This window comes from Scatophagus argus, chromosome 22, assembly GCF_020382885.2.
Source record: "Scatophagus argus isolate fScaArg1 chromosome 22, fScaArg1.pri, whole genome shotgun sequence".
In the NCBI taxonomy this organism is placed as follows: domain Eukaryota; kingdom Metazoa; phylum Chordata; class Actinopteri; family Scatophagidae; genus Scatophagus; species Scatophagus argus.
In genome coordinates, this window is record NC_058514.1 from 6352345 (window position 1) to 6583686 (window position 231342).

Below are 231342 nucleotides of genomic sequence, written 5' to 3' on the forward strand. Positions count from 1 at the left end.
ATGAGACACAAAAGCCTGCACTGCAAATCTTCTATCTGTAGCTGCACTTTTCAGTTTGGTTTGTTTTTTTTAAACCCAGGAAAAGTTGACATAAACGTGTCAAATGAACTTTTCTAATTCATTTTCAGTGGATGTAAACACGACAATCCAATGTAAGGTAGCCTATGCGCTTCCTTGTGTCTACAGGGAACAGATGTGTGCTTTTACATAAACAGCAAATGAAAATCAGTGTTTACTCAAAGTCATGTGATTTCCTCACAGGACCATTATTTTTGTTTGTTTGTTTTTTGATTAGGCCTGCTTATGTGTTATTTTCTATGTCATGTTTTATGGTAATGTTCACTCCTGTGACCTTGCAATGATATTGGAGGGGAACTCTGCTGATTTTACACATCAAAGTCTGTTGCTCTTGAGGAGCACTAGAGGAAATGCAGGAAGTGTTGCATAAGAAAACCTTCTGTGGTGCCAAAGGGAGCCACACAAAATCACACATGGATTAAAAAGAAGAAGATCTGATAAATTTGCCTCAAGTGCCATCACCTGAGGTCGCATAATCTTTTATTTTCATCTATATCAGCAGCTTTGATGGACAAAATACAATTTATTTTGTGTCTTTTTCTTCCTCCACACAATCTCAGACATCCCCAGAGAGATGGAGGGATGTGATGACTCGAGGAAAACAAAAAGAAAACCCTTCACATACAATCGTGTTAACATCCTACAACTGACACTTCAAGTCTTGATACCCAGTTTGTGCAGAGAAATAGTCGTGTTTCACATCTTTTTTTTCAGGAGCCAGGACAACGAAACTGAAATGAACTGGGCCGAGCTAAAGTACAGGTTATGACAGTTGCATATGTGGACTGGTGGATGCACTTGAACCCACGGCCGAGTTTCAGACTGTCCTTTTATAGTCTTTTGTGCTGTGCCAAAAGCATGTGCTGTTAGAAAAAAACGTCAGTCGCTTTTTTTAGTCGTTTTTTAGCATCTTCTCAGGAAGGAGTGGCGCTCGGGGGGGAGGGGGGTCCCCTGAAGTCATCACACAGGCAAGAAGCATGGACCAAAACAACACATATGTTCAACTCTTGTTCATGAAAAAAAGTACACATGGCAGATTAGAAATTTAGATAAACACACACACACACACGTAATCAGGCAGCTTCAATGTGCCTTTATATTCCTACCCCTCTTTTTTCAGAAGGGGGCACACAAGATACTTTTCGAAGTCACTCTTCAGACTTTGCTTGTTCTCTCACGGCTCACATGTTGTATTTACAGTGCCTCAGTTTTAAAAGTGCTGCACATGTTGAGTAGCTATTTACACATAGAAAAATAGGAAGGGCGGGAGGGGTTTCAGACGTTATTTGTGGGGCTTTCCGTTGACGAAGCCGTGGAACTGACAGGATATTATAAATTTTTTATCTACTTGTAATGAAATGCTTGTTCTGGCTGAGACAAAGAAACACACTCACGCATTCAACTGAAACACTGCATAACCATTCAAATTTCTAAAGAAAATAGTCATGTGCTCACATTCTTATACAATATACACTGTACACACTCCGAGGACGAGTGTAAGAATGATTTGTCCTGTCCCTTTCCTGTATGAAAACACTAAATTACAAGTTTAAGCTCAGCGCAGTGCAAAATAAGTCTTTTTTTGTTTTGTTTTTTAAGACATTCCTCTAAAGATGAGACATTCAGTGTTTCTCCATACCGACAGGACTGAATGAAGGTTGTCTAAGAGTAGCTGTGATTCTTTTTTGTTTTAACATACACAACAGGAGTAGTGTGGGAAGGGTTTCGTGTAGGCACAACTATGGATATAGATCCTCATCCTCTCTCTCTCTCTCACACACACACACACACACACTTCTTCCATCTCTCTCCAAATGTATTGCGCATCTACAGTCCAGAGTGGAGAACATAAAACAGACAACAAGCACGTAAAAACACGTGTTTTTGAGTCTTCACACAGACTCTGCATTGCTTTATGAAGGAATTATTTTGAAGTCTAAAGTCACATGGTGGCTCACTCGACAAATAAGCTCGTAAAGGGAGTCGTTTCCCCTTCTTCCTTTGCTTGTTGATGTTGCCTTTAGTTGCGTTGCTGCCCGCTGACGTTCAGTCCTCATGCCTGCAGACCAGTGGGAGCTGAATGACAACGAGTCGGGTCTAGCTGGTGTTGACTTTGAGATTCTTCATGCGGTGCAGCAGCGAGTCCTTCTCCATCTGAGCCTCAGCCAGCGCCATCTTGGCTCGAGACAGCTCTAGTTTCAAACATTCGTTTTCCTCCACCAGCATCTGGAAACAAACATAAAGGAAGGGCCACAGTGGGGCATCAATGCGCGTGTGTGTATGCTTTTAACTTGTTCTGGTGGAATAAAAAAACAAAAATAAAAATAATAAGATCATGTGAGATGAAAAAAATTTAGCACAAGGTTCACTTCTTGGAAACGTTCCATGAGATGTGGCAGAAGCTCCATAAAATTTCCATTTAGTGGACCTTTCTGGTCGAACTGCCTTCATCAAGAACACAGCTTAGAACGACTTGTGTGTGTGTTTGTTGAGTTTTTTGGTGACTCATGTCTCTCAGAAGCAACGGCAGTAGGAGTGTGATGTTGTTAAACTTCTGCACAACCACTAAAGAGTGAACAGTTGGGCATATAAAAAAAAGAGTGTCCAGGCCATTTGCATAATAACTCCTTCTGACAGCCAACATTGGATTCTCTTAACCTCAGTTGAGTAGTTTTAGGTGTGTTACACTTCAACTATAGAGATTGCAGAAAAGAAAACGGTCACACTTCTTAAATGTAATGACAAACAAACTCTTTTGTTGTTTAGATCAGAGGATACGTCGCTCTTTAAAAGGATTATGCAGCTATGCACCTTCAGTGTTCCATCTGAAAATATGATGCTTGGATTCTGCATAAAGTGATAAATATCACTCCCACTGTAAGTAAGATGGAAGCCAAGCAGGGAACGGGAATAGCTTGAAAACCAAAAATTTGGCACTCCATCCCGACCGATCACTCAGAAGAAAAAAAACAAAAAAAAAGTCTCTTTTGTTCAGCAGTTTATGTTTGTAGGAGGAAAACACAAGAAAAAGAAAACTGTGTCTCCACGTTGTTTGTGCATGTATATTTCTACTCCCATACACCCCCCACATAGTGTCCTTTGATGGAGGTCTCACCTCTTCTCTGGTGGATGGAGGGGGGCTGGCAGGTGGGGCTTGAGTTTGTGTAGCCTTTGGTACACAGCAGACGTTGCCCACAAGCTCAGGGACTGGACTCAGAGAACTTTCAATCAACGTGCCGTCTTTCCTGGGCTTGGTCTCCGCCACTGTGAGGAGAAAGAAAGACAACAGAAGGGAATTTGGAGGTGTGGATGTACCGAGTGGACTTAAAAGCATTTAATAGGACATGTTATATAACTGCACTGAATCAGCGCTGAAGTGGAGGTGGAAATATCTGGCAGATGAAAATGCGTGCATGTGCGTTTGTCACCTCCTATAGAGAAGGAGCCGTCGTCCCTTCTGTGTATGATGAGGCTGTCCACATGCAGGGTGATCGGCGACGGCTCAGGGTCGGAGGGATTGTCCCGGGGACCGTCGTCCTGCAGCAAGACACGGCACATGTTGAGTGTGGTAATTCTGGTGTGTGTGTGTGTGAAGGAGAAGTTATCCACATCAGTTCCACTGCAAGTGTACTCACGCGTGAAGGAACGCGAGAGAAGGCAAAAAGGCCTTTCTATGTCATTAAACATTCAGTTCAAATCCAAATTCCAATTAGGCCGTGGTTCAAAATGTTTAACTCCCAGAAGCAGCTAAACTGTATGGCAGTGAGTTATGGAGTCTATTACTGCTATGGGATTGGAAAAGCTGGGACAAAATATCCTGCTAAAATCATGCAGGTGAACAGTAGCTCTGCAACAATAACCTCAGGGTAAAACAAAAACTTAATAATTCTGAATAAAAATAGAAAAGGGGGTGGAATTACTAAATTTCTCTACGTTACAGTATATTATAACATCAGGATATCAGGGATCCTCACCTTTAAGTTGATGTGCGTGTCCATGACACTGATCTCCATGGGCAGCACCTGCGGCGCAGAGTCATCCTCCAGGAAGTGGGCCAGGTTGCGCAGCGTGGACATCAAGAAGCTCGCTTGGTATCCGTGGAGACGCAGCTGCAGGAAGCCGTTGCGCTCGGCCAGTGGGGAGTGAGCGGCGGCACAGGGACCGCTCTCCAGGCGAGCCCGCACCTCCGGACTGTGGAGGCCCCTGATGGACTCAGAGCTGATCTCACCAGCAGCTATGAGGGGAGAGACGAAAGCTGCAGTTAGCATTAGCTTTAGCTTCAGTGTCCCATCTGAGGAGACAGAGACAGATTCAGCTGAAATACACTTAGACCTGACATTAAAATACACCCAATGTGAGACAAGATTTCCCCAGCCGCTAATAATTACTACCTGTTTAATTCAACTTCGTCCTGTGTGATTTTTGCTTTGTGCTGTTTGACTGAACCTGTGTATTAAAGACACAGTGAAATGAAAAATACGTTTTCCATGTTCTAATCCTGTGTCCCTAATGAATTGTTTGGTTATACCTTGATATAAAAGTTAGACCAATGACGGGGTCCAGCCAAAATATCAGCCAATTCATATGCTTCATATGCACCAATCAAATTAGATTTATGGCGCATCAGCTAACTCATCCATCATCTGAAACGCAGTTGAAATGTTAGCTGGCAAAAACCTGTTCAAAAACAATGTGGATGAGATCACAGGAGATTAAAGCCTAATGAGCCAACTTGAAGAGAAGTCTAAGTGTGTGTGTCCTCCACAGCTCCGTACTGCATCATATTTGCTAAGCCACGTCCATTTTGAGCGTGCCCATCAAATCTGAATTTTCGTTTCACCTGGAAATACGTCACATTACGGAAGCTTAAAGGTGGTTTTGCTGCCGTTTCATTTCGACTTTAAAATGTTCTTCAAGTTGCCCACAAAGATGCGTTACTTTACTGATTCTGCCATTTTGCTCACTCAAAAACAAAAATAAAATAAAATTTACAAAAAAAGGGTGCATGTTAAGGTCAAGTTTCAATGAGAGAGAAGTACGAGGTCGGATGGAAGAAATGACAGAATATCAGAAAGTGAGCTGAGAAAAAAGAGAAGCCAGGAAAGAATTAAGAAAAGGGTGGCCTGAAAGAGATTTGATATTTTCTACAATCCCACGGACTCTTGCCTGCAGTGATGTTTATTTACAAGGGCTGGGGATTAGAGACCGATGTAGGGCGGATTCAAAGTGAAGTTTTAACCATTTGATCATTTCTTTCTCCTTTTTATGAACTGATCTACGAAACAAAGCTCTGATTTGACTTTCAGCTGCACAAAGCGTGATGATCAAGAGAAAGAAGACAAACAAACTGATGAGAGTCAGGGTTGACGGGTGTTAAACCAAAGGCGGTGGGGTTACTGAACACCCGACCAATTCAAAAACTTAACACACAAATTCAGCTGGCAAAGCACACACAGGCGGGAGACAACACGAGTCGCAAGAGAAACACTCAGCAAGGCATATAAACGGCCACGTAAAGAAATCTTTTTTCATTATGACAGTGAGAAGACGGTCACATCCCTTTAAAAATGCTCTCTGGGGGACAGTGAAGAGAGGGTTAATACCATAAAGCAATTTCAGGACCAGAAAACACATTCACACACACACACACACACACATACAATGCTGTCAGCTTCTCTCAGATAAAATGACATATTCTCTCTCAATCCTGGGCGGCTAAGGTCGAGGCGAATGGAGAGAGAGAGAGAGAGAGAGGGAGAGAGAGAGAGAGAGAGAGAGAGAGAGAAAGGAGGGATGGGAGTGGGTGAGGAAGGAGAGAGAGAGAGAGAGAGAGAGAGAAGGAGAGGGAGGCAGCCAGCAGCCAAGGACTGAGTGACTGTGATAAGAGAGGGATGGAAGAGAAAAGATGGCCTAGAGAGGGAGGGAGATGAAGGGAAGAAAAGGTGGTTAAATGACAGAGGATTAGTAGGAAGATGGAGTAGGAGCTCGAGGGAAGAGTGAGGAGGAAAGGTGAACGACGAGAAGGAGGAGGAGGGGGAGGAGGGGGAGGAGGAGGATTGGTAGCGAGGGGGTAAAGCTGGCGTTTCTCTCATTGCCTGAATCACTGGACTGAAACTGCAAAGTCTGCTGCAGTGGAGAGATGGAGGGGGGAGAGAGAGGAAGGGGAGGGGGCAAATTAGGGGGAGAGGAGAATGGGAAGATGAGGGGTTAACACCAGTCTGCACACACAGTTGCACATGTAGCTGACACACACATAAGTATCCGGGCCTAATGTTGCAAATAATGGGACCACTCACTCCATTACTGTCAAAATTAAGATGCCACATGCCCCACACACACACGCACACAAACACACACTCTAGAAGAGATCTCAGTGTTACATAAACACCCACTTCTGCAGAAAAATGAGCGGTTAAACACACACTTCATGCGATCACATTCATTGCAGCACACTGTATCTGTGGATCTGCGGTGCATGCTGCCGAGCAAAAGTCCTGAGTCTAGAAATGAGACTTCACAGAAGACACACACACACACACACACACACACACATATATATATATACAGGTGGAAAGCAGGCACATTACAGTACGGATGGTGAATTAACACACAGCAGTTACCTTGGCTGCTTTGAGCAGGTATTGGTACTGAACACACCATACCTGTGGGGAGTTATGGCAAGGTGAATAAAAGGAGGGGGTGGCTTTGTTAGTGTGTTACATGTGTGTGTGTGTGTATGTGTGTAAATGATGGTCAGCCTGCTCCCACACATCAGGGGATTCAGACGAGAAACCCAACATAACATCAACAAAAGTTTTGCTTTGTTCAACCAAACAAGCCTGAACAAAAAAATACTAAATTCACCAAGAAAAGAAATTAATTCTCACATTTGAGAACCTGGAACGATCAAATGTTTGGCTTTTTTTTTTTGCACGACAACTGACTTGTAGCTGGCAGTAAGTTTTCTGTGTCTGCACTGGCTCCCGGCTGCTCTTGCTGCTGTCTGTTGTGAGTGAATATCCTGATGCTGCTGCTGATCTCTCCATCTGTGTGTCGAATTGTGAACAAGCAAAATACAAGGGCTGCAGGAGGGCTTTAAAACACCAGCATCCTGGTGGTTTAAGCCCAACAACACAGCTTCAAGTCGGCTCCAGGACCTTTCTCACATGTGCTTCCTCTCACTCTCTACTGTCATGTGAGGCAAAATACCATAAAAGATTAACTAAAAACAATCTACAAAAGGAAAAAGAAAGTCAGTAACATGCTGGATCTAGTCTAAATCCACACACACACTGTGCAGTCATTCCCCTGGTGTTCTTTCTTGTTTCATAGCTGTGTAACTTGTGTGCTTAAATCTTGACAAACGCCCCTTCACTTTCACCTTCAGCATTAGTTTGAACCTAAGAAATAAACTGCAGCCTACCTCGACAGAAGTCTATTTTGGTGGATTGGCTTTACGTAATCAACCGGCTCCCAATTAGTAAATTGGGGCAGCTTTTTCTTCACTCCAGTATTCAGCCGATTTATGGTTTGCCAAACTTCTTAAATTTGATAATATTCATATGGCAGTTTGGTATAAACTAGGAATATCAAACACATATGAAATACTTTCAGAAAATGCTTTGCTTCTTGTTGCATGGAGGACGTTACCACACGGAGCGCAAGTCAAATTCCATGCTTTTCAAGGCCTCAGCAAATATAATTTAAAACCCAAAGAATATGGAAACGATTTCTCCTAACATATGCCATCACTCAGCCTGAATTAATGCTGCCTGCTCACCATGTGAAGAACCTACAGAACCTCAGCCCTTTGCGGTATTTTTTTGCTCAGTGCTGACTGTTAAGTGAGGAAGACAAAGGATGTTTCTGCAATGCTAAGTACAAGAAATCCTAGCATTAGCACAGCCAGACTAGTTGAAATCATACAAAAAAAAAACAAAACAAAAACCATCACATTCCAGCAGAAATAATAAAACACGTATGCTGACTTTTCTTACCCAGGCTGCGGTTGCTGAGGTACTGTCTGAGGCAGACGTTGCCCAGCTGGCTGGGTGTGACCTGGCCCACCTCCAGAGCCAAGGCCGTGCTCTCACCCACCGCCTCCATGCCCACGCACACCGACTGCACCTTCAACACCAGCACCGACACCTGGAGGACAGGCACGCACCAAAACGATAGGGGAAATTATGGTCAGCATCATCAACTGCCAGCACATAAAGAGCGTGACCAAAATCGTTTCTACCTTTCAAAATGTCATATGTGCCTTTTTATCTGCACTTATTTATTTCCAAAGTGTTTTTTGTTTTGTAAGTTTTGGTATCTTACTATGTCTTTGGTGGGATCATCAGTGCTCTGGGAGGTTGCACTGACAGTGTCGGGAGACACGCCGCCCTCTTGCTCCTGTCCTATCACTGCCTCTGTGGCGCTCTCGGTGGCACTTTGTTCGCTGATGCCGTCCTTGAAGCCTGAGATGGACACGTCATCTGTACCATACATAAAGACACATGTATTTATTACAAAGACAAAAGGGGCATTCGAATTTGCTTTAAAAAGTTTTACTGTAAAGAAGCTTCTTGTAACCATGTACATTACTGACATATCAGAACAATGCTGCCACCTTCTGGCCAATACACTTTCCTACCAATACATAGTATAATCGTATTTTTGAAACATTTTTGATCCCTTTAGGGGAGATAAATTCTTCGTTTGCAATATAATGTTATGTGAAAACACTCTGTCCAACACTGGATCAGTATCTTTGGTCTCCAAAAAGTCCATGTGGCCTGACACAATAACTCACACAACCAACTTACGTCAAAGCCATCCTTAAATGTGAAGAAAGGCTATTCGTGTACATTTGTGTGTACGGATGCATTAACATCTGCTTCACCTCTCTCCAGCAGACTGTAAGCGTCTCCATCCTCCATGAAGTAGCTGTCTATGGAGATGTTGTCCAGCGACTGCAGGGACGGGCTCTTCTTCATGTTCTTGTAGGACACTGAGAAACTGGACTGGGAGCGGTCCCGCATCAGACGACCACTACAGCACACAGGACACAGAGTCACGTGGAGAAGTGTGTGTGACAGACAGATCATTTAAATTAAATCTTTTCTCTATAACCCATGCATGCCATTGATTTATGGCTGATTTAAAGCGACCAGAAAAGAGGAGGAAAAACAGGTCCAGCCCTTGTATTTCTTCATATCTGATCTGACACTGAGCCAAGACCATTGTGCTCTTACAAGGCTGACAGGGCTTATTCTAGTCATGAATTAAATATCACTTCATTCCTTGTGTGGTGTTGTTTAAGGTCATGTAAGTGTACTGTCCTCCCAAACACCAGAAATGATCTAAAGAAAAATCACAAAGGACAAAATCAAAGTGACTCCCCCAAAAGACTGAGAACACAAGGCTGGAAAAAAAAAAAGAACTGTCACAAACAGGGAACTTCGTTTTTTGTCTCTACCATCAACCACGAGTCAACAGGTTGACACCAAACACAGGAGGATAAAAGAAAATTACTCATTCAACATACACGGACAAGGACCAGCATGTCATGCACACATGCAAATGCATGCCCACAGGGGGATTCACATACACACATTCACACTGATTTGTGTTCACCTAAGGAACACAGGAACAAGGACACACTCACTGTACATATTCACACACACTCACTAGTACAGCTAGTCACAGATCCAGTGCCTTACATGTTGGACATGGAATAAAGAGAGGTGGATCTGCTGGAGTTTGAGGAGCTGAGGAGATCAGAAACCACAGACAAACTTCCTTTCCTTGATAGAGAAAAAATACACACACACACACACACACACACAAATCTCACATGGGTCAAAGCAAAGGCCGAGAGGCAGAAAAGGAAGTGAAAGAGATAAGAAATGACAAGAACATGACGAGCGGACAGACAGGATATGAGGACACAGAAAGACTTGGCAGCTTGAGGCCGGCCAACATTCATAACGTAAGGTGATTGAACACTGACAAACAGTCTCATGTGGGAATTCAACACACAGCTCTTGTGTTCAGGAACAGACAGATTAAGTTAGAGAGAGACACTCATTTATTATATTCATCATCCGTATAGAAGCACAGGGGGGGGATTCAACTATGAAATCTAAAAACTGTTCATGTGATTACTTGGATGATATGTGGGATTTTGAGGGCTGCAACTCATGGATCAATCTGTTGCTTATGGTTTCACTAAAACGATTATCTGTTTAGTGTTTAACATGTCATACAGAGCAAGAATTTATCCAGTTCCTACTTTTTGCCTTTTCATAGACTAAACAATGAATCGAGTTTAAGGCAATAATGGAGCACCTTGTTTTGCACGATAAACAGACCTGAAAGCTGCTGAAACTAAACGCCTGTCGATGGTCTTGCGTATAGCACCAACTATATGAATAAAACAGGATTTGTGTGCGATAAGGTGAATACCTGGATATGGACTGAGGCATCTTAGTGGCTGAAGCCGAGTCTTTATCACCCCAGTCTTTGCTGCCGACTGGGTCACACTGGGGGTCTCCCGTCTGGGTTTTAGGGTCTAGTCCTCCTCCCACTTCTTCAGTCCCTGCCAACCCATCCATTACCGTCTCACCGCCTTCATCTGAACTCCACCTCCCAGAGTTCTTAGATGAAGTCCTCTCCTCCATTGAGGCTTTTTGATTGGAGTCAGGACGTGCGGTTGAAGAGGAGGTTGGGATGAGAGGCGCAGGACCCTGCGGACCTCCACCTTCCGAGCCTTCACTGCACAACAACTGGTCTACAGTGCATGTTCCTTTGGCTGCTCCTCCGTCAGAACCACATCCAGCTGCTTCACTCCCTTTCTCTGCCCCGTCTCCTGCATCATTCCCAGGCTCCAGATTTCCTCGGCTCTCGGAAGGGGAGAGTTCGGACCCCAGAGGAGATCTCGAACCCTCAGACTGGGGGATGGGCTTCAGGAGCAGGGATACCTCTGCACTTTTCAGCAGGAGGCCTAGGCAGACAGTGAAGGGCTGGTGGTCTGTGGGATGTTGAGTAGGATCCTTTCGGTCTTTCTTGGAGCCCATGTCTTCCAGGTCCTGCTGCAGTGTCTGCTGCAGGGATTTGATGCTGCGTTGAAGATGCATCAGAAACACATACTGTCGGTGGCTCACCTAGACACACACAGGCCAAAGTGGTTATTGCACCACATAGTGATAAGTTACTGTTGCAGTGGGTTATTTGTGATTAATAAAGATTCGGAATAAGAAAAGTACCAATGCAAATAACCAATATTTTCATCACTGATTAATCGATTTATTCTTATCCACACTAGCAACCGGTTGGTTGGTCTAAACTGAAATATCAACAACAATTGCTCAGATTGCCAGGATATTCATTACAAACATTCATTGTACCTAGAGAGTGAATCCTAATAATTATGATAATCCATTGACTTTTCCTCTAGCACCACCAGCAGGTCAAAATATTCACTTACTCAATGAAATACCTCAATGGCCACTAGAACAACAGCCAAAGAATAGAAAGAATATGAAATGAATAACATACCTGAGCACTTAAATGCTTTTGCACATGCACCAATACATGCACACTTGCATCTTTATTCGATGATGACAAAGAAGAGGAGGAGCAAGGCAGACTGTCCAATGAGAGGCGTTTATGGAGTCCGTTACTGGGTGGTGGTGTTGTGTCGCTGCTGTGAGATGCAGTCGGTGCACCATCCGTGCTGTAATACTCCTTCAGTAATCGTTTCCTCTGCAGACGTGCAACAGCCTCTCCAGATGTGCTCCTGGACAAACCTGATCCAACGGAATCTCTGAGCCTCTCCTGATGCTGGACAATCTTCGCAGGCTGACACGCCCACACGGTGAGAGGGAAGGAGTCCACGAAGGGCTGCGGCCGCCCTTTGCCTCCACGGGTGCCTTCATAGTCCACCCAGAACTGGGAAAAGTGCAGCGACCAAAAGTCAGCAGCTGCTGGCATCTTGAGGGCGTCTGTGCCCATTGTGGGTACCACCAGACCCCGGTAAATGTCATGGAGCTTGGTGTCTTGTTCATGAGCGTGGCGTTGGAAGACGGGATGGAGAAGGGGTAAGGAAGAGGAGGAGCGAGGGAATGAAGAGAAAGATGGAGAGAAGAAAGGCTCCTCTTCAAAGGCCTGCAGTAGAGCCTCAAGGTGGGAGCGGGTGCAGTTAGCTGGATGCCGAGTGTTTGTGGCCACCATTTCTGAGGTCTGCACTGAGATGGAGCGGGGGAGATCAGCAGGGCAGGAGGCATCCCGATCCGTAGGAATCACCAGCTAATAGAGAGTAGGGGGAATGGGGGAAAAAAAAAAACAAGAATTATAAATAAACGGCAGAGAGTACAAACAAAGCTCTTGCATCCACCTTCCCAAATTCAATCTTACCTTGAGCATGAGGCCGTCAACTTTGATGTCAACATGCTCATCGGGTTTCTGCGAGTCGCTGAGCTTGTAGATCTCCATGAACTGCTCCAGACTCTGCCTGAGGTCGAGGGCGAAAAGGTTGATCCACACCAGGCTGCGAGGATCCAGAACCAGCTGCAGGGCGTTCAGCTGGACGTACAGGTTAGGACAGGGGACTAGAGCAGTGGAAGGAAGGTGGAGTAGACAGGATGTTATGGCATTTCTGTAGTTTGCACTTTCTTGGTAATTATTAACATTTAGGGAAAAGAAAAATCTTGTCCTCCGCATAAGTTTGTTCAGCCTCCCAAAAAAGAAAAACCTCTGACTGGTGGTGTAATGTTTCCTAACGGAGGAAATTTGTGAGAAATCAATTACATGAATTAATTGGGTGATTCTTCTTTCAGAAAATCAATGTCCTCTCAGCCACACAGCACTCAGTGATTTCCCCACTGCTGAATGAATGGGCTGAATAGATCCAGAGAAGGTGAGAGATAGAAAGTGATGCCAAAACAATGGGTCTGGTGTATATATATAAAAAATAAATAAATAAATAAAAGCTACTTGCACGGCTCACAAGCTCCTAAAATAAGATTTTCTAAAATGAAATGCTACGAAAGTCTTACTGGGAAAGTCTTTTCCATCAGGGAAGTAGTACTCTGTGAACTCCACATGAATGGCTGGCATCTCTGGGGGAAGATACAAGGACTTCTTATTGCAGGAGATCATGGTTTTGGGGCTGGAGCGCCGCTGATCCGCTGTTGACACCTGCAACACCAAACCAAAAAACACAGACACTATTATTAGAAGTTAGCAATGAAGACATATGCAGTCTCAATGTTTCCACATATTAAGGTTTGTAAGCATGTGTTTTTTTTATTGTGACCTGGTAGATGCTGAAGTCAGCCATCCTGAGAACAACAGAGCTGGACATGAGCTGGGTCTTGGGGCTTTGAGGGGGTGGAGAACTGAAGGAAGAGCTTGAGCAGGTGTTTATCTTACCTGCAGAGAAAGGAAAGAGGCGGAAGGATAGAGGAAACAAAAAAATGAAAACAGAACGACAAAGAGACAGACAAACAGAGCGACCACTCAGTTCTCTACCCAGAAACCTCTGAGCCTTGCAAAAGGTGTGTATCACCGCACCCGGCTGTGCGCACACACACCGTAGTACCTGGCTCTAGACACCAGCAGCACTGGGCCTGTGGCTGTGTGTGTGAGCTCCACTCTAGCAGTCCTCCATCTGCCTCCCTAAGCCCTACTCCTCCTCCTCCTGCTCTCTCCTGACTTCCTAGAGGCCCATACACATCGTCCCTAAGGGACACTGGAGGACAGAAAACCCACAGGGATGATGTGCTCTGTGTGTGTGCCAGATGATACAATAAAAATGTTCATCCTGAACAAGCTGAGTTACACCTAACAATATTCAAAATGTGTTTGTGTTTACCGTGTTGTGGGGAACTGTGCACGGGGGCCGCGCCTTGCTGGTCTCGAACCGCACTCTTTAACATCTCAACATTAGACTTGAACTCGTCGAGCAGATTCCGTGCCCAGCTCTCTCTGGTCTTGGTGGCCTCGCTGTAGTGCATCCAGTGGACACAACTGTCACCTGGAGAAGTTGGAGAAGAGTAGCTTTGATACAGGTAGTTGTAAGTCCTATCCTTAGTTTGATGTCAATCTTTTTGATTTTACACTGAACTAAATACCATCAAGGTACATGATGTATTAACTATGTTGCAGTGACTTCATGGTTAGGTGGTGTTGGATTCATACCTGCCCTGTGGAAAGGATAATAGTCCAGAGAGATGGAGCTGAAAGAAACCTGCATGGCTCCACCTGTTATCCTCTTATTGATCACTGCATAAATGAAAAGGTCAAAAAATGTTTGTGCAATGTTTAAAAAAACAATTTGGTGACAAAGAAATATGAATAAAAGTGACTACAGAGGTACAGGACACGAAGATCTGTACTTGCTACCTTTGTCCTTAGCGTGGATGTCGTCACAAATGTGTAGGTCGAGGTGGGTGATCTGGAGGTGGTGGGACGTCTCACATACGTCATAAGCACTGAAAAGCTTGGCCATGGTTGCGCTCTGGTCAGCCGCTGAAGACGCCTGCTGGGTGCGCACCTGCTGGGCTGAGGGCGGCGCTGACGACACCTGACGATGCACAGATAACAGAGTACAAGTATTGTGATTAGTATTGTCAGTTTTAGGTGCTGATGAATCGTAGTTGATGCTTGTGAAAGAAAGAAAGAAAGTCAAGTTTAACAATGAACATCTGAACCATGCAATACTTAAATTTTCCAGTAGATGGCGCATCACAACAAATTACAGAAAACACATTGCAAACTGCATGTCTCCTGGGACGTGCATCGGTGTGCATATGTGTGGGCAGCCACTGTACATTTTGTAAGTGTATGTGTTGAAGAAGTGAAAAAATAGGGCAGAGTGAAAGACACTGACAGCAAAAAAGATGGATGCAGATGGTGTGGGCAGACAGACTCCATATGGCATCAGGGGAGTGACACAGAGAGGGGCAGACATGACTTTCACAGACATAAGGACAAACTCTGAGACAATAACATGGCCTATCCACAGAGCATGGAGTTAGGGCATCGACAGGAACAGAGAAAGAGAAGTGTCAAATGTCAAAAATGCAAAAAGGGAAAGGGAATCAGAGCGAGAGAAAGAAGTTCAAAATCACAGTATGTCACTGTATTTGTGTGAGTCGGTTTATGAGTGCACCTGGTCTTCTGTGGCCATGCTTTTCCTCTGCTGGGCGGACTTCTCCATGGCCTCACTGAGGGACTTGGCATACTGCACCATCGCTTTGAGCTGGGAGTCGGTCAGCACCCAAAGCAGGTCGTCCAGGATCAGAATCAGCTTGGAGGCCACCACATTACAGTCCTTGATCTGCAACAGGTACAGTACAGCTGGTTGGTATAAACATGCATTATGCAGGTGAATGTAGCCTGAGAGCTCCCATTAATGTAACATGACACTCGAAGGGAAATTCTCCTATTGTGTGAGGTGTTTATCTACAACCAGCAGGGATAAGCCGAACTCACTGGAACTGTTCTAAACTGCTTTTTACTGACTGAATACAACACCCAAAGCACACATCACCTGTTCTTTATCAGGTAAAGTTCAAACAGAATATCCTTTTTTACAATATGAACTATAACTGCCCTGCCAGCATATTCAGGAGAATTTATAAGGTTGTGTTTTGAGATGAATGCTTTATTCAGCAGTTCTGTAAAAGCCTAAAGGAAACGAATGGGTTTAATTACTTTCACTGTAAGGTCTTTGTGTAGTTTATGCTGCATTATTTTAATGTTCACATCTCCAAAGCTGACATAATTAGTGTTTTTTTTTCTTGTTTGTTTTGTTATATTAAAATGCACCCCAGCCATTTGATGAATCGCAGCTGCTGGCCCTGCAGCCTGTGAGCCTACACAGAGGGGTTATTGTTCACATTAGACAAGAGGATGTTGCTTGGAGCAGACAGGGTTTAAAGACTCAACAAACTTCCCGAAGTCAGTGTCTGAAGATATTCAAAGTGTGTGTGTATGTGTGTGTGTGTGTGTGTGTGTGTGTGTGTGTGTGTCTGACCCGTCTCTTGAGAGTGACTCGGATCTTGGACTGGTTGGTGATGAGGCGTATGGGCGCACTCAGCATCTCATGCTGAGCACTCTGGATGGCATCGGCCTCGATGCGGATCATCTGCCAGCTGATCTCCTTGAATGTCAGGATCTGGACCAAACACGCATGTCAGCATGATAAAACTAAGGGTGACACAATATCCTGGTAGTCTTTGGAAAAATAATAATTAAAAAAAGGAAATACTAACCTCTCCCCTCTGAGGGTCCTGGATCCGAGTGAATCGCAGGTCACTGATGCTCCAGCTGGTGTTGACGCTGTAGACCTGCAGCTGGGAGAGCTCAAAGGAGGCGTTAAAGGCCTTGGCACTGATTCTGATGACGATGGAGTTGATGGACAGCGACATCCCCTCCACCACCTTCTCTGCAAAGCCATATTCACTGGAGAGAGAGACAGGTGGGCAGTGGTGGAGAGGAAGTAAGCTAAACAAGGCGATAACCTGTGCTTATCAACAGGGTGGGGACATATTATTAGTTGTCTTTATTGTCCAAACAGATTTTGTTTGAACATAATTACAAGTTCAAATACTCATTATGTATACTATTTGATGATTACTGGAATGGTTTGCATTAAGAAACCTAAATCTATTCAATTAAATTTCACAGATTACTTGATTTGTTCATGTAGTAGTCAGAGTGCAGATAATGGAGCAACAAGAAGCAAAAAGAAATGACCGCAATGCTCACCTTTGCCCAGACGCTGTCGCTATGGGAGACGGGCCATTGGGGGGACGGGGCTCATCACAGGTACTCATCTCCATCTCCACTTTATCCAGGGTCTGCAGGCAAGTCATGGCGTTAACTTCACAACGTACAACCAATGTCTTTTGATTCCGCAGTAGACCGATATATGTATTCGTCATGTTTTCAGTGGTAGCACCACTTGTCTTTCACAGCATCATTCTCAGGAACATTCTCATACTGCTGTGGCCACCTAACATCTTTATTGCCATTTGTCTTAATGTTTGTCGGCCATTTTGCACCTTATTCTGGTGACAGTCAGGAAGTCACAATGTTAAAACTGAAAAAGGGCAACTTTGCGAGCTTTAGATTTACATTTCAGTTCAACTGCTAAAAATCCATGTGAAAGACGCTGGCTGCAGCCTGGGAACGTGGAAGCTACCTACATTAGCTGTCACAAGAGGTAGCTTGCCTGTTAAGATAAAACACCTTGAAAGTCAGGGAAGTACACTGTCTCTATCACCTTCACGCTCTCCTGTTTCATATAATAAATATAATATTTCAAAGGCTTTACTATAGCTGATGGTGTGATACCACCGTGTTCCACATTAAGGTGACTAACAGCAATTCAAAAAGTGCTACTGCGATAACTTTTTAATACCATGGCCTTGTATTATATGGTCCTAATAATCAAGCTAGGTTTGTTTGTTAAACAACACCAGCTACTGAACGTACATATGAGGACTGTGCACCATAAGCAGCATTCAAGTTTTGTGGAAAATGTGCCGGATGGCAGCCTGTGTGCTGGGAATTGCAGCCACCTTGGGACTGGGACCAGCTCAGCAGTCTGTCAACCTGACACCTGCGCCCTGCTCAGTGAGGTGGCAGCCATGACGCATACACAGAGCGAGCTCAAGCAAAATCTTGCCTCTGTGATGGTGAAAACGGCCATAGTGGAAGCCAACTTGCGGTACTTCAAAAGTTGGGCGGAGGAGCTCTGGAAGGTAAGCCAGGCTCAGGACGAGCAGCTGAAGGTGATCAAAAGCATTACATACACAAATGCTACAAAGGTGGCTTTCACTGCTGCTTTAGGAGAACCAGTGGGTCCATGTAAACAAGACCAGCATCGGCAGTGGCTTCAACCCTGCCACTGGCATCATCACCGCCATGGTCCGGGGGATGTACTACTTCAGATACACCATGTACAACTCTGGACGCCCCAACTCAGTGGTGTCACTGATGAAGAACAGCGACAAGGTGGTGTCTACCTGGGACACCAAGGGCAACAATGTCCACAACTGTGCATCCAGCGCAGCAGTGGTGCAGTTAGAAGCAGGAGACAGTGTGTTTGTGCTGTTTTTTGTTTGTGGATTTGCGGTGCAAGAGGATTAAATCAACAACAAAAAATAGCGAAAAATTTTTGTAGGTGTAGAAACTCTAGTAGGTGTGAAACTTACCAAAGAGATTGGGTGAGTCTTCAATTTTGTCCATGGTATCTACGAACAAAAAGAGAACCAGCGGTTTAGTCTCAAAGTATTCTGTTCCCTACCTCAGGCACTAGGCCTTTAAGTCTCCCCAAAATGCTAAATTACCAGCCAACAGGATGTACAAATTAAATAAAATGCAACCAAACTGCATACAATCAAATCAAACCAAAATAGCAGGCGAGGTAGTTCAGAGATGACGGAGGAAGAAATCAATCATCAAGACGAAAGAAAGAAATCAATGAGGCTAGACTCAGGGGCAGTTTGCTCTATTCAGCGCCATTTATCCTCAAGATAAAGTCTCCTCATTCAAGTCTGTGTCAAATTACATACCAAAAAGAGATGAACTGCTCATGTACACATGCAGAATTTTGCCACAGAGTAACTGATGTCATAAATCAACAAGACAGAAATGCTCAGGACTCTTACTGAATTAGACTTTGCTTCTGTGAAGGAAATGGCAGAGGGTGCCAGTAAGGAGTGCCAGCTCAGGCCCGTCACTTTGAGTCATCAAAGGAGGCACATTTATTGCCCAAATTACAGTATGTATTTATGACTAACAAATAAAGCAGCTTTTATTCCCTTTAATTTGCACGTGACAGTCATTTTCTATATAACAGGGAGAGACAGTGTTGCGTTTAGCTCCTCTGTAACAGGAAGACACAAAGAAAAGATGGAGATCTAACAAAGCAGGAAGTCAGATACAGATCTCTGTTCTCCTTTTTTTTAACAGTTTACCAGTAAACACTGCAATGTGCAGTGAGCTGGAGCCACAGCTCCCCTGATCACAGAGAAGTCTGATGCTCCACATGCACATACTGAAAATGATGCAGGTTTTACAATTGCAACACTGCATTAGAGTTACACACACAGTCAATAACGCAGCAAATATGTTGAGTAAATACAACAGACTACATGTTTGAAGCCTGCACACCAGCTGAGAGAAGGGCAGTAAAGGAGGGGTGATGGCGACCAATAAAATGGAGATTCAAAGACAGATGCGACAGAGCAGACAAGAGGAAAAGTGGACCCTGGCCTAAACAGAAGCCCAGTCACGAAAGTAAATTACGCAGCTCTGTTCACTGTTTCCAGGGTGTGTCAGGGTGTGCTCTTAATGCACGGTACTGCTGACGATCATGACCACATCAGGAGCATCAGGCAGCTCCAGAGTGTGTGTGTGTGTGTGCACGCAGTCCAATGACTCATTCATAGTGTACAGTGTAGGTGTTCATAAAGTTTGGGTACACTTTTAAACATCATTAGATAAAATAAATGTTATCTCTGTAATATCTCAAGTAATTAAGCTTTAAAGCCAAAGTTCACCACTTTCATATTTCTGTTAAATATACAGACTATAGCAGGTTAGCTTAGCATTAAGACTTTGCTCTGTTTGAAGGGAACAAAACCTGCCACCTGCATCCCCGACGTGTAAAAACAACAATTTGCTGCTCTAGAGGGCATTACCTGCCTGACTATTACTTGTCTCTGAGCAGTTGCCAGGCAACCAGCAAAGGAAATTACTGTGTCTGGCCAAGAAATAGTCAGGCAGAGAACCACCTGTAAAATTACAACACGTTGTTTGTACATGTAGTTTTGTATGGATTAAACAAACAAGACATGTTACTTAATGAGCTCTACAGGTGCTTGTATGTATATTTTGCTACCTTTAGACCGAGCCAGGCTAGCCATTTCCAGTCTTTATGCTAAGCCAACCTATCTGGCTGCTGGCTCTACTTTCATATTTAGTGAACAGACATAAGAGAGATATCAATCATCCAAAATGTCAAATTATCCTCTCAAAATGTACAAAGTCAACATTTGTCAGTGCCCCTCACCCTGATCGCGGCTTTGTTGCAACACACTCGGTTGATGGCCAGCCAGGTGGGCAGGTCCAGCAGGCTCTGGAGGACCTCCTCATCCAGCTCCAGGTTGGTCAGCTGGCCCTCGCCCTTCAGCGTGCTCAGGTTGATTTTGTCCGGCGAAAGGTTCTTAGCAAACCTATGAGACACAAATGAAAAGTGCAGCTTTGAGCCTGGGAATATTTATAGAAACAGGTTCTTGGCAAGGGAACCCGCCAAACAAAACTCCAACTGTTTGGCTTGGTGCGTTGGACGGGAACAGAGGGCTGCTTTTGCAATGCAACACACACATCACTTTTTCAAAGGCGTGTTTTTAAAAATAGTTTGCCATAAATATGAGGCAATATTGTATTATCCAAGGAGCCATTTTCAAACACACAAAACACATCAATTTAAAAATAAAAATCATAATTTAAAAAACCATAATTTATGGTTATACATGGCTGTTGAAACAGTACTAAAAGACAAATAGCTGAGTTTGGAAATCAACTGGAAATAAGTACTCCATAAACTGAAACACAAGTTTGGAAAAGAATATTTTTCTCTCGGTTTAAGTTTTGCTATTACGTGTACTTATCTGCTATGTTTCCACATTTAACGCTTAATCTGATAATGAGAGGAGGAAGAAGGGAACAAGGTACAGGGTACAACACAGATGATGTCAAGACAGCAGACAGGGTGAAACAGGATCTTGGTCTGAAGCTATAATATATGTTGGCACTCAGGATAACTGTAGTTTGTGCGATACCTGCTGGAAAGAACAAATGTGTATTCACAGCAAGGACAAAATGCTTCACAAACTTATCTTCAATTAAAGGTGTGAGTCAGCGCTGATTTTTATAACATCACAGTCTTGGAGAAATGCCAGGTGTATGCAAGGTCTGTGTATGCTGCAGTGATTCTGTGTGTTAAGTCTATTTGCTCTTTTCCTTAAGTAAATAGATTTGAACACACAAACCGAATGTCCATGACCTAAGAGTTTTCTTCCTTAACAGTGTGATTACTGGTTAATAGTTAACTAGTGGTTCATTGACCAACACACCTCTGCAGACCAGTCTAAATGGATTTCTTAAAACAGGGATAGTACAGATTTCACGTTCTCTAGATGTCAGGAGCCACACGGCCTCGATTCCGTCTCATGTGATGGTGCAGAAAACCTGGGCCCAGTATTTCAAAACCTTCAATCTAGACCAGAATTATGTAGACAGCATTCAATTTCTAAACTGGCTATTTCAAAAGCAGGATATGTAATCATGATCCTACAAAACTGGGATATGGATGTGGTAATCAAATCCCACGAGTACAAATCAAATTATGTTTTTGGGTATTTCAAAACTTTTAGGTGGAGATTTCAGGATGATCCATATCCCTCCTGAGACGCCGTCACACGACAGTTATATAGCATGTCCCACTTTTGCACTTTGAGTTTGTCTGATACAGTAGGATGCCTTTCTTTTCCTGTCTTGTTCCTCTGGTACGGAGGTAATGTAGGTCTAGAAAGGTGGATTATATGTCAACAAATTCCCAACATTTTCACTCCCCTTATGAAATGTGAGACTGAGACCAACTGATGGAATTCTCTCTGAAAATGTAAAAAAAAAAAAGGACAAAATCTGAAAAATTACAAAATGTAGACCTTTAGGTAGATTCTGATCTAAATTAAAGGCTCTTAAATACTGGGTCCTGATGTTCCCCTGGTTTTCAATCTACAACATGTTCGAACTTCAAGAAAATTGGGTTTCCTTGTTGTGCCACAATACAGTAAGACACAAAAAAATCTCAAGGAGCATTAAACCTAAGCTAGTTTGACTCCCTTTTAAACACACACATACAGTACAGGACGGCTTAATCTTGTTACTTAGCTAATCTCTCACACACTTCAGGTATGTGTGCATCTCTAAATAGGGCCGGATCAAAGCTCATGAGTTTCACAACTAACACACATTCCTGACAGAGTGACTGGATCGTCATGGCCGTAACATCAGAACAGCAGACTACAGCTTTAGTGCTTTACTGCCCTGCTAACTAAGATTCACCCTGTAGGCAACGTGTGGCCTCATAAAATCACAAGAATGCAGAGTATCACGTTGTGTTCTTAAACATCAGCAGCAATGCAAGACCTGAACTATGGCACCGACGCCATAACAATGCTAAGTTTTGGGTGAAGGAGACTCGTCAGCACATCAGCCAACCTGTAGCTTAAACTGACGCCTAAAGAGTCACTTGGGGTGGGATCTGGACAGATGAGATCTGGAGCACAGGGTTTAATTAGCTTTCATTATAACTGAGACTATTAAAAGCTCCAACTCTAACCAACTTATTTTTGGTTTCTTACATATACACAATATTTATTTCATGATACACAATTCATTTATTGGGAGATTTTTACCTTTGTTTGGCAGAGACAGCAGAGAGGTGACAAGAAATAAAAGAAAAGAGAACCAGCAACAAAAGGTGTCCGGTAGGACTCAAAATAGAGATGTTGCGCTTGCATGGTTATTTTCAATGCACAATATCCAATTTCTGCTGTTTGATGTCTCTCAACAAAACTAAAACCAAAGAATTAAGTAGGAATCATGAGAGTTTCCTTAATTGTTAAACAACCAATTGCAGATGAAAATCTGTTTGACTTCACTCGGGCACATTGTTCTGTGGTGAACGTTTTGTTATGGTTATGTTTAAGTTGTGTTCGAGGACTTCCTTACTCATGCTCTGATTATCTCCTAGAAGACACTTACATTGACTAAGAAGATGTCGTTTATGTGGTTTGATTATGTCATGGCCAATAGTACCACTCTGACTGGTCCCTACAATCAAATGCTATTAACATAAAGCTATTTGCATTATCAGCTATCATAAAGTGGTGATGCATGATTATGGAGCTTCTGAGTAACTGGATATTCTTAAAAGGTTTCTGTTCCAATAGTGTGAGTCTTGATGGAAGGCTATGAGGAGACACAAAATAGTGCACAGAAACTCAGTATCTGCAGTGTGGGAACAAAAAAAAACCTTAGTCCTGTGAGCAACGCTTTATGATTCAGCTGCCCACATTTTAAATGATTCAGTCTGTCAAATTCCTGCTTCTTTCCACTCAACACCTTCTCCTGGCAGCCGTACATTCTTCTCAAATTCAACATCCCTGTAAATTATTCAGCGGTGGCAGCAGACATAAACAGAGACTCGGCACAGAGGAACAACGAACAAGACAAAACAAAAAAATAACACTTTTGCAAACAAAACATGAATAATATCATGTGCACATGAGCTCACACACACACACACACTCGAGAGAGACAGAAACATGCTCTGAGCGATGGATGTTGTTGCTGGAGCATCTCAGCCTTGTGACCAGTGAAATATTCATCCCCGCTGCTGATCAAGTGTCAACCAACTAGCCACCTAACTTCACTCGCTCCTTATCTGGCTTCATGGTCTGCCCTGGGCCACCTCCCCTTCCTCTCCCCTTCTTCCAAATTCCTAAATAAACCAATACAGTAATCAAATATGTTGTTGATGGGCTGTCTAATATCAAGGCTACTAAACCTAAATTACACACACACACATACAGGCACAACCTACTTATTACTGAGAACGACAGCAAGAGGCAGAGGGTAATTAAGGTCACACACACACACCAGCATCTTTTCTTTTCATCTCGTCAGCTATTATTCCAGTCAGCAAGGCCGAGCTCACCAGACCAAATCCAGGACCATAAAAAGATGAGGACTAGGTCCTGGTTGGAGAGGAGCCTATCTGCCTTTCAGAGACAAAATTAACCTCGGAACAATAAACTCCACGCTCATTTTAACACATATACTCTCATTTTTGTCAAGGGATAATTTGAAAATTACATGAAAATGTTGATATTTACTTACAACAATTTAATTATGATGAAATAAACAGCATTGTTGTTTCTCAAGCTTATTTGCATGGATTTTGTGTGTAATTTGGCTAAAATCAACTTGGCTGCAACTGTGGGCTGATCTCGCAACTTCTTCCCTTAACCACAGTACGCTGTGAGGCAACGGCAGTAGTGCTGATGTCTGTGGATCCTGTGAATGGAAAAAGGGAGACTCCCAGCTTTTTCCTACTCTGACATTGCATTTGTGGCGCAGCCTGATGACATCAGTGCCAGAAAGAGAGGAGCCTGAGGGAATGCTGTAAGCACGACTTCAACAGACAACCAGCATGTTGTTTAGCAACCAGGACTGTGGCAACAAAAAGAGAGGACAAAATAAAGAGAAAGAGAGGCACAGAAAGCAGCGAGAGGAGGGATCCTCAGGGCACTCCATTGGGATCTAGAAAAGTGGTTTTCCATAAGAAGACAAAAAGGGATCTGGGATGTTACCACATTCTTTCCTGCCAGTCCTCATTTGGCCAAGCAGCGGACTTGGCTCAACAACAAAAACAGAGAAGGTGACATTTAAAAACGGCCTCCTTAAATAGCCCATTCAGTGTCAACAGTTGAGTGCAATGAGTCTGCTGAAGAAAATGTCTCAGTTCTTCTCAATAAAGTCAGTATCCCAGTTTGGATAAAGGCATTTTACAGACCAGGAAATGCCTGCTGCATTAAGGGGGGGGGACACCAAATTCATTTTAAAAATAAGCCTCTCTGATATTTTATATGAAACAAGTTCATGAAATGTAATCCAATCCTGTGGTTTTTCAAATATATTTTTATTGATTTGTGAGAGCTCATCTGCTCTTTAATTCCTTTATTGCAGATTGCCTGCAGTGTGGCTGTGTTGGTAAACCAAATGGAAACCTTAAAAACAACTAAGCCTAAAAATAACACCCGCACACATGCAAGAACTTTTTCTTACTTAGCAATTGGTGCAATATTAATGTTAAATAATACCATCTTGGCTGAGGGGTCTTCTTGAAGCTTGACTGAAGATGGATAACATGAACATGATCTGACTGTCCTGCTTATTTTGTTTTTCAGAGCATAACACAGTCCCAGCGTCTTTATTAGCAGCAATCAGTTGTTTCTTTTCTGTTCAAGACTACACACCAAGTGAACATGGTTCCACAGAAAAGTGAAAGCTGTTATAGCTGCAAAGCTGTCTGTGTATTTAAAATGCAACGTCATGTAAGTCCCTGTTAGTGTGATGGTGAGGTGTCTCAATAATGTCCCAATGTCGCATCGTAACACATCGCAACGTATGTCGGTTGTACTCTTTCACACACTGACATCAAAAGCCAGATGTTAGAGGGTGTTAGTGTTTTTTTCGCCATGTGAAAGGGGTAAAAGAAAAAAACTGAGTTAGCTCAAATTTATCATCAAAAGGGATTTATTTAAATTACTTTCCAGCCTACATAACAACACAAGTGAAAAGACACACATCTACAGCTGTACACACAAACTCCTACAGAACACCTCCACACACGTTAACAAGGACGACAATTCAACAACACACAGGCAACCTGACAAAGAGAAGTGAGTTTACATTGGCAGCAAAGGCCCCAGAGTCCTGGAATATCAATGACCTTGTGGAGACACAGAAAAGGTTGGCGTGAAGGAGAAAACAATCCAAGACCCTGGTTACACAGCAGCGGAGGACGTCAAGGTCCCAGAGGGATCCTGGTCAAATGTCGCTCTCTCACACAATGAAAAAGCACACACACACTTCTTTCAGAGCTACACACTGATGGGACACCCACAGCTAGGCACTCAGTCATGACTCATGCCATAATAGCCTTCCCACCAGCAGTGAGCAATAACTCTGGGAAAAGTGGAGTTCATCATCACGCAGATAATGCAGGATGGGAAGAGTCTAAAGAGGCTCATGATGACAAACGCATGAGGCAGAAATTGGCTCGTCTATTTCACCCCACAGTGTACCAAACCTCCACTGACGAAAAAGTTTTATGTGCGTGTGTTGGTAATGTTCAACCTCAGCTGACTCACACTTGAAAAATGGCTCCCTAAACTAACCAGTCTCCTCTTAACTGACTGAAATTTTAATGGCTAAAGCTCTTGTAGGATCAGTTTTTGGTCCAAAAATGTCAGATAATCAATTTATCATGTATATTGCAGCAAGTAAAATGCTAAAAGCACCACTAACAGGATGAAAACTGAATACTGAACCTGAATGCTACGTGTTCGACATTAAACCCTGAAAAGTAGAGGAAAGGTGAGCGAGGCTACATCTGGCTACATCATTGTGTCAACTCACCAGCCTGGCTATAAGCATAATCTCTCAGGTCATGAACTCCAGTGATAATCCCTTCATTCTTAGGGGCCCCATTCTGTGTAAGTTTGTCTATCAACAGCTTCTCTTTATGTACATCAAGCAAATCTCCCTCTACCACTGAAAATTTCTACATTCCCCTGTGACTGAGGACATGAATTATGCTGTCTACAGCTCTGTTGTGCAGCGGTCTTGTGACATTAATGAGCAGCCATTTACTCTGTAATCACAACGGTATGAAATGCATTGGCAGTAGTCATTTCATGGCAAAAAAAATACACTCGAAGGATCCAAAGGGAATGAGAAGGGTGAGCGATAGTGAGTGTGAGGAATTATTTGGATGCTTCAAAACAAAAACTAACTTTTATAACACCATCAAAACCATCACTGGACAGATTTTACAAGGGAGTGATGTTTCCAGACCTGAAGTGCATCACTGTGGACAACCTGACGAAGGGGTTGTTTCCACCTAGCTTTAAATAAAAGCATTTAGAGCTGAAATAAACATGTGATGAAGAACTGATCAAAACAACTGTCATTCAGCTTCTAAAATGTGAAGATGTCTTTATAAATCGAATATTTTTGGATCACGAAATGTTTGTGAGGTAATACGAGACATTTGAAAATGTCACCTTGAGCTCTCTTGACATTCTCAGACATTTAAAAAGTGTCAGAATGATTCATCGAGAAAATTATCGACAGCTAGTTGCAGCTCTCAATGCATGTACTTAATGTCAAGACAAGCAAGTGGGTGCAGCAATTTTTTAGCAGCAAATTTAAACAGAGAGAGAGAGGAAAAAGTAAAGGACAACAAGAATGGAAAGATGGAATAAGGAACTAGAGAATGAATTCAGTCATTAATTTAAGGACCGATTCTAATTCTTCAACTAGCACACCTGTACTAAAGCTGATGTGTCAGGACATCCATCAGCTTAATGTTCCTGCTGTGCAGCCGAGTCTGGCCTTTGACTTCTCTCTAAAAGCACAAGAAACTTTCTCTTTTATGGGAGCAAGTGTTTAGCCATTTGTCCATCTGCCTGTGTGTGTGTGTATAATATGATCTCACCCTGTCTGGCTGGGGTCCTGTCGATAATCTAAACCTGTCTGTAATGCAGACAAACGCACACCTTGTCACTGAGTCATCCCCAGGGGCTACGTGAGTTTAATCCTCTGTGAAAAACTCCATCAATGCTCTCTTACATCAGGAAAACACAGAGTAAATGGGTGCCAATGACTCAACCGTGTCACTTAACATTAATTAACTCATCCTTGTACATGAAAAGTCACACAAAAAGCTTCCTCTAACAGCTCACATTGTACAAAAAGGCTTTCTCAGCTGGTTTAACATGTCAAGCATGCCTCAGTGAACTCGTCTTGGCCAGAGGAGAAACAGCCACTGCAGACTTCTGAGTCAGTGAGCTATAAAGACAAGTCTCACCCTAACAGACTCATCCTAGTCACAGACAGTATTGCACAGACGTGTGTCCTCTGCAACCTTTCAGCACGGAGGCTGAGCCGACATGTTGACACCCACAACATCACCTGTAGCTGTGTAAGCACACCTACAGTGTGTATAGATAATCGAGCTAGCAGGGCAAACTATTCTTGTCTGATGCTGATGAAGCAGCATGAGACAGCAACCGAGCAGATAAAATCTAACCCATCATTGAGCCAAACCATCTGAGTGTGCATAATAATAGTCTACTTTGCAGGCATACATGAGGTGATGCTGGTTTGGCATTCTGACACAAGCGCTTTCACCTTGACATCACTACACCGAACTGAGCAGGATTGGCTGACTGTCGGACAGGTCAGTTCCTGCCGCTCAAAGTTTGACCAATCAGGTCAGGACAAAGATCAGATGACAAGCCCAAAGACAGATGACATCACATCTCTCCAAGTCATTTCCTGCCAATATTGATGCTACACACACACACAGCATAATAGGACACAGACACACAACTTAATGTAGTAGTAGTAGTAGTAGTAGAATGAAGGGCATGCCACTCACAGGCTATGTGTTGCTGACAATGGCGAGAATGAAAGACCAAGCAATCTCAAACACCACTGAGTGTCTTATTAATCACAAAACGGCCACAGCAAATGCTTTTCTCAGCAAGCACAAATCACCTTAGTGCCTTTTCTTTTCAGGAACAGAAACCGGTCCATCTGCATACTGATGAGCTTAACTCATCTGTGACCTGCACTACAATTGTGTCACCTGTCAGTTCTTATACTCCACGTAAGCTCTGTTCGCCTTTTACTTTAGTATACTGCCGTTATCATTACTATTCAATATACCTCACTGTGGTGTGAATGTGCTCTTTTTTAGGTCATTAGCAGGTTAGTATGTGGGAGGCTGCAAGCTTTAAGCTCTACCCCTGGAACAAAGCAAGGAAGTAGTCCATTGAAAGTCCCTTGAGGGACAGTGGAAAATAGTAAATAATAGATGTAAAGCGGGTCGAGCTGAATGCTGCACATGACAGCAAGATATTAAACAAATAAATTGGGCCTCGTACAGCAAGTGGTAGCGCCGTTAAACAAATTTTGAAGAAATATTATGTTGACTTATCTCCAGGTACTCAAAAGGATGTCACAAAATGCTGTCAATGTGTTTAATCGAGGTGACAGAATAGCAAATTTGTCCCTGGAAATGAGGAAAATTGTGCTGTGTGGTGCTGTCTGATAGAGAGCCACAGCGATGGAAAGACCAGATGAGAAGGGTTTAAACTCATGTAAACAAACCTGCACCCCACTGAATTTCACTGCGCTCTGGCTTCGCAATCGTCGTATCCCTTGTGTCAAATTAAAATCTACCTGTCAGTTGCAATGATTCATGTTTATGTGATTATTAAACGCCAGCAGCTAACGATAATTTGCCTTCAAGGGGAGGCTGAGATTATTGTTTCAAACAATCTGGCCCAATGGCTGAACTGGTTCAACCTGTTAAATGAAGTGTTGAGGGATTAGCCCTTCACCAGCTAACCCCCATGTTAGCAATTTAGCTCACTAGCCACGTCTCAGGTCAGTGGGGGTTATGTCAACGCAACCGACAATCTGACAGAAAACAGAGGTGTGAACTAACTTACTAAACCACAAGAAGAACCGTTTTCATCCATGTCCGGTAAAGATTACAGTTGCTTTTCTTCTCTCTAATTGAGTTAACGATAAACCAACATTTTGGTGATAGCCAGCTAGCGCTTGTCTGTCAACTGAATCCCTCCGCCGTCCTTTTCTCCCCCACTCCCTGTCTGCTAACGCTAACCACCGTTCAGAACTGACCTGGAGAGATGCTTCAGGATCTGCTTCTTGATGAGGCCAGCCATGGCCGCACAAATCCGATATCCGAGCCCAGAGTCGGGTGTCTGATGTGTCTGGCTAGCCTAACCGCTAGCTTTTCCCACTCGAGGTATAAACAGCTCAAATTCTCATCCCCGAGTCAGTCTTCATTTTAACGGTGTTGCCGCTTCATTCTCGTAGAGTGAGTCGGGGCAAAAAGACGACATTTCACACATCCAAGTGACAGACGGGCTCGGACAGAAATTATATTACGTTAGGCCATCTCACGAAGGTTTACTGATAAAGCTCCAAATCGCTTTGGATCTCTGCAATATCATAAACCGTACACCTGGACAGCGCGTCGGATGAACAGCGTCATCTGTCACAGCGTCCGGGCGGGACGTCATGATGCGTTCATAGTCTGTGAGAAAAATCCCCACCTTGGAGCTGTGAATGTTAAATTTTTCTTTTTAATTAAGGCGTTTGAAATTATTTTTTTAATGAAGGTTACATATTTATTCCTTCGGCAGCAACATAAAAGAAATATATAAAAAATATGCTACACTGATAAAATGAAATATCTGTCAAGCTTATTTGACCAAAAATCCATACACACTAAAAAAACACAACTTGACTGTCTTCACGCCTTTCCTAAGCTTCTACCTGGATACACTGCAATGCTGCACAGCGCCAAAGCTGTAAAAACCTGTGTTGTTTTCATTTCATTTGTTTATTTTTTGCGACTCTGTGTTCATTTCCTTTATTTATTTGTATTGTTCTGTTTTTTATAATCATTATTATTATTATTATTATTATTAGTGTACCACCTCGAGCAAACCGCCTCTGTTACTGCTTTTTAAATTGCTCATACTGTATTGTGGCTTCAGGAGGGTTTTCAGCCTTGTCAGTGTTGGCTTTCTCAATAAAACGCTCTTTTAGTGACACCTAGCGTTTAAAAGGTGGATGTAAACATTGCTTTGCTCTTTCTGAAAATTCAGTTTATTTGTATAGCGTCAGTTCACAATAAAAGTTATCTCATGACTCTTTCCAGTTAGTGCAGGTCAAATTTTGCAATATGGTCTTTCATTCTATGTTCAGAATGTAAAGTGAGAGTTTTGCACGCGTGTATATATTTTTTAAGTGGCAGTTACTCTGTTACATTTTGGTATAAGAACGAGAATAACCGTAATAGCTGGAAAAATAACTTGATTTCCTAACAAACATTAAGGAAACATAGAACAAAACAAAACGATGCACCGAGTGTCATACTCACAACAAAAGCAAAAATGTCCATGTACTTGCAAACACAACTGAAGGACAGTAAAGATGACTCGTTCACATGTTTTACACGCAGTGACACCACTTTGCACATGTTAGTCATACACAGACACTGTGACTTCAGCTGAGGTGTCTCTCCGAGGACAGATGCAACTTGGGGATTTAACAGCAGGATGTCATGCCGAGACTTCAGCTGCCACGTATGAAAGGAGGAGCAAACCAGAAGGAAGAAACAGCCCCTCCCTGCGCTGCTCCACAATGACGCTTGGTGAAAGTTTGCATCAGTGATTTAGAAATACAACAGCATTCATAAACAGTTGTGAAAGTAATGGCAAAGGTATAACAAGCAGTTTTACGTCAGCACGTAGACTGCTAGACTACAGTTCTGTCCCAATTTTCTGCACCTTGTGTCCTTTCATTTTCTCAGTTCAAGCTACTTCAAAGTGAAATTAATATAATGCTCACTTTCATGGTGAAACACTTTGAAAAACTCAGTGAAGTTGATAAAAAAAAACACCTAATAACGCCGGTGTTGCATCAGAAAGATGCAGAAATTCCTCACTTGTGTTTGATCGGACGATAAAAATAATGTGGTGGGTTACAGTTCCTGGTATGAATATGGAGCACAAACACCAAAAGAGTAAGTGCAGGAGAAATCATTCATTGTTTCCTGCAGTTTTGTGTCATTAAACAGAGCCCCGTCCAGAGCTTGGAGCTGATGATGGGACGGCCCCCATCCGCATACCTCAACGTGAAAAGCCCCGTGGAAAGACACGAAGCGCTCACTGATACGCTGCTGGTCCGGTCAGGGGGCTTGGACTGGAAACATCCTCCATCCACGACTGCAAAAAACCAGCAGCAGCACACACATCACACATACACAGAGAATCCCACCGAGCTCCCACTGACGATGACCGCGAAAAACCGACAGAAGAACAACTCGAACGAAAAGAGCGCCGCATCCAGCCAAGATGATGCGTCGAAGAAAAGCCAAAAGAGCACCGGGAACGGGATGAGTGGCCCCGGGCCTCAGGGATCACGGTCAGGGAGCTGTCTCGGGCTTGTTGCGACCACAGTGTTTTATATTGCGTTGATAGGCGCTGCAGGGTTTGCTGCTTTTCATATGCAGCAAGTAGTGGAGGAAATTCGGCAGGCGAGCGCCAGACAGGAGCAGAGCGCACGGCTAAACGCAGAGCTGGGCACCAAAATGGAGAGCGTCGTTCAACAGGTTGGTACAAACTCAACATGAATCAATGGGGAGAAGTGGTGTGAGTGACATAAGCAGGGCTTCCCAAACTTTCTCAACACTGAATGAAATCTAATAAAAGCAGTGCATATCATTGTTTTTTGTGAGAGATGAGTTTGGGTGCACATTATATAACCGTCAATGTAGTAATGGTACTGCAGGCTGTGTACTGTTGGGGGTGGGGGAGGTTTGGTGAACCACAGTGATGGATTTGGTGAAGTCATTCTCCTTTTCACTGACCAAAAGTCCAATAAGTAGTAGAGCAGACTAAAAGTTTCAGACATGGCGAAAATAAATTAGTTTCTACATTATTTCCTGTTCTTTTAATATTGTCTCAGCAGGCTGCAGCTGAGATTTCACTCTGTCTCTAGCCGGGAAAGAAACACCGTCAGTTTCATAAAGTGCATAAACTGGAACAACATGAAGACTAATGTCTGATCATCCGTTCAGTCCAGTTTCTTGGAATAAAAATGGCTAAAGACTCAAATAAATGACCAATTTCTGTTTTCTCACTGTTCCTGAATGTAAAGTACACCTCGTACAACCAGTCTCAGCTACACACAGGATGTAGTAAAACTATTTAACTGACATCAGTTATGTGATGAGTTGCCTCATGCAAATGTGTGTGTGTGTGTGTGTGTGTGTGTTTATGCACTCTGGGTGTGGATTCACCTCTAATATAGTACTTATAATAACAGTCATACTGAGGAATTATGAATTTTAGGCAAGTTGTTCACATAGCCATAAAAAATATTTTCTGTTTCCCACACCATCTTTTACTTTGAGGTGAAAATTTAAAACCTTATTACATATTACATAAATGAAAGAAATAAGAATTCTCCTTCTTCCCATAAAAAAAGCTATTAAAAAACATGCTGGACTATTTGAAAAACATACTGTGGCTGTTATTGTATTGCAACATTTGATCATGTGTTAAAATGGACAAAAATGCCCACTGATGCTGTATTGTTTTCCTATCTGCACAGGTGGAATCTCTGAGGAGCGTTGTGGACGGGCTGGAGTCATCACTGGGCATCACGCGGGTGGAGCTGGAGGGAGCCATCAGCCGAATGAAGAGGGGCGAGGTGGAGACGAGGAGGGTGGAGGAGACCCTTCAGAAGCTCCAGAACGATCTACTCAGGGACCTTTCAGAGGGCATCAATGAGGTGAAGGAGGCCAGAGAAAGCGACTTCTCTTCCCTGGAGAAGACTGTAGAAGAGCGTCTGGCTGAGGTGAGTCGGTCCATCACGGCCAGCATGGTGGAGTTCACCGAGGCTCAGGGCGAGGCTCAGAACCAGCTGGCTGATCTGAAGGCCCGCCTCGGTGACATCGAAGATCCTGCGCTCGTCAAACAGGAGCTCTCTGCCATTGTTGATGCTGTCGCTGAAATCAAAACAGCCAAACAGGATGCTGACGCCTCGGCCGTCTCACTCAGGGAGCAGATAGGCGCCGTGAGGGCAGAGCTCCAGACTCGTAACCAGGAGGTAGCGTCACTGTCCCAGGAAATTGAGTCAGTGAGGTCAGTAGTGCAAGACACCACTGGCCGTCTGAGGCAGTCACTGTCTGCCACAGAGGCCGGCGTCCAGGATCTGCAGGACAAAAGTGTGACACTGGAGAGCGGCGTGGAGGAGGCCGCTAATGCTGTTCGTCACGTGGAGAATCAGGTGAATGAAGCGACTGCCCAGTTCAAGAAACGGGCAGACGACCTGGAATTCAGAGTTAAAGCATCAGAGGAGAGCGGAGATTCACTGTCAGCGTCAGCGTCAGACATCACCAGCAAAGTGGAGTCCCTGCTCGCCAAACACGACACATACGTAAGCACTCTGGCTGCACAGGGGCAGGCTGTGGACAAAGTCAAAACTGAATTGAAACAGGAGATGGAGGAACTTAAAAGCAATCTGGAGGGGCTCCAGACCAGCATGGCAGCTCTGGGTGATGCCCAGGCCAAGCTGACTTCGAAGGATCTGGATCAGCAGGTGACGGACTTGACGGAAAGGCTCGCTGCTCTGGAGGGAAGCAGCAGCAGCAGCAGCAGGGCGGAGGCAGAGCAGCTGCAGAGCTTAAGAAACATGGTAGCTGGATTGGAAGCCAAAGCAGCCAAGTTAGAAGGCCACGATGAAGCGATTTCCACCCTTCAGAAAGCTCTACAGGAAACCACACGGACACTGGCAGGCTTACCCAAAGCCAATGACCACGAGGAAGAGTAGGGAGTTTGAGTTAGCAACGTGACAGGATATCAAAATGTGGACAATAACGACTCCCAAAGGGTAACCATAACCCGCCTTTCCTGTTTTCATGAAGAATCACTTTTCAAACTTGATGGTTGATGTCGCGAGGTTGCACATTTTGGTAGAAAAGTAGGCAACTTGAGGAAAACTGTTCAGGAGAGAGGGGCAGCGCTGGACTGCCGATCTGTGAATTCAAACCCACATTCATTCTGCACTGTCAATTTTTTTTCTTCTTAAGTTTTGTTCTGTTAAATTTTATGTTGTTGTTTTTTCCTTTGGAAAACCAACTGAATGCAATAATAAGCTCTTTTTGAGCACTCCTTTGTTTACTCACTTTTTTTCCCCTTAAGAATAAAAATTCTCGTTGACCCACAGCTGTTCAGAGTTATTTCTTGGTGTGAAGTCATGATCGGTTGCGTTCGCTGTGATGTCATGGGTGATACACTGATTGTATGGACAGGAATGAAAATTTACACTTTTGATAGGCGTGAAACAACCAAAGGACTATTCAAATCCTGTTAAAATCCAATTAGCAATTCCATATACATTGCCTAATTCCTATTTGTTTGAATGCTACGAATAACTCTGAATTTGTTCAATAAAGCTTCATTCAAAAAGCAGCACCCAAGAGACACGTAAACCATTGCTGTGGAGAGGATTCTCCAACCTTGCAAAGACTTTACACCACGCTCTGAGCTCAGCTGTGACACCAAACACGTAATTTTCCTCTTCCAGGTGTTCTACAGAAATGTGCACCCTTGTTGAACACCTGAGGGTGCAGTTGGGTGGCCACTTCATCACACTTCAAAGTGATTTGTTTTGCTGGAAGGCATCTGAACATCAGCAAACCCTTAAAGTAACTTGGAGGGCCAGCACATGCAAGGAACTACACGTACTACACAATTTTGGCAGCACGCTAGAATTTCAGGTCTTGAAACACCTTCTTGGCAGAGGTTTGCATGGCGTACAGCACACTGTACGAACCAGTACCCTTTAAACCTGCTTTAAATGTGAGGAAGGGAAAACTGGAGCTTGAGCTGCTGTTACGAAACCACGTGGAGATTCATCTGAGGCTTAATCACTTGACAAATAACTCGCTTCATATCTATGGATGCATAGATTTTTTTTCATGGATTTTCCTCAAACAAATCACAAAATGTAGATTTTTAATGAGATGTAATGTATTTAAGGGGAGCTTTTACTCCTTAAATAAATAGCTTGATCATTAGGTAAATACCTTTCTTGCTCAGATTTCGATGATCATGTCTGTAGGTCTACCCTAAACGTGTCGTTGAAGCTAGCAGCCAGTGAGCTTAGCATAAAGGCTTAAAATGGGGCAGCAATTCCTTCAAGCCAATATTTTGTGCCCGTACCAAAAGCACAGCCTTACAGGAGTCATCACAGGAGACAAACGTTCTTCTTTCTGAAGCAACCTTCAAAGACATGTTACAGATTTAGCTGAAAAACCAGTTTCCCAGATTGTTGACAATTATGTTTCATAATGGGTTAGGGTTACCAGCTTTGTGCTCTCAGGCTGCTCAGGTTATCAGAGTTGGGAAAACAAAGTTTCGTATTTATTTAATTTGTAATAAAAAGGTTTATTTTACGCAGTAGTATGACAGTTGAACAGATGCTGAGAAAAAATGCCAAAAAAAGAAGACCTTGATTTGTCTCCACTCGTTTGAGGTGGCTCATGTTTGCTTGTGCATCTCTGCAATATCAGATATATCAGCTATTTCACTAACCTGTTTAGTAGTAACATTTAAATCTCCCTCTACTGCAGTGAGGTTAGCCAATGTCTGTCTAAGTTCAGCAATCTCCTGCTCTCTCTTAGTAAGATCCTCTGCCAGTCTGCCTATCCGCAGAGTCAGGTCTGACAGCTGAGGCTCAAACGCCCCAAAGTCCCTCTTAATGGCAGCAACTTTTGGTTTAAGGTCACTGGCGAAGGTCACCGTTCTTATCAGGCGTGCTCTGCCGCCCTCCAGCTCCCTCAAGCGCTCAGAGATCTGTTTGTCAGCGGTGGTGAGTTCAGGGATGCGTTTGCGGAGCTGATCTATGGCCTGGGTGTTGCGTTCAGATGCGGCGCGGAGGTTTGACACCCGGTCAATGCTGCTTGCCAGCACCTCCCCGATGCGTTTGACCATGCTGCGCTCCACCTGAGCGGTCTTATCCTCCAGCTCGCCCATCTGAGTCAGCAGAGATTCCAGCTCAGACTGCAGGCCGTCCATCCTGCGCACATCTGTCCTCACTGACGCCACCTACAGGGGAATAATAAAATAACAGAGGCTGAGGAAATTGTTTTCAAATAACAGTAAAGTTATTTTTCTTCAGAGGGGATTTACAAAAAAGGGGTTTAGCTTAGCAAACAGTAATGTTTTTCCAAAGAAACCAAAAAATTTATATTCTTCATTTTGCACGTCTAAATGATTTACAAGTGTGGTGCATTTTTACCAGGAAAAAAAAGTTGCTTCGTTTTTTTTTTACAGCTGCAATGACTAAAAATGAATCTGCAGCTATTCAGATAACTGAGTCATCTTTTTACCGATTATTTAAGGAAAAATGGCCCACATTTGCTGGTTGCAGCTTCACAAATGTGACGATTTGAAGCTTTTATGTATCCATTGTGACTGTAAAGTGAATAGGTTTGATTTCTGGACTGTTGGACAAAACAAAACAGGACATCTGAAGATGTCAATTCTTTGACATTTTACAGACAAAATTATCAGTGGAGAAAATATAGGGCAGATTCATCGATAGTAGAAATAACTGAGTTGCAGCCCTGTGGTTGAATTTTATTATCTGACCTGGAAGCACAGGAGGCACAGGCAACAGGACAAAAGCCCTTCACCAGTTTTTTTGTTCCCCAGTAGCAACAAAACAATCTGACACACCTTATTGGCAAAGTCCTTTGCGATGGCCGAGGTGCGTTCTTCAATCTGTCCCACTGCGTCTCTCAGTTCGGTCAGGCTGATCTGAAGCTGAGCTCGTTTCTCAGTCAGTCCAGAGGCCCAGTCCTTCAGCCGGCTCACGTCCTGCTCTAAACCCTCCAGCTGAGGCCGCAGAGCCCCCCGCTCACCGCCGAGACTCTCCAGCATTGGCTGCACGCTCTCACACTGAAACGGGACATACACTATGGATGGACACCACCTTTACATGTTTGTGTCTTACACAAGAGGATTAAACAGGAGGACAAAAATAATTTGTACAAGTAAGACCTTTTTAATAAAAATGTGAGTTTATTAAATAAGCTCAGTGAACACATGATGATTGACATGTCAACAAAAACAAACCTATACATACACACAAGCTATTTGTAGACCAAATCTAAGGCAGCACTGAGTACTGAGTAGTTTAAGGCTGGTACAAACAATTATTTTTAACCAATTGTTATTGTTTTTTTTCTTGATAAATTAATTAAACACACAAGGTGATGCGTTCAAATTGCTTGTCTTTCCAAAACAACACCTGAAAATATTCAGTTTACTACTGAATAAGAAATAAAAAAGATTCAGGGGATTCGAGATTCAGACGCTAGAACCAGAAAACGCTGGGAAATTCTGGTAGAGAAATGACTTAGAAATTATTTGTTTTTTTTTTATTATTATTATTCTGAGTATCAACTAATTGGTTGGTCAGCTAATCATTTCCACTGTAATGTGGTGATATCTGGAAGAGAGTAGCACAAATACTGTTAAATAACTGTCATTGCAAATGGCTGGCTTAAGGGTAACAAGATGGGTTTTATAAAATTATAAAGAAACCCAAAAGAGTCACTCCTCCTCACCATCTCCCCATGCTTCTTGCTCCAGTGTGTCAGAGTCCCTTTGGCTGTCAGCCCTACTTTCCTTCAGGACCATGGTGAGTTCACGGACTGCCTCTTTAACCACCGACAACTCATTCTTCATCTTGAGGATGCTGTTTTGAGCCTGCAGGGTGTCCAGTTCCTGTCTCATCTCCAGGATTTCATTTAGTGCTTTCAGCATGCTGTCTTCAGTCCCAAACACCTGTAACGTCACCTCTTCCAGACGTTTCTCCAAACCACTCAGATCCACCCCGAGCCTCAGGATGGAGCGCACTGCCTCCTCGACCTGGGGCAGGTGCTCTTCACACTCCTGCGCTCGGGGAATGTGCTCCTCAAGCTGAGAGCTGAGCTCAGCCTCCCTCTTGTTCAGGCTGCTGATCTGCTGCTCGAGGTAGTGGATCTGCTTCGTGTTCCAGTCCAGCTGACCCTGCGCTCGCTTGGCGTCGTCTTCCTCCGTGCGCTCCATAGCTCTGGCGTTCCTCTTCGTGCTGTCCTCGAGCTCCTCCAGCCTTTCTGCCAGCAACCGGGCCCTCCGCTCCACTTCGTTCACCTGCTCGGTGGCTCCGGCGTGAGCATCACGGGACTCGGCCTTGAGGGCAGCCAGGTCAGAGGTGATGGCGGCCAGACGCTCCTGCCACGTCTCCGTCACGTTGAGGAAGTGGGCGTTGACCGTCTGCAAGTCACGGGAGGCAGAGTTCTCGTCAGCCTGCATCACCATGACAGCAGCGTGGAGGGTGGAGATGTCCTGCTGGAGTTGTTTTGCCAAGGAAACGGTGGAGAGCGCCTCCTGTAGGTCATCCTCAGAGGCGGCAAGCTGCAGCCGCAACACAAAACAGGAGGGCTGTTTCTGTGGGAGCTCTATGGTCCTCAGTGTTCAAGTATGATATATAAAGTAGGAAAGAAAGTGCATGCATACGAGAAGGCATTGTGTACAATATAAGTGTAAAAAATTATTACGGTGAAACAGTGCTGAAAACAACAAAATAAAATTTAGTATGCAGAAAGATTTATATAATGTAAGTCAGCAGCTCATAATCCTTTAGTTTTGTGACCTCTAACAATAAAGCAAAGCCTGCAGCTTGTCACAGGTTGCATCTGTTCATGAGCTACAGTCTTGGTTTTTATGCTTAACGTTTATGGAACTGAGCAGGTAAAACTGTTCAGAATTTCACATTGATTGATTGATTTTAGATTTATGCTTATCTTGTTTTGTTTATCCTATTTTTATACCTTTCATTTTTCTTTCTTGGTTGGGAATACTGCAAGTGCAATGTCTGGACGAAAAAGAATTTCCCTTTGGGGATAAATAAAGTAATTCTGATTCTGATTCATAAGACACATAAGAAAAACAGAGGTTGTAATCCAGTTATTTCTGAAAAAAAATACTCACTTTTCTTCACTGCATCAAAAAAAATTACAATCTAATTTAAAGCTAAAAATGGAAACAAAGAACAAACAAAAAAAATCATTTCACCCACATTACCAAAAAGACAAAGAAAACCCCCACATTTTTCAATTATCTTAAGTATTCAGCTATGCACAGACTTTGAGTTTTATTTGCTCAGGTTTTGCATTATCTGCCTCTGAAATTTCTGCAACTGAGATGCATGAAATTTAATCCACACTTTTCTTTCTTTCTTTCTTTAAAGTTCTATCCTTCAAAGCGGCTCTTTTACCTTTTTAGAAACCTTCAGGACTTCTTCCTCCATGTCGAACAGACCCGAAGTCTTTCCGTGTAAAAACTTGTACTTTTCTTCAATTTCGGAAAACCTCGCGTTCTGTTGCAGCACCACCCTGAAACATAGAAACTTTAGCAAAAGGACCACTAGACAAAAAGTCTTTATAAAAGTCATATGGGCATCAGGATTGTTGACTTACCAACTCAGAGCCCCGCACGCCGCAAGAGACAATAAGCACATAATACTTCTAATATCCAAACTCGAAGACGTTTTATTTGTCCCTGCGTTGTTTCCAGCTTCCGTCTTCACTTTGCGCGCTTCATCTTTGCCATTTGGAGCCGTCGTTTCGGACACTTCGTCGCTTTGTTTTTGTGACTTCTTCCTCTGCTTTACTTCTGTAGGCATTTTTTAGCACACCGGTACACCGTGGGCACCTTTTACTGCTGTGGAGGAATTCAACAGGCCTGGCCCTTCCAAACAAGTCTAACCGGCTATTCGTTACGTCGCAGAGATAAATAAAACACTTCTTTCACACATAAGTGCATAGTTTAGCACACTAAAATGACATCAAACTATACTTAACTGCTGGCTTTTTAGTATTTTACCGCTATGACGATACCTCAGATTTACCCCGTTGCCTGGGAAAATGCCGCATTCAAGTGCTCCTTGTAAGCACATCAATTTGAACACAAATGGCAGAATTGCTAGTTAAAAAAAACACCAAAACTGTAACTATAACAAACATAAACCTTGAGTGAAAATGTTGTCTTTTAAGTCAAGTGAAACGGCTGTTGTGAGCAAATTCTTAAGTCGAGTCTGTCAGTTGTTTAACTAACTTCCAATATTAGCAGGCATAATTCCGACAGCGCAGGAAGCACACTAAACGCCCCAGAGGGCCACGTAAGCGGCTGCCAGCATTTGTCGTAAGGGTGGCCATGCTGGATGAAGGATGCCTTTCAAGCAGAGCCAAGACAAATCAATCGATTAACCGATTAGTCAATAAACTGAAAATTACTCAGTAATTTGCAATGCAACGATTTCGCTAATAATCGTTTATGTAGGAACATATCAAACATTTCCTGATTCCAGCTTCTCACAAGAAGTTGCTGATTTTCTTCAATTGGTAAAACACAAAGGAAGACACATTTGTGTGTAGTGCAGGCACAAATTGACCAGGCAGAAAGAGCTTAAACACGAGCCATTTATTTGTCAGGTTTTCAAAAACTTCTCTTACATTTTGAGTGTCAAAATACATCAAAACTTGATTATTTGTAACTTTCTATAAATGGTAATTTTAAGCCCTGTACAACATGTAGCAGTATGTATGTATGTAGCAGTTTCAGCCTACTGTACAGTTTTTCTCTTCCGTTGTTCCATTGTTTAATGGGTGGGTCCCAGCTATCTTGTATTCATGATGTGACAACTATGAACTACAAGACCCATGCAAATTATACCAGCTACTAATCTTTGATGCGACAATTAACAACGGCAGAAAATACAGTCATACAAAGATCAACAAAATACAAAACGGCTAATAAGGACACATCGTCCACTTAGACGCAAAGGTTCAATGGCAATACAGTACATTCAAGCAAAAGCTGCCGCGTGCAATTTCTAACAAATTATGTGCAAAACGGGTAACAAGAGGACTCCACAATATTGCAATATGAGGGCGCGTTAATCGGAGATCTTTGGACTAAGGCATTGAGTGATGAAGTAAACAGATATTTGGTCACTAAAGAATCTATGACTTTCACGCTGAACTCCAGAAATTGATCATCCTGTTCCCAATCGGGGCTTTAAAAATTCCAGTTCTTTAACTCAGATATTTGAGGAACCTCTTTAGCATCATGGCAAACTTGATCCAAATGCTAAAGCACAAGCAGTAGTTATTCCATAGTACCACAGCCATGACCCCCTGCACCCAATTACCAGCTCTGATAGATGTGACATAATTAAAAGCCTGAACCTTGGGAATATGTTACACCTCCAAAAATGAATTTGGAAGGCTTTTTATAGAATCCTTCTCTGCATTCATGTTTTCATTTAAGTGGACACGTGGTGCTGTGCAGTGGGGCCTGAAAGCTACAAAGAGGTCCCACTGCATCAGCAACTTAAAGTCTTCAAGAGTTTAAGCGTGTGGTTTTAAATTCAATACCAAACGAGGCCAGTATGGAAAGTCATCACAAACACCTAAACACAAATTCCAACAAAAAGCAGCTACTAATTCAACCCAAAACATCATCAAAAGGCTCTCCGCTAACTTTGATTAATCAGCAGGTTCCACTGTTGACCATACCTGTGATTACAATGTTTTCAAGTGTCCAAGTCCAAGCAACTGGACTGTAGTGCAACTGACTTTCTCATCTAAAACTGAGCAAAATTAAAATGACTTTTTGATAGCTGTTTAGGCTTTGTGCCATTTTGTCCTTTTGTGATTACTCAAGCAACGCCTCCGACAACAAAGAAAAACACAGCTATTAGCAATATAACAAAAGCTCACATGCTAAAGGGGCCAATCACAAGTTACATGACTGATAGTATACGCAATAAAGAAATACATGTCAGGTCCCCCAAGGCCTCATTATTACCAGGTTTTGGTCCTGTCTGTGGAAGAGCAAGCATAAGTGCACTTTGGGGACGGAAAGGACACTTTCAAACCTGTGGGAATGTGTAAAAATTAAACAATATGACACCTCACAGTGCAAATGTTGCCCAATTGAACACTGAAGTGTCTCCATTACGTTACGGTTTTTTTGACCTCATCAACGAAAGGAATTAAAAAAGCAAAAAATATCCCCTCTTCACAACACCATAAACCTTCTCAGAGTGCTACATAAAGAATCTCTCAAGATTTCCAAACCCCCAAACCTCAGAGCGATAAAGTACTAAGCTGCAAAACTAAATATTCTTCATAACTGAGCTGTACACATAAACATAAATCTCCCTTCAAGATGCCTGCGGGTGAACATTATTCCACTGAAAATATCGTGTGTCGCCCATCTCGGCTCTAACAACTCTTTATTATACATTGCCTAATGAAATGGACTAGATATGAAAGTATACAGGGTCATTAGCGGGTACATTTTGCTGCTGTCACAGAGCAGATTTGCCTCCTTCCTTCACTCCCCGGGTGAGCGGCCACCATTCACTGGGAAACTTATCTGACTCTGTTAAACAGAGGACAACTATAAGGGGGGTGAATCCAAGAGGAGACACCATGACTCAGGAACTGTAGTGGTCCTGAAACAAAGAACACACACGATTAGAAACTTGAAATTATGTCTGTGAGGCATGATGTTTATATGTTCTTGCTTCAAGTGCTGCATTTCTTGACCGACCTGAATTGAGCTAACGACGCCGCTGGCCATGACGGAGAGCTTCCCCGCGACTGAGCGCACTCCCAGTTTGAGCTGTGACATGTCAGGGGCACTGGGCAGCACGTTGGTCAGACGGTATGAACTTGCTGTGTGCACAAGGCGAACACAGAGCGAGTCAAGCAGATAAGACAGAGAACAAGAGGGGGTCATGCAAGACCAGCTCATACTGACAGATTTGCAGTTTAAAAGAATTTGTGGTGTTTCCCCATAATCTAGAATTTGGTTGTCGTTGTTGGTTGCAAAATCAGAATCAAATGCAGACCTGCCGCACAAGTCTTTATCTAAATGAATGTGGACTCTAAATATGTCTCTCATTGTGCTTCAAGGTCTTTAAGCAGGTTGTGTCAGGGGGACAATCCTCTGATTTACCCGACACAGAGTATCATCAGATACTCTGTTGTCTCGTTTAATTCATTAACCACTTTGATTCAACATTTTAGTGCATGTAATTTCATGTCAGTATAGAAACACCGCTGGGTTTCCTTTTCTTTCTTCTGAGGAAAAGGCAGCCTTATACAGCAATTTGGAGATTATCATAATCTCATAATTGATCAAAATCCTCAAAAAAGCATTCCTGTATGAGGCTCCGTGTTTCTTAATTACACATACGATTATTCATGTTTATCAGTAACAGAAATTTAAATGGGCTCTTACTGGTCTGTTTCTTTGGATCATCAAAAAGGTCAGCTGAGCTTATAGACGTGCTCCCGGAAAATCGTTCCAGTTGTGTTTTGGCCTCGTACTGAAGAACAGAAATACAGACATGGTTTTTAAATGCTTTTAACAGCTCTCATTAGGTGGCACATGACAATCACTGTGGGAAAAACATTTCAGGGAAATCAGTGCATCCTTTTGGTCAGACAACGATCATCTCAGCCAGCTGCCTACGTGCTTAATTTTTGGTACAGGATGTGTAAAGCAGGACCTTCATTCATTTCTATAAATTAGTGTTTGAAACATATAAATAAATCGTTTCGGGAATTAGTTTCTATGACTTTACATTTATTATTAGGACCTTATTATTACATTGCTGCTCTTTCCATTAACATCTCATTTTTAATTTATAGCACCTCATGCTGCAGCTGTGCAGTCCACTTAGCCTGTCTACTTTGTTAGCTCTACAGTCACGACGACTGCTGAATTAATCCACGATCAGACATGTCTGCTAAGACTTAGAGTAACAGTAAAAAGCTATATTGACCATCTGCATTAAAAAGCTGCAAACCATGCAAGTCACAACACAACATATACTGTATACATAACATGTGGTGAAGGCAGGACGCATGTAGTCACTGTGTACCTCAGAGTTATCTTGTTTTCCAAAGTACATGTCAGAAGAGATGGCTTTCGCATGTCCAAACTTTATCCGGGCTTCTCCTGTGTCCGAGACCGGTTCCGGTTTTCGTCTGGCTGTGGTCCTGAAAACAAGAAATGATTACAAATGAAAACAATTCTTACATATAAAAAAGACATTCTATTGACATCAACACGTTATTTTAGCCAAATTAGACAAACAGAGCTGAATTTTGGAATGTGGTATCACAAAAGCATACACTGTTTTCCTTCATCACACATAATAACCTAAACACATCATGGTGGGCATTTGTTTTTTTTTCCTGAAATCATTCAACAGAAATTTCTAAAAATGTCAATTAAAATAAAGAAGATTAGCAGTTAAAAACATCAACAAGACCAACTGTAAGCTGTGAAAAGTCAAGAGGACTCAGTGACAGCAACAAGTGGTACATTACATTAAAACACATCACATCCCACCTGTCATCCAGTGAGGACATTGTGGAGGTCAAGAAGAAGTCCGGCTCTGGCTTCTTGCTCTCCTTCATCCAGCCTCCTCCTTCTGCTCTGTCATCCCACCTGGAGGGGAAATCATCTGAGGTTTCTCTTTGATCCTCGAATCGGGACACAGACCTAAAGAAAGAGGTTTTACAATGAAGTCAAGGGGGAAAAAAAATGGTGAGAACTGAATCAGCACAATCAACAGCTGGAGGAAGCTGGCAGATTTTAAAATTCAAATTCAAAGGGCCTTGTTGTTAATAATAAGTTAACAAACAATCGTAGCATAATACCAGTAATAGAAATAAAAAGTTCTGTGTACAAATACACTTAAAATAATATATATATATATATATATATATTTTATTTTTTTTTTTTATTATCTGACCTAGAGTTGAAAAACCCTTCATCATTGTCGTCATCCTCAGCAAACCGTCGTCCTTTGGTGGTCTTGGCTGCCAGTGGATTCTCCTGCTGGATGATGTGCATGTCCGCTGTCACGGAGTGAGACACTCCACTACAGGGAAGAGATGACGAGAGAGGAACAGAGATATGAAAACTTAAATCTGTGGGCCTGCACAGGTGCCGCTGGGCGACACTTCAAGCTGTTCGATCATCCTCCTGGATCCACATCCTTCACATATTCTATAATTTTGTTAGTCTGTTGCATGTCCATCTATCCTGGCAGAGAGATCCCTCCTATGTGGCTCTACCTGATGTTTCCTTCAATTTTTTTTTTTTGGGGGGGGGCAGTTGAATCAGGAGGGCCCACTGAGGCACTGTGATTGTCATTTAGGGCCAAGCAAACACAACAGACTTGACTGCATGATGACTGGTGTTTGTCTCTTCATCGTCATACCTCCTGATGCCCAGACCCATGCCCAGTCTCTCCGCCTGCTCTTTCTTCTTCCCTTCTAATCCCTTCAACTTCTGCTCTTCCATCTTCCTCTGCTGCTCAAGATCTTTACAGGCCAGTCGCAGCGATGGAGCACTGCGAAGGAGGAAGAAAATGACAAAACAGGGGAATAGTACAGCACATGACACAAAACATAGATTTACTGAGCACAAAACAGGATGAAAAACATCAAAAATAACAGATGAAGATAGAAGAAGTATGGACACGCACAAGGATTCCTCAGGCTGAGTATTCTTCTTGCCAGCAGTGGCTTCTTCTTGCTCTCTGAGCTTGTCGGCAGCTTGAGCCTTCTTCTCCAGCTCTGAGAAATTCTTGCTGCTGACTTTCTGAGCACCCAGACCTCCCTTCTTAGAGGCCAACTAGAAACAAAATGCAAAATCTGTGAACACGCATGATAATGCGATGAGGTGTTCTGTCCAAACAGAAGTTTAAAATGATATGAGTACATACAGTTTTCTTGACAGCAGCTGGCTTCTTCTTAAGAAGAGAGGAAAGCTCTGGAGAGATCAAAAAGACAGTGAAGTTACATCTCCTGCAGCCAAAAGTCTTGAAGTGAAGAACATGAAGAATATAAACCGACCTGGATTTGCTTTAGGAGAAACACTCAGCATGTCCACACTAGGACCCCCCTCTAGATTACCTGAAAACGTTTAAGATATACTGCACGTGACAAACCAAAGAAATGGCACTGAGATCAATACAACTCGTGCATGCTTGTATTTTCTTTTTATCTTTCCATATTATTCAGGAGAAACACTGACAACCATTTTTGTCTTCTTCTTTGTCTGCAGTTCCAGGTTTTTCTGATGTGGAGGAGCTGAGACTCATTTCAGCCATGTTCAGATTTTCAGGAACAGCCTGAAACAACATTAAACAAACACACACACACACGTTGAAATGATTAATTGCCTGCCACTGTGTAGCTATCCAACAAGCAGACATGTGGATAAACATCTAAAAACAGCAAGCACACTCGTATACCTGAGAGTGCAGACTGAAGAAATCCACCTGCTTGTTGTCGGGTGATGTTGGAGAGAGAGGACCCTGACTGTCAAGCCACAACTGTACAGAGGAAGAGCAGTAAAACCGATACAGCTATCCAAGCACCAAAAGACAGATTTAACACACATGAAGGCAAAGTTTGTTTGGAGCAACCTGGGAGTGCAGGGTGCTTTATGGCAGTATGCATTACCTCAGTGCCATGGCGTCTGGTGGCTTGTGTGGCTAAAGTCTTTATCTTCTCTCTGTACAGCTGAGCAGCTCGGCTGTTGTACTTGGCATTGGCAGCGCTGGCTGTGCAACCATGTTGATTGAAAAATGCAATCTGCCATAGAAAAGTGAGAAGACGTTCAGGAGAGGGGGAATAAAGTTAGATTACCTGTGCGCCATACAATGTTGGCATTTCAGCCTGTAGATGGTGTGCTGATATTCTAGCATTCAGGTACTGACCGCACTGGCGTTGCCTCCCACTTGCATACACCTTAGCTGAAACCACGACCAATTAAAATCCAGCTCAGTGGACCTGTGTAACACAACAATGTCAGGGTTTGAACAAAGCTTGTATTTCTATGGCATCTCAGCTTCCAAAATAAATCTCACTCTCTCATTTGACAAATTAAAGGGATCACATTACTCCAGCTTTGGCTTGTACTGGATGTTCCCTGAACTCAGCCTGAAACGGAAATAGAGGAGGTGTTTGATGTCTTGTTCCCCCTAAACTTGGTATTGATTTACCTCTCACTATCAGATGAACCCATTAAATTTAAATTTTAATTGTTTATATTTTCCTACTTTTGGATTTGTTACTATCCCACTTCCTTGGCATTTTCTACTCAATGCTTTTATGGTGAAGCACTTTGTCTAACTTTTTTAAAGTGATATAACAGAATCGTGACTTACCTGATAAAGGACAGGTGCACCCCAAGAGACCTGTGCGTCCCAGAGCAGTCTATACACAGAAATACACCATAGGTGATACTGGCCCAACTGGGGTTTTTAACTGAGCAGTCAAAGCAAACCTAGATGGGACAGAGCACAAGGGGAGCACACAAATAAAGCTTTATCTTACAGTATGACTGAAGTTATTATGTTCAACCTCCTCCTCCTTGTTCAAGACCATAACTTCAAAATCAATAACAGAGACGTGGAAGCAAACAATGTGAAAGGTGTTTGTTGACCTAACAGCTGTTACTGAAGCGGGTTGAATTTCGCAAAGAAAAATAACCGGAAAAACAAAAGGAAAAACGCACATACATTGAGTGCATCATTCAGCAAGTATGCACTGCTATCTTGTATTTTTAGAGAAGCTTAACTAAAGCAAACAAATATTACCTAAGCAAGCACGCCTAGTTTTTAAATGTCACCTGTCAAAATGTAGCTAGCTAGGCTGTCAACCACTTCGCTAACGTTGCGTCAGGTTGCAGTTCCCAAGTTATCTGAAAGATTATTCTCGAGCAAATGTTACCAGGACACAATTGTGTTTTTGTATTCTGTAAACAAAACAGACTTTTTCACATGGCACCTGTCAGTTAGTTGGTAAGTTAAGCAGGCTGGGTCAAAGCTAGCCTTGACGTTTCTCAAAGTGCGACGTGTCAAGCAGAGTTCAGCTAACTTCCTTGTTAAAGAGAGCGAACCGTGCGCCGTTTGAAAACACTTACCTTATTCGTAGGGATGGAGCGAAGCCGCTTAAATATAGCAGAAATGTCTTGCTTGCTTGGCTCTGACATCGTTCTGTCTGTGGCTAATGCCTGCTGGTTAAATAAGTAGCATGAAAATCAGCCCCGTGTTTTTCCTCGATAATAACCGAATACAATACGACACGTCAGTCGGAGAACACCGTAGTCTGGCTCTGATTGGATAAAAATTACCCGTGGTTATGTTATTGTAACAAGGGCTTCTGGGTAATGTAGTTTAGCTTTAAATTAAAAGTCCGTCTGTATTTATATGTAGTTGTGAAGGATTTAGAGCCTTTCACTGAAGTCTTAAATGTAAAAGTACTTTTTTGTGAATGATGACTACTCATTCATACACATTTTATGTGAATTTCTGTTCCTTTGTTTAATATATAGATATGTTTGAGTATGTTACATGAGGTTACATCGACTTTGGCAAGTTTACCTTTCAGGGTCAGCTCAATCTGAATAACTAAATTACATAACTATCATAATCTCTGACCTCTCTGCTTTGGAAGTGGTTTGAAGGAATACGTAGTCCTTCGGTCAATTTGGTCTTGCATCAAAATAGTTTTTGTCAAAATCTATGAGATATCAGCAGTTGGAAGGTGGATTTTTCTTCAGTGTACCGACAACAAAACTAACTAAACTAAAGGTGAACTCATTATTTTACAGCATCTCATGGTGGCCCTGCACTACAAAACTGCACAAACTTTGAACTCTTGTAGAACTCTGTGGTTAGGTTTGGCGTACTGAATGTCTGTAACTTTGCCTCACTTGGCTGCATGAATAAACTAGTTAGATTAAGTAGCACAGTTTATATTAGTTAAAGTATCTTTACACAATAATAATCTAATGTAAGAAATATCAGTACTAAAGACAAAGACAAAATATTTTTTTCCTGATAAATTCATTTATTATGTTGTGGGACAACATTTACAAACTTTACTGTGCAAGTACAGCTGTTGCTGCATTTTGATGACAGCATGCCCTGAAAACATGGCAAAACATCTCCTTTCCTCTTATTATTAAAGACGACAAAATTCATTTTCCTCTCGTGCTGCAGTTGAAGGCATCAAATTACATTTTTCAAAGATTTCATTGTTACACTGGGAAATTAATGAATGTAGAGCTTGCACAAGAAAAGCCTGCCATTCATCACAAAAAAAATGCAAGCCAAAAAAAAAAACTTGATGATCAAAACATTTGTTTAAAACTCGATACTTTGAAATTACTTATATGCATTCATGTCATACCTCCTGCTAGGAAATCTATAATTATTCACATGGTATTTGTCGATTGTGTCAATGAGTATGGCCCTCCGTGAAGGGAAAAATAATCATATTTACAAATATAACAAAATAACAGATTCAAGGGATATTTGCCATAAAATATTCAATTACTATACAAACTGATTCAGTCACAGCATTCTAACAAGAGTAAAACAAAAGCACTTGTGGCATCATAAATTAACAATCATCAATTTCCAACTACATATCATCTGATCTCAACGCTTATTTTGTTCTAATATGTTTCATCAAGGCTATTTACATGCATGTATGCAACGCCAGCCTTGGCTGTGGTTTTATTGCTATAACTTGTAACATATGTAAGACAAACACTAAAATATTCTCCCATAACTTGACTTTCAACAAGTGAGAGGAACTGAAACATGGAGCTTCAAGTGACAAAGTGAAAATCTTCAGTGTTACATGAAAAATAAACCCATATAGTATTACAATCTACAATCAACAGAAAGCAGACAGGTTTGTGTGAAAAGCTTGAGGACAAGTTGCTCAAGGGGTTAATGGGTCAGTGGCTGCAAAAATCAGCAAAAGTGAACAATCAGTAAGTGAGAGAATACAATCAGTGAATATACATTCAATTGCAGTGACTAGAGGACCCCACCCACTGTGAACTAAATGAGAACTACGTCAGGATGAGGCTTCATCATTCCTTATAAAACAACCAGAAGAGCTAAACTGAAAAACAAAACCCTGAAAAGGAATAACAGAAAAATGTAAGCACTAGTATAAAATCAAGTTAAATTTGACACAATATAAGAGCCTACTTTGTCCTCCCCCAAAAAATCAAACAATTAATATTTATGGACTGGATTCTAAGAGGCAGAAAAGGTTTAAAACCTAAAAATAGAAAATTATGGTTATAAAGAGGGTCATCTCCCTTAATGAATCCACAGTGGCTTACTTATTAAGGCTGCATGTAACATTGCAAGGCGATGTGTCAGACTTTTATCCCAGTGTTTCGCTTAAACTATATATAAACTGACATAATTTTCACTGAATCTTGTCTCATATATATACTTGAAAAGCTATTATTTTTGTAACAGTATAAATTGTATTCTAAGTAACACATCTTACACTAACAGCAATTTTTTTCTCTGTGATCTTCAAAATCTCATGTAGTCCTTTTGTCTTCTGCGTCTTCTCTGTCCTTCTCCCACACCAGTCCAGTCTTCACCAACAGGGAGAAAAGGGTTGAAAATAAACCAGAGCGTTTCCAGTCGTGCTCTCATTTCGCAACACAACACGTTCTTCTTTCTTCACATTGATTGAACTTGTGGCAATCCTCTACTGGATGTCTTCAACATAGTTGGCAGGATAGAGGCCTATTTGTCCGTCCTTGAGCCGGCCTTTGCACCAACCCTGATCGTCTTCCTCTCCAATTTTGGTGAACTCGTCCCCTGGAGAAACAAGGAGGAAGACATGAATATTTGCACTCCAGAAACTTACTGAGATCTGTCAGAATAGCAATACGTTTTGCTTTTTTTTAAAAAAAAAAATTTGTTATATACCTGCTTTAAAGCTCAGCTCATCCTGCTCCTGTCCCTCATAATCATAGAGGGCTTTGACTGGCACAGATATGACTGGGGAAGCTGGCTCATCTTCAAACGGATTCCCATTGCCGTTTGCGGAGAACGGGTTACCGCCCGTGTCTTCATCCGACCAGTCTGGTGTCTTCTCCATACTGCCCGCACTGGACAGACAGACAAAAGAGCCATTTCAAAAATGTGTTGTCATTTTTATCTCAGGACCTCATCGACGGGACAAAGCAGGGACGAAGGTTTAAAGCTAGAAAAGTGAGAAAAATAAATAAAACACAGCGTGACATAAAGTAAAAAACTCAAATCCGGGGACAGCTTTGTGATTCGTCCTGAAAATATCCTCATTTCAGCTCTCAACAAATGGAAAACATGCTTACTTATGGTGCCAGTGCTACAAAAGCAAGCAGCATGACAAAGTGGCTTAAAAATCGCTAAGATGACACTTAGAAATCAAATGAGAGTGTGCGCACTGATGAGGGAAGGCAACGCAACAAAACAACATGACCACATATCGAAAGGCGTGTGGAAAATACGGCAACATGAGACCAAGCAAGACAAATCATTGTTGTGAATGCATGATTGGATTTTAACCTGAACGGCCAACAGAGGGAGCCACCTAAACACAAGAGAGAACTCGGCTCTGACAAGAGTTAGAAGCTGAAAAACAGTAAACACACACCAGCACACACATGAAGGATTTACAGTCAGATCTATTCACAGTGTCCTTCACCGCAGGATGACGGTTTGCCCAAAGACTGGATTCACTTATCTGTATATTAACTGTTCTTCCATGCATTTGTATTTGCATGTGCATTCCTTTTGATGTTATTCAGCCCGATACTTGTCGGTCAATTGATATGAACAACTCATCTCTGTACATGTGTATAAATGAGTCAATGTTTAGATCTGACTGTAAGACAGAAACATGTTGGATTTCCCACAGCAGAGACATGCGCTCCCATGCGCATGACATTTAATGCTCTGCAAGACAGCGAAGGAGGACAGACACACACTGGCTTTGTGTGCAATGCAATTTCCACTGACCATGCAGAGCAACACAACAACCTGCCACCTGAGGGAGGAGAAAGGGTTACAAGGAAGAAAGGAGCAAAGTAACCAAGACAGAGAGATGGTAAGAATGGCGATCCATGAAACAAAGATAGAAACAGAAAGGGCAGGGAGGTTTTGGGCGGGAGAGGAGTGTTTTCTCCTGTTCACCAACGTTTTTATTTCCTCTTTATTCACACTGTTGTGGTTGACTGTGGTCCGCTGCTCCACGACCACCTCCTCCTCTTCCTCCTCGTCTTCGTCATCCTCAAAGGGGTTTGAGCCCACGGGTGCTGTTTTAGTGGGCACAGTCAGGCTGACAACATGGGGCACAGTGAGAGATGGGTTGCTGACATGTGCACATACATACACATACAAAGACACGCCTGTGACATACATGACCTGTGGACAAGTTCAAAGAGTGACGAAGCTACCAAAGGGGATGTTAACAGTTGATGTGTGGTTTTAATAGCAAATACTCCCGTGGACCTATCATAACTGGGATATATTGAAACGCAGCAGATTCAGCCTATTTGATATTCAAGGTATTGTGCATGCAGCAAACGTTCATCGTCATCCAAAAAGCTTGTTTCAGTGTACTGAACATGGAAATCAAAACATATGTGAATTGTGTGAAAATACGAACAACAAAAGATAAATCTCATGTGGGGCTTGTGAATGCATGTGTGTTACTTCGAATAAAATAAGATTACGATCTTACATTCTTTCTTATAATGTGTAGACTAATGAGCTCAATACAAGAGCAGTGATGACTGATGATTTGAACAGTTAACTGTGTCTTTGTTTCAACAAACAGAGGACCCAGTAATTATTGTATTTCTCCGTAAGTAACAACAACAAGACAGCGCAAACAGACAACAAAACAACTGTGTTTTAAATTAAACACACATACTGAAGACATCACGATAACAACAACTTGTTGACTTGTTGTGATTCGAGCGCTTCCACTAAATCCTACAGGTGATGTACATCATAATTACCGTAATTCCCAGACTATAAGCCACTTTTCACACGCTTTGAAATCTGCAGCTTAAACAATGATGCGGCTAATTTATGGATTTTGCCTTGAGACGAAAGTGACATTGAGAGCGACAACGAAACAGAGACTGACAACGTGGACACCTGCGGCTTATTGACAGTTGTGGCCTATATATGAACAAGTTTTTTGTTTTCAAATTTAGTGGGTGCAGCTTATATTCCAGTGTGCTCAGTGGTCTGGAAATTACGGTAATACAAAGCTGCAAAGACCCCAAAGCGACACTTCCTTTCTGTCACATGAAACACTTAGCTGTCAGCACTGGGTTGGGAATCTTTATTTGGACGTCACATGGGGGACATTTATTTCCTACCATTCTTTCCGCATCAAAAAACAAAACTTACACTAGCCCTCCTCCTGTATCAGAGGAAACACAGGGTTTCTACACTCTGTTTACAGAATTATTGGACCATGAACAGCAGTATCTATTAGTTGGCCTCTATGAAGCCTGTGAAGCCGAGAAATGTGAACGCCTTTGTTTGTATGGTCATGCCATGCTCCTCCACAAGTTATTACAACAAACACAGTTCTGCTGAGAGCTGGGCATAATGATACTTTGGATGGCTTCAATCAACAAACAAACCTGCCCCTATATCTATGAGCATATGTATTCAAAGAGTTGTCTTATGCAGTAGGTTCATTTGAGTTTCAGACAATAGATGAAGGAAAAATCAAAACGGGATAGGCGCACCGGCTTTCTGATGCTGATAAAACATTATTGTAACTACAATCAAGATAAGTCAACCAACCTTCATAGTGAAGTCTGTTTTTGAAAGATAAAACAAATTCTTTCCATTTCACCTTATCCAAACTCTGTACATAAACAAAATGCTCCAGTCACTCCCACAGATGTAGGAAGTGACAGGAAAACAATACGCTGTTAACGCTAGCTGTTAGAGAGGGAGTCAACTTTCTCAAGTTCAGGGGTCAAATGCTTTCCATGCCTGACATTCCCTCTGTTGACTCCTCAACACGCTCTGCATACACACCACTTTGCACTCATGTTAGCAAGTGTTTGTGCATTAAAATGAGGGAACCTTATGATCAAGCTGCAAATGAAGGTGAAAAATCAATGTCATTTTAACAGACTGAACAAGAAAACCTCAGCTAACCTCACCTAAAAGCCTGAACAATAACACACACATAGCAACTTCTGCAGTTAGCTCAACATCTCCTCTCATTTCCAAGTAAAGCTGAAAACATATCTTTACGAATGTATCTCTGAACATTGGCCGTGCAATGAGCTTTTTCACTGAGATGATGGATACATGACAAGCTATAATCGTAATCAGCTGTTTGGTGCCGTTTCCATGAACCTCTGCTAAAGTCCTTGGTGCTGTTGCCACAACACCACAGATGCACTTCTCTGCAAGGAGGTATTATCTTATCTTGGGCTTAGAAATATTACATCATGTTACTAAAATCTGCCAATCAAACATGAAGTGGCTGTAAACCTTGACAGAGCAGCAGTCTAATTCCACTGTGTCTTTAGATAAGGGTTAAAGCAATTATTATAAACTTGTTGACAACATTGTCGCTTAAATCTCAAACAAAATTACGCACCGTTACCGTTGTGCCATAAAAACTTAGTTGAAGTTTCTTTCAATAGTTCTTTTTGGTTGACTTGACAACTAATCCCGATTTCTTTGAAGTTTGCAGTAGTAATATTCATGCTACAAAGGTCTTGGTGCGCGCGTGTGTGTGCGAGCAATATTTCCACATTAGTTTTTGGCTTTCAGTCAGCTATGTACCAGCCGATTCCAGTCTCACGGGGATAAATTCTTTCCCAACAAACTGTGACAAAATGTTTACTGTAACCATGGAAACGGCTGTCACTCCCAGAGCTTCCTCCGTGTGACTTTTTACAAGAATTCCTTAAGGGAACTCTGATGTGGGGAGTTTGTATGAGGAAGACAAGAGTGTACGTGTGTTTGTGTGTGTGAATTTCAGAACACATGCTAAGTTTGCTGTGTGTTTGTTAGGAACAGAAAAAGTGAGTCAGTGAGATCTCAGATATCTACCTGCTGCTGGACTTGGCAGGCTGAACGGGCTGGTCTGACCCAGTTTGACTGATGCCCGTCAGAGTGACGCCCTCCGATGGCTTCTTCTTTTCCCGTCTGCTGAGGGTTCGGTTCAGGTCTACAGACCAGTCCTGGTACGCAAACAGGCACACATTATAGAGTGAAGTCTTACCGTCTAAAGCTGGCCAACTGAGTGGTCGAGCTTGGTTCAAAACATGTCTTTACAGATAGCAGTGGGAGAACAAGTTGCAGGCATGTGCACAGCAACATACACACACTTCAACACAGTCCAAAAACAAGTCAAACATTTCTCAGGCTGTGACACAGACTCTGGGTTTTGAAACTGTACATGCATTTTGTTGTTTATACAGTACAGTATAGGCCTGATCCAATGAGAGACAACCATGATGGAAAGAAATACAGAACCAAGGAGTTTCCCCTCCACCAGAGGCTTACCAGGGAGAAAAACAGAGACGACACATACCATATAATGACAGTTATAGACAAGAAAATGCTTTTTTTAAAATTATTATTATAAATGTAGCCCCCTCCCTTCCCCCCAATAAGACTGGCTCCTGGAATTTTATTTTTGGAGAACAAGACTACAATTTACAATGATTTACATTTTAAAAAGCTTATTAAAATTATACTGGAATTTTCCAGCATCCATCCAGACATGACAGCATGATATCAATCTTGTGCCGGAGCTAGACCTCTCGAATAAATCCGCAGAATTCAGACAGCAATCGCGCTGTCCCTCTTTCATGTAAACCACATATTACAATAGAAAGTATGACTTCAGCGCTTCCCAACAAAGCTTGTATGACCCCTCAGATTTATCGAGTCTCAAACTCTTAGAGATCAAAAGGTCTTTCCGTCTGGCTCATGACCTCATGAGGCTCACTGCTGGGCTGTGGTGGTATCATGTGATACACCGCAGGGTTCACATGGACAGAATAATGAGTGGAAGGACCACTGAGGGGTCAGAGCTCAAAGGTCAGAGAGGACAGACAGTCAGAGCTGTGTTGCGTAAATCTAGAAGTTTAGATAGCCAGGAAAAGGTATGTAAACCTTGTGTAGTTATCAGGTACAGGGTACAGCAGTGGATATGTCCCACATTAGCTGGGACGGTGCTGCCGTATCTGCATGTACCATGTGCATGTTTGCCTCGTCATTATTCTTTGAAACTTTAAGACAAGATAATCAACACAACCACCTCAAACACACACACACATACAGATGGAAGCAGTAAGGCGTGAGAGAGTTAAAAGGATCTCCCCCCCCATGGCTGTTGTGAAAAGAACAGCCCTCTCATGCAGAACTCACTAAAATGGACCTTCTTTTAAAGGAGCGAGGACACGACCAGTCCAAATTCTGTCAGACATGGGGAAAAGGAAGCAGGTGTAGAGCAGGGTTAATGGGGACAACACAGCCTAACACTGTAGATGATACACTGTAAGCTGCAGAAATGTTAGTTAAAAAAAAAAATAATAATAAAAAAAAAAATCACACACTTGCAAATTATTCAGGGATCGCTCTAATAACAAGCTAGAGCCACCAGCTTAGAAAAATATTTAAGATATTGGCACGCCGCACTGTTTTTGTTGATCTACCCTGTCAAAACTGTCCGACAAGTTATGTCTCGCTCTTTCTTTGTTTTCCTTTAAAAACAAAGCAGTTCTCAGAAAGAAAAAACGCCTGGGTAACCTGGTAATGATGTAAGTGGAAGAATTGGCCTCACTAGAACAGCTACGTTATGCAAGCATGATAAATTGCAGCACTGCAAACGAGTGCAGCTTTTCTTTTGCCTTCTCCTCCTCTTTTTCGCATTTCACTTTCTGCTGGAAGGATTACATACTCTCATTGCCACTCTGACTCAGAGGACAGATTTTCTTCGCCCCGAACGTCATACTTTGCAATGACAAAAATGAAACTGGGCTGTAACTCCTGCTGCTTGGGCCACATGTGACATTGCAAAAATCTATGGCAATGCTGCCCTTGATGCTTTTTTCCCTCTGTGTTTGTTTTTACTTACTGTTAATAAATGTTAATACTTACTATTTAACATTTTTCTACACGACTCATGTCTGCTGTTGTAATGACCTGTGGTTCTCACAGTTGGACCTAGGAGAGCACCAATGGTCTTTAATAACTAATACAGCACTCCCTTGAGCTTTCATGTGATTAAATAAAGTGAGGGATCATGATTTAATGTGTCTTTTTGTGGGTCTGTGACATGAAATTTTTTAGGGGAACCAACTGACAGTCACTCTGGATGGTCTTCCTTCATTCCTCCTCCATCAAACATTTAGCCCTCCTCCTTCTTCTTCCTCCTCCTCTTTATCTTCTACTTTTTTATCAGTATAAATCAAAGATGTAGTACCTCAAACTGGGGCCAGTTCATTGGCATGCCAGGCCCGTGATTGGTCCGGAACCATTTCAGGTCATCTTCAGCATCAGTAGCAGAGATTGTGTCTTCCAGCGTGTGGTAGATTGTCTGGAATCTAGGGAGACAATATTGTACCTGACATCTCAAGCATGTATCAACGCACTGTTCATCAGCTGCAACAGTCATCTCTGTGACAAAGAGTCATTTTATGCTGTCCTGTGTCTGACCTGTGATTGGATGAAAGATCCAGGTGCTGTTTAACCTCCAGCAGCAGCTCTCTGAAGAAACGGATCCGTTTGTCTTCAAACTGCTGCCACTGCTCAAACACCTGCTCCATGTTCTCCATATACTGAGGGGTCAACTTGTCGAGCTCTTCAAGGGATTTCTCATAGCGTTCTTTAGTCTGGGAGAAAGAGAGGAATAAAGTGAGGTTCAAAGATGGAATTTAATACCATACTTAAATTGTAGTTCATGCATAGCATCAGCTCAGATGAATGTTCTACAGAGGGTTTTCTACCTTTTTAGTCAACAGCTATAGAAGCAGTAAAGAGTTTCAGGAATATGAAAAACTTTACACCTACCAAGAATTAAAAGGTTTTAGTTCTTTCTGATCTGAAAGACTATTATGAAACAACTTGACTATGATCTTAATAGGTTGGTGTACACCCAATTGTAAGGATTTACAGCTCGTAAGCATGACAAAAGATTTACGTATTGGACCTACAATGGGCTTGTAGCATCTTTCACTTTCAAGCCAAGGTATCACACAATCTTGAAATGTCACCTAGTCTTTTTCCAAAGGAAGCCCTACCTTCTGCACCTCCTGCTGACACTTCTCCACCTTTTCCTGGAGCTTCTTTTGGGCTTCAGGGTTGTTGTTGCTCTCCAGTTTGCTGTTGGTCTCCCTGCTGGCTGCCAGTTTCTCTTCTTTGCATGCAGCGTGGTAAGATTTTTTCATCGTCTCCATCTGTAGATTCAACCGATAAAATAAAACACAGGCAATGGTGACAGTGAGCCAAAGTGAGCAAAGATCGGTGTCTGACTGAGTGGTTTAACCAAAGACAGTCACTCAAAGAATTCTATTTTTGATCCAATAGTAACACTAACGTCTCTTAAGAAGATAACTGCTGCCAACTATCTTAAACATGGCTGTAAGTTCCCAAAATGTGTGCGCGGATTGCTGTCTACCTGTAATTTTGTAGAATATCTTTGTGGAAACTTATGATTTTTCTGTGTTAACATGGCTGATAATATGTTCACATCAGAACCTAAAAGTCTGACTATATATGTGCCATTTGCCATTTTTAGAATCACTACAATCAGTGTCTTACTCAGAGGAGCTCAGTAATTTGAGGCCACAGACACTTAAAGGCTGGAGTAGATGAATAATAACCAACTCATGTGAGGGGTGGGAACATGGAAACACTGATGTCGACTAAGATTATGTGTGACGCGTTCACAACAACAGGAATGAACCACTCCTCTGCCACTTTATGTACATTCAGATTCATTCAAACGTATTCAGGAGGTGAATTCATCCACTGTGGTTCTATCTGAAGTGTCCTGGGCAGTGCCCAGTGTAACTTGGGCCAAGGCCAGAGCAGCCATGTCAATATTGAACAATGACTGAGGTCATAAGTAGAGGGCACTTCAAATACAAGGGCAGCAGAGTGTCCTCCTCCCTGATATAACAAGTGAATTGAGTGTTCTCCCATAATGAAGTTCAGAAAACAATATTTTAATCCACTAAAACACATGGCAGCTTAGTTAAACACTGTATCTAATTTAGCACATATGTGCTTATTACTGACATACTGTCCACATCACCCGTGTCAGCCGCCCATTTTCTAACCCAGTTAATTAGCCTCATTTCCTCCCTGTCCTGTACCACTTGTCTCGATCTGTCAGGTCAGTCAATAAGTCACTATGGCCACAAAACTGTATTGTTCTATTCCTGTTCAATGACTAGGCCAGGATGTCACTACACATAGTCAAACACAAACACACACACACACTCACAGGAAGGGGGGGGACAAGGCACCTTTGAACACACAAATACTTGCATGCACACACAGAAACCCAAAGGAATGTGCATAAACAGGCTGCTAAAATGAAAGCAGTAGTAGGAAATACATTGACCTGATTGTGACCTACAAGGTGCCAGACTACCTGCAAACCTTCCATGTTTCCATTGCTTGACAGTAAAGTAACTACAGGATACAATAACCAGCTGCCACCTTGGCACACTAACATTAACCACAAGCTTCTTAGTCAAGGTGAAGAAGTTGCAAATGTGCATCTGCTCTGTTGTTTAGTTGTCAGGGAGTCATGCAGGGAAAACAATGATGAGTCAGTAATATGTAACCATGTGAACTGAAGGGTAAAATTGATAGTTGTAGGCTGTAATCAGTGTGGTAACTGCTTTGCTGTCTATAGTTGAGAACACGTTTGATGAAAATTACTTTAAACAACTGCTACACATGACACTATGGTATCATCTTGTGACTTCCTGACAAGGTTGAAATCCAGACCTCTTTGAGTTTTTTTGCCCAGGGCTTCTGAGCCTTGCGGAAGCCGTCGTCAGCCTCTTTAGTCTCTTTGAAGCCACCGATCATCTGTTTGTGGTAGGCGTCTCTCTGCCAGTTCTTCAGCTTCTCGTAGTCTTCTCCCATCAGTGCTGCCTTCACTTCCATGTGGAGCTCACTCACCTTTTCTGCCTCTGTGCACAGAGCAGACCAAGCCCGCTCCAATGTACCGTACTGAGGGCCTGAGGAAAGAGTTATTTACCAGTCAGTGTCTGTGAAAGTCAAGCTCTTGGAGCTCTTATGGAAAAGGTTTAATATATTTCTGGGGCAGTCGTGGATCAGCGGTTAGGGTGTCGGACCCGTAACCGGTGGATCGCTGGTTCGATTCCCCGTCCCGGTGTCCATGGCTGAGGTACCCTTGAGCAAGGTACCTAACCCCCACTGCTCCCCGGGCGCTGCACGCGGTCGCCCACTGCCCCGGGTTTGCTGTGTGTGTGTGCACGTCACTTGGGTGGGTTAAATGCAGAGAACAAATTTCGTTGGAGTGAGTTCCCTCCAATGACAAAATATGTCACTTTAATATTTTCTCCAAGGGAGTAAAGAGCACAATCCCTGTGACATTTTAAATAAAATGAAAACATTTTTGTCAATATTATGCAAGTAAAACTACTACAGGACATTCAATGTGAAGTCTGAGTTTGTTATTTTTCTTACCTTTTTCTATGAGTTGCCGCCAGCGCTTCCCCCATTCTGTGAGCTGCTGTGCGTAAGACTTTTCAATACGTGCCCGCTCATGAAGGCAGTTCATCAGATCATTACAGAGCCGGTTGCCATCGTCTACCCGTTTCACTGTTCGCTTGTAGTTACCGACCTGACATCCAGCAACAGAGAAAACAGCAACAATGTTGAAAAGATTATCGAATAATCAATAATCTTAGTTATTTCAAGGGTCACACGCAATTTCCTTGAAGCTCCCTTGAGTTTAGTTAATTTATTTAAACCAGAGAGTATAATTTACTGAAGCATCATTGGGTTGTGTATGTGCTGTAGTAATATCTGCTTGATACTTTCTTTTTTCATCAGTTAATGCTGAAATGTAAAAGTTTCTGGAAGACCGCGATCCTGGATTCAAGCATCGTGTGGGTCTCACCTCCCAGAAACTGTCACTGGAGACATCGATCATGGAGTCATCGTAGGAGCCGGACATCGCTGCTGCCCTGAGTTACACTCAGTGTGTCGGGCCTGGAAAAACACGTACAGAAAAAATAAAATATTAATCAATGAATGTGACTAAACCGCCCTCTAAGCTCACTTGCGTCAAATGTCTGATACTGCAACCAGAATTTTTTAGGGATAAAAACAACAAAAAAAAAAAGTTAATGTATCATATCATCAAAATTTAGACACATAAACTACTACTCATTTACTCATTTATCAAGAAGAAAATATAAATGATCGGCTAGACACAGTTTTACTGACACAAAAGAATAGGTAGACTTTTTTTGTTTTTAATTCTTTTCATTTTATTTTTTTCCTAAAGCTGCGACAACAGAAAATGTGCAAATATTTTGATCAGAAAAACAAGTTTGTGGTGTCAGTCCTGCTTTCAGTCAATAAGCTGTTGGTGTTGACTGTGTGCAGGAGATTTATTTTTCTTCTTTCATCCGTATGTGCCTTTCATGCCTCCATCTCTCCTACAGTTGAATAATGACTTTTTAAAGACTATTATATGGCTTAGTTTTCTACAGCCCTACAAGTCAGATTCCATTTATCCATAAATACTCCACCTTATAAACTACTCTTGTTCAACTTTTTTCAGACAAAGTTTAACAAATACAGCATTGAACGAGCCAGCATTTAAGACAGCTGAGTTACTAAACATATACAGCAAATAGGAAGGGAAACACACCTTTTAAATCCTTTTTTTAACACTTCTCTCTAAACGTACCACGAAACCAACAGCTGAAGCACAACAACATCCATTCTGTCACAACGACACTCCGCCGTGACTACAGGTGTCAGACACCAAGATGAGTGTGAACAAGTACTGCGAGTAAAATAAGAAATAGTTCTAAGAAGTGATACAAACAGATGTAGAAGGAGAAGAGGAGTGAAAGTGTGTGTGATCTGGTTTGATAATCCAGGCAGCAGGTGGGCGGTTTCAGCCATTTCTATTAACTCACTTCCGTCAAGACAAGACAGATTCAAACCACAGAAGTTGCTTTACTGAGTGTGTGAGTGAGAGAGTGTGTGTGTGTGTGTGTGTGTGTGTGTGTGTGTTACTGACAGAGAGAGAGAAAAAGAAACTGTCAAGAGGCGCACAGCAGGCTGCTTCCGTTTCCTTAAACGGGTATGACAATCAGTCCTCTATTACTCTCCACTCCCCCTCTTCTCCCCTCACGTCCATCATGTCAAACTCAACAGGCCCACAAACAGTCTCTCTTTATTCCTCTACCCTCATCCTCTTCTGTTCACTCTCTCCTCCCGTCTCCATCAGTCTGGAACATCTCCCCTCTCTCTGCAGCTCTGACTGGCCCTCTTCAGATCTAATATCTTGTAACCGTATATATTCAGGGTGTGTTTACGTCCAGCTGTGACAGACCGCAGGCGTCAGAACTCGTCTCAAATGCATCTCAAGTGACTCCCTCAAGATCGGATTTTATTTTCCAGCTCGCATTCAATTGCACCTCTAGGAAAACTGCGACCGCTAAAGGAAAAACTAAACAGAGGTCATACAAGTCATTGATTAGTTATTAAAGAGAACATTAACCAAATAGTATTTTTCACAGTAAATCGGTCACATGACTGATTCATTACTTAAGCAATGATTGCTGAATTAATTGATAACGAAGTGCATTGCAGCCCTGGAGCTCAGCCATGCAGGAAGTTACTGCATAACAAAAAACAAACCAGCTGTGGGGTGTTTTTCTAGTATGTAAAAAGTTATTTGTTTCTAAGTTTCATGTAAACTTTCATTTCATTGCACATTTATTACACCTTTGAGATTTCAGGCACTTTATCTCCATCTTTCTCTCTGATAATCAGTCACACTCATTCAAACACCAATAATATCAGAATACCCATCTCTAATCATGAGCCTTCCACTTGTGATTGGATCACACAGGGCGCATTTAAGTGTGATCACACAAGGCCTCTTTCAGTTGACTGAAACAGCATAAGGGCTGGTGTGTCTGCGTGTGTCTCTGTGTGTGTCTCTCTGTGTGTGTGTGTCTGTGTGTGTGTGTGTGTGTGTGTGTGTTGGTCAATGGTCAGTGGTCCGTGCCCTCCAGGGCAGGACTTGGACAAAGGATAGTATTGTGGTCAGTGCTAACGGAGGAACAATCTGGCTTTTAACTGTATTTGTAGTTTACAATCAGATCAGCCAAACAGCCAAACACACACGCACGTGCACACACATACAAACAGATGCTGTCACCATTTCTACAGAAAACCACATGTTTAATTTTACTCAACTTCCTCATAAAGATAGCCATGGTAATAAACACTGCTGAGCATGTAGAGCATCTTTCATCATCTCACATCACAATATTTTAGACTCAGTAACTTAATCTGAATATTATTAATATTGTTTGCACACATATAGGGCAGAAGTCCGACGTTTTCTGTTTATTCAAACCCTCGTAAGCAAAAAATCACATATTATCCAGGACAGTGTTGTCCTCTTGTCTCTTCTGCATTTCCCCACCAGCTGTCCATATTTGTCATTCACCAATCACTGCTGCAGCACCAGACAGAGACACACGAGGGACAAATGGAACAAGCCACAAATATCTTCTCTAAACATGGCAACAAGTCTTCTGACATTTAACGCTGCCAAGCAGCATAAAACACGTTTAAACAAAAGACAATTTTAGTTATCAACGCATTACTCTTTTGGTACGCACACCAAGTAATGGCTGAGTTGCACTACATTTGATCTTTTACAAGATAGTTACACACTAGAATGTTTTGAGAATGAATCATGTGCAGGATCAACTAAATGACGTGCACCCATTAAGACAAACAAAAAAACCCCCACTTAAACTACATTAGCAAAATGAGTCAGAACATCTTAAGCCACAAACAATTCACTGGGGATTCCTTCATCACAAAAGCTCTTTCCCAAACCTGATGTACGGTAATCAGTGGCAAACAGAAACAGCCGTCTGCGCACCCTTGGCTCTGTAGGACACGGGAGCACACTGCATTAAACAATTGAACAGGGCTTGACCCAGAACTGTAAACAATGCTGTTGACTCAGTCAAGGTCTGAAGTCCATTCAATTTGTCACTCTTTGAGAGAACGCTGGAAAATCCAACACTGGATGCTGCTATGCACAAAAGAACGCACGGTAAGAATGAGAATTTGCAGCGAACAGTAAAAATAGATGTGGAAATAATAATCTGGATTTACATTCTTGTCATCTAAATTTGAAGTGAGAAATATAAACGCGATCATCTTCGCTGCCAACACAAGCATGATTTCATCAAGCCTGCATAAACTCGGCTGAATTGGGCTTCTGAGATTGGAGGCTCAGTGGTTGCATAATCAAACACAACAATGATATCGACTGAAGTCTGATGAGCAAATGTACCGAGTGTGCTGGAATTCAGTTGCACACAACAGCCCTAAGATAGAAGCGACCACATGCGTTCCTCGATCCTACCATAACTAAACTGAACACTGGCATGTCAGGCAAGTTCCCACACTGTCACTACCCCTCTAACTCGCTCTGCAAACACACACATTTCAAGTACGGCTAATAGATAAAAGTACTTTGTAGCAGAGAAGCAGCTGCCTGGTAAAGCAAGTAGAAGAGAGGGGGTAAGATACTGAGAAAGTAAAACCAAGAGACGACCATGGGTGTTATTAAAAGCACATGAATGCTTACTGTGCTAAAATGCCAATGACCTTGGCAACCAGCACAGGGGCAGGAAGATAAGACACAGATGAAAAAGACACCAAGACCAAAAGAAGCGACAAGATGTGCAAAATGCTGGAAAAACAAGCCCTTGTGTACAAGGTCTTTAACCAGAAACCACCAACAAACTGAGTATTCATCCTGTGCTTACGTTTCCCACAGAGCTCTGGGGGGCACCACACTGAAACAGCTTCATGAATGGAGCTGAGGAGCAGGAAACAACAGGAAACACACGACTGACAGGTATACATGCCCTGAATGTGTGTGTTTGTGTGAGAGGGTGAAAAATATAATCAGGGTGTCAGGGAACCAGTCTGAGTGGTGCTTATCAAGGAGTGGACAAGGACATCGGCATATCAACGTCACACAGTTTCATTCAGTCTGCCTGGCCTGCTGATCAGTGACTGCTGGAGAGGAGAGGTAGAGGTGTAGGTGTAGGTGTGTGTGTGTGTGTGTGTGTGTGTGTGTGTGTGTGTGTGTGTGTGTGTGTGTAGTAAGTGGTAGAGGGTTGCTGTGTCATATTTAGTCAGTGCAAAGAATGCATGACTTATTTCTCCAGGGTTTTAAATACAGGAGGAACCAACTGGTGTTATTGCCCTCCCCAACACACACACACACACACACACACAACTGTTTCAAGCTGTCATTTTCAGTGTTGATTAATCTGTAAGCAATTTTCTCAATGAAATGTCAGCAAATAGTGAAAAATGCCCTTCATTTTTTCCTTGCTGGTGTCTTCAAATATCTTGTTTTGTCCAACAAACAGTTCAAAATCCAAGAGAATTCAGTTCACAGAGAAAATCCAGCAAATGTTTATATTAGAGAAGCTGCAACCAGAGAATTTTTGGCATTTTTGTTCTGTAAAATGATCAACGATTATTAAAACAGTTGCAGATTAATTTTCTGACAACCTACTGATCAATGAAGTGACTAACTGTGACAGCAAAGTGAAGATCTTTGCTTTAGCAATTGTAATGGATGTCTTTAAGTATTTTTCTGACATTTAACGGACCAAACAATCAATAGAGAAAGTGGTGTAGAGAAAATAATCATCAGATGAGTCCATAATTACAATAGCTGTTAGTTGTAGCCCTACTGACCATTACCTGAAATAAAGGAACACACAGAAACACTCAAATCCTGTGTGTAAATGCTACTCAATGGGGGTTTAAGGAAGAGAGTATGGTTACATAACAAGCAGACCTAAAACAATACTCTCAATTAGTCCCCTATTTTGCAATGCCTCGATGTCTTAATCACATGAAAATCTGACCAGGGCTGGTTTTTTTTGTCTGTTTCCATTTCCTTCCTCTGTTGCATAAAACTCCTGCAATATCTCACAGCAGGCCGAGAGTGCAGCTGATTTAACTCTTCAATATTGCAGTTTCACAGCAGGATCACTAAATCCCCACCGCGCTACGAGAGGGGAAAAAATACAATCATTGCCTTGCTTCTTTCTCTCTTGCTCCACGCAAGCTTGAAGGTCAGAAGTTTCCATGGCAAACGTGGGTCGTGACCTTGATTTTCTTTCCCTGTCAGTCAATCACCCCTGCCCTCCTTCTTCATGTGAGCTCAACAGCTGCACGGGACTGCTGATCTCACAGCAATACTGCATTTCCAATGTGGATTCTCTCGATTACGCGCTCCTCCACCTATCCAGCCTTTATATGATCACTGACAAAGCTCCACGCTGTGGTTAAGAGGCTCCGGGACTGCAGACAATAAAACCGTTGGCCCATCAGCACCAGGTCAACTGTAGCCTCAAAGTAAATGACCAATCCGCCTGCTCAAAAAGCCTGTGCTCCACGGTCAGGGAAAAACAATGGCATTTGTTCCACACTTTCAGGCATTTTCCACTGGACACACCAGCAGCACAGAGGGGAACATAATGGAGGGAAATTCAGTATTACATGACAGGGAAGGGGAGATCCTGACGTAACTGACGGGTACCTCTTCCTGTGGAAGCCTCCGTCCTGCACGCAGAGTAGCGTCTCATGTGATCCATTAAAAAGGAACACTTTTCAGGAAAGTGCCATGAGCACAATTCATCTGCCACATACGCATTAGAAAACTCTTTCACAAAGACAGAGATCACAGAAGGACCTAAAACTTGACTCAAGTATTTGAAACTTTCTGGAGTTGCTCTACAAGAACCAGAAGGGATGTGAATAAGGGCGGTAACTAACAGCTATTTTCAGTACCAGTTCATCTACTGATTATTTTATGAAATAATACTTTAGTCAGTAAAGTAGTACTTTAGTCAGAAAAATGCTCCTCAAATGCGACGTCCTCAAATGTCTTTTTTATTGTCTGACCAACGGTCGCAAAAACCTAATGCAAATTAATTTTCTGTCTCACTGCTTATCATTTCAGCTTTAATTTGTTCATATTTGCCTATTACAGTCCAAAGCCCATTACAGCTTCCATAATCAACCCCAAGTTCACCAGAAGTGGATAAAAAAAGACACTTGGATTCTAGCTTTAGGGATAGCAGATCTTGTGCACACATACTGACAACAGCACATATTCCTGTAAGGGATTTGCATGTGCTTCAGGAGAATACACGAGAAAAGATCCGAGCCTTCAGCCTGAACTGGAATACCCATTCTAAGTTTAGCTCCATGCTGTGACGGAGCAATCACTTCACATGGCCTACCCCACAAAATAGGAAGCAGCAGCTTTTTCTCAAAGCTTTCACTACGGTTTAATCTCGACAACACTACCCCTCTAAGAAACCACACAGATAAAGATACACGGTCGCTAGGCATGTTCAAGTACCATAAATACACGGCTGTATGACTGTGATGACTGATAACGTCCACTGATTCATTTCGGTATAATGACTACTGGCTGTTTTGTCATGCCGGGGGGGGTTCCCTGTTTCACGTGATTAATTACCTCGTGTTTGTTGACGAGGATTTGAGGACCAAAGCTAAATATATTACGGCCACCAACGCCCTAACTCTGATGAAAAACAAAACCTTCCTTTCTGTTCATGTAACCTGGGTTAAATGTACAGCACAGGACTGAACTTGGCAGCCAGCTGGCACTGCGCAAAAGCTCTGAGAAGATGGAACAGCGCTGAAACGAAACCAGAGAGCCATCTCTCTCTCCATAGAAATGAAACAACTGGGTGATGTTGTAATGATGCCATGCAGAACGACGTGACAAGGACCAGAAGGTTATCTTTACTTGCGAAACCTGCCCCGCCCTTTATCGCTCCATGCAAAGAAACGCTGGTCTCTCCCTGCGTAAAGCAGACAGCTGTGGTCAAACGTCTTGAGGAGAATACACGATACAGCTTGAGTCGCAAGACCAAAAGTCAGACGTAAATTAACTACAGAGGCATTCAGTGAAAGGCGTCCTAACGGGGCTCGCTTAGCTCAAGTCTCCGGACTTTTAATACTCTGAATACCCAAGTTACTGCAACCATCTTGCAGACACAGTCAGTAGTGAAGTGGTTATACTTCAGTTTTATGTCGTATTACACACCAGACACCACTCAAGCATTACTGTGGCTTTTAGTCAGTTAAGTGAGGCTTGTATGAACCCCACATTACCAACCTTCTCCCATCGGGAAGTACCTAAACTTTAACGTTAGCCCCTAAGCCGCTCTGATGTTAGCGAATTAGCCACAGCCCCTTTAGTAAAAAGTTATAACGAAACATGGTAAAGGCCTTGGTTTGAACTTACCTGGCAAAGTTTTATTTCCCTTGGTAGTTTAAGTTTAACTGAAGAGTTAATTCTCTTGTTTGTGCCAATTTACAAATGTTTCCACCCGTTTTTCTGCTCGGCAGCGGCACCATCGATTTTCTGACTGACACAGTCGTCAGTTAGCTGTAGTACTGAAGAGTACATCCTGTCAAGATTTTCAAAATAAGACAAGTAGGGGAAAAAGAAAAAAAAAACAGGGACTATAATTTTGAGGTAATTGTTCTTGGGTGATTTTATACTACGTTGTACGTTCATGGGGGAACTTTGTTATAGTTAGTAGTTATTTTACAGATTGGACTTTTAAATACAAAACATATGATCCATGTTTAATCCATGCACAGATTAATACTGGCTTGATGACGATCAGCTACAACATCAAAATGATGATTACAACTGGAATGCTTTATATGACAACAATACTTTATACGACGTTGAGAAATTAATTTAAAGTCATTTCGAATAACATGGTAGGATGTCCACAATTCTGGTGAACTGAAACAACAGAAGCACCAAAACACAGGAGAGTGACGGCATGAAGTGTTAGGCAAGTGTCAAAAACTGTATTTTGAAATCCTTTCACTTCCGATTTTGCAATATTTAGAATTGGAAAACTTTATGTAAAGTATGGAGGCGAGGCAGCCTTACGTCACATCCCTTGAAAAGTTTTTTTTCTTGCTAATTATCCTGAGGCCCCCTTTTGGCACTGGTCCCTATCAGGAGGTCTGGGGCCCAGGGCCATGGAGAAGTTTCTCGGGGTCATCATTATGATGAGGACACTCCCCAAAAGTATATGCTCATTACGGGACATTATTAACAAGAACAAACCAGTTACTACAAACCAAGTAACCAACTCTTGGGTTTCTGGGGAAGCTGCGATCCAGACATAAAATTAACATAATTTTTAATTTTTAACATAAAGTTAAAGATATACCAGTCTGTAGCAACTTTGTTCATAAATTAGGAGGTAATCAAGTTATGTCACGGGTCATGCAACAGTTAAATAATACAGTAACTGATCCATGTTTAGTGGCAAAACTCAGATATAAGTTTAAAGCCATCTTGTGTTACTTGCAATGAACCTCCTCCACCACACAGAGTGCTGTAATGAACATGTTCAGATGTACAACATACCGCTATTTTTGCTTTATCATGTTCTGTTTCAGCGGATGTGAGCACTGCTCGCAAAGAAGAGAAAGTCTTTCCCTTCAAAAATGCTGTTTTCTGTAAAAAAAAAAGGGGGCAAGTTCACCCAAACGATTGCTTTAAAATGAATAGTTGGTCATCGTCAAAGCAGCACCAATATGGATATTTTATTGAAAGTAAACAAAAGTAAAAGGAAACAATGCACTTCTCATACAGAGATCTCAGCGCTGCAAGGCTAAAAATAGAAAAGCTTTGTGTCATGTACACGACATAAACTGCACAATTTGTAACCACAATAAAGAAAAAAAGCAGCCAGACAAAACCAGGAACTGGCCTCTGATCGACCCAGTTCCTTATGTGACCGTCAGACACACCTCAGAGTTGAATCAGTAAATTTTGGTCTCTAGTGCAGGAGAAAATGTGTGTCTTACAGCCCAGCAATGGCTAAAATGACTCAGAAATTAGGGTCATTTCATTACAGGCCAACAACTCAGTGGCTCACACACCTTGACAAACTGCTATTCTGCATACAGTAACCAACTCGTGGGCTGGAAGGAAACAAGGTGCTGATGGGGGAGGAGAGCCAAACCTTCAAGGTCAAGGAACGGTGACATGCAGAGACTTACTTTACATAAGGAACATAAAGGTCACTTGCCTTTTGATGGATTGACCTCTGATTAATCTAAACTCCAGACAGATTAGAGTCAACAAAGGCTTTGAGGCCCTTAACTACAGTGAAGTGAAAGGAAACACATTACTGAAGTAAGTTAAATTAAAATCTCAGGAAGTAAAGAAAACAAATAAAGAAACCTGTTATTTAATCAGTGAAGAATTTTCCTCATCACGTCAAGAATCAACAATTTTATTTCACAAAGCACCAAATGGCCAAATGGGTGCCCCTACAGGGCTGAACAGCTTGATTTAATCACAACTGGGTTGCAGAAATGTTTTCAACTGAGCCCTTTCTCAACCCTTCTTTCATCTACTGACCGAAGATACCCATTTATTTCCCAGTAAATAAAGTGTGATAATCTTGATCATGGACTTGAGCCTGAGCATACATTCTTTCCAAGGAAACCTCCAAGCCTCTGATGAAACTTGTGAAAAAATAGCACAACATATACTGCAAAAACCAAAATACAGCCTTTTTCTTTTCCAGTGCCACTCATCTGTACTTGCGGGAGATAAACAGGTAGTAGCTCAGAACAGATATACATTCCCAACACGTATTAGCATTTAACATGTTCGATGTGCAGCAGTATGAAGTCAGTTGTCCAACTCAAAGTGCAAAATATCTACATAATGTTCAAGCTAAAATAAAGTAATAAAGTGCAACAGGGTTCAGCACTCCCCTCTGCATGTACTGATAATGCACTTATAAAAAACATTATTAAATTCTATTTTGGGGCTTATACATATGTAATACGTTCCATCAACTGCCTATAAGGAGATAAGATCTTTATACGCCTTGCTTTAATTATGTCACTTATCTCTTTTCCTGTACGACTCACTGAGAGAGCTCCTTCGCCTCAGCACCCGTGTGGTGGGTCAAGTTAGAGTGTCCAGACTCGGTAATCATGCATAATTTAGGTTTATTTAATCCACCTTGTTTATGTTGGATTTCAATACCGCTGATGTGCGTAACTTACACATTTTCCCACCTGCAGCGTCTACAGCCATCCAAGAGAGGGATCTTCCTTTAGGAATTGCCTCTCCCAAGCTTTTATCCACTTTCTTAGCTTTTTTTTTGGCAGGGTTTTCCTTCTCTTCATGGGGAGCTCGGATTGGGGTGTGAACTGCTGTTGCTGTTGTTGAGATATGTGAGACTGGGCTTCACTTTCAGCCCCACCAACGTAATTTGTACTTTTTCAGTTACTCATTCACACAATGAGCCTTTAAACCCCTCAAATACTGTATCATATTATGATTATCCTTCCTCCAGCAGTACAGTTGTTGCCTCCTGTGTCGTCAGTCAGTCAAATGTGGAGACAGGCAGCAGTCCTCCACCGAACAGCTGGGCTAAAAGTCTGCGTGGTTCTTTTTTAATCCCCCGTGCCCCAATGCAGGGCTCTGTAATAATGTACAGGAAGTCATTAAGAGTCAGCAGTGTCAGCTCACTTCCATGTGGCAGCAACAGGGCGAACGCCTGCAGTCCCCTTGGTGCCCTTTGACCCCAGGGACTGACCCGAGCGGCTCCGCAGGTCACGCTCGGCATTCTCGCTCTGCGCCTGCTCCTCGTCGTACCTGGTGACACACAGAGCCAATCGGGAGACAGAGGAATCATGCAGTGAAGGAATGCCACGCAAAAGCACTTCCCGCTGACCCCGCTCTTTGCCTTAACATGGACCACGGGGTGTGCAAACAAGGTGCTTTACTCAGACAACACCGCCCTGCTACGTCTCTTATCTCTTAAGCCCACTTTGCCCTCGCTATTGTGTTTGAACAATTGAGCTGTACGCTTCTGATAGCTCAGTTGGTAGAGAAGAGGACTGTAGTGGGTACACCAGGTATCCTTAGATTGCTGGTTTGGATCTGGCTTGAGGGACTTGCTTTTGACTTTGTATTGTGGAATAAAGCCTGAAAGAATGAGTGTAGTATGCAATGATTAAAAAAAAAATATTACTGTAGTTGAGAAAGAGGAATAATGGAGTCATTTCCTCCCTCTGGTTGGCTTTGCTTAGACTACGCAAACGAAGCGCTAACACGCTCTCTGCACTAATGTCAGACGGCCGCTGAACATACCATGTGAGTTATGACCCAGGAGTAACTATTTCTGACTGAGTAGTGGTTCTCAACAACAGGCCTCGTCCGCTTTAACTCAGCCAAACATAACCAATGTGTCTTCTATCATTCGCAGCTGCCGTGTGTTGGTGCTGCGTTCTCTACATGACTGTTTTTTTAAAAAACTACAATCACTAAAAGCCACCTCCTTCGAGCCGGATTTGAACCAGCGACCTAAGGATGTCAGCTGTAGCCACTACAGTCCTCCGCTCTACCAACTGAGCTATCGAAGGGTGACAAACAGCCTCACACACTAATGTGACAATGCGCACTTACAGGATTTACCAACTTTATTGTTGTATTCTAAAAGTTAATGTCATAACATGTAAACACAATTTATCAAGACATGAACCTTGTGAAAAATAAAGCCACTTGAGTTAAATAGTTAAAGTCAATTATTTACAGCATATTTTAGAAGTGTGTTGTGCTTTTCCTGTTTTATTCTACTTGAACAGTGCATGTCTACATATGACTGAACAGTGAGAATGGAAGGAGGAAAACACATGCTCATGTGTCACCAGTAGAACCATGTTTTGTGAGCTAAGATAACACGAATCTCAAAGGTGAGATAGTGTCCTTGTTACAGGCGTTGCTCTGCAACACAGTCAAAAGCAAGTCCTTCGAGCCGGATTTGAACCAGCGACCTAAGGATGGCTACGTCACCCACTACAGTCCTCCGCTCTACCAACTGAGCTATCGAAGGGCTTAAAGCCAGCTTCAAATAGATAACAGGCTGAGTTTAGTAAACAGGGAACGTTTAGCCTCTCTGCGACCCCTCTGCCCTCACTTTGGCTGTCTGAAGTTGCCGAGTTTGTCTGACCGGTAACTTTTAATGGCACTCACAGGACTTGATAGTTGCCCAGGGCCTCTCGGGGCGGGCTGCGATTCCAGCGGCAGTCTGGGATGTCCCCGTTGGGCGTGACGATGTTGAGAGTGTCGTTGATGAGGTTGTATTTCAGGATGCGGTCATTGGCTGTGCTGGAGGTCAGCGAGGGAGAGGCATTGACCTGAGCATGACGCAGACAAACAAAGTTTCATTTACATTTGAAGAGAAGTTAGTGTTGCACCACAAGACATGTAGAATATCTGCAATCATGTTAAAAGTGGGCAGAGCTTAAAAATGGATTGTAGACAGATCCCCATATAGAAGCTCTTATCAAGCAGGAAATCCTCCTGCTAATGTGCCTTAACAGCTGTGCTCATAAGCATTCATACACTCAAAGAAAACTTCACACACATTAGAAAAACTTACACTAAAGTGCCCAGTGAGAGAGAGGGAAATGAAAGAAAGCTTCTCGGCTTTCGTTATGCCCTGTTTACCTGTTAATGAGAGTTGGATACCTGCAGGAATAATGAACAAAGGAGTAAGTTTGTGCAAGTTTGTGGCACATGTTTCTTCAGTCACTCGGTGAGGACCATTTATGCCCTACAACCAGATTCATGTTGCCCAAAATAGATCAGATTGGTGTCTGTTAACAGAAATAGTTCAGACCTAGCCTGGAAACCCAGCAACGCAGTGTACGGCTGTCAAAATGAGTCCAGTGAGATGTGGCAGTCACATAATAAGCTCAGTGTTTAGGATGTAAAATAAAACACAATACAGAGGCATCCTATTTTAAGTTTGAACACCAGCTAAACAGTATCTGGAGCTATGTTTTTTTAACTGCTGAATATGAAGAGGCACACAGCCAAACACGTATGCACAAAGATCAGCCTCAAGGGCATTTAAAGTTGCTTAATGCTAAAGACAAAGGAACACACAGTCACTGTGTAAGTACGTTGAGGATCTTTGGGCTTTTCAAATATGCAAAGAGCGTCTTCAGGATCAACGAGAAGAGAGGTTACATTTTAGAGAAATAAACCCTTCAATCAGAGTTTGTAGGCATGTTCAAATTGCTCACCTCGATAAGCCACGGCTTGAGCTTGTCATCAATAATGATGTCATACCCGTAACACTCGAAGCAGTGCTTGTCATTGTTCATCACAGGCTGCAAGACGGAGAAGACAGACACTAGATCAGCAAGAGGAACTGGCCTCAATTTGTGGGTGATTGTGATATGCCAGGAACTTTCTAATGCAATACAGAATGATTCAGCAGAGAAAAGTTTTTGCAAACTATCAGAATTAAAATCTACCAGAGAACATGAATATATTAGCACACAGATGAGTCACATAACTTAGCAGAAAAGGGATGTGCGCATTAAGCTGAGTGCACTGTTGTGCTAAGAACATAAAGATACCAACAGCTGTGTGTTTCTAAATGCTGGTCTGCTTAAATTAGTAACAGCCCAATGCTAAAAACAGCTTCAAAAAAGGCAGTTTCAAAAAGGCAGCTGCTGTGTGTTGGTGCTGCGTTCTCTACATGACTGTTTTTACAATTCTACAATCACTAAAAGCCACCTCCTTCGAGCCGGATTTGAACCAGCGACCTAAGGATGCCTGCTACTGCCACTACAGTCCTCCGCTCTACCAACTGAGCTATCGAAGGGATTAGAACATACCACAGAAAGATAACAACATGAGCATAGCAACAGGACAAAGCAAAGCTTTACTCCGATAAATCAGTCCTACAATTCTTGTAATTTTGCAGTGCCACATATGTAACATGTTGTGTTACATCTGTGCTTTGCATTAAACAGACGATATGCTTACAGCCACGGCCTTCAGTGACTGCACCACGATCCAGTGTATCTGGTCAAACAGTCGGTTTGTCACCTCCTTGCCTCTGGTGCTTTCTAGGTACAGACGGAGGTTACTGACCGTCCACTTGCCTCCGTGGACGTGGTTGTAATCATCCTGTGTTCAAGATACAAACTCAGACACTTAAATGATGGAAACATGATTTTGTGAAATTATAAATCTATCCAACAGAAAACTCCCCCGATTCCCCAGCACACTAGCATGCTTTTGTATAAAGTTTGGATTTAGCTTTTTAGGTTTTTATCTTTTGAAGGGGGTCCAGTGTTTTCGGCGCTTGACCCATACTAGGAACTAAAAGTCAGGATATTACATCCACTGCTGCCTCATGAGACCCCAACCAGTTGCTGGAATGTCCCTTTCATATCCAGTATAACCTAAAGCTCACTTACTGATACTAAAAGCTGATTTAAAACACTACGTTCGAACAGCAGTCATTAGCAGCCATACAGGATGAGATACAGACTTACCCCATGTTTTTGGATGGCCACATTGGTGAGGTGAACGAACATGTTGTCCAGTTCACTGGTGCTGGGTGTGTACTTGACTGTGCAGAACCTGCAGAAGCCAAGCTTGTACCTGAGAATCAAACCACAGAAGAGATTTCAGTCAAGCAGTTCTTGTCATTACTCACAAACACATAACTCATTACTGCTAGTGTTCAGCAGTTTCAGCGCTCACATGTAGCATTTCAGAGGCCGATATGTGGTCACCAGAACGTAGAGACGCAGGTCAAACTTCTTCCCTCCTATCAGCAGAGGGTTGTCGATGTACAGGGAGATGACGTAGGCCTCTTTGCCACTGGATGCTGCTACAAACCTGGAGGTGATAAGCAAGAAGCAAACTGTGAACAAACCAAAGAGGAAAGAGAACACATGGCACCATGCAAATCTATGCAAAGAGTAACCGCCTCACATGAAGTGTTTACTGTTACTGTGTGATGTCTTCGGTAACTCACGTGGAGGTGCGGCTGTCTCTGGACCACTTCTTGATCTGGGACAGTTTGTTGATGAGGAAGATGCCTTTTCCCTGAGCCTTCCCGCAGGGCTTCATGATCCAAGTGCTGGATGGGTTCTTGCGGAACTCCTCCACAAAGAGATTATAGTCGGCAGGGAGCATGAAAGTCACGGGGACAAAATCTGCACGAAGCATAGAGCAAACAGTTGAACATATTCAGAACAGCGCGGCCTCTCCGTGTTTTGTGAGGAAGACAATGGAGCAGGTGTACATTTCTACACACATCCAATATGCACCTAAATAAATGTATTTTCCGTTCTCGTCCTTCTCTGCCAACGGACTGCCTTCCTTCTCCAGCTCCTTGCGGTAACGTTTGATGTTCTTGATCATCAGGTCCTTCCTGGTCAGCTCGTAGTGGTTGGGGAAGTGGTTAACCATCTGGTCATCTGACAGACGATAGCCGGTGTCCACGCTGAACACATTTCGGATGGTCTGGATGCTCATCCTACATGCGAGTAAACATTTATTATAGTGATTTAAGGAGCCTGGAGCCTAGAAATAAGCTTGGTGACATACCTAATATTCATTAATGGACAGTTCCTAAGTATAAAGTAGATAAGATGCTTCTAATTTAGCAGAATATTTCCATAAAGATTCTGTCATTTACCTGACCAGTTAAGTCTCTTGCTACCTTTTATATCCATATATCACATAAAAAGATAAAAGATAACATAAAAGATGAAAACAGTGGTTTTTTAAATCTTTTTGGCTTGTGTGACGCATGTCAATAAAGAAGAGTCTTACTGGAAACATATGTTTCAGATGTCTTCACCAATGAGATGCTCACGTCAGACGATTTGATTTCAATAATTATTTGAGGCCAAAAGATGTAAAATTTCCCCACGTTTCACAAAAAGGACTTGGATTAGAGAAAAACTCATAATAATACTATAAAATTGTGGACAAAGTAGTTTGTTTTTGCCTCTTTCTAACCTCAAGAATTATCTCACAGCGCCACATACTGATCTTGTGAATGTTTGTTTGAATTTTTAATTATTTTTTTTACAGATTGGTGTTGGTACTTAAGTAATGTAGATGAAAAACCCACCAGTAGAAATTCCAGTCCTCGTTTTCTGAGACCGGAATCCATTCTCTCTTCTCAAAGTTGTTGATGAGCACTGATTTCTCAATATCTGTCACCCACTTCACCTTACCGGCCATGGTGCCCCCCACTAGGGTGGAGCACAATACAACAGGTAATAAACAGACGGAAAAGCAGATAAACAATATAGCGTATTGTCTGTCCGCTCAATATAGTAAAATGCAATGAAAAACTGGGGGGAATGCATGCAGCTACCATGCATCTAAGCCATCACCTACCTGCAAATCAATGTGAGGAAACAGCCAGTCATCAGCATCAGCTAGCCGGGCAGGCTCGGTTAGCAGGCTGCTGAGCCCTCCCTGGACTGCTGCAGAGGCTGGGCGGACATCACCCACTCAGTGATGCAATCTCATCCGATTGTCGCTATTTAACCTCATAGCGAAACACGTCGGCAGGACTGTTTTTTTGCAACAGCTAACGACATAAAACTGCCTTCATGTTAGCGGTTTTATTGCTAACAAGCTAAATTTATTGACTGAGGGCGTCGTGAAGCCGGACACAGTGACGAAACGCCCACAACTGTCAAACTACTCTTCACAATAAAAGTCTAAGTTATTGAAACGCAACAGCATATACATGACACAACCTTACTATGCGACTGAATGAAAATGTAGAGAAATTTCTGAACGAGAAATATCTCAAGAGCATTAGCAAACGACGTCGTTGTGTGCTTGGAGAATAACCTAGCAACGGAGGACGCAGTGATGTCATTGCAGGCTGTCATTACCACATTTTACCAGCAGGTGTCAGTGTTCGACTATTTATGGAATTTATACTGGCTTTACATACACGCATATAAACGCTTTCCGTAAACATCAAATGATTATCCGTTGAAAAAATGAGAAATATTGAAATGAGCAGGCCCATACCATTAATATTTCAGTAATAGACATTATCAGAAATATTAAGTGTCCAATCTAATTGTCTATCTGTTGGTATTGTGGAAAATTAAATATTGTAAAAATATTTATATAACAAATACATTTGCATAACAAAATAAATAATTAGAATAATAATAGCTCGCTAAAGCTAAAAGAAAATCTTCTGTTCTTGTTTTTTTGAACATATGTGATGGGCATGCTGCCCCCTTGTGGTCATGGTTAGTAGCAGCAGGTAAGGGCGTGGCCAATCATATTTGTGGCAGTTACCTGAGAGCAACGAGATTAAAGGACGCTGCTGTAAGTACAGGAAAACACTTTGCGAAAATTTCTTTATTTTATTTTCGCCAAGACTATTCAATAATAATGTCTTTATGTCTGTTACAGGGCGGCGTCTACTTTAATCTACATAAAAGGTAGGTTTTACTTTCTTTTCTGTAGTGCACGCACCTGTTTTACTGTCTGGACGGGATCATTTCTGTTGGTTTAGATATCTAAATATCATTCCTGCACGACACACCATGTTTTTTAATTTGTAGATGTGGTTAAAATTCACTCATATCTGCGGATTTTATGCGTAATTCAATATGTCTGATGTTCAAAACGACCTTTGCTTTGGGTGAGAAGGATGACTTCATCTCTTTGTTATGACAATACGGGCAGAAGCCTTTAGGCTATTACATGATTAATACCCAGAAATGTCCTCCTCTAGGCTATTATTATGGAGCCCAGGCTATGTTTACATTGTCAAACCTCTCACATTTAGGGGTATATTTTGATAATAAGATAAGATAAGATAAGATAATCCTTCATTAGTCCCATAACTGGGAAATTACAGTATTACAGCAGCAAACAGGATATAGAGGGTGCAAAGCATGCAAGGATAAGGGAAGGATGTGCATTCAAAAAGAATAAATACACAGGAAACAAGTACCTGCAGCTGTACACAGTACAGAAAAGAAGAAAGACTATTTACACTAGAGTCCCTCAAATTATGATTAGTGGATGAATTATTGCACAGATCTGTTTCAGGGACTAAGTATGTAGGTACTGATCCTTGTAGTAGTGTTACATGAGTAAGGATTATATAATAAATTGGTACAGACAATCTTAGGATACACTCAGGGAAATCATTATCAGTAAGTTATTGTAATTAACCTTTGAACAAACACATAAAGCTTAGTAAGTAGAAGTACAAGTAGAGTCCTTGGGGTCAGTGATGTTTTATCTTTTCTTGGCAGAGACATAGGAGCAGTTTGGTTGATTTGAGTTATGAAAATGGGGCATTTGCATTAAGGCACATGAGTGCAAGCACAACAGGAACTGGTATGAGGACAGGTGCACATAGGAGGGAACAAACCTGTAACAAATAACCAGTTTAACAAGTCCAGCAAGTTGTAAAGCCAGCCATAAAGGTAGATTATATGTATGGTTAAAAAAACAGTCATGTTCAAGAGGAAACACACCTTTGAGGCGTTATAAAGGTAGTAATGTGTCGACAACCGTTGGACTTGATCCAACAGGTGATGTCATCCCTTTAAACCTAGGAAAGCCTGTTTCATCCACCTGGATTTTCTCCCCGGTAACACAGCCGCCACCTATCCTGGTCACATGACCTAGTATTTACACAACCCATTTATGAACGTTGGAGTCAAGCAAAGATAATACACAAACACTGTCAAACCAGCGAGCCATTTTTCTGCCCTGCGTGGCCAATTAAGTTCTTGGCACTCCACTTCCATGTACTTATCTGACTAATTTGCATAATACTGGTTGTCTTCTCAGAAAACAAGATGGTGGAACAAACAAGGCAGCCGAGTCGTGTCGTCTCCCTCCAGGCTGGACCTGGTGAGGTGGACACTGGCACTGTGTTTGATGTGAACCTCAGGTACAGCACAGTACAGGCATATCCGCACAACACACCATAATAACAACAGCGTGCAGCTCGGACAGGCCACACCTCAGGCAACGGACCGCATGGGATCAGTTGTACCAAACACAAACAATGTATAAAAAAGACTTTTGTTCGGAGAATCACTTAACAGTCATGTCTGTTGCTCCTTCAGGGTCAATGACAGAGCTGCACGAGCTTTGGGGCGCCAGCTGGCTGTAATTGGAGACCAGCTGGCCCGGGAATGGGCCAGCAGAGAGCCAAACTGGCTACCAACTGCTCTCCACATGTTGAGACCTGCTCAAGCACTGACCAGGACCATTTATCGGTACAAAATCAGAGAAGAAAAAGAAAAGCATCTTTCCCCACAGCGGACTGGCTGTTGGGACACTATAACCCCGTGCTGTTCTCTTTCAGGGACATCCACAGTCAGTTATGGGGCTTCCAGGGCCTGTCTGCAGCAGTGAAGGCCTGGATAGTCAGCTCTGCACCTGGGCAGGGGATCCTCAGAGGCGACACCTGGGCAGCCTGGGTAACACTCGATCACTGTGGTGTCACATCTGTGTCTCAGCTAACGTTTTGCTAAGCCCTTGCCCACCTTTAGTTCTCGTACAGTTTGGTTATGTTTACAAAAAATGTCAGTGGAGACACAATTATAAAGCTGTGTACCTCTCTTTTGTTGCTCCGGAGTTCACAAAACACTAGTTTGTACTTTCATTTCACAGGTGGCCAATTTTAAACGAGCAGCCTGCCCTGGCTGGACCAGAGGAGTGCTGGTGACTGTGGCACTGGTGGCCGCAGTGACGCTTTTGGTGCACTGCGGGCAGAACGGAAAGCCTAAAGGGCCATAAATACGCCATCGATATATGTGACAAAAATAACGTTTGCAAATGATTTGACAGTTATTTCTAATTGATTTGTTTCTGCTGTTTACTTTGATTTCTCTTTTTATACTATTTTTCAGGATCGGTATTGAAGTTGACATTGTATGGCTGGAAACAGGAGAGAAAAACAAGCTGTAGAATTTGCCAGGGTCATACGTGCGTAAATTGTTTAAATCTGTTCTACAGTGTTGGCCAGCATATTGTAGCAGTGACATGTTTGTTCACAGTTGTATTAATGTACAAAAGCCTGTTTCTAGTGACTGGACTGTTGCTGGCCTGCAGTCTTTTCATATTAATTTCCTGCTGGATTTAAAAGGCCAAAATTGTTACAAATGACGAGTAGCCTTGCTTAATATAAAAAATGAAGGGAGCTGGACTTTCTGTGTCAGATATGAAAGTGCTTTTTCTCATGTGATGCAAATAAACTTCAAATTGATGACATTTTGTTGTCTCATTCATTTAAAAAAATCATTTACATAACAAGATAATAACAACCAAAGAAGACAATCAGAAGCAGCCACAGGAGCTTCCAGTCAAGTTGTTTCCATCACATTATCAGTCTTCATTAGCTGTGACTTTCATGTTTGTGTAATTTAGGAAGGCCTTCCTGTTACACTTTTGAAGCGTGGAGCCGAGCTGCCGTCCCGGGCCGACCTCGTAGGTGTGAGGGAACTTCTGTCCCTGCGTCCTCTCGTAGATCTCGTGCAGAGTTTGCTCCCACTTCACGGGCGACACCAGCTGCTTCGCCAGCTGCCTGCGGACGTGGCTCTCGTTCATGTAGCGTTTTCCATCCACGTTGGAGTACACGCTGATCTCAGGACGACGAATCTGAACAGAAGAGAAATCCAGGCGTCAGAAGACAAGATCTGAGTCAGTTAAGGTGCGCAAGCAACATGGCTGTTGGTAAGGTGTGAAATTATTACACTGAAAATGGATTGAAATCAAAATCAGCATCCAAGCACAGTACACAATCAGTGGATTAATGAAAGGTTTTTATTGGCCGTCATTTCTTTTCTCCCATGGTGTCATATTTTCGTGAGTTCGACTGACCTCCACCTGTCTGAGCACCTCTCTCAAGGGTTCAACAGCCGACTGCATCAGCTCAGTGTGAAAAGCCCCGCTGACAGGAAGAGGTTTGGTCCTCATGAAATTGAGATGTCTGGAGTTTTGCTGGAGGAAATCCAGAGCCTGGAGAGACAAACATCATATAAGGAGTCCAGGACGGCTCTGCCAACCTTTGTCTTTAAGGAAACTGCAAGACACTTAGGACGCTGTTCTTTAAACAAAACCACAAGAACGTGAAGGACTTTTTTGGAATCAATATCTTCGCAGCTGTTAATGCTCCATACCTTTTGGTGTCCTGCGACGACCCTCCCATCAGGGAACAGATAGTTGGCCACAGAGCAGACAGGCTCCTCTATCCCTTGGCTTTTGCAGTACTCTTTAGCCTGCACACAGGCATATTTATACTGGGCCTGCGGTCGACCAATGACTGACAACATCCCGCTAGGAACCAGCTCTGATGCTTTCTGCATGGCCTCTGCACGTACCTTCACTGCATACAGAGCTAGAAGACAGAGGAGTAATTATGAAATATGGATTTACAAAGCTTTTAAGTGAGCAACATCTTTGTTGTCATGTCCAGTCATGTTCACCTTCTGCAAAGTTCATGGAACCAGAAAAAACCAGGGCAGCAAATTCCCCAACGCTGAAACCTGCGGCGGCAACGCACATCTCAACGACCTGTGGACGGACGAGTAAAAGCACGAGACACTCATGTGAGCCAACGTGGACGAGGAACAGCCAAGTCTTGTAAAAGACACCGCGTGAGTGCCCCTGAGTCCGTCACAGGTAAGAAAACGCCTCTGATGGGACATTTACTGAAGTGCTGCATTCAAGGGCAAGTTTGAGGTGTTTTACTTTAGAGTACTGAAATTTTACAGTACCGGTACTTCTACTCTATTACAAAAAGGAAATATAGTTCTGCTACATTTTTCTGACATCTAGTTATGAGTTATCCAACAGTATGTAAAGTAACGAAAAATTATTTGTCAAGATATTATTACCAAGATTAGACTAATATTTGTTTTTCTTTGTAATTTAAGTTTATGTGTGTGGTACAGAAGCCAAAATTTTCAGTATTGGAAAAAAAACCCACAAAAATCCCGCATTTGACTTGAAAAAAAACCCCATATTTATAATATTTTTCTTTATAAACAGCTTATCGACCAAATATTTCATTCATAATTTCCAGATAATTTGACTAAACTGACAGCCACCTTGGGCTTTTCATGGTTGAGCTTCTCCACCGCAGCCAGTGAGGTGACAAACACCGCCGGCTGGCAGTGAACCGTCTTCATCAGATCCTCCTCGGGTCCGTCCAGGCACAGGGACAGCAGGTCGTACCCGAGGACCTTCTGGGCTACCGTGAACATTTCTTTGACGTTTGGGTACTTCAACAGTCCTCTGGCCATGCCCACAAACTGGCTGCCCTGGCCGGGGAAGAGCAGCACGGAGCGTTCGTCGGGGTCCTTTCTGGGCCTCCTCTGCATCACCGTGGTGGGCTCGCTGTCCGGGAGAGGAGCGGGGGGTTCGGGGGGAGGGTGGCGGGTTTCATCCTGGGAGAAAGGCTGGTTGGTGGACAGTCTCCTGCTCAGAGAAACCAGTGACCCGACCTTCCTCTTGGAGGTTGCCGTCAGGCTGGAAACCACTGATGCCAACATGGCGGACTCCTCACCTAATGGCGTCTTCGCGGATTAAGACAGATCCATAATCCTCCTGGAACAAAAAACTTTGAGTAATTTACAAAGAAACTCAACTTTGTTTTCGTCTGTCTCAGGGACAGCCTGTCTACAATCCGCATGACACAGTCCTGAAAGCCGCCATGTTGACGTGACGTAACCTTCGTCATATTTTTTTTCCGGGTTGCTGTTGAGGGTTCTCCCTGCTGCAGCGCCACCTGTAGGTCACTTTATGTCATGACGTTAATTGGTAAAGTTATAGTACAAATTAGAGTGAATTTACCTCGTCACCTCCTTAATCAGTGGGGCAGACAGTATTCAGATGATTTACTTAAGCAGAAGTAATAAAACCACTTTATTGTAGTTGGTTGAATTGAAAATTACTTTTATTTTGTTTTTTACATCACTGCAACTAATGATTATTGTCAAATATCAATTAATCTTATTGTTATCTCAATTAAGTTAGTGTTTAGTTTGTAAAAATTCAGAAAATAATGCTTGTTTTGTCCATCCAATATTGCAAACCTAACAGTTATTAAAAACAAATCATGTGAACCATAACATGTTTTCAAGTGTAAAAAATGACTTATAATAATTATCAAAATATTTGCTGATCAACTTTCTGTCAGTCAGCTGTTTCATTAATTTATTGTTTCAGATGCAAAATTTGTAGTAACAAAAGCTGTTAAAGCTGTTAGACAATTGTGCTCAGTTAAAAAGTACAAGATTTACTAATGAACTGTAGTAGAGGTGAAAAGAAAAGACTCGAGTAAAGTACAAGTACAACACATTAGTACTTAAATAAAGTCCTTGAGTAATGGTACTTAGTTACATTCCACCATGTTAATAGCAAAGTCTGTTGGAGAGATGCTGGAAATGACAAATATCACAAAATGACGTTTTATTATCCACCAGTAAACTTTATTGTACAAAACTGCAAATTTCTGTTGATCTTAGTCAAATGCTCTCCACCTTCCTGTGCATTTCAACGTATAAATAATACGTAAATTTCATCTTAAACAAACAAAAAATTTCTTTTATCATTTCTGAACTTGTAGACTTGAATACTTGACCCCCCCACCCCCCCACCCTGACTGTCAACATCACACTTGTCCATTGGGTTTTTCCTGCGACTCGTCCGATTCGTCCGTCAGGTTGGCGGCCTCCATCCTCTCCTCCAGTCTCTTGTGTCCATCTGATATCTGGCTGTCCTGTCCAGCTCGTATTTTGAATTTAGAGATGAACTCGCTACTGGCCAGCGCTCCTTCCTTTTTGGGACACAACGGTTGCGATGATCGACGATATTCCAAACGTTCTAGAAAAAAAAACAACAAAATTTGATCTTTCTGATGCTCAGTGATATTATGTGACTTTTACATCAAGGCGGTAAAAGTAAGCTATATTTTAGATGACACTTGTTTGTTGGTGTGTTTGCTAAATATAAATCTCTGTATGAACAGTTTTCAGTCATTTTTCACGGAAAGTTAGACCATGTAACCTCTAATCTAATGCAATGCATTTTGACGTGGATCTGGATCCACATGAACACTGAACATTTTCTATAACAAAATGCAGCCTTGGCAGATTTATACAATCTGAATGTTTTTAAGTTTCATTATCTGCAGAGTCCTGAAAGGTTTTTACTAATAGTAAGTAAATCTCTTCAGCACAGTGAAGGGCATCGTTATGATGGTGTTTAAGGGTGGCATTTTGAGAAAATAAACTTTTATTAACTTTAAAAATTAAAAAATTCCAATTTAAAACAGTAATTTGAAAACTAAACTGGACATCACTCTACAGCTTTCATTTTATTTAACAATCCAACATTCATATAAAAAATGTGATGCTTATTTGCACCCCAGATTAGAGATTAGAGATGTTTTGATCCGCTTTTTGTGCTCCTCGTTGTTTTACTGTTTTAATGCTTTGTTACATTTTTCTAAAACTCCTTTAACATTTTAGCTTTTATTAACTGTTGACTCTTTTTTATTGTTAGGTAGAGCAGTAAAGACTACCAAACAGTGCAAAATAAAGTTTTATTGTTTTATTAATGCTGGGGCCAGAGGAGATTGTTAGTCCTTGCTATTTTGTTGGGGTGCATATTTTTCTTTGAAGCAGGTTAGTTAAAAGTTGTTGTGTTGCCCCTTTAGTCAGACCCAAAGAGGCCACATTAAAAGCTTACTGCACCTCCAGGAGTGATGGGCGCCATCAGACGGTTCAGCTGGACATTCCAGTGCCGTACGTGTTGACTGGCATTCCTCAGCTTCTCTTGTACCTCCTGGAATAAGAAAATCAGACAAAATAGCATTTTCTAGATATAATATTTATAGTATTAAGCAAGTTGCACAGCCAGTCAAAACCCCATGCCTCTTTCTCACCTCCAGGTGCTGATGGCTCCTCTGGCGAGAAGCCTGCAGATCCTGGAGCTCCTGAGAGGCTGAGTGAAGAGCTGAAGGGGTGTCTGTGCATGAAGGGTCATCTGAGGCCACCAGTACTTGGTTGAGGCTCTGCAAGGCCCTCTCCTGCTCCTGGAGAAGCTGAAACTGCTTCTTCTTCTCTTCTTCCACCTGCAGCAACCTGGAGAGGAGAAGAAAGTGAAGAAAAGTTGAAACCAACAACTACACATGCAGTGAGAGGCCGCTGGTCTGTTATGGCTCATATCCACCGAGCAGCACAGTACAGTTCGGTACATTGCATAACGGTTTGGCACAGTACGCTTTGGTACGGTTTGTGAATCCGCTGCCAACGGTACCCTACTCAGTAGGTGGGACGCTTGGTGGATGGTGATTGCTGTGCCAGCTAGGTAAGTGACATAATTTAAGCGCGCGAAGAACACAGTAAACGAGAAGAAGAAGAAGAACAGCATGGAGGATTTCATCATGTTCTTGCTTCCTTCCTTCCTCTTTGTTTGAGAAAAGGCTGCAGTGTGTTTGTATAGTATTATAACGTTGTCAACACCCATCAGACAACTTTTCACAAGTTTTCCTAATGGAAACACAAATAATTGCGCGTCGTACCGAACTGTACCATACTGCTAGGTGTGAACTAGCCATTACGGAAACCACCAAAAATCTGCTTAAAAAATTAGGAAAAAAAAAAACAACAAAACTTTATAACTCCGAAACTTGCCACATTTTTAAGTCTTCTTCAACATCAAAGCACTTCAGTAATATTTCCTTTGGTACATTAATGGGTACATCCATCCATCCATCCATTTTCTATACCGCTTATCCGTCAGGGTCGCAGGGGAGCTGGAGCCTATCCCAGCTGACTACGGGCGACAGGCAGGGTACACCCTGGACTGGTCGCCAGTCAATCGCACACAAAGACAGACAACCACACACTCTCACACTCACACCTAGGGGCAATGTAGAGTAGCCAATTAACCTAATGTGCATGTTTTTGGTATTGTGGGAGGAAGCCGGAGTACCGTAGCCATAGTAAGGGCCCAGACTGGGATTCGAACCTGGAACCCTCTTGTTATGAGGCGACAGTGCTAACCACAGCCATCCCAGACAAAACTGTTGTTGGCATACTTTTAAAGGTGCCAGTTTACCAGTATGTAAGTATGAGCTAGAGCTAAAAAAACACTGGCAATGATTTATCAACCAGGAAGGCTACCATGACTTTTGCCCTGTCAGCTGATGTTGTTTGTTTTGGCAGCTGATGGCAGATCACGCGCCACAGTTTTCTCAGTCCTTGCCCTTACGTGTTAAATGGTGAATTGGTACACTGAACAGGAAAGGATCCTCAAACTCCTTGGCTATATTTTACTTCCTGTTTACATTGCTATATGCATTGTGGGAACTGTAGTCTGAAACTTGCAGGATTATCCCCAAAACAGAAATCATAGAATGAAAAACGCATGTATTTATACTTTTGTACTGTCAACATTGTTCTTATAAGCGTGGAACAATCTTCTTCATCACTTCATCTGGTTTGGACTACAGCGAATACAGTGTGTGTGTGTGTGTGTGTGTGTGTGTGTGTGGATTTGTCACCTCTCCAGCTCCTGTCTGGCCCTCTCCTCCTCCAGTCGAGCCTGGATCTCCATGTTGAGGGCAGCCTCCATTTTCTGCTGTATCAGCTCCAACTCGTGGATCCTCTTCTTCTGTTGCTCAGCCTCCTTTTCCTTCTCCTCCATCTCCGCCTGCATGCTGTCCCTCAACTAGGAGAACACACACACATCAATACACACACCATTCAGGTGGAAAGAGCTGACCTATTCCCGAATCACCTTTTCCTGGAATGTCATTACTGTATCCCCACTGCTAAAAATCACAGAAGGTTAAGTCTGAATTTTATAATGCCAATGTTTTTATGCTGTCCTCAGATCTCAAAGTCAATGGCATGGAGTATAAATCCCGTTTCTGGGAACTGCAAATAAAGGTTGTCATCTGGAAAACTTTCCCTCACCGTCTCGGCCTCTTTCAGCTGTCTCTCCAGGTCCATCTGCACCTCCCTCTGTTTCCTCCGTTCTCTTTCCTCTGCCTCCCTTCGCCTGGTTTCTAATTCACGTGCATGCTGCAAGGCACACATAAAACAAAGTTAAAGCCGACTTATCACGATTAACTTTCCCTCTGCTGACTGCTTCTGTTCTTACCTGTATGATGGTTTCTATCTCTAAGTCCTGTCTGTCTTTCTCTTTCTCCATCTCTTGGATGTTGGACTCATCTGATTGGCTGCTCTGGCTGCTCCAGCTACTCCGAGAGCTCTGGCTGCGCTCCCGCTGACTGCTTTCCCGATCGGCCCGTCTCTTCAGTTTGAGTTCGTGGTGAAGGGAGGTCTTGCCCTCCCTCAGGAGGCGGATTGCTGTCTGAACAGCTGGAGAAGCAGGAAACACATATGCAGAATATGACAAACTGTAGACGCAGTAGAGGCTGTTAATTCATACTTCTTTATTTTGATTCATGAATGCAGGAGCAACATTTATTTACTTCTCTGCCAAAAATAATGAAAACATCACAATATTTAATGTCATCTTACTTCTGTTTCCAAACTTCACATAACCTCACTGACTAGCGGATCATGCAAATAGAGTGATGTAGCCAACTAAATGGCTAAGCTTTTCGGATAAATTAACAGATGTGGCTGTTCCTCGGGTGAAGTAAAGCAACATGAGTTACAGCAAGCAACATGGCAGAGGAGCTTGTGCCAACAAAGAAGCACCTTTAATGCAATTTTGTGTTTTAAAGGTGAAAACTAAGAATTTTTTCAAATCACAATTTGGATTGTGGAGCTAAATTTTGGATTATATGACTCATGATCCGATTTGTTGATTTGATTTCAATTGCCCATGGCTATTGGTGACCACAGGCTATGCTGCTACAGAGTGAGCATTGACAGGTAAAGAAAAGACAACAGAAAGTCTAACAGGACAAAAGAGACAGCACTAAAAACAAAATTGGTGAAAAGCCCTAAGAAACACGTTAATTCTCTTTGCTGCAGCTGGATTACAAGATTGATGCCACTCTAACATCTGTACGTTGGCTTAGTGTAAAGACTGGGCAGAGGGGCAAACAGCCCACAACCTGAACCGAAAAAAGTGTAAAAGTGATAAAGTTGCAGTTTTACAGGAGGTTACACACTATATATTTTGGCTTGACAGCTTAACTTCTTGTCGCCTCTGTTGGTGGCCAGGCAACCTCACAGCAACGACAAGACTGGACAGAGTCAAGAGAGCCGCCCCCCCCACCTTCAAGTCTTTGTGCTAAGCTAAGCTAAGTGGCTGCTCGCTGCAGCTGAATACTTACAAGAGAGCAATATTAATCTTCTCATCTAACTCTTGACCAAAAAGCAAATAAGCCTCAGCTTAAATGTCAAACTATTGTTTTAAAACATATCATCTGAATCCAGTGAACTGGATTCAAGGCCACCGACAACCACATACAATAAGTCACTGCAGTCAAAATGTAATTTCTGACTCTTTATGTTTATGTTTATACACACCAACACACCTTGAGTCCACTCCACCTTCTGTCTCTGGTCAGATGCACTCATCTCGTAGGTTTTACTGCGGGTTTTCACACAGAACATGCAGCGCTTCCCCTCTCTGTCTGGAATACTCTGAAACAGAAAGAGGACATGTTTCAGATCAGTTGTTGGACCATGATATCAAAATATAAAGATTGTTGGATTTATCTGCTGTAAAAGACTTAAAAGTGTCTTAACATGTCCAATTTGCCTGTAAACCATCCATTCATTTTCTATACCACTTTATCTATCCTAGCCTATCCCAGCTGACTACGGGCGAGAGGCGAGGTACACCCTGAACTGGTCGCCAGTCAATCCACGGGCTGACACACAAAGTCAGAGAACCACCACCATGTGCATGTTTTTGGTATTGTGGGAGGAAGCCGGAGTACCCAGAGAAAACCCACGCAGGCACAGGAAGAACATGCAGACTCGGCACAGAAGGGCCCAGACTGGACTGGAGATTCCAGATTTGAACCTGGAACCCTCTTGCTGTGAAGCGACGGTGCTAATCGCTGCATCACCGTGCTGCCCTGCCCATAAACCACATAATTAAACACGCAGTGTTTACATAATATTTCCTCACCCACCTCGATGACGCAGCTCTTATCCAGCATGATCTCCCCTTTCTTGTCTTTTAAGTTCTCGTGGACGTAGTAAGCCATGGAGGAGGGCTTCAGCACAAACCAGCGCTCAGTCCAGTTCCGACGCACATGCCCCTTTTTCCACATGTAACCCTGGAAAACAAGGGACCGAATTGAAGAAGAAAGAAAGGCAGAGATGGCAAGAGAGACGAGGACACAACAGAAACTCACCCTCTTTATGACATTGTGATACATCTCCAGAAAGACCTCATCCAAAGCGAGACTGAAGGCCTCGGCACTGTGAACCCTCAGCAACTGCCCTGCATCCATGTGATTCAGGAAGTTCCACACAGAAATGCCCACTTCACGCACTGTGGCATCCTGGGATATTAAGTTGTCCAAGAGCTTCCCATCCCACTCCTGGCTCATGACTGTGGAAATTTTCTTGAGGAGATACTCCACCTGAAACCATTCAGATATTAGAAAACTGTACATGTTTGCAAATAACAAAAATAAATGCTGGCAGTCAAAGTGATACTGAAGCTAGATGTGGTTGTTGACATACTGCATATATGTTCATAGAGGAAAGCTACTGTGCTGACAGTACAAAAGCAGTTTATTTTTGTTCCTGTGGACAGGAAACCAAAAGCATTATGGAGGAAGCGCAGGAAGGAAGAGACTCATTAACTTACTTACTTGCACTTGCTTTTTTCTGCTGTGAAAAAGTGTCCCTCATGACATTGTTGGGACACATGCTGGGTTTACACGGAGCATAATATTTCTTTTTAGTTATCAGTTGGTCACAGGGAAAATGCATCAAGTAACAGCCTCAAAACCCCTGGCTGTAGCTTTGATTCTCTGTGTGATTTGTTGCTCTTTACAGGCCCAGCGACCCTTTTTAGTAAGTAAAATTTGCATGGATTTCCAGCGCGTTGCTAGTCCATCAGGATTCAGTCAAACCCCTGAAATCAATTCAGTTCCAACACTGTCTCCTTTTTTTCACACATTAGACTCTCTTCTCATGAACATCTTTTACCTCCTCTGGTATCATCACCAGCGGGTAGCGGTCCTCAGACAGGAGGTTGAATAAACAGAAGAGCTTGAAACGGTCTCTTTCACATAGCAGCACCCCCTCTGATGTCCCGCTGAAGTTCTTCTTGCTGGTCATCATCCAGCACAGCTCATCGAATTTCTCCTTGTCAAACATTCCCTCTTTCACCTGGACAAACAAAGACAGAAACACTCGTAGTTGCTAAAACTTTAATGAAACTGGATTCAAATTTCAAACGATCAACAGTTTTAATAAGACACCATTATAGGTCTGCCTGGCACTGTAGTTTTAGTCAAGGTTTACTCAGAATGAACCAAATGTATTTGTTGGAGACTATTTTCAGCAGTGGATTAATACTCATTTGGTACCTTCCTGAGTGTTTACAGCAGCAGGAAAGCACATGTGTGACTGATGTAAAATAAACTACAGTTTGTGTGTTTATGGCAATAACAAAACATGTCACACAGTGCAAGCGTGTTGCTCCTTTGTGTAGGTTTAATAGCTTTAAATGGTACAAAAATATGTCATATATATATCAGGCTTTGAAGACAATACATGTTGTTGCTTTTGGTCTTTTCATGTAATTTGTGGACTAAAATAAATAAAAGCAGATATCTATGAGTGATCAAGACGTGTTTATGTTACTGGCACCAAATCATGGTCAACATAGCATTAATAACAATATTCATAAAACTTTCAAGCAAAAATAAAAAAAAGCAGAAAGTTGTCCATAGTTTTGGAGGATGTGATTTCAGCAGTACCTTATCCAGTATATATTTGTTGAGGTAGGGCATGTAGCCATGATTCGACACTGGCCCATCATCATCATCCTGGAAGTGCTCTTCCAGAGCCACAGGGTCATGTGGGATGTTCAGCACTGTGTACAGGTTGTGTGAAAGCACCTGAAGATGTAACAGGGACATACAGAAGGTGTCATGACACTTAAAGCGTATAAAGTTCCATCACATAGTCTCAAGGTTACTTTAGTCCATATTTCTTCACACACACACACACGCAGCTCCTCAGTCACTAAGCATGTCAGGACAGCTTTCTGCTATTTCCCTGGATTCTTCTCTCCCCCGGAGCTCAGTCAGGCATGTAGCAACTGGGCGGACAGCAACAAGACAGAAAATGCAACACATACTGAGGAGAAATCTGTGCTGGTTACTCTCTGACGTGCTTCTTTATTTGAATCCCTTACAGTGGTGGTATTGTGTCACTATTATGTTTCTGGGCCACAGGGAAAGGTTGGACTTTGAGCTCGAAGTGTAAGCTGGACTCAAAACTCACTCACTCAATCTGAACAGGTTACGTGTCAGACTAAAGACGTTATTAAAGACGTTTTATAGCTTTATTCTTCTCTTTATTCCTTAAAGCTTTTTTCCCCAAATATTTGGATTGGTGTGAGCTTGTAGGGCGCTTTGTGTGTCAATATCTTCTCCAGATTACAACATTGCACAACTTAACATTTCACCACATACAGAATCTGCTGGCTTCGGTTTGTTTCACCCATAAAAAGTAATTTCAAGGAAGAAACAGTGCTGTGCAGTGGTCTCAGTTTCCTGATCTTACGGTCACTAAATGTCTTATCTGCTTACCTTCAACTGCGATTTGGACACCTTCCCGCACTTCTCGGCGTCCAGCGACGTGAAAGCGTACCAGATGGACTTGAGGAGTTCGGATTTTAAGTCCATTTTGGAGCACTCGTTGTGCGCAAAACAACTACATTTCCAAGCGCAACGCGGCGGCTTTTACGCAGCGACTGGCGAGCGGTGGTGGTGAGAATCGCCAAATAAAATGAGGGGCAGAGTGCAGACTGCTGTGCAAACTGCAAAGAACCAAAAGGAGTCAGATACAGGGCAGACTTAAAGAGGCGGAGAGTAGAGATAGGCCTACAGGACGCGCACCTTGCCTCGCAATACGTTTTTAAAACGATTTTACACATGTCAGACAAATGGATAAGCTCTTTTATATTCTTCCCAGTACATTTTAGTTAATTTTCTTTTAACTTCAGCTCCATATATGATGTATCTGACTAAAACAGATAAACCTACAGAGCAGATTCAGACATAGCCAAGTTAACTTTCCGAGGTGTAAGACGTATCCAGACAGCGCGGATTGGATTTGCGAATTCCTCGAGTGCTGCCAGCCAAGAATCAAATAAGAAGGATTAGTGTTGTCAGAACAAAGAGGCAGGATTTAAAGACACACCCATTTATGTAAAGAAGAGCCAAAGCCACATATTTTGGTAGCTTCAAAATCTGAAAAGTTAAAGGACACAGCTAAACAGATAAAACCCCTTACTGTAATAATTAATTCTGGTGCAATTTATGTGAGAAATATAACCTGCCAACTGTGAGAGGTTACATTTCTCACATATATTAAAGAATTCAATATGTGTAAAATGATTTTAAACTAATCAACATGCATGTCAGAAATCTAATTCCATGAGTTTCATGGATCAAGTCTGTAACCCAGTCATGTATACATGCAAAAACCTTAAATTAATTGTTATGTTGCTTAACATCCCATATCAAGTTATTATATATTCTCATTGGTGCTACTTGTCTTTAAGGAGTGTTTTGGGGCTATGGATATCTGATAAAGACTATGCTTTGCATCACACTGCAGCCATTTTATATTCTTTCTGGTGAGCATTTATTTTGGTAGACTACAAGTCATAAACAGAGCACATTAAAATGCCCAACCCAGAATAGTTTTCAGAGGAATCATAAACAAAATGCCCATTGTGGTTTCCCTGACTTAAGGTGTTGCTTGAACATCTCTCATAGCTCATTTTTCATGTGATGAAACCGCTGGTGGGGATGTGGCAACCTCAGGCAAAATAGGTTAAACAAGGACAGTGTAATTAGACAGAAAGCAACTGCAAGCCTTATTGGAGCACGATGTAGGCTAATCAATAGCATAATTAGGTCATGAAAATGGTAGTCATTGTTTAGAGGCCACAGTCCAAAGCTTCGCTGTCTTTAAACACTGATGCATGTAGGTTTGAAGGTAAAGTTTGAAGTAAATTTTGAGAATACTACTTCATATTATTCAGTGTGAGCAGACTTGATTTTCTGCTACGTAAACTAATCAATGCTGGCTCAGGCTGTTTAATCGCACTCAGCAGTGCATCTGTACTTGTTGTCTCCCTTTCAAGGTCAGATCTAATCACCATTGTCTCAGGTGGTGGAAATGAGATGTCGTTCAGCCAGCCATAATTCAGAATTGCACGGCCAGAGGTTCCAGTAAGGATCGACCCATCACAGGGCTGAGAATTTACTACTGTGGCCCACTTCCAACAAGGCCTTTCTCATAAAATAAAGACAGAGAGCTGTTTCTAAAAGTCTTTAAATGCAGACTGGAGCTTCAAACCTGCCACCTGTCTTGGATGAGGGATGTGTATTTCCACTTTAAAGAGGGAAAACTCATGTGTACTCCACCCCCTCCAAAAAAAGCTCTTCACAAGACTTCAGTGATTCATTAGTTGTTTATTACATTACAGACAGACCTGTACTGTATGTTTTTCTGTTGTTTGCATACTAGACAACATCAACATTACATCACAAGAATGCTGTTGCCATTTCTATATTTAATATAGTCAAGGACAGCAGACCTTGTCATTCCCATTCCCTGCATCTAATCGATATCATATCCTATAATGAGATTTGCTGTTTATGGTTAACAGATATAGTTTCAGACATGCTTGTTCGCAATGTTGCCGATTGTTAGAATACATAATACATGAATGAATGTGGGATATATCGTACATTATTTTTCAGACATTACAACAGCAGTAAAAAGGCCTGTCCGAAAGAAGGGATGTGAGATGATGAGGGTGGAATGAGAACAAATGGATTTGTATCATCTTAGTACATACAGTAATCTTCAAACACATGTAATATTAAGTTCACGTGAGAATAAAAAACACTTTCAGGTTCATCAAAATAACAATTTGACATTTCAGGAAATTTTCTGTCTTGCTGTGAGATAGATGAAAAGATGCACATCTCCCTCATGTCTGTATGCCAAATCAGGGCTGCCAATTCACTTCAGATTTTATTGTTTTCATCATGAATGATAAGTGGGAATTTAGGTGATTTGGGTGACCCTTTAGACTGTGTATTTCAGGCACAAAAAAACTCCATGACGCATAATGCAGATTTTCAAACTGCAACAATACAACAGGCAAATATTAATAGACATAAGCACAAATATCCTGACAATGGCAGATGATTTATTTGCTCATTTTAGCCTAAAACACTCAAAATTGAAAGGTTTTTTTTTTTTGCAACAAATGACCATTGCCTTTAACAGTTACATTTACATTTAACAGTTAGATTAGATTCTGTAGCCTACTACTATGCACACATGCACTATACTGCTGTCATTGCAAACATTGTATTGTTGATATTTGAGAATATTTATTTTAGTTTAGAAAACTGAAAACCCTTTTAAAGAATAACATGACAGAAAAAATGTTCAGGTTGTTCTGCCTGAAAGTGGGTGTTTTACAACAAAATTGTGAGAGCTGGGAGCACGCTATAGATGAAGCTATAGCTAGGAGCTGGTTAGCTTAGCTTAGCAAAACGATTGTAAACAGTGGCTCTCCACAGCTAGTCTGAGTCTGTCTAATAGTAAGAAAATCCATGCACTAACACCTCTAATGCTCAGTGATTATATCTTCTTATTATCTGCTCACCCAATTGTTTTACAGATTTAAAAATGAAGCCCATAGGCTACCAACTAACCAGGCTAGCTATTTCCCTTTACACTCAGGATTTATGCTAAGCTAACCAAAGGCAGGCATTATCTTCATATCTTGATATTTAGCATACAGACATGAGAGTGGTAGCAACCATCTCATATCTTGATGAGAGAGAAAAAAAGACATTTAACTATTTATTTAAGTCAACTTGATGTTGAAGAAGAGAAATTCAAATCTGTACTCACTGTTACATGCTAGTAGTATGTTGCACAATATCTGGATCTGTCTATGTGAGCATTTTAGAGGTAATGTCCATGTTATTCATAATATTCAGTGATATAAAATCATTTTGTGCTTCAGAATATACAAACTCTAGCAACAGAGACACCTGAAGTGAACAATTGTTAAACAGCCATTATGTCAGCAAAGCATCTCAACACAGTCCTAGCTACAGTTACACTGTCAGATGTCAACAGCACAAAATACCACAGACAGCAACAGAATATCAAGCTCTTTTCAAAAGCACCATTCCAGCACAGTATAGTCTTTGTGATGGGAAAACTAAATGATGTACACATGAACATCTGTTGAACATACCCAGACAAAATCATCTGAAATGGAAAACTGCTGGTGAACATTCCTGTACATTCAGTACAGAAGATGACCAAAGTAAGAGTAGGATGACCCTAAATAACAATTTTAATATACATTATTTTTGAATACCTTCTATATAATGAAGGATATTAGCCCATGCCAATGTCTAAACATTTATGACACCAACTGGACTGTCCTCTGGTTCCAACTGAATCCTGTGATGCCTGACCTCCCCCACTGCAGGTTTCAAATGGACTGAAGAATAATCTACTAACAGTGCAGAAGACAGAAGCAGGCAAACAACAGTTGGCAGAGAGTTGCAAAATGTGAGGAGTATCTGCTAAATTTTCATTTCTTTTAAGAATATCCTAAAAGTCCAAAGAAAGAATGTAGAAAGAAAGTTTTTGGAAATTTTAAATTTTCTATTTGCTTGTTTTCAGGTTGTTATCAGTTTTAATTATTTAAGCTTAGTTTCTGATAAACCATGTTTTGTTTGATCAGTTTCATGTGGCAGATGCTCATGATCTATACAGAAATGAACATGGATGACTGAAACCCCCCTCACTTCACAACTCTATCACTCTTTTACAGTGCAGTTCATTCACAATCCTAATTATCTACAAATTGGCCAATCCTTGCTGGAGGTTGCCTAATTGTTAAAGTTGATCGTTAATGTGCCACCACACGTCGATGCTGTCTTGGTGCCAGTTTGTTGGCCAGCAGACAAGCCAGGGCAATGCCTCCGATCTGTGTGAAGGCCAGTCCTAACACAGTGGCGGCGATGTGGAAGACGTTGTCATTGACCAAGCTGAACACTTTGCGGAAGCAGCCATGCGGGTGGATTCCTGCTGCCAGAACTCCTTCAGTATCATCTGACAGAAGAGGTCGATTCTTGCAGCCCTTGCGCCTCACACAACAGCTGTCCGGCAGTGGCACTGAGGTGCCGTTTTCGGAGGGCAGGAAGGTCATATGCTGGATAGCCCAGTCAGAAGTAAGCCAGTCACGCCAACCCTCAGCTCCACAACACTCAAGGGCTCTTTGCAGGCTGTCTAATGCATCTGCACGGCCTTCATCCTCTGTGTAGCCAGCCACTGCTCGCTGTAAGCCACTGCGAAATCCTTCGGCAATGTCTTCTCGATAGAACAGACCTGAGAGTCCAGCTGCCAAACCAGCTATAAGTGCAGCAAGTTGAAAGAACCCATAAGCCCTAAGCACACAGGGCAGGTTTGCAGCCACTCCCAGGCAGCCCAGAAAGCCCCAGGCGGTGATGGCAGCACCTGTGGAAAGAAGGATGATCGGGGCGTTGGGGTAGCGATTGGCAGACAGCAGCATGTAGTCTGCTAGTGAAATCTGTGCCCACACACCCAGGGTGAAGATGGCTAAACCCGCTGCCCAGAAGAGGCAGCTGAAGGCCAGGAGACCCAGGCGCAGGAGGTGCATGACTCCAACCGGGCGGCAGCAGGGTGGGGAAGCACCCACGGGTGGAGGCGCAGGGGGCGCCAGGGAGGCCTCTGAGCTTACAGACAAGGATAAGAGCTGCTGTTGATGATGGAGCTGCTCTTCCTGCTCTTGGCTGGGCGGCAGCAGGTAGCCAGGGATCACAGAGGGTCGACGAGGAAGAGCAGGTGGAGTGAGCAGGTCGAGACCCAGTGGAGAGGAAAGCCGTCGCACAGCCAGCTGCTCGTGTTCCCAATCCAAAGCTCGTCTGCTGGGACTCGGTCGAGCTGACAGCGAGCCGTAGCGAAGTGCAAAGCTCATGATTCTGGCTGTGGCTTTATCTGCTCCCCTCTCTCTCTTTTACGCACTCCTCCTCTCTCTTCCTTCCTCTATCACACCTTCACTCTCGTCCTCCTGCAACACACAATCCCCCACTTCTTTATGACTGGTTATTAATCAGCCACCAACACCACCCGTGCCAACTGGACTGCAAATCACACTGATGGGTGTCGCGTCGCGTCGTTATCTGCATCCGCAGCCCCCTTGTTTCCACCTTATTTATTTGTTTATTTCGGACCTTCTTTCCACCTGCATGGTCACCAGCTCTTCAAATTCCTCCACTGATGGTCAATTCCTGACATCTGCTCCCTCGCTGCTGCCTGTCGCTCCGGTCAAGATGAGAGGAATTTGCAGTGGGAAGGATCTGAAATCCACCCATGCACACCCTCTCCCGGTGTGGAGGAGACATCCCTTTGAGCTTTACGATAGTCCTCCTGCTGTCTGGACAGTTTATGTGATACCTTTGTAAAATGTAAAAACTCTCCCCATGTAAGTTTTATGACATAGTGATAAATGAAAATAGAAGCTAGTTGCCCACATATGTTTTGTGGACCAATGCCAGCCCAAGACGTGACTAAAGCTAGTTGTTCAGTTAACTTGATGATAAAATTGCTTTTTTTTTTTTTTTTTTTTTTAATGAGCTGTCCCTTTAAAAGTCAATTATTTTTTTTTAAAAAATAATACGTAAATTTTAAATTAAGGTCTATTACATTACTACAGACATACACAAGTTAGGTAGTACATAAAATCAGCTTCTCTAAAATCTTGATTGCACAGCATATACAAAATTTAGGGTCTTTGTTTCCTGGAGAAGCATTTTATGAAAACAAAGTTTACAACACTGTAGAGGAGGCATCTTACAAAACAAGAAAGCATTAATTAGCTAATTTAGTTAAAGCTGACAGTCAAGTTCATTTAAATTGATATTCTAAAATCATTAGTATTTGTTTTTCATCAATGATGATGTCTGTTTGAACCTCTGTCTTCTGGACCAAAATCAATTTAATTTGTACAAACAACCAAAGGGAGTATTAACATTAATAGTTAACATTTTGTGTTGGTTTGTGTGGTTGAATTTATATATAGTGTGGATTTTGGTCAAATCTCCCTTTAAAAATAGATTTTTAATCACTGTAATTACTAAAATAAGATGTTAAGACAAATCATGACCCAAGAAATGAACTTTTGGCATTATGTTTCCCATTATACCAACGCTGGTTGATTCATCAGTGTTCTTTTTTTCATTTATTATGCTAAAAATAGGCAACCAATTTCAACGAAAATTGGTTGGTCCCCTGTTGAACGATGCTGCCAGTTCATTCTTCATCACTCTTGCTCGGCATCTGCTCCCCTCCAATAAAACCTCTTCTAGATCAGAGCGGACTAAAGCCTCTCAGTTAATTAAACACATTCAAATGGCTATTTTTATACGTACATGTAAATGGTGACATGATGACAGAGAGGGGAATACCCAGAAGGACTGGTTGGGGAGCAGGACGGGTATGCAGAGCTGCAATGTGATGTTATTTTACAGCATTAGATCACACTTCTTGTTTAATTGGGCTGCAGAGAATAGTTTTTTGAAATAGTGATATATATTTTTCCTGGTTACAAAAAACTTAACCTTAAAAGCGAATTTATATTTTTTTTAATGTTAGACTTGCTACAGCATTTTCACATCTCAAGTAAGTGAAGAACATGTCAGTGAAGAGAGGGATTTTACCACAGACAGCTGGAGCTCTGTAAAGGAAATGAGCTTCTGTTTATGATGTTTATAATTAATCTTTGCTCTGTAACCATCACCTCATCCAGTTTTATGTGCACTCTGGGCTGAAATGAATGAAATACATCACCTGACACATGCAGGATGAGATTTCAAAGGCACCCCCGATGCAGCCAAGGGGAGAAAAGGTGTGGGGAAACCACTCCTCCATTTTTGTGGCTGCAGAATCGCAGACAGTACAAGCAACATGGAGGAGTATTCCCCAACCTTTCCGGTTTATGATGCTGTTTAGAAAACCTATCTATGTGCAGGTTCTTTTTACAGATCACATTTTCTATGTTACGAACAGTTTGAGCAAAATGCAATTATTCCCTCTTAAATTGTTACTTTTGACTAATTTTACAGGCGTGAAATTGAACACATGCCTAAGAGTCTTAACACAAGTTCTCTGAAGCTGTACTGAGGCATAGTGGTGCTTATGTGCTAACAACAGCATGCTAACATGCTAATGTTAAGCAGGCACAAAGTTCACCATGTGCACCATCTTAGCCAGTTAGCATGCTAACATTTTCTAATCAGCACAAGACACAAAGCCCAGCTACTGCTCAGTGTTTTCAGTTTTGCAGATATTAGACGTAAGTATTGAACAAATTAAAATTTTTACGTGATGGTAGTGCGGGAGGGAAAATGAATAGCTAACGTTATCACAGTTCATCCTGAGGAGTCAGCCAGATGGATCAATGCTCTAATCAACGACCTCCAGCTGAGAACCTTTGCCCTTAAGTTTAGCAGCAATCCTGCACCACCAAGATAATAGCCTCAGCAAAAACTGAACAGACATGCATAGCATTGGTTTATATTAAACTAAAGCTATGCATGTTTTTTGGACTTACACCCCCCCACCAGTGCCTTATCTACTGTAACTGCAGACTTTATGATGTTAATGATTAAAATGTCTGTGCATACCATGACACGCGGTATTGTAGTATGAACAGAGAAACAGTGTATGGAGTGAAAATGTATTTAATGAACAATTTTGCTCAGCAGTGATCTCCACTGCAAACAAACTATTTTTGAATATTTATACATCATAATTTCTTTGTTGCACAGCTCAAAGTGGAAGGAAATGAGAGCAAAGCTGCATGTATAAAACACTGATGTCAAAATGATTTGATGTACAACTTTAAAAATAATAATAAAAAATAGCTTTCAGTTATTTGTTGTACGATACAATGGTACCAGACAATTCGGTATAACTGAGACATGCAAGCTGTGGACAAACGTTTCTCTCCTGATCTGCATAAAAATAGATTCTCACTTAATCAGAAAATGTTAAACTGGATAAAACTAAATATCTAAATTGATCCTTAAACAATTTACATTCTTTTTTACGGTCCCACTAATTTAGCCACTGAGATTGTCTCCATGATTCATTTAACTGTTTGCCTCCTCAGGCTGCGTAGAGTCCACAGATTGTGCCGATTCTCCCTCTTTCCTGTGTGCCTCCATGTGTTTCTTCAGCTTGGCCTTAGATGTGAATGTCTTCATGCACTGCTCACAGTGTGGCTTCAGAGGCTTCAGCCCTGAATGGCTTCGTTTGTGTCGCGCCAGCTCAGACGAGCTCTTGAACTTGAGCTCACAGACGTTGCAAGGATACGGCCTCTCCCCCGTGTGAATACGCTGGTGGAGCTGAGCCTCGCTGAGGGTGAGGAACGACTTTTCACAGTGTCCACAGGGGAACGGCCTCTCTCCTGTGTGAATGAGATTGTGTCTGGTCAGTGCGTATGGTTTGGTGAAGCCCTTCCCACAGTAGCTGCAGGGGTACGGGCGGGCGCCACTGTGGGAGATGATATGTTCCTGCTGAGTTTTCTTGCTCTTGAAACGCTTGTCACACTGAGGGCAGGAGTAGGGCTTGTCATCCACATGTGACCTGTGGTGTTTTGAAAGCTCTCCCTGCGACAAAAAGCCCTTCCCACACTGTGAGCACAGGAAAGGTTTCTCCCCGGTGTGCATCCTCTCATGTCTGGCCAGCACAGACACCAGGGTGAACCTCTTGGGGCAGTGGGAACACTGGAAAGGCCGCTCGCCTGTGTGAACTCTGAGGTGTTTCATGAGCATAAAGCGGAGCGAGAAGCATTTGCTGCACTGGTCACACTGGTAAGGTCTGTCCCCAGTGTGAGTAGACAGATGCCTCTTCACATCGGATCGCCGAGTAAATGTCTTCTCACAATGCGGGCACTTAAATTGGCGCTTCACTTGATGTGCCTGCCGGTGCTGGGAGCGCGCGAGCAGGGAGTCGAAGCCTTCACCGCACTGGTGGCAGATGTAGCGTTTACAGGTGACATGAGACTTCTTGTGCTCGATTAGGTCAGAGGAAGTGGAGAAACTCTGGCTGCAGATAGAGCAGATCTGAGGAAGTTCGCTCTCCTGTGAGTGAAACTTCTTATGATGGATTGTCAGAGCGCGGAGGTTAGCGAATGAGCTCCTACACAGCTGGCAGGAGAAAGAAATGGCCACGCCGTGATATTTACTTTCGTGTTTGGCCAGATCCCACGAGTGCTGGAAAGTTCGGTCACACTGCGAGCAGTGAAATGGTCTCTCTCCAGTGTGAGTGAGCTGGTGTCTCCTGACGTCTGATGTCCGGGTGAAAGTCTTACCGCATGTTTCACACGTGAGGGCCTTCTGTCTGCTTTGGGACACATTTACTTTGTTTTGACTGTCTTCAGTCTGTTCTGCTTTATTCTGCTCTGGGTTTCCTCTGGAGAAAAGTTTAATGGATGTAAAAATTTCATCTGTGCTGGATGGAGATGGTGTAAATTTGGCCCCTGAGAGACTCCTGTATACTTCAGTGCGAATACTCTGCATATGGAAGTGAGGCGGGCTGTTTTCATCAGTGTTATGAAAGGGACACTGCGAGCAGGTGAAGATTATAGATGTCATCTCGTCTGAATCACCTGCAAATAAAATAAGAGATGTAGAATGAAACATGTAGATTATATTTAGACATGTTTGAGGTGTTACTCCTTATGTCATATTACCTTTGTCCATTCCTTTGATCGCTATAACAGAAGGGGCAGCTGATATGACAGCTCTGCTCCTGGTGAAAGAAATATGTTGTTGAATCTTTAAACGTTGATCATTCACATTTTTTGACATTTTTGGAAATAACTGCATTTTGAAAAATGGTATGTAAAAGTCAAAATGATGAAATAAATTCCCCATGATACTTATACTGATCTTAGTAATAAAATAAAAGATACTTCAACATTCTGGAGATGGCCTCTGATCAGCTTAGCTTAGCACCAACACTGGGATGTATCTCCCAAAAAATCCACTTATTATTTTAAAGAAATGATGACACATATGTTGGAACCACAAGAAGCAGAACTGAGACAAAAATAGGAAAAACGGACAGGATCTCAAAAAAGGAAGCAGTTGCAGGAGCAAAGAGTAAATGGCTTAAGAACATTTTTGGTTCTTCACTAATTATTCTGGAGTACCTCTTGATTTTACATGTGTCCTGCTGACTGGGCGAGGTCTTTGTTTGTAGACGAGTGGATCGGCGCACATGAGCTGAACAAGGAGTCTGTTGAGTTTCAGAAACTGGATCTTCATTAGAGACGTCTGCCATTTCTTCATGAACAGAAAAAGATTCATGGTTCAAGTCTGTACAAAAGTTCGTATTTCTCTCTATGTCTCCAGGTTGGACATCCTCCATCACCTCTTCAACAATGTTTATTATTTCCTTATCAGCTTGGTCACTTGTTTCATGTCCTTCATGTGTTTTTCTTTCATCTGGTGCATTTCCTGACCCAAGTTCATCATTAGGGGATGAATCATTATTCTTTCCTGTCAGTACATCCTGATCAATGCTCTCCTTCTTTAATGCAAAAGTTTTTGTCAGAGTCTCCAGAGCTTTAGCTACATCCACAGTTTCACAGGTTTCTTCTGCCCTCGAGCTGGCAGCCTCCTCAGCACCAGCATTATCACCACTAACAGCCTCTATCTCTTCTTCATAGAAATCTGTTTGAACCTGCACTTCAGCTGACTCGATCATTTCTTCATCTCCTTCAGATGCTCCAACTTCCATTTCGGTGTAGACGGCCACGATACTGTATTGGTCCGTTCCAACAAAAGTGACAGGGTTCAGCACATTGGCATAGTTGTGGATTGAATCCAGCCCGACAGAAATGTTTGTCCTCTGCGAGGGAGGAATGGATAAAGCAGACATGATGCAGCTACCAATGGTGGATGAAGGGCCATCTATATAAAAAAAGAAAAGAGGCCTCACTGGTTGGAAAAATATACTTTTAAGGGACCTTGTGGAAACATCTAAAGGAATGTACATGTAGTAATGTAACTATTAAATTATTAAACTTATTTTTATTTTTCATACATTTTTTTCATTAACTGTGTAATTGTCTAGTCTAGAAAAACATAAGAAGGGCTGATTATCGGTATTTATCTCCATAATTGTTGCATCTGATTTTATCTCTACTTACATGGCATTTTCAGCAGTCCTGAACTTTTGTAGAGCTCGAAGATTACGCTCAGCTCTTCAGGCGAGGACTGAACACATTCCTCCAACACGGGAGGAGCTGAACCGAGCCAGGCTGCAGTCTGCAATCACAGTGCAGCTGTTATTACTCAAATTTTGTGGTAAATGGCATGTTTTACAGGGGTGACACAACCTGAGACATCTGGATGGATGAACTGAATACCTGTTTTAAGTCTGGAACTGGGAGCAACTTTTCCAGTTTTGAGAGCAGCTCCCACAATAACACATGCAGAGCAGCATCATACTGTGTCCCATATTCCACTGGGAACACTTCCTGTAAGAAATAATAGAGATAATAATAATCTCTATTTACTGTAGAGTACTCTCAAACTGAGACATAATCACAATTTGTCTAACCTGGAAAAAATATGCTCTTTCTACTGGATCTTTCAGCAGGCTCTGGACGAGTGCAATGAAAGTGGACTCTGTTGTTTTCACTTCTGCATCCTTGTACTGCCACAGATAGAATGCATGTCATTTGAGGATTACTATTATTTGTTTTCAAAAGGATATTCTGTAAAATACTTACATCTGTGCTTGCAGAGGTTATTGGCAGTCTATCCAAATAGTTCTGGATCAACTGAGAATCCACAGAACCTCGAGCTGAGCCTTTACAAAGCTCCAGAATCAACTAAAACATCAACAAATTGTTACAGCAAAAACGAGTAATATTAACATTTATGAAGATGATACAATATATAGCTTCTGCTCACCCTCGCTCTTAAACCCAGGATGAGCTGGGCTCTCTGTCTGTGGTTGATCAGTCCAGGCATAGCCTCAGTCACCATGAACACAAACTCCTGGAGCTTTTCATAATTCATCACATCCTTCTGCTTTGCCAGTTGCCACATAGCAGCAGACAGAAGCTGCAACGGGGGCACCAGGAGGCGAAGGGATGAAAGTGGTAGGCTTGGGTCTGAAACATACAAGTGCAATGTGATAGATGGTCTGATGAGGGCATCGACGAGCTTTTAAGTAAAGAGAGCACTTGCAAACACACGCACCAACAGTTTAAAATAAAAATAATAATAAAATCTGTTCTTTCTCAATAGGGCTGCGAATTGTTAATTTGCTAAATCAAAGCAATGGCAAAGTTACAAATCTATGTTTGATTTCCTGCTCGTGAACTACACCACGAGAACCTGACATAAGCTTATGGACTAGTATAATTACGGAACAAGCATATTTAAATGGAATTTCAAACTTACAACTTGGTAAAGTAGCTGAGGCTGTGCTTTCGGTGACGGAACAGGAAACGGCATTACTTAATATGACTGTTATTTAAAACTTGATTACAACAGATTCATTTTATAATGCAACAGCACCGCTCTGACAGTTTCTGACTGTCATCACTCCCTTAAATAGACGGACCCCGCTAACTGTCAGACTAACATAAACAGAGTGTGCTTTAAATTACAGAGGGAGCAAATTCTTAATATACATACCGTTTACTTTCTCCATAGAATCAAAAACCTCCATTAGTGCAATTCACCTCCTGCAGCTTTAGGAAATAATTCTATAATAATGTTGTTCAATTTTTTTGCTAACATGCGCTGTTAGCACGCAAGCACCCGTTTCCTCAACTCGTATCCTGCGTTTCCTATTTTCACAATAAAAGTCTCACATGTCAGTTGTTATTAAATGGCTTTGGGTGGCTGCTCTTGATAGTCCATTTTCTGTCCTATCTTAAACAATATGACAATAACAATACACGACTTTTTAATCAGTTTTAGACGTGTGCAGTTCACCGACATGGATTAATTTGTGAATTATTTTTTTTAATTTTACATTGTGAATTTTTTCAGACAAACTTTTGACAAAGCATCAGCTGTTCAAGGTCCACATATTAGATTTTTTTCAAAGCTTTCAACTGAATTTCAGTCTTCATCAGCAGATAACTGAGTGAATGTGGTAGAAGGTTAAGGTACCGTTGTTGAGGACAAGCGTTAATTAAACTTAAGTCAAGTTACGGATGCAGCACAAATACACTGGTGGTGTACAATACAAAACATACAATAGTGTATTTTAATTATTAACTCCATAATATATCAACGATACACTCTAACATATATTTATACATTTATAATTTTTATTTTACCAACGGCCAAGGAAAGAGTAAAGACTAATTGTGCTCAAATGCAGCGGATAGAATTTCACATAATCATCTAAACCGTGGTCAAAGACACATTACTTCAATAACTTCACATTTCAATGACACATAAGGAAAGTTATGTTCCTTTATAGAAATGTAATCAGAAAGTATTTAGCGCAGCAACATAACCGGATGTTATTGTTTTGCCGCAGACGTAAAGGGATACTTCAAAATAAAAGTTCCAATCTAATCTCTTATTGGCTGATCCTAACGGAAGTTAGACGTCACGTCGTGATCACGCAGTCCACAGTCACATGAAGCGTTTCACAGCAAAATATATTTATACAGTTCTTTGTGTCTATTTTCAGTGAATTAGAACCGAAACATCAGCAACGATCTGCAGGATATTTAAAAACCAACATGGACGAAGACGGCCTTCCGATTGTGGGGTCTGGTGTTGATCTGACCAAGGTTGGTACCTAGCTAAAGGTAGCTAACTAACGTCAAGCTAAGCATTTTGAGGAAATGAGAAGAAACTGACCAAAACAGTGCTGCAAGACCGTTATCGTTCTGTTAAGCAAACTGATTGCTAAAAAGAGTAATCTTACTGTAGCGAAACTATTATTTGTAATCACTGCCACCGACAGCCTCACGATCATTAGCAAGTAGCCCTTTCGAAATCGGTCTTCCAAGGGCGTAATATTTTAAGTTCCCCTTTGAATTTCAATTTGTTTTTTAATTAAATCACTTTTGATCTCAGACTTGTGCACAAAGAACACTTTCACGAAACAGATTTACTGCATTTGCAACAGAAACGCGTTCACGACTTCCTGTAATATTTTGTCATGTGAGGTGTTACAGCAAATTTCGTGACCCGAAAACTCTCTGCCAAACTTCTCGCAACAGCATTAAATTGTGGTAGGCATTTGAGACTCTACAGCAATCAAATCTAGCCGGCGTAACAAAAGAATAATTTATTAACCATGAGATCATACAGATGCATGAATTATAAGTATCCTTAAGTAGAGCGGAATCTTTATTCCACAGCTGCATTTAATGATTTGAAGACCATCACACATTTCATTGCTTTATTTTGATACCGTGAATTACTTAATTGCCTCAACCCATTAGCCCCCGGATTTCTTCTTAAAATATCTATATTTTTATATAATATCTGTATATTTAAATATCTATATCTATAAATATCTATATATTTATCTGTGTCTCCTTCAGGTCCCTGCTATTCAACAGAGAAGAATCGTTGCTTATTTGAATCAGTTTGTTGTACACACGGTCCGCTTCCTGAACCGTTTTTCTGTAGTTTGTGAAGAGGTTTGTACATCTTCTAATATGTTTTACTTTTATCTCATAACTTGCTTCTTTGTTCTTGTTAGTTCATGTAACACATTAATCATAATCTGAACTGTCAAACTTCTCTCCCACAGAAACTTTCAAACATATCTCTCCGCATACAGCAGATTGAAACCACGCTGTGCATTTTGGAAGCCAAAGTAAGTCCTTGAGCCTCTTCAGTCATTCTGTCTGCAGTTCATTACTCTCTGTAAACATGTGACACACCGTTGTTCTGGCGTCTAGTAAATTTTGTATTTCTCTGAATAGCTGTCCTCCATTCCCGGGCTTGAGGACGTCACAATAGATGGGCTCAGTCAGCGACAAACTGCTCAGGCCAATGGACCCCCTACCGCCAGCCAGAGCCAAACAGACGGTCCATCAGGGCAGCCCCTGCCTCCTGCAGAGGTGACATGCACGCAAACAATCATGTTTTTCAGTCACACTGCAACGTGCCATGCGTAGGCGTCGATGTGCCAGCAAGTTTCTAATGCGATGCTTATATGAAAAGTCTGGACACGTGTGTGCTGTTCTTAAAAAAATAGTTTGAGATTAAGATAAGAAGACTGATACCACTCTTGTGTCTGTGAGTTAAGTATAAAACTACAAGCTCTGTCTTGGCTTAGCTCTGTCCACTTATCAGTACCTCTAAATCTCTATAATTAATGCACCATATCTGGTTTGTTTAATCAATTAGTACTCCACTTGGTAACTTGATAACAAGTCAAGTCAAGGAAGTCTGAGAGAGAAGTCGTCCTAGCACATAAACTGTGAACTTACACTTCTGTTTATGTGAAGGTAAAAGAAATTAATTACAGTGTGTTAATTGCTGAGCCTTTGAGATGCTGGCAGATGATTTTGAACTTTGGAGTGAGCCAAGCTAGCTCGGGCCGCTAGTCGTCGCTTCTTGTGAGAAGTAACACCCACCAGGAAATATAAAACAAGGGACCACATTTGATATCGTGCTGTTTAAACCTCTTGTCACTTCACACCTCCTTATTAATTTGTATATTTCATGTTGCAGCCTGCTCAGACTGCACCGGATCCTGTGACAACACAAAAAGCAGAAGCAGCAGCAGAGAATGTCATGACAGTGGCCAAGGACCCACGTTATGCTCGATACCTGAAAATGGTTCATGTGGTAAGTCTTCACTAATACCTGCTTATGGACGCAAGGGTTAAAAAGAAAATATGTGTATCTCAGTGCACGTTTTTATCTGTCACAGGGAGTTCCAGTTATGGCTATTAGAAATAAAATGGTCATGGAGGGTTTGGATCCTAGCTTGATCGAGTGAGTGTTTGATAATGTATAAATCTCTCTGCATTCATGTGAATCTGCTGCGCAATTTCTAACACGACATTTCCTTCACGGCTGATGACAGCACACCAGACGCCCCCGTGCCTGACGGAGGAACGACGACCGCAAACGATCAAGATGTAGATGCCACCAGCTCGGACAGCGAATCCTCTTTCAGTGACTGACATCCATCCTGAGTCCCCATCACCGCGAAGCTTACTGTAAAGGCTATCCATTGCTATTCTGAGCTTCTGTAGGCTGGTTCTCAGAAAGAGAAGTGGTGTGTCTGTAAAGAGGTAGCACCGAGAAGGTGCCCATGTAAGTGCCTGAAACCGGAGAATCCAACCAGAGTGATTGTGATTTCAGTGAAAAGAGCTGAAATAGTTTCAGTTACCTCCTCACTTTTGTTAGATTTAGCATTTTTGTCAAATAATTTTCCATTTTAAGAATCAGCAACTGTAAGAGTTATTGGTCTTCTTTTCTTTGCCACACTACTATCAGAGCATAATGCTTTTTGCTTCTTTGTTGCAGGGTAAAACAGAAACAAATATGTACTGGATACTTTGAATGTTTGTTATGGTGAGGGAGAAAAACATCACAGTATTTTAGTATTGATATATGTACAGTCGCTCACAGTATCAGTTTTACAGGAGCGAAAACACATCTTTCAGCATGTGATTTTGTGATTTAACGCTTAATGCTTGTTTTTTTTCCTTTATGTTGTAGCATCAAAAACTGGTTTTAATATGTTGATATGTGAATTGCGTCCAACAGAATATTGTAAGCAAGCTGCAGTTGAGGAGCATCATGCTTCATGCATTGCTTTACTTCAGTAACCACTACACAGAGAGCGGATGTTTTCTTAGCAGTGATCATCAGTGGGCACAGGTGGCCACACTGGGGGAACAGAAACTACAATACATGCAATGCAAGGCCTCTGATGTTCATTTTAGACAAAGCCCCAGTGAGTTTGGAGAGTATTCAGACACCTTTGCTTTTTGCTTTATTATATTATACATGGATACAAGGTGAATTACTTTGTTTTTTTAACCATAAATTTACAAATAATAATGTCAAAGCAAAAATGTTGGCTAATCTATAATAACAAAGGAATCGGAATACTTTCCAAACTCCTGAATGTGTCTTGGTTTACGATACTAAAAACAAAACTGATGGATCAGTTATTCCTGGCTCCACTTTAGGTGCTCATCTAGCTTAGCATTTTTCCATTGACACGTTTGCCTGTCTTCAGTTGGATTTGTAGAGTTTAAATGCCGGGACAGTGTATTGCACCCTAACCTCTGCTGGACTGAAGAGTAAACAAACTTGAACTACGAGGTGAAACTGTGATGAACACCACATGTCAGAAATATGGAAACTTCTCTGTTAGTTGTGGTTGGGTTTCTTATCTTTACATCAGGACTCGTGACTTAAACAGCAGAGTCAAGAAACCATGTCCAAAACGCTCTAGCACAAATGACGTTGTTATATTCACGAGACTTCGTTGAATGGATACAACGCTGTAAAGACTGTGAAAAAATTAAGTGGGGAGACGCCTGGAAAGCACTTTGTATACTAAAGCAGGAAGTTTTGGATCTGTAATAAACACTCAAACTGTTTGCTTAAAAAACAAGTGTCTCTTTATTTGGCTCTACACCGACTGTGCAGTACATTATGTCATAAACTAAACAGTACAAAGTGATTTTGATACAAAGTCTTACAGTATCTGTAGTGAACAAGTTAACGCATATTGATGCAATTCCCATTCAGTCTCCTTACACATTACAGGAACAGAATTTTCTCTTGGGAGTTTTGCATGTTAAGACCATCTACTAATCATACACTGAAGACAAAGAGAAGCCTCAGAAGTGCTGGCCAGTGAAGTACGTCAGGTGATACTCAAGTGTAATATTGGTCTTTAACTTGGGCCAATATTAAACAGTATGACATAAAACTTTGACCATTTTTCCCAGCATGTAGGACATCAGGTGCTTTCTCCGTCAGCATGTGGGAAGCATATCAGTGTATTTAATTACCTTCCCATGCGCTGACACAGTTTTACTATTTCAGTGATTGGTTAAACAATCTGAGAAGGAAAAGTCACCTTGGTTGAACTCCTTAAAAGTCACACGCATGCTTGTTCTGCCATAAACAAACAAACAAAAAAAAAGGTCGGCAACCACTGCTCCAAGCCATGGAATGAACCTGCCTGAAATTTAATTTAGTGATTGCACTGAGGAAACTAATTAAGTTAGTAGCCTAATTCACAGGAAACACATGCAAAATAACATCCATAGCTGCACTGTAGAACCACATGACAGGATCAGCTGAAGGTATTTAGTGCATGGACAGTATATGTTTAGTCCCAGAACTCCTGAACTCTGAACTGGCGCTTTCTTTTACCTTATATGTCATCACAACAGTCTAACGATCCAAAGTAAACACAATTGGAAAATACTGAAAGTAAAAAATATAAAAGTTTCATTAAGAAAGCGGCAACATATGAACAATAATCCCCTTTGAATTCATTTTCAGCATAAAATGAGGACACAGTATCAAAACATCAGTGCTGATTGAGCACACGACAAACTTGTTATCAGTTTGAATGGCTTTCCCACTTGATCACAGACGTAGCGGTCATGTGTTCACTGTGTGACGAGCTTCTCTTATTAGCAGTCACAGGTCTGACAGGACGTGTCAAACTGGTGTGGCAACAGTCAAGAGCAAAGTGCAAAGTGATGTTTGACTGAACACCAGCAGCAATAACACTTAAAACACGATACTATAAAAAGTATAAAGGTACAGGCTTTTTTCCTGTCCAGAACGCCACTATTGACAGACAGCCCAGGTGGTTTAAATAACAACATAAAAAAGTACCTGTCGTATTCTACCAAACAAAGTCAGTCAGGTGATACAAAATATAAAATCTTAAAGAGGCCTTGCAGTGTAAAATGCTCATGTAGAAAAATAAAGGAGCATTGGTTTTATATCCAAAAAATGCTGCACATTTTCAAACGTATATATTACAATACTGATATTCATACAAAACTCTGCAGGCACTTTGAGGCCGAGACTAACGTTATTCCTCATACTCTGTTGTCACTCGTAAGGTAAACAGCTGGAAGAAATAAAATAAGAGAGAGAGAGCAATAAGAACCCTTTCCAGCGATAAATTAAAATGAAATAAAGATTTGAACTTGATGGCGTGATACTCACTTTGAAATCATGGATGTATGTGAAGAAGAAGAAGATGAAGCTGAAGGCAACAATCCACTCGCATACAGCGCTGACTATGTGGAAGCGATAGTCCTGAACGAGGGACACACATGCTGAGTGAAACAGGACCACACCTTCCGTTTCTACCGTTACATCTAGATTGGTCTCTACATGTAGGACAACTGTGAAAAATGGACATCACAAATTCGCCCCAAAGTGATGTTTTCATCTTCTTTTAATTTAAACAGTCCAAATCCCCACATTTATCCTACTTCAAGTATTAAGCGGTTACTTTTAGCAGACTGTTCATCATTATTTTTCGGCAACAATTTCAAATACGTTCGGTTAACATTTTTCAGTCTTTTTCAGCTGTTTATTAATGGCTGTGTGTACCATGCAGCAGATCAAAGCTGGTAGCTTACTGGCTACTGAGCCTCCAAATTTACTAAAGACCAGCAAAGCACCAGTTTTATTTTCACTTTTGTCTTTCTCCTGTATATTGATACATGCATACGTCTTTGATCAAATCATAATTTCTATTTTGTCCAAGTTACTTGTGTGACTCCACAATCTCATCAAATATCCCTGGTTGGAAATGACTTACACAATACAAATTAAAGTAGCAAATTCCCACAGCTGAGAGCCTCAAACCAAGAAAAGTTTGACCTTTTGCTCGAAAACTTAATCGATTATCAAAATGGTGGCTGATTATTTGTCTTCCTACTGATTAAACCTTATGCATTTCTAGTGGCAGACCAACCTCGTCTTCTTTGTGTCTGTGCAGTTCAGTTGTCTTCACGAAGATCGCACAGATGATGGCTGTATCATCCTTTAAGGAAAATGACAAAATAACAAAAACCGGCACTTGCAAGAAATGTGGCATCATGTGCCTTTACTGGTAATAACACTATCATAATGTCAACAAGAAAATAATGTTGCAACCATAGAGTTTCTGCTTAAATGCATGTCATACACGGCAGAACGAACAACAGGAAACCAGATTGTATACCAGCGCTTTTTTTTCTTTGTGGTATTCTGATCTCTGTGAAAGGATACTGGGAAACAAGGCCAAAGCAGCAAGGACGGCAATCATACAACGTATCCGAAACACGCTTATGGAGGACCCAAGCGGGGAGGCATAATGTGTTATGATGGACTGGAGTATTATATAAACAATACCAGTGACAAAGAACAGCAGAGCTCCTATGTCGTGACCGATTGGCACTGTGGTTTCCTAGAGACATCAAACAGAAAAACATGCCATTAAAATTACATTATTTTCATGCCATTTGAATATGCACAAGATGTGAAGACTTGCCTGGAAGGATGCAACAATACACATCCCCAAACAGGAGATCAACCCAAGCCCAAGAGCAGCTTTATTGAGACGCTTCACCACTGCTCCATCACTCAGCTTCTCCACAAACTTGAACCTGGCATATATGGTGGCTATACCTGTGAATAGTCATTGTGAAGTCTTGTGAAAAGTCCTTTTGTATCCCAACAAATAAATTCTGCTTTCATTTTCTTAAAAGGGGAAATGTGATCTTAGGAAAGTCTTTCATGGGAAAGCCCATAATTGCCTAAAGGAGATTGGAGAAGTGACAGCGCAAATGTCAGTAAGAGGAAAAAATACCTGCGCATGCAGAAATGAACGTCATCAGACCGAAAATGCAGCTCTCTGGGGGGGTCGCACCTGTGTCACTGAAAAACCAGAAAAGACCTGCAAATTAGCTCTCAAATTACATCTCGCGTTGATACTAGAGCTTCCCTTTATATGTCGGTCAGTGTCTCCAAAATTTAGTCGCATCCTCTTGAAATAACTAATTTTGAAGGGAGAAGTGAAACGAACGAATGTAAAGTTAAACGAGCACGCGAACGCAACAGATGTGTTTGCATGCAGCTGGAGTACCACCCAGAAGTTGAAGCGGAGGAAAACGAAACCAAACTTTTGTCAGAGTTTATGTCTGGTGTTTCACAGAAAATAAACGCGTTTTTATGTCTCCGACTTAAATATCAAAGTGTCCCCGCCCGTCTCTGAAACACACACACAAATTAAACTCACCTTATGTACGGAAAGATCACGTCGACATCATGTCTGAACACCGCGATAATGTAGGAAATAAGGAAAGTGCAGGAGGACCAGCTGACCAAAAACGCTGGCAGAAAGCAGAGCCCCTGCATGAACCAGAACATCTCGGACGGCTCTGGAAGCGGAACTCGCACAAAACGCCGTCAGGACGGTGAAGCGGTGCTACGCAAAGTGGAATTCGCGTGTAAATGCTGGTCCAGGAACGGGGCCGAGTCAATATAACGGCGGTCACATGGTGGTGTGAACAAGAATGATCTTAACCTCTGCACCTACAGTAACCTCTTCCCCAAAACGACTCCTCTTCGGCCTGCTTACGCAAATAAAAGCATCCGTTATGATCTCGCCTTCTTTCCTCCTTTCGCTAAAACATCCCATTTTTGGCCAACAGCCATCACATGTTCAGTTCAAAACACTTTATTCGTCCCCCAGGGGGGATATATTGAAATTATAATATTTTTGAAATATTTTACTGAGACATGAGCAGCAAGACAACAGTATAAAATTAGCGCACCGATGTGAATGCTTCCTGTTAAATCAAGTTATTGCGTAGGTGGTTGATTTTAACAGCTCTGTATAATGTTGGGTAGTTTATGGTAATAATAATAATAAAAAATCAGGTATTTTTAGTATCGGTAATAGTATTACATTAGTAAAAGTTCATTCTGTAAAGCAGCCTGGAGATCAGTGAAATGGGGTAACAACACAACATTTCCATTTTAAATTAAGAGGCATAAAGCGGCTCAAAATGATGAATTAATGATTAAATTAAATACGTTTCAGAAGAGGCACTTTCTACTCCATCACGTTTATCTTAAAGCTGTAGTTACTGGTTACACTGAAGATTTACCAAACATATGATGATATACATAATGAATATGTATTGGTGGGAGTACACGACACAAACTGATTTGTGGCACTTTGACTGAATTAATCACGTAGGCATAATATTAACTGGGAAAAAAAATCAACGTATTTAACACACAATTCAGTTTGTATTCTTGGGTAAATCGGGCAAAGCTTTCCTATTGGATTGGATGGCTGAGAAGACAATGGAAACCTGGAACATCTGGTGGAGGCTCATGTCCAGAAGTGTTTTGGCTCACACCTCTGTCAAGCTTTTCTTACACTAGAAGAAAAGCTTAGGGACGCACAGAGTCCAAATACAGAGCTTCAGTTGTTGATGCTTGCCAATGTCTGACTTGGCAGCATTCTTAAGAAATTGTTGGTTGAAAGTGTTTTGATCAGGATTGGGTAGCCCAGGGGACCCCTGACTCAGCAGAGAGGAGGGCTGCTGGCAGGCCACAAAAACTGTAGTCTGTCTGGTGTCCAAGAAGGAAACCACGGAGAAGAACTTCTGGCTTGTCTGAGAGAAACTCTGGAAAACTTTAAAACAACTCAGAACAGGATCATTACCATTTAACGGGCGTGGAGAAATGCTGAACTTGACTGCTGACCTGAGTTTATACTCCATGTTGTACTGATACTGGAAAAAGATTTGCCTATCAACACCACTGGATTAGGTATTGATGACAAAGGCAATGATCAATTCAATTATATATTTACATCTGTGTGCCTTTTTAATATTTGCGATTCTGATTCCTGATTATTTTGAATGTTTTGGGACATTTTTTCTAACTTCCTGTTTACACCATTTGCATGAATTGTAACCCGAGATTGACCGACATCCAAATTTAGGTATCACAATTGTATTGGAACTGAACCAAAGTGCATCCCCAACTCTAAGTTCCCTGAGCGTGGAGCTTTATACTTGAACTTGGGAACACATATTTGTGTCAAAAACACAACAACAACCGCGCACACACACACACACACACACACACACACACACACACACACACACACACACACACACACACACACACACGAGAGCACATGGCTGAAGAAAAAAAATAACGGAAGCCATCTACATGTGAGCTAAAAACGTCCTTATCCAGGGTCAGGGGTTGTCACATGGCCAAAGTCTTGTACTTAAATCATGTGATTGCACAGCAGCCAGTTTCACTTTTCTTTTCTTTTCTTTTTTTTTTTTTAAATAAAAATCACAGTAGTTCTGAGCGGCTGTATTTCTGCTCCTAATTGCTACAGATTATTTGGTATACTTTTTGTAGCTCAAGATTTTTATTCAAGAATTTAGATGTCAACTCTAAGAATTAAAGAAAGACACATGGATGAATTGGATCTAAACTTAAAGGGAAAAAACTTTGCTTATGTAACGAAGGATTCTTTCTTCTGACAACAATGGGAAATCCTAATAAAACATTAAAAATCATTTTCATTATCAACAATAGCTTAAGTGGCAATGTATAATGTGAAGTGGCTTCTCATAGCGGGAAACATAATTATCAACAAGCTCTGCAGTCTCTCAGATCTACAGCACTTTGTGGTGTCTTTCAGCCTATTGTTTTGGTTTCACAACCTGCAGCTTTCTTATTTTGATTAACACCACTATCACAAACCAGGTTTCTGCTGTTAAATATTCATATATTAAGCCTGACTTCTTACAGTAGCCCAGTGAGTCCTGGAACAGGCCTGTGTAGATCCTGGTCCCTGGCAGCATGCTCTTCTCTGTCACTCTAAATAATTAAGCAAAAAATTGGGGAAGAATTAAAAAGAAGCAAACACCCCTATTGTTAAGTGGCACAAAAACAACACCAAAAGAAAAACACATCCTTTGTTGTTTCTCAGCCGCTTGAAATATAAACAATCCCGCCCACATTTAAAGAGTAACGCAAAACACATGTAGGGATGTTGAAGTTAGCAGCCAAGCTAGCTAGCGAACCGGGAACCGCTAGCTAGCTAACGGTTGGGCTTTTAACATGTCAAAGAGATATTCTTCATAAGAGACTGCAGATGATAGAAGAGCTGAAAAGACCAATGGCTACTGGACTTACCTTTCGCCTGAATTTCACAAACGCGACTTCAAATACGTTCTGTCCGCTGAATGTGTAAATAAACAACTGTTGCTGCTGCTAAGGACTTAACCGGCTATGTCAATGTAATATAAAGATAATTTATATGTCTTTTATGCTTCTAATAAGTGGTCTCACAAGTGTCACCCGTACCACTCACGCTGGAAACCGTTAGTGTTAAACGCTCCTGTCCACCAGAGGGCAACAGCGTGCTTTGAAGCGAAGGAGCAGCGAGGGGGCAGCAGCGCCACCACCGTAGAGGAAGTGTGAAATCTATGGTTGTCATGTGTCATACTCAAGCAATCTGGCTGGCGGCGGTCAGCTGACAGATCCGGGTCGCTTACGATGTTTGCTTTCTTTATTTAGTACGTTTTCCTGCGTTTTTTGAATGAATGCAGCGCTATGCTTCGCCGAGGAGAACCATGGTAGTCGTCAATTCGGTGCTTAAGCTGTTGCAGAGGCAGACGTACACCTGTCTGTCCCACCGATATGGGCTCTATCTCTGCTTTGGTGGGCTCGTCCTCATGATAGTTTCCGCCTTTCAGTTCGGAGAGGTGATGTTCCTCTATTTTCTTAACTCTTGTCATTTACTGGCAACTAGTTTGTGTTGAATTAGCTAACGTCTATAGCTAGACCGCTGCGTCCTCGTTCTGTTGTGTTGTGTGTGTGCTGTGTGCGAGACATTTTCACCAGACTCCACTTAAGAAGTTGGCTGTTTAAAGCGTTCTAGTCTGTTCGTAAACCTCCGTATCTTTAGACCATTAATCGAGATGTTTTATGAATCATTATGCTGTTCATGCTAGTTCGGCATAATAATAAATTACCTAAATTTGTGTATTTAAAGAAAAGTCTCAAATCTCTTTCAAGAATAGACTCCCTTGTCTTGTTGACTGTCTTCCACGTTGTAACCATTTGTTAAGGAAGATTTATGAAGAGTTGTTCGTAAATACATGCAAAAATATTAAGAAAGTTTTTATACAAGGCATCTACTGGCAGTGTGTGAACAATTGACCTGTCCTGTGTTTGAGTGTGGATTTGCATGGCCTTGGCTGTGTGTGAAATTTGGGAGGGGGCAACATATGTAACTACATGCACTAAAGGGTTATTTCGTGTAATACCACTCCCTCTCCATACAGGTGGTGGTGGAGTGGAGTCGGGACCAGTACCATGTGCTGTTTGATTCTTACCGAGATAATGTGGGTGGGAGATCATTTCAAAGCAGGTGAGCAAAAGACAGCACCCCTGAAAGGGTGTCTGAAAACCATTGCAATTAAAGAATTACATAAACTTCCTTAGTCCTTTCTTTAGACAAATGAAATACTATGTGCAAAAAAAGCCTTATTCACAAATTTGAAAAGTATGCAAACACTTATTCGACTTTCTGCAGAAACCTTCCTTTATTCAGCTGAAATGGAGAAAGCTTAACCATGCATGAATCAAACTAATTCAGACTAGCTGGGGGGTCACAGCTTTACGGTTTCATGGCTGTGTGATATGTGATATGAGTGTTTTACTTTTGCAGGCTCTGTCTGCCCATGCCTATTGATGTTGTGTACACATGGGTGAACGGCACAGACGTGGCTCTGCTGAAGGAACTGAAGACGGTCAAAGAACAAATGGAGGAGGAACGAAGAGCTCTGAGGTAGCTGTCCCTCCACTGTTGCTGCAGATGTAGCAGTGCAGTGGACTGTGATTGTTAGGTAGAATTAATGGAGGCTGTAACTCATGAGTGCAGTTAAGCATAAACCTTTATTTTTCTGCAGAACGTGTTGTCCAGCAGTTTGTGGTCAAGCACATTCAAGTGCTTTCAGTTTTTCATATGAACGCAGTCAGACTTAGCATACAAGCTTGAGGAGTAGCATTATCACTTTCACTCTGATTGGCTCGTTCAGATGCTGCCTCAGAGGAAGCAGGAATCTTAGATCAAAGCTTGAGAGAAAGTTTCTGTGATTCATTAGTCCCTGAAATTCTCCTCTCTGTTGTTGGCATGAAATAAATGTTTAGATTTCAGTTATTCTGTTGACAGTGCTGTGCAGTACACGCTGTTGTCATTTTAGGAGGATGAAAATAATGAAAATAATAATATGTTTTGTTGTATATAGGGAACGGCTGGGGAAAAATGCAAATGAGACGACTGAGGTGCCAAAGGACAGGTGAGTCTGATGATAAGTTCAGCGCCACAAACTGCATCCTCCAGAATGATCATAAATTTGAACAAACACCTCTCTAAAACAGTTTGAACAAAAGCCTGAGTATTCCAGCCTTCGTGAAGGTAGCATTTAATGCAGCGCTGTTGTATGGGACAGCATTATTTTTTAGCCAGGTGTCCCAAATAAACTGGAAGCAGCGTGTGTGTATCGTGATGAGAATCTGTTTCTAGATTCTAGATTAGATTCTAGATTCTAGATTAGGGTTAGGGTTAGGGTTAGCTAACCCTAACCCTAACCCTAACCCTTAACAGATGGAAAGTCTGAGTTTGGTGATTTCAGAAAATGAATTTCCAGACAAACATCACGTCAGTCCAGTGTTTTCACAGAGAATTCGTGCTCATTGATTTGCAGTATCTCCTTTCTGACAGAGTCAGCCTAAACCGTGTCATGTTTGTAAAGGTAGAAGTTGCGACTGAGCTGTTTTATTAGATTTTTATAGGTGTGCATAGGGAGTTCTGTATAGCCTGTAACTTTAAGCACATTTTCAGAGGCTGTTCTCAGGAATTTCAAAACAATGGAAATAACTGTTAAAGTCACAATGAAACAGCATCGTGAGCGTACTGAATCTGATGTTGAAACAGGAAGTTGAGGTGGGTTAAACCACAGAAAGATAGAATTCAAGTGTAAAGCTGTGGGACATCAGTTAGAGAGAAAGAGTTTTATTCAATGGAGGCAAAAGAGCGTCAGTATTGTTGATGACTGATTTTTTTTTTTTTTTTTTCAATTTTAAGTAAATGCTTCCATATGAAGTCGTATGTAGCTTTTACATTTTGCTCTGACTGAAATGTTCAACTTTAATGGCCGTGTGAATCTTAAAGCTCAACTGGCGATTTCAGCTTCGCGGTCACAATTTCCTGTGCTCACCACCAAAATATCAGGTTGACAGATGACCCTCCTGATCTTGTCTTCTGCCTTCACTTCTTTGTCAAGTTTAAAAACCCATCTGCGAGTTGTAACCACAGACCCATCGCAGCAAAGGAAGCTGTCTGCTGAATGTGTGAACTTGACTAATTTCATGCGTATCTATATATGCAAAAACATAAAGTCAGAGGAAGTTGTTATTTGAATGAGAATAAACAATGAACATACACTGACTGAAGTATATTTTTTGGTTCTAGTGTTAAGCCAGAATGCCTGCTGTCCCACTGCATCATGGCGCCCATGCTGGCCCTGGACCCCGCTCTGCCAGCCAACATTACAATCAAAGAGCTGCCGGCGCTCTCTTCCTCCTTCTCCGCTGCCAAAGAGCTGCTGCTGATGAGCAAACCCTTCCACCCATCCACCGCCGCCTCTGTGGTTGTGTTCCATTTGCAGGCTGATGGTAAACACACACACGCGCAAAAGATTTCAGAAACGCGCACGAAAATGAGATGAGACAAATACTGGTAACAAACGAGGGTGGAATTTGTCAGGAAACGAGGGCTCCAAGCGGCATGTGAGAGAGTCACCAGGGAAAACAAGAAAAGCCACACAACAGCAGCCACGTTATCACACACATAGGAAATATTATTCACAGTGCAGAGGATGGCATTTGAAGGAAGATTAAATAAAGTGAAAAACAATAAAAATGAAAACGCACCATAAAAACACTAAAAGTTAATGGAATTTATTTTTCATAGAGACTGTAAAGACAGCACCTACGAACCTGTAAATATTCACATATTCACACACATGATCTGTTTAGGGCTGCCACCAACCCAAACACTCTTCAGTTATACCATTTATCATAATTGACCAGGAAAAGCAGCAGATTCTCACAAGAGAGGAAGCTGAAACCAGCAAATGTTTGACACTTTTGCTTAAAAAAATGACTGAAATGATGAATTGATTATCAGTAGCTGGTTTTCTTTTGATCGACTAATCAGTTAATCGGCCTTGAATGAATCGAAGACCAGTTAACTTGTTTGGTCACCCGATGAATCACCTTTACATCTCTGCTTCACCAGAACGGTATGCATCAAGTGCGCCCCACAAAACTGACCTTTGAGGTGATGATATGGAACCAGTGGCGCGGTGCTTTATTTACTGACAGGACGTTGTGCAGGCTCAGCCTTCACCGCATTTAACTGCTCATCTGCAGAGCGACTTGATGCACAAGATTTCAAGATGCATCGTCGTGGTTTATGTTCAGTTTAAAGACCCTGTAATCCTGTGGTATTTTTTTTTTAGCTGCCACTTTGTGTGTGACACCCACCCAGTGGAAGGTTGACACATCGGAGCATTTTCCCCTGTGGGAGACACGAACACCCACTCATTATTGGCTCTGCTGAATAGTACTGATGACTGTAAGCTTTGTGATGCTGCTTAGTTGATGGTTCTCTGATGGCATCTCTACACAGCAGTAGAGATAAATTAATATGATGCTCCTTGACTGAATTTCCAAACAGAGAGTAGTCAACAAATGGCGTCTCAAGTTTCAGTTCAATTTTCAAAAAGATAGATAGAACAGAAGAGATAAAAGAAAAAAAGGATGGCAGAAAAGAAATGAACAAAATACATACACAAAAGGGAACATTTTTACCAAGGAGAAATAAAAATCAAAGTTTCATGGAAAATAAATTACGTATACAGTAAGGCACAATAAAATAAACAAAAGAACTAATTCTGAAAGGCTCATGAGTGTTTTCAGTTTAATTAAAAATGTTCAATGTCTTCTTAAAGCTGTTAGATGATTTTCTAATTTTGTGAGTGTTATCAGAGTGAAACATGTCTGTGATCTGAAGAATGATGGGTTTCCTCCTGTACAGCTGCGGCCAGTTATCTAAAATATTCACTCTCAGCCCTGGTTTTTTAAATCTATTTAAGCAGGCAAGTTGGCTGTGAGCTGGTATTTATTTACAACGTTGATTTAGGGGAGTTTTGAGAGTTTCTATTGTTGGTCTGCTTTCTAAAACCTGCAAGTTTTTGCCTCATTGTCTCTTAAGCCTTTGTTCTTCTGGTAAATGAAACTGTATCTTTAGACCTGAAGATTTCCAAATTCTGTTGCTAACGGTTGGTTGATTTGGTTCCTACAGCTGATAAAGCCTACACAGATGTGTCTAAAGAAGACCAGAAATTCTCTGTGTCCAGATGTTACCTGGTGAGTTTATATTCACTTTTAAATGCATGTTGACCTGTATGAAAACCTGCATGGTTTAGCATATATCCTCAATGTATCTTCTTTGTTCATGTAAAGTATACATTAAAATTGATAAGGTGTTTATATGCCACAGTAAAAGCACGCCTTTGTTGTGTGTTTTGCAGACGACTGATAAAGAGGCTCCGGGTCTGATCCGTATGCAGTCTCTGGCCTATCTGAGCGGCTTCCCGGCATCCTTTAAGGAAACGGAGCAGCTGAGAGTCAAACTTCCGTCTGTCATAACCAATAAGATCAAACAGGTAAAACAGTCATTACTTATCATGCTATGTGCTTTTTTGAAGCCGGGGCCAATTCACTGAAATATGCCTGGATTGGCTCTCGAGTCCTGAAGTTTGACTTTTATGAGTTTGCCATTAACAAGAATGAAAACTTATCTCCTGGTTGGAATCGTTCTGGTGGTGTTGTGATGCCAAAATATTTGTATTTAAGAGGAGGAAAAAGGAAGAAACTGTGGCAGCTTGCTTGTATTTTATTCAGAGGTGCTGCAAATGTACACTGAAACACCAGAGATTCCACAGCCTGTGTGTTAACACTGATATGATTCATTCATTTGCGGTACGTTTATTTCACCCAGCGACTGTTTTTTTTTTTACTTTTAAGTTGAAGATCTCTTTTGATGTGTATTGAAAATCCTCTGAATGTAGGTGTCTGATAAGGAGAATATTTCGGTTTCAGCAGCAGGTGGTGTAGTTTAACAGAGTATAAATGTGCAGCAGACACTCTGACGTTTATCTACCTTATAATAATTGTATGACTTACTTGATGCAGAGAATCATTTGGCCTTTTTTTTTTTCTTACGGTTTTCAGGAAATAGTGTGAATGACGAGGTAAAAGGCACCTTAATCAAAACTGACTTCGCCAGCAGATGTCACTCTCACAGTGTCCCATCGCAGCGCTGAAGGCTGTCGCTACATCTCTGCAGACGCATAATGTATATTTCTGTGTGCACAAATTAGGATATTTTTGTACATCATAGCGGCGTAATCTAAGAAAGGGCTAAACACAAATGTCAGATCCTCCTTGGAGAGGAGGTCCTGCTAAAACTGGGCTTTAACTATTTTGAACAGTCATGTTGTGTTGTGGATAAAGGGCCTCTGTTTAGCCTGGCAGCTCGTGGCTTGTGTGTCTAATAATTTTCTCTAATCAGGACTCTGCTTTATATTTTGAGAGGGAGGAATGCCACTAACGAGCGTGGATTACTCTGAAATAATCAAAGAAAACAAAACGGTACAGCCTGGGGCAGAGTGACCCTGTCACACCAGCAGACGGGCAGGACGGCCACGAGTCAACTGTTTGCCCCGTCTTCCGATAATAAACTCACGTGGAAGGTTAGAGTTAATGGGTGACGGATTACGTAACATCTTTTGTGACTGCATTTTCAATTTAATCAATTTAAGTCTTCTATTTTTTTTAAGCATAAATTTTCAAAATTCACTTACAGTGTCTCAAATGTGGATATATGCTGCTCTTGTTCATCTTTTAGGAGAATAAACTGAACTTTTTTGTATTGGGCAGGGATTTCACGATAGCAACTTTCCTTTTGGGAAATATGGGAAATATGTCTTTACACATCCTGCGTCTTAGTCCTTAGACTAGTTTTCTTCAGTTCCCTAATGTCATTAAAAATCTACAGAGTGAAACTGGGAATTTTTGAGATATGCAGGTGACTGCTTTAATATTCTGTACACATAATAATACTGTATGTAATAATCACTAATTTAGAACTGTCTGCGAGCAAAACAAGTGAAGCTTCCTCAGGGGAGTCACAATCACTGCAGCGTTGTATGTGATGACATGTAGGTTAAACACTGTTAACCTACATATCATCATCAAACCCAGTTGTCCCTCCATTCCCTGCATTGCTCTCCAGGTTTGCCGAAGTGCAGCCTGGCAGGTCATGTGATAATCACCAGCGGCATTTGGGCTGTAACCTTAGCTGGCGGTGCGGGGGTTAACTGTAGAACAACTGTCAGAAGTGGCGCGGCGCCAGCCAGCACCCCGAAAGGTCACAAGGATTGTACTGACCTTGCCTGCACTCTCGGACACACCCTGTCATCTCATGTTTGTTTATTCCTGGCTTTACCTGTTTGGAGTCCAGTTATTATCTTTTATAAGTGGAACAAGCTGGAAAAGGTGTGACAGAGTCCAGGAAAGAGAATGGAAAGCGCGTGTGTCGTTGTTTGAGGCTGGGGGGATTCGCGGCCAACACACACATACTCACACAATGCACAGTTTGGATTTCAAGGTGTTTCCTGGTGTCGTCAGGCCGATTCTGTGAAAGAGGGATGATGTGCATAGTGTGGAGGGAGAGGTTCACTGGTGAGAGTCGGACTGTATTTATAGCTGGTGTTAGACTTACTGCTATAGTGATGAAAGCCGCCCTGCAGCCCCAATCATCTGCCCGTGCTGTTGCCTGTAAAGCCTCCTGCCCGCACTGTTTGTGTATGAGCCTGCTGATGTGTTTGGGTCGACGTGTATTTTTGTGTTGAGAAGAGACTTCGGTTGTTGCCTCATCTCCATTGTCATCGAGATTCAAAGCAAAGAAGTCTTATGAGGTTGTGCTTAAAAAAAAAGAAAAAAAAGGGTGATGCGCATTAGAGATTAAAGTAAAAATAAGAAGCAGAAAAGAAAATCTAAAAAAATAAGAATTCCAAATGTTTATTAAAATGCTGGATTGTGCCTATTTTATTGCAGTTAGAAGGCTAACAGTACAGTAAAAGTTAGGGTGTACAACTGTTAAATGATTAATTGACCGTTAAAACTGTTACTGTTGGAGAAAAAGAGTTTGAGTTTTCATTGCAATCTAATAGATAATCAGCTTCATGTGCCGTGTGTGTGTATGAAATACTTTAGACTGGCAGGGCAGGCATGTGAGGCCACTGCACACTTCTGCTTTGTGTGCGTGTGTCAGAGCATTATCAGGACTAAAAAGAGAGCTATAATAAAGATGGCAATGTGATCCAGGGCTCCTGACTGCTCCCCAAAGGGTTTATAAGACAGCTAATCCTCCTCACCTAAAAACAGGAGCAGAGGGAAGCGAACGAGTGGAGGCAGAACAAGCACAAGTGAGATGTTTGGGTTCGGTTTCGGATGATGGAGCGAGACGGGTTGATTCTTTTCCTGGGAAATTTAAGTTTGAGAGATGAGAGAGGTGGGACAGGTGGTTTTAAATGAGCGAGGCCAGGGGTCTCTTCCTCACACACACACACACACACACACACACACACACACACACACACACACACACACACACACAAACAGTCTTCCAATGCCTCACATAGCTCTTCTGAGATCAGTTGGAGAGCCACCCCCCGCATGGCCCTCATGAAGAAGAGATGACATCACAGATTTTTCCGAACCTCTTTAAACACACACACACACACACTAACACCCACAGATGTAATGTTGATTGGGTTCAGCATCTTAGTTTCTTATGTCACTCAATCCCAAAAATGTTGTGATGGCCCCAGATGAAAAGTCAGGGAGCATCAGTGTCATTAGGGTGTTAAGGTTCACCCCCTGGGGACAAAAATGTCATTCAATAATGAGTTTTTTTTGCTAGTGTGGACCAAAGTTGTAGCCCAGCAAATGACAGATGCTAGGAAGGACAGGTCTAACAAAAGGTGGTACTGAGTTGCCTTATGAGAAGTGTGGGAAGTTTGGGGGAAAAAAGTCAGGATTTCTTGGACCGTCCATTTAACTGTATTTAGCTTGTATGTAACTGACTGAAAATGTACTCTTCCCACAGTTTGAGTTGTACTCTGAGGCCAGCATCGCCCTGCTCCACCTGAAAACCCCGCAGGATTTCACCGATCTGACCCAGCAGGCTAAAAAGAACCTGACCCTGGATGGAAAAGAGTTAACCATCAGTCCTGCCTACTTGTTCTGGGACCTCACCGCCATCTCACAGGCACGACTGGTCCTTTTTATCTCTCATTATCAGAATGTGTTTATTTCAGAAAAATGAATGTATTGATTTTTAGAACAGCCATGATATGTCAGAATCCCTGTGTGTTGTTCATTAAGAGCAATAAAATCCCCTGAGATACAAAGTATTTTAGTCAGTGTTTTTTTCTCTCCAGCCGAAACAGGATGAAGATGTGTCGGCCAGCCGATTCGAGGACAACGAGGAGCTCCGCTATTCGTTGCGCTCTGTGGAGAGACATGCCCCCTGGGTGCGACACATCTTCATCGTCACCAATGGGCAGATTCCCTCCTGGCTCAACCTGGATAACCCCAGAGTTACAGTTGTCACACATAAGGTAAAATTTAAATCTCAAGCTGTCCCACACTGACTCTGGCCGGTCAGCCTATTTTTATTGATCCTAACCCAGTGTAATGTCTTGAAAAGCAATTAGAAAAATACCTAAACAATTGCAGAACTCTGTGTTTTATACAGTCAAATCAGCAAATTAAACTCCCTGAAGTCTCTTGTCAGGTCACACGTACTTATCACAGAAACTGTGTTTCTCTCAGTTGCGAATTATGTTTTTTTGCTTTTTATTAAATGTATGTAAATATGTTTATCTTTGACTTTCAGGATATCTTCCAGAATCACAGCCACCTTCCTACTTTCAGCTCCCCTGCCATTGAGACGCACATTCACCGCATCTCAGGGCTCTCCCAAAAGTTCATTTATCTCAACGATGATGTGATGTTTGGCAAAGATGTCTGGCCAGATGACTTCTACAGTCACTCGAAAGGACAGAAGGTGCGAGTGCAACACCAGAATTGCTCAGCAGGAATTCATTTTGAAATGTTAATTGTTAATTGAAATGTATGTTAAGACAGCTCCATCAATGTCTTTATGGATTTACTGGATTGTGAGTCTGACTGATAATGCAGTTTTTTTTTTCTGACCACAAACTGGCCTTTAATCTTTTCTTTGCTCACTTCCCTGCAGGTGTATCTCACTTGGCCTGTCCCCAACTGTGCCGAGGGCTGCCCAGGTTCTTGGATCAAAGACGGGTATTGTGACAAAGCCTGCAACAACTCTGCCTGTGACTGGGATGGAGGAGACTGCCTCGGTAAGGAGGTGGATACTGTCATCTCTCCTGTGTAAATAAGCAAATTTATTTCACTCCTATTTTATATGTTATTGCCTGCCATCTGACAGGTGCAGCGGGGAACAATCGGTTCGCTGCTGGGGTCGGTGTTGCAGGTGGTGGACAGGTTTGGCAGTTTGCAGGTGGTCTAGGAGGTCTAGGGGGCACATCCTACTGCAATCAAGGCTGTGCCAACTCCTGGCTGGCAGACAAGTTCTGTGACCAAGCCTGCAATGTACTCTCCTGTGGTTTTGATGTGGGAGACTGCGGCCAGGGTGAGCCAAATGAAAATAAATTATACGTTCAGTCAAATTTTTAAGATTCTCATCTTCAGTGCTATAGACATTGTAGGGAAACCAGAAACTGTTTTGGTTTCGGTCTTGTAATGGGATTTGTTTTAACAAAAATACATCCTTTTTCTTTAACATTTTGCATTTGTTCTAGAGCACTTTGGTGAGCTGTACCGTATGACCCTGCTGAGGAATCAGACTATGTACACCCTACCAGTAGGGGAAGTCAGGCCATATTTCAGCTTCAGCAAAATGGCTCGCAGAATCTCTGAGGCCCACGTCAGCGACAACCCGGTGGTTCGCCACACGTCTGTCGCCAACAAGTGGAGGACCATCCACCTCCTGCTTCATCCTGGTCACAATTCCACCCAGATACAGTACAACATCACTTTCCAGAGCGAAGACGACACAGAGTTCACAATGGGCTTCAGCGTAGCTGTCGACACCCGCGAGGTACCTCAAGCTAACGTGTCCCAGGCCACAAGCAAAGACGCTGATAAAGAGCCAAAGCCGACTGCGACTCCAGAGCCACCGTTCCCATTCTCAGATATTCCTGAAGACAAACGGGGTCCTAAGATTCAAAAGAGGCAGCCTGGTGACCCTCAGGTTGTCATAGAGTTTCCTGCACTGAATATATCACTTCTACCAGCTGATGTGCATAGTGAGCTGCAAAAGCTGGAGGAGAAACTTCTGATTGGTGACATTACCGTGAAAGGTTATAACTTCACAAAGGCTGAACTTCTAAAATCTTTCAAGACACTGGGTCAAAAGCAACAGGTCATGGATTCACGTCCAGCTAATGAGGGTGCAGACGAGATCAAGGAGAGGCCAGATGAAGACTTGGAGGGGGAGCGTTTACAGAAAAAACAACCTGCAGAAGAGAAAGCTGGAAATATCATTCATAACAATCCAAACTCAAAAGAAATATCTAGGAAAGATGTGGCTCTCCAGGAAAAACCTGCCATACCTCTCATCCCACTCCATATTGACGATAAGCATAAGAAAGATTTTAAATCTCCAAAGCTGAATGCTGCCATTGAGAGGCCTTTGACTTCCAAACTGCTAAGCAGCATTTCCAAAACCAAGAGTGCCGAGAGTCAGGCAGAGCCAGCCAACGCTGCAGGAGGAGCTCCGGTGGGGAGGAGACTCCAACATTTTATTTCCTCAGACAGAGGCTTTCTGCCGTGGGAGAAGAGGAAATATTTCCAGGAACTGCTTGAGGTAAGTAGGACTCACAGCTTCCAATTTTCTAGCCAAACATTTTGATTTCTTTAAATATTGTTTTCTCTGCGATGACTCCACAGGAAGGGGAGCGTCTGGAGAGAGCATTGTCCTATGAGACTGACGGTACTGCCACTGGCCGAAGGCTGCACGATACTTTTGCTGACTCGCTACGCTACGTCAATAAGCTGCTCAACAGCCAGTTTGGATTCACGTCTCGTAAAGTCCCCGCACACATGCCTCACATGATCGACCGTCTCATCATGCAGGAGCTGCAGGACACGTGAGTGTGTCACAGACTTTTAGGTATTCCTGAAGAAGCAACATTTTAAACTCACTCTGCACTCCTTTCTTTAGATTCCCAGAAGAGTTTGACAAAACATCAGCCCATCGTGTTCGTCACTCAGAGGACATGCAGTTTGCCTTTTCGTACTTTTACTTCCTGATGAGCGCTCAGCAGCAGCTCAATGTGTCCGAGGTGTTTGACGAGATCGACACAGACCACTCAGGTGTCCTGTCTGACCGGGAGATTCGAACTCTAGCCACAAGGATCCACGAGCTGCCTCTCAGCCTCCAGGTAGGTCCTGGTCTTGATGTGTCTTCTCCAACTAATATAAGGCTTTGAAGCTTGTCAGATAGAACTTTACAAGAATTCTTATTGTGGTTTTGAAGCACCTGTAACATTTCTTTGTTGTTTTTGAGGACCTGACGGGCCTTGAGCAGATGTTGATAAACTGCTCGAAGACGCTCCCAACTAACCTGACCCAGCTCCACCTGGTGAACCCAACTCAGGAGGCCTACTATGACCCCAGCATGGTGAGCCATACTTGAAGTAAATTGTTTGGAAAAACACAAAACCCCAAATTTATGTTTTATTTCATGTTTCCTGTTAAAACATTTGAATACACTTCAGTGGAAGTTTTACTGAAAGCATTTCTTTGTTTTTCTTTCTTACATAAGCTGAATTGTTTGACTGATATTCTGTACTTTTTTAATTCACAGCCTCCTGTCACAAAAGGCCTCATCCTCCACTGCAAGGCCATCACAGAACGCATCCACAAATCCTTCAAAGACCAGAATAAGTACAAGTGAGATTCTGCGTACCATTAGACGGTCTGCCAATGAATTAAAATTCAGATATTCTTCCTGCTGTAGCTTTACTGTTTCTTCTGCTAACATGTCTTCTATGGCAGGTTTGAGATCATGGGGGAGGAGGAGATAGCTTTCAAGATGGTGCGGACAAACGTGTCCCACGTGGTCGGCCAGTTAGACGACATTAGGAAGAATCCCAGGTGCGATCACTTATCCTTTTTGTAGAATTTATTTGCTTTTATTTTTAATTTTTCCTTTGATGTAATGCCACAAATGTTAACCTCTTAACCATACTGTTTTTAAACTGTACAACTGTCTGTGTTTTAAACTAATCCCCAACAGGAAGTTCATCTGTCTGAATGATAACATCGACCACAGCCATAAGGATGCTGCCACAGTGAAAGCTGTGCTGAGGGACTTCTACGAGTCCATGTTCCCACTGCCGTCCCAGTTTGAGCTGCCCAGAGAGTATCGCAACAGGTTCCTGCATATGGATGAGCTCCAGGAATGGTGGGATATAAAGTTCACAGGACATTATAGCTAAGTTGCTATTTAGGCTGCCACTATCATTAGCTACGCAAGCAGCATGACTCTATAGATGGCAGTGGTGCTTGGTTGGTCTGCCACGTTGGCCCAGACTGAAATATCACAGCAACCATTGGATGAAATATTTGCACAGACCTTCATGGTTTCCAGAGGATTTGAGCGAAATGTCTGGATGGATTACCATGACATTTAATTCACATTAAGATGAATTAACTTTTCATCTAGCACCATCGTCGCACCGGCCTCAGCCGCACCTTGTTTGTAAAGCAAATGTCAGCGTTCAAACGTGTTTCATCGGTTTACAGTGATATAAAACAGAGAAAAGCTGAACATCATCTTATATGTGAAAGTGGAACAAGCTCATGTTTGACATTTGTACTTGATAAGTGTCTTGACGACAATCACTAGAGCATCAAAATTCTTGCCCATTAATTTTCTGTCAACATTATAAATCGTTGCATAAATAACTTGCAGTATAGTATAACAGTATGGTTATTCGTGCCTGAATGAGTCCTTGTTAAACCTAAGCCTTGTTAAACATAAGCCTGTAATTTATCAAACACTTTTTTCCCCCCAAATGGCCTAAGTTAAGAATTTGTGACTGTCACCACATGGAACGGCGTGTTGTCAGGTCGAAACAGTGGTAATCCTCAGAGTGCTTTTGTCAAGGATCCGGCTCCTGTATTCAGGGGACTTTGACTGGAGGATGCCTGCCTTTTTAAAATTAGACCAAGCTGCTTCAGATCAGTCGCTAGCTGTAAGATGCTTGCAAGATCATCACACAGCTGAGCCTCTCGCCTCCTCCCCTCCGTCTCCAACTCTCCTGTCTCCCGAGTTGGTAAAATAGCAGGCAGATGGCGTTGGGTGATGTCACCTTGTCACCCTGTTGCCCTGCTGCCCTCTGCATGCTGCCTGTTTCCTCCTTGTTACATCAGAGTGCAACTAGCCTCCCCTGCAGGTTAACGTTCCACCTTCCACATATGACTTATACACAACCAGGAAATATATATCTTTATTTCAGCGTCTGGGGCAGGGTGGAGTAATCAAGTTGTGTATTTAAAACTAACTGAAATGTGTTTTCTCCCAGGCGGGTGTATCGGGACAAGCTTAAGTTCTGGACTCACTGTGTCCTTGTGACACTCGTCATCTTCACCATCATGTCCTTCTTTGCCGAACAGGTCAGTGATTCCACCGAGGGCCACACAAAGTTTATTGACACATTCAGATAAAGACATACTGGACGTTCGCTCACACACCTCTCTGTTTCCATGATTCACACTCGAGCTATGATTTGGGCTTCGCGACTGAAATTCCCCTCTGAGATGCATCCATCTCATGTGTTGCACTCGAATGACTAGCTGAGCCAAGACCTGACTTAACAGAAATGAAAGACTCCCAGCAGTCCTCTGAAATTCAAAAATTGTCTGTCTTTGTTGACTTTAATCACTCAGTAATATTTACTTTAACCTTCTTTGCTGCCAGATAAGTGGGATTTATATCTGATTATACCAGTGAATTTTTATATCAGGATAGGATTCTTGGACAACTTTCCGGTCAGATTCTTCCAGTTTGGTACTGGACAGAGATTAAAACAAATGCCAGGAATTGTTTACTAAATACTACCCGACCCAGGTTTGACATTGAGATGTTATGAGCCAGTTTCCTAATCCATAGGTTTCCAGTTTCTCCTCAGCAAACCTAAAGAGAGGTTAATAGTAGCAGTGACCTTTGGAGAATTTCCCCCACAGTGACCCATGGGACCAGCGCTCCCAGTTAAGAGTATGTCAGACTTGTCCTGTGTCTCTGTAATGACACACAAACAGAGTTTTGATGTCCCTTTGGCTCCAGATGAGCCTGGCTGTCCCGCTGCCAAAGTTATTAAGACAGAGAAATTTGAGTCAGCTTTGTACAGTTTGAATTAGAGAGATTAAAAGTGTCTACACTCCAGAGGCAATTTCACTCTGCTGCCCTTCTTATGTCCTTTTATTGGGTTACGAGAAGTCTGAGGAGAATTGGTGTCCTTTGGAGTAACCACGTCTTGATTATAGATCACCATTTTGAGAAATGTTCTTGAGAAGTGCTCATCATCCAGTTGATTAATGACTAGTTAGTTGGTTATTCTAAAGGTTGTTTTTTATTACTGGATTCATATTACAATTTATCCAAAGCCTTCATATAAAAACTTTCTCTAATTAATATTTCAATATTAATTTATTACATGATTAAACTGCTGTGTTATATGAATAATAATAATAGTTTATCGGATGCCTGATCTTAAAAATAAAGGATCAACATTTTTACCTCAGCAGTGATGGCTGTGATGGGTATACTGCAGTAATATGCAGTGAAGATAATGTGAAGCGACTTTGTTTCAGTTAGTTACTTAGTTTAAGTCAGACAGACAGACCTACCTATAGTTAAATCTGCAGCTCGAGTCAGCAGTCACTCGGCTTAGTATCAAGATGAGAAACGTGGGAAAACCTGTAGCCTGTAGCTCAGTCTGGAGGTAACTAAATACACCTGCTAGAACTTCTCAAGCTCCCTAATTAACACCTTATATCATATATTCATATTTATTTAAATTATTCGAAAAGCAAAGTCTAAATACAACAGTTACGGCGTTGTGCAGCGTTTCTTGGGTCCCAGCGGTTGCCAGGCAACCAGTCGAGAAGTAATTGGTGGCTGTCAGAACGTATTCTGGTTCACGTCGTCAGGTTGCGAATCGTCGGTTAAGCATGCCGGGTTTTCTATGAAATAAAGAAAGCGATGTAACACGTTAATTAGTGAGCCTTAGAGTGCTGGTATGTGGATTTTGTTACTGTTGTTGAGTCTTGACGCTAATAAAAGCTAACTGGCTTCTGGCTGTAGTTTCATTTAAGTGGTATCTTATAGTCTAGCTGACTCCCCGCCAGAAAGAAAATAAGCTAAGTATATTTTGAAGTGTAAACATTCCCAGCCATCTGCATCACGGCCATCTTATTACTGACAGGCAGCACAAAGCTTTTTTTGTCTTTTCCTTAGCTGCATGTATTTTCTAATCATGCCATTTCCTCCCCCCTCCGGCAGCTGATTCTGCTTAAGCGAAAGCTGTTCCCCAGACGCAGAGTGAACAGGGACAGCAACCCAGAGAGGGTTTGACAGAGGGACACTTTCCTTTCCTTTCTTCGGATCAACATCCACCCTTTGCCCCCTACTAGGAAATGAGAGGGTTCAGACCGGGAGACTGGGTGGAAACGGGAATTTGAAGTCCTCAGTGCATGTGGTTGCATCAGCGCGGATGGAAGATCGAGCCTCCTCAGATGGTGATGAAACACCTCTCACAAATGATGGATGGGGCTTGCCGGTGAAATGAATGGCAGCCAGAAAGAAGAAGCCTGTAAATCTTTTTTTCCTCCACAGGGGGCACCTGAGACTTCTGTACAACACTCACTTACACAAACAAACACTCCCTCCACACTGCATCGTTCCCCTCATCCACGCCATTGATTGATCTGCTGTTAAAGTGTGAAACATTTGATAGCAGCCAGTCAGCGTTCGTCTTGTGCATGTGTGTAAGTGTGCGGCCAGTTTTACCATGAAAACCACGGACTTTTGTGTTTAAAGCTCAAATGGTTAGCAGATTAAACAGTCCGTGGATTGAAAGAAAAACACTCTCTAACTATTGTGATAATTGATTAATCATTTGAGTGACTTTTTGAGGAAAAATGCCAAACATTTGCTGCTGCCAGCCTCTTAAATGTGAGTGTTGTCTGATTTTCTCTGTTTTATATCATGGTAGGTTTAATATCTTTGGGATTTGGACTGTTTAGGTGCTGGGAAATTGTCATGGGCATTTTTTTACAGTTTTATAGACAAAATAGTTAATTGATTAATTGACAAACAGAGAAAAATAAAGTATTTGCAGCCCTGGTTCTGTTTGGCTTTTACTGTTAGGGTTTAATTTTTAAAAATGGAGAAAAAAGTACATGAATAGAATGAATAACATTATTAATTTAAGAGTTGGCTGTCATGTCTCTGTCCTCTTTAAAAACACGAAAACTTGAAGTGCCTTCGTTGTTCATTCCTGCCTTGTTTGAACATTTCTGTTTCTGTTTTCTTGTTTGTGTGACCTTTTTTTTAAATGTCTTATAAAAGTCGACCACATCACATCCTGATCTAGTGAGTTATGAATGAATGGGATGGATGATAATCATTCTTAATGTGGTACAAATATAACTGATTGTTGGAACTACATGTAAGTGATACTACAGCTTTCATAGCCACCTGTATGTGTGTCCCTGTGGGACTCAACAGGTTCGCTACTGTCTGAAATTCAGACCCCCCGCCCAGCATGTTCTGTAACTTATTTTGATTGTATTGTTGTGACTGTGAGCCCAGTAACTCATGCATCTGATCTGAATGCTTCTTTTTTCTCTCCTGAATGTCAGTTTTACAGAGTTCTTTATTATAACAGCAAAAATGGAAGTGGCTACTAGATGCTGTCAGCATTTTGCCATAAAAATCACATGATGTACAGCATAATGTCAGCAGATGAGTAATGTCTGGAAATGAGATTCATTAGATGGCATCAGTTCAATGGCTCCTCTAACTGAAATAAAATACTATTTGGTTGAGTCATTTTGGTGTTTTTGGCGTGTATGCTACTTCAAACTCTTACTCGACTATATTTCAGAGAGAAATGTTGTTCTTTTCACTTCACTACGTGTGACAGAACAGCTGACTACTTACAGATGGACCTGCTACTAACTTATGTCCATCAGAGGGACACCTGTTTCATAAATCTTAATAAATTAGTATATGCTGTTTGTTGGCCAAATGGGTAAAATTATCCCGTATTTCAGAAAAACAAGAATAGATCCATGCTACCAGTTGTGTGAAGCTGTGGTACTTTGAGCTACATGCTAACATCAGCATGCTAAGGTAACAGGTATAATGTTTACCGTGTTCACCTTGGATAGCATGCCGTCGTTTGCTAATGAGCACTAAACACAAGTACTTGTTTTAACAAATGGAGATGTTGACCTGATAATTAATTATAATTAACCCTGACAGTGGGTGTGAACACCTGTACTAAATTTGATGGCAGTTCATCCAATAGTTGAAATGTTGATCTAAAAAAATTTCAATTTGCTGGTGCAGCTAGAGGGAATGTTAATGGATCACAAATTTCAATAGGATTCATCCTCTAAGCACCATGAATGTCTGTAAAAGGTTTGTGGGAGCCCTACTAGTTTTTTTTAGATATTTTGCTTGAAACCAAAGTGACAAACAGACCTACTGAAAGGCTGACTTTTCTCATCCATTGAACCACACTCAGTTGTGTTTCTTGGTACAGTCGCTGCACAATTTGTACTTTTACTGCAGTAAAGAATCTGAGTACTGACAGACAACAAATCACATGAAAAATATTTTCTTTATTACAATCTTTTCCACTCATATCTGTTAGTAGAAATGTGTTTCACTGTATTATGGAACAGTGCAACATGGCGTTGAAATCAAGGTTGTACATTTCAATGCATAGTTCCAAGTCCATTATTAATTATGCAAAAAACTGTCTTTTTAGGACATGCCCCTCTTTAGAGTCCACGATCCCGCAGAAGCGGAATCTGAGAGGAAGATCATTTTATTTTTCTAAATAAAATTCAAGAATACAATTTTTCCATCCCTTTTGATCCCACTGAATCCGAATAAAGAGTGAGTCAGATTACAACTATTCAGTAATAATTACAAAATTTCTGATAATCCAACAGATCACAAACTAAATGAATCACTCACCTACACATTATATACATTTGTATAAGTAAAGACACTTCATGAGTGAACAGTTTAAAGACACACCTTCCAGTACCATTGTATTATTACTATCGCTGCATCTGGTAGGATACTTCAGTGGAAAAAAATGAAGGTACAAAGCTGTTCTTAAATATTCACAAGTCAAACAGTAATTACAACAAAAATATTTAAGGCGTCGTCATTCGAACTCTGTACAATCACAAATAATTAACTATTAGCCCTTCAGGGAGAAGAACAGAGAAAGCAGAACGAGCCGTGTGTTAATGCTTCATCAGTCGACAGCGCTCTATAGGCCAGAGGTGAGGTGTTTGGTTTTTATTTTCAGGAACTGTAAGATGAGTCACAGAAAATCAAACATATTGTTAGAAAGGTGTTTGTAGAGAAGCCTTGCAGAAAACCTGTCTTCGTTTTCAGCACTAACACAGACTGTTTAACCCTCCACGCAGCACGGTGCCAGTCCACATTGCAAACTTCATTGGAAATTATAAGGTTTTTTTTTTTTTCAATCTGTGGTTTCAAACCCTGATTCATGTCAAATTGAGTCACATTAATTTCATAAATAAAAACGTTTAGGAAACATGGATTTAAAAAAAACAACAGGTGATCCATTTAGTTCGGGCATACATCAAAGAGATTTGCCTCATCGTGCAGTTAATCAGACACGTCTGTAAATTTAAAGCAGGTCAAAATGCTTTGATATTTTCCCAAGCTATGAAATACCTGTAAAGAAAACATTTTGGTATACAACATGCACTGATGTTTAACGTAAAACTTTAAAACAGCCAATGAGGAATTCCAAGTTCCATGCTTTTTTTTTTTTCTTTGTTTTTTGGTTTGGAGTCAAGTTGGAAGGCAGTTTTAATTGGAAGTGGTCACTTTGTCAAGGCTGCACTGGCTTGCTGAGGACAGCGTCTCCTCGTGGTCGTGGTCATCTGCTTTCAGGAGCGGGGAGAGATCCACGTCTCCCCCCGCCTCCTCCCGCCGGGCAAGCCGTCAGTCGCGGTGGGCGTTGCTCTGCGGCGTGATGCTGAAGACTCGGATGCGCAGGTGGGAGGCGATCTGGAGACACACGCCCGTACAGTAGCGTGTTAGATCCAGAAGAGAGTAGACCTGACAAAAGAGATGGAGACAATCAAACATTAAAGGCTGGAGAAAATACTACACTGTACTACAATATAAAATGAGTATGAATTAAAAAATGAATGTGAAAGATCAGGAGCAGCAACTAAGAACAACATGAAGCAAAGTGAAACTCTGTGCTGGTAGAAAAAAATAAACATAACTGAAAATTGGTCAAAAAAAAAAAAAAAAAAAAATATATATATATATATATATATATATATATATATATATATATATATATATATTTATACACACAAAAGTACCATTTCAGATGGCTTAGCACTTTTAAAAACTGCTCCATCCTTTAGAAACAGAGTACACCAGCACACCAGATTTTCATTCTTACTAACGAATGTATATGATGTATTCAGTACCTTCCACACTCTTAAATTCCCAACCCAACCACCACCTACACAGCAAAAGCAGCTGTTGTATTAACTGTTGGATAAGATTCTTTTTATCTTATCCCGATCACTACGTTTATTTGCTTGATTTTATTCAACAACTGCACAGACCAGACTTGATTGGCATCTCCATCTGGTTACAACTTTGCCACAGTTCTTATATAGTGGTGATGTTTTGAGTTATCTTTGTAAGAAAGGCACAGGTGTAACTGACAACATAAACGATGGCTCTGCTCCATGTTAGCGAGCCAGGTGATACCAGGTCTAATCATCAGTCTCTTCAGCATATCTCTGCCAGACATCAGAGGTCTAATCAGCCTGGATAAATGAAAACACCTGTGAAAGTGTCTTTTATGGCTACAATAATACTTCGTGTGCTTAGTTTAAATAAATTAATTAATAAATAATCCTGATGGTCTACTCTAGCATATTATTCACATAAGTTCCCATAAGGCTGCTCATCTTGCTCCTCCTGACTTTGAGAACTGCTTATTTTCTGCCCCATCAAGTTATTAGCAAACCACACAGGATTGTGACCATTCATACCAGACTTGGATGTTGTTGCTGCAGAGTACACATTAGATAATATAATACCAGTATATAAATCTGTTTAAAGCTTGCAAATGGTAAAATTCATAGTTAGAAATTAAAATAAAAATTCAAAAAGTTAAAATTCATTCATAGTTTTTTTGGTTGTCAGTGCAACAGATTCTCCACTCTAGAATATGTGGTCACAGTGGAATTCACGGTTGAAACGTCAAGAAGGTGCCTCTAAAGCAAATGTAAAGCAGTAAAATCTGATGTTCATCTTTACATTATCAAAACTTATCAGTATTAAACCCTGGTTAGACATGGGATAACGTGTCAAAGCAAAGGAGGGTTTACTTCAAGCCATGTCATTGGTCTAAAAGGACCTGTGAACTGAACCTTGAACTACAGCTGGAAAGACTTCCTGATTAGAGGGATAAAGTGAAAACCAGCAGAGATCTCACAAACAGGATGGACGCTCTCTTACGCCTGCATGAATTTAATTGTGTTTTATTTGTCTGTCATCACGGCTCACTTGTCTGGCAAGTTTTTCCTGCACACCACCACACCCAGTTCAGTTAAGTTGGAATGAAAGTGTTGCTGAATTAGATGTGCACAGAAAAGACTGCATTAATTAGTTTGCAGTTTGTTGGTTGGGCCATAGGTACAGTCTCGTGAAGCACCACAGAGTCCAAACAGCCATCATGGAGAGCATTTCACACCATAAAATATGGATTTATATCAGTATGCATTTACCACCTTAAAGCTAAACTGAACTGCCCAATCGCTCAAACATTTTTTATTGATAATTACCAAATTTATTGATTTATATCATTAAGGTTGTTAGAGCTGGTACATGAACTATTAATATGACTATAAGTGCACTTGCCATGGCAATCCAGAGGACTATGTGCTCATCAATGAAGCCGTTGAAGTACTGGTTGAGGAAGAGGAGGCTGGGGCCTATAAAGGCTGTGTCTGGAAGGTACAGCTCACTCTTGGTCATGTGTGCAACCTACAGAGACAAAAAAGGGAATAAAAACAATTCAATGAATTCTGTACTGAATTAACTGATTAAATACAAACAGAAGAAGCATGCAAAACAAGTCTGAAAATGGGTTCACACAGTAGAAACAACAGCAGCTTAATATAATCAACATAATGTTAAATACAAACACATTTTTGAGTTATGACAAATCGTTTAGGATGGCTTTTATTGTGAAGCATTTGCAGGAAATGCAATGTATTATCACAGAGGTTACTGCTGTCAGTGAAGGCTAATCAAAAATGCATCAACAAAATAAAACCTGTAAAACAACCAGAGTTTGTTTGGCTGCGCTGTAAACCGATACAACACAAAGAAGTATTAAACCTCACTTGCTGTTATCACTCAACCCGGCCTGAAACCATAAGACGAGATGAAACGTACCACCAGCTTGTTGGAGATCTTGGACATAACCATGCCAAAGGTGAGCAGGTATAGACAGGGGTGGTGCTCAAACAGGTGGCTCGACGACTTTTTGAAAATGATGAAAGCCAGGGTAAGGACGAGGCCAACGTGCAGACCAGGACTCAGCACACTGGTGTCCTGCGTGGGGGAGAGAGAGAATGTTATTTAGAGCGTATCATAACATATTACCTGCTACATGACTTCAGGATAAAGTGTGAAAGTGTGTTTGTTGACTTACTGCCACAGTAGAGCCATTTTTGCCAACACCTCCATTCAAAATGACATAGAAGTAGTTGTAGCAGGAGTAGAGGGCTCCTCCAATGATGCCCATGATGGGGAAGACATACAGCTTCAGCCCAATGATGGGCAACTACGGAAACACGTGAAGGTCAAATTGGTGTGAAGACACAAAGCATTCTCCTTCATAGCAAGAAGAAGGGTGCTCATATGAAAGCTGCAGGCATGCCGAGCGTGATGGGAGGGCAAAGCAAAAAAAAAAAAACACAATGCGGGTGACATCATCAGCTTTTTGAGCCAGATCATGTCCAGTAGATGACCTGTTGCCATGGCGTTAGCTACCCATATTTACCTTCTCACTTCTCTCATGTGATGTTAAGTCAAGCCTCCAAAGGCAGCACAGAGTAAAAGTAAAACACAAAGTCTATTTAAAGACTAGAAGGACGACTAAAAGCTAGGAACTGACAAGATAATAAATTAAGTATAAATGCTAGTGGAATACACACTAGGGATGGGCATGAGTACTCGAATACTCAATTTGTACATTAGTATTTACAGAGTACAGAGTATTTAATGAATCAAAAAGTAAATTGACTTCTTTCTGTGTTAAAACTTCACTTTTTTGGACCAGATGCAGTGATGTAACTGCTGCCTAGGAACATCTGCACATATCCATATAGCAGAAACGATAGATCTGTGCTAAATAACATTTCCAGTCACTAAATCTAATGTTACGAGGTGAAAGGTGACCAGCAGCTATAAGAGTGACGTTAAAAAATTGTTAATGTTAATGTTAAAAAATTAACAAAATAAAGACGCAGTGTACACTATGTGATGTAAACCTGCATATCAACAAGTTCAGTGATTAACCATGAAGTACAGGGAGGTAAAAGCAGAGATAAATAATGGGCAACCTCTCATCACATCATTAGCTAGCTGGCAGTGTTAGCACATTCTGTTGTGATGCCACCAGGGCAAAGATTAGCCGGCTCATTATGAAAATGGAGACTGGAAATAAGCTCCTGTTAAGCTTTATTGAAACAGAAAGCTTTCATGAGCTGATGTGTGTTTAAGAGTGTGTGTGTCTAACCCGTACCTTCATGCTTACTTGCATGCTCATTTTGGACTTTATTCTTACACTGAACGCTGTTGTTTTTTGGTTTTTTTTTTCTTCGCGAGTACTCAAGTACTCAATCTTAAATTAAGATGAGTGCTCAAATTACTTAACATAAATTACTTAAAATGCCCATCCCTACTATACACTCAGGGTGAAGGAAAGTGTTTCCGTGTGTGTACAGTATTTGTCCATTTGTACATGTGATTGCACAAAGTATATTATTCTCCATTACCGTGGTTTGCCAAAAGCTCACGCCTCCAAAAGCCGATATCAAGTACATGATAATGATGGCGACCTGCACCTCCGTCACGTCAATCCTGTGAAGGATGTAACAGGGAAGAGTGAGCTCATCCTTAAGGATATTAAGGATTTTAATATAAAAGGTTGACAATCGTGTAGGAGCAGAATGGGATCTGTATTTAATATGTGACTCACAGGCCAAAGCGGAGGGTCCCAGACACGTAGGTCTGCCAGTGGGCACAGAAGAACATGAACATCCCGATGAAACCGCAGAAGAAAATCCAGTTTGGGTACATTCCTATTCCACATGAAATGCATGTTCCCACAGCAACAAAGACTGAAGAGAGAAAGACAGAACAGACAAACAGAATGAAACTCTCCTCGATCTACTAACGCTGATTTTTCATACATATATATGAAAAAATAAGAAAATAATCATTTGGATTCAGTTGTCCTGTGAGCAGAGAAGCACCTGTGGATACAGCATCACAGCCGTGGTCGAAGAGCTCTCCGAGGGGTGAGCTGCTGTTTGTCCTCCTGGCCTGCTTCCCATCAATGGCGTCCAGCGACTGGTAGATGAACAGGCCCAAAGCACTCATGATGAAGGCCCATGCTGGAGCCTAGAGGTGGGGAGAGACTTTATTTAGAGATCCCTGCTCACAAGAAGAACCACAGGACATGTGCTATGTATCTCAGTGTCCTACAAGTATGTAGAAGACAGGATTCCAGCTGACCAGAGTGGCTCAGTTCCTCTCACTAGGTTGGAGGTCACGGACCATCTGGACGTGAGAGCCAGCCAACACAGTGTCTTTACCACGACAGTCTGTGTGTGTTTGTGTGAGTGTGTGAGAGAGGGAGACAAAGACAATCTTGTGTTTCCGGAGAGATGCAGAATCCCGTGCTGTCCTAAATATTCAGAGGCCCTGCTGTTTTCCTCAAAGTCCACATACTAAATGCCTCATGGACTGGTGGGGCAGGGACTGCTTGTTTAGGGTTATCACAGAGGTCTCTTCAGGAGGAACTCTGCACTGTGTCCGTCGGTTCATATGGTTTCCTCTAATATGTGTTTGTTTGCACAGGCCATGGGACTTTCATACCTTTACAATCCATGAAGCCAGGTTTGCCCCAGTACTAAGCAATGAATGGGGAAACTGAAATACCTTGCCCTTGTGTAATTTGACAGTAACAGCATGCTTCCTGGACTGTGGACTTTGTTGTAGGTGCTCATAGTTGGATTAGAGAAAATCTGATAACCACACAGGCCTATGCATTGCCGGCTTGGGCCACTGCTCCACAGTGAATCCGGCGTGACACGTCAAGTGGATCACAGGTCAAATGTTTGGCGCAAGGTCTATTATTGTATTTGTGATAGAGGTCTTAGCAACATGCAGCTGAGACGTTTGAGTTGAATCTGGAGCCATTTCACGTAAACTGAAACGTTAGAGCCTTCCTAATTCTATGAATTCAACAGCGTTAGCCTCCTAAATTGTACAAGAGCAACATTTTTCCTTTAAAGTTCTTTGTTTTGGCTCTGTTTTACATTTGTTTTGTTTAATCTGACACTTCAAAACGTCCTCGCTTGTATATGACCAGCTAAGGCCTCGTGATTTAAGATATTTCCACAATCTCCAGTCTCCAATTCTACTTACACTGTCGTACAAAAAAAGCAGTGCATGATTAAAAAAACGTCAACATCCCGAGGTGACTGGTTTGATATTGCCGAACCTTCCTGTCAAAACACGACGCTGTGGGCTTTAGCGTACAGCGTGACAGCATTAAGTGTAAATGTTGCTAAAATCCAAGTATTTGAGACGCTGAATTATATGCCGAATTAACTAACTGACTTTGTCGATTCAAGAAACATCCTATATTATTGCTTTCGAGCCAGGTGGAGTTTGCAGAGGTGGCCACGTAACTCACACTTGGGCAGTTTCTGAATAGAGGATTCGCGTTCCTTCCATACCAGACAAGGGCACGTAATAGGGGATAGACTCCGTGTAGAAACTTTGGCCAAGGTCGCTTTACTCACCTCCTCTGTTGCCGTGGGACAAAAATAAACAAGCACCACCGTGGAGAAGATATTGACCAGCAGTCCAACTATAGTCAGAGTGTTTGGTGCGATCCATGTCGGAGTTTGCTGGATGAGCCAGTTCCAGTAGATTTGAAACGGTGGCTCAAACAGGGATCGACCAGAGGCGCTGTATTTATGGTCTTCCAACCGCTTGAGCTGAGCGGGTGACAGCGGCTCTGGCCACAGGAAATGTGGCATTGTGGGTTTTTTTCTGCCTACTCACTCCTCAGATTACGGTAACAAACTTCCGAATTGCTCCAGGTAGTGGCTCGGACAGAGCGATCTTCTTTTGTTAGACTCCAAAAAATAGCAGCTCATTTGGCATTTATAGCTCGGTGACTAGACGAGGCCATTTCCACAGCGGAACCATGGGATGTCGATACTCTGTACGTTTCTGATCGAGTTGCGTTTCGGCAGGAAGCGACGGTCCGGAAAGGGAACAGTATGGCTGCGTAACCGGGAACTTTAAATCACAGGGTTAAGAGAATTATGGCGACTACGAGATTATTTAAACCGCAATATGCCGTTGTAAATCATATGGCCTGCCGTAAATTGTGTTGTGGCCGTGTGAATGCAACAGTTTCCTCTTAATAGTGAAATTAAACACAAGTAAACAAACACGGTATGGTAAGCAATTGCTAACCACAGGAAGGGATTAAAAAATAAAATTGTATGAATTTCACTCCTGGTTTGTTGTTTTATTTTTAAAATGTGTTCAGGGCCACAGATCTCCAAAATTGTGTATTTCATCTTTCATTTGAGGTTTTCATATTATTTAACTTTCTTAACCTCTAATTATTGATACTTTTTAGTCCTGATTTGAAAAGTTTGTACATATTCTGGAATGAGCTATCGAAATAACTAGCAAGATTTTAATTGTATAGTCCTCGTATAAGTCCTTGTATAAGTCCTCCCACAGAAGAAATGCCAACAATGTGACTATTCATCATGGCAACTATTTATGTATTAGCTTCTTATGTTCAAGTATCCCTGCACACACGTTAAGTCCAGTTTAATATGGAATAGCAATCAAACCCCATTATGTAAATATAGAAGCTCACCAATTTAATATTCTGTCAGTTATATTATATGTTGGGACATAGTGAGGAAGTAAAGTCTGATTATTTAAATCACCCAAAGATACTGTAGATATCTGGAAAGCAGACTGCATACAAGTTTAGTTTATGCTCTTATCAGAAGTCCACCATGATAAATCTGTCATTTAAGTTTCTACAAGAATAAGCATAAACTATTTTTACTCTTCTCGCAGATCCAAACAAACAGAGCAGAACAGGGCAAGAATTTTTCACATTACTTTTTTATTGTAACCCATGGGTCTTAATTACAAAGGTAAATGCATGCGCACATGACTGAGTGTCCATCAAGCCTCAATCCCAATATAAACCAAAACAGACATAATTTGTCATGCAGACTGTGTAAACCTCTACATTTTTTCACGTATTACACATAAATAACCTCCACAGAAAATAAACAAATATTAATGGGAGAGGGTCTACACATTCATGTGTCCAACATTACGCTTGTCTATTTTTCCATATATAAGTTCTGACATGCCATACCAATGCCAAACCTTTGTTTATACATCCCCATTCCCTTCTTTCAGAGCCAAGAAATAAATTATAGCATTCAACAGGCACTCCCAGCGAGGATCAACATAAAAATATTGAAGCTGTGTGTCACTGTTCTATATATGAGCTTTGTATATGTTTTTTTTTACACACTATATGTACTTATCAAAGCCAGAACCAAAACATTGCTGACATGCATCTGAGCTGACACAGTCATTCAAACAAAAGAGGGTGACAAAGATGTGAACTGGCTTTTCCCCCCTATGTTAACTAGCCCCAAATCTGCACACAGCATGCCACACCACAGACCAGTACACCCTCCTCTACACCCCGTCCAACTGTCTTCCCATCCCTCCATCATCTCTCCCTCTGTCTTAAGGCCGCTGACCTCAGTAGGTGAAAGAAGAGGGTCACTGGTGGCGGCACATGTCTGCAAAGATAAAGTGTCTCGTTGCACTCTGTTCAATTTTACTTCTCTTGCTCCACAACCTTCGTCTCGTTCATGTACTGGTCGATCAGGTGTAGGGGCACTCCGCGTTGCATGAGTTCGTAAAAGGTGAAGCCTCCTGAGGGACAAGAGGCAAAACTCTCTTATAACAGGCTATTGTTAGGAGGGACAGATGCAGCTGTGGAGAGTGAAATATAGAGAGGAGGACGAAAGGGAAGAAGGGAAAAGCTAAAGAGGAAAATGCTGGACAAACAAAATGCAAAGAGGAGAAGCTAGGAGTTCACAACACTGGAAAAGGAAACAAGGTGGTCAGAATAGCTCATGTACGCAGTCCAGACTACAGTTTGTATATCTACATCTGCTCAGGCTTGCAGAAACACAGCTGATTCCACTGAAATATGATGCAAGGGCAACATCTTTGAAAAAAAGTCCATATTAATGAAGCATACACTGCCTTTAGTCATCCACAAAATGCTACCAGTGGTGGAACAAGTACTCAAGTGCTTTGAGATGCAAATCTTAAGTTGTTTATTATGGTAAATACTTCGGTACTACAAATCATCATATTTTAGAGGTTGGTCACATGTTTTGTGTGTAAAATCTTAATCTTAATAAAGAAAGCACTACATCCCACTGAAATGATTTGTAATTAAGTTGCGTAAATACTCAAGTTCAGTTCAATCTTGTTACCTTCAGACAGAGCCTGCTAACCCTAGCTATTTTCCCTTGTTTCTAGTCCTTGTGCTAAGCTAAGCTAACTCATTGCTGGCTATAGTTTCATATTTGATGACGAAACAAACTTTCTGCAAGAATGCAAGAGTACTACCCAAAATGTTGGAAAATCACCATAATTACGGTACTCCAGTGAATACACTTACATTCCACCACCATAGGTTAAGGGATAAAGCAGGAACTGTACTGTCTGCTATTGTGCACAGATATATATATATATATATATGTTATGCATATGATTGAGTTCCAAACAGAACAAACAGACAAAACTACCCTGTGTTAGTATGCTTTGTTTAGATGTCCCATGTTTTATTTAACAGCAGAGAAAGGCTTTGTAGACGTCATGCCAGCATAGCATAAAACTCAGTCCCAGTCTCCAACAGATGTTGCTATGGATTTGTCAACATAGGTAAGCAAATTTGTAAAAGCCTTTACTCACCTTATCTGCAACACAAAATGCATGAGAGGTATTCTGAATTCTTACCATACCAACAACTATGGCAATTAATTTCAACATTCAAAACATGTGTTTTGTTAAATTCAACCAGCTAAGCGGAACTGGGGAATTTGTGCAAAAGTTGTCATGCACACCTTAATTCTTTAACACCAGATTTCTCTTGATCCTGCTTTCATAAAGAAGAAAAGTCCCTACAGTCGTGCCAACTGAGAAAAGCGAGGTTACAAGCTGGTTGAAAGATGCATAATGAATGACATAAGCTTCATATGCCAAAACCATATGAAAGCTTACCTTATATGAGAACATACATTCACAATTCTTGAGTTTGGACTGGGGGAGAGAGAAGAGAAGAGGGGTTAACATAAAGTTTAAATGGAGTTATATGTGTGCACCAGGGAATACTTTTGAGTTATTACTGAACTCTTTTATATGAGGAGTTAACTGTGTGGCATCAAGAGGACGCTGGAATCTGTGGAGAACAGTTTAAGACAACACAAAAACATCACAGCTCTATATGTTATGCCTACTGTAGTGTGAACAGTGACAGACTGTGTGTTGAGGTGGTGTGTTGTGATGATGAACAAGATGATCGGATGGGGGATAAACCGCTAAGTGTGGAGGTGATGGGGAAGTGTCACCAGATATTATGTGCACCACACACAAATGATATGAAGCAGATTATTATTATGTCATTATTTGTATGTATCCTGAAATTTCAGAGGGACTTAACGTATGACCTTAAATAATGAACTTATAATTCATTACTTATAAATAATGAATAGCTGGAGTAACTCAATCAGATACTTACATGTCCACTGCCTATGTGGTCAGCCCTTTGGTAGACTGCAACACACAGTTCAAACACTGCAGTACCCCTGTAGAGTTGGTTTCCCAAAGTCACCTTTGCTTCTTTACACTTGTTATATGACAATGCCAATTTTGACAAAAATCCACCTGTTTGTCTTTTTATAAAAAGAAGCAAAGGTCCCTAAAAGGGAGGGGATACTTAAAATGACACTGTTAAGAGGCTCTGCCAAAGAAATTAAGAAATTAAACAAAAACAGCTTTGGGAAACCAGTTTAGGTACACTGGAAGGTCTGTAGAGCTCCTGGTCCACACTGACCTTTGACCTCAAGCTTGCAGTCCACTTGGGCCTCTCCCAGGTCGTTGATGGCCTTGCAGGTGTACAGGCCACCATCGTAAGGGCTGGGCTTCCTGATCTCCAGTGTACACACTCCCTGGTTGCTGAACATGCGGTAGCGTGGGTCGTCAATGATAATCATCTTGTTCTTCATCCAGATCACTTTGGGCTGCAGTCAGACAACAGAATGTCAGTAGCATGATGATTTTAGGCAAATGGACCAAAGTGTCCAAATGTGACCCCTGAGTTTTAGTATATAAATTTATTTATTCTTAAAGGATAATTCTACTTTAGAACAACCTGGGGAATTAATTTCATAGTTTTGGACATAATTTCTATGGTAACATCATAGTCAAGGCTGATCAAACAGATTTTATATGATAATATAGGGCTACTTTTCACCAATTATATGAAAGACTTTCCTTATCTAAGACTTTACACACCCTAATCTACATGTACACCCCTTTAACCTGTGGTCTTCACACATACCCTTGGGTTGGCACGGACGCTACAGTTAAGAGTAGTATTGTAGCCGGCAATGGCAAAGGTGTTGATCAGCGGCTGCGTGAACTTTGGTGCCTCCTTGAAGTCATGGTCTTCATATTCATGTATTTTCACCTGCATGCCTGTGGGGGTAAGGGTAAAGGAATGGGGTTGTGCATGATACTGGTGCTGAGCGGTATCATGTGGGGAATTCCCTATGTGATGAGGGAAAGACAATGTTTTCTGTTTATCATCGGCTGAGTGTACACAACATCTCTGTGTAAAGGCCTGTCAGTCATAGCTCGACCCCTGTTTGAGTTTAAAAGTGAGGCTGTAAGTCCAGGCTCACTTTAGGGTGGAAAACATCACTGACAGTACCTTCTGAGTTAACAGCTGTGGAAAAGATAGTGAAAGAACAACTTTATTCACATTTTCAGCATGTGAAATCTATCGTATTTGTTCCAGAGCTTTGACTTTGGAGGAATTTTTCCACGCGTCTGAAATGATTAGCAACCATTTTAACCATTTGTTACCTTCTTTCATGATGAGGGCACTTTTCTTGGTTTGGGTGGCAGTTTCGCTTAGGCCACACATGTTCTCTGCAAAGATTCTAAAGAAGTACTCATTTCCAACCACCAGCTCTGAGATGGTGATGCAGGTGCGATGGTAGTGCTCGATGCATGTGTACCATTCCTGTAAAGCAGATCAAAGCTTGTTACTATCGAATATACATCATTTGTGATTTCAGTTTAGTATATTTTGTAAATCAATCTCCTACCATTGTCTTCTTGTCTGCCTTTTGAATTGTGTAGCCTGTTATCGGGGCATTGCCATTGTCTTTTGGAGGAGTCCAGACCAGAGCTACATTACCTCCCCAAACATCCTCAATAGTCACACTTAGAGGAGGCCCAGGTAGGTCTAAGAATCAGAGAAAAGACCAAAGCAGACTTTGGTTTTATTATTATCCTTTCAAGAAGCAGTAGCTACAACAATGACAACAAAGTAGTAATTTTGATTGAGAGGGTTTTTTTATAGTGTTTATCACAATTAATTTAAGACTTTTGAATACCTTAGGGTATTCGATGGCCTATCCATTTACTCACCTACAATTTGTATGTCAATAATGGCTGTGTCCACATGGTTTTCAACCTGCACAGTCATCTCATACTTTCCAGAGTGGCTGCGTTCTGCTTTACGGATGAAAATGATGCTGTCACAGTCTGTATTGCGGATACTGACGTGCGTAGGCTCTATGGGTTGGCCCTCCTTCAGCCAGGTAACCTTCGGTCTGGGTTTGCCCTGCAAACATCACACGGTGTTCATTGTTCTGCTCTTATTATCTTATCTGCTATTATTATGATGAAATGGAACATGCTTTACCAAAAATGGCACAACAAGGTTGACTGTTTCTCCAACTTTGCGAGTGTATGTCTGCTTCAGGTGTCTGGGGACGCGGATCTTGGGTGGTTCTGAGGAGGAGATAGACCAGGAGGTGTGTAACTGAGGGATCATTCTATTCATCACTTTTGATGTTTGTTTCCATCTCCATCAAATCAGTTAACATTTTAAGCTACACCAGAATAGTTCATATTCAAATTTATTCGAGAAGTACGGTTTCATATGAAGACAGTTAAAAGAAAAGACAATACAGTAAAAATAATCTTCAGAGCTCACCAATAACCTCTTTAACCAGGATGGAGTGCTGAAGGGTCCGTGGAGCACTGGCTCCGGCAGCATTGATGGCTTTGACTCGAACTAAGATTTTACAGCCTGGACTCAACCCAGTGATGGTGTACCTTGTCTTTTCTGTCAGCTCCTTATTGGAGATCACCCAATCATTAGCTGTAGGTAAAAAAGAAAAAAAAACAGTCCATAAAAAACTACTTGTTAACAGCATTCACTGGATGCTCTTTTAAGGTAAAGTTAAATTTAACTTTCTGTTTGATGTGCTAAAAATTCTGTTGTAGGCTATGACAAACATGTATAAACAGGTGAGAAAGTAAGCTGGGTTTGAACTATTCTCCCAACTCTCTTTTTTCACTTTGTACACAACTGTTTCTGTAACTTTTGTATGTACTCATAATCACTACACAATGAATGTCTTCATTCGAATTTCAGTGGTTATTGTGTCTCATCCTCCTCAGTGACAAATGACTTTTCACCCTGCCTTGTAAATCAGCTGCTGGTTGCCTCATCGTGACCAAAAGTTCAGCCTCAAATTTCAGCACATTTCTCTCACAATTATCAACTCTTATCACAATCAATCACACAGTCTGTATGAGCTTTTTAGAAGATTTGAAGTTGTCTCACTTCCTTCTACGCAGTACTCCACCAAATATCCGTCCAGACCGGCAGCTCCGATGGTTTCAGGGGGACGCCATTTTACGGTCACTGTGGTGTCGGTGACATCATCCACAACCAGCATGGTGGGCTCACTGGTCACAGCTGATTGGAGATGAAGGTTTTTAGAGATCAGAAGAGTCATGGCCACAATTACTCATTTTGTTTACCAACAGTGAGTATGAATGAGATCAGAAAACATTCATTTGGGGAAGTCGTGAACACGTGGGCGAGAGTCTCTCTTTCTCTCTCTGGCTGGCATACTGTCAATCTCCAAGTCAGATCTCATTAGTCCCTGCTCTTGTCGTCTATTCTTATATTCTGAATCATAATTAACTCCTACTGAAGCCTCTGACAGACCTGATCTCCTAAATCTCTAATCCGCAGATGATTTGGCAGCCATTATAAAGACATATTCAATATCCTCTAAAGCTCCTGCGTGTCCAGTGGAGGTCACAGTCAGAATGCTTGGGATGGTGGGGTATCAGGAGGAACAGCTGCATCGCCGGGGTACCAAGGGCAGATCACACATGCACTATCACAGGCTTACTCTTTTTCCTCCAGTATTATGAAACGGTTGTTAGATAAACTGCAGCCTTGTGTAATCTTTTCCTGGACAGATTCTTGGCAGAAACAGCTCAAAAGGCCAGAGTTCAGATTACTAAGTAGATATCCACAGAGAAATTTGGGCTACTCACCCAGAGGAGTGAAGGCTTTGGATGGCTCACTGGGCTTTGACACACCAATAGCATTGACGGCAAAGATCCGGACTTCATATGGCACTCCTTCAATCATCTTCTTGGGTTCGAATGATGTTTCTTTGATCAGGTCAAAGTTCAGTCTCATCCATCTGGAGCTCTGCTTTTTCTTTCTCTCAATGAAGTAGCCTGTAAAGGACGGTCAGAAAGCTTGCCATTTCAAGCCAGCACATACATTTAAGCTGTGGTTATACATAAGATGCAATGTTTACCTAATATTGGTGAACCTCCATCATATTTTGGTGGTTCCCATATCATAGAGCACCAATCACCCCCCACCACTGGGACCAAGGGAGCCTCTGGTGGGTCAGGGATGTCTGCAGACAATACAAGGCCATGTGTAGGATTCACAAAAGAAGTCTGCAATTTTCCACATGGTCTTTCAACTGTAGTATTTCATGATGACTTACCTACAACCTTGATTTTGACGCTGGCTGTGGCTTCCCCAGCCTCATTCTGCAGGACTATCTTGTAGTTGCCGGTGTCCTCCCTCTCTGTGATGTCAATCGTCAGGCTAGTCTGGTCACCGTATGTTTCAGCTCGGACACGATTGCCTGACTCAAGGATCACCTAGAACAAAAACACATGAATTTGTGGATGACATTTTCCTTCATTACATTAAGATATTCACTGTAGTTTATTTTGAGTCAATCCTCCACACACTGTCCTACTGCTGAAAATACTCACTCAAGCTTCAAATGCGTATTAATCCACCCCCTAACAAATGCACTATTTACTCCTGTATAACAAAACTTACAGTGCCCAGCTATTTTAAGAAATTATTTAGCCTTTTTAAAATTAAAATGCATCTCTTTTGACCAGTTTTTAAAGATATCAGTCTCAGAAGAAACCAATGCATTTCAGAGTGCCACAGACAAGACAGGGTGGTTGGGAAATACTTTGTCAGTAAAAGAGTTCATCTCTAAAAAGACTACATCTCACCCTTTCTCCCTTCATCCACACCACCCTGGGTGCTGGTTCTCCACTGATGGGGATCTCCAAGCGAAGTTTGTTTCCTGCCACAATTGTCACCGTGTTGTCTGGGAAGTTAAGGCTATCCAAGTGCACCCTCGGTGGGTCTGCAGAAAATCAAGTCATCATTATCATGAACATTAACATTTTTTTCAGGATTTAAAATTTAATCCATGTAGTATAGGTGTCTACCAATGATGTGAACTTTGGCAGAGAGGCTCTGTGAATATCCCTCAGGTACAAAAGTGTAATCTCCCGCATCATGAAGGGAGCTGGTCTCAATTTCAAGACGATGGACCCTGGAAAGCCACAATGATGTTAGCTGGCATTTGTAAGAAATTTTGTCAAATTCTGTTAAAATAGAATTGAACAGAAATTGCATACTTGTTTCTGTGTATGATGTTGATGCGGTCACTGGGTTGGATGAGCTGTCCATTCCTGTACCAACGACCTGGGACATTGCCTGGGTAAATCTCACAGTGCAACTTGATAGGTTGACCCAGCAACACTGTCATATCCTGCAGGTCCTGGTACACCTTCAATGGTTTCACTAATTAAAAGTATGAGAAGGGCATAGAACAGAACAATACTGATTACTGTGAAAAAGCCTGCAAAAAAAAAAGAACAGAAAAGAAAAAGAAATTATGGCTACTACGTACAGTCAACCTGTACATGAGCCTCAGATGTGCCACCAGTAGCCATGATGGAGTACGTCCCAGTGTCTTCTCTGGAGGCATCATCAATCACCAAATAGTGTTTGGTTCCTTCACACTTAACTCGATACCTGGAGCGCACTCCTGTTGGAACCTCAACGCCGTTCTTCATCCTGAAGGAGGAAGAAGCATTACACATATCATGGTTACATTGACCATGTTGGATTAAGTGTTGTCATATGAACTGTCCTCAGGGCAATTTGTAAGGCTTTATGTTTCTGGGCCACTTATTTCCTCGTAACTTCATTAATGTTTTGGGAAAGAACAATTTAATTTGATCCCTAAGTCATCTATCAGAGTTTAGTGAGTTGTGTTAAATTAATAGGAACTTCCTTGAATAAACTAACCCAGTAAGACCAATAAATATTGATTTATCACTCATTCATTATTGGAAACTTTATTCCAATCTATCATTTATTATTACTGATATTTTTGTTTTGGTTGAGTGACCTGTAGCGCACTGACTGAAAAACACTCTGGCGACACTGCAGTGTGTAGCAATTAATTAAATAACATGAAATGTGCCAATAAACAATACAACAATTTGACCTTTTATTAGCACCAATTTCCTTCTGTGAAACTTCCTAGTAAATTGTTGCAATGTACAAACCTTCAAATGAAAGTGGTACCAACGTGCAATCTTAAAGTATCCAGTCACAAAGAAGTGGGCCTACTTGTCACTTGACACTGTTTGATCTTTCTCTTTACTGAAGAGGTTAAACTTTTTTTTATTGTGACAAACCAGTGACTTCTTTGTATTCCTATTCTATTTTGAAGCAGTCTAGTTTGAGTCATAGAGCCTGCACCACAGAAAATGTTTAAATCCCTTTCAGTATCTTACCATTTGACTTGAGCACCTTCCTCTGACACCTCACACTCCAGCTCAATCCTCTCATTCACTGTGGTCTTCACAGGCTCAATACCTTTAACTATCTTCACCGGCAACTCTATCAGACAAAAGATGATGAAGAAACCTGCAGCACGTCTGGTTATATTACAGTAAATAACGGTGTGACAGTTGGTCGAGATACCTTTAACAAACAGCTCTGTGGAACACTTCTCATCTCCCGCAGCTACAGAATAGGCTGCGTCATCATTCACGGAGCAGTTGTTGATGACCATGATCCTTTGTGTGCCCTTATGCTCAAAAATATACCTAAACAGAAAGTCCATTAGTCACATCACTGGTCACCTTCACTACATAGTTTATATAGTTAATATAATATGGATGGATATTAAGTAAAATAAGAAAAAGAAGAAAAGTATGGCAAAAAATTGTTGGCTACAGACAGCAAAAATAATTATTCGAATAAAAATGCAGAGCAGTTCTAACAAAATAAAAAGTTGCAACATCATTATTATATTCAACATGCATCAAGTCAGACTAGATAGAGTCGTGGGATCACACCAAAACTCTGACATGGAAGAGACAGAATCGACTGGACGGATGAACTTACTTCCTTTGACTTAACGTCAGCAACGGAGCCAGAATGAGGCCGGAGCACAGGGGGTGTTGTACAGGAAGTGATTATGGCAGACAGTAAGGAACACCATGATGTGACAGACAGATAAAGACAGAGAGACATCATGCCAGGAGGGGTTTATGTAGTTGACAATAGTGTCAAAAGAGAGTGAGAGTGATTTTTATAGTGAAGTCTTGGGACCCGGGAGTCCTGGAGAAAATGTCACAGGAGACCAAAACCAGAAAACAGCAATAACCTCCCAGATGGCTTTAACTTTTCATTGCTTTGAACATAAGTTTTTGATGAGAGCAGTGAAACTGAGCCATATCAGTGAAGCTGTGGGTCATAAAATGAAAACAGTGAGCTCAGAGATGCTAAAATGCTCTGCAGAGTTGAGGAAATGCAAGTAAATGGGTGACAGCTGTCTCTGTCTCTCTCCGATTTGTCATCTTTTACATGATCAATTGCCCATATAAAAAATATTCTACATAACTATAGTAGTTTAAAATTTTAAAGTTTTAAAAAAAATCAAGTCCTTTTTTACAGATATAACACTACTTTCGTACAGTTACTTGTATCGTTTTAGCCACATTTGAAAAACAAAATCATGACACCTACAAAATAACAGGATTGTTATTATTAAAGTGACTATGGTAAATGTTTTTAATGTACATGATCTTTATCAACAGTTACTATGTGATTTAACCTCTATTAAATTAGTTCCAAAGCCAGACTTGGTTAAAGACCTGTGAAGGAGGTACCACCTTTTTCCTGTACAGAGGGGGACATATACAGTTAATGGCAATTAAAGACAACAGTTGACATCATACATCGCATTTACACTCAAATGTAGCTCTCGAGCAAGCTTTGTGAGTTCATAATATTCCTAATATGTGTGTGTGTGAGAATGTGTGGAAACTGATTAGAGCCACATTAGAGTCGAGAGAATGTTATTTGTTCACTGGCAATGGTTCACAGTAGAGAGGCCTGGACTGGGTGCACATGAAAGGTGATGCAAGGTTATACTAGTAACTAGTAGCAGTAGCTTTATTTGTAAAAATGTATGCCATCTAATTTATTCTTGAGCTTAATTAAACTGGTAAAAAGAATACTGAATAAATATGTGTGGTTTAAAACATGTGAACCATTGTGCTTTTGAGAGGTGACAAAATGAAAACACATAATACCAGAGAACTGGTAAGAAAGGTCATATCACAAATCAAATGCATTTTTTAAAAAATCCATTTCATTTGTGCAGTTTTGAAGGGGAGAAGACACAAATAACAGACTGAGAAAATGTCATGACTTACTTGGGACTTGGTCTGATTTCCTGCCCATTCTTGTACCACTTCAGCTCAACTGTAGGATCTGCCAGGTCGACCACCAAGCGGATCTTTCCACCTTTGTCTACCTGATATGCTGGTTCCAGTTTCTTTGCAAAAGCTTTGAAAAGATGAGTCATGGAAGAGTCCATTAAAGGTCAGTATGGTTCCTTAAAGAACAAAATAATAATAATAAAGATTGATATTCACTTGGTGGATACTGCTCGGGAAACACTGATTTACCTTCACTTTTTTTCTCCTCTTTCGGCATCTTCTTCATCCTCCGCAGCAGACCCCTCAGATCTGTGATGCCGTACATGAAGGCAATCTTCTCATACTGATCTGGTCGGGCATTCTTAAGGATCTCCCACACATCGACCTCTGGGGTATCATCCTGCTGTTTCGGCTCCCTAGTGGTGCCGGATACCAGGAAACGTTGTGAGGGTAGGAGTCATAGGCTGGGGTTTGCAACGTGTCCTGAGGAACTACTCAGAATAGCAGAGGTTTTGAGGCACTGGTAAGGCTAAGAGATTACCCTTAAACTTTACAATCACTCTTTGTTCTAGGTTAATGTTTTCCTTGATTCTTGCCCTGCTATTTTTGGTTTTTATATTCTATTTCCATGCAGAGCGTTCCTCGGGACATGTCACTCAAAGGGATGGGCATGATGAGCTGTCTATGTCTGTTCAGTTGGAGTCACATGTTAACTGTAACAGAGTTGAAACACAAAACATGGAGGTACTCTATAATTTGCTTAGAAGTTGGGGTTAATTGTACCTGTATGTTATTTTTCATGGGTCAGTCTATGGGGATTTGATGAAAAAAATCAGAATCAAATTGAATAGATCTTTTTGATGAAAAAAAGGTGGAGAATATGCCCTGAAATTATCTATGAAAAGAAACAAAATAAACCCACAGTGAACATTGAAAACCAATCCTATAACTCACTGGCTCCTGACATTTTTTGCTTTTGACCTCTTAAATCAAAGCACATTGGAAGTCTAAAAATTTACATGAATTTATTTAACAGGTTTTTTGACTAACCTGTGTCATTTTGTGTAGGTTATTAACCCCAGGTTTGGAACCACTGCTCTAAACTACATCAGGACATCGCCTATCTACATTTATGCTATATAATACTCTAATACTCTAGCATTTATTGTTGCCACTGAATCCATAATAATGGTTGTAAAATGGCTCTTCAAGACTTCTAGCATGCATTGAATGATTAAAGGGAAATATTAAAATCTAGACACTCTCACAAACCTTAAGATTAAGTTTAGGAGAAAACAATCAGTTCTGTAGGTTTAAAATATCCATCAAGAGCAGATAAGGACCAATAAAGGAAAGTTGTTTTATTTTCCCTATCATTTCAGAAAATAGTAATGCAAAATTTTGTTTTTGTGTAATAACTTGTGGAAATGCAGCATGCAGGGATTTAAGGGAAACTTTCAACAAAAAAAGATTTAAAGAGGATTTTTAATATCTTACATATTGCTCTTATGAAATGGCCCATCCCTTTGTGTTGTTGGTTTGAGTGATCACTTCAGAGATGCTCCGAGACTGTTAGATGATGAAAGTATCTCTAGATGTTAGACTTGTGAGATCCAAGTTAATTAACATGTCGTTCTGGACATGAGTGTATCTATTAGTTTATACACAGAACATTCAGTCAGCCATTCATAGACATTTTCCCAAATGTCTGAAAAGTTGGAGGTGAATAGCGTAAAATATTATTCCATTCTACAGTTGTACTTCTCATCTGTTTATTTTCAGGCAATTAAGATGAAAGCTGAAATAAACATCGTGGTATTTGCCTTATATTTCTAAATTGAAATAAAATGACAATGTAGCGATAACACTATTCTACAGCATCATTTCTGCATGCCCCACTAGCACGTCATTAATGATTCAAAATGCTGCACTCTGCTTCATAAAGATGGCATCTCCCTTCATGCCTTCGAGTGTTTATGATGCAAAGTCCATTTCCTTCATTAATGACTGCTGACAGAGCGGTTAGGAATGCTGCCTTCAAATAAAGTGTTACCGTACTACAGTAGGCCAACACTCTTGCTCGTCCATTTCCTTGAACTACATGTCATGCTGGGGACTCTACAGGATTATAGTACTCACCCGCAGTAAGGTCTAATCGATTTAAAACCTATGGGTTTTTTTCTACTAACCTTTGATTTCTGAATATGTAGGGGAGAAGAAGAGACAAGCCCACAATAAATGTGTAATTTAGCTGGTGAACAGTGACACTGCCTAGGACTATTTGAGCTCACAATTAAATGCAGCACTGTATCATCTGAAATATGCATCATAGTGTTTATCTTGAGAAACCACAGGTTTTCAAACTGTGAGGCGTACTGAACGAGGTGAAAGACAGTCCAAGTACTTTAAAACCCTAAAGCCCAATTGCTGCAATGTGCATCAAAATCCAGTTATAACTCAAATCTGACACAGACCATGTACACATATTTAAATATTCACTGACTTACACTTTCTGATAAATGTCGATCTGAAAGTCCATAAATCCACCTAGAAAGTCTAAAAAAAAGTTGCTCCTCATAACTCTAGAACTTGCCGAAGAATCATCTTGATTTTAAGCTTTCCTCAGTATCGATGCAATCCATTCCACCCTGAAAACCCCTGATACAGCATAATGTAGGTATAAGCCTGTCCTCTGCGGATTCCTACTTACCCCTCATACAGTCGCATAATACAAATTCAAATTTACAAAAGATTTGAAAGGAAGATAAAAGAGGCACATGCAAAAAAGGGTTTAAAAATACTGAAAAAGGACAAAATCCACTTGGGTTCGGGTAGTCATTCTCACCTATGTTTAAGGAGACCACTAAAGTCAAGCTCCCCTGCATCTTCTTGTCCTTCACTGCTGTTGTTAACAAGGAGAGATTAATAAAGATTTAATCAGAGCTGAAACAGTTACAGGCACTAGAAAACAATGCTAAAAGAGCAACACAAAGCAAAGGGTCTGAGGCCCAATCGCTAACACGATTGGTGCTTGCACAAAACCTTTTCGTTGTCTTTTCCTGTTAATAGTTTGAAACGAGGTGTTTTGTGTAAGAAACTTCAAGAGCAGTCCCAGGCAATATTGCCGCAGTTTCTCTGCAATGTTAAGACAACATTACTGAGCAGCAACATTGTGAAACTAGGATGCTTTGCGTTGCCTTCCAGACACATTGTTTGTGGGGAGATTTAAGGTGCAAGAGTTGGCCTTCAGTTACACATTGAGTCGGCTGGTTGATTTGTAATTACCTTGAGAAAGGTTATTGACATCGTTCCAACCATCTTGTCACGCTTACAATAATATTATGTAATGGTGAAATGTTCATTCCACTTGATCTTTCCTTCACTTTTTAGGAGTGTTCATTAGTATATATAATTTGTAAGAGATGCTGTTTCCTGGAATAAAATCTTTGGTTGTTAGATGAAAACTATGAAATACTATATTGTAGCATAATGAATTCATAATGGTTGCTGTTGTCTTCTTCAGATTATCAACATGTCTTGTAGTTGCTTCACACTTCTTTCATTACCTTCTTTTGAAAGCTGATCGAATATCAATACTCTGTGAGCCCTGTTCAGCTTCTGCAAGATAGTAACAAGACATATGTCTGTATTTTGTCAGTTTATTAGAAATGTTATAATGCATTTTGATGCTTTAACAAACCTTTAACTTCCAAGTCAAAGGAACAGCTGTCAAACTTGTCCTTGTAGTTGACTTCACACCTGTAGTTTCCAGCATAGTTTTCTTTGGCCTTGATGATGTGCATTTCAAATGTGTGTACCTGCCAGAGGATGATATGTAAGAGTTGATATAACCGCATATTAGTGTGTTGTGTGGTGTGTACCGTGATGTACTGCTCAGGACAACACTACTTGCTGTAAAGTACCTTGGTCATACGGTCAAAGGTCTCTTTCAGCTGCAAGTGCTTTCCTGTCTTGCTGGCCAGATCCATCCATTTTCCTTTAAACCACTTAATAGTGGGTTTACGGAGGAGATCTTTGGCCTCTACCTTAGCAATAAAGGTGATGTCTCCACCTTTAGACACAGAAAACAGAGCCTTTTCTTAAACAATAGATAAGATATCCATAGCCCTTCTATGTGTCCTTTAGTCTTGAGAGATTAGCTAAACATAAAGACTAGAAATGAAGGGAAAAGCCAGACTGTTCCTGTCCAGAGAAGCACCTTTAAAGCTTACTAATAACATTTTATTTATTGTAACCAAACACTGAGCCACAACACATTAATTAGTGCCTTTGCAACATTCACCTTGAGGCAGCCTAGCAGTTTCCCCCTGTTTCCTGTCTTTATGCTGCACTACTCTATTTACAGCTTCATATTTATCATGAAGACATGAAGGTAATCTAATGTAAGAAATGTAAGAAAGTAAAAAAAAACATATTTTCCAAAATGTCTACATATTTTGTCTTTGTTGTGCTGTCACTCACCCACAGTGACTGTGGCACTCTGGGGTTTCTCTATCAGCAGGGTGGAGAGCGGTGGGGTGTCAATGGGCTTTTCCAGGTCCTCTGGGGGCTGGCCATCTCCCAAAGACCACACTGGCCAGTTAGGAGAAACACATACATGACACAGTGCTCCTCACTGTCATCGTTCAAGGGAAGATATAGCATCCCAGTTGGGGAATTCATACACCCACCTTTCACATTAGGTCTGAAAATTTTTATCTTACCAGAAGAGAAATATACAGACAGACACACACATTTTCTCACTTTCAGTCATCACACTTCATTCAGCAGCTGAATTTAAGCTGTCTGCAACATGGAAAGCATGACAGAGACAATACGCAACACAAAAAGGGCGTCCAATTTCCAAAAGAGGCCTCATTTAAAGGACATTTTCTGCAAAATATAAAGGATTATGAAAACTCATTGTGTTGAACGTTCTTCATTCTCCTGATCCTCCAGTCTTCTTTGTCGTGGGAGGTCTGAATGAGTTGGGTATTTGACATTTCTTTGTCATGTTGTACACCATAGTCTTGGGATAAGTAAACCTGTGCTGCTAACAAGGCCTCCATTTAATCAGCTATGACGGAAGGTAGGAAACTGGTTGAACCACATTCTGAAATGTTGAAACTGGTTTTAAGTGTTTCTTTTGACTAACACTTCATTACCTGAGTCTTTTCTCCCCATGGCTGGCACAGGGACGCTATCATCTAAACAAAGACAGAGAGAAATTTACAGCATATTGTAAGAAATAATACTGTAAAGTCCACTGAAGCAAGCACACACACATAAAATGTTAAAGCAGCAAGCAATTACAGCTTTGCCAGCACTGACCCAAGGAATTCTGAATCAAAGGTCCATGCTACGCTATTTGTTCTGCTATCAAGCTAGACAGAAGTAAATGAAAACTGATTGCTGAAACTTAGATGTGACTCTTATGATCAGAATTCCAAATGAACTCACATAAATGGCAATTTATGTGCACAGAAAATTAAAAAAAAATTCATGTGACATGAGAAGTCTAATGGACATAATGAAAAATAATTTGTATTAATAGGTGCCTGGTAATTTGTTAGTAACATTTTAACTTTCTAAAAATAAAAAGCTACCCTCCCAAACACATAGAAATATCTAGAACTAATTGTGATTCCATCATGTTTCCTACAGTAAGACAGTTGGTAAACTTGATTAAGGGTTTGGTCAGAGATACTTAAATGGTGGTAGGATTTAACAAAGAGGTCTTACTGGGAAGCTCAATTGAGAGTTTCTTGGGTGTATTGGTATTCTCTGTGAAAAAAACACAGTTATTATTGAAATTAATTAGGATACACTCTACTAGTTAAATGGTTTGATGAATGTTGTTTTTGTCAGTGTGGGTCTGACTTGCTGCTGGATGTTTTCCATTGAAAAGCTCATAGCACTATGCTCATCTTTTTCAAACTAAGTGTAGGTTTGCCAATCCAACCACCCCTCAGCCTCTAAACCTTTCTCTTGTAAAACTGAAATAAAGAAGTATTTGAAACTACTTATAATAAGGCAAAAATTCAATCTGATGTGGGTGATTGGAAGTTTCTAAAAGCACGTGCAGTAATCCATTCTGGATTGGCACCCCAGAAAACAATCCACATGAAAGAGAAATTTACGCTTTATTTTATCTTTATTTTCATATACATACATACATACTTTCAAATACATAAGGCTTTAAGAATAATGACCTACTGGTTGATTTGGTAAATGTATCAACTTCCTTACCATACAGCAGCTTTATTTAGCTTTTCTAAATGGGAAACATCCAGAATTGTCTCTTAAGAGAGTTCCAAAAGATAACATATAAATGGAACTGAGATAAAACAATGATAAATTTAGAATACTCTGAAATTTCTGAAATGAACTTACTTGCTGCTTAACCAAAATTTAAATGAGAAGAACAGCTTTTGTGTGGTGGCAAAGTATTTAGACTAGCTTAGCGATAAGACTAAATGGACAGAGAGCAGGTAGATGTCCTCATTGTGAAACTGCACTTTACTGAATCTAATTAAAATCTAGCTGACTCTTAGATGTATTAGGAACTAGCTTGGTTAACATCAAGATAAATGACTGTGATAAAGGCTGTTTTCAAGTTATTGAAAGGCTTTTTTTTTTCAGACAAAGGCTATCTTTATCCCTTTGTTCAGTCTAGGCTAATAACTTAGCTAGTTAGTTTTGGACATTCAGAGATTTAATAGGTATTGATATTAAAACAGCAAGTAAGTGAATTTCACAAAAGGTCTGAGTATTTTACAAAAGCAAGAGAAAGAAATAAAGTTTATCAACATAAAAGGGAATATTAGTGAGGTATGTGACTAATTTTAGCTATAAGCATCTGTGTCCTTACAAGAGCTAGCAATCAGAGCTTATGCTAATGTCAGATTTCATCAATCATTCTGAAAATTGGTGCACAGGATTTATTGCTAACTAACATCAAACCAGACATAAAAATAAACATACACAAATGTTGAAATTCAGCAGTGTTCAACACATTTAGCAACCGTGTATTTATTTTGGATGTACAATGTATACATGTGAAATACAATTTTCACCTATGTACCTTTATTTGAAATGAGTAAATAAAAGTTGATGTGCATGTAAAATGTATTTTGACTGTAAAAATCACACATTTCTACATGTATGTCAGTGCACAGACATACATCAGAATATTTAAAGATGTGAAAGATTTGAATGAAAATCTATCCAGAAATATCTATACCTTTTGAATAGTTAACTAGATTTGTGCTATTGTCTTTTTTGTTATGAAAGACTAAAACCCTCAACCCGTGAAATTGAGATTCATAGACACCAGAAAACAAAAATGTTTGATGTTGTTATTTTACTATTCTCACATATAAAATGCCAAAATACAACTGATCAAATATAAGTTGCCATGCAAACATTAATTTAAGAGTATTTTAGTGCTTTTCTCAAAATTTTCAAGGCATTCATGAGGTGAGGTGGGATTGATTTTAACCAATTTGAGCGAAGTAAGACGAATTAAGGGTAAGGGTTGTTATTGGTACCAACCTGCTTGGGGTGTTGGGGATGGGGTAGTGGCTGCAGCATCATCATCATCTGCAATAAAGGTGTCATTGACAAATAGACCCACCTATCAAAAAGCTCCAAGTCCATCACTGGCAGGCCAACAAGACACAAGACTGGCAGACTAACAGGACCACTGATTACATGCGAGACAAGACTTGAATAAATAGAAGATAACATGCAGCTGTTGGATAGGAAGGATGAGAACAAAATCTCAACCAGTGATTTGATTTGTGTCCTTAAAGACCCTAACCACTATGCCTGAGAGATATAACAGTGGATGATCATGACGGTTTGCTGTGCCCATTGCCACAAGCTATTCAAGTTGCCGAAACAAAGCACCACAGCGTACATACACACATAATAAAAATAAATAAATAAATAAAAATCAACCTTTAAGCAGTAGCTGCAGCTCACACTTGCAAGAAATGCTCATGACCAAGCCAAATGAAAGCTTGAAATTCTTGCAGGCCAAGAGACATAGCTTTTCACCTGAGCTGTTCATTTGCTGCAACAAGATCAGTTCATCTCAAGATACTACAGACACAAAACTGATAAAAGGAAACCAGCCGGACGCCTTGTCAGCACTATATTTGGTGTATGTGTCTTTGTTTTTGCTGCCTTGTTGTTCTACCCACATTTGTGTTTCTGGATTATAAAATAAAGAATTGAGTTTGATGACTCACCTTGAACTCAAATTGCATCACCTTCAGATTGCCATTTCAGGATTTAATCAGTACTTCACCTATTAGACCTTATTTATTAGTCCATATTAGTTTGTATTTCTTGAGACATCTGAAAACTCAAGACACTGCACCAATTATTAATGTGCCACTGCACCATAACATCCCCCGGTGCAAGTATAATTTTTACTACTTTTAAAATCTGCATGCAATTAAAGCCACACAGGAATTAGGGCAAATGATAAATCAGTGTGTGGCTAAAGTCAGTAAAAATCCATAGCATTCTTAGCAGGGAAATAAAGTGATCTATTCTCAGTCTATTCATTATATTCAGTAGCACTATACGTAGAAGAGCTAGAGGGGTAAACATGCATTTTGAGAGAGAAATGGGACTGATTCATATTTAAGAGGCATACTTACCAGGTGCTGGGGGAGAGCAAGGGCCTATTTCCTTCACAGCAGAGTTACCAGACTCTGCTTGCTCTTTTACCCCTACCCCACCAGTCTGCGGTTGGTTTGACCCATTCTCGGTGGGGCCTGTCTCCTGAGCCACCACAACCTGTAATTGTTCAGGCTCTGTGGGCTCTGATTTCTTCCCATCAGTCTCTACTGGCTCTTTCCCCTCTGCTACCGCCTCTGTACAGCAGACAAAGCGCTGGGCTGGAGCAGCAAGCATTGAGCACAACCACCGGCAGCCTTGCAAGGCAATGCTTGCTCAAACGAGGTGAACGAGTATAAATAGCAAATGACCAGAGAGCCACCATCCTAATTGTTGATGTTTAAGTAGGATGTTTGAGAGTCTACAGCCATGCTAATGTCTCTGTGAGACTTAAACACAGTGGACATAGTGGTCTAAATGCTAATACCAGCCTGCTAACACACTAACATGCTGATATTTTGCAAATGCAATATTTATGATAATAAATGGAAATCCATCCAGTAGTTTTTTTAAGGACTGGACCCAGATCCAAGCTGCCATATGGCTAAAAAGAAACCCAAATCTCTAAATCTAAATTATGTCCACTATATATATTACCGAAGCATAAATGTGGTACAGGTCTTGATTGGGTGCCCCAATGGAGGATCTGTCTGGTCACTGTATATCTATACTGTAAAGTGATCAAGAAGGCAGGGATTTACTGATTCACACAGTATGTAAATGATCTGCTTTTACCATTAAATTTAGACATCTGGCCTTTGACTAGGGCCAGCAGAGTCAGTAAAACCCAGCTTTCCCGGCCCCTCTGTACCTCAGTATGTCATACAGTTACACAAATAAGACAGCCACAGCATGAGTTAGTGACAGCACCAAGTGTCAAGACAAATGCAGGCAGAGAAGTGCAGGCACGTGGGTATGTTCACAGTAAGTTGGGTGGTGGTCTCACAGCTAGCCTAAATAACTTTTTGTGTGAAAATACTTTGTGCTGGACAATCATACCTACACAAGAAGAATGCAGCTTTAGGCCTCTCAGAGTGAATTAAGTGAAAAAACGATTGTGATGGCACACATCAATCCAACACGTGATGTGAGTGTGATGTGCAAAAGAACGAAACACTCTGGGGCAAATGAAGGGGGCGTCAGGGCTACCCACCTGGGGGTGGAGAAACCTCCAGGGAAATCCCAGGTGGGGGCAGGGCACCGCTACTGTCTGGGGCAACACTTTCTGAGCATGTGACAGATATAGTGATGGATGGAACAGCTGCTTTTTTAAAAGCACAAAGCTTCAGCATCTGCAGTGCCTCTCGCACTCAAACACACACACCAAAACAAACACACACAATCATACACATACATTTTTTTCAGACCATTCATTTGATATATCACAGACATACACAGGAAAGACTTCCTTGTAAAATGTATGTAAACATATAAAATGTATAAAAAGTGCTTAGAAATGCTTTCAAATGTGTAAAATGTGTTGTTAATATGTCAGAATTAGAATTATGAAAATGCCATTGAGGTTCACAATTGAAATGCACATTAATAAACACACCAAGTTAAAATAGTACCAAGGCTAAAGGCTGAATATAAGTTTATACTTCCATCGAGGTGTTCTGGTGGTGTTAGATAGGTATGTCATGTAGACAATGTAGGATTTATGAGATTTATGGGGAATTTACCACCGCAACACTCGCTGGAAGTGCCGTGCATTGTCAGACAGTGTTGTACATTCATTATTACACCTTGAGTGATTATGTTATAATTTCTATGAAATAAGACGTGCTTCCATTGGCAATAAAAGGAATTTCACTGAAAATGGCTTTACTGTATCATGTAATGCAAGTTTCCACTATGAAAATCCTTTTTCTCAATAATTTGTAGTGTAAGAGATTAATCACAGTTACTAATCCCACTAATGCTCCTTTAATTCAAATTGTTGTGGGATCAGCTTGTTCGCTGTCCAGTTGTCTAGTCTGATCTGAGTGGTCACCTGTTAGCCAGAAGAAGTTCTCTTGAAAGACAACACGGTGGATAACGTGCATTGAGGACGCATGGATGGTCACAGCAGGTATAGACAACATTGTGTTTGTTAGGCTGTGAATGTGTGAATAAACATGTTGACAAATATTTTACTCTTAGCCTATCATTTTGTCAGGAACCTAAATATGCGGGAAAATTTCAATTTATGGAGCTGTTTGTTTTAGCACCTCTGACTGAGTTGGACGGTAATAAGGGTGATGTTATGAGTAAGATGACCAGTGACTTTTGAGTAATTAGTGATGAGTAGCTAAGTACATTTTACCGGTTACTTGTCCAACACTGGTTTCGAAGCTGAAAATCATGAGCAGGTACACCACTACAATCTGACTCACATTCTTAAAAGACTCTGAAGAAACTCTCAAACTGAAAAATCACAAGTTTCACCAGGAACATTTTTAGTATGACCATGTTGGAGCCTCAAGATGTTGCAACTCCAAGGTCAAACCGCAGCACTGGCAAAGAGCCAATTGCATGCCAGCACCTTGCTCGCATGGGCCGGCAGCTGAATCAACAGAGAGGGATCAGCTGGATGGCGAGAGGAATGTCAGAGATGCTGTCAGCTTGGTTGTCACCACAGATCACAGATCTGGAGCACAGCAGCACATCGACACTGCTGACCATTGGCTCCACATTTACACTCCTATGAACCTGTGTTTGCGCATTCACGCTGACTTCAGGGCTGTGATTAGTGCAAACAAGGGTTGGTGTTTGATGTGTACACTTTGACAGAGGTACTGAGTGCACAAGTTGGTTTCTTGTTCCCTCACTTTGTCCTGTTTTCATTTGTGCAGCTACACTTATTTTTAAGTAAAATACTGATGACTGTATGTCTGTTTCTGTGCATACATTGTGCTTTCTAATCTGCTGGACTGCAAAGTGATCGGGGAGATCGCTGTCCACTCACCTTCTGGCTGGCCGTTTGGCGTCTCGTCTGAGGAAAGAAAAACAAAACAAATCTCTGTCAGACATGCCAATAATATTTATTGTAGTGTGTCTTCAGTGCAATCAGAGTCATACCATTCGTGAAAGCTTCCTTCTGTTGTTCATATTGATCTATTTTATTGATATCCATTCACCACAAAGCAGTATCATGTTTGTGCTGGATCACTGGCTCCCCATGCTTAGGCACTGTGTAGTCTTAACTGATTATGATGAAGGCCCTCATGACACACCATTTGTTTGCCCTCTGCCTTGTCTAGACTCATGGAACTAATGGTGGTGGCGGGGTAGTGACAGAAACATGTATGGATACGACATTCAAAACCTGTGGCAGGAGTCAGTGCTAAAGAGATCAAAGCATCTGCACAACCCTCGGCACGCAATGATGCAGTTAATTAACCTCTTTTGTGATTAGTGGGTTAGTGGAGCACAGACCTACGAGAGGTTGTCGAGACAATCATGGGAGCTTCGAACCCTGATAAGTTTAATTCTCTCAATTTAAATTCTCCCCACTCTTAATATTTAGCAGAGAACATTTGAGTGGAGCACAGGGGGGCTAGCATGTCAAATGCAAATACCCAACAGTATTATAAACAAAAAATAGTTAAAAATAGACATATCATATATGGTGTGAGTACCATATATGATGTCATAAATGTCTGAATTCCAATACCAGGATGTCTTTGAAATCCTTTTACACAACACATTCAATACACTGAGAGCTGAAGCTTTTCCTTTAGTATCATTAGCCTTAGAGAAACCTTTATTACCGCCACAAGAGTCACCATTTCTGCCTGCCAGCTGTTTCCAGTCGGTCTATGAATACTTCAGACCTAATTCCATGTACTGTATTGACTGCACCATTTCTAACAGCCATTTTCTCCCATCCCTTCTTGGACTCTGATATCCCCCCATTTGTAATGATTCCCTCTGAACATGCCCTGTCAAAATTAGCCGCACTCCCATCTCACTTCAAAACAATGTGTTGCTGGCCAGCAGGCCACAATCCTGCAGGGTCACATCATGCACCCAAGAATCACGACTCTGTCTCATCACCATTGAGATAATGAGAGTGGGGAAAGGTTTTGTTTTACCTCTGAGGACTCCCATTGCAGCTGACAAGGCTGCAGGTATTTTCAGCTGTTGCCCATGCTGGCTTGCAGACAGAAGAGCTCATAGAGGCTCCAATGTGAGCCAAACTGCCGGCAGCTTAATTTTTCCTAATATAGATCTTTATTGCTTTAATAAAGATGAGCCTACACTAATGATGTTGTTTGTCCTTGTTATAGTTATTTATTTAACTATGCCTCCTTGATTTTAGTAATTCTGGTAATACAAGACCTTTAATGAGGAACGTTAATGAGACTGAGAGTGTCTCATGAGACAGGAGAGCCGTAGTTGGGTGGCAATTAGCTGCTGACAGGCCTCCTCCCTGTATACTACCAAGTGTCTGATTTATGAGGGGGTGTTCTGTACCACAAAGCAACAGTGTCAGAGGACAGAGCCCAGGGAGAGTGATGGGCCTTAGTGACAGTAAATATCATGAGGTGAAGACAAGGGCTTGTCCACCAGTGAAACCCCAAACTGAGTAACAGCGAGGACAGTAAGGCTTCTGGGCACAGGGTCAGAGGTTTGATGGCGAGGTGCCTGACCTCTGAGTGATCCACCCTGAATCGAAGGTGGCAGGGAGATGTCTGTTTTGGAGTGTGACACCGGAGAGGAGGGGTTGGGTGGCTGTGATGGGAGATGGCGGGGAACAAGGGATGGGGATTAAAAGTGCACTCATTCTGAACTATTCCAGGGATAAGAATCCTGGCCCCAAGAGATCTGCGGGCGACTCCGCCAGTCCGTCATCTCTGGTTCGGACTTTTTAAAGGCTTGAGAGTGGGGTGTCTAATACAACAGCGCTAGCCTCCTCCTCTTCAGCTGTTCAGACTCGTATAAAGAACAATACTTTTCTACCCTCATTTATCTGCTGCTCTGGGCTGTGTAGCTATTTATGGGTAGTGTTAGTAGCAGATTGGAATCTGCTGCCTCTATTTCCCCACAGCTTTGTCTCTGAGGGGATCAGGGATGTTTATGGCAGTAGATGAACGCTGTGGGGGCAACTCTGCTCAATCGACAGTACAAAGTCCAATCTAAGCTTCCCATCATTTTGGGACCTAATTTTCCACAGGTGCTCTGACCGCAGATGACCTAATCAAAGATTGGTTTAAAATTTCAGTACAAGGAATGGGACTTTGGAGCTTGCAACTGGCTTGTCAAATTTAATTTCAAAATATATAAATTCAACGAATAAAGGATCGCATGAACCAGATTTTGAAAATACAATGTCCACTAAACAAAGACATTGGAGAATCATTTTATATATGCAGCCCTTAATCACAAATTTATCTCAAAGAGATTTTTAATCTGTACAGTATATGGCAATGTCTTTCTTTAGACACTCAGTTTGGATAAGGAAATACAATACATTAACATCGAAAAACAAAAGCAGACAGCCCAGAAAGACCAACAGACCAGGGATCCCTCTTCTAGGACAGACAGAGAAGAAATAGATGTCCTGTGTACCAAGACGTCTGTTTGTGTCTATGTGCAAATCACGCTCGACGTGTGAGTTACAGCTACAGACAGATCAATGGTTCCCTGGAGGATAATGAGTTTATTAAAAACTTGTATCGGTTCTCATCAAGAAGGCTTCCAAGATCCAAACAAAATGTTCTGTTTCCTCTACATGGGCATGTCTGGGTCGATGGCAAACCCCCAAAGAGCTGAGGTAATGGGGAGGGTGGGAGTAATACCATATTGTAATGACAGACAAGAGTGGATTAAGAGGGAATGTTGATGGACATGATAGTACAGATGAGTGACGTTATGGTGTGGAGGGGAGATCCAACATGAGAGGGAGGGATGGGTGAAGCTGCTATGTGTGGTTGATTATGTAGTGATATGGGCAAGAGGCAGGCCTGAGGGATCCAAACTGGCCATTCCTACTCAGCTCCCAACAGCCACAAGGAAGACAAACACAATCAGGTTATTATTTATCCTCATACAGTCTGCACAGGTCTTGATTAGTGTGTGACACAGCACTCAACAACATTCCTCCACGAGGCTTCATCATTGAGCTGGATCACATAGAACAATCTGGCTGACCTATGCCAAACCCTGGCAACAATAGTATTTGTTCATCAATTTCAAATGTTCTCTTGCCCCCCCTACCCGCCCCAGGATGGTAGAAACATGCATGCATCAGTAATACAATACCAATGTCAAAGTCACTTTGAGGATTCCTATGAATGAGTTGGCAATGAAGTGATGGAGCTGTCTGCAGCAAGTGACAACTGACTCTGCTTCCTTCAAACAAAGACCGCAAAGATGGAGTGAAACCAGAATTGGTCTGGGCATGTTGCAGTTAAACAAGTTAATCATAAAAACCACACATAACTTTAAAGTTGTGGATTTTTGCTCTCAAAGTAATTAAAACATGCAGTGCAGCGATCGTAATCGGGTTTTTGGGTGTGGCTGTTAGATGCTTTGATGTTACTGCTAGAGGCAACATGTTAATCCCATCCTCACTATTAATGCTCCTACCTTTCTTTGTGGGCTCTGGCATCTTGAGCCTTGTCCCAAGAAAAAAGCGTCAAATGGTGCAGGTAGGTAGGTAGGTAGGTGCCTTCAAAGTAATGTGTCTCTAAGGGGGACCAGGTAACGCGTGGTTGGCCTCTTGTCCAGGAGGAAGAGAGATGAGGACAGAAGAACAAAAAGCTCTGGGACCCCTTGAACCAGAGTGATGGGAGATGAGGAGGACACAGGGATACGGTTTGGAAATCTCAGTGGGGGAGGAGAGGAGGATCAGGGACAGATCCGGGAGGGACAGGCTTTCAGGCCTTATATAGAGAGGCGTCACGCTCCTCCTCTCTGTAGAGGCTGTTGTAGCTCTGTCCTGTACCTACTATTGCATCACTGTCCCCTACCCACTGCTGTGACAGCTTTTTGGATAGGAGGCAACAGTAAGTAAATATGAAGTTTACAGAAGTGACATTTTTGTGAGACTTTGGCAGTCGTTTTGTATTGGCGTATTGTAGTCCAATATATTTACTTTATAGCTGCAGTAATTCAACTTCACTGAATTTACATTATATTGTCACACCTTGTTTAATCCACACAAAGGCCCAAGTGTAAAAATGTTATCTCTGCTCCCGGCTAAGAAATAGTCGCATAACCCTGGTAAAACCACAATGTTGCAGTTTTACGCTTTGGATTTTGTACCAATTTTACACATGAGATGTAACATGTAAATAAGTGAGTTTTACAGGTATTGGCAACTGGATTTTGTTTCAGTTTGACTGAGTCAGACCAGATATTTCCCCCTGTTTACAGTTTCAGTGCTAAGTGAAACTTACCAGATGCTCGCTGTAGCTTCAAATTAATTAAAATTAAATTTTATTAAAGTGACATATTTTGTCATTGGAGGGAACTCACTCCAACGAAATTTGTTCTCTGCATTTAACCCACCCAAGTGACGTGCACATACACACAGCAAACCCGGGGCAGTGGGCGACCGCGTGCAGCGCCCGGGGAGCAGTGGGGGTTAGGTACCTTGCTCAAGGGTACCTCAGCCATGGACACCAGGACGGGGAATCGAACCAGCGATCCACCGGTTACAGGTCCGACACCCTAACCGCTGATCCACGACCTATACCTATAAAGGTATGATAATGGTACTAACCTTGTATTGATACATTAAATCATTAAAGTATCAATACAAGTATCAAATCAGGCGGTGTGATATAAAAGGGTGGAGGTGTCATCATTGTCACGGGTCTGACGCTGATGCAATACTCTCTGACAATCCCACATGCAGCGTATTCAGAGAACCTGCAGATTTATCATGAAAGAAAGGTTTGAGATGACATGCAGCGACTTGATACCAAATGCTGGATATCAGTCTAATCCAGGGGGAATGCTGTCCAAGAACAGCCGGCTTTTCAACCTGGCAAATAAATACAGGGGAGATGCCTGGGTGGTGCTTATATAGTCTATAGTTAGAAAGCTGTCATAAACCTTGACATTTGACATGTGAATCTGACATGAAAAGGGAGTTTCATTGTGAATTATGTCATCGAAGTGCCTGCTTTAGTCCTAATGAATCTTTTTAGCACGTCAGACACAAGCGATAAATCAAGAGTGGTCTCTGATAAGGTCGTGAAGATTAAACAACCAGGTTAAAAGCTGCTGGATTTACGAGCAACGACAAGCCTGGTGCCGTTTTAACGGACTGCACGTTAAAGTACCAAGCTCCTGCAGAGGGTCTAACAACATCATAACCACTTGAGCATGTTAATGATCTCAACACCTACAATTAATTTCTCGGATAACCCAACAGGACAGTTAAGACAAGGCACAACTCTAATTTTGGGCTCAGTATACTGCCTGGGTACAGCAATGCAGCTTATATCACCAGAAATGTATCATCATTACTCAATCATGAAATCTTTGAAATGAGTCACTGGCACTAAAATAGGATCTATACTGCAGGCCAACACATATGTGATAAGGAAGTTTTCACTTAAGAAGATACTTTCCTTAAAAGACTGTTTTGGTTATTCAACTCAAAGTATGTGGCCTTTCTTGGTAACAGACACCCATAGCTCAGTTAGCCCATTTATAACCCGCAGTGGGCTCCAGCAGTAAATACTAGGCTTAGGGAAGTATCATGTGGGTCCGTTACAAAGACCACAAAACCATTTGGTATTGCCCGGGACGGCCGAGAGTTCACATCACAGGGGCGATTTAGCCATGAAGTCACACCACACAGGAAAAGAAAAAGAAGACACTGGAGGCTTTGAGATGGACTACACTGACACCCTCTGGTTCCTTACAGCACAAAACTATTAGGCAAACAATTGCACATATGCACTTGTCAACAAGTCAAGAGGCACATTAGACTGCTGCATGACTCTTTTCTCTCAGGAGAAAGATATTGTTTTCACAGATAGAGCAGAAAGTTTCATGTTAATGCTATAGCTCAGGAAATCTCTTGATGGAAAACACTAAGAGAAATCAAGTGAAACTGGGAACCTTCTAATATTAATTCTGCAAATTAAATAAATGCACAGAAGTACCATTGGGGAAATATAATCAAGCTACCTAAAGTGAAAAGTTGTATTATTAATTGTATTATTAAGCAGCATTTAAAGTAAGTAATTGTGTCATTCATTTTAACTGTTTTAAAAACTGTTAAAAGGGGGCATTTATAGACCTGTTTGCACACTCATGGTCCATCCACAAAGCTGTTAACAGACATCTCTCTCATTTAACTTCCTTCAGTTTTATTGCATGTTACAGTTGACATAACTTTGGCCAACTTCAATCTGAGCAACTTTAAACAACTGAGCAACTAAGCAACTTTACTTCCTTTCCTTTCCTTTCCTTTTGACATCAGATGACAACAGAACAGATTCATGGTGGGATTTGTTTTAAACCATAAACACAAACTTCAGAAAGAGAATTCACTTCTTTGACAATAATATATGATAATATATATTATTGGTGCAATAAATGAACTATGCAATAATCAATAAAATCTAACAGAAATAGGACAAAATGATGACATCACTGTGAGACCAATATATTTTTCTTTATTTCTTTTCCATTAATTACACCACAAACTCAATGCATGTACAACCTTAAGGTAAACTCATATATGAAAGCATGCTGTCACACTAATAATGTTGGAAATGATAGCTAAAGCTACTAGATTTCTTTTTTAAAAATGGAGGAGCGTATTTGAAGTTTTGTTCGAGACGACAGGAGCTACACAAAATCTAGTCTGCATTATGAATCTCCTGGGTGACACTTCTGCAGTGACATCAGGGTGTCTAGGCTGAACTGGTAGGTGAGCTTCTTCTTCACCTTGAAGATCTCTCCAGACCGGGCATAGTTCCTGAGGGCGCGCGACATCTTCTGGTAAGTCATGGGCCTCTTGTTGCCCTTTCTCTGACCCCAGAGTGCTGCCACCTGGTCCTTGTTTGTGGAGGAAAAGCGGAAGACGCCAGCCGCTGCTGGTACCCATGACACGCAGTGGGCCATGTTTGGATCCTCCAGCATCTCAAACAGAAAGTGAAAGAGTCGCACCTTTTTGCCTGCAAACATTGAGAAAACAATGATGAAGGCTTTACATTAGAGGTTCAGGGTCCTTGAGGGGGTTCCACACGTCTCCAGCAAAACAGGGGAAAATTTATTTTCACTATAATTCCATCCATAACACAAGGACAGATTGTATGACTATTGGTCTATTGATCATGGGATTCACATGCTTTCTGTAATAAGACATCTAAAAATAAAATTGTGATCAGAAGGGGGGACGTTGGGACAACATCTTATTTGTGTCAGTATGAGAGTCTTTGATGTAACAAAAAGTTTGAGAACCACTGCTATAAAGGGATTTAAAAGACTTAGGAAATATAACAGCAGCTGAGCCACGCTAATACAGTCAGTGCTGCTGACGGTTAATCATTTCCTTAAATGCAACAATTCCCAGAAAATCTCTTTACTGATGGGATACCTTTTAGAGGAGAGTGTAAAGCTGTAAACACCGCGGTTATCTGATAGATATGTAAAAATAGGCATTGAGCTGAGCCTTGCACAGCTCCATTGTATTTTACAGTAAAGGGAAGGTCTCTTATTTGCTCACTTGGTATTGTGTCCCTCAGGCTACTAACAAGCGGGGCAATAACAGTATCTAGTGACCAAAAAAAGGAGAACTCACCACTCCCCGCTGCTGTGGCCTGGTGTTTGGTTGGTTGTCTTGTTGATGCGATGTTTGGCAGTGACCCACGCTCACACAATGTTGCTGTTGTGTTTTGGCTGAGGGCTGGTGGGGCGTCGTGTGCCAGCAAAGGCTGAAGTGCAGGTTTGATCTTCTTTGACGAGAGGTATGATGGAGGAAATGAAAGAACATCAACATCCTGCAGAACACTGATCAGCTTTAAAGGTTTTAAGCGCATCTTCATGCTTACAGGGGGCTCGTAGCACGTCCAGCACTGCTGACGCGATTCTTCGTCTGCAGTCCAGTTTACGTTGGTGACTGTAAAAACAATTGAAAAAGAAAAAAGGTGCTGAAAGACCAAAATATTTAAGTATTACAATTAGTTTTCCAGGCTTTCCTCCTACCATTTTCTATGGTGTTTTGTTTGTAGTACTCCTCTAAGAACTCTAAGATCACCTCCAAGTCAGATTGGGTCTCCTGGAAAGAATCCTGATAAAGATTAAGATAAATAGCTAAAAATCAACATTGAATAGTGGATAATTTTCAGTGTTTTGTCTTGAAGATATTTTTAGGAAATTTAAATGTCATCGCTGCAAAAAGTCTGCTCTTTACCATCAATGATGAGCTTGGTTGTAGTGCACTGAAGTCCTTGCAGTTTGGGAGAATATCGTGAAACTGACTATGAGACGCTGAAGTCCTCAGACTCTTATTATACCACCCACAGGAACGGGATTTCGGCATAACACCAGACGTTTTCTATACCCTGGGCTCACAGGAACAATGACCGCCATCCCACAAAGCCCCAACACCAGCACCAGTCAACCCATCAACAAAGCCTCCCAGCACTGACCACATCCTCCCCGCTGAACCAGATAAGACCTGGCCTGGAGGCACCATCTACAAAATGCTCTCATTTCAGGAAAAACACACTTGCTACCATATTTTTCCTCACAGGATGTGTCTCAATTTCAGATTTTGTAGTGTGTTTGTTGTAATATTTCACTACAATGGAGAAGGTGCCAAATCTTTCAGCGCAGTCTTTATATTTTTGCATGATAATACCAGCGTTTTCTTTTTCTCACAAAGGAGTGTGACTGCAGTTTGCTGCTATCAAGTCAGTAAAACCAAGGACAGGTGATGGTACACAGACTCATTTATTGGTTGAATTCATTTAAAGAAAATAATAATATAATAAAGTTTTTTTTTATTAAACTTCTCGCTGAACAAAAGAAACTTTATTATATAAACATAAATATAAAATTATACAAAGATAATTTTTCTTTAACAATTTCATCAAGAAAATTATCAGATTTACATGTGATTACACAGAATGCTTATTACTGGTTGCTTGTTGCAGGAGCCATAGACAACTTTAGAATATAGATTAATAATATTGTTATAAAAGATAATCTTTATTCCCACTCACACACACACACACAGTCAAAACAGGGTGTCTCCATTGTGAGTAAAGTTTTTTTACATCCTTTTTTTTTTAACATTTTGGGGTAAATCTTACATAATGTAGTTTTACTTTTATTAGAAAAAATATACATATATTTTTCTGGTTTTAGATGTCATTTCTTAGTGTAGGCCACAAACAACACTTAGGGATACTGACTTTTAAAGGTTGAAGGTGAACTAAATCTTTGTATTTGCAAGTTGCAAGTTGCATGTCAGATAAAAACATTTTGTTAATTAAAGATGTCAAAGTGATTGAAACCTTGTTAGTTTTTAGTTTAGGTTTTCTAACAAAAAAGAAAAAAAGAAATTGATCAATTTGAAAAACTTTGGTTAGTATTAATTTAAATTACTTTTTGGCTGAGAATTTACACTCAATTTAACTTTATATAACATATTCAAACACATTTGATTGGCAATTTGTAAATCCAAGAAAAATAGTCAGTGTGTTTTTTTAAAACATAATTTTAGAATTAAATTAAATATAAAAGTTTAACAGAAATACAGAAAGAGGTCTCTGTTACCATGAGTAGCTATGAGATCTGAAAATGTCAACCAGTCAAGTCTGCACTACATGTTAAAACGTGTGCAGGCATTAGCTGCGATGTATGGGTAAATAAGCAATTAAGTATCTTGTTTACTGAAACACATCTTATTAAAGTGATGAGAATCTTCTAAAAGAAACACATTTCATGATTCACATTCTAAAATAAAGGTTCTTGAAACTGAAGAGCGTTATGGTACGTGATATGAACAATCCCACTTTAACATGTGATAACATAAATCTCTGGCAAATCTGTAAGGCTTTAAGAGAAGTTTCTCCTCTGTGATCAAACCGTTCTCTTACTCAGAGTTTGGTTAGACTGTGTGAAGTGAAGCTTGAGGCCAGGTCATAGTCTTCCTGCAGCTGGTAGTGTCCAAACCAGCTGTGCCAGTCTGCCGCCGCAGCGCCGCAGTAACTCTGTTCAGCCGGGGTCTGCTGCCGGGTTTGGACCTCCTCTTGGGCTGGGGGGCAGGGCAGGTGCACCTGTGTGGAGCCGAGCCTGTGCAAGATGTCTGGGTTGAACTGGTAAGTAAGTTTGCGCCTCACTTTCATGATCTCGCCAGTGCGGCTGTAGTTCCTCAGAGCCCTTGCCATCTTCTGATAAGTCATGGTCTTGCGGTTACCCTTGCGCTGGCCCCAGCATTCAGCCAACTTCTCTTTGTTCTTGGAGATGAAGTGGAAAGTGCCGCTGCCACTGTCTGTCCACTGGATTGAGTCGCCCATGCTGGGGTCATTCAGAGCCTCATGGAGGTACTCATAAAGTCTGAGCTTCTTACGACCTGAGGAGGTTGAATTTGTGTTGTTTTAGGGATGTCAGGAGAAATAAAATGAAAAGAACTGCTCAAGTATTTAACTTGTGTACCTTTGCTGTTCCTCTGTGGTGGTAAGACGGAGTAGAAATGAGGTGATTCATTTTGCACAGATTGACCCAGGGGCACATCAGGGATAACCTGAGGCCAAGACTGCTGCTGAAAGAATAACATTTGAAGTAAGAAAAAACACTCGGTCTTTCTGTACCTTATCCTGCCATTATATGACAAATACAATGTTTTTTTGCACTACTTACAGTCACATCGTTCCAGTCATATGCTGGAGGTGGTACATCAGACTGGTGTGTGACAAGGCAGCAGGAGATCTGACACTGCAGAGATGGTTGCTGGCTACCCAGAGTTTCGTAGTATGCATAATCTGAAAGGGAAAAAAAGGGTGATAAATTCAAACATGAAGACATCAGTTGTCATTCTATCCAGATAAAATGCAAAAGAATTCATTAAAGTGATAATATCAAGAAGTGATAGAATCCTCACAAAATTACAGATTTTTAAGCATAAAATCCTATTTTTAGGGTACCTGATTCGTAATATGAATTATTTGAATGCTGTTGAATCACATCAATTGCATCCTGGAAGTGTTGGTTGATGTCGTTGTCCACGGAGGTCTAGAAAAGATAGATACCGGTGAAAAAAACAAAACAAAACTTAACCTTCCTTTTCCAGTTAATTTTTCTTGTAATTTAAAGGGAAAACTGAGAAAGTGAGACTAATTCTGAAGTTCAGCATCCTCACGACTCACCATTTTGTATGTCTGAGTGTTGCCTTCTGGGGAGGCCATTCTGTCCTCATCGGTGAACACGGCTACACTAGTGCAGGTGCAGCGTTGGGACAGGTATATATATGAATGTGTCGCAGACCTCCACTACCTGTTCACAGTTCAGCGGCATAAACAAGAAAAGATTAAAATGTGTCAACGTCACAGTATAGTGCAGTGCTACACTTCTTCTTTTTTGGAAGCGCTGGTCAGATAGACATCTGAGCATCACTCCCTCATAGTGAAGATCACAATCTCTGGACAACAAAAACCTCTTTTTATTGCACGCTCAACCCAGGAACACCACCAATCCTCAGCCTGACCTGAGAATTTGCATACCAGGCGAGATATGTACTGAACATACACATCTGTAATCGGTTGCTGTTCAGTAATACGCTTTTCTGCAAATTGAAATTTGAGTCCATAGGACTGCAAGAAATTTTTACACTTTTGGTTGTTTGTTTTCTGGCAGTAAAATAAGAATGAATGCATATTTGCATGAAAAGTCCTTTTCACTTAAGCCTGTGGCTGGACTCCTCTGAGAAACACAAACAATGGAACCACTAACTAATAAATCAAAGGGTATTACCGTAGTCATTTGTTGTTGCAAATAAACAAAAATGTTTGCTTAATTTGCCACTTTAATTCAAAGGCTAAAATAACTGAAATTTCTTAGTGTATTTTTTCATGATTATTTAATACATATATTTTTTTTGTTTAGATTTAAAATCTCTTATATTTTTACCATTACATCGCACAAAATAGGCTAATAAACCACAAAAAATATTTAAATATAAATTAAAATATTATTATCATCAAAGAGACAGATCGATGTTTGTTATATCTTTTTTTTTGTATTTATTTATTTATTTATTTGCATTTAATTTTTTCTTACTACTTAGTGCTTGTGTTTTAGTTTATCATGCCTAAAAGTTGCTATAAAAATTAAAATGCATCTTTGTTCATTTAGTGCTTTTACACTCTTGGACTGTTTCACCTCTTTAATAAAAACCTTTTTTTTAGATCAGAGTGTTTTTAAATCCTCACGTCACTGAAAACCAGCTCAGTATTCTGTAATCTGGAGGTGTCTGAGAGCTCACTGTGGAGTTGAATTAATTAATGACTATTTGGACTTCCAACTGAGTTCAGCTTCAGACAAATGTGATTGTAAAAGTTAATGGTTAATAATGTGGTGGTCACTGTTAAACTTTTTCCCCTCAAAGCCAACCCTCCTGTTCAAATAAACACAGGCTTTTTTTGAGAAGTTCATTTATCACAACCATGCAGTTTTAAATATCAACTGACTTGCTCCTGAAGTTCCCCTTTCAGCTCGGGTAAGTGTGGCAGTAGTCAGACTGAATGCTGAGCTGGAAGCATCATGGAAACAAAGAAAATAGAGATGCACAGATTATAGAGATGACAAAGTGAAAAGTTATTGTAGTGGGATTGTTAGTTGGCAGGAACACTCAGACCTGATTTGTATCACTATTTTATTTGAATTTTACTCACTAAAATTGTTTTCTAAACAATAAAGGAAAACACTTCATCACTGTAAATTGTGTGTGTGTGTGTGTGTAAGCATGCAAATATGCATGTGTGCATGAGAAAGGTGTGTTCGCGTGCGTTTCCTGCCTGTGCAACAGGCTGATAAAAAAAAAAACAAAACGCAAAAAAGAAAAACAAAGAACCACAAACCTCGTCCTTTCAGCCCTCTTTCCCTCTTTCCATTCAGAGTGAAACTTCTGACAAATCAGCTCCATAAATTTTCGACCACAACCTGACGGGCTGCAGCTGCAGCCTGATAGCTGCGTGCTGGCGTTGGCTCCCTCGTGTTCTATTAGGTTGGACTTTCTTTAAAAAAAAATGCTGTTTTCAAAATGTTTTAGGTGTTTTTTCGACAATTATATAATCACTGGTCTTGTATTCATCAAGCACTGTACGACCGTTTGATTTAAGCTTACTGTACTTACTGCATGTGGGATGCTTTTTTCACTGCTGTCATACTACCTTTGTGTTGCTTTTTAATTCTGCACTTCAGTTGTCATTAATTTTTAGCTGCCAACAATATGGCTCCAGTGTTTGTCAGTCCGCCAGTTTGGTCCAGACTGTAATATCTGTTGTTGTGATGTGCCGATACTGAGGATATTTATATTGTGTTAATAACGCACGAAAATACGCAAGAAAATAGCGTTTTGTTTTGCTTATCATCTGGTCGCCTTTTCACCGTTCATTAAGAATAATCATCTTGTTGTGTGTTACTATATAGTTATGGTTACAGACTTTGTTTCCACCTGCCTGCACACATATGAGCACAATCTATGTGCCCCAAAAGAGACAAAACTCACAATGAACAGTTAAAGATAATAAAGCTAAAATAAAGTTAAAGGTGAATTTGACTGAGCAGGATATGAATTTGTTCCACCTGTCTGTTTAAGATGTCTTCCATATGATTCCATATTCCTTCCATTTGTATATCTATCACGTTATAAGTAGAATTGTCTCTTTATTCTTCTTGCATTTTCCTTCTTCTTTAGTCTATATTATTATACAGAATATTACAATTCATTGTCCCTGGGTGACCCACCTTACATGACCATTTGAGTTAGTTTAGTCCATTTATTGGTGTTATCTGTATATTATAATGATGAGGGTGTCACTGAATTCATGATTATTATGTGGTTAGGTGTGTGTTGACACGGGAGGCAGCTCGGGGAGGTGAAGAGATTCATGTTTGTGTATGTAGGTGTTGCACTATATTTTCTGGCAGAGCAGACATGCTGCAGCTTTATCTTTCCAAACAAAGAAGCACTTTCCTTCCCCTTCTGAATTCAATAGCTGTGTTCACGCTGGCACCGATGTGGGAACGGCAGGCCGACCGCAGCACAGTCAACCCCATTGTTCTTCTTTATTTACTGGCACTCGACGAAAATCAAGAAGTGCCAAAGCCACTGGTACATAATTAGTCTGTGAGGCTGAATGCTGCCGTGACCGCAGAGTTATTATCACTATCTGTGAGATCATGTTGGTGTCCTGGGTTAGAGCATCAGGAAAACAAGAGTGATGCACATTGTCAAATCAGATGACCTTATTGTGTTTCTGCTATGTTTTACACCCATACAGAATTTCTATAATTTCTGTCTACTAACAAAGCTTCACACAAAACTTTTTAAACTTATTTTGTCTCCTGAGGTAATTCAACAGTTGGCTTTTCCTTATTCAACTTGCAGTTTATGCTTCAAAGAACCTAATTTAATAGAATAAAGGTTCAGTGATTAATTAAGCAATTAATTATTAGCTGACACGTATTTTCTGGTAATGTTAATGAGGTTGATAATGTTTTGCTGCTTGTTTGCCAAATGACTGAAATGTTGCAGACTGACCAGCAGATGGCAGGATGGAACAGGAAACCAAACCCTGACTGTACTGAGCACATTAGACATTCATAGTTTTGAGTTTAACTGATTTAAATGACCCGGTTACAGGCTGTCTTTTATTTAGTTCTCATGTTTAAACAACATTTTAAAAAAACTTTAGCTTTTTAACTTAAAAAAGTATTGTTCTGCTTGCAAAACTCAGGTATTGTATTGGAATGAGTGTTGAAAAATAAAAACAAATTCAACCCTATGTCATCTCAAAATGTGAGCTTTACAGAAGGCAAGGAACTAAACATCAGTGGCAGAAGACTAAAAATGGAAATATCATGATCTAAGAATACTGCATTACAAATTAAAGTGTTTTCTCCAGGTACTCCGGTTTCCTCACACAATCCCAACATGCACACTAAGTTAATTGGCTACTCTACATTGCCCCCAGGTGTGAGTGTGAGAGTGTGTGGTTGTCTGTCTTTGTGTAACCGCCGACCCCTTACGGATAAGAGGCATAGAAAATTGATGAATGGATGGACAAATTAAAGTTTCGAATTCGGTGTTACTTCTCATTATGCACAATGGCCAAAGCCAGATTGCTTTCACTGAGTGACTCTCAGCTCTGGTACAGCAGGTGGAAAAAATTAGTTGGAAATGAACACAGGGCAACAGGTGCCTTTACATAACTTGGTCTGATTAGGAAATCAGTTGTGGGAGGAGTCAGGCCTGCATGAAGCTTCCTTCACAAGCACTATTGGCCAATTTCCCCCACACACGTCATTATGCTGTCTGACGCTGGGTATCTGCACTGAAATGATTATGGGACTGAAATGATACTGATGAAAAAACTTCTACAAGAGAAGCCAAACTGATCAAATATTGAATACTGAAGGTGCCAGAAGACAAGCAGCTGTGTATTTTTTTTTTTGCCTAAATATCTAAACTACTTATATTGAACTAACTCACACTATGCACACTGGTCATGAAATAACCTGCAACAAGATCTAAAATGAGATGCATTTGTGTCCACTGATAAATTTAAGAGCATGTGGTTATTTTCTTCAGTGTCAGTGTGTCTGAACAGCTGTTTTTCTATTTATTTTTTTCTTCTGTTTTTTGCATATCATGTCACTGTTGCATTTCAGTATGGTGTGATTTGTGGCTGCCACCTTGTCCAGGGCTCTTTAAAAGGGATGTTTAATCTCAGTGGAATTTCCTGGTAAAACCAATTGATAAATAAAACACACACGCAAAGCCTGCTTTTACACACAGAAAGAAATTTAAATAGACACGCACACACACACACATATATGTATATGTGTGTGTGTGTGTAGACACTGCTACTTCTGCCTCTGAGCGGCAGGTCAATTTAATCAGCCAATTCAAGTAGAGTCAGTTTATTTTTTAGTATACGGATTATTGACACATTTTACAAAGATAATCCCCACATTCCCCAAAGTACATTATCTGTGCTGGATACTAGTTTCAGCTGTGCACTTGCTCAACCACACTGTTTACTTCACTGATGTTGCTTGGTAGCAGGAATGATGTCGATACAACAACAAAACTTCCAGTATGAAAAAAACCCAAAACAGCCTGTGGTGTGTGTGGTAATTGCTTCAGTTGTAAAAGCACAACACCTGTCTCTAGACGACACAGATTGGGGGGTGTGTCGACATCCATGGAGAGCAGTGTAGCAAGTTCAGTTCAGAGTCTTTCCTTGCTCCTGTTGGAAGTGCTTGTTAAGACATAAAAGGTAGGCTGGAATGTGATACTGAATGTACTGTAAAATGTGTTATAGTTTTGTTTTCTTTTTGCCATAAAAAAAAGAACAGAAGACTTATCCTTTGAATGACTGAAGTGGGTGCGGATACTTCCTCATTATGCAGAATGATTTGGCAGAAAAACAAAAAACAAAACAGGAACATCTCACCTTAACGCACCTCTTACACAAATATTGAACCACTACAGATGACAGGTACTGTTAAAAATTAAAATATTTAGATATTTAAGGACACTTTCTTTTCTCACAATCTTTTAATGTTGGGTGAACTTATCTTTCCCTTCCTGTCTTTTCCAGAAGTCAAACCTAAAAGTAATAAGCTGTCTCAAGATGTTACTGTATATTTTAATCGTAATTTGTCAAGGATAAAATTGACTAGAAATCCTCGGACCACAGAATAATCAGTACGTGTGTCCAGAATCATAAGCAGGGCTCCTCATTTTCGGCCTTTTTATATCCAATGAAAATTCAGGTGATGAACTGCTGGAACACAAATAAACACACATAGACACATTTGGTTTGGTTCTGCCAGGAACTTTGTTTATTAAGCTCTCTGTTTATAAAAAATGTATGCTCTAGATTATCTGTTGACTTTATTTGTACTGAATCAAGTACTCTGGATATATTTGATTTGGATCAAAAATAACAAAAATAGTGGGATGATTGACATCATTCACACAGCTATCGTGAATGTTTTCCGAACTTCCATGATCAGGTTTTTGAAAATGGTCTTGTCCGACGACTGATTTGCCGATCATCACACGTGCTAGAAATATTATTTTCCTCGGTTCACTGCTCACACCTTGTGTTTCCCCGCCATACGTATTCAATGGATGTGTGCTGCTTCTGCTGTATTTATCCGCATGTGAGGCATGTCTTGCAAAATATATTCCTAAAAAAAACAGAAACTCAGGTCAACAGTCAGACCTACATTACATTTAGTTACATTCATTCATATAGTTTCGCTGACAATTATTGCTGCCTCACTTACCTTTCCCATATACGTGGGCATGCAGTCCAGCTAATCGTAAATCAAAGTTATTCTTGCAGATGCTGTCAACATTTTTGATCTCAGTTCCATGAAAGAGTCTTCTCTCTTGAATTTCTTTGATGCCTTTAATCCTCATGAGCTGCTTCTTTTTGCTTTGACAGAAACAATGAGAGGGACCAGTTTGATTATGAAGAAGAGGGATCGTTAAGGGCAGAGAGGAAACTCAAAGAGCTACTCACCTGCAAAAGATGTCCCAAAGGTCCAAATTCTGTATCCTGCAGATTGATATAATGGATCTGTCCAACAGCCCTTCGTTCTTCACATAACTCTCCACACACTGATATTCAGGGGTGAGTTCACTCAGAGGGATTAGCTGTAAAGTATATTAGAAATGCACATTTAGTAAAGGCTTCAGGCAAAGAAGAATTTTTAAGTTTTATTATAGTTTTTAAATGGCTGGTTCTGATTTTTATAAACATCCAGGAAGTTTAAACATGCACAAGGGTGAACATAAAAGTTTAGATATGGGACAGATAGGTTGTTTTTGTCAATGTCAATGTCAACCAAAATTTTGTATTTCTTGTCCCTTTATTGATGTTACTTTCTATATTTTATCTGTATTGCGTTCAAGAAATTGTGAAAACAGATTCATTTATTTTTTTTATTTGAAACTGGGCCTACCAGACAGATAGCTTACTTATGCTGATTACAGCTCATGCTCATGTTATCAAGAAAAAGTAACTCAAGTGACTGCGACTACTTCAAAGTTTTTATACGGGATTGGTTTGTAGATATCACCTGATATGGCCAGGTGGGATCAACCCTTTCCCAGAAGACAGGAGATTCATTGAAGCAGGAGCAACTGTGGGAAGAAAGAGTTAATGAGTTTGCATTGTGCTGAGTTTCAGTTTCATTTTGCAGGAAACCATACTGACGTAGTCATGGCTCATTTAGAATGAGCGTACGTTATATCTGATTTTTATTTGTTTTACGCTTTGCTTCACCTTCTCCCAATGTTGTAGCCCCGGTGGACTCTTCTTTGCCTTCCTGTGCTGAGGTCAGTCTGCAACATTGCTGTACAAGAACATAGGGTTGGCAGTTATATCAACCAGGTAAAATAAGACATACTGTGTACTGTTTTCTTGCTAATAAGAAAATGTAGTCACATACCTGCAAAATCAATTTTGGTGTTACAGTTGGATGAAACTGTACTTAGAACCCCTTTTGAGTTTTCTTGATAGTATCTTTCAATGTCCTTACTGCTAAGGGGGTTATAAGGGTCGTCCTGTGGCATGGACAGAAACAGAAGATCAGCTATGAATCACTTTCTGCTGTGTGTACGTTTTTGTGAGGTAAAGGCCTCACTGTAAAATAAACAGTTTCCAAATCACTTTACCTCCAATCTGTGCCACCTTCCACAGTCTGCCAGGTAATGCCAATGCCATGGGGTGTCTGTAGTGTCCATGTCTTCAATTTCTTCATGAAACATCGTGTTGACAGGCAAATAGATTATCACAACAAAAGTTAAAATTAAATGTGTAAGAAACAAAACAACCTTCCTCTCTCTGATGTATCTGGGTACCTATTCAGGATGACGTCCGTGTTGACTCATTTGAATCAAGTGTGATTTAAAGGCCACACCTCTGAGAGGCCAGCTTTCCTCACTTAGAAACCCAAGATGAAGAGCTAGTGGCATTCTTACTAGTATGAGGTCATTTCCCAATTCTTCACCTGTGACACATAGGTTTTAAAGGAGATAATTTAACACGTTTTTGTTGAAAAGTTTATTAGTTGTAACGTGCAAACTACAGACACACAGATAGCTTCAGACATGCCTACACTCACACACAGCTGTAGTATGAAGACATCAGGAAGTTCCTTCACTTGTCTGTATCCACCATGAAGATCAATTTCTGTACTGCTGCGCCACCTTGTGGCAAACTTAATACTTTGACTGCTCTTTTGGGTGCTTCAACACAATCAAACGGAGAATTCAAGAAACGCACACAGCAAAGCAATGTTACATTGTGTGGTTAATTTTCATTACAGTACTATACATGTGCTGGCTACATTCACTTTTCTTTTGACGATGAATGAAACCAGGTGCAGAGAAAACCTGCTTAATCCTCGAAAGAAAGATGTTCGCAGGTGGAGACATCACACTCGGATGTGGTCACGGTCAAGTCTTGTAAAGATTGAAGTCAAGAAAAGATACACAGACACATATTGCTCAAGGACCACAAAGGAACACAACATCACAACTTTATGTCATTGTGACACAATTACAAAACCTTTCATGGAAAGGGGAAAAAGGGCACTGATGCATGGTTTTAAAAAAAAAGTAGAGGTAGAAGCGTTTTTTTTTCTTCTTTTTGAACAAAAAACAAAAAAATAAAAATCCATGCCTACCTAATACATTGTACTTGGTACACAGAAATGTCAATGTCACTAACTAACGGTGCTAAATGAGTAAGTGGGAACATGTTATGGTTTTTGGTTTTGTTGTTTGGGACCATGTAGACATGGCTTGTAAATAAGCTCATGCGTGGCACTATGGATGAAGGGCTGTGGCTGATGGCAAGACATCACCTATAACCTACAGGCTGCAAGTGCCACTCAAATTTTAAACACCTGTGCACTGATATTGAACAAGCAGGCACAGATTCTGCATTTAATTCAAATTCACCAAAAGAACTGACTGTCAGTCAGTATTTTCATCCTTTTTTTATGTCACAGAAACATCCCAACCAGAAAGCAGGCCTCTCACAATATACTGGACAGTACACAAGCTGTAGACAAAGTCTTTACTGTCTTTTTAATTTTCCAATATCCCAAAGGCACTTTAGATTGCTCGTGCTCCCGAGCAAAAGTCCCTTTAGCTTTTTTCTATCTCATCCTGAATATCCAGAATACTTCCATGTTCTAGACCCAACCTTTCTTAAAAAAGCACATACAGGTTTCAGTAGAATTCGATCAGATACTCTGGGTAAATCTGATTGCTGTCAAAAATGACATAAATCTTTGGATTGGCCATATCATCCACACAACTGTCATAAAAATTGGTGAAGCTGGCATCCTTGGAGGGTGGTCTGCAGTACATGGGATGACCGACTGTGTATTCTCCAACAAGCACTCTGGCCAGGAACATGGTCTTGTAGGGTGGCTCACTAGCAAATATTGGTGGGGCGAGCCCATGTCTCTGCAGGGTGGTGTTGTGCTTCCCCGTGGTGTGACAGAATTTACTGGAGTATTTGGCATCTCGGGCGAAGTAGCTCCCTGCAGGGTGGAAAATTGAATGAAATGTTAAAATCAGATGAAAAGAAAAGTGCTGTGGATTATTTCATGATGTCACATCACAACACAGAAGGCTCTACCTTTGCCATAGACATCGCCATGGCTTCCTGTCAGCCGCCAGTCAAAGTTAAATGTACATATAGCTTGTATGTTGCTGTGTCCTGTGCCATGAAACAGCATTCGCTCCTCAATATCCAATGTGCGCTTGACTTTTCGCAACTGTGTTTTCTTCCTTAGGGGAGAACCAAGGAATCACAACACAACACAGAGTACTGATCACTTTGTTACAAAGTGGATTTTAAAGGGCTCAAAACTACAGTATGACTGTAGTCATGTAGAAAGATAAACTTAGTGTGATAGTTTCACATGTTTCATTAAAATCAGCTAAATGTTTCAATGAAAATGAGAATGCTTTCAAGTGGATTTCATTCTGCTGCTTTACTTTAACAGAAGGAGTGTTGTGTGTACAGGAGCTGAATGACTTGTTGTAAATGAATACACGCACAACATAAAATAATAAAATAAAATAGCTCTTCGGACAATGTGTTGTCCTTTAAAAACAGTACAACAACTGTCTACCTGCAGAAGAATTCCCATAAGTCCAGGTTCTGAATCCTCTGGATGGATTTGATTGGATGATCCATAGTCCTTTCATACAGTCTGGCCACTTCTTTAAACTCATAGGTGTCTCTTCCGAGCTGGATGAGCTGCAAAATCACAATCACACGTGGGTTAAAGAGGAAAAGTAATGGTTAGTAACGAATACTAGTTTTAATTTGTGATTTCAAAATTATTATATGAGGTTTTGAATGTCAAACTCACAACAATCGGTGTGTGTGTGTGTGTTTGAGGAAACCTGGTGTGTGTCACAGTAATGTGTGTTTCTTCACTCACCTGATAGGGCTCGTCTGTATTGATTCTCTCCCAATGACATGGCACTGGCAAGGCAAGATTATCACAAATAAACCTGACAGAATAAATGAGAGAGAGAGAGCAGCATGAGACCGAGTTCATTTTCATTCTGTTAATGCACCAATGTCATTTAGGAAAAGCATACAATCGAATAAAAATCATCTTCTAAGATATTTGAGCCTGATGCAGAAATCCTCTTTTCTCTTGCTCCCGGTGTTTGGACAGACCAAAGTTCAAAGCTAGAGTTTACATCAAAATTCCTGATGCTGGCAGTCACTTGAACACTGATCTTTCCATTAAAGCTTGGTCTCGTAACTAACAACTGCATCCTGCTCTCTCATACACCTTTTCTTTGTTAGATGACAAAAAGTTCTGTGGATGTCACTGAATCTTACCTGAAGCCAGTTGCAGAGTGGAGGGAGCGTTTGATTGGTCGCTGTTTCCCTGTTGTTACATTTATCTGCCGCATAACTAGAGAGAAATATAATTAAGACAAGACCAACAGGAACTCGTTAATATTCATGCACAATTTCAGAAAGAGGATTAGATCTGACTCAGTCTTTACCAGAACTCTTGTCCGCTTTTCTTTCACACATCTGTGAGCTGAATCCTGCCTGACTGATGAAGTATCTTTAATATTTCTTTACCTGAGAAGTCCAGTCTGTAGGTGTACTTCGCTGTGTAGAACTCCATGACACCTCGTTGGTTTCTGTTGTAGCATTGCTCAATCTGAGCACTTGTCACAGAACAGGCTGCACTGGGATCAATCTGACAGGGGAATTTAGGAAGATGAATTAGACTGCATGCACCAATCACTAAGGCAAATTCCTCTTCACTTACATGGCAACTTTCACAATAATGGATTAATCTTTTACGTAATTTTGAAGGAAAAAGGCAAACATGTTAGTTTCAGCTTGTTAGCAGTGATTTCCCATGTTTGTTTACATTTTGGCTTTGACAATTAACTTAATCAGTTAATTGCTCACTGAGTGATTGATTTACCAACTAATCATTGCAGCTGCACTAAATTTAACATACATGCAAATTAGTGTGATGAGTGTAAATTTACAATGTCACAGGATTGACAATAATGACACCCAGGAATTTTATCGACTAGTGGACCTCAGCCAAAGGAGAAGAGCAAGTCTGTGACATTATAACCTGCAGACATTTGGCTCTCAATAGCACACAGTCAGAGACTTAGGTATCGCTGTATTGCTGTACTGTAAAGCTGTCATGTCCTGTGGACTACCTCAAACATGTGCCACACTCCACACTCAGCCAAGTAGAACCAGCACCAGTTGGGCTCTGAGGTGTCCATCTCCTCAGTCTCAGTGGACTCCTCCTCTGACGATCTGATGGCTAACATAGCTAAATCTGAAATTAGTTAAGTGAAAGCACGCAAATAACACATTTAGAGAAAAAGCAACTAAAACAAAAGAAAGTAGGCAGGGGGCAAGGTGATGTTTTATTCATGTGACAAACCTAACGTCAAGGAGATGTTTTTAAGCCATGGTCGTGAGGGCATTTCATCCTGTAAACAAATTCAAATAATACAGGAAACTGCCATGTCGAGCTAGCTATCATTAGCAGCTGCCGCACCCGACTCGTCTCAACTCCAAGGGTGTCTTACCAGTTTTCGGCCTGTCCCTAACTGGGTCCCTGCCTTTACCGGGATATAAATCCTCCATGCATTAAGAATATATTACTACAGCAATCAAAGAACTGGAATGAGAGTCGATGACTAACGCTACAGAACATTTTCGTCTTCCTTTGCGTTGTTTACTTTTATTTCCTGGTTCGACACGCACGATGCGTCATTGCGTCATTGCCCTGTGTGTGACGTTTACGTTTCAGCACTGCTGCCCTGTTTGTCGTGCCAGATGAGCAACCTGTCCATCTAACGCAAACATGACGTGATTTGACTGCAATAGGTTATGTGTAAATAAATAAATTGTTGTCTCTGGCATAAATAGCCATGACATAACAGGCTGTGGGCAGAAAAGGCGGAGGCCTTTGTGTGTGTAACTTGGGTGACTGACTGACTGAACGGTGATTTAACGTGTTTAAGCTTGTTTCGCGGTTGTAGACATAAACAAAATTGAAATGGTGGAAAGAAATGTTAACGGTCAACTGAGTTTTCCCTTTTTGATTTTATGCAGATTTATATAAAATTGCCCGCTTTGCAGCGAGGAATTAATAACCAAATTACTTTGCAGATTAACATTTTATAAGGCTACAAAACTTGTAGCGCTCAGCTCATACACGGTGAAAACTACTTACACATTTATATACACCTGTAAGTCTATCATAGCCTAATCCGCAACACCTAATTATTAAAACCTCGTTACTTTAAGGCCAGTTTTAATGAGGTATTTAGAACTGCGGTGCTTCTTCCACTAAACTTGGTGTACCCATGGGGACAGTTATGTGTGTGTTTGCGGGCTGGACACACCTCTCCTTCAGGACGCACCCCTCTTTAGAATAAAGCTTTTCTCCAGCCTTGGCGTGGTGATCAGGGGTGTTTTGTCGTCGGAGCACACATCAAGCCCACGGGTGAGTTGCATGCATTCACATATCTTTTATGACGCTATTTTTTCTTAGTCTCGTTTCTGTAATCATCTGCACAAGGTAATCGATTTATTTGAAGTCATGTCCAGTTAATGATATTTGGAAGTTTTGTCAGAGCCTTAAGAAATAACAAGAGGACAATAACATAGGCTACTGCAGTGTGAGTTATTATTTGAGCGCTATCGGTTAAAGGCTTCTGTTCCTCATATGCATATACAGAGGAGAGCTGCAACCTAAAGCACGATTTGTATTTCACTGTCCCTTGTGTCTATTATGTGTGCATGCAACAGACTTAGAGACCATGACTGAAGAAACAATTGGAGGCGCTCCTCCTAGAGAGCCCACACCGAAGGAGAGTCCTGAGGAAGGAGTTCAGCCAAGGGAGAAATGGGCTAGCAACTTTGAGTTTATTTTTTCCATGGCTGGTGAAATCATCGGCCTCGGAAATGTCTGGCGTTTCCCATATCTGTGCTACAAGAATGGAGGAGGTGAGGGGACAATATGAGGTTTGTGGCTGTAACATTGGATAAGTGGCTGCTGGAGTTGGATAAAAGCATTGCGGATAGGCTAAGAATGTGTGCACATGTCCACAAGATCTAAACTTTGGTTTTACTTTGGTTCTTCTGTCACTATTCATGTTATTTAGGTGGGGCAGGGCCCTTGAGATTACATGTTTTCTTCTTCCTCCATCTCTATTTGCAGGTGTCTTCTTCATACCTTACTTTGTGTTCCTCCTCTTCTGTGGCATCCCTGTGTTCTTCCTGGAGACGGCATTGGGCCAGTACACCAGTGAGGGCGGGGTGACTGCCTGGAGGAAGATTTGCCCCATGTTCCAGGGTAAAAGCAAGACAGATTTAGACAGATTATTGTCAAATTTTTGTAGAATTAGTCAGTTCACATGCAGGAAATGCATGATTTGCATTGTTCTTTCTTCACTGTTCATGTTAAAGTGCAGCTGTTTGCAAGGGAATTGATAAAAGCTCATATTTAAATTTAATGGATCATTTTTTCCCATCTACATAAAAGTTCTTACACAACAATAGCTGCCTTGTTTATCCACTGTCAAGCTTGTTTTTGCCAATATCTTAATTTCAAACAGGCAAAGCTTGTCTAAAACAATAATTGCCAATACATTATAATGAATACTACTTTCAAAGTGAAATCACACTGACAGTATTATCCATATATGTATATATACATACATATATATATATATATGCATTAGAGACTGGGAACCAAAGCAGCACTGAGGAGCTGCAGCTGTTGCATAATACAATAAACGACAGCAGAGACTTTCACTAACAAGTGTTACTGTGTCCTGCAGGGATCGGCGTAGCGTCCCAAGTGATTGTGATCTATCTGAATATCTACTACATTGTGGTGTTGGCATGGGGACTCTTCTACTTGTATAACTCCTTCAAAAGTCCACTGCCTTGGTCCACATGTGACAATGAGTGGAACACTGGTGAGACCGGCTTTGTGGCAGTTCAGTCTTAGCTTGCTGAAACATGTCTATATATACATGTCTATCTTAGCTGTTGCATTCAGAGGGATTTTAACATTTTGATATGAGCCACACCCAGTTCAGCTTCCTCTTTCTTTTCTCAACCTCTTAGTGTCATGTCACAGTGAAATTAGCACCTTTGCCAACTCCCATTTGTTTAAAAATGACTCCAGCTGGTCATTCCTCAACAACTTCACCTTTCCTGACTATGACAACGTCACTTACATGTAAGTTGCATCTTTATCATAACACACCCATGCTTTAATGTGGTTAGAGTAGGAGGTTCTTACATGTGTTACTGTAATAAAAACACATTTCATTGCTGCCTTAGCACAGTTTAGAGGTGAAAAGAGAACTGATAAATCTAAATCACTTTTGACAATTGGAGTGTTCAATGGTAGAAAAATGCCATAATAATATAATTGTTTGACATTCTGGGAAAAACTGCTTTCTTGCTCATAGTTAGATGTGCTGGGTGATTTGGTCCATAAAAAGTCATTGTCTATTTCCACTTTAGTCATTGTCTATTTTTCACAGTCCCAATACACAATATAAACTGTGATCTTTTTCCTCAGTTTTGAAATGCCCCATAGGCTATTGCTCGGCTTGAAACAGCCTATGCATGTCTCCATTTAAACTACTTAAAGAGTTCTTTCTTGGCACAAGGTCCTCATCCGCTAGCTATAACTCACATGGCATAGTTTACAATTTGTCATGAGTGTCCAATTAGCGCGGCCATTTAGTCGACTACATCATTCTACTGGGTTGCTTACATAGCACTGATGTGCTAGTGAATGATGTTGTGTGACATTTAGAAACAGAAGTAAGAGGACACTGAACATTGCAATATACGATCTGCCTGAAAAGTAGATTGTGGATGCCGTGAAGATCAATCACAGTCTAAATCACAGTCTAAAATCGTCTTGTTGCTAACCCCTAGTGAGATAGAAAGTTATTTATTTAAAAACAGTGTCATCAACATAGTTTTTTTATTCAAGAGCGCTGACAAGTTGCCTCTTTAACTTTAAAAAGTTAAAAAAATTACAGTTGGCTGTTCTGTCATAATCAGTTATCATTATCAATAGCACTATCGGTGACACAAGGTAAGCAGAACATTTGGATCCAAATGCAGGAGACGATGGGCAGACTTGATCAATATGAGAACTGAAAACAGGACTTAGATACAAACTAAATGGGTTTGAAAAATGAGGGATTGAGAACAGGTGGAGGTAGATGAGCAGAGAAGCTCAGGTGAGGGGAATGAAGTGATGAAACAAGAAAGGACCTGATAGGCTGGGGGAGACACTGGGAACAAAATCAGTACAGTGTGACATGTTGGCCGTGATGGAGTCAGCTCTATGAGTCGTCTCCCGTCAAAGGAAGTAACTGAAGACATGGCCACAGGTTACGGTGGTCAGGTGGTGTGCTGTACTTTTTGTTCATAGTATCGATCTTCTCATCTAACTCTTAGCAAAAAAGTGATTAACTCTTGGAATAATAATGATAATAATTAAAAACAGTGCTAGTAACATCCCTTTAAACGTTATTGATTGGCTATCTGTGTGACAGAAAATCAGTTGAAAAGAACTTGACTGATAACCCATCCAAAGCTAAAACAATGACCAAATGTTCTTTAGCATGCTGTTTTACTTAACTTAATTGAAAGTGACTGAGTTTTTTTTTATTTATATTTCCAGGGATGAAAGTTTGGCATTGAACAGATCACCAGAAGAGCAGTTTTGGATGTAAGAAACACTTCTCTTCACTTATCTTCTTAAAACCCAGCGTCGTTGTCCTTGAACTTTCACTCAGCGAGAACTCTTAATGCACATGGGGAGGCTATCTTTACTCTTGGGGCCTTGGGTGAACGTGATGTTAGTGGTGAACCAACAAAAGTTGACCCACGGCCACCCAAAACACAGCAGTGAAAGTGAGTCGGTTACATTACTCGGATGAATGACAAATCGCACGGCCTTATTCGCCTTCCAACATTGACTACAACTATTTTGCCTCTGTGTATTTTTCTCACTTCTAGATATTATGAAATATGGCTGCTGTTCTTCACATGATGTTCTCCTAATCTGGTGGCAGAACAGATATTGGGAAATCACTACATTCTGTCAAACTGCATGATGAGAACAATATGTGGCCTTTTTTATCTGCTGCTTTTCTAATATAAACTGAAACAGTGCAAAATAAACTAGTGCAGCTTTAAACAGCTGTATCTGTGATGCAGATGTTTGGCCCTTTTTGCTGTATTTGAATTTGTTGGACATCCTAAAAGGAAATATGGATTTCTGTGGATTCTTCTCATGACATTTGTGGTAGGCTGTTTTTTTATTTTTTGCAGATGGAGAATGCAAACAAAGAACACAGTGTTTTTTGTATGCATTGCACATCTTTACAGGCAATATTCTGCATGCTTTTTGCAGAGTATGCAGTTATATATGTCTGGTAATATGTCTGATCTCTTTCCCACAGTAACCGCGTGTTAAGGCTGTCAGATGACATGTCCATTGCTAAGATGAACTGGGACCTGGCTTTGTGTCTCCTTCTTGCCTGGGTTTTGTGTTACTTCTGCATTTGGAAGGGAATCAAAACCACAGGAAAGGCGAGTACTCCTTTAGCATACATACACAAAACTGTTCTTGATATTAGGCAACAGCCCCCCCCCCCCCCCCCCCCCCCTTTCGTAAAACATCCACAAGCTTGTGAAACAACTACTGGACAAACTAGAGGACCATGCACCTGAACTTCCTCCCACTGTTCAAAAACGAAACTCAAATATCCCAACTATGAGTGCTGCCATCTTGCGCATTTAGAGCTCAGGACTGCTCAGTAGTGATCAAGCTGTGGATACTCAGGCTCGAGTTCCTGCCCATATGCACCTGAACCAATCGCAAGCAGCCCTCAGCTATCATTTATGATGTTTCACTGCTTTTTTTGTGCTTTGAGTTTTTAGTTTGAACCATGCGACCTCTTCTATCATTCAGGATGAGAGGTCTGTGTCCTATACTGGAGGAGCCTTTTGCTTCACTTTTGGGGATCTCTCATGTCTTCCATCTTTATATACAGTCACTGCCCAGCACCAAATGACTAGCTGTTTAGCATTACGGAACATTTAGCAGCTAAAGAGCCAGATATTTCCCTCAGATGTTGGTACAGACCAACATTGAAGCCAAAAGGAGACTAAATACAGTATTTACATCTGGGAGGTGACCAAAAACAAATTATAAATGACTGTCGATGTTGGCCCATGTCTGCTGAATCTGTAAAAAGGCAAGTGTTTGCTAACACATTAGCCATGCCATTTTTGCAAGGCTGTAATAGGTCATTGTTGGGTTTTCTGCTTGGTGCTTGACTCCCCCCAAAAAAATCACTTAATACAGGAGTTTGTGTGCACATATGGAGTCATAATCTACCTATTTGTGTGCATTTTCATGTGTGCAGGTAGTGTACTTCACTGCTACATTCCCCTACCTGCTGCTGTTAATCATTTTCTTCCGTGGAGTGACACTCCCAGGAGCCGCGGAAGGACTGAAATATTACCTTACGCCCGACCTCGCCAAGATTGCTGATCCAGATGTAAGAACTTGCTGTAACAATCAACTGTTCTTCTAACATTGTTGGCTGTTGACACAACATTGCACCAACATTATAATACCACAACAATACAGTACTTTAATGTAAACAATTGCAGAAAGAGTCAGTACTTCGTCATTAGACGAAGCATTGGCATCGCAACGAGCTGTAGCATTATCTGTCTCTTTACAGTACTCCACTCCCTCTTTAACATTCCTCTTTCTAACAGGAAGAATACAATTCCTTGTTATTCTCATCCCCTCTCCCTCCTCTTCTTTTTGCCTCGACTCTTGCTTCCGGTCCCGAGTCTGAGTCTTATCAAGAAAAGCAAACGAAAATCCTTTTCCAGTGAGAGATTTGTGAATGTAAGCTTTCCCCTTGAGTTTACAGTAACATCACCACTCAGGAGCACAGTGCTCTCCATGGGGAGTTTATCACACATTTTGAGGCTATATTTACTTCATAAAATGTCAATATTACTTGCTTTAAACTGATTCCAAATTCGTAATTTTACGTCAGTGCACATTATTTTGATTTATTTTCATAAAAACCACAGTGCCCTCTATATCGCGTTCTTAAAGCGGATCTGGAATTCACTCTGCATTATAATGTCATTTCTAAACTGAACAGAGGGAGAATTCAGAGGATCATTTAGCATGTTCTTGCACAATGACAGCATCTGTTCCAGCCAGTAAATATGACTTAAGAAAAGGAGTCTTTCTTTATCATCACCCCCACCCCCTCTCTCCCTGTCTTCCCCTTGAAAGTTCACAGCATGACTCTCAGCTTCAGGGTTCCCTGAAGGTTAAGCTTGTGCTTGTGTAAGGGGTTCACTTCCTTGTGTTCTGTGGACATGTGTATGTGCATGCATGCACATGTTTGTATGAACATTCCTGTGAGTGGCGATTAAAAAAACAATCTAGACTTGTTGATGTTGCACAGAGAGTTGTTGTTTTTTTTTTTATTCTTTTCCAGTTTATATCTGCTTGACTGGATGCATATGTTTTTGTCCCATGCATCATGCAACTCAATTGATATATCTGATCATCTCACCATTTCCTTAGAGTTAAAGATAGAAGACAAAATGTGGCTGCCCCTGTAGGAGCTCATCCCGTTCTGAACAGCACTGATTCATTGTGGAAATTTTGTTTTTTTAAACAATCATTGGAAGAAAAGGGAAAAACTGTGGGAATATCTTTTGGAGTAATATCGAAAACAGGTGAAAACAGTTACTGTTCAGAGAGCAGAGTTATGCAATGCTGGATGCTTTTCCAAAAAAAAAAAGATTTGAAAACAGATTTGCTTTAGCATGCTTTAGATGCAAATGTTTTTTTCTTTTCTTGAGCCACAGATGAAGTAATGGAGATCTGGCCTGCATCTGGGTTCTGTTTAATGTATGAATGTGTCTCCTTTTGTTTGTGTGTCAGTGTGTGCATGTGTGAATTTGTATGCAGAGCAGCCGAGAGGACTTCAAATTAAAATATGCTTCTAAGGTCACAACGGTTTCCTCTTTGTCCCGGGTCAAATATGAAGATCTTTTGTGACAATTTGGTCTCCGTTTCTCACCCGAGGCTGGGAATAAGTTAAGCCCACCATGGGGCCAGACTAAGGGCTTGTACATTGCTTTGGCGCTTTGCCAGCTGTGTGTTTTAGCTGGTGAGACTCTCATTGCAGTGGTGTCTTTAATGTTAACCAGATGCTGTCAGGACGAGGGCCTGCAGACAGATTCCTGTAAACCGGACCGCCTACACTCACAAGCCTAAATTCTCACAAATACAAACGCACATGTGGCGCACAATCACTCACTTAGTTGTGAATGACACAAAAAGAAAAACGAGGATGTTTTGTCTGTTTTAGGCACATTTCATGTACAGTTCTGGTTAGTTGTTTTGACCTGATGAACATTTTTTTTTTAATTATTGATCTGTAAGGAAAGGAGTTAATGGAAAGCATATGCTCTCAGGCATTTTAACAATGTCAGCTTTCACGGTCCCTCCTAAATCTTCCAAAAGTGACTCTCTTGCCCACTTTAGGTATGGTTAGATGCAGGGACTCAGGTGTTCTTCTCCTACGCCGTGTGCCAGGGAGTACTGACCGCTCTGGGGAGCTACAACAAATACAACTACAACTGCTACAGGTCAGTGCCATTACAAATATGTCACTCATCACATTTCCAGTTTTACATTCACGTGCAGGATTTTCTTTTGTTCTTGGTATGTTGTAGGGATTGCTTGGCACTGTGTTGTCTGAACAGTGCCACCAGTATCTTTGCTGGTTTGGCTGTGTTCTCAGTGCTGGGATTCATGGCACAGCAGCTGGGCATGACGATGCAAGACGTTGTCAATGCTGGTGAGATAATTTCTTACTTTTTTCATCTGTGTCATTTTGACTGCTTTCAATGTGCATTTAATACATGCTGGTATTGAAATATCTCAAAACACTTTCTATATTTATTTTTTTATGCATGCATTTAATTATTTTTGATTTTGAAGTGACAACAATGAATTAAATTAATCCATATATTTTTTCAGTAATAGTGAAAATGCTCTTGTTCCCGCAGCTCAAGGTACCATCTTCATATCCAACATCTTTCTTTGTATAACCAGCAGTTCAAAACCTACTGATATTCACTTTAATATCTGTATAATATATGTAATAATATGTATGACAAAGAAAAGAATCAAATCTTTAAAGATGCCCGAAGGAGCAAGTGGTGGTTAAAAACCCTATTCAATTATCAAAACAGTTGATTCATTTTGCATTGCTTTGTATTGGTTAATTGGCTAATTTTGGCAGCTTTAATACATTGTGTTTTGTCAGTGGTGACAAGCACCAACAAGTCCACAAGATGGCATCTTGTGTTCATGTACAGTTGGAAGATTTTTTACTTCAAAGTTTCTAAAATTATGAACACTGTATGAAAACTGGTCCCCTATCTGGGCAAATCTGAGGGGTCATGAGATGATCAACAGGATAAAAATACATGCTTCACTTGTAAAAAATTACTTTAATTTCTTTTTTCTCATTGTTCAGTAATACTTTGTCTTCTTTCCTTTGAAGGGGCCACAAGCCAGAAAGTTTACCAACTACTGCGTTAATGGACTTTAAATAATGAAGACTGCAACAACACATCCTGTATTGATAAACGCATGTGCTTTGTGTAGGTCCTGGTCTGGCCTTTATAGCTTATCCGAGGGCTTTGTCGATGCTGCCTGCTTCATCCTTCTGGGCTGTTCTCTTCTTCCTCATGATCCTCTTCCTGGGGCTTGACTGTCAGGTATGTATGTAATGTAATCATACGCACTGTTTCCACCTCATATTGTGACCTGGTCTTTTCCAATCGTCCCTCTCACAGTTTGTGTGCGTGGAGAGCTTGGCCACAGCCCTCACCGATCTGTTCCCACGTCACCTGAGGAGGCCGCACGCCAGAGAGCTGCTCGTCTTGGCCATCGCTGTTGTCTGTTTCCTCCTGGGGCTGCCGCTCGTCACTGAGGTATGTGGTACAGCTAGCTCTAAATCCTTAGCTTTCTTGGATAACAGATTAACTCTGTTAACTTTGTGGTGTATCCTTGCAGTAGGCTGAGCATCAGCTGGTATTCATTTGATCTGTATAGACACTAAACAGAGATGGTGAATATGGTAATCACTTACCTGTTAAACGTCAGCATGTAAGGACTGTGACAGCATGTTAGCATGATATTAGCATTTAGCTCAAAGTGACCTCATAGAACTGCTCACATGGCTGTCAATTAACGTCAGTCCCTTCATTAACTTCAGTGTATTTTGCACCAATATGCGCATCATCTGAGCAGATTTTTATCTCGTTTGACTCTTTTCATAATAAATGAGTATCCACGCTATGCTATAAACTATACACATAATGTAGCCTACTACACACATCAGTAATTCAAGTGTTTACTTTTACAGTATATGTAAAATATGGGTAACGCATGCTCTGCTGTATGTGGCACTCAGACACAGGAAATTGCTGTTTAGGGTAGGTTATTGTCCGGACAGTCAAGTAGAAAAAGTCCTGACAGATAATCTCTTCCTGCCTGCTATGACTTATTTTCCCTGCATGATTTTGTTTTCCTGCTTGTGTTTCAGGGAGGCATTGTCCTCTTTCAGGTGATGGACACCTACGGTCCCAGTGGAACCAGTCTCCTCATCATTGCCTGTACTGAGACTATTGTCATTTCCTGGGTGTACGGTAAGTCACGCCATTAGCTGCAATCACTGCACTGCATGAAACGGTGAACTCCTGCTGTGCTGCTTCTCCACACTAAAGTGATTTACAAACTTTGCTGTGATGAAACGCGTTTCTTCTAAATATCTGAAATATTTATAAAGGTCAGAATTATGATGTTTTGAAACAATTTCTGGCTATATTATTGTAAATACAAAAATTATTCCCAAACATCTTAGAGGGCTCTTAAGGTGAAAAACTGTTTGGAGATGGACTTTTATGAGACAATAAGAGAAGAAAGAGCTTCTATAGCAGAGGAGAACGTGGCAGAAAGACAAAGGGGTAGCAGAAATATTCTCACAGCGCTGACTGAGTTAATGAAACACTGCAGATTGATGTCAGAAATGACTGCGATCATAACACTAGGATTGCTGGCCACAGGAAACATGCGCTGATGACTTGGGTCTGTTGCAAACATTCGTCTGCGCAGCACAAACAACTCCAATGCCTTCATTCCCATCCACCCGCTCACTTTAGATTACAACACATACCGTCGCTTTGCAGACATCATGCCTGCCTACGGTGGATGACTCCTGTTCAACCACCCGTCCTCATTAAGATAACAGTTTTGTCTCTTCATAAATGTTTAGGCTAAGTAAGGAGTGTGTGTGAATATGACTCCTGAAGAATATTGCTTCCAATTTAATATCGTCTCTTGCCAGGAACTTTTGCACTAGTTAGCAAAGGAACTTCATTATAATTTTTTTTTTTTATCTTATGTTATCCCGGCGGCAGCATTTGTTTCATCAGAGTAACCAGCTCAACTCACTGTATCTTTATAATCTTATCTGTAGGAATCCAACTCTGAGATCCATGCACGTTTTGTTTCTGTCCTGAGCTACATAAAAGGAGCTCCCACCAACACAACACAACAGGACATTTTGATGAGATTGAAAAGATAACAGGATTCTGTTATTTTTTGCATTAGAATTAGAGTATACTGTAGATACACACCTGCTGTTTTTTCAGAAGCCACACTAAATCTTTTTCAGCAGCTTCCAGCTCTACTTTTTTATCTCAAACAATGGAACAAATGATTAGTCGACGCATAATTGTTGCTGGCTGATCTCAGTGACACTGACATTCACTGTGATCCTCTGACTCTGCAAAGCTGATAACATTAAATCCTTCAGCCTAGACTGTGCTTTGTAATGAATTAACAGAAATACTTAATTTAATGATTGATATCACATAAACATTTGCTATCAAAACTAAGAACTATATAATTTTAAAAGCTGTTTTGTTTATGAAAGTTTAAAGTGATCAAAATGAGCAAACAGCTACTTAACAGTTATAACACTTACACTAAAATAAATAAATAAAAAATCACCCAACAGGTTGATGACCAAGTACTCAATCTGCTGGACTGAAATCACAGAGAAACAGGCCTTTCCTGCCTCACACACGCTTTCTTTCCTGGACGTTTGATCTGTGTCATGGTTTCTTGCTGCTGTTCTCTCTCCCACTCCATATCCCGGTCTTTCTCTGCCATTACTGTAGAATCCTCTGAGCTCTCGCTGCTTCCCACCACTTCGCTGGCTAAATTACAACATGTGGGAGGAAGTTCCTCTGTTCTCATATTTGTCTTTCACATCTATATACAATGCAATATATATATACACACAAAGGGTTGGGTCATACAAGTGTACTCAGTTACTAAATACAAACTCCGTGGCAATTTTTGTAATACTAACATAATTATAGACTCGTCCGCAAAAAATTGACTTTCACAAATATGCTTTACGTGTCTAAAAATCTCATCTCAGTGTAAATCTAGTGCACTTTTTATATTCAGCATTTATAGTTGGTCAAATCAAATTACCCTAAAAAATACAGCACTGTCACAAACTACTGCGTGTGTTCAGCCACATGGAGGACGTCGCTTTTGTGGTGCAAGAGAGGCCTTCGCTCACCATGTTCATCTTTCATTTGCAGTGCAAACTAAAAGGAATAAAAACTCAAACATCCTTTTAGTTTGCAGCGACACATCCTCCGCTGCAAACCGTTTCAGAGTGAGATATCGATCAGTTTCTGCAGCTGCTTTCTCTCCTAGTTCGAGCTATTTAGGCATTCGTTTGGCCCCTCAGAGTGAGGTTTGTGTAGGGAGAAACTTATTCCGTTACGTGGATTTGAAAAAGTCAGCGTGCGGATGTTGTTCCATCCTCATCGGTGTCCTTGATCTCATGCGCTTCTTTCTGTTTTTTTCTTCTTCTTGCTTTCATTTTTCTCTCCTCCTCCTCCTCCTCCTCCTCCTCTATTTGGCAACTCAGGGTAAGAGCTTTCTCATCTCCATCTCACTCCTCCTCTTCCTCTGCTCCTTACCTCACCTTTCCTCCTCATTACTTCAAAAGTAGCAGTACCTGCACGAGTTCTGCATTCCAAATGTATTTATATTTGAGACAAAACAGTAAATAAGTATCAAAGGTAAAAGTACGTTTTTATACACATTGTATGTAAAAATCTGGATTTGCAAAGTAACTCGGCTAAATGTAGCTAAGAGTTAAAAAGTAAAATATTTCATTCTCTGAAATGTAGTGGCATAGAAGTAGAAAGTGGCTTGAGATTAAAATGCTTAACTCAACTACATGTACCTCAGGTCTGTACTTAAATACAGTACTTGAGTAAATGTGCTGAGTTATATTCAACCGCCAATTTAAGCAGTACGTTAATTTAGCAGCAGGTTGAGGTGGGGTAGAACAAATAGGGGGAATAAAATGGAAATACTACCATGGATTAAGCAGGTTGCTACCAAACTACAACAACAATCCGTACTTTGATACCACTGGATGTCACAAAGCCGAGGTTTCAGTCGAGGGCCCCCTGTGTTTGAGTCTTCCTGCAAAACCATTTTGTTTCCTTTGACTGACCAACTCCTCCCATCCTTGGCTTTGTAGGTGCAGACCGTTTCTATGACAACATCGAGGACATGATTGGGTACCGACCTTTCCCCGTGCTGAAGTACTGTTGGTTGTTCATCACGCCGCTCATCTGTGTGGTGAGATACTCAGATCTGTGCCACATCTGCTGATTCATCTCCTTTGCTCTTTGCTTTAATGTCCATTTCCACTCATGTTTCCGTTTGTGTTCATTATTTTCCTAACTTATAACCTCTCTGCACACAGATCTTTCTCCCGCCCTTCATCACCCCTCATCTTTGCTTCTTCCTGGTTCTCCCTCTCCTGACCTTTCATCTTTAATGAGCGTTTCACATGTATTTTCATACTGTGACGTCAGAAATTATGCTTGAGCTCACACATGAGAATTACATGAAAATGTGGACTCATTTTAAAACACACTTAATCCTAAGGCGTTCAAGTCACTTAAAGGAGCATACTGGTGTTTTTGTATGTTTAATCCACATAAGTCACTTACAGTTAAATACTGACCATTTTCTTCGTTTGTTACATTTATTTATTTCAATTTCTCACAGCTGTATAGTTATGTATACAGCATTTCAGCAACATAATGTTCTCCATGTTCATGCACTGAAGCTTTGACATAAAGTTGTATGCATTCATTTATATACTAACAGACAGCAGTGAACTGGCCGAACTACAGGAGGTAAATGCAGAGTTATCGGAGAATTACTAAGCTTGTCTGTTAGATGCCATACGTCACTTGGGTTTATTTTCGTTGGCCAGCTGTCATATTTTTGTGCACTCCCTGACATTCCTGAGAAGTGTAGTTTTTTCGTTGAGGTAATGAGTCATTCGTTAGGTGAACTTTCTGTTTTCTTTCGAGAAACGACTTTCGTCTTGGTGGAGGACAGAAAGCATTTTCTAGTTGACTGTCATTATGCATTTCCTATGTTTTTAGTCTTTCCATACTGATATATGAATTTGGAAAAAAAGCGAAAATTCTAAACAATAGCAGGCTAATTAGGACTTGATAAATTTACTTGTTTTTAATTTGAATGTCCAGCCCTCAAACTGTCTGGCCCTTGGACAAATGCATTGATGACCCCTGATGTAGAATATTAAAATGAAAAAACACTGGCACTGCCTTTAAGTTAACACCATCAGAAAGTTAGGGGAAGGCTTTATAATATATTACATATGTTATCATATAAGAATTTAATTTTATTCAGCTCAAGTTTCACTTTTCTTGACACCATGACAGTTTTTTTTAAAGCTCAGCAGCGCACTAACTCGACCATTTCCTGTCCCCTAGTTCACGATGCTGTATAACCTGACACAAAGACATTCTTTGGTGGTGTACGGTTATGTACCCGGCACCTGGAGTGCCTTGGTGGGTGGGCTACTTGTCCTCACTCCACTGATATGCATCCCACTATTCATTCTGGTCTCATTGTGTAAGGTGAGTGAACAGTGAAGTTTTTTTTGGTAATTTCTAAATATAATTTATTTAAGTATAATCTTTTTTTCTCAGCATTGTGTTAACAACATTACCTTTCAATTGCCTTTACATCCCGAAAACAGAACAACCAAAACATGGCGACACCATCCAGTGATCTGCGTCAGGCTCGACCACACAAGCCAATTCTCACACTGTTTAAAATGGTCATCTTCAAGGCACAGGCTCGACCAAACAGGAGGGAGGATGAGAGAAGCGAGAAGCTCATGATGGAGGAACCCAGCGGCGTTTGATGGTCACTGGAGAGAGACTGACCGACCCTCAGCAAACACTGCTGCATGGACGGCCTCATAGAGTTGTACGAGTCTATGACAACAAACACTTTTTAATCATATACAAAGTTTTCTAAGAGTTTACACCTGTCATGAATATTCAGGGGAATCTGTCTTGTTTTTTAGAATGAATAATAAGGTAAAAGTAGTACAATGTAGATTTTTTTTACACTCTATAATCCTTTATACTCTGATTGCCTTAAGGTACTCAAATTTCGCATTATATTCCATAATATTTTTGGACTTACAATGAGCAAAAAAAAGTATCAAGACCTGTGCCTATCATCTTAACTGTTTCATGTATTCTTTTTCATAAAAAAAAAAAACAGCTGCTGCCTACATTACCCACAATGCAACAGTTCAGTCTGAGGATTGTGTGTTGTGTTTGTAGTGCTGATGTAGCGCTGAGCCTCAATCGGAGATGAAAGGAGTGAACTACAGAGGTCTGGGAAGATGGGTTTCTTTCTACCTCCCATTTTCAAACTCAGTCAGGCCCAACCGATGTCGACTCAGTTGACTTGAGGCCCTTGCTCAAGCTTCATGCAGCTCCCTCTGGAGCCACAGTGTAATTCAGCTTTTTCTCACATGAAGTTTTTCTTTCAAACACCTGTAAACAGAGTTGTGTAGCACATGTATAATGCAGACAATCTGTTACATCCTTCATTGTTGCTATCAATCAATGCAAAATTTGAACATTTGTCATTTTATGTGATGGTGCTGTGATGGACGTTGATATTTGTACACTGCATTGTTTACTTCTTACGTCATTGACATAATCACTACATTTATCACTGATGTATGTCCAAACCAAATGGGACCAATTTTTCTTTCAGAATGTGCATGTCATCTTTGATTCATTATATGTGTTCATGCTTCAGTATGGACATTGGTAGTGCACTTTTTGAATTTACTAAAGTATCAGTATGCTAACTATCCCAGTGCATTGTGTCTCTTTTAATTCTGTCCATACTGGTTTCGGATGGGAGTTCAACGCAAGGTCAAGGTGATCAGCTTGTCCGTTCAGTGAATGAATCTCAGGTTTTGTAGCAAGAAAACCAAAAGTATTCCACAAATTTGTGTATCGTCCTGGTTCTTAAAATAACTCTATACACTGCTGTGTTTGTATGGGTGATGTCACAGGATGTGTGTGATTGGTGAACATGAACTTGCTCCATCATAATGCCAAGTTCAGTCATCTGTGTAATCCAAACCGGCATTCAATTAACAAGGCTATTCCGCCTAGTTGCCTCCCACCTCTCCCGATTGCCTCCACTTCATGTGACACAGGATGACCCTCAGTCCTGAAAAAGTGTGGCCTGAAAGCTCCAAAAGCCCACCTGTGGGGCAGGCAGGTCAAAGTGGGTCTTAAAATTGACATTTGTTTTTAATACCAAGATAACAATCAGCATCTGGAGGCTGTCAGAGGTCCACTGGCAGTTTGATCTTCAAATAAGCGGTAGGGCTATGCTCATGCCCTCATTTTATACATTGATGGCTGTGATGAAATTAGAAGCCGCAGGTTGCCTGAGGGTGGATATAGAACTACACGTCCTCCCATGAGGTGCAGCGCTTCCAGTATGGTTAATTATAGCATCCACCCATCAGCATTTACATAACCATTCACTAACCAGCTGCTAAACATTATAGTACAATGCTATCAACAATTAAACATGTCTAGAATAGCAATATGAATCCAGTGAAAGAATTAAGGCCAGTGGGATGTGATCAGAAGAAAAACAGAAACAACCATTAGTAAAAAAAAAAAAAAAAGTGATAAATAGTTGAATAGTTGCAGCAGAAATATTTTCATCACAAACTTGAGCCTGTATCTGATTTTACGGCGTATAACAATACAAACTGTGGTTATATGGGTGTTGAGTACATTTGGACTAATATAAAGTTATTAAAAAAACCTTTTTAGTTTTACTCAGTCCTTTCCATTCCTCCTTTTGTTAAATGACGTTATCACAATAAGTGCCACTGCCTTTTTTTCTGCCGTAATCTCCATGATGGATTTTCTATGGGCAGTGTGATATTATCATTGGCTCATTACTAGCATAAAGCTGAATGGTAATTACCTTGTCAGGTAATTACTGATGCCTTAACCAGACACTTTAATTATACATATAGATAGCTTTCTAATTAAAGGAAATTGAATGTTAAACATATATAGGCATTATCAGATGTAAAAGTGTCAGGTGAAGACTTTTGGTAAAGACATTGTCCATTTTTTAGACAATACTCTAAGTATCTTTTCACTTCCCCTTTCTAAAATAATGCCAAAATAATCACCAATGCTGTCTTAGTTTCATTCAAAACTGCTCCTGAACAATTACCAGAAAAAGAGCCTTTCTGTTGTAAACTTTCAGCTTAATGGAAGCAAAATTGTCTCTTTAGACTTTGTGCTTCCATCCAAAATAAATACAAATTTTAACAGAAAAATGCACAAGAACATACAGCATGTGCATTTTCATCCACTGCCCTTGAGTGAATATTAGAGGAGATGGACAAATCGAAACAGCTGGTGGTCCTAATTCTCCAGTAAAGTGGTGTTAAACCATTGCACAAGAGGGCTCAGAGTGATGACAACTTGCTCTATTTTTTTCTCCCAAGGATTAAAAAAAAAATAGTACAGGAAGATAAAAGGACACTTATTATCTGAAATATTTCTTCCTGAATACATAGCAGTGAATTAAAATTCTCAGCAGCACGTACCTCAGACATGTCGCATTCAGGCTGTCAGCGCCTGCATGTATATCACCATCAAAGTTTAATGAAGTTTTTTATTGTTTGCTGCGCTCAGCAACAATTCCCACAGAGCAAGAGGTGAGAAAAGAGAAAAAATGTGTACGACCTTACCATTCAGTTGACCATTTGATGAAAATCACCATGATGAAGGCAACAACTGAATGCATCACAGTAACAGATTGTCCCACATCACGGACTGCATTTCTGCTTGATTGCTTTTTTAGGGTTTTTATGGTGATGTTGTACTTTAGTGGGGGGCCATATTGAGGACAATGGCCTTGCATAAAACAACGTCACCAGGATTTGAGGCAGTTGTGATGATAAAACATGACTCGGTGATAATGGAAGGACAGCAGAATGAAATGGAGAATGAGGTAGTTGATGGCTCTCCTGGAAGGAATCACACACTCTGCAGTGATGCCAATGAAACTCTGCTGGATTCGTGTATCTGGCACACTGTAAATGAAGACATTTCAATGCCCTCTGTCACTTCTAGTATCTGATGTTCTCTCTCTTTCAGTTTTTCTTTCTATCTCCAGCGATGGAACAATCTTCCTCTGTGCCTTGCAGTCATTTTCCTCTTTCCGTGTATCTTTTCATCTCATTCCCCTCTCATCTACCCGGGCTCTACTGCAACATATCAACTTTTCCCATTTTTATCTCGCTATCTCTTCATTGTGCCTCCCAAATCATCTCCACCTTTTTCCTCATTCTTTTCAGTGATTTCTCTGCCCCTGCCTCCCTCATCACCTTTCATCTTTTCATTTTTTTCTCCTCTCTTTTTCTCTCATTAACACAATCATACTCTCTCTGATGTGCGCCTTGCCCCGCGTTTGTCCTTAACCTGTGGAAATTTATGCGGCATACATCATCCTACTGCATTACTGGATGAAAATGTTGGTAATATTAGCCTCCTATCTATGCATGCCAATCGCCTCTGGGTGTTCCTTGCTTTGTAATAACCCCACATTGATTCGCAGACCACTACACGTGCTATGAATTGAAGGCAGCTCACAAGGAGGCCCCAAAGGCAGCTCCCCACCCCCCACCACTGGCCCGTTTCTGTTACTGAGGAACAATTTTTTAAACCTTAATTGAAGTGCCTGGATGACAAAGAAGAGCAGCGTGACAAAGCAGCTGTATCTGGAGATCATGTGTTGGGCTTTATTACTCGATGAACAAGTTATGTTTTATTAATTTTTAGTTCAAATTGACTCTGCTAAAATGTGGATGGCTAACATTGATTGTTTATCACCTTGTGATGTACAGATACGTTGATACAAAATGTCAATCCATCCAGTAGGTACGTAAGAGTACGTGGCCTGCTAATGGCATCTCATGAAACGTCAGGGGATCCCAAGCAGTAGGATACATCATCCAGGAAGCATGAATCTGGAAAACAAAATTTCATGGTAATAGTCGTGAGATTTCCATAGACTGAACAACTGACAGACTGACACTTAAGTCCATAGGGTCCTCCAAGGCTAAAACTGAAGGACTGCACAGATGATTGATTTTATACGTCATCTGTGAGCCATTGCTCAGCTCTTCAAGCTCGATATGCTGACTCTGCAGCAAAACAACCTCTGGATTTGCCACTTCATTTATCACGTGTCACACTGTAGTGCTGCTCTCCTTATGTAGGGAGGAAAATGCATCAAACATGAAGTCCTCCTCTCTATCAACAGGGTAGACACTTTTTCCCATTTGACATCAGCCAACATCAGCCTACAGCATATTTTGCTGACAAAAACAGATTATATTAGACTCACCTTGTATGTAGAGTACAATAAATCTACACCAACTTAGCTTATTATTACAAATATTGGTCCAAAGAAATATTGAGAATTCATAGAATGTAACATTTTCAAAAAGCACACACGTGATTTTTAAGATGGTATTTGAACCATTACTCTGCTTTATGGAGGATTGTTTGGATATTCCTACTGGTGCTCATTATGCAGTGACAAGACAAAAGCTTGTGCATACAAATGCGCTGCTATAGTTTATCTGTGGGCGTGCAGAGTCAGCAAATCTCTAAAACTAAACTAAAGATATCACAATGGATGCAACAGTGGCCTTAAGACAACATGGCAGACCACACAAATGGAGCAGGAAGAGGTTCATATGCAGTAAATGAATGAATGTGTTTAAAATACGTAACAAAGTGGTCACAGGAAAGGTTTTAAATTACGTCAAGGTGAAGCAATTGTGTAATGAGACATGGGTTTGCATCTTTTCTTTTTCACACTACATTTGTATTTGGTCTCGCTGCCTTAACTGCTTTGAGTTAAGAAACCTGCATGAGACTTAAATGTGCTGGAAAGAAGATCTCAAAGTCTGGCCGTGTTTTGGAAAGCCAACATGCAGGGAATTTACTGCAGGAATTTAATGCTGTTAAATGGGACATTCGACAGAGCATGATAATCTCTGAGAATTTTTATGTTTATTTCCCCTCCTTCTAACTTGCCTCTCTCTGCATTTTTCTTCATTTTTCTTTTTTTCATTTTCTATCCCCATCTTAACTAAATCATAAATCTAGGAGAAAATATGACCAATCAAATTCTGACATAATCCTCGAAACCCCGACAAACTTTCTTTTTATGACATTCAATCTCTCTGTCATTGTGCCTCTGTCACCTACATAATCGCCCCCTATTATTCTTGGCTGTGGACACTCTGGAATCATAATTAGGCTGCATTGACCGGTGGGACGCTGTAAACAAATTGATGAAAACCAGCTTTGACAACTCCAGTCCAGCCAGATTTCATCGTTTGGGGCCCACATGGACAATAACCCTCACCAGAGATTACACTGAATCTGCTCTTGATAGGAGGGGCTCGCTGTGGGCGTAATTAAACTTTTAATATCATTTAATCTCTCACTTTTGAAGCCCTGTATCTGCCAGCTGTCCCCACCCACCCAGCACACCAATGGACATTAGGTACAATGTCTCCAGGGTCAGTGTCGAAATGCTCATTAGACTTTCTAATTGGCTGGTGATAAAATATCTGGAGCTGATATTAATGTTGTGATGCTACCTGCCAGGAGAAACAAGAGAGGTTTGTGGTTTAACCCCATTAACATTAATGAAGACATTGTTTTACTGTCACTAGAGAAATAAAAAGACAATATGCATAATGTCACTGTATCCACTATGGGTTGAACAAGTGCACTTACTTATAAATTAAAAATCTGGTTCATGGTGCCTGGGCTATCCAGTGACAAAACAGGCTAACAAGCAATAAAGTGAAACTGGTGACTCTTCTCTCACTCTCTGTTGAATATATGTATCATGTTTACTGAATTTTGACAAACCATGTATGTACCCATACTTTCTGTTAACAATCCAAAAATGCAATGAGTCACATTTCATATATGCAAAAATTACCACTTTGTCAGTTATTTAAGTTGCAAATACATTTACTTTAGCCCAATTTTAGGTGTACTTTACTTGAGTGTTTCTATCTTATCCACTCTACTATATTTTGGAGGCAAATATTATACCTCTAACCCCTCTATATTCATTTTACTTACCAGTTACTTTAGATTATTAAAATGAAATGTAATCTCCTAATAAATCATGATTTATTTGGTGATTAAGCTTAATGCATTGATATATTTTTAAACAGACCATTCTGCATAATGAGAACACTTACTTTTGGCATATTTTGATGGCAATTCTAAGTAAATTTACTAAGATTTTAAATGCTCGACTGCTGCTTTTAACAGGGTGTTTCTAGACTAGTTTTGAGTAGTTCTTCAAGCACCGAGAAGAAATGAAGTAGCCATTTCAGAGGCATAACATGGCAGATACAGTAGAGGGACACATGATTACAATGGATCCTTGAATTTGCTTTCTCTGCCAGTGTGTATACTTGTGTTGTGGTGCATTTTGTACAGGCCTCAGCGGTCCATTGGGCAAAAGTTTGTGGAAGTGAGCAGAAATGTTTGCTGTATGCCTGAAGATGAAGGCCAAAGTGGACAACTGCTTGAGATTGCAGGTATATAGCATGGATACAATCATATATATCACTTGCACATGTCTGAGGAGTAATCAGAATTCTTTGGCACTCATGCATAAAACATTTCTTTCCAGTCATTTGTGTGACTGGTGACACTGAGGATGGATATTAGGTCACTTTATGTGCTGATGGCTGAGTCTGATACTGGCCGCATTTGTGGTCACACATTTCCAGTGTCTTTGCCAGCAGTCATTCCTCATTTCATTTTCCAAAACTCCACAAGCTCTTTTACTGATCCGGCCCTTCTCTGTTGGGAAATACCATGGTAACAGAGCTGGCAAGAGCTTACCTCAGCTATCGCAACAAACACAAACGCACAAAGCACAAACACACACTGCTGCTGCCACTAGAGTTCCCTACCAGAGTTGGGCGATTGACGTATCCCCCATGGCCTGTGGGCCTCACCAGTCAGAGCTGAGCAGTAATCAAAACAGACACACAGGTCGAACTTTATTATCAACCGCTCGATACCAGCTGTAGGAACAGCCACAGGTCCTCCAAAGGCATAGTATACAGTCAAGAGCTGCAAAATTGGACCGCAGATAAACTGTGGCTTCCCTTGGGCCTGGAGAGCCAGTTTGAAGCTTTTCACCGTTGACTCAAAGATGACCATTCTTGCTTTGGATTTTAAATTGAAGTTTCAGAGCTTTTGTGGCACCAGTGTTGACAACTGAAGCTGATGACCTGACGAAGGAAATCTCTCAGGTAAGACCCATCTCATTCTCCCTCCTCCCCTTCCTCTTTTCTCTGCTTTAAAACTGTCTGTCATCAGCTAAATTATTAAGTTGAACTTGTTCAAGTCCACAGCAATGATAGCAAAGTTTGCTGTCGTTTCCATACCGTCAAAATAAATAAATGAATCAATATGAGCTCATTTTTTGGACGAAACTAATTTTTACCAGTTTTCTTGCAATTGCTGAGGATGAAGAAAGTTTTCTGGCATCCTAAAAGTCCCTACTGTGATCAACAGCATGATTCACTTTGAATATAAATGAATAACAATCTCAAAGAGAATCTCTGATGCAATTCGTATTATTGGTATGCTTTTGAAGCAGATACCAATACTCACCTTGACAACAATTTGAAAGTACATTTTTGATCATTTCACAGTGTGATGCCCAGTTGAAGTTGATTGCTATTTGCAATTGCAATTGTGAAACAGAACTCATCTGACAGCAGGGGAGATTTTGCTTTGATTGATATTGATTACACTAAACATCACAGTCACTGTTTTAAAATTACCAGTCTGACTTCCTCCAATAGATTGCACTTTTTTTTGCATTCTGCATTAGGGCCACATGTGTCCAATACATACAGTATATAGTGGTATGCTTCTTTTCATCAACATCATGAAAGGCTAGTAGGCATAAATAATGTATCTATTAAATCATGCAAAGGTATTTAATTGGGAGAATTTGCTATTGAACATGCATACTAGTTTGAATACATTGAGCACAGTGAATCAGATAACGAAGTAGAGCAGGCTTTTAAAGTCAGTGTAACGTGGTTGATGATTAAGTATGCAGAAGAACGGCACCATCAGAAAGCTCAGTGTGATCCGGCAGATTCAAAGAATCCTCTGTGTGTGAAAACAGTAGAATTTTCTTGAAAAAATATCTGGGTTGAGCAGGGAATATTTTCATTCTTGTATCAGCAAACTGTCTCCAGCACTAGCATGAAGGGATTTGGATAATTTCTGGGTCAATCAATATTTGCTAATCATAAGTAACTTCCTCCAAATTAACTTCCTGCCCATGTGATGCCATCCAGACATGAGAAGAGGGATTATTCCATAGACAATGAATTGCTTAATTAACATTACAGCAACTGTTGAGGCTGACTATTTATATTCTTCAGAGTAACCAGTAATGTTGGCAATGCAGACAGATTGACTTTGAACCCTCCTTTGTGGAACCTTTTCATCAAGGTTTTTACTCAGTTTTTCCATCTTTGCTATTGTGATGACTCACTATGAACTTGACTGTGTTGGACTGCAAAGAAAGGTGTGTGTGTGTGTGTGTGTGGTGGGGGGTGTCGGTAGTGATTAGGATGCGCAGTGCACCTGCCAGCTCACATCAGTGTTACTTGTTCTGTGCTTTTTTTTGTCTTGATTTGGCATACCCACATAGACCACCTTAAATCACATATGAATCTGTGTATAATTATGGGTCCCTGAAAATATAACTTTCCCAGCCTGTGGGAAAGCACAGAAAAACGTGATTTTCAAGAGCAATTTTACCAGTTGCATTGTTACTGTAGTATCATACCAACACTTGAAGAAGCAAAAATGAATACTCCAATTAGAGTATTTTATCACAATTTTGATCATACACTAAAAGATCAGTTAAAAAAATGCAAATTAATAGATGATAAAAAATATTTGTTGTAGCCCTACAGCCTATACTCACTCACTGTCACACCTTTTCAGTCGTGAGCCACAGTCAAAACAGAGATCATCTACTTTTGGCTCTGCTGCATGGCAGTAATTGGTAACTGGTAAGGTTAGAGACACACTCATTAAGGACCCTGCTTTCCAGTTTTAAGTTTAAGATTTAAGGCACTCATTTTCACAATTTCCCACGGGCATGTGATTGGCGATAAAACAACAGTAGCCGGCAAGAGGTCAGCCTGAGCCAGCCTTTAATATTATTATGTTAACACTACTGAATCAACTCTTCCTTCATCCTTAATTCATTTTCACCTGTGCAGGAACCCTAGTTTTATATTCTGTCAAAGATTTATGTAGTAGCCTTTGCCTAGTTTGGGGAGCTATATAGTTGTCTAAGTTAATAAAAGGGCTGTGAAAGACCATGCCTCAATATCATAAAATTGTAATCTAATTGTAAGTATTCTCTCCCACTACAACACTGCCAAACAAAAAAATAAAAAAAAAGCAACAAACAAAAGCTTTCATCACTGCCCATGGATAATTGTCATAACATCCCTTGAAAATTGATCTTTTCTCCTTTTGTCTACAGATTTTCTGCACATTCACTGTCTGCACATTGTCCTGAATCTGTTGAGTCACGAGTCAAAAACAAAACTCAGTGTAAGAGCCTCAGGAACAGAGACTTTAACCTGTCACCATTACAGGCTGTGAGGACAAAGTGACTTTCTGACCCCACTGGTCTCTAGTGGTCCCACCATGGGGAAGACTGGGCAGAGTACAGTGGACTTGAACTCCCCAACAGAGGTCAAACAAGCAGTTCCCTTTGAGGAACTGGTTCCTGTGGCGACCCCTGCAGATAAAAAGAAGAATCAAGAGGAACTACCCGACAGGGGAAGCTGGAAGGGAAAGTTTGATTTCTTGCTGTCATGTGTGGGATATGCCATTGGCCTAGGAAATGTCTGGAGGTTCCCTTATCTCTGTGGCAAGAACGGTGGAGGTAAGTTATACCTTGAGTCTGACAGAACCAAAAGAGGTTCAGTTAGTTTAAAGTTAGTGTTCAGTAGGCAAGCCTTCATCACAGCTTACAGAGGTGTAGATTTACAAATAGTTATGACAATTTTTCACATTTTCTGACCTAATGCACATTTTAAGAGTTCTTGAATCACATTCTTCCCTAAGCAAAGAGTATATATGTAGCAGCAACCTCACATCTACACTGTATCTACTCAGATTAAACTACAGAGGTTCATCTGAATGCCATGGCCTGCTCAGCTGTCCATCAACTATCACCTTTTCTGCCACTATTACTGTTAAGGACTATTTAGCAACCCCTCTATTATGAGAAACAAGTTTTACCTGTGTATCTGTCTTACCAAATAAAGAAAAGCTTGGGACCAAAATTACTTTGTGTGGGAACCTGAGAGTACAGGCAAGTCTACAGGATCATCAGGTACCCTCTTGGTAGTCGATGTTTGGTGGAACTTGCCCCAAACAGCAAGGAGGCTCAACGGTGTTATCCAGCGTTCAGTATCGTCAGCTAACAACATGCTAACTGTGTACAACCAGCCAACGCCGTGTCAAGCTAGCCAGCATGCTTCTGTCTCTGCCAGCATGCTGCTCACTTCACCAAGCAGCCAAATAATCACCCTCAGCAGCCTCATCCTAGATAGCTACCACATCATGTCAAACTGTGTCAGGTTAACTAGCATGCTTACTGAGCCACTGTATGAACCAAACAACTAGTTAGCGCTCCTGCCAACTGCTGTTGCTTTGTTTCACGAAGGCTGTGCTATGATTAGTCCGTTCCCTCCCACATCCATGCTGCACCTGCCCTACATTGTTCCTATGTGTAATTGCTGCCTGAGCCTGTAAAACAGTTTCCCTCGGGTTACACTTCTTCCCTGCTGAGACTGAACTCTGTGTGGACTCTGACAGCGTCATCTCCAGCCTTGTTTTTGCACATTGAAAACTCCTCTTTTAAGGTGGTGAGCCCCCAGCCACTTTCTCATGTAAGAGTTAATCTTCCTCTATTGCTTCTCTACACGTGAATCAGGCACATCATACACTGTCAGAGCCCACAACAATCATGGCAGCAGATCAGACTATAGGGACCATAGTTCAAGTTTGCCTCGAAGGTCTGACATCGCTTTACTAATGCCATCCACTACCTGCTGTCTCAGCACACCCTTCACAATTGCCTAACTGCCATTTGTACCTCTTTCAAAGTAGGAGATTTAACATCCATTGTGTGGTCTACTGCCCCACTGGGGGTATATCTACAAATAAACCTGTCGCTATATTTATTTGTACACAGCTTGTCAAAGTAAACCTCTAACTCCATCTTAGTGCCAATTTTCTCCCAACAAATCTAAATAAATCTTTAGAAAAAGCTGCTAAAGCTTGTTCCTTTTGTTTCCTTTCTGTTTTTCATTCCTCCTACTTTTCTAACTAGTCTCACAGACCCCAATCCCTTTCGACTCTTCCAGTGCACATGTCAGATTGGATTTAGCAGTTGCCCATATGCTCATCTCACAAGCTTCATTAATTAATGAAATCTGAAAGAGAGAAATAGTTTCTCTGGTTTTAGGCTGAAGTAGCCCATTGAGACTATATTTTATTGGAACAAGGTCCTGAGCAACACATTAGCATTTACAGAAACGTTTTAATCAGTTGTAAAACTTTCTCTCTGGGCAGAAATATATTCTCTTGAAGGTGTGTGTCAACTGTATGCTGATTGTATTATAAACAAGAGTGTCTTCCAACTTGTTATTACTATTAACTAGATATTTAGGATATTACAATCTGTCAATCTGTGTTACATCAGTATATTAAAATCATTTGAGTACCACTCTGACATGTTTATGATTGTACTGCTGATAACACCTTTTAAAGCCCTCCTGATTGTACTTCAGCAATCCTTTGAATTTATCTGATTAGTTCCAAACAGAACATCCTTCTGATCATTATCTAAATCATCTTATCAAGCATATTTTGTCTGTTTACTTCATGGTGATCTATTTAGGGGCCTTTCTGATCCCATACTTTATGACCCTGGTGTTTGCTGGGATACCACTCTTCCTCCTGGAGACGTCTCTGGGACAGTTCACTTCAGTGGGAGGGTTGGGTGTGTGGAAGCTCATGCCTATGATGAAAGGTAAGATGTCAATATAAATAGCAAAATATGGATGCACATGTGTTCTTATGTCATTCAAATTTACACAAATAATTTAAGCCTCTGCTCAGATCCACCACTCTTGTAGTGTGAGACAGACAATCCAAGATCCATCTTGATGAAAACTGAATTTTCTCTTTTTTGCACAGCTTTTTAATGCACTTGATATCAGTTTCTTTCTTCATGCCATCAGACATGTTGCTGACTTAAATATTCAAATATTCAAATGCAACTGGTGAGGAAGAAGCTACTGATGAAGTGCAGAAACACAAGTTTAAAAAAATAGATTTGTTGACAACTTTTTTCATTTAAGAATCTTTTGGAGCCGGTGCTTGTTGGTAGCAATTATACCACTGCCCCTGAGCTCAAAGAGCTCGAGTGAAGCACATTTTATCTCCTGCCAGCACAGACGGTAACTGTGATAGTGAATGTGCTGCTGTGCAAACTAATACTCAAAGCCAAGGGCAAGTAAACAACGAGAAATGGAAAAATAACAATGATGAAGATGTTGAAGATTTTAACTAACATGCTGAGTAACACTATTTTTTCCTCCGTCTGCCATCTGCTCTAGTGTTCTTCGTCCCATGCTATATTACATTTTACTTTGCATGTTGGCGGACATATGAAATACTGGACTGTTAAATGCTGAACACCTCTTTCTTCCTCAGGTGTTGGTTTAGCTGCGGTGGTCCTCTCCTTCTGGCTTAACATCTACTATATTATCATTATTGCCTGGGCGCTCTACTACTTATTCAACTCCTTCCGTTCGGTATGTGGCATACTCAGTCATTTGAACACAAACCTAAACTAAAAATATTTTATATTTTATTTAATATTTTAAGAATTGATCAGCTGATGGACAGAAAATTATTTGATCATTTTTCAGACATGAATGTCAAAACCTGCTGTTTTTGTCATATGTGATATATTGAAATCGAGAGAGAAATTTTTGAATTGATTATGCCAGCTTGGGCTTTCCAAAACTGTAATGGAAAATTTTCTCAGTACCCTATGCTCCCAAGGGGGGGCAGCAGGAAAGTATTTTCAAAAATGGATGGCAAACTTAATCTAATTCCTGTTTTTATATCTGATTACCACCAGCCATTCATTCATCACCTTACAATAAGAAAAGATCTATTGTCTAGTTTGGGTTTATCATCTCTACTGTGTTTTTCTTTCTCTGTATTAATGTTGTTGTCACTGTGCTTTTGTGTATGTCTGCTCAACCATGCAGTCCTGTAGTGGGAAAATGGAGGACTGAGAGGCAGGGATCAAAAAATATATTGTTCGTTGTTGTGTTTGAAGGTCAAAAAACATGGCTAACTGTTTAAAACGTGAGTCTGTGGAGAGTGAAAGGATGCACATGATAGAAGTTATGGTTTTCCTGTGAAGAAAAACATTGTTTTGCTTTGTGCCAAAATACAGAATGCAAAACTGAGAAATATTTCATCATATTTCACTTTGCTGCTGGAGCCCTAATTTGCTTCTGCCTGTCTTTCTGTGTGCAGGAGCTGCCTTGGCAAAGCTGTGATAACCCCTGGAACACAGAGAAATGTTTCTGCAACTACAGTCTGACAGACACCACCAACCTGACCAGTGCTGTCACAGAGTTCTGGGAGTAAGTCTACGAGATATTTTCCTGCCGTGCAGTATTTGAATGTGTGTACAAGATGCTCTGTGTTGAAGCTATTCCTGGGAGCTTATCTGTGTCTGAATACACTGTGTGTGTGCATGTGCTCCTGCAGGCGTAACATGCACCAGCTGTCTAGTGGTCTGGAGGAGCCAGGAGAGCTTCGCTGGCCCTTAGTGGGCACTCTGGCCCTGGCCTGGGTCCTTGTCTATTTCTCAATCTGGAAAGGAGTGGAGTGGACGGGGAAGGTCAGACTCTGCTGCAGACTGCTTCTGCTGCGTCACACAATCTGCTTCATCTGAGAATATCTCTCTCCCTTGTGTATATTTTAAGTTTTTAATCATGCAGATATGACGAGGCATAGAGCTGCTTAGGAGGTACGGAGTCCATTCTTGATTGGTGAAGCTAGTTATAGAGAAAAACATATTTTAACAACTATTGAATAGCTTTCTGTGAAAACTGAAAATTCTCAATCTTTCCTTAAGCGCTACCAATATTTTAAGTTTTAATGACATGTCTGGAAAATTGTTGAATGGACGTCAGATCCGTGCCCTTGAGCCTTTAATCTTTCCATTTTGTGCCAGCATCAATTCAAAATTTTAATTTGTCTAATACTTGTCTAAACACACACACACACACACACACACACACACACACACACACACACACACACAAAAAAACTCCCTCAAATGTGCTTTGTGTTTATTGATGCACACTAATGCATTAAATTAAGCTGGTTAACATGGCAAACATGACATTTCCTAAATATCAACATAGTGTAATTTTCATTGTAGCTTAAGTAAATCCCAGAGGGGTTTGTATAGCTGTTGCCTCTTGTCTTACTTCCGTTATCAGTAGATTACTGTTGGTTTATTATTATTTGTCAGTCCTTTGATCCATTAATCAATTAGTCTGCTGGGCACTCTCAAAAATGGACACAAGAATTGAGCTTCTGTAATGGGTTTGTTTTCAGTCTCCTCTTGCAGGAAAAGTAATCTCAGGCTTGAGGAGGCATGTGCTATTGGTTATTGGATCTTTTAAGCCCCTTCTCCTTGATTATCTGTGTCTTTATTAATCACAAAGCACACTTGTATGACCCGTAGTTCACAGCTCGGATGGACTGTGGCACAGGAGATTGAGCTGTCCCTGCGAGGATTTCATCCACTGATCTCAAAATTCACAGTGACATAAGTCAAGTGCTGATGACATTTAAACCCCTTGTCCACAAACATATTGTAATATAAACTTTATTCATATCAGAATTTCAAAGCTGCTGATCTATGAGTCTTAGAGAGACGTTCATTTGTATGTGCACTGGTGTGAGTGCTGGCTAATTAATCCTTTGTGTTTATAGGGCAGCATCAATGCTTCTGCCATTTTCCTACTTGGCTATTTGCTTGTTAGTGTTTATTGATGCCAAAACTGTACTGACAAGTTTTTCAGCCGCACAATGTCTGTTGAAGTCCATTCTCCTCGTTTGTTTGTTTGAATTTATTCTCACGTTGAAATGTCTGATAACTCTTTAAATGTGTCTGTAATTTATTGATTTAATTTAGGCCCCCTATGCTACATTTTCTTTATCCACTGATTTTGATCCCTCATACTTAAAATTAATCTGAATGTTTTTTTGTCCAACAGAGACATGTCTATCATGTCAGTATTTATATATTCTTCTCAGATGTTGACTCTGTTTATATCTGCTGTCATTCTGCTGTCTACATCCCATCTCTCTCTTTCAACATTTCACTGAGGTTGAGAAATGGAAAAGGTTTTAAAAAATTATCATTTAATCCCAAACTTCTGGATGATTCGGAGGTGATGGCAAAAGAGTTAGAAAATGCAGAAAAAGAAATCACTCTGCCTACCGCCTGGGATTTTTAAATTACAAGTCGAAGCGATGTATGTGAGCAGAAACACATTTACACATTCGCTACCAGGGATAATTGGATTTTAATGTGTGTGAGAAAAATGAATTCCCCCAAGGCCCTGGCCTTGACGGACATTACCAATTAAGCATAATCATTATGCTCCAGAACTGCTGGCCATATCCTCCAGCAAGATCTTCTGGCAAAGAGAAGCCATGAAATTAGCTGAGACATTTTTCGCCCTGTGTGCTGTCGCAGGAAGGGTTTATGCATCTCTTCTTTTTACTTGATTATTTTTTTTTTTAAGAGAAATGGCTTTGAGTTGTTTGCAGTTGTGATTAACTTGAATAATCTGAATCCTGTCTAAACACACACTTTCTTCCATTTTTAATTCTGTATAAATCAAATACATGTTTTTCTCTTTGATAGGATAGACATTTATGCTAATCTTAATACAAAAAAGCAGCTGTCCTCTCTATCTTTCTGTTAGGTAGTGTATTTCTCAGCCACCTATCCCTACTTCATGCTGTTCATCCTGTTCTTCCGTGGGGTCACCCTGCCTGGGGCCATAGATGGGATCCTCTTTTATATTACTCCAGACTTCAATAAGCTCATCCGGTCTGAGGTAGACAGTTTGCACACAAATCACACAAAACATGCTCAGAGACAAACACACACGAATACCGCCACACACAGGCATCTTTTGTCCGACAGGTTTGGCTGGATGCAGCCACCCAGATCTTCTTTTCCTACGGGCTCGGCCTGGGCTCACTCATCGCGCTGGGAAGCTACAACCCTTACAACAACGATGTGTACAAGTAGGAACATGCAGTCAACAAGCTTTGTATTTCCTCTGATGCTTTGGTTTTCTTCTGTGGTCCTAACTGTCCGTTTTTACTCTTCAGGGACTCCATTATTGTGTGCTGCATCAACTCCTGCACGAGCATGTTTGCTGGCTTTGTCATCTTCTCCATCGTAGGCTTCATGTCCTACATCACAAAGAAACCTGTCCAGGAACTAGCAGCATCAGGTACGGGACTGCACTGACTTGTCTGGCAATGTGAAACAGCTTAGGACTGTACAGGTACGATCAGGACAATGTACTGAAAGTATTAAAAGTAAAAGTACTCTGCCACTTGGTTGAAAATGCAAATGCTATTTACACAGCATCACAATGTCTTTGGAATCGAGGTTGTAGGAATGCAGCTAATGATTATTTTTCTTATGGATTTATCTCGTGAGTATTTTCTCAATTAATAGATTGATTGCCTGTTTTGTAAAAAATTAGGCAATTGTGAGAATCGCTGTCACAATCACCCAGTGCCAAACTGACACCTTCAAACCTCAAACTTTTTCTAATTTAATTTATAATGGAAATTATTAAAATCAAAAACAGAAAATCTTCTCATCTGAGAAGCTCATGAAATATATGACTTAAAAGTAAATGACTTAAAGGATTATTGAACTACTTGACATTTAATTTTCTGTCAGTCAATTAATCCATTCGATTCAGCTCAGTAGTTTAATCTGTAACAAAGTATTATATTTTTATCATCTCTTCATATGTCTAGCTTAGTTAATTTAAAAATTAAGATGTAAGTAATTGTCTTAAAGGTACCTGGCAACCTTTGGTATGTCTTGAAATGTTGGAGACTGATTATCCCTGGACTTGTCCAATTAAATGGCATTGTGCTGTTTTTGTCCCTTGTTTACTCAGTATTTAAGTAAGTTAATTCTCATAAATCTCTGGAGGCTACAGTGTCATCACATGAAGAATTTGCACTTCAAACACTGTCTCTTGTGTGTGACATTTAGGTCCAGGTCTGGCATTTTTAGCCTATCCTCAGGCTGTCACCCAGCTGCCCATGTCCTCTCTGTGGGCCATCCTCTTCTTCTCCATGCTCATGATGCTGGGCCTGGACAGTCAGGTACAAACAACACACACTTCCCCTGTAACTGAATGGAATACCTTATTTGTTTGTTTTTTTCTTATCCATTGTTCTGTATTGTCCACATATACATTCATCAAACTGAAAAAAGAAACCAACAAAAGCTGCTGTTTAAATTAAGTAAATTATTTATTCAGAATTATTTAAATAAAAGTGTCCTGTTCAACATAATACCAAATTCTTAACTTCTGACCAATACTGAAGAGCTGAAATTCATGTCAGCTTAAGTGCATGTTATAGCAGTTGAATAAATAGTGGAAACATTTATTCAACTGCTAGATTTACTTTTAAAAATACTCATCTGCTCTGTCATTTGCAGAGAAAAGCATCCAACCTAATGTTGTTTTTGTGAGTCTGTCTATACCAGTCTGTAATGTATAATGTTAATTCCTAATTAATTCCTAATTAACATTATACATAATTAATGCTTAATGTTGTTGGTGCTGAATCAGCCTGAAAACACCTGCAGACAGGACTTGGAATGCACAATGAACGGATACCGTCTGGTCCTGCTGCATTTATTTTTATTCTTTTTGTTAAACTGTCCATCGTGAGCCTGACAGTGGAACTGGAGTGCTACAAGAGGAGTACTCAAGCCTCTTAACACTGTCATGTGTTAGTTCTGCACAGTGGAGGGCTTCATCACAGCTCTGATGGATGAATATCCCCTGTTGCTGAGGAAGAGGAAGAAGGTCTTCATCCTCATTGTCTGCTTCATCTCCTTCATCATTGGCTTCTCCAACATCACGCAAGTAGATTAAATGCCCTCAGTCTTTGCTGATTCTCAAATATAAAAATGTTTAGATGATCTAAACTGTGTGGCTCTGTTTTAAGTCACTGCCACTAACTTGTGCACACGTGACTGCGTATCATAAAGCGGTTATCCTAAGCCTCAGTACACATAAGTGAACACTAGGAAATAGAGCCCACTCCTGCATTATACATAGTGACAAAACGTTCTCACAACAACCTGCGGTGCACATTCATCATGCATATTTTATTCAATAAAGAGAGGGATATTAATATTCAGCCTGTGAAGCAGTATTGTGTGTCTGTGTGTGCTGAAAACTCCCAGGGTGGTCTGTACGTGTTCAAGCTGTTTGATTACTACTCCGCAAGTGGGATGTGCCTCCTCTTCCTCGTCTTCTTCGAAACAGTTTCCATATCCTGGTTTTATGGTAGGAAATCTGTTTTATACTGTCTACGTTTAAACCAAACACTGTACAGTGAAATTAGATGTAACTACGACATTCCCAATAGAAGGGAACATATTGTGCCAAGTCACCTAATGACTCAAGCATGTAGATTTCCTATATTCACTGTAGCTGTACTACAGGAAATTACATTTATCTCCTCCACTTTCTGTGATAAGACTCTTTCACCCCATAAGGATTTGCTCCTGTCGTTATCATCTTCATATTACATTCTTCTTTGTCCTCCTCTCTTTGTACCCAGGAGCTGAAAGGTTTTATAAGAACATTGAAGACATGATTGGTTATAGGCCATGTGGCTGGTGGAAGCTCTGTTGGATGTTCTTCACTCCACTGATCTGCCTGGTAGGCCGGGAATGATTATCGATTTGACCCCTCTATAATATGTGTTTTTCTAAGTCAACCTCTACTTCTTGGAGATCTATGAACCCATCAAGCTGCAGCCAAGTTCCAATAGGTAGAGAATTGATGATACTGCTGAACTAGTTTCCTCTCTGGTGATTTGCACTTCAGACCCTCTGGGAAATCATGACAATGTCTTTATCTTCACTACTGTAGTGATAAAGGAAGCTGTATAAATGGGAAAATAAAGGTATTCTGCCAAAATGAGTAAGCGCAATTTAGTCTGGGTAAGTACTGATTTGATTTGCATGTCTTAAAACAGATGTGTAGGTTAAAACTTTAAATAGCTAAATTTGATTGAATGTTTCTAGCCAGTTGATTCACCACTGTGGCCAAAACCTAAACATCCTGAAAACTATTCAGTTTTAATTTGTCCAGTTTGGTCTGAGTGCAAATACCTGAAAAACTTGTTTAGCACTAATGAGCAAATGTCAGTTGTTAGCATGCGAACACACTCAACTAAGATGGTGAACTTGGTAGATATTATATTTGCTAAACATTAGCATGTAAGCAATGTTGTTCTGAGCATGTAAGCATGGCGATGTTAGCATTTAGCTCAAAGCACCACTGTGTTTATGTATAATCTCACTGTTAGACGCTATCAGGCACTAGCATGGCTGCAGATGCTTGTTTAAACATCGGTTACAAATTACGGTTGGGTGTGACTAAGGTACCAGACCACATAAAATATGATTTTCTGAAAGCTGATTGTCAAACAATGTTTTTTTTTTTACACAAGCCAAACTTCCTCTCAACATCCAATTTTCTGCTCAATTTAGCAGAATTTTTCAGTTTTCTATCATCATGCAAATCACTAAATGAGTTCTCACTGATCTCACTCTTGGCCTAGCGTTAATGGACATATTTATACATTATAGGGGGTGTTCACCTTCAGTGCCATTGAGATGACTCCTCTGTCTTTGGGAAAGTATGTGTACCCACTGTGGGGCCAAATGATTGGCTGGTTCATGGCTCTGTCTTCCATGATACTGATCCCAGGCTATGTCATCTACATGTTCTGCACCAGCGGGGGCAGCATCAGACAGGTACACAACTTTTTTTCCCACAGCTCACTGTTTTCTAATGTCTTCCCTGAAGTTATACAAATAAACAGTATAGGCAATAGCTCAGAGACAGGATGCAGGAACACAGGACACTGCAGTCATTCAGGATGGAGCAGAAAAATGGGTTTGGCTCAAAGCCAACATCATTATCCTGATTTTAGGTAGGAGGTATGTTCTGGCAGTGAGCACAGCTTGTTAGAGTTTATTTTTTGTTAGTGTTTGTGTCTGATATAAACAGATATTTGTCACTTTTTCTTGAATTAAAGACATATTTTGTGCTATCTGTACCTTCTGGTCTGCCTAAAATTCCACATTTGGAACTCACATTTAAAAGTAACTATTACGAATTTATTACTAATCTGAGACTGATGTAACTCCCTTCACTTGACCAGCGTTGGCGAAAGATGACAACCGCCCAGGAGGATGAAAAGCCATCGGGGCATGAAGAATTTACACACATGGGGAGCGTGGGCGAAGCTCCCGTCTAGCCAGGATCTTTCAGGTCGAAACAATTTGAGCGCCGTTTTCCCCTGTCTGCCACGACTTTACTCTAGTCGAATCTGAAATCTGACAAATGGACAGCTGGAATCTGGTATGCTACTTTATGACAATGTTTCCCTCCATCTTTAATTGTGCTGAAAAATTAAGTGAATAAATGAAAATGAATTTTGATAAATTTAGAAGATATTAAGTTCCCTTTTGCAGTCAAGGAGCGAGCACTGCCTGCAAATTGAATGCTATAGATCAGAAATGAACCTGTGTACATAAACAACAACATATATACATTAATGTATGTCGTCCTTACTTGTAAATTCTCTCTAACACTCAACAGCATCAGTCATTGTTTGTGTGCTGAATGCTGTTGCACAGAGGCATTTGAAAGTCTGGTTAAACTTAATTCTAAGCCTAAAACTACAATGCATCAAATATTATTTTCTTGTACAGAACCAACCAGCCAGCCAGTGTGACATTTTTGTTCAGCAATAAACATGTGGGCCCTGCAGTTAAATCTGTTGTCTTAACTGATCCACACAGATAAAAATCAAAACAAAAAGGAAACATTTGGAGCTACAATATGAATGTGAGGAAAGCTGTACAGACTATGCACCATAGAAAGTTTCTCAACTTATACAGTTTCTTAATTAATACTTCATGGCACCTTCAAATATTATAAAACTGTAAATATAATCATGTCAGTATATTAAATTTGTTATGTTATTTTAAAGAGTTGCTTCATACTGTGGACTATCTGGGGTACAAATACGTTAAATGAGATAAATGAAGGATTTGATTTGATTTTGCTATTTTTCATGTCAGTAAGAACAAAATAAACTGCACCTGGTACCTCCCTTCTCCATCAGCATGTTGCAGCATGTAGTAGAGTGGTGTTGGTAAGTAAGATTTTTTGTTCTGAATTACATCTTACTCTTCAACAGCAGAAATGACAGCATTTCACTGGAGTACTTACAAAAAAACTCTCATTTATGTGACATGTTTAATTTTGTGAAACCAGAAAATGTATTCTAATTACTGAAAATAGGCCCATTACACAACTGAGAGAGTGGGGAAAATGATGTGATGCGATGCATTACCTGCAGCACTGGGAAAAGGTTGTCCTGTTTCACTTTGAGGTAAACGATGAAATACTGAATACAATTATTTATCATCACGGAGAAAGTCTGTGGTGTTTTTGGTTACCTGATTAATGAATCTCAAATTTTCATTTTCCTTTTTAATTCTGGTTTGCTCTCCACCCACTCCTGAGTGAATATTCTGCCTCCTTAGCTGCTAATTGTTCCACCTAAATCACCAGATTGTCACTAACCTTGTTTGTAGTTTGGTGCTGGGCAGGTTGTTGGTTCTGTGAGGTTTTGTTTTTTACTGAAAACAGCAGCTGCTGTAAACAACACTAATGACAGTAGAGATTTACTGACATTAGGAAGCTGCTGGCTGGAACTAAAATACTGAAACACATCACAGAGCTGAATTTAAAACTCTGTGGGTTTGTTATTACAACTAACGCGATTCAATTAAAAGTGTTTATTTGATCCTTTGCCAATTAAAAAATATTTATTACGGCCACTTTAGCCTATGTCTATGTATGTATGATTATAATTTTTAAAACACCATAAATTATCTGGTTAGAACTTTTACTTTTTCTGGTCAACTTTTAAAATTAAAATGTTAGCATCAAGTTGTAGTGCAGGGCAAAATTCATTCTTTAATTTCAAAATGAATTCCATAGCAAAACTGAACAATCCAAAAAAAAAAAAAAAGTCAATTAACACAAGAAGCAAAGCAAACTGTTGTGGTGAATAGACTTAAATCATCTTTAATAGCATGTTGATATACTGCAAAGACAGGTAGAGAGGGGTCCAAAGCCAACTGAGGGAGGTGATGGTTCATTTCTGTCACACTCAGTGTCCACCTGGCTTATCCTAAATACGTCCTCATTTTTGAAATTTTTTAACTAGTATGAGCAAACACAGTGTTGAAAAGCCAGACAACAGATCCACGTCATTCATGAAGCAGTGCACTGGTATGGCAGAGCCCTTTTTTCAATTTTTTTTATTTTTTTTGTTTAAAGAAAGTTAACCACTACTGCCCTTGCACATCATATGCTGCACTCCTAAAATGCTACATTTTTTTCCTCTCAAAGTTATGGTTTTCAGTGTACCTCATATTCAAAATTCTTCAACACATTGTCCAGCAGGAAATAAACTGTGAAACCGTGAACAAAGGGGACAGAAACAAACAAAAATGGCCACTATTTGGGACAATAGAGGCCTCAAATTTACCACTGTAAATCCATTTTCTGTCTTTCTGTTTTATAATTTATTTTTTACCAGGTCCACTACAAACTAACTTTGACAGTATTGAAAAATCTGCCATCTTCATATTGCATTCATCTGCTCACAGCAAGTTCAGTCATGCACGAAAAACAATTCAAGACTTTTGGGAGTCAGAGTTCAGCAGGCCTCCAAACTGATCTCATGCATCAGAAAAGAATCACACTTGTATCTGGATGTTTGCTTTAAACAAATAAGTGAACAGTCATACAATTAGACTCCATCAACTTTCCTTATTTTCTGCTGAAAACCTTCAAACGTCTGATTATAACCGCTGAAGAATAATCAAATTATCTTAATTCACTTGTTTTAAAAGCATTGAATGTTCTCATCATTGTGTTATGAAATAATAACACAAGTGAGGTTGGATATGTTTATGGGTTGGTTAGGACGCTACTCTGAGCAGGTCACACACACACACACACACACACACATACTCATCATCTCTGCCCGAACAATAGACTGTTTTTTTTCCTGTAACCTCTGTCTTGCCACTGGGGGAAATCGTGAGTGGAAAAGGACCGAGAGATGAGATAGAGACCTCCCTGCAGTGGCTGCTGTGATTATAAATCAACAAATCAGACAGATGGGGGTCAGATAGGAGCCGAGGTAACCAGAACACCCATTCCACAGTACCTGGTGGGGCTTATGTTTAATAGATGGACGCATTCAGGCTGGGGCATTCACTGACCTATTTCAGAATGAAGGACGCATGACAGGGCAATAGCATTTTGAAGGGGGCTAAAGGTAGCTTGCTTGTCCTTTCCGACGCTGCTCGAACGTGATATTTACAGTCTGGGCTTGGGCGAAAGAGAAAGAGATCAGATAGTGCATTCTTTTTGTCCTGTTCTTATTTAAAGCAAGATAGCCAACAGCACAAACAATACCATTAATGCCAGCATTTGCAATATAAGCTGTGTGTGCCTCTGTAGTTTTTGCCTCTTTTTTT

General features: G+C 41.0%; 22 protein-coding genes and 3 non-coding genes across 46 annotated transcripts; 6 read left to right on the forward strand and 19 right to left on the reverse strand.

The window, feature by feature from the left end:
* Positions 1 to 516: 516 nt before the first annotated feature.
* uhrf1bp1l (UHRF1 binding protein 1-like) lies at positions 517 to 30045 on the reverse strand. 5 transcript variants are annotated; one of them, XM_046378598.1, is made up of 24 exons: positions 29656 to 30039; positions 20156 to 20318; positions 18294 to 18332; positions 16843 to 16934; positions 16347 to 16536; positions 16109 to 16249; positions 15242 to 15409; positions 14473 to 14653; positions 14269 to 14352; positions 13943 to 14104; positions 13670 to 13819; positions 13385 to 13500; positions 13125 to 13266; positions 12484 to 12677; positions 11626 to 12375; positions 10534 to 11231; positions 8969 to 9117; positions 8404 to 8561; positions 8076 to 8226; positions 6699 to 6740; positions 4053 to 4312; positions 3507 to 3615; positions 3194 to 3342; positions 517 to 2304 (listed from the first exon to the last, which is right to left on the reverse strand). In XM_046378598.1, the coding sequence occupies exons 1-24, from the start codon at positions 29697 to 29699 to the stop codon at positions 2176 to 2178; spliced, it is 4461 nt and encodes a 1486-aa protein (XP_046234554.1). In that variant the 5' UTR covers positions 29700 to 30039; the 3' UTR covers positions 517 to 2175. The 5 variants fall into 5 exon arrangements, with proteins under 5 accessions (XP_046234554.1, XP_046234556.1, XP_046234555.1 ...); XM_046378600.1 differs by lacking the exon at positions 13670 to 13819 and having other exon boundaries at positions 29656 to 30038; XM_046378599.1 differs by lacking the exon at positions 6699 to 6740 and having other exon boundaries at positions 29656 to 30038.
* A 979-nt stretch (positions 30046 to 31024) lies between these two features.
* ckap4 (cytoskeleton associated protein 4) lies at positions 31025 to 34778 on the forward strand. Its single transcript, XM_046379538.1, has 2 exons — positions 31025 to 32158; positions 33163 to 34778. Exons 1-2 carry the CDS (start codon positions 31649 to 31651, stop codon positions 34381 to 34383), a joined length of 1731 nt encoding a protein of 576 aa, XP_046235494.1. The 5' UTR covers positions 31025 to 31648; the 3' UTR covers positions 34384 to 34778.
* A 775-nt stretch (positions 34779 to 35553) lies between these two features.
* LOC124053919 (IKBKB interacting protein) lies at positions 35554 to 40559 on the reverse strand. 2 transcript variants are annotated; one of them, XM_046379514.1, is made up of 4 exons: positions 40085 to 40551; positions 39883 to 40000; positions 37296 to 37517; positions 35554 to 36662 (listed from the first exon to the last, which is right to left on the reverse strand). In XM_046379514.1, exons 1-4 carry the CDS (start codon positions 40288 to 40290, stop codon positions 36096 to 36098), a joined length of 1113 nt encoding a protein of 370 aa, XP_046235470.1. In that variant the 5' UTR covers positions 40291 to 40551; the 3' UTR covers positions 35554 to 36095. The 2 variants fall into 2 exon arrangements, with proteins under 2 accessions (XP_046235470.1, XP_046235469.1); XM_046379513.1 differs by lacking the exons at positions 35554 to 36662; positions 37296 to 37517 and adding an exon at positions 37567 to 39020 and having other exon boundaries at positions 40085 to 40559.
* A 509-nt stretch (positions 40560 to 41068) lies between these two features.
* Positions 41069 to 48815, reverse strand: arfgap3 (ADP-ribosylation factor GTPase activating protein 3). 2 transcript variants are annotated; one of them, XM_046379386.1, is made up of 16 exons: positions 48630 to 48815; positions 47872 to 47990; positions 47422 to 47494; positions 47165 to 47296; positions 46954 to 47034; positions 46737 to 46830; positions 46553 to 46612; positions 46423 to 46469; positions 46183 to 46331; positions 45916 to 46047; positions 45445 to 45573; positions 45039 to 45191; positions 44566 to 44683; positions 43920 to 44007; positions 43227 to 43351; positions 41069 to 43128 (listed from the first exon to the last, which is right to left on the reverse strand). In XM_046379386.1, exons 1-16 carry the CDS (start codon positions 48696 to 48698, stop codon positions 43111 to 43113), a joined length of 1587 nt encoding a protein of 528 aa, XP_046235342.1. In that variant the 5' UTR covers positions 48699 to 48815; the 3' UTR covers positions 41069 to 43110. The 2 variants fall into 2 exon arrangements, with proteins under 2 accessions (XP_046235342.1, XP_046235341.1); XM_046379385.1 differs by having other exon boundaries at positions 46734 to 46830.
* Positions 48816 to 49537: 722 nt separating this feature from the next.
* On the reverse strand, positions 49538 to 69304 carry pacsin2 (protein kinase C and casein kinase substrate in neurons 2). 4 transcript variants are annotated; one of them, XM_046378860.1, is made up of 12 exons: positions 69143 to 69304; positions 61679 to 61770; positions 61243 to 61399; positions 60535 to 60770; positions 58815 to 58970; positions 58231 to 58406; positions 57998 to 58118; positions 56941 to 56988; positions 55615 to 55745; positions 52712 to 52852; positions 51460 to 51641; positions 49538 to 51348 (listed from the first exon to the last, which is right to left on the reverse strand). In XM_046378860.1, the coding sequence occupies exons 2-12, from the start codon at positions 61733 to 61735 to the stop codon at positions 51236 to 51238; spliced, it is 1518 nt and encodes a 505-aa protein (XP_046234816.1). In that variant the 5' UTR covers positions 61736 to 61770; positions 69143 to 69304; the 3' UTR covers positions 49538 to 51235. The 4 variants fall into 4 exon arrangements, with proteins under 4 accessions (XP_046234816.1, XP_046234817.1, XP_046234818.1 ...); XM_046378861.1 differs by lacking the exon at positions 56941 to 56988 and having other exon boundaries at positions 69143 to 69303; XM_046378862.1 differs by lacking the exon at positions 52712 to 52852 and having other exon boundaries at positions 69143 to 69303.
* A 1144-nt stretch (positions 69305 to 70448) lies between these two features.
* On the reverse strand, positions 70449 to 78594 carry ttll1 (tubulin tyrosine ligase-like family, member 1). 3 transcript variants are annotated; one of them, XM_046379520.1, is made up of 11 exons: positions 78122 to 78594; positions 77850 to 77973; positions 77038 to 77246; positions 76743 to 76923; positions 76466 to 76603; positions 76255 to 76363; positions 75740 to 75883; positions 74989 to 75075; positions 73931 to 74094; positions 72492 to 72550; positions 70449 to 72376 (listed from the first exon to the last, which is right to left on the reverse strand). In XM_046379520.1, exons 2-11 carry the CDS (start codon positions 77960 to 77962, stop codon positions 72279 to 72281), a joined length of 1302 nt encoding a protein of 433 aa, XP_046235476.1. In that variant the 5' UTR covers positions 77963 to 77973; positions 78122 to 78594; the 3' UTR covers positions 70449 to 72278. The 3 variants fall into 3 exon arrangements, with proteins under 3 accessions (XP_046235476.1, XP_046235478.1, XP_046235477.1); XM_046379522.1 differs by lacking the exon at positions 78122 to 78594 and adding an exon at positions 77409 to 77428 and having other exon boundaries at positions 77846 to 77968; XM_046379521.1 differs by having other exon boundaries at positions 70449 to 72550; positions 78122 to 78593.
* Positions 73234 to 73320, reverse strand: trnay-gua. Its single transcript is given in 2 exon segments — positions 73234 to 73269; positions 73284 to 73320. It is a non-coding gene; the product is annotated as a tRNA-Tyr (tRNA).
* On the reverse strand, positions 73704 to 73790 carry trnay-gua. The gene is given in 2 exon segments: positions 73704 to 73739; positions 73754 to 73790. It is a non-coding gene; the product is annotated as a tRNA-Tyr (tRNA).
* trnay-gua lies at positions 75489 to 75575 on the reverse strand. The gene is given in 2 exon segments: positions 75489 to 75524; positions 75539 to 75575. It is a non-coding gene; the product is annotated as a tRNA-Tyr (tRNA).
* Positions 78595 to 79013: 419 nt separating the features above from the next.
* Positions 79014 to 81997, forward strand: bik (BCL2 interacting killer). Its single transcript, XM_046379164.1, has 6 exons — positions 79014 to 79081; positions 79169 to 79197; positions 80567 to 80669; positions 80848 to 81000; positions 81090 to 81204; positions 81398 to 81997. Exons 3-6 carry the CDS (start codon positions 80575 to 80577, stop codon positions 81521 to 81523), a joined length of 489 nt encoding a protein of 162 aa, XP_046235120.1. The 5' UTR covers positions 79014 to 79081; positions 79169 to 79197; positions 80567 to 80574; the 3' UTR covers positions 81524 to 81997.
* Positions 81993 to 84498, reverse strand: mcat (malonyl CoA:ACP acyltransferase (mitochondrial)). The gene is made up of 5 exons (XM_046379163.1): positions 83836 to 84498; positions 83212 to 83299; positions 82906 to 83123; positions 82607 to 82744; positions 81993 to 82384 (listed from the first exon to the last, which is right to left on the reverse strand). Exons 1-5 carry the CDS (start codon positions 84277 to 84279, stop codon positions 82112 to 82114), a joined length of 1161 nt encoding a protein of 386 aa, XP_046235119.1. The 5' UTR covers positions 84280 to 84498; the 3' UTR covers positions 81993 to 82111.
* Positions 84499 to 85196: 698 nt separating this feature from the next.
* On the reverse strand, positions 85197 to 94071 carry def6c (DEF6 guanine nucleotide exchange factor c). 2 transcript variants are annotated; one of them, XM_046379162.1, is made up of 13 exons: positions 93960 to 94071; positions 93504 to 93733; positions 92667 to 92807; positions 91891 to 92073; positions 91086 to 91316; positions 90861 to 91007; positions 90255 to 90363; positions 88901 to 89121; positions 88714 to 88821; positions 88299 to 88465; positions 86676 to 86874; positions 86485 to 86575; positions 85197 to 85612 (listed from the first exon to the last, which is right to left on the reverse strand). In XM_046379162.1, the coding sequence occupies exons 2-13, from the start codon at positions 93597 to 93599 to the stop codon at positions 85401 to 85403; spliced, it is 1905 nt and encodes a 634-aa protein (XP_046235118.1). In that variant the 5' UTR covers positions 93600 to 93733; positions 93960 to 94071; the 3' UTR covers positions 85197 to 85400. The 2 variants fall into 2 exon arrangements, with proteins under 2 accessions (XP_046235118.1, XP_046235117.1); XM_046379161.1 differs by having other exon boundaries at positions 93504 to 94042.
* A 3229-nt stretch (positions 94072 to 97300) lies between these two features.
* Positions 97301 to 99398, reverse strand: LOC124053774 (tetraspanin-7-like). Its single transcript, XM_046379257.1, has one exon. It carries the CDS (start codon positions 98966 to 98968, stop codon positions 97880 to 97882), a length of 1089 nt encoding a protein of 362 aa, XP_046235213.1. The 5' UTR covers positions 98969 to 99398; the 3' UTR covers positions 97301 to 97879.
* Positions 99399 to 101722: 2324 nt separating this feature from the next.
* Positions 101723 to 106887, reverse strand: si:zfos-932h1.3 (zinc finger protein 184). The gene is made up of 9 exons (XM_046378490.1): positions 106713 to 106887; positions 105981 to 106183; positions 105797 to 105898; positions 105625 to 105720; positions 105431 to 105541; positions 105212 to 105329; positions 104210 to 104972; positions 103748 to 103806; positions 101723 to 103663 (listed from the first exon to the last, which is right to left on the reverse strand). Exons 1-9 carry the CDS (start codon positions 106744 to 106746, stop codon positions 102144 to 102146), a joined length of 3006 nt encoding a protein of 1001 aa, XP_046234446.1. The 5' UTR covers positions 106747 to 106887; the 3' UTR covers positions 101723 to 102143.
* A 743-nt stretch (positions 106888 to 107630) lies between these two features.
* Positions 107631 to 110627, forward strand: washc3 (WASH complex subunit 3). The gene is made up of 7 exons (XM_046378493.1): positions 107631 to 107830; positions 108593 to 108691; positions 108805 to 108870; positions 108980 to 109117; positions 109734 to 109850; positions 109936 to 110000; positions 110092 to 110627. The coding sequence occupies exons 1-7, from the start codon at positions 107780 to 107782 to the stop codon at positions 110189 to 110191; spliced, it is 636 nt and encodes a 211-aa protein (XP_046234449.1). The 5' UTR covers positions 107631 to 107779; the 3' UTR covers positions 110192 to 110627.
* A 92-nt stretch (positions 110628 to 110719) lies between these two features.
* Positions 110720 to 115958, reverse strand: dram1 (DNA-damage regulated autophagy modulator 1). The gene is made up of 7 exons (XM_046378491.1): positions 115288 to 115958; positions 114859 to 114926; positions 114541 to 114677; positions 114279 to 114456; positions 113983 to 114041; positions 113223 to 113315; positions 110720 to 113124 (listed from the first exon to the last, which is right to left on the reverse strand). The coding sequence occupies exons 1-7, from the start codon at positions 115416 to 115418 to the stop codon at positions 113086 to 113088; spliced, it is 705 nt and encodes a 234-aa protein (XP_046234447.1). The 5' UTR covers positions 115419 to 115958; the 3' UTR covers positions 110720 to 113085.
* Positions 115959 to 118479: 2521 nt separating this feature from the next.
* Positions 118480 to 136404, forward strand: gnptab (N-acetylglucosamine-1-phosphate transferase subunits alpha and beta). Its single transcript, XM_046378489.1, has 21 exons — positions 118480 to 118798; positions 119381 to 119466; positions 119767 to 119886; positions 120347 to 120397; positions 121573 to 121775; positions 123469 to 123533; positions 123698 to 123832; positions 127342 to 127503; positions 127676 to 127855; positions 128134 to 128304; positions 128497 to 128620; positions 128710 to 128913; positions 129083 to 130149; positions 130233 to 130432; positions 130507 to 130726; positions 130852 to 130965; positions 131152 to 131237; positions 131343 to 131441; positions 131584 to 131751; positions 132875 to 132965; positions 134854 to 136404. The coding sequence occupies exons 1-21, from the start codon at positions 118637 to 118639 to the stop codon at positions 134923 to 134925; spliced, it is 3780 nt and encodes a 1259-aa protein (XP_046234445.1). The 5' UTR covers positions 118480 to 118636; the 3' UTR covers positions 134926 to 136404.
* A 1693-nt stretch (positions 136405 to 138097) lies between these two features.
* Positions 138098 to 145179, reverse strand: chpt1 (choline phosphotransferase 1). The gene is made up of 8 exons (XM_046379097.1): positions 144708 to 145179; positions 143151 to 143298; positions 142874 to 143015; positions 142671 to 142755; positions 141323 to 141454; positions 141064 to 141222; positions 140524 to 140649; positions 138098 to 138690 (listed from the first exon to the last, which is right to left on the reverse strand). Exons 1-8 carry the CDS (start codon positions 144945 to 144947, stop codon positions 138574 to 138576), a joined length of 1149 nt encoding a protein of 382 aa, XP_046235053.1. The 5' UTR covers positions 144948 to 145179; the 3' UTR covers positions 138098 to 138573.
* Positions 145180 to 146049: 870 nt separating this feature from the next.
* mybpc1 (myosin binding protein C1) lies at positions 146050 to 172694 on the reverse strand. Of its 5 annotated transcripts, XM_046379094.1 has the most exons (35): positions 172426 to 172694; positions 168800 to 168826; positions 167006 to 167077; positions 165834 to 166049; positions 164716 to 164763; positions 162904 to 162945; positions 162327 to 162368; positions 161644 to 161754; positions 161085 to 161233; positions 160862 to 160979; positions 160728 to 160779; positions 160007 to 160063; positions 159351 to 159359; positions 157411 to 157577; positions 157156 to 157288; positions 155840 to 155848; positions 155414 to 155538; positions 155224 to 155329; positions 154329 to 154495; positions 154054 to 154219; positions 153862 to 153968; positions 153640 to 153776; positions 153108 to 153267; positions 152910 to 153014; positions 152638 to 152826; positions 151910 to 152044; positions 151274 to 151441; positions 150980 to 151068; positions 150703 to 150898; positions 150378 to 150517; positions 150133 to 150292; positions 149606 to 149742; positions 149099 to 149285; positions 148267 to 148305; positions 146050 to 146904 (listed from the first exon to the last, which is right to left on the reverse strand). In XM_046379094.1, the coding sequence occupies exons 1-34, from the start codon at positions 172445 to 172447 to the stop codon at positions 148286 to 148288; spliced, it is 3768 nt and encodes a 1255-aa protein (XP_046235050.1). In that variant the 5' UTR covers positions 172448 to 172694; the 3' UTR covers positions 146050 to 146904; positions 148267 to 148285. The 5 variants fall into 5 exon arrangements, with proteins under 5 accessions (XP_046235050.1, XP_046235047.1, XP_046235051.1 ...); XM_046379091.1 differs by lacking the exon at positions 148267 to 148305; XM_046379095.1 differs by lacking the exons at positions 148267 to 148305; positions 165834 to 166049.
* A 2765-nt stretch (positions 172695 to 175459) lies between these two features.
* On the reverse strand, positions 175460 to 177618 carry spi2 (Spi-2 proto-oncogene). Of its 2 annotated transcripts, none has more exons than XM_046379751.1 (5): positions 177218 to 177618; positions 177010 to 177094; positions 176856 to 176923; positions 176606 to 176756; positions 175460 to 175979 (listed from the first exon to the last, which is right to left on the reverse strand). In XM_046379751.1, exons 1-5 carry the CDS (start codon positions 177344 to 177346, stop codon positions 175672 to 175674), a joined length of 741 nt encoding a protein of 246 aa, XP_046235707.1. In that variant the 5' UTR covers positions 177347 to 177618; the 3' UTR covers positions 175460 to 175671. The 2 variants fall into 2 exon arrangements, with proteins under 2 accessions (XP_046235707.1, XP_046235706.1); XM_046379750.1 differs by having other exon boundaries at positions 176606 to 176759.
* A 122-nt stretch (positions 177619 to 177740) lies between these two features.
* On the reverse strand, positions 177741 to 180385 carry spic (Spi-C transcription factor (Spi-1/PU.1 related)). Of its 2 annotated transcripts, none has more exons than XM_046379749.1 (5): positions 180180 to 180385; positions 179958 to 180045; positions 179674 to 179795; positions 179470 to 179572; positions 177741 to 179386 (listed from the first exon to the last, which is right to left on the reverse strand). In XM_046379749.1, exons 1-5 carry the CDS (start codon positions 180216 to 180218, stop codon positions 178911 to 178913), a joined length of 828 nt encoding a protein of 275 aa, XP_046235705.1. In that variant the 5' UTR covers positions 180219 to 180385; the 3' UTR covers positions 177741 to 178910. The 2 variants fall into 2 exon arrangements, with proteins under 2 accessions (XP_046235705.1, XP_046235704.1); XM_046379748.1 differs by having other exon boundaries at positions 179470 to 179575; positions 180180 to 180384.
* Positions 180386 to 185170: 4785 nt separating this feature from the next.
* LOC124053541 (sodium- and chloride-dependent betaine transporter-like) lies at positions 185171 to 208021 on the forward strand. 2 transcript variants are annotated; one of them, XM_046378787.1, is made up of 18 exons: positions 185171 to 185315; positions 186495 to 186683; positions 187356 to 187445; positions 193401 to 193598; positions 193813 to 193947; positions 194435 to 194575; positions 194727 to 194841; positions 196312 to 196359; positions 197096 to 197225; positions 198065 to 198199; positions 200230 to 200333; positions 200421 to 200545; positions 201361 to 201473; positions 201552 to 201689; positions 202304 to 202406; positions 205337 to 205437; positions 206613 to 206759; positions 206882 to 208021. In XM_046378787.1, exons 4-18 carry the CDS (start codon positions 193412 to 193414, stop codon positions 207047 to 207049), a joined length of 1890 nt encoding a protein of 629 aa, XP_046234743.1. In that variant the 5' UTR covers positions 185171 to 185315; positions 186495 to 186683; positions 187356 to 187445; positions 193401 to 193411; the 3' UTR covers positions 207050 to 208021. The 2 variants fall into 2 exon arrangements, with proteins under 2 accessions (XP_046234743.1, XP_046234742.1); XM_046378786.1 differs by lacking the exons at positions 185171 to 185315; positions 186495 to 186683; positions 187356 to 187445 and adding an exon at positions 192417 to 193095.
* On the reverse strand, positions 185861 to 188438 carry LOC124053543 (protein mono-ADP-ribosyltransferase PARP11-like). Its single transcript, XM_046378791.1, has 7 exons — positions 187730 to 188438; positions 187504 to 187618; positions 187338 to 187407; positions 187132 to 187195; positions 186573 to 186706; positions 186334 to 186485; positions 185861 to 186234 (listed from the first exon to the last, which is right to left on the reverse strand). The coding sequence occupies exons 1-7, from the start codon at positions 187820 to 187822 to the stop codon at positions 185936 to 185938; spliced, it is 927 nt and encodes a 308-aa protein (XP_046234747.1). The 5' UTR covers positions 187823 to 188438; the 3' UTR covers positions 185861 to 185935.
* On the reverse strand, positions 188716 to 192361 carry LOC124053542 (protein mono-ADP-ribosyltransferase PARP11-like). 3 transcript variants are annotated; one of them, XM_046378790.1, is made up of 9 exons: positions 192173 to 192314; positions 192025 to 192073; positions 191792 to 191916; positions 191187 to 191307; positions 190935 to 191010; positions 190522 to 190594; positions 190207 to 190334; positions 189708 to 189859; positions 188716 to 189609 (listed from the first exon to the last, which is right to left on the reverse strand). In XM_046378790.1, the coding sequence occupies exons 2-9, from the start codon at positions 192065 to 192067 to the stop codon at positions 189293 to 189295; spliced, it is 1035 nt and encodes a 344-aa protein (XP_046234746.1). In that variant the 5' UTR covers positions 192068 to 192073; positions 192173 to 192314; the 3' UTR covers positions 188716 to 189292. The 3 variants fall into 3 exon arrangements, with proteins under 3 accessions (XP_046234746.1, XP_046234744.1, XP_046234745.1); XM_046378788.1 differs by lacking the exon at positions 192025 to 192073 and having other exon boundaries at positions 192173 to 192361; XM_046378789.1 differs by having other exon boundaries at positions 192025 to 192312.
* Positions 208022 to 216906: 8885 nt separating the features above from the next.
* On the forward strand, positions 216907 to 228931 carry slc6a1l (solute carrier family 6 member 1, like). The gene is made up of 14 exons (XM_046379523.1): positions 216907 to 217248; positions 219274 to 219405; positions 220092 to 220192; positions 220932 to 221041; positions 221169 to 221301; positions 223409 to 223543; positions 223633 to 223736; positions 223824 to 223948; positions 224734 to 224846; positions 225488 to 225619; positions 225943 to 226045; positions 226323 to 226423; positions 227359 to 227526; positions 227937 to 228931. The coding sequence occupies exons 1-14, from the start codon at positions 217008 to 217010 to the stop codon at positions 228030 to 228032; spliced, it is 1794 nt and encodes a 597-aa protein (XP_046235479.1). The 5' UTR covers positions 216907 to 217007; the 3' UTR covers positions 228033 to 228931.
* The last annotated feature ends 2411 nt before the right edge of the window (positions 228932 to 231342 follow it).

Coding starts and splice junctions, on each gene's coding strand:
- LOC124053919 (XM_046379513.1), bottom strand. CDS start 40,290: ATGCCTACAGAAGTAAAGCAGAGGAAGAAGTCACAAAAACAAAGCGAC. Junction 40,001..40,084: donor GCGTGCGGGGCTCTGAGTTG/GTAAGTCAACAA, acceptor TCTATGTTTCAG/GGTGGTGCTGCAACAGAACG. Junction 39,021..39,882: donor TCCTGAAGGTTTCTAAAAAG/GTAAAAGAGCCG, acceptor TTGCGGCTGCAG/CTTGCCGCCTCTGAGGATGA.
- bik (XM_046379164.1), top strand. CDS start 80,575: ATGGTGGAACAAACAAGGCAGCCGAGTCGTGTCGTCTCCCTCCAGGCT. Junction 81,001..81,089: donor CTGACCAGGACCATTTATCG/GTACAAAATCAG, acceptor GTTCTCTTTCAG/GGACATCCACAGTCAGTTAT. Junction 81,205..81,397: donor GCGACACCTGGGCAGCCTGG/GTAACACTCGAT, acceptor TTCATTTCACAG/GTGGCCAATTTTAAACGAGC.
- spic (XM_046379748.1), bottom strand. CDS start 180,218: ATGGCCTCCCCAGAAGGCAACACTCAGACATACAAAATG. Junction 180,046..180,179: donor ACACTCAGACATACAAAATG/GTGAGTCGTGAG, acceptor TATCTTTTCTAG/ACCTCCGTGGACAACGACAT. Junction 179,576..179,673: donor ATGACTGGAACGATGTGACT/GTAAGTAGTGCA, acceptor TTATTCTTTCAG/CAGCAGTCTTGGCCTCAGGT.
- chpt1 (XM_046379097.1), bottom strand. CDS start 144,947: ATGCCACATTTCCTGTGGCCAGAGCCGCTGTCACCCGCTCAGCTCAAG. Junction 141,223..141,322: donor AAAATGGCTCTACTGTGGCA/GTAAGTCAACAA, acceptor TCCCCCACGCAG/GACACCAGTGTGCTGAGTCC. Junction 140,650..141,063: donor AGATCTCCAACAAGCTGGTG/GTACGTTTCATC, acceptor TTGTCTCTGTAG/GTTGCACACATGACCAAGAG.
- ttll1 (XM_046379520.1), bottom strand. CDS start 77,962: ATGGCCGGTAAGGTGAAGTGGGTGACAGATATTGAGAAATCAGTGCTC. Junction 76,364..76,465: donor CGGCCTCTGAAATGCTACAT/GTGAGCGCTGAA, acceptor TTTGATTCTCAG/GTACAAGCTTGGCTTCTGCA. Junction 72,377..72,491: donor TGACCTGCGGAGCCGCTCGG/GTCAGTCCCTGG, acceptor ACATTATTACAG/AGCCCTGCATTGGGGCACGG.
- pacsin2 (XM_046378860.1), bottom strand. CDS start 61,735: ATGTCCGGCTCCTACGATGACTCCATGATCGATGTCTCCAGTGACAGT. Junction 60,771..61,242: donor GCGGCAACTCATAGAAAAAG/GTAAGAAAAATA, acceptor CTCTTTCCTCAG/GCCCTCAGTACGGTACATTG. Junction 51,642..52,711: donor AATAAAGAGGAAATAAAAAC/GTTGGTGAACAG, acceptor CTGTCTGTCCAG/TGCGGGCAGTATGGAGAAGA.
- washc3 (XM_046378493.1), top strand. CDS start 107,780: ATGGACGAAGACGGCCTTCCGATTGTGGGGTCTGGTGTTGATCTGACC. Junction 108,692..108,804: donor TTTCTGTAGTTTGTGAAGAG/GTTTGTACATCT, acceptor TCTCTCCCACAG/AAACTTTCAAACATATCTCT. Junction 109,118..109,733: donor AGCCCCTGCCTCCTGCAGAG/GTGACATGCACG, acceptor TTCATGTTGCAG/CCTGCTCAGACTGCACCGGA.
- mybpc1 (XM_046379091.1), bottom strand. CDS start 172,447: ATGCCAGAGCCCACAAAGAAAG. Junction 155,330..155,413: donor CACAGAGCTGTTTGTTAAAG/GTATCTCGACCA, acceptor TTTGTCTGATAG/AGTTGCCGGTGAAGATAGTT. Junction 152,045..152,637: donor CAAAGCCTTCACTCCTCTGG/GTGAGTAGCCCA, acceptor ATCTCCAATCAG/CTGTGACCAGTGAGCCCACC.
- ckap4 (XM_046379538.1), top strand. CDS start 31,649: ATGATGGGACGGCCCCCATCCGCATACCTCAACGTGAAAAGCCCCGTG. Junction 32,159..33,162: donor TGGAGAGCGTCGTTCAACAG/GTTGGTACAAAC, acceptor CTATCTGCACAG/GTGGAATCTCTGAGGAGCGT.
- LOC124053541 (XM_046378787.1), top strand. CDS start 193,412: ATGACTGAAGAAACAATTGGAGGCGCTCCTCCTAGAGAGCCCACACCG. Junction 196,360..197,095: donor CCAGAAGAGCAGTTTTGGAT/GTAAGAAACACT, acceptor TCTTTCCCACAG/TAACCGCGTGTTAAGGCTGT. Junction 200,546..201,360: donor GCAAGACGTTGTCAATGCTG/GTGAGATAATTT, acceptor TGCTTTGTGTAG/GTCCTGGTCTGGCCTTTATA.
- arfgap3 (XM_046379385.1), bottom strand. CDS start 48,698: ATGTCAGAGCCAAGCAAGCAAGACATTTCTGCTATATTTAAGCGGCTT. Junction 47,297..47,421: donor TGGGAGGCAACGCCAGTGCG/GTCAGTACCTGA, acceptor TTTCTATGGCAG/ATTGCATTTTTCAATCAACA. Junction 46,470..46,552: donor TTCTCCTAAAGCAAATCCAG/GTCGGTTTATAT, acceptor TGATCTCTCCAG/AGCTTTCCTCTCTTCTTAAG.
- LOC124053542 (XM_046378788.1), bottom strand. CDS start 192,230: ATGGAGGATTTATATCCCGGTAAAGGCAGGGACCCAGTTAGGGACAGG. Junction 191,917..192,172: donor TAGGGACAGGCCGAAAACTG/GTAAGACACCCT, acceptor AACTAATTTCAG/ATTTAGCTATGTTAGCCATC. Junction 189,610..189,707: donor TGGCGATGTCTATGGCAAAG/GTAGAGCCTTCT, acceptor TCCACCCTGCAG/GGAGCTACTTCGCCCGAGAT.
- def6c (XM_046379162.1), bottom strand. CDS start 93,599: ATGGACTTAAAATCCGAACTCCTCAAGTCCATCTGGTACGCTTTCACG. Junction 91,317..91,890: donor TGGTGATGATACCAGAGGAG/GTAAAAGATGTT, acceptor GAATGGTTTCAG/GTGGAGTATCTCCTCAAGAA. Junction 88,466..88,713: donor AGCTGAAAGAGGCCGAGACG/GTGAGGGAAAGT, acceptor GTGTTCTCCTAG/TTGAGGGACAGCATGCAGGC.
- gnptab (XM_046378489.1), top strand. CDS start 118,637: ATGCAGCGCTATGCTTCGCCGAGGAGAACCATGGTAGTCGTCAATTCG. Junction 119,887..120,346: donor GAGGAACGAAGAGCTCTGAG/GTAGCTGTCCCT, acceptor TGTTGTATATAG/GGAACGGCTGGGGAAAAATG. Junction 123,833..127,341: donor TAACCAATAAGATCAAACAG/GTAAAACAGTCA, acceptor CTCTTCCCACAG/TTTGAGTTGTACTCTGAGGC.
- dram1 (XM_046378491.1), bottom strand. CDS start 115,418: ATGTTCTGGTTCATGCAGGGGCTCTGCTTTCTGCCAGCGTTTTTGGTC. Junction 113,316..113,982: donor ACAGACACAAAGAAGACGAG/GTTGGTCTGCCA, acceptor TCCCTCGTTCAG/GACTATCGCTTCCACATAGT. Junction 113,125..113,222: donor CATACATCCATGATTTCAAA/GTGAGTATCACG, acceptor TATTTCTTCCAG/CTGTTTACCTTACGAGTGAC.
- LOC124053543 (XM_046378791.1), bottom strand. CDS start 187,822: ATGTTTCATGAAGAAATTGAAGACATGGACACTACAGACACCCCATGG. Junction 187,196..187,337: donor GGCTACAACATTGGGAGAAG/GTGAAGCAAAGC, acceptor TTCTTCCCACAG/TTGCTCCTGCTTCAATGAAT. Junction 186,707..187,131: donor ATCCCACCTGGCCATATCAG/GTGATATCTACA, acceptor TATACTTTACAG/CTAATCCCTCTGAGTGAACT.
- slc6a1l (XM_046379523.1), top strand. CDS start 217,008: ATGGGGAAGACTGGGCAGAGTACAGTGGACTTGAACTCCCCAACAGAG. Junction 220,193..220,931: donor TATTCAACTCCTTCCGTTCG/GTATGTGGCATA, acceptor TTCTGTGTGCAG/GAGCTGCCTTGGCAAAGCTG. Junction 221,042..221,168: donor GCTGTCACAGAGTTCTGGGA/GTAAGTCTACGA, acceptor GTGCTCCTGCAG/GCGTAACATGCACCAGCTGT.
- mcat (XM_046379163.1), bottom strand. CDS start 84,279: ATGTTGGCATCAGTGGTTTCCAGCCTGACGGCAACCTCCAAGAGGAAG. Junction 83,300..83,835: donor TCAACCATGAAAAGCCCAAG/GTGGCTGTCAGT, acceptor GTCCGTCCACAG/GTCGTTGAGATGTGCGTTGC. Junction 82,745..82,905: donor TCGTCGCAGGACACCAAAAG/GTATGGAGCATT, acceptor TTGTCTCTCCAG/GCTCTGGATTTCCTCCAGCA.
- LOC124053774 (XM_046379257.1), bottom strand. CDS start 98,968: ATGAGCTTTGCACTTCGCTACGGCTCGCTGTCAGCTCGACCGAGTCCC.
- spi2 (XM_046379750.1), bottom strand. CDS start 177,346: ATGCCGAAATCCCGTTCCTGTGGGTGGTATAATAAGAGTCTGAGGACT. Junction 177,095..177,217: donor AACCAAGCTCATCATTGATG/GTAAAGAGCAGA, acceptor AATCTTTATCAG/GATTCTTTCCAGGAGACCCA. Junction 175,980..176,605: donor GGCCACAGCAGCGGGGAGTG/GTGAGTTCTCCT, acceptor CAATGTTTGCAG/GCAAAAAGGTGCGACTCTTT.
- uhrf1bp1l (XM_046378598.1), bottom strand. CDS start 29,699: ATGGCTGGCCTCATCAAGAAGCAGATCCTGAAGCATCTCTCCAG. Junction 16,250..16,346: donor AGGACCCTCAGAGGGGAGAG/GTTAGTATTTCC, acceptor TGTTTGGTCCAG/ATCCTGACATTCAAGGAGAT. Junction 8,562..8,968: donor TTACAGTCTGCTGGAGAGAG/GTGAAGCAGATG, acceptor TGTATGGTACAG/ATGACGTGTCCATCTCAGGC.
- si:zfos-932h1.3 (XM_046378490.1), bottom strand. CDS start 106,746: ATGGAGGTTTTTGATTCTATGGAGAAAGTAAACG. Junction 106,184..106,712: donor TTCTATGGAGAAAGTAAACG/GTATGTATATTA, acceptor TGTATGTTTCAG/ACCCAAGCCTACCACTTTCA. Junction 103,664..103,747: donor GATCAAAGGAATGGACAAAG/GTAATATGACAT, acceptor TTTTATTTGCAG/GTGATTCAGACGAGATGACA.